Below are 288,358 nucleotides of genomic sequence, written 5' to 3'. Positions count from 1 at the left end.
TGTAGGCATTTTAACAGGAAAAGTTGTATATTCACAGTTTTGTTAACCTCCACACAATCATACCGAGAGATTTGGATATTGTTACATCCCTAGTTTCTATATGACCAACACCTGCTTTTTAACATAATTTTTTGTCCTATATAGTGACAATGAGGAAATGTATACCAGTTTAGACACTAGTGACCCAGATTCACTCGCGATTGTAGTTCACTTTTTAAATCATTAAGAGCTCAGGTTACACTCCCTTTAAGTCCAACCTTTCCGTGCCCCACTTTTCATCCCTGACGCACCATCTGCAAAAGAGCCTTCTATTATCATTCACATCAAAGCTCCCATCGAAAACACACTCTCCTAAACAGCCAATAACTGAATTAAATGGATGTTAACTAGAACACAGTGTGGGGTATCGCTCACTCAAAGAGATGACACCCTTTGAGGTCAATCCACTGGAGGGCCATTACCTGTAAACGCATTCAGAGGCAGGCACACACACACACAAAGATGACAACTTGTGACAAAAGTGAAACTAGGGCATTGCGTTTTGTTTGGTGCTTCCTAGTTAAACGGCTTTTTTTAGATTGGCTGTGTCTGACCCAAATGTGGTAGGTTTTCAGATGTCCCGCTCTCCAGACGCTTCTTCTGCTCCATGATGTTAGATAATTGTTTGTTTTAATTTATCAATGACAAAAAAAAATAAATAAAAAAATCTATCCAAAGAGCTCCATTCATTGCCCATCTACTGCAATACATCCACAACTCTGTCATGTCCGCTCCAGAAAGCACATCACCACCTGTCCTCAAATAACTCCACTGGCTCCTCGTACTATTGATACTCGGCAGCTAATGTCGTCAATATTCCTTGGGGGTGTGATGCCAACTGAAAGCACTACACTGTCTGAAGCTATGTTACTTCATCTGAGCTTTATTTTAGGGTGGAGATATTTCCATTTGTGAAAACCCGAACACCTTACCAGGTTTGGGAGGTGGGGCCTCATCATTGGGCTACAGTTGTCCCTCACTATAGTTCACCTTTCGCAGATTTTATTTTTGTGTGTGAATTTTTCTTTTTTTTTTTTTTTTACACATGGGTGGGTCAGGACTAAACCAGGTCTAAACCACAACTAACCTTGGACTTAAAAGAGAGAACACCAAGCAGTTTGTCCGCAAAGTGCAATCGGGCAATTGCAGCGTTTACCTCCGTGAGGTGCGGAGCTGGGGGTCTCCAAAAATGGACCCGTACAGGACTCTGCGCTGTTGGGCTCCATTACGAAATAAATTAATCTTGGGTTCATTACATAAAGAAGAGGAAAATAACAAAAGGACAACAGCAGCAATAAGGTTTAAGAAGGAAGAAAAAAGGGTTGCACCTGTCCTGTCTGAGAAAAGTGTATAAAGTGTGTGGTGAGAGGTTTCACAGACTTAAAACAGATAGAATAATTGTAAAATATAAAGCTGTCTACTTCATGGATTTCACCTATCGCGGGGTATTTATAGACCATAACCTCTGCGATAAACAAGTGACCACTGTACTCTCACTTCACAACCTGTGCACATGGCCTCCCACTTGTCCTGACCGGGACGGAAAATGGAGAATTTATTTCTTGTGCAAGTCATTGTTAAATGCGCATTTGTACTTTGGTATGTTGCAGACTGACCGACTGTTTGTGTCTGCTCGCTCCTTCTGAGTCACAGAGAGCTAAGAGAGACACTCAGTGAACGGTAATGAAAACCCAGACATTCCCATCACTTAAAAAAAAAAAAAAAAAAAAACCCGGACGCCCAGGACAAGGCACAAAATATGGACATGTCCGGGGAAAAACGGATATTCGGTCACCCTACTTTATTTGAACACAGAAAGAGTTGAGTTAGCTGGAACTACAACAGCAAAGATGATTTGTGCTGTTAAACAAGTTCCTCTCATATATTTTTGTTGACAATGGAATGGAATAAATGTAAGGTAGATGTGTTTAATGTCATACTTGCCACGTTTACATGAGAGATGTAATTCCGATGTTTATTCGGAATTTAACTTATTCGGAATTAAGATTAATTCTCAATTAAGTGGGTGGTTTATTCCGATTTTAAAGCCAAATTAATTTATTGGTTGGTTGTTCAGCGTATGCACGTTGGATTGCCTTTCTGATGCGATGATGCACTGCAAGATGGTGGCCAGGAGCAAACGTTGGTCTCGAAAAAGCTACAAATAATGAAAAGAATGGATGGCAGAAAACAAACTGTCTTCTTCCTCCCTTCTCCGACACTTTTCCCTTCTCCTCCTCAGCTGACAGAACTCTCGAGCTGCTGTTTTATTATCATTGGAACGACTGGGAACAAAGTTTGTATCATGTTTGTGTCCGTGGCGTAACGACAAACAGAGATGACAAAAATGCCGGTAGCAGCTGAAGTGTGTTTTCTTCCGGGAGATGAAAAGAACCCTTCCCGACCCCCAGACATTGAGTGCAATTAAATAAAGCCGATTTAACGTGTCCATGTAAACCTCAGTTCGGAATTCGGAAGCTTTATTTCAATCCACACTGAATTGGCCAGCCTCCCTAATGTAAAATCTTGCATCGACTGGCCACACCGGATGTAATGGATGGAGGCCATAACTCTCGGGCTCTTGAAGGACACTTGTGGAGATTGGTCCTAACTGATACACTGGACCACATGTTTAATTAGCTGTGTGTGTGTGGGAGGTGCAGACAGGAGGTCAAGCCATACCTGGTGATGTATGGGGCTGCCTTTGCCATTGAAACTGATAGTGCCACTACAGGTCCACGTCAATGATGCCAGAGGTCACCATCGTAAATCTTCGCTGCCACAGAACAAGAGAACTGAGGGATCTAAGAAGTACTAGTTCAATTCAAATAGAGCAATTGCAACTTAAATCTGAGGTTATCTGCAAATAATAACCCACTTGCCACGTTCCAAATAGAAGCTGTTCATGGGGGCATTTCCGGCTCCATTGACTCTTGCTCCAATTGACTTTACATTGGAAAATTGTCACCTCTCTCTCTGTAATTGCTGCTGTGAACCTCGTCATTTTGTTCTTAAAATATTTGTATTAAAAGCTCTACATAATCCTGGTGTTTTTATTTTGTTGTTTTGTCTGTAAATAAATTCCTATTCCGAAAAATACATGGTTCCAAATTCACTCCTATAACAGCATGCTGCGATGAGCTTCATTTGACTGGAGCTGAACTTTGTGGGTGACAGTCTCTGGCCTAAGCCAATAATAAACAATGTCTGAACTCCCAAACTGACTCAAACAAAGCTAACACTAAATCAAATCCAAAATGTTAGCCATCAAAAAAGACAAATGCTGGACTGGCCGTGGACCAAAATGACTTTTGATTAAAGCCGTGTCTAACCGTGAAAGAGGAAGTTGGTATTTAAACATGACATTAAGGGGCACATGCAGAGTTTTAGAGCTGCATTTTCAGATGGTCTTGTATATTTTTTGTTTTGTTTTTTGTTTGTTTTCTTGTTTCACCATGTGCTGCTTTTACAATCTATGCTATGGGGATGCTATAAAGTTCAAATCCATTACTCTGGGTTTACAAAATCTTGGAGTACATTACATTCTACTTCTAGACAATAAACAGTCTACAGGATTCTGACTCTTCAGCTTGTATCATTTTTTTTCTTTTCCTTTTGCTCAGTTAAAAACACAGTGTGTACTCAAAGACTTGGCTTGAGTATTATTACAAGAGTCAGTGCCGACGGAAAAGGTTTTGCACTACGCTGCTTGTATTCATGGCAATTTCATTGTGTTGTATGGCATGTTTCACAGTATAGCACTACATGGGAGGCCTTAAATTGCCAATCTCTACAGAACTAAAGGTAAAAGGTAGAAGTTAACTTAAAAACTGCTATTACATGACATCACAAGGTGGAACAGAGCAATTCGAGCTTTGGTGATGTAGACAGACTCATGAGCGAATGAAACAAAACACAACTCCAGGTATGTTTTTGAGGAGGTAACGAGATTATAACATGGTTTATGCTCACAAGAGTCAATCTACTGCACCTACACATACAGCTGCTCTGGGCCTGTCCCTGGGTTAGACTCACACACACACCACTTTCATACTAGGCAATGCACCAAGCAACACCAGCAGACTCGCCACTTCAGTGCTTAGTATTCCCAGTGATTTACCATTCCCAGTACAAACCAGGCCCAACTCTGCTCAGCTTTCAACATCAAACAAGATCAAACTTTGTCAAAGTGGTAGCTATGATCAAATAATACAAAATGTACAAGATCCCTGGACTACTGGTCAAAGTTTGGACTCATTCAGTGTTTTCCTTTATTTTTCTATATGCTGACTACTACATTTGATATACATACAGAAGACTTTAAATATATGAAGTAAGATGTATGGAATTAGCCAGGCTGGTGCCACCAAGTGCCTGCGCTCAATTTCATTTCTCTCCAGTGACTAGTTCAGGAATCTGAATACTGTACACTAGATGGTTTGCAAGAAACCTGGAAGTTGTAGACCGTGCACGAGCCAATCAGCAAAGAGCTGAACCCACCTGAGTTGCGATAGCAGACTGCATACTCTATAATCCTCCTTTGGACTTCCTTTGTCAAATACAAACTTTGCATTTTTTATTGCACCTTTAATTACAAGTTCATCTCACAGAAACGACAATGATCACTGACAGACATGTTCACTCTCTGCTTTGTTTGCTGTTGTGCTGGTGACTTGGACACCTCTAAGCGTCACGATCAAATAGCAGTGATTGGTTAAATTTTTAACCTACTGACCTACTGTCAAACGAACAAATTCTAATGCTCAAACGGTTTCCATAAAGTGAAACCAGCTGATGAATCAGGCTAGTATGGAATTATGCAACAAAGGGAAATACAAGTTAATGACTCTACTACATAAAAAAAATAAAAATAATAATCTTTTCAAATAATCAGGTAAAACTGAACATGTTTACACTGTAGGAACACATCTGTAAAATCCAATATCATCCCAAGCCTCAATAAATAAAATAAGCAATAAAAAATAAAAAAATAAAAAACACTGCCATTAGTTCACTTTGCCTTGGGCTGAAAAATGAATCGTACAGGTATTTTTCCTGTGGCATAGAGTTCAATCCCCAGGATGCAGTATTTATCTGTCCAGACAGTGGCCCCCATCAGAGGTACAAATCTATGTTGTACCTCTAATGTGTTTTGGTGCACACTGTATAATTGCTTAAATGCCCGGCAGGCTCTAGATGAGGACCATGGTGCAGGCTCAGATAATGTTTATTTAGATCAAAATGACAGCTGGTGATGGGCCCGGTGGTGGATATATGTATGTATGAATAAATACTAAAGAAGAAAAAAAAAAAAAGGTTTAAATTTTGTATTAATGGTGCACAGTGTAAATGCTTTTCTCCATGGAGATGCTATTCCTTTGATTGTCATGTTTCACAGAATGATATTAAACATTTATATCTACATGGAGACCAAACCAGAGCAAGTTACAGGTCAGATCTGTGGAGAGACGACCTCGCTCTCAGTCAGAATGCCTGTTTTTAAAGTATTTTTGAGCTATAAAACCACCTGTAATTAAATAAATGTAAGGTAGAGCTGTTACTGTCATACTGTGGAACATATTAGGTAGAGAAATGTTATGTAGTGCACCTTTAAGAATCACCATGGAGACCTGCAAGCCAAATTACAGGTTAGATTTGTGGAGAAGAATGGATTTTTTATTGTTTTTTTTTTTTTAGACATTTTAGACCGTTTGTTTATAAACATATATACTCTTTCAAATTCATATTGAGTCCAGTTTTTAACATATAGCCAATTTCACTTTCATTTATAGATCGGCCATTATAGTGCACTTAGTTGGTAATGTCGATAGTTACTGCAATTGCAAAGCCTGTTTATAAATCATCATATGGACCCGTATGTCCTTAAAGTATTCCAGCTTTTTCTGTAGTTACGAATGTGCGAGGTCGATATTAAAGATTAGAAAATGGCACTGCAACATTTTTCTTTCCACCCAAAAATCCATATTTGCTCTTAAAGTATGGGTGTTTCAAAACAGCAGGGGAACAAATTTGAAACCAAAAAAGAAAGTCCCAGGCGTGTACAAAATTTTAAAAGATATTACATTCAAAATAACCCTGAATATGATGTTATGCAACTGCTATTGTTACTCTTACAGTAAACAATTCCTTTTTAGACTTACAAATGTGAAAAAGAAAAAATAAAACAATACAACTAGCGGATTTCAAACTGTTTGCAATAGTCTAAAGTTATTCCTCAACTTATGCATTCTGACCACCCTAATTGCTCACCATGAAGAGTTTCTGGGCACTTTTCACCACTTTTAGAGACCAGAGGGGAGTAGTAAAGCTAACAACTAACATGCTGATAATCAATTTTTGATTATCAGACAATAAAATATTTTCTAATTGGATCCAGACAGCACAGAGCAGACTTGAAGAGCAGAGTTGCATATCAAATATATCTGTATTTACACACATTTTACTCAGATACACTGGGAAGATATCTGGGACACAGCCTTTACACTTTAACCAGTAATGATTGTAACATAACGTTTTGTCATTTGCTTACTGATACTTTGTAGTAGCATCATGCTTGGGGTGTTAGACATGTATATGTATTGGTGAAATGTCCATGGAGAAACCACGCACACATTGGCAAACACAGCCAAAAAAGTGTTAAGAATAAGAAAAATGGATTTAAGCAATACATTTTCTGGAACCTGTGATCATTATGAGGGATCATGGTCTAGTTTAGGTGTCTGATTTTCAGCAAAAATGTCAGAGTGAATAAGTGGGAAAAAAATTGAATAATATAAACTTGGCGTCTGAGGGACTTGTTTAAAGGGACAGAATTTTGGACATAGGATCTCATTTCCTACTGAGCCACAGTGTCGGGGACGTGTGGAGACACTTTTTAAAATATTCCATCCAGTTGTTGTATTTGCAGAAGTCACTGGTGCAAGGCTAGTGCATGTCAATGGCCATAGTTAGCCTGACACTAAAAACAGTCTTACCCTCTCCACAAAACACCCAAAGCAAAACAATTATGCCGCCAAACTGTCAATGTGAATCTCTGTGACTATAGAATAATTTTAGAAGTAAAACCAACCTTGCATTTGAAGGATTTCTGTCTGAGCAGCAGTGAGTTGTACTTCCTGATAGAAAGCTTGGTAGCGGCGGATTGATATATGAGAAAATAGTCCCTCAACATGCGACAATTCATGCGATGCAAGGTTACTTTTATTTCAAACATTATTCAATCAACACAAACATTTACATCGATAGTCTGGCGTGATAATAGATTTGCTTCGGGTGTTTTGTGGAGTGGGTAAGACTGTTTTTAGTGGCAGGCTAACTATGGCCATTGACATGCACTAGCCTAGCACCAGCGACCTTTGCAAAAGCAAGGACGGGAAGGACAATTTTAACATCTTCAACATCTTCAACACTCTGGCTCAATAGGAAATTTGATCCTATGTCCAAAATTCCGGACTGTCCCTTTAAAGTTTCACAAGCTTCAGACAGAGCAGTGCTTGCAGTTAGCGTCACAACCCCAGATAATGTTGACGACATCAGCTGCAAAGTATTAATCACTGATAGATCCAGTTTCACTCTACTACTTTCAAAATGACCACATAAATGAACAGCACCGCGAGGGCCTCTTAATGACACTTGTGAATCTTGTCCGTAGCAGCTGTTGGCACTACTCAAATAAACTGTGGTATAAGATATGAGTTAGAGTCCAGATGCTTTTGACTGCACGGGCTCTAAACATGTGGCCTGGAGTTTGTAGACGCTAATACTATTAACAGGAGGGGTCATTAGCCAAAGTGTTGAACCTGGACATCTGCTGTTGACTACTGGAAAAGTGGGTGAACTCTGCTCTTTGGGATTTCAAAGCGGATTTTTATTCACTGAGGAAGAGAAGCAATGGTGGAGTGGTTTTTATATTACTGTTATTAAGTGTAGTGAGGAAAATCAAAGGTCATATATTACGCAAAACTGACTCTTGTGAGCTTTGAGTCGTGCAACCTCATCAAAAACATACCTAGAGTTGTATTTTGTTTCATTCACACATGTTTGAACCTTTTAATATTAGTCTGTCTACGTCTCCAAAGCTCCAAATGCTCTTTCCCACATTGTGATGCCATGCTGTAGTTCAGGTGGTAGTTCAAGTTTCAAGTACAGCTACCTTTAACATTTTATTTAGTAAAGACAGGCAATTCCAGGGATGAAATGATCCAAATGACTCTTGTAAAGGTGTATGGAGTTAGAGGGAAAAACTCAGCTTGCAGGATTTCTGTGTTAAAAACGTGTGGATGAAATAAAACATAACTCCAGGTGTGTTTTTGATGAAGAAACAACATTATAACAATCAGAAAAAGCATAATATACGCTCTTTAATACATCACTTATTGTATCTTGGAGTAGACAAGATATTTTAGGCTTTATCCAAGAGTTACTAGAAGTCAAAATGTTGTGACCACTGCACACTCTTACCAACAGGGGGCGCCTATCAGTAATGACAGAATACATTAGCCCTGATCAGAGGAGTGCCCCTGATCCAGGCTGAGACCGGACCAGCTGTTTGTGCCTGGGGCCTGTCTTTGGTGTGTGCACTATCATCACAGGCTTTTGCATAGGAGCTGCTGACAGCGCACTTCCTGTGATGAGAAGGAGACTTTTTTTAGATTCTTTCATGAGTTTCTTATTATTTTTAAACCCAAGGTGACGTCCTCATTATAGTACAAACACGCCTGGAGTTTACAAATGATGTATATTGGAATCACAAGAAAGAATTGCTCTGTTTTGCAATGGTTAAAGGTCCTATATTATGACTCTTTAAGCTTGATCTGTGTTATAATGTTCCTCACCCAAAACATAACTGGAGTTGTGTTTTGTTTCATTCACACATGTTTAACACAAATCCTGCATATTTAGGCTGACGGAAAACACTCTGTTTCACCTTGTGATGTCATGTGGTAATACAGGAAGAGCTCCACTGTCTTTTTAAACTCATAAACACCTTCACTATCATCATTTGGATAACTTTTTGCTTTGAAAATGCAAGCAGACTAACAGAGGATTACTCAAACGTGTGAATGAAATAAAACACAACTCCTGGTAGATAACAGCATTCTGAAATTTCTTAAAGCTCATGAGAGTAAATTTTGCGTAATATAGGACCTGTAATACAATTTTTCCTAGGGGTAAATTATGCACAAAAACACTCTACCCAATAGCGACATCATTTGCAATGGTAAAAGTGAAGCTACCAGTCTTACAGTGAAAGGGAATCCACAGTTCATTGTGCGGTTATCTACCGACATTGTTAACATCCCAGGTACAAGGACTTACTGTGGTAAGAAGCAGCAGCATATTCAATTGTCAAATAGTGCTGACATTTGCATTATAAGTTCAGGCATCAAAGTTGCAATAGGGAACTTTTTCAGAAGGAGAGTCTGCTCCTTTATGGGTATGTTATTGCTCTGCCTGAAATGTTTCACAGTATGGAATTAACCTGCTTTATACTGGTTGGATTAAATTACAGGTGTTTTATTGCTCCTTTCCACAAATTTGACCTGTAAATTAGACTGATGTAACTTGTCTCCATGGCGATAGATCTGTTTAAAGTTGCATTGTGTAACTTTTTGGTTAGGGGTCTGTCACTTGCTTGTTTCCATGGAGATGTCATTGCTTTGTCCAGAATGTTCCACAGAATGAAATTAAACAGCTGTACGTTACATTTATTAAATTACAGGTGGTTTTTATAGCTCAGAAATACCAACAAAAAAAGACATTCTGATTGTGAGCGGGGTTGTCTCTCCACAGATCTGACCTATAACTTGGTTTGGTTTGGTCTCCATGAAGATAGAAAGGTTTACTGTCATACTGTGAAACATGACAAAGCAATATCATCTCCATGGAGGAACGGTTTGATGGACCCTCCACCAAAAAGTTACACAATGCACCTTTAACCACCAAACAGTGACGAGGAATCCACACAGATTTTATTTTTAAGCCATTTTGTTTCAACTTTGTGTCTTGTGTACACATGTTTACTTGAAAAAGCCAGTTTAAGCCATGCTAACAGTGCCTTCTGCACACTGCTAAACCAAGTGTACATTCTGGTGGATAATATAATTGATGAGGTCTGAAAGGCTGCTCCTGGCCGTGTGCTTGATGACCGGTCTCACATAGAAAGCTTTATATGGGATTATAGCTGCTTTTATAGGCTTGGCGTTATGGACGTCCTTGTGATAATGGCTACAATTGTTGATAATGATGGACTATAATGCCTAATGCTCTTTTGACGTATTCTCGCCCACATTATAAAACATTAGATGTAATGGACTGCCTTAGTTAGTTATAATATCCACAGATTTTTTACAGTTAACATACATGTAAAATCAATGTTGGGCATCAATAGATGACATAACGCTCCCTGTTCCAATTAAGCACTTCAGATAAACAAGAGATATTATGATATGAGGCGAGTTGAGTGCATGCCTTAAGAACACAAAGTAGTAGTGGTAGCAGTAGTAATAGTAGTAGTAGTAGCATATTAGTAGCAGTAGTAGTAGTAGCTGTAATAGTAGAAGTTGTTGCAGTAATAGTAGTAGTAATAGTTGTGGTAGTAGTGGTAACAGCAGCAGTAGTAGTAGTAGTAGTAGAAGACGTAGCAGTAGCATCAACTGTAATACAAGTAGTTAAGGTAGCAGTAGTAGTAGAAGTAGTAGTAATACTAGTAATAGCTGTGGCAGTAGTAGTAGTGGTAGGAGTATATTAGTAGCAGTAGTATAGTAGAAGTTGTTGCAGTAATTATAGCAGTAAAAGTTGCAGTAGTGGTGGTAGTAGTAGTAGTAGTAGTAGTAGTAGTAGTAGTAAATATAAAAACATTTTAAGTTGTGGTAGTAGAAGTAGAAGTAGTAGTAGTACTATACCAGTGGTAGTAGTAGCAGTTGTAGTAATAGTCATAATAGTAGTGCCAGTAAAAGTAGTAGTAGTAGTAGTAGTAGTAGTATACCAGTAGCAGTATTAACAGTTGTAGTAATAATAGTAGTAGTCATGGTAATAGTTGTGGTAGTAGTAGTAGTGGTGGTAGTGGTAGAAGTCGTAGTAGTATACTAGTTGCAGTAGTAGTAGTAGCAGTTGTAGTAATAGTTGTAGTAGTAGTAGTAGTAGTAACAGTTGTGGTAGTAGTAGCAGTATATAAGTAGCAGTAGTAGCAGTTCTAGTAACAGCAGTAGTCATGGTAATAGTTATTATTGTTGTTTTGGTATAGTGACATTTCCCTTTATCAAGTGTTTATCCTCCATTTTGTGACAGAGCGCAGTGCAGCCCGTGACCTCTCTGTGTAACCGAGTGGAAGTACTGCTGCTACTGCTACTCTTTGAATAAGGCCCATTAAGCTCACACATATCTGAAGTGCGCATTCTCCCTTTTTACCCCATGATGCCCGTGCACCACCACCTCCCTCCCCCCCCTTCACACCTCCTTCACAGACTGCACACTTTTCTTTTCCCCTCGGTGCATTTCCACAGCTTGTGTTCAGCTCATTTATGTCCCCCGTGATGAATGCGCCACACCTGGAACTTTAAAACGGACGGGGGCGCACAAACATTCGCTACACCGCCACTCCAAGACACACACGCCATTCTGCCTCCATCTGATTAATGCCTTTCGATACCGGCACTTTTTAAATTAATACTCATTGTAGTAATAACAGTAGTAATAATGGTGGTAGTGGTAGTTGAAGACGTAATGGTAGTAGTTGTAGTAATGGTAGTAGTAGTCGTAATAGTCATGGTAGTAGAAGTAATAGTTGTCGTAGAAGTAGTAGTAGTAGCAGTAGCATCAGTGGTAGTAGTTGAGTAGTAGTGGGAGTATTAGTAGTAACAATAGTCATAACGGTAGTAGTAGTAATAGTAGTAGTAGTAGTCATCGTCGTAAGTAGTGGTAGTAGATGCAGCAGTAGCATCAGTGGTAATAGTTGAGTAGTAGCGGAAGTAGTGGCAGTAATGGTAGTAGTAGTCGTAGTAGTAGTAATAGTCATGGTAGTAGTATTAATAGTCGTAGTTGAAGTAGTTGTCGGTGTGGTAGAAGTAGTAGATGTAGTAAATGTAGGAGTAGCAGCAGTAGTAGTAGTAGTAATAGTAGTAGATATAGCAGTAGCATCAGTGGTATAGTATATATAATAGTTGAGTAGTAGTGGGAGTATTAGTAGTAACAATAGTCGTAACAGTAGTAGTAGTAATAGCAGCAGCAGTAGTAGTAGAAGACGCAGTGGTAGTAGTGGCAGTAATGGTAGTAGTAGTTAATATTTGTCGTAGTAGTATTAATAGTCATATTTGGAGTAGTTGTCACTGTGGTAGAAGTAGTAGATGCAGTAAATGTAGGAGTAGCATCAGCAGTAATAGGTGATGGTGTTGGTAGTAGTAGTAGTAGTAGTAGTAGTAGCAGTAGTAGTAGTAGTAGTAGTAGTAGTAGTAGTAGTAGCAGTAGTAGTAGTAGTAGCAGTAGTAGTAGTAGTAGTAGTAGTAGTAGTAGTAGTAGTAGTAGTAGTAGTAGTAGTAGTAGTAGTAGCAGTAGTAGTAGTAGTAGCATAGTAGTAGTAGTAGTAGTAGTAGTAGTAGTAGTAGTAGCAGTAGTAGTAGTAGTAGCAGCAGTAGTAGTAGTAGCAGCAGTAGTAGTAGTAGTAGTAGTAGTAGTAGTAGTAGTAGTAGCAGTAGTAGTAGTAAGCAGAGTAAGTAGTAACAGACAGTAGTAGTAGTAGTAGCAGTAGTAGTACAGTAGTAGTACACATTGCTGGTACCTTACAGCCACAGAAAGAAACAGACATGAACCCACGAGGAGTTAAATTGAAGGTCCACTGTGTAACTTTTCTGGAGAGGGTCCACAACCTGTTTGTCTCCATGGAAATGTCAAAGATGCACTGCGTAACTTTTCAGGTGGGACATACATTCGTCAGAGACTGGCCTATTGGGGTCTCCATGGAGATTTATAAATTTAGTGGCATATTCTGGAACACTGCAGCATCTCCATGGACACAAACAGGTAACAGTGCACCTTTAACGCTTTTGTTTAAATTTTCCACTATATGGCGTTAAACTAATCTGTCTTGCATTTATTCAATTTCAAGTGTTATTTATTGTTAAAAAAAAGTTTATGGACATACTCTGGAACATTCTAGACACATCTCCATGGATACATGCTGATGATAGACTCTCCAGCACACAAGTTACGCAGTGCACCTTTAAGGAAAGAAGAGAAATCACAATGAAAGACCACTCCTTAGTGCGGGTGCATTATTGTGGATAAATTAGCTCTCTTAGCGCACAGTTAAAGGTTGCGACTTTTTTCATTGGCTGTATTGATTTCCCAATGGGGGATATCTGTATTGAGTAAAGTGTCACTTAAAATGATCCATGGAAGCGTCACAGGTCCCAGGTTCGCCCTATCACATTGTTATCCATTTGTTTTGCTGCTCGCACAAATATAAGTATTGACATTTGGGATGGAGCACCTTTCTGTGATTCATGAGAGAGTAGAGTTCATTGCGCGGTTATCTACGAACACTGTTAACATCCCAGGTGCAGGAGTTACTGTGGTAAAAAGTGGCATACCATATTTTACTGTCAAATAGTGCTGACTATAGACCGTATAAAGAAGTGGACTAAAGGAGTGTGACGTCACCATAGGCTGTATATATAAATGGACGTAGCTAAACTGCAAGCCGCTGCGTTCCAAGTAGGAAGTGTCTCCCCGCTCTCTGTAACTGCTGCTGTGAGTCTCATAATTCTGGTCGTAAAATGTCCGTATTAACCCGCTCTATATGATTCTGGTGTTTTTATTTCGCTAGCAGTTATAGGAGAGAATTCAGAGTACAGTCCCATATTAGGAAAAGGGATTTAGTTGCAGACAAAATTGTGAAATAAAAACACAAGGCTCATGTAGAGCAAAATGACAAAGCTCACAGCAGCAGTTACAGAGAGAGGGGCAACATTTTTTTTCAATATAAAACAAATTAAAGCTAGAGTTGATGGAGCCAGAAGTGCGCCTATGTTCATTTTCCTATTTGGATCAAATGAAACAGAAAACGTACATTAAAGTTCTTGTAGAGATGCAAATGCAAGGAACAGCAAAATAAATGTGGAAAAAAACAAAAATATATATTTTTTTTATAATAACAATAAAATAAAATTTTATTTAATAAATAAAATAAAAATAAAAATTATAGCTTCAGCAAAAAAAAGCCTTCATCAGATATTTTTTTCTTGCTTTGGACCACAATACCAGTAGCCAGGCTGGCGCCACCTAGTGCCTTTGCTCAATTTAATTTCTCTCCAGCGACTAGGTCAGGAATCAGAATACACTAGACGGTTCGCGAAAACCCCGGAAGTGTGAGTTCGGGCACCAGCCAATCAGCGAAGAGCCATATATTCTGTGTTGGCAACGATTCCCGAGATCGAGCATTTAAAGCCGGAATAAAGAGAATGTTTGGTGAATTTTATCAAGGGGAAAGACATTATTGCCCTTCTTCCTATGGGATTTAGGAAAAGCTTAATATAACACCTAGCCCCATTAGTGGCGCATTACATACGTCACGACCAAATAGCAGCGACTGGTTAAATTTTTTAAAAGTACCCGTCTACCGTCAAGTGAATGAATCCTAATGCTGCGGCTGATGAATCGGTGTACAATACCAGGGCTTGCAATTGAATTCTTACTTCAGGCATTAAAGTTTCATTATGTCCCTCTTCTGCAGGAGTGTCTGACACTCTAGATATTATTGCTTTGCCTGAAATGTTCCACAGTAGAGAATTAAACTGTTATATCATGCATTTATTCAATCCCAGGTGTTATTATTGCTCAGAAAAGCACACATTCACACTGTCAACAACTCCTCTCCACAGATCTGACCTGTAAGTTAGTCTGGAGTTACTTGGAAATATGTTTAACAGTGCCTCTGACAATCTCCAAAACACAGCGCCACACAGATATCGTGGGCGAAGTGTCTTACCCAAGGACACAACAACATGAAATGCAAGAAGCAAGTTGGTGGACTGACCTATATAACCAGTCTGATTAAGTAACTGCAAGAACCTCTGACCTAACTCCAGTTCAGAACCATCCTTTGAAATCGCCGTGTGTTTTTTATGTCTGGGTTTGAGTCTTTGAAGACCTGTGCTCCCAGACCTGGAACAGGCCTTTGACGCAACATGCACTCACACCCCCGAGCACTTTGAAGAGCGAAATCTGACAGAACCCAAACCAGGACTTGGCCAGATTACTACATCTCTGAGCCCCACTAAAAGGAAAGCTACCTCGAAATATATGTTTTTTCTGCTTTGTTGTGGACATCTAAAGCTGCAATATGTAACTTGCCTGTTGCTAACTGATTGTCTCCATGGAGATGTTATTGCTTTGCTTGGAAAGTTCCACAGTAAAGCATTAAACATAGCATTGCATGTGTTTTTTATTGCAACGGTAACGGTCTTACTTAAAAACAAGAATTCATACTGAGAGCGCAGTGCCTCTCTACAGAAGTCACCTGTAACTTGGGCTGGTTGCTCCATGGAGACACATAACTTTTATGTCATATTGTGGAACATTCCAGACAAAGCAATTACATCTCCAAGCAGGTGGTGGGCCATCGCACAAGGTGGAGCAGAGCAGTTAATGTCCCTTTAGGAAAATATGGTCATTGTGAGATTGTGTGTAGCTCCGTATTCAAGGGTTCCAAAATGATCAAAAATAAGTGATTAAAGGGACAGTCCGTAATTTTGGACACAGGACCTCATTTCCATGTTAGTCAGAGTGTTGGAGACGTGTGGAAACACTTCTTTAAATATTCCATCCAGTCCTTGTATTTGCAGAGGTCGCTGGTGCTAGACTAGTGCATGTCAATGGCCATAGTTAGCCAGCCACTAAAAACAGTCTTACCCACTCCACAAAACACCTGAAGCAAATCTATTATTACGCAAGACTGTCAATGTAAATGTTTGTGTTAATAGAATAATTTTAGAAGTAAACTCAACCTTGCATCTGAAGGATTTATGTCTGACCAGCAGCGAGTTGTGCGTCCTAATAGAAAACTTGGCAGCAGAGGGCTGATATATGAGAAAATAGTCCCTCAACAGGCGACAATTCACGCGATGTAAGTTTTATTTCAAACATAATTCTATCAATACAGACATTCACATCGACATTCTGGTGTAATAATAGTTTTGCTTCTGGTGCTTTGTGGAGTGAGTAAGTCTGTTTTTAGTGACAGGCTAACTGTGGCCATTGACTTGCACTAGCCTAGCACCAGCGACCTCTGCAAATACAAGAACTGGATAGAATATATATTTTTTTTAAATGTCACCGCACGTCTCCAACACTCTGGCTCACTAGGAAATTAGGTCCTATGTCCAAAATTCCAGACTGTCTGTTTAATAATTTACAACATTATAACATTATACTTTATCTTAAAGGTGCACCGTGCAACTTTATGGTGGGAGGGTCCGCAACCATGGAGACAGTGTCCTTTGCCTGGAATTTTTCACAGTATGATCTTAAGTTTATATATTTCCATGGAGACAAGCATCAAGCCAATTTACAGGTCTGATTTGTGGAAAGGTGGGCCCTCTTACTGTAGAATGCATAAAACACCTATAATTGAACACCTATAATCTATAAGCATGTTTAATGCCACACTGTGGGACATTCCAGAGACAAGCATTTTCTCTGGCATATCTCCATAGACACATCCAGGTGCTGGACTCCAGAAAAGTCATATTATGCACCTTTAAGACTGGGAAAATGTCATCAGAATGTGAAAACTACACGAGAACATAAAACTTTAAACCAAGGGACGGAGGGGGAAAATATATAGTTCTTTAGATTCCACAGCAACGAATGGCAAAGTTATTTTTTTCAGTGAACAGAATTTCAACAATTTTACACAGAGAAACGCCTTTCTTTGTTCGTTCCTAAAAACCTTCCCAGGACTTTTGCACAATAGAATATTTGAGTGATTCTATAGTGGCTCTATAGGGGGGCTCTTCATGTTTTATTCTGCGCACTTGTCTCCAGAATCTCCAGGGCTCTATTTCCAACCGCGTGCATGCTAGCTCGAGTCTGTTAAACTATAGCTCTTACATCATTTCATTCCAGCTGCCTTTGTGCGGTCTGGAAAATAAGAAACGTTTTATACAACAAGACATGTGGCGGACCAGAGCTTTTAAGCTGTCTGCCATCTATCATCAAGGGCTTTTGGGTTGATTGACGCCCCGTACCACACTGCACCTTTTATCGGAGATGATACCAGACAATGGAAGGGTAAAGATGTCGTAGATTAAAGACGAGAATTTCTTTAAACCGCCGAGCTTGTCAGTTTTAAATCACAAAATGGAGGAATTTTAGCACGGCGAGTCAGGGAGTTCAGATGCACACTGATTTGAATAGCAGTGGGAGTTTGCTAAATTGTTGTTCAAAATTTGGGAGTTAAGTTACATAAATAATCATAATAACATAAAGATACAAAACCAGACACAAGTTTGGACTCACCCGCTCATTCAGTGCATTTTTATATGTTTACTACTTTCTTGTACTACAGATGCAAGAGCAAAAAAAGAACTGTTTAAAAATGTACAGCATTTTGAAATCTAATAAAGCTTCCATTGTGGAGATGTTGATAAATATTTGTACTACATTTTGTTCAGAAAAAATTAATAAATGAATTGATCTTTTTATTCTAGCTGTTTCTATGTTTGTCTGTTTTATGTATATTTTTGTTTGCTCAAACTATGAACGTGACAAAAATAAAGCCCTCAACCTTTTCAGCAGGTCTTAAACAATATTTTTTTTAATATAGTTTTTCATTTCAGTTATAATATGTAGTGAAGTAAAAGTAAAAAGTATCCACTCCAAAAAAAAAAAAAAAAAAAAAAAAAAAAGGAAAATTCAGATTTTTTTTTTTTTTTTAAATACCTACAATTTATTATTATTATTATATTATTATTATTATTATTATTATTATTTTAAAACTAAAGCAACATGCACACAAGGCAAAACGTGGGTTTGAGGATTTGGTTATAGTAGATTAGAGTTATTTAATGGTTTTCCTTTGTTCAGTATATCTTACTTTATATATTTTCACATGTATTGGTTCTCTGTATATAAAATGTAGAAAGTAGTAAACATATAGAGAAAAAAGAAAATAAATAAACACTGAATGAGAGGGTGAATCCAAACTGTTGACTATTAGTGTAAGTGATCCTATATTTGGCGCATAAGGGAAATTGTTTTGTTTTAGTATTTACAGTCAAGTGAACCTCATCTGCTCTACCTTACACCAAACTCAGAGTTTGGAAATTAAGTGTGTTTATTTTAGACAAAAGACAAAACAGAAAAGCTCATTGTTCAGCTCTAATTTAGCATAAAATCAAACTTCTTGCAGATTAACAGTGCTTAGTGCTTCAATCAATGATTCTGCAGAAGTTGTGCTGCTGCTGTTTCTCAGTCCTCTCTGTTATTATTTTTACCTGTAAATTGCCATGATTACTTTGATATGAAATATGTTTCTTTGAATGGCTAATCTGCCTGTTTCCAATAGTGTAATAATGGCATGCAAGTAGAAGAACAGCCAATAGAATGCTAAAAGAAAAACAAAACAAAACAAAAAATACAACAATGAGCAAAGCACTAAACTACTTTAATCTGGGGTGAGATAAAGTTGATTTTATTTGTAAATCATAGATGACCAATGAGCTCTTTCATTTCACACTACAAAAAACACAAAACCTGACTGCATGTCTATATAATCCCTCAATCAAGTAGTATCCACGGCAAAAGAAAAAATCCAATTCTATCAACTGGACAAAAGTTTCAGAGTGAAGACATCTCCCCTCTCATCCAAGCGGCTTTTTCATTTGTGGTGGACACTGCCTCATCTCTGTCTGAAGGGATAGACAGAGGGCGTGGGGACCAGACTGATATCAATCTGTATAAAAAGAAAAATACAGAAGGATAGTATTTGGTAGTTGCCAGGCAATCGCTATAGACCAAGGAGTGTAGAAAACAAAACTCTTCAAAACTACAGTTCCGCCGCACGCATTGATTTTATGTTGCTGTTACGGTACAAACAATATCACCAACCCTGTATTCAAGGGTTTCAAAATGATGGACAATAAGGGCAGTTGCCATAGCGATTAATAATTATTCATGTATTTCATCTTTAGAATGGAAAAAAGTCATCTGGATGTCGCGTATACAGTCACTTGATGCTAAAACCAATGAAACGTTCTCGTAGAGGTCATAACATTGAATGAGATTTTGTTTTCTGGGAACTGTATTTCAAATATTTTAGTTGAAAATGAACACAAAATTAAAACAGAAACACCTCAAATCTACAAAACTAAAATGTAAAAGTAATGATGCAATGTTGGTGTAATTTCCAGAGCTTTGCATAATTTTATGTTGCTGTTACGAAACAAACAATATCACCAATCCTGCATCCAAGGGTTTCAAAAGGATGAACAATAAGAACAGTTGCCATAGTGATTAATAATTATATGCTTTTATCTTTGGAATGGGAAAAAAATAAGCAGAATCACATATATAATTAAAAAACTATAACTATAAGCTATAAACAACAAAAATAACAATAATTAAAGTACAAGAATAGCAAAAAAAATTACACATACATTTATTCAACAGTTAAGTCTACTACAGATAATTCTAACACTATAGTTTAAGCAGTATAGAAAAACAAACAAAAAAAAAACTCTAAGGCTACAAGTAAATATACAATTTCTGTATGTAACCTCCAGATCTTTGAGTTCCAGTGCACACATTAATTCATGAGTAAATTGAAAATAAGAAAAAAATTCCAGCCCACATAGTAGTTTAGAAGCTTCAATACGTCGCCAAATGATTCCTGATCCGGGAGCTTATGCACTGTCCTGAAAATGTGATGTTTGAGTGGGCACAAAAGAGCTACTATCAAAAGACTGGAATTATGTTTTAGTGTAGGATGAGATCAAACACACTGAAGCTGTTCTGAATGAGAATTTCCATTAAGCGGCAGCCAAAAAACATGATTTTATTTACAGCAACAACAAGTGGGCAGGAGTGCTGGACTGGGAGTCATTAGAGCAGCTTAAAACGGGCACGTACGCACTGTGGAAATATAAGGTTATGCAAAATTGACTCTTGTGAGATTTAAGCCATGCTATAATGCTGTTACCTCATCAAAAACATACCTGGAGTTTTGTTTTGTTTCATTCACACTTGTTTGAGTAACACTTTATTATTAGTTTGTCTACATCTCCAAAGCTCAAAATACTCTGTTCGACTTAGTGATGTCATGAAGATGTAGGCGACGTTCAGACTGCAACCTGAAGTGACCCAAATCCGATTTTTTTGCCCCTATGTGACCTGCATCTGTTCTTTTAATGACAGTCTGAACAACACACGATCTGATTGTTTTCAAATGTGACCCAAGCCTCTTGGATATGTGCTCCTAAAACCAATACATATCCGATCTTTTGGCATGCGGCTTCAGTCTGAACGGCCAGGTCGCATTCATCCCACCTACACGGCACAAATTTACACAAACGTTCTTCTTGTCATATGAAAATTGTGTATGAAGTCTGTGTAAGTGAAGCAATGAAGCACATCGCAATACCACTCTTGGCTGCGACTCCGGACACATTCCTTTCTCTGGACGTTGCTGCCACTGTTCCACAAAACACCATGGCCCAAAACCTTCCTTCTCAATCTCCTCCTTAAAACAAATGAGCTGCACATGTTCTGGCTCCGGTACAACAGCAGCTTTAAAACTGTCAGGTGCTCAATGCTAGCGTCCATGTTTAGGCGACTTTCATAAAGACTGAATATGCTCGCTGTGTGTGACATCATTGTGTCCTCCAATGTGCATGCAGGACACTTTTGGGGCATTTAAAGTTCACTCTGTAGATCTCATACAAGTTACATTTAATTTCACAATTTCACAAAAAATGAGAAGTCGTAGTTTTCAAGTTAACGTCTTTAGTTTAGTTAGTTTACCTTTAGTTCAGCAGAGACGGGAAATTCCAGGGCTGAAATTATCCAAAATTATTCTAGTGAAGGTATATGGCGTTTAAAAATACAGTGGAGCACTTCTTGTATTACCACATGACATCACAAGGTGGAAGTCAGCCTAAATATGCAGCGTTTGTGAGTTAAACATGTGTGAATGAAACAAAACACAACTCCAGGTCTGTTTGTGATGAGGAAACAACATTAGAACATAGATCAGAAAATAGAGCAATATGGGCCCTTTAATCTATAACAAGAAAAAGACAATATACATCAGTCTTGTGTTTCATAAGATGGTATTTAAATCAGATAACTTAAATTTATGCATGACCTTATCACAAAAGCAGCTGGAAATCTTTAGGGGCAAATGTAAAGTAGAATCTTTAAATAGGAAAAATAGGGACTGATGTTCGAGCTAAGGCTGTGAGGTGACTGACACTGAAGTAAACCAGGACTAAACATGACATCACCCTGTTCCACCTTGTGATGTCATGTGGTTTTACAGGAAGTACTTCACTGTGTTTTTAAACTTCTTACACCTTCACTAGCATCATTGGTATGACTTCAGCCTTGAAATTTCTGACCTAAAGATAAAATGTAGTAGCCAGGCTTATGCCACCTTGTGCCTTCGCTCAAATTAATTTCTCTCCAGCGACTAGGTCAGGAATCAGAATACACTAGACGGTTTGCAAGAACCCCGGAAGCTGTAGACCACGCACCGGCCAATCACCTTTGTTTGCTGTTGTGCCGTCAATTACTTGGACACTTCCGGCGCATTACATACGTCACGACCAAAAAGCAGCGATTAGTTAAATTAAAAAAGTACCTTCCTACAGTCGAGTGAATGAATCCTAATGCTGTGAGGTCAGATGGTTTCCACAAAGTAAAACCAGCTGATGAAACAGGCTAAAAATGTAGCTGATAAATTGAAAACTACCACAAGATATAAAGTGGAACAGATCATTTTGAGCTTTGGAGATGTAGACAGACTAATAATAAAGGGTTACTCAATAACCATGTGTGAATGAAACAAAGCACAACCCCATGTATGTTTTGATGAGGTAACAACATTATAACATGAAAAACAGGTCATAAGAGTCCATTTTGCATAATATAGAACCTGTAACCAGCTCTCACAGAAAAAAAAAAAAAAAAAAAAGACCATCATAAGATCATCTATAACAGTACAGAATACATTATGGTCCTTATGTCATCTTCCATTAAAAACACCATTCACTTAAGTGTAGCTGTGGCTCTAACATGTGGAACGGAACGAAATGCACGGCTGTTAGGTTTCAAACATGCTACATATTCATCATGATAAAAAGCTGACACGTGCTAATTGTTGCTTCATTGCTGCATCTAGTGTTGAGAGTGATTTTTATGGGGCAATTTTAGCTTTTTAGCTGATGTTACAGCGAGTTACAGTGTGGAAAATGCTCATAGCAGCAGAGAGGAGGCTAATGTTAGAGAAAAGTATAAAGGAATCCATCACCGCCTCATTTATTATATTACAACAGCAGTGTTTGGCATTTCAGAATTGATACTTCTCAGCTGACATCATTAACATTCTCTGGGGGGGCGGTGCTAACTGTAGGCACTGCTCTGTCTGAAGCTCTGTTAAGCTACGTTCAGACTGCAGGGCTTAATGCTCAATTCGGATTTTTTTGTGAAACCCAATTTTTTTTGCGAGGTTGCTCACATTTCCAATTAAATGCAACCTGTACGTGATCTCCAGTGTGAACTTTAAACGCCGCAAAAGTGTCCCGCATGTGCAATGGAGGACACAACAACGTCACACGCAGCGAGCATGTTCAGTGTTTACGGAAGTCGCCTAAACGCTGCGCTTGTCTTCCAAAATACAGTTCAGTTCCTCGTAAAATGAACATGTTATGCATTGTGGGTTTTTCGGAAGGTTCAATGCGTGTCCTAAAAAGAAGCACAGGAGATGGAGAATCCGAGAAAACAGGCCACTTTATTTCAGCATTTCCATTGAGAGAGATTCAAGTTGATTACCAAGTACAACTGCCACCCCGGACGACGCCTCTCCTCAACTCAAAATCAGGGGTAGCTTTATACTACATCTTGACAAAACATTAACTTCTTGATTTAGCATATACAGCAAGAAAATGAACAATACTGCTGACCCAGTACACCTTATCATGGGTGGGAACATGCCACGGGGACCACATATGTCAGTTTTTCTGCTTCGTGGCACTCAAAGTCCAGAAAAACATGTTCTTTATGGCACTCTAAGTACAGAAAAAAACATGTTATGTAGACCTATAGATAGTCATACGTGTTTTCCACCCTGTTGTCATTCCAAAGTCCATAATATTGGGTGAATTAGCATGGCCACCATATAATATTTCCCACAGCATCCACGGCTGCTTCGTTTGTTTGAGAATTATTTTTGTTGACATTGGAGCCAGGACTGCCTGTAGCTGCGTTTGGCCATTTCAAAAAACGCCCAGTTCAGATAAGACGCCTCCAATTTGGCCTCAATACAGCAATCCCCCCAAATATTAATTGACTTGCTAACCTCGCTTTCCCTCCATTGATTAAACTCAGATTCTGACATGTAGGTGGGATGAATGCGACCTGGCCATTTACACTGAAGTCACATGTCAAAAGATCAAATATGTATCAGTTTTAGGAGCACATATCCAAGTGGCCTGGGTCACATTTGAAAAAAATCAGATCTGTGTCATTAAAAGATCAGATATAAGTCGCATAGGGGTGAAAAAAAATCGTATTTGGGTCACTTCAGGCTGCAGTCTGAACATAGCCTTAGACTTTAAATCTGAGTTTTGTTTTAAACCAATCTGACATAGTTTTTCAGGTAGTCATTCTCATATTTTTTGTTGGAAATCAAACCCCTAAACAGAACCCTGAATGCTTGATTGGGTTGTATTGATTGTATTGATTACAGGCTCCTGAAAATGTGTTGTTTAAACCCAGTTTGGGTTTTCAGACAATGTTAAAAGTTATTTGACAGTGTTTTCTAATGTGTGCGTTGTGTCACTATGGTGCTAAACATTCCACCATTAGACATACATGTAGAACGCCCCCACCCCCACAGCATGATGCCACTACAAAGTATCAATATGATTATAAGTATATTGAACACAACTCCAACTGCTAATGCCAACTTCTCTTTGCATCTTCGGTTATTCCTGAATACATACTGTTACCGTGCCAATATTAGAACTGGAACTGTTATTTCTTTGCTTTTCCTATACAGTTTTATTTACAAGAAAAAGTCACTGAGCACAAACTTCACAAAATAATGACTTACTAAAACTAAATAAAAAAATCGAACACTAGAAATTCTAAAAAGTACATATTTTGTCTTCAAATCTCTTTGCCACTGCAGACTACATCTTTGTCAGTGTTATACAGCAAAAATAATGCATTTTTTACTTTGAATTTCAAAAACACTTTGACAAAACCACACATTTCGTTGACAGTATTTTGACAGACTTGCCTGAAACATGTATTTTTCCCGGTTTGCATGGCAGTTTAGTTGTCATTTTCTGTTTTGGGATTTATTTTTGTTGGTACTTGGAGCAACAAACAGCATACAATTGAAATAATAAAGGCAACAAGTGCACTTTTAGTAGACTATTAAATATTTAAGGGTGACCATTTTATCACCTTCCTTCTCTGCATACAAATCAGTGTAATGTAACAGAATTATTTGCATACTTAGGTGGTACAGTTTATTTCCTAATACTTAAAGAGCTCATATTACGCTATTTTCTGATCCATGTTATAAAGTTTCGTCATCACAATCAAACCTGGAGTTGTGTTTTGTTTCATCCACACATTCTGCATATTTAGGTTGACTTTATAATGATTTTAGTCAAGCGTGATGGATGAATTGAACTAATTGTTTCTGGAACAAACCATTTTGTACTAAAGCACAGTAACAATTTATTTTGTAATTGTGTTTTGATACGTGTTTATTGTATATAATGTGGATAAATGAAATGTGAAATGTGGGGACCTGCCTCTCAAATCTGCAAACAAATTTACCTACGGGTACGAATAAAGCAACCTAACCTAACCTTCTTCTCTTACACGGAAAACACTGTTCCCCTTTCTGATGTCATGTGGTAACAGAGGAATGCCAATATCTACTGAACTAAAGGTAAAAGGAAGCTGTTAACTTGAACACTACTGCTTCATGACATCACAAGGTGCAACAGAGCCTTTTAATCTTTGGAGATGCAGACAAACTAATAATGCAAGATTACTCAAACATCTGTAAAAGAAACAAAACACAAATCCAGATATGTTTTTTCAGGAGGTAACAGAATTTAATCATGACTTAAAGGTGCACTTGCCAATTTTACTGGTGGAGTGTGAGTTACTCGCTTGTGTGCTGTGGTCCAAGGTGAGAGAGATATATAAAGGCTTTTTTTTTTTTTTTTTTTGCTGAGATGTTGTTTTAAGAATAAAAAAGCTTTTGGACATCGGCCATCTGAGTGTGCTATGCATTTTTTCTCTTATGACATTAAAGGTTGTATGGAGGATTTTTTTTTAGTTTCAAACTGTCAGTGAAAGATTAAATACCATTACAGAGACGCAGCAGCTTTGTAATTATGATGACAAAAAAAAAAGAACGAAAATCTATCAGCTGTGGACGTGTTGAGGCCAGATAAACATCAGCCAATAGAAAACGAGGCTCCCTCATTTTCTATTGGCTGTTAGGTTGTCAATCAAACTCCTAGTATAACTGACTCGTCGGAGCGCGGGATTACGTGGTTTACGCAGCGGTTCTTAGAGGCATTTTTGAACTGTCGCTTCCTCGCATTTCGCACAAAGTTTGTCCGATGGCGGACGAGAATCCACGACCGGTTCGCCGCAAAAGAAAGTCGGTTTTTGAGGTCGCTGAAAGAAGAAGAGAAGAGGAAAAAGGAGCAAAGCCAAACTGAGGTGATTCTTGGAGATCTCGGCGCGACCGAAGCAGATAAGGGTCTAAAAACTGACGCGTCGGTCGCTGAATTACTTCTAGACAGGAAACTTCAACAGTGATTCTGAATGCGCACAAGGACTGTCGCTGTATTTCTCTTCCCTTAAAAAAATCCTCTATACAACCTTTAAACATACCCAACTAGCATTTATGAACGGGTGTTTCTATTGCTCAAAAATATCTAATCCTATCCAATCCACTTTATTTCTATAGCATATTTCCCAAACAGTTTCCAAAGTGCTGCACAAATACAGACTAATAACAACAATAATAATATAATGATAAAATAAACGTAGTCCCAAGTTAATAAAACCAGTAAAATAAAATAAAAGCAACAACCATAGAATAGCAATAAATAAATAAAACCAATAAAATGCATTGAAAATTAATAACATAAATAAAAGACACAAAGGACCGCACAACTCACATGGTTTTAAAAGCCAGGGAATAAAAGTGGGTTTTAAAAAATACAATAATTCCTTCAGTGGATAGAGGCGCCTCTCCACAGATCTGAATTGTGATGTCGTGTAGTGCTGAAACCTGCTCGTCTCCCTGATGATCGATAGGTTTAATCTATACTGTGGGACATTCTAGACAAAGCAATAACATTTCCACGGAGACAAGCGGACAAGGAAGCGGACCCTTCACTAGAAAGGTTGCGCAGTGCACCTTTAAAGCCCACGAGTGTCAGTTTTGCGTCATATAGGACCTCTAAATAAATAAGACTACTTGTTAGTTCAGTAAACGCTCTCTATCCATTGGATTCATTGAACGACCGGAGGCGAATGCCAGCACGCCATTTAAGACGCCATTTAAGGCCTTTTAAAACACCAATGTATACAATGCGCACGTCTGAAATGATTGCGCGACAAAGGGGAGAAAAGCTGGAGGCTATACTCTAAATAAAACATTCCTAGATTCCCTCCGAGAAATCCAAAACGCAAGCACAAAGTCGAACCAGAGACAGGATTAAGACGGGGGAGCGAAATCCACCTAAATGCGAGCTTTAAAAGTAGCTCTAGCGTGCTTTCTGAATACACAAGTAGCGTATCATCGTCACTTAACACTGAGCGTTTGACTACAGCGGCGTTGTGGTTTGTTTTTGCATTGTTGGATTAAACTTTCAACAACTGGCGGGATAATCAAACCGTGAATAAGTGGATGTTGTGTCAGATTTGCAGGGCTTTACTGTGCTCTGGCCATGGGGAGAACGAGCCAGAGGAGGAGAGGAGCAACAGCTGGAGCTACTGGAGATGATGCAACAGAAGTCTTTAGGAACAGAGGAGGAATATTGAGGGAGGGATGTATAGGACAAAAATAATTAAATAAGTTGATTTTCCTTATATTATAATGAGTTATGACTGTTTGATTTGGTTTGATTTGGTCAGACTTGAACTTTAACAGCCACATCAGGTCAATAACATCTGCAGCCTTTTACCATCTAAAAAAATCATCGCAAAAATCAAAGGTATACTGTTTAAAGAGGACTTGGAGAGACTTATCCATGCGTTTGTCTCCAGCAGGTTAGACTACTGTAATGGTCTGCTCACTGACCTCTCCAAACGAGCTGTGAGACGCTGCAGTACATCCAGAACGCTGCAGCTCGGGTCTTGACTCCAACTAGGAAGTATGAGCACATAAGTCCTGAGCTCCGGTCTCTGCACTGCCCCCTGTGGCTCAGAGAATACATTTTAAAGCATCTCTGCTTGTGTACAAGTCTCTCCATGGCCGACCACCAAAGCACATCTGTGACATGTTAGTGCCATATGAACCATCTCGCACTCTGAGGACCTCAGGGACCGGTCTCCTGCTGGTGCTCAAAGCCAGGAGTAAACAAGGGGAGTCAGTGTTTCAGATTCATGCAGCTAAAACCTGGAACAATCTCCCTGAAAATGTGACACAGGCCTCTACATTGACGCTGTTTAAATCCAGGCTCAAAACGGTTCTGTTTAGCTGCATATGACTGATATATTTATTTTTTTTCCGCTTTCTTTTCTCTCATTTAATGTCTCTCTCTCTTTTTAATTTTATGATGATTATTTATGTTTTGATTTGTTTGTATTGTGAGTTTAATGTTTTTTTTTTTTTATTATTATTCTGTAAAGCATTTTGAATTACTTTGAGTACAAATTGTGCTATACAAATAAACTTCCCTTGCCTGGCCTGGCCTTGTGTAATGTGTCTATGTATGAGTCCCAACCTTAGAATATATATAAATGGACATAGCTACGAACATTATTAAATGACAAATCCGGTGCTTCTTTTTCCTGAGATGTACCTTCAACAGCCTCGCTCCTAAATGGTCTCTTGCAGATTTCCCAGATTTCAAGCCCATAGTCCCAACATGAACCCTGAACTATTCATACATACATGTTTCACAATTAGGAGCAGAAACTAGGCTAATATTTGTAATGTATGTGGTTTTTAATTGTATTTTACTTATTTATTTCATTGTCTTAGTTATTGGCTGAGTTTTGGGCATGTTGTTGCACAGCCTCTGCAAACAGCGAGTGGTTTATGGCCATTGAAAATGAAAGTGACATTTGAAATTGAAAATAAAATAACAAAATTATTTTGATAAACGGGGCTGATATAATTATCAAACTGTATTAAAAAGGGAGGAATACACACAAACACACTATCCTCTACTTATATCCCACACGTTGAGTCAAAACCTGAAATTTTTCATCAATTAAAATGATTTTTAAAGGTGCACTGAGTAACTTTTCTAGTGGAGGGCACATCAAATGTTTTTTTTTTTGTTTTTTTTTTTCATGGAGATGTCATTGCTTTGTCTGGAATGTTTCATAGTATGGCATTAAACCTTTCTATCTTCATGGAGACCAAACCAGACCAAGTTACAAGTCAGATCTGTGGAGAGGCGACCCCGCTCAGTCAGAATGCCTGATTTTTCTAGGTATTTTTCAGCTATAAAACCATCTAATCCATGTCAAACTATTCCTCGCAATGATGTATACATAGAAACAAGCAGGTGACGGACCCCGCAACCAAAAAGTTACACAGTGCACCTTTAATATTACTATCACTTCTCATTACTCTACTTTACACTATCATCATGTACACATCTCTATGCGTTGGTGTTTTGTGAAAGCCTCGAGTCTCTCGGTGAATACAGCTCCCGTTTCCACAGGCCATGGATTAGTGCGATCGGCAGCACTTATCGGGGGCTGCCTGGGTGGGACTGCGCTAAAGGATTGCCTGCAGCGGCGTTTTATCACCCGCCCGCCCTGCACCCAGACAGAAGAGGGGAGGGGGGGAGGAGGAGAGGGGGAGGAGAGGAGGAGGAGGCCGGGGTGTGAATGTTAGTGAATGGGGGAGCGGGATAAGCTCGCGACAGGATTTGGGGATCCTTCATTCATGGATTTGACCTTTTGGAGATTCAATTTGATGTAGTTAATGCCATTCTGTCTGCGTGTCAGTGTCTCGTAAATGCTGACAGATATAGTACAGGTACATAGGAGGAGTAATTGTAGCTGCAGTAGTAGTAGTAGTAGTAGTAGTAGTAGTAGTAGTAGTACTGTTTTTTCAAACTAAGCAAAACGTATTAAAGGTCCTACGTACATTACACAAAACTAACTTGTGAGCTGTAAGACATGTTATAATGTTTTTCCAGTTATTTATCACAATTCAAGTCGTGCAAGTCCAATGAAAAGCTTGAAATGGAACAAAGGTAGGTACAGAACAGTCAGAGGTTAAGAAAAAGATAACAAAGAACAAGTCGAAGCTCTTCCAAAACTACCTCAGGAAAAAAGAACACGATGGTAAAGTTGAAAACATGGAGTGTCCAGCACAGTCTCCAGACTTCTGAATAATATTTGATTTCTATTGTAAAAAAGTACAAAGGTGGACACTTTCATGGATCAAAAGTTTAGAATATGTTTTGGTCGACAGTAAGCAGTAAAATAACAAAAAAAGGGTAGTGTTTTAAAACGTTTGACCGGCACTGTACCTGGAGTTGTGTTTTCTTTTGAGTAATCCTTTATTATTAGTCTGTCTACATCTCAAAAGCTCAAAATGCAGCTACATTTTACCTTTAGTTCAGTAGAGATTGGCAATTCCATGGTTGAAATTATCCAAATGGTTCTATTGAAGGTGTACGGATTTTAAAACACATGCCATCGTAAATTGGAACAGAGTGTGAAGAATTCAGTTTAAATATGCAGGGTTTGTGTGTTAAACATGCATGAATGAGACAAAACACAACTCCAGGTATCTTTTTTTGACGAGGAAACGACATTTACAATAACATGGATCAGAAAATAGTGTAAAATGGGGCCTTTAAAAAGATTTTTTGTTCCTTTTATTTCCCCATACTGACCTTAGTTTTACCCCTCCACTCTAAATCACTCTGCAGTATTGGTTTTATATGATTTCACACATGACTACCTAGGTATTAAACACCTCATGATATCTGGCTTTCCCCATAGCTGCCAGTGTCTGTTACCTTTAATTAAAAACCTTGCAGGTGTCCAGCTCGTCCCTGCACTCGTCTCCATGTCTCGCTGTTGTCATTAACGGACTCATCAATCACGCGTGGCTCTGGTACATCACATGCTGACAGGGAGCCCGCCATTACACAACGTTAATAGGGAAGTAAACACGGGTCTGGGAGAGGGAGGGGGAGCGGGGGCCGAGAGGTGCCCGGGTTAGACTGGCATTTACATTAGAAGTTGGACATCTGTCACTGCTCCCTTGGGCCCTGTCCGTTGTCATTACTGTCAAGATTTGAGTAAGAGATTCAAGGGCACTTTTAGAAATTTCTTGTGCAAGTATCATTCTGCTAAAATAATATTAAAGTAGGTCAGAAAATTTAAACCAAATAAGGATTCATCATACACGAGTGGCGGCTTATGTCTTGTTTCCATGACTACCACATATCCATACATCATCATTATTTTCAGATACAGTTTCTATGGCCCTGTCCACACTAGCACGTATTTGAATCGTTTTTGTTGCAGATGCAGTGTTCGTCCACACTAATCCGAATGAAAACAGCTCCAGAGATGGTACGATCTGGTGCCGCCAGCTCCTACAAATTCATTTGAGTACAGATCTGATCTGGCACTATGTGGACACCTGAAAACGCTGATACGCTGATGTAGGTCTATGCACCGCGAAGTAGCTATTTCTCCACCAAAACGCTAAGAGGTTAACATATATTCATATATAAGGTCTATGTGTATAACCTGCAGATGTTTAAACTCTGAAAAGTTTCACATGAATCATCTCCAACGTGATAGAAACACAGAACAGACTCACCATCAGCAGAACACCCCTCTGTCACAGAAAGAACACATATAATCCACTGAGTCGTGTCCTTTAGTCCGACAGAAGCTGAACCGCATCAGCGCACAACAGCAAACTGTTTTTTGAGGCTCAGTTTATGCAAATTAGCCATGTGGTTTTAAGTTTTGTTTCTGTAAAACGTAAACAAATATGCTCAATGCTGTGTGGATACGGAAGAATTCTGAACACAGAAACGACGTGTGTGGACGCAGATCGTTTCCGATATGGTGATATGGTTATACGCGGATTTGTTTCAGTGTAAAAAGGGGTCTATATGGCATTGTTTTGCTTCAAATGTTCCACAGTATGGCATTAAACAACTCTACCTTACATTTATTTAATTAAAGTTGGTTTTATAGCTCAAAAATACCTAGAAAAACAAGCATCCTGATTGTGAGTGGGATAATAAAATAGATTTATGTTTGTATTTTATTTTGACTTGTACATATACATTAGTCTCTTGCTATCTTTTTTGCTACTTATTTAGAATTTATTATGACCATTTGTATGTTTTCTCTTTGTTATTATATTATCTCGTGATGTGTGAACTACTGTGTCCAAATAATTTCACTTGTGGATCAATAAAGTTTGTCTAAATCTATGTCTAAGTTGTCTCTTCACAGATCTGACCTGTAACTTGGTCTGGTTTGCTTTGTTCATACTGTGAAACATTCAAGACAAAGAAAGCATTTGACAGATCCTCCACCAGAAAAGTTACACAATGCGCCTTTAATCATTTTATTTTCATTCATTCGGAAATGGAAACCCGTTTTGTTCACGTATTAGTCACAGGTCTGAGTAAAAAGGGATGTCTCAGAATGGGCACGTGGCTTTAAAAGAAATAAGAAAATAACACATAGTCCCCAATTACGCTCAAATTGAGATTATCAAGCCATTATAGTCGTTATCAAAGGCAATTTTGTGTTATTAAATCAGTTAGTAATAGTAAAATGCATCAGAACATAGAAAATGGATAAACACCACCAAGTCTGAGTCTAGCCTGAGTAATACATGACCAGTTTATTTAACAGAAGTTGTAGTGTACTTATGTTAGTACTTCACAGTTTAATAGTAATGCTACTTGAAGAACAACATTATAACATGACTTAAAACTCACAAGGGGCAATTTTATGATATTTTCAGACCTTTAAAATTTTATCTTTACAATTATATTCATTTCAAATAACAACATTTGATTTAAAGCCCAAGCGAAGTGAGTATTATGAGGTAACAATACACATTTTTGAGCACAATTTGAACCACTTCCTCCGTCCTCTTTTGCATCGGATCAAACCATCGATTCTTCCACTTTCCAAACGCTCCTCTCTTGTGATTATAGTGACTGTGAAAGGCGTTATACAGCTGGGGGCCCGCTGCGTCTTTATTGTCATGTAGTTACTGTGAAAAGCACTACACACACACACGGGGGTGTCCGCTGATCTTTTCCAAATACCAAGAGGTCACATCATTTCGCACTGTTGCCACGGCCACGGGAGGAGGCGGAGGAAGGGCCGTGTGCAACATTGTAGGAAATGACATGACACAAGGAAACTAATTAGTCAAAGAATAGAGCAGGGCAGTTCAGAATATATTGGATGATTAATTGCACAACAACGTTTAATCAATTGCTGAAGTATTCATGTAATTCAAGCATTATTAAAGGGATCATATTACACTATTTTCTGATCGATGTGGTAATGTTTGTTTCATTCACACATGTTTAAAGTTCTTCTCTGTCACACTGAAATCACTCTGTTCCAACTTGCGATGCAGAAAGTGCACCACTCTGCTAAACAAAAGGTTAACTTGAAAACTACTGTTTCATGACATCACAAGGTGGAACAGAGTGTTTTGAGCTTTGGAAATGTAGACAGAGTAATAAACCATTATTACTCAAACATGTGTGAATGAAAAAAAAAAAACATAACCCACATATGTTTTTGAGAAGTCACACTGAAAAAAACTAAATCTAGCCAAGTTAAGATGACTTGAATTAAGAAAGTTTCATCATGATTTGAGTAAATTTTGCTTGACAAGTAAAATTATCTGCCAGTGGAACAAGACTTTTTGTACTTAAAATGTGAAAATACAACTTGCTAAACTTAAAATCAGAAAAACAACCACTTTTTGCACTGAAAATAAGAAACAAAATCAAATGTTGCCTAAATTAAGAAAAACACACTTGTTCCATTAGTAGATCATTTTACTTGTCAAGTTGAATCGACTCAAATAAAGTAAAATGTTTAGGAGTAAATGATAATTAGAGTGCTCGCTGGATCACCGCTGAAGTAAAATAATAAGAGATCAGGTGCTCTTTGGAGATCCCAAGAGGGCAAATGATTTACTGGATGAAAAAAGGAGATCCGAGGCACTCTGATATGCTTTGCTATGATTTTATTTCATGTCAAACACCCAACACGTTTCGACTTATGTCTTCACCCAGGAACGTGAAGTAATGTAAAGTAAAATGTTCTTAATTTAAGTCATTTTAACTTACCTAGATATTGTTTGTTTGTTTGTTTGTTTTTTTATGAACCAGATAATCTGTGTTCTTAATTTCAGTTTATACAGACAGGACCTCCAATGTCTCCAAATCTTTGACGAGAATCTGACACAGCGCCTCACAAAACAAACTAGGTCTTCAGTATCTGATTCCTCACATTCATGGCTCTACGCATAAATAAATAAACACAATATATATTCGTGACAACAGAGGATTTCACAGTTTCACAAGCACTTCAAAACCTCAGCACTTTCAGGAATATTCTCAAAGAGTCATTATAGGACAATGTCAGACTCTTCAAACTCTTTTTCTTGTAGCTGTGCCAGAGGTGCGCGGTATACAAGGGCTAGCAGAAACATTTGAAAAGTGCAGTCTGGACATTACTCAAGCACATCGAAAACTTCCTGGCGAGTGTATTTGACCTAGACATCAAGCATATACTGCTACCTATACAGATAACTGATGAGATAATGCCCAAAATATTTGATCTCATCTGTGAGTGGAGGCCATTCCCACACAGAGACAAAGCCAGAAAAGAGAGCGTTTTGGATTTTTGTTTGTATTTTTGCTTTGCATTTGACAACAACATAGGAACAGCCAAATTGAAACATCACTGCAATATTGCCAACACGTAAAAGAGGAAATTAAGTATCGCTGTAGCCAGATTTTGGTTGAAATTTTGCCAGTTTTTTAAATATTTTCAACATGAGGCTAATTAACTCAGAAACCCATAGAACTGTTTGATGAAATATTTTGACAGCAAATTAAACTCCAAATAGAGCATAATGTTATGAAGTAAACAGTGTGGCCAAAACATCCGTAATTAGTCATTAAGCTTTCTGAAAAATCAAGACAAAGTTGGTGTTTAACTTGTTTATGTAAATTTTATAATTAATTAATCTAAGCCAAAGTTACAGTTACAACATTCTCTTCTTTATATTTGTTTATACTCTCGGAGACAGCCTAAAAGCAGACACTAGAGATTAAAAGGTATCATTATAGTTTACTTTTATCAGTAGTTTCAATATTAAAAAGCACTATCGAGATCTATCATAACTTGACACCGTGGTTTTCATCACCACATCCAGCTCCACACACACCACAACTGTTTATTTACTCTTAAACTAGTACGGCAATCTGTCTCAATTTCTGATGCAATCGCATATGTAGTCCTGTAGACTAAGAGTTTCAAGGTGATCCAGATACTTCTCCGTGTTAGTATCTTTAATCGCATATGACACTATTTAATTTCAGCACCACAGCTAGCTCAAAAGGCTCTATTCACTCTCACGTCACAATCCAGGAAGACGTTTGGAAAGATGCGGTTATAACTTTTGGTGTAGTTGCCAACGCTGGGCTCTCCTAACATGGATCTATAAAAAACGACAGTGATAAAACCCTTTGAAGTAAATGTCATCAGTGGTAAAATGAAGACTGCGTACGGATGTGCTGTTTGGAATCATCTTGAATATGAGGCCTCATCTCTTCTAATCGCATGTACCCAGCGTGATTGGAGTTGTGCGTCAGTGCGGAAATGATGAAAAATTACATATGGTTGTAATTGTTGATTAGTCGAACATAACAGAACTTTACAATGACATGTAGATGAAAAAACTTGGCTTTGGAAGTTGTAATCGCATTTTTCAAACGTCTTCCTGGTTTGTGACGTAAGCTTACATAGAGCCTTAAAGGTACTTGTACTTTAAATATCCACAACTATAAAACTAGATTATATTGTATTTAATTATTTTATTGGAATGCCCCTTGAGATGCGCTAACTCGTTTCCGAGGGGGTCCAAAAACTACAAAACATTAATAATAGAAAACAAAAAAATAGAAACGAAACTAACAGGTTTACATTACAAAACATACACACAGACTTGCCCCCCTCATATATATTTACACTAAACATCGTAGATTTAAGTTGGCGACGCATATCTGAGGTTTCACTTTAAACCACTCCACTCATGCCATTATAGTGGCTCACATTTTAGAACCCCGGTCAGCTCCATGTGTAAAACTATATATTTGCACCTAGAGACTGTGGCCACACACTTCCATTTTCCACCTCAAACCATTTCTCTTGATTCCTCTCTATATTCATGCCTCTCATGCTGCACGCGTTTCTGTACCGTGTCCAGCTTCATGTGCACAGCTATATATTTACCGCTACAGACTATAGTTTTAAGTTGGACACACCCTTTTTCGGTTTCCACCCTATGCAATTCCCCCTTGAGACCACTCTGCGCTCATGCCTGTTTAGCGGAATGTGATTCAGCACCACAGCCAGCTCCATCTGTAAAACTATATATTTACAGTAACACATGTACGGTTCCACCTTAGACCTTTTCCCTTGATACCAGTGTGTGCTCATGCCTTTATAGCGGCAGTCATTTCAGCACCACGGTCAGCTCCACATGTAAAACTACGTATTTTAAGTTTTAAGCCGGCTAAACACTTCAGAGTGCCACCTTCTTATTTCATATCTTTAGAGCAGCATGTAATTCAGCACCACAGCTAGTTCCACGTGTAAAACTATATGTTTGCAGTAACTGAAGTTTTAAGTTGGATTCACACTTCTGAATTTTTACCTTAGACTTTTTTTCTTTCTTTTTTTTTTCTTTTTTTTTCCCATAGATACCTCTATATTCCAGCAGCACAGTCAGCTCCATGTGAACAGCTATATATTTACACTACCTACACTGTGGTTTTAAGTTGACCACACTCTTTTGGGTTCCACCTTCAACCTTTTCCCTTGATATCACTCTTTACTTATTCCTCGAGAGTATCATGTGTTTTAGCATCACAGGTAGAAACTCTCTGTTCATGCTTTTGGTGTAATTTGCACTTCAGCACCACGGCCAGCTCCAAGTAATCCAAAGAGTGAAATTCAATTCTGTAAACTTTTTTTTTTTGTTCATTTGAAATTGAATTTGCATGCAGTAATAGTCTTACGTTGGCCAGACAGTTTCCTCCTTAAAGTTTTCCCCTTGCTATCACTCTATATTCATGCCTTTCTTGTAAAATGCATTTCAGCACCACGGCCAGCTCCATCACTGTAACACATGTAGTTAAATGTTGAAGTTATAAGTCTACCACACACTTCTAAGTTTCCATCTTAAACTTTTTTTTCCCCTTGATACCTCTCTTTATTCATACTTTTATAGCGCCATGTGATTCAGCACCATGGCTAGCTCCAGGTGTAAAACTGTCTTTGCAGTATTCACATGTACACCTATAGACTCAGTTTCTGCCTTAAACCTTCTCCCTCATTTAAGCCTAGACTGTGGTTTTACGTTGGCCACTTCTGAATTTCCCCTTTTATCAGTTTTTTTCTTGATACCACTCTGTGTTCATACCTTTATAGCACTATGTGATTAACCACCACGGCCAGCTCCAGTTATACTTTTACTTTGACACGTGTACAGCTGTACTGGAAATGTAAGTCTGCCACGCGCTTCTAAGTTTCCACGTTAAACTTATTCCCTTCAAACCATTCTATGTTTATTTTGATTGATTGATTTATTAAATTATTTTTTTTTTTATTGGATATGATCTATTTATAAGCATAACAGGAAAAAATAAAATACAATAATAATAATAATAATAATAATCATCATCATCATCATAATAATAATAGGAAATAAAAAACAGGAACAGAAGCCTAGGTGGCACTAGAATAGTCTACTTTTGCATACATAATATACATTTTTCTCATTTCTTCTTCATTTGTGCTACTTGCAATCTCAGTCTAATCTCAGTTATTTTTTTCCATTAGGTAAATGTCCACTGATCCTTTGAGGACACAGAAGTTGTGCCCCAGTTCCTTTGTATTGATTTTTTGGCAGCTAATGACATCACTTTGAGAAGCTATATATCGCTTTGGTGAATAATGTTTTCTGAGAAGCCGTATAGATAGACCAATTAAAGTGACAACGGGACACGACATCCCAGCACCTGCCCCAGTACATCACAAACCATTTCCCAAAATACAGTAAGATTTGCACATTTCCAAAATATATGAGAATGGTCCACATTGATCTGTCCACATTTCCGCCAACACATCTGATGCATCTTTAACCGTTTACTCTTTAATTTAGGTGTAATAAAGAATCAAATTAGGTTCTTCCAGGCAAACTCCTTCCATGTTCGAGAGTAGGTGGTGGTATGGTGATGCCGCCACATATTTAACCAATACTTTATCTTCAATTTGTATGCTCAATTCTTTTTCCCAATTCCCCTTCACCATTCTATGTTTACGCCTTCATAGAGATATTGAATTCAGCACCATGGTCAGCTCCATGTGTAAAAATGTGTATTCATTTACACATATAGACTGTGGTTTTATGTTTGCCACACATTTATGAGTTTCACTTTAAACTTTTTCCCCTTGATACTTGTGTTCATGCCTTTCTTACTGCATGCATTTCAGCACCATGGCTAGCTCCACGTGTAAAACTATACATTCAATTCTGAGTTTCCACCTTAAACCATTTCCCCTGATACCTCTCTGTACTCATGCCTTTATAGCGCCATGACATTCCAGCACCACGGTCAGCTCCCCGCCTGCTGTACTTCTGCTGTGGTTGTAAAACCGCTGTCCCCGGCTGCGTGTGGAAAATGCCCTGGCTACATTCCCCCACTGAGCACCTACGGGTCCCCCCCTCATCATCACATATATCACTCCCACCCCCCTCCCACAGCCGCGCCGCCTCCTTACCCCCACACTGCGCTACCGGCTACTATTTATAGCACAAACATATTGATCAAACCCTATGCAGCACCGTCTATCACTGTGTCTGGCGTGAGGGTGACCAATCGAATGGGAGCACTTTACGAGGCGGGCCCGTGCGTTCCTGTGGTCTTGTGTTTTTATGAGCGTATAGACTGTGTGTGAAGGGATGGGCCCGGGCAGAGGAGAGAGGGTGGCCTGTAATTCAGTCGCACACGGAGTTAAGTCTGATTAAAGAGCCTCGCGGGGCCATAAAATCCTAGGCATTCAAAAATAGCCAGTGCAACTCAGCAGTGTGGGTGCTCGAACTGCCCGGGATACATGCCCCGTGGTGTAACCGCAGCTTTAAGGTTGCCACAACAGCAAAACGAAGCCTATTCATTTATCATATAGAGATTATAAGCCTGTAGCGATCATAATAATAATAATATAAGCAACAGTAAAAGTCATGGAGTGAAACACGACTACGGGCAAAGTACACAAAGATGAGAGAAGCCAATATTAAATTGTGGGATACAAGATGGTCACGTGGTTTATTCCTCAGCTCCTTAGCTCAGCCCACAGGAGGATATGACAATTGATTTCATATTACTATGTTAAAACAGAAGAGAAATACTAAATTAATATGATTTAAATTGATGTATGCATGATTATTATTATCATTATCATTATTATTATTATCATTATCATCATCATCAGTAGTAGTAGTAGTAGTAGTAGTAGTAGTAGTAGTAGTAGTAGTAGTAGTAGTAGTAGTAGTGTATTTTCATTATTTTCTATATACATAAAGAATATATTCAAAGTATTAAAATATAGATGGTTTTGTTATTTTTCTCTATATTTTTACTGTTATGAATATGTTGTTGTAGTTTTAGTAGTTGTAGTAGTTGTAGCAGTAGTAGTTGCAGCAGTAGTAGTTGTAGCAGTTGTAGCAGTTGTAGTAGTAGTAGTAGCAGTAGTAGCAGTAGTAGTAGCAGTAGTAGCAGTAGTAGCAGTAGTAGTAGTAGCAGTAGCAGTAGTAGTAGTAGTAGTAGTAGCAGTAGTAGCAGTAGTAGTAGAAGTAGCAGTTGTTGTAGTAGCAGCAGTTGTAGTAGTAGCAGTTGTAGTAGTAATAGTAGTTGTTGTAGTAGTAGTAGTTGTTGTAGTTGTAGTAGTTGTTGTAGTTGTAGTAGTTGTAGTAGTAATAGTTGTAGTTGTAGCTGATCCATTTTTATTTATTTATTTTTTATTTATTTTTTTTTTCCACACTTGCTATATTTCAATTTAAAATCCCTATCTCTAATTAGACTGGCAGATGCAGAGACGCAGGTCCTGTTGCATTCTCACATTCCACCACTAGATGCTTTCTATATTACTGCTGATTGATACTGTCCAAGCTTTGGTCTAGAGTAGAGGTTTCACAACTTTTATTTATTTATTTATTTATATTTTTCCCCCTATTCTTTTTCCCCCTATCATCAATATCTGTTTATTTCACTGGGATGTTTTTGTTTTGCTTTTCTTTGTGCCAATTGCAGCGATGAGACTCATATTTCACCGGCGGGTCAGTGAAAAGGCCAACAGTTATAGATGGGGTCAAAATCATTTATCTCATGAAAATCCTCCAATCATGTTTGCTTTTATGTTTATTTTTTATGGAAAAGCTGAGGTCTGATAAGGTAACATCTAATAAAAGCCTTGAATAATAACCTTTATTTAATTTATTATTATTATTTTTTTTTTTTACAAAGTGCTAAAGGTTACTCGGCTCCGCTACAATAAAACATGTTTGTGCAAAAATCCGCCTAATTTGCTTGGAGTAATAATAATACAAGAAAAAAGATGCTCTAAAGGTCAACTGTAATGTAAATGTGTAAAGGTGCACTGTGTAACTTTTTGTTGAGCAGTCTGTCACCTGCTTGTTTCTATGGATATGTCATTACTCTGTCCAGAATATTCCACAGTATGACATTAAACAGCTCAACCGTACATTTATTAAATTACAGGCATTGTGACTGTAAACGGGCTCGCCTCTCCACAGATCTGACCTGTGACTTGGTCTGGTTTGGTTTCCATGACGATACCATACTGTGGAACATTGCAGACAAAGCAATAAAAGGGTTTGACGCACCCTCCACCAGAAAAGTTACACAATGCACCTTTAATTCGCAAGGCTTGTTTTTTTTTTTTTTTCTATCCTGAGGGACACTTGTATAAACCTTTATCAAAAAATCCGACATGACAGTCCCCTTACAATTCACTCAAGGCAAGAAAATAACAGGCTACATTCAAATCCACTCATTTCCGTTGTATTATTTTTAGCCCCAAACATCAAGGGCATAATCTTGATTGGCAGGTCCCTTTAAGCACGCTTGTAAATGTGGGGTTTTCACAGGGATCACGGTGAATTCACACGTCCTCCTGCCTCCACAGTCAGGTTCACATCGCATGAGTCACACAGAGGATGCCAGTCTGTGGAGAGGACGGCTGCAATACGAGAATATGACCGATAATGAGCTCTAAATGTCATGGTTTCATTATTTGGTGTAATGTTTTGACCTATTTTCTCTTTCTATGCACATCAGAACTGCACGTTAAATGGCCCATATTATGATTTTTTTTTTTCCTTTCTTTCTCTGATCTGTGTTATAATGTGGTTTCCAAAAAAAACCTTACATGGAGTTTTTTTTTTTTTTTTTTTAAACTCCATTCACCTTCACTAGCATCATTTGGATAAGTTCAACCCTGGAATTGCCAATCTCCACAGAACAAAAAAAAACCTGTAGTTGTTAACTTGAAAACTACTAAACTCCATGACATCACATGACATCACAAGCTGGAACAGAGCATTTTGAGCACTTTGGGAGACATAGACAGTAGGGCTGTTGCAATAACCGCAAAAATGAATCACCGCGGTACTAAGAGACCCACTGCGGTGCATGTTGGGCCACCGCAATCACCGCATGTGACCAATGTGACCCGACCCAGGGTCCTGCAGGGGTCCATTTAGAGACACGCACCCACCCGGACCCGTTAACATTCCCAGGACTAACCCAAAAGTAACCCAGTACCAAGGTGCGCCCGCAAAAACCATTGGGTGACCGCAGGCGAAAGGACCGTCGCAGAGCTCCGCGCCACACGGAGCTAAGTGCAGCCATCGCCCAATTGTGCTTTGCGGACACCTGCTCTGCGTGCTCGTGCTAGGGGCTCCACGGGTACCCAAGTCGGTGCAGGACTCTGACCCGCTGCCACAGTGAGAGTTGGAGAGATGCAGCAACACTTGTTCCAAAGCCAAATGTTACACACGCTATATCCACACAACAACCGAGGTACATGTGCATCTGCGCAACAAGTGAATCATCGAAGAGAGTTTTCAGTGCCGCTGGAAATTTTATAACTCCGGGTGATGTGGGGTGGGGGAGGGGGTGCGATATCACCGCATACTGCGCTGTTGAGCCACTATACCGCACCGCAGAAGAAATTGCCCTAGTAAACAGACAAATATTAAAGATTACTCAAATGTATGAACGAAACAAAACACAATGTTGGGTATGTTTTTGAGGAGGTAACAACATTTTAACATGTCATAACGCACACAAGAGTCACTTTTAGGACCTTTAAACTACTGTTGACACATTGTACCTCTATTGCATCCTGTTGTTGTGTCCTTAGGCAAGACACTGCACCACTTTTTTCCATGTGTAAATGTGAACGTGATAAATTGTGTTATTGTGTGTATAGTGTAGTTTAGAATATACTGCTATATGATTCTTGCTTCAGTCATTCCTTATATCCAGTTTAATCAGCAAATGATCAAACATCCACTGGTATAATTACACCTACTGATGAGAATGAACTCCAGATGCCCTTCCTGCTGCAGTTATTTATGTTTCAAACTGGCACCGTAACTGACAGAAGTAGAAATCCTCGGTTTCATTTTCCCTCCAGTAAAGCCAGAACCATCTAAATCCTTCACAAACAGGCCGCCTCCACATCACATGAAAACGCAGGTCTTTAGTGTGTTTGGCCCTTCATGTCCGTGGGCTTAGCTTAGACCAGAACATGCACCGGAAATCCCCCTGCCCCACTCCAGCAGCTGCCTGATCATATTTGATAATCACAGAATGACAGCAAAACTCACACTCCCTATCTACTCGACAAATATGTCTCTGCAAATCCAAGATGAGATTGGGACCGCGGAGAGAATGAGAGAGGGAGGGGAGGGGGAGGGAGGGGAGAGAGATAGAGGGAGGGAAGGGAGGGAGGGGAGAGAGGTTAAAAGAGAACAGGGAGAGAGAAGGAGAGAGGCAGGGAGATAGGGAAGGAGGGAGGGGGAGAGGGAGAAATAGATGGAGAGAAGAAGAGGGTGAGAGAAGGGGGAAGGCAGAGGGAGGGAAGGGGAGAGGGAGAAATGAGAGAGGAGAAGAGAGAGAGGGAGATAGGGAGGGAGGAAGGGGGAGAGGGAGAGTGAATGAGAAAAAGTGAGTGTGAGAGAGAGAGAGAGAGAGAGAAGAAGAAGAGGGAGGGAGAGAGACAGGGAGATAGGGAGGGGATGGAGAGAAGAAGTGAGAAGAAGAGGGAGAGGGAAGGAGAGAGGGAGGGGCAGAGGGGGAGAGGGAGAAAGAGAGGGGGAGAAGACATAAGAAGAGGAAAGGAGAGAGGGAGGGAGGGAGGGGTATAGGGAGAAGGAAGAGAGTGAGAGAGAGAAAGAGACAGAGCAAGCGAGAGAGAAAGAGAGGGGGGGGATGAAGAGAAGAGAGAGAGAGAGAGCGAGAGAGAGAAAGAGAGAGGAAGGGGGTAGCGAGAGATGGAGAGAAAGAGAGAGGGGGCGAGAGAGTGAAAGAGAGACAGCGAGAGAAAGAGACAGACAGGGGGAGAAAGAGAATGACAAAGCAAAAGCATCAGAGTGAGAGGGAGAGAGACAGACAGAGAAAGAGAGAGAGAGAGAGAGAAAGGGAGAGCATCAGAAGAAAAAGAGGGAGAGAGAGAGAGCCAGCACCAGAGATGGAAGCAGCTTGGCAATCAAAATGGTGTGACGAGGACTACGGCAAAGGTTTTAGAGACTGTTTATCGAGCTGTCAAAAATACAAGCGGAAATAAACCAATGTCCGTTCAATTGGCGACAATGTGGAAGCTGTACGCAAAGAGGTGCAGGCTATTACGGCGGGTAAATAAGATGGAAAATCTGTGTTGTGCAAAGAATGTGTTTACAAAAATATACAACAATGGTGAATGGTGGAGCCAATTTTACAAGCAAAATATTATGACCACTGGCCCAAAAAGCATCCAACTAGTGCTGGATTGTTTAGTCAGTTCTTGACGGTCAAAGTTTTCTGTTGAATTAACTTGCAACAAAAAAATAAAGAAAGAAATACACACACAGTCTTGTATGTCTTGTGATTTGACAAACTGCCTTAGAACTTGAACCATCACAACATAATTTAATAGTCAAAGCTTTTCTATCTGTATCAGGGTAAACTACATGAGTCAGGCTGGTGTCACCTAGTGCCTCTGCTCAATTTCATTTCTCTCCAGTGACTAGATCAGGAATCAGCATACACTAGAGTCTATTGTACTCTGATTCCAAACTATGGCACAGGGGCCAAATGCGGCCCTCAGACAAATTTTTCTTGGCCCTCAGATTTCCAGGTGAACTGGCCCAAATGACCTTGCATCAATTAAAAAATAATGTTTTACTGCAAGTTTGTTGAAAATCTACCTTGATAAAGCTAATATTTACTGTGTGGTTTTAAGGATCTTAGCATAATTAAAGACTGATGGCTCATTCTAACGTGTTAAACATGCACATATTTCAATTATTCACTGTACAGAGCACAAGTCTATGGCCCTCGATCAGCCCTCTGCTTCGTCTGTGTTTAGATATGTGACCCTTGATGATAAAAAAAAAAAAGTTTGGACACCCCTGCACTAGACAGTTCGCAAAAACCCCTGAAGTGCGAGTTTGGGCACCAACCAATCAGTGAAGAGCCATATATTCAGTGTTGTCAACGATTCCCGAGATCGAGGATTTAAAGGTGGAACAAAGAGAATGTTTGGTGAATTTCATCAAGGGGAAAGACATTATTGCCCTTCTTCCTATGGGATTTGGGGAAAGCTTAATATACCATTTATCCCCATTAATGGCTCTTATCGAAATATGCAATATCACATTTGTCATACAATTCACTCTAGACATTTAAACACACATTGAAAGCCACTGATTCCCATACGAGGAGCTTTATACAGGACAATGTGACAGAAAACACGTGTTGGATTGTATAGAATCAGCCCTTGAGTCCAAAAATTACTGCTTAATTAACTTACAATAAAAAAGAAAGAAATATGCACACATTCTTGTATCTCTTGTGATTTGATAAACTGCCATGCAAACAAATCATCCTGTGAGAATAACTATGACCAGAAATCTTGAACAATCACAACATAATGCAATTGGATTCCAAGGGACAACTGTAAGAACTCTTATCGAAATATTCAACATTACAATCACTATACAAAATCACTCTAGGCATTTCAACACACATTTAAAGAAACTCATTCCTATACAAGGACAAATTGTTAGTAAGCATGCCTTGGATTGTTTAGAGTCAGTCCTTGAGTGCCAAAAGTTTCAGTTGAATTAACTTGCAATTAAAAAAATAATAATACAGATATATATGAACGTTATTGTATCTCTTGAGCTCTAATAAACTTAGATGTAGAGAAATAGTTTCGTAAAAATGACTAAGCCCAGACATCTTGAAATATATAAGAAAATCAGTAAGAGGACAAGGTCTTCTGCTTGAGGGTTATAAGATCTTTTGCAACAGTATAAGTTTCAAACTGTTTTTCAGTTTTTATAAATACTTCAAATGCCTCTTACTGCAAACAAAACAATACTGAGAATCCTTGATCACCTACTCCAACTTTTTACATTGAACGCGATGTACAAAAATATTTTCTTTAGCAATATCATGGTTTCAAAAGATGATTTTTAATTTTAATTTATTTTTTCCCAAAGGTGCACGGCCTCTATACAGTAAATCCACTGGCATTCATTCAATATTTTACTCTGCATCTTTTTCATGCAACCTCTTGTGAACTGTATAAAGCAATGAGATTACGGGAAAAAAAAAAAAAAAAATGACAGTAGTTATTCATAAAAGTGTGCAGTTTGGGCCAAGGGCATTTTTCGGCCAAGATAAATATGTTATCTCTAAAGCGGCGACGCATTTTTCAAGAGATTGCATCCTTGACTATGCTGTGAAGGTTTATTGGCGATAGAAAAATCCAGCTTTGCTTTGTTCTCCACTGTGTTTTTAAACTCTATACACCTTCACTAGAATTATATGGATAATTTCAGCCAGGGAAATGCCAATCTCCACTAAATTAAAGGTAAAAAGTAGCTGTCAAATTGCTGAAAACAGTAAGACTGTAGAAATAGTTATTCATAAACGTGTGGAGCTCGGGTCAAGGACATTTTAGGGGCAAGATAAAGATCTCCAAAGCTGAGGCTCATTCTTCCCGCGGTTGCATCCTTGACCATGCTGTGAAGGTTTATCCGCGGTAGTAAAATCCGGCTTTGTTTTGGCCCTGGTGCTGGCTGTGTACGTTACCGGGGCGACCTCATTTGCCATAGTTTGCGGCGGTTGCATCACTGGTGGAGCCATTTGGACGCCCGCTCCTGTGTGAAGCTCTTCATGTGTTTGTGTTAATCCCCATGTGGTGTCTATAAATATACAGCGTGGGTTGTGGTTGACCGGGTGTGAACCCTGTCATGTCATCTGTAATGTTAAATAAACAAATAATAGATAAATGGAGAAAAAAAAAAAAAAAGTTAATGCAATGATAATAAGTTCATAAAATAAAAATAATACAATAAAATAAAATTTAATTGTTATGAAGCTTTGGAAAATGCATCAACAATACAAAATAGCTATACTTTCTAATGATTACACTTCTGATCTATGGAGGGGCAATCCTGCTAACAGTAAGAATCTACGTTTTTTAAAGAGATCTGAGCAATAAAAATGTCTGCTATTGAATAAACACAAGTTAGATGAGCTTAATGCCTTACTACGGAACATTTCATGCAAAGCAGTAACATCTCCTTGGCGACATGGAGGTGTCAGGCCAGGCCTACACCAAAACAGTTACTTAATGCACATTTAAGGACTTGCTGGGGTCAGGGAAGCAACAAGAAAAAAAACAAACATAAATACATAAAATAACCTAAACTAAGAAACTAAATAACAGAATTACATATAATGAGTTTTGTGCAAAAAAACAGTCACATAGGCTTATACAAAAAATGACAAAAAAAAATCACAAGTGTCCGAAATTAGAATTACATAAATTCACAAACAGAACCAAGTGACAACGGTGAGTAACGGCACAAAACAGAACTAAACCCTAGGGCCTGTTTACACGAGAATGCTTGCAGGTAAAAATGACAAAATATTTTATTGGAAGTGCCTTTTGTTTAGACGGTGACGGCGTTTTTGGGGCTTAAAAATGCAAAAAGTCTGAAACCACCATCCAGAGTGGAAAAGTTGAATACGCTTTGCCATAGAGTTTCCTTCTACACTGTCCAAGACGCAAACTTCCAAAAACACTTGTCTAAACATGGAATAAAAAGTGAAGACGCGAGGCCACTTTTGAATCCTCTGTTCAGACCATCATATAAACGTAGCCTCAAAAGAAATTAAAACACACAAAACAAGGCACTAAAAAGGTTGGCAAAAAAACAGGGAACTGGAATCCCGGGGCCGTAACAGGTCCTCACAATCGTAATATAAAGAAACCGTTATTTATAGGGATGTAACAATAATCGGAATATCGTGATTTCGTCAAAAGTCTCGCAATAATATCGTGGGTCATCACAATATATAGAAGAATAAGTCTCTTTCCTTAAATTCATTGTTACGGCGAAGCATCATTTATAAAATCCAAGGGAACTACATAGACCATGATGCTTTGCTCCATTTCAGCACAACAGCAGAAAGAAATTATGCTATTGAACACTTTTACATGTGACTCCTTTGCGTCATAACAAAACCAAAAAGAAAAAAGAAGCGTATTCACAATTCATATCGCAATCAATATCGTACCAGGAGATGCATATCATGAAAATATTGTATCGTGGGATTTGGATATCGCTACATCCCTACTTACTTAAGTCCATTATCTCTATATTATTGTAAAAAGGATGATCTGTCTGTTGAAGAAGACCATGAATAAGTGTTTTGATTTAGGACTTGAATTGACCAACGATAAGGAAGATGTAGTAGACAGGGTTAAAACATGTGTTATCTCAAACTCAACCTCTTGCCCACCGGTCTGTAAATGGCCCCCTATAAATCACCGCAGGAGTTACTCAGCCTCCTAATCCAGCTGGAGCTCCCGCAGATCCAAACCACACGAAGATTAACTTGAGCTAAACTCCATCGCGGTCTTCTCTTCGGCTCAGGCTAAAAGTCCAATAATGTGACCTATTAGCGCTGGAGCATCTTCAAAGCAGCTTCTTGATGTAGTTAAAGACTTAGCCACTTCATTAGTCAAGCAAGACGCCAACCGCTAATCTACCTCCGCGGATAACCTGCTAGCCACACGGGAGCGGTGGACGTCAGCTCGCCGGGGGAGCGAAAGCACCCGGACGCATAAGTAATGTGTCCAGAGATAACTGCTCCTATAGTATGACCCAAAGGGGAAAGAGTTCACCTTCGGCTCGGCTAACGATTCCCTCCTCGAAGCCATTTAAAACCATTGTCTTGATTCATTAGCGGCGTGCCCGGCTCATTCGCCAACGCTGATCAATTATCACCTATCTCCGGCGTAGCTCGTTTGCGAACGCGTTCACTTCGGTCTTAAGTGACAGGCCACGAGCGCGTGTAGGAGGTGCCATCATCGCTACGAGGTGATTAGACTTTTCTTAATGGACGTCTGGAGTTGTGAAAGCGCCAAAATGAGACAGGCATTTAGTGGAGCGCTAGCTGTGTTTGTTAGCGTGACTGATGTTAGCAACGACGCTAGCACTTTTGTCTGAATGGAAAAAAAGCCCTCGGAGTGGTAATGAGTTTGTTTGTGCTAATTTATTTATTCTGTGCAGCCATTGTTCAAAGAGGAAGTGCACAGAGGTTAATGTGTTGACGCCACTGTGAATAAATTTCCATTGTAGGCGGTAAAAGCACTTCAACAAAAGCATACCCACGAAACATCCAAGTACATTTTCAAGGAGTTACACAACAGCGTGGCTTCAGTAACTCGGAACACGCCGCATTTAATTACGACTGCGTTCAACAGACAGTCAGACAGAATGTATTACTTAAAGGTGCATTATGTCACTTTTATGGGCGGAGGGAGGTCACTTGTCGATACAGCCGGAGCTAATGGTAAAATCCGTTGAGAATCGAGACACATAATCACAATGCTTTCTTTCCCCCCGAAGTGACGTCCTGTAACTGAATAAATGCAATGTTTACATTTAATGCCACACTATGGAACATTTCAAGCAATATCATCTCTATGAACACAAGCTGTAGCGCGCCCTCTACCGAAAAACGGACTTTGAAATTGTCAGAACGTATGGGAGATGTGTGGGGCACAGTGGAGCACTTCCTGTCTCACCACATGACATCACAAGGTGGGGCGGAGTGTTTCCCGCTTGAGAGAAGAGCTCAGTCTAAGTAAGCAGGAATGAAACAAAACACAACTTAAGGTATGGTTTTTTGACGAGGAAACTGATCAGAAAATAAAGCATTTTTAGGCATTGCAAGATAGGGCCAGAGCAGGACAAACTGAACTGGAAAATGTGGAAAAAAAAAACCGCACTTCCATGTACAGTGCTGTCGTCAGTGGGAGAAATTCTATGTTCTCATGTAAATTCTCTCCTGAGTGAGTAAATGGAGGCTCTCTGCATACTCTATTCACTTTCAAGTGTGTGGTACAGTCAGAGCTATTAGCAAGACTCTCATGCACACGGCTCTCTATCTCTCTGTCTTTCTCTCTGTCTCGTTCCCTCTCTTTCTCTTCCTTTTGCTCTCTGTCTCTCGCCATCTCTTTCTGTCTCCCTTTCTCTCTCTCGCTCTTTCTCTCAGTCTGACTATGTTTCCCTCTCTCTGTCGCCCTCTCTGTCTCATACTCTGTTTCTATTTGTCTCTTTCTATCTCTTTCCCTCCCTCTCTCTTTCTCTCTCTCTATCTCTCTCTTTCTCTCTCTCTGTCTGACACTGTCAATATTTCCCTCTCTATCTCAATCCCTCTATCTCTCTCTTTCCCTCTCCCCCCTCCCTCTCTGTCTGTTTCTCTTTCTCTCTCCATCTGTCTTTCTCTCCCCCTATCTCTATCTCTTTCTCTCCCCTTCATATCTTTCTTTCCCTCTCCCTCCCTCTTTCTCTGTCTCATACTCTGTTTCTCTTTGTCTCTTTCTCTCTCTCTTTCCCTCCCTCTATTTCTCTCTCTCTCCCTTTCCCGGTTCCTCCGTCTCATTCTCTCTCCATCTGGCTTTTTTCTCTCTGTCTCCCTCTTTCTCTCTCTCTGTCTCTCCCCCCTCCTCCCTCTCTCTTTTTCTCTCCATCTGTCCTTCTGTCTCCCTTTCTCTCTCTCTGTCTGTCTTTCTCTCTCCGTCCCCCCTCCAACCCTCTCTTTTTCTTTATATCTCTTCCTCTCTCCCTCCCTTTTACTCGCCTTCTACCTCCCTCTTTCTCTCTATCTTTGTCTCTTTCTCTCTCCCTCTTTCTCCCACTCTTTCCTTCTTTCTCTCTCTCCCTGCCTCCTTCTCCTCCCTTCTTTCTCTCTTCCTTCCTCCCTCCATTCCCTGCAGACCCCAAACTCGGGAGCGGGTTCCTCTGGAGAGAGCCTGAACTTAGCCAAACTTACCGGCCAATAAAAGATCCATGGCCTCCTCGGAGACAAAGCTTGACATTTTGCTTGCAGAAAGTGTGTCATACAGAAAAAGAAATGGAAAAAAAAAAAAAAAGAAGTGGTGGGTTCAACTCCACTTGGTTGAAAATGTTCCGGAGAGAGCTGTTCCCAGATTGGAGCAGATTCAATGAGTCCTTATGGGCGATAAAGACCTCTGGCCCCCTGATTATGTCCCATTGTGACACAGTGGGGCGCCTGGACTGCCTGTGCTTCTGCCGCTCTTTTCAACCAGAGTCCAGCTACTGACCAACAATAGTTTCCCTCTTTTGGGCCGGACTGCCGAGTATTTTTAGAAGTCCAAAAAGTTTCCCATTATTTGTGTTCGAATGAAAGACGCAATCAGGAACATTCAGTATTCACGCGGGACTTTGTATTCTCAGATGTACTTCTACAGCGGCCACAGTTATAGGCTCTGAACTGCATGTTGGTGTAATTCAAACTTTTTTTCTTTTTTTTCCCCCCATACTTATCATCATCTAACCACTATTCAACCCATTCCAACTATTCATCACAGTATTCAAATTACTTTTTCTAGCCTTCGTCATCAAGATCTAGACTTAGAAAAGTGTTCAGAAATGTATTTATGAAACAGGTTTATGTAAAAATGCATTTCAACATATCTATAGGCGAGTTTCAGCTGACGTCATTGTTATTAAAAGCCCGCGTTGCATGCTGGGAAATATTTTGGTCGGAGGCAAGAAACACGATAGCGTCAAACACAGTGCGTAACCTCACGTATTTATCCCCGTTAATGGTAAATTCCTGCTGCATTATCGGATGCACAAATAGAAGCACGGAAGAAGCAAAATGTCTTTTTTGTATTCCGAGTGAAAAGAACCGCTAACGGTGAATTAAGCGGCTTTCAAACATTCGCAGAGCAAACGTAGAAGATCCTAGCAAACCGTGGACTCCAACAAGTTCAACAACACATCGAGACTTTTGGGGGTTTTCATCTTTTCTGCTCTGAATGGCCCAGGAGTTTCCACCAAGTCATTGTGGATATCGCCAAAGTGAATATTTGTCCAGATAGTTGGCGATTCCGACCAGAATTTTGGTTTGGTCCACCTTTTGTCGGGGTTGAAAAGTGTGATTTGGCGTCCGTCGATGCTTATGACCAATTTCTGGTCAAATGGTCTTGGGTCCTCTGCCGTTAGAGTGGATAAATAACCAGGATCAATACCCTTTACATGCTTTCTCGCTCTGTCCGTCATGTTGAATTAGTGTTTATTGCCGCTGACTAATTATCTGCAATTACTGTATGTGTACTTAAATATTTCTTTGGGAGTTAAAAGTTGTGTGTCCATACCTTTAATCATAATACTGTAGTTTCAATATTAAAGAGAAGGTTTCGTGTAGATTTTGATGCCACACAATGTTTTATACAAGTTTTATTACAATCCAGATCATTTTAAAACTGTTATTGAAAGGTCAAATTGTGTCTTATTTCTGATTTGTTTCCATTTGAAAACTTGTTCAAATGAATCTATCGTTTCAGTGCTAGTCTTTTGTTTCATAGTATAATAATGAAATCAGACATCATTGCCGCTTCAGTGTCAATGTACGGCTTGTTATTGTACTCTGGCCTCACCCCTCTCCCTCCTCTCTCTATCTCTCCCTTTCACTTCTCCCCCCTCTCTCTTTCACCTCTCTTCTCCCTCTCTCTCTCCTTCTATACCTTCTCCTCCTCTCCTCTCTCATCTCTCTCCAATCTCTCTCCCCCTCTCTATCTCTCCTATCTCTCTCCTCTCTCTCTCCTCTCTCTTCCCTCTCCTCTCTCCCTCTCTCTCTCTCTCTCCCTCTCCACCTCTCTCTCCTCTTTCTCTCCTCTCTCTCCTCTCTCTCTTTACCTCTCCCTCTCTCCCTCTCTCCCTCTTCTCTCTATCTCTCCTTTTCACCTCTCTCCCCCTCCCTCCATATCTCCTCTCCTCTCCTCCTTTCCTCCTCTCCATCTCTCCACTTCACCTCTCTCCTCCTTCTGCCTCCCTCTCTGCCTCCTCTTTCCTCCCTCTTCTCCCCCTCCCTCTCTCCCTCCTTCCCTCTCTCTCTCCTCCCGTTCACCCCTGTCCTCCGTCCGTCTGTGCGTCCTCGCTCTCCTGCCTCTGAATCAGCCCCTCTAAAGGCTCTTTACACTGTGGCGGTGCAACAGTTGTGTGATTTATGCCCCGGTGGAAGCCATCCCTCTGTGGACTCTATTGGACTATGAATGTCAGTTCCAAGCCACGCCAGCCTCCATCCATCACCCGCAAAACAATCTGACAAAAGTCCAGACGCTGGTTCTGCTCGGCCTACCACAAAATCCTAGTTGGCCCGCGCAGAAAGTATGTCCAGCAACGCCACATCCAACTCAACAAATATATGGACATGAGGTCTGATTAAAGGTGCATTATGTCACTGCGTTGTCCCAAATGTTTTGCAGTATGGCGTTAAACCTTTCCATATTAATAGAGACCAAACCAGGCCAAGTTACAGGTCAGATCTGTGGAGAGGCAACCCCGCTCAAGGTCAGAATGCCTGTTTTCTCGGTAGGTAGATAGAACTTTTTAATGTCATGCTGTAGAACATTTGAAGGAGAGCAAAGGCATAGCCATACAAACAAGAAGATGATAAAGAAAAGTGACATAATGCAAAAACAATGCAAAGAAACGAATTAAAAGTTACACAGTGCAGCTTTAAACCGACAAATATATTAAGGTCATGAGGTCTAATTACCGTAATTTCAGGACCATAAAGCACACCGGAATATAAGGTGCATCAACAAAATTTAAACTTTTAAAATTGTACATATATGAATATAAGCCACAGGTGTCCACGTCTTCAAGAATGTTTTCAAGCCTCTGAAAACTTTTGTCATCTTTTTGCACTGAGTCAGTTCGTCACGCTGCCGTCGCCAGCGTCTCATCATCAACTCATTCACTCTAAGCTCATGTGCAGCACCTTGATTTCTTTGTTCGACAGCCTTTGCCTCTAACTTAAAAGCTGCATCATCTGCATTTCTTCGTGTGTTCAAAACACAATCAAACGTGCATATTCCTCGGCACATCACCCCGTCTCTCCCTGCACTTTACTGCGCATGTCTCCTGCACAAAGAGACACTGGCCTGTCTGTATCACTTTAGTGTTATGTTCCAGATCCAGGTATCAGTGTCTGGTAGGCTTTCAGCAGATTTCAGACTCTCTTGGGGGCGGGGTGAGTTGTATAGCTCAGGTATGAGTGGATGAGTAGCTACTGAAATTTGAGATGTTTCTTCTCATCATGTACGCACCCACCTGCATTTAACACATACGGGTAAGACGTATCACACTCACTAATGTTCATTTAGCATTATATCTTATTTTACCATATGGTGATAAAGTGTTTTAGTGCTGGCATCATTATGTTAACCCTAGATCAATGTGTTACCTGCACAGACAGCGGTCTGTGTTACCAAAACAAAGAGCGGTCTGTGTTACCAATCCTTAGAGCATATATATGAATGGATAATGTGCCAAACAAATAATCCGTCCATATATTAGCCGCATCATTGTATAAGAAACTGGGTTCAAAGTGTGAGAAAAAAGTAGCCGCTTATAGTCTGGAAATTATGGTAAACTAATAATAAAAGTTACAAAACAGCTAGGCCTATTTTCATATCAAACCAAACTGCTTTATTAAAACTCTTTATAGACACTGATCCAGCTATTACAGTTCTGTTATTGCTACTTGGTATTTTTAACTGACAATACTCAAGTGATACAAGCGCAGGGACTTCACTTATCTTTCATATATACTTTGTCCTTCCATTGTTTGCAGTGCTACCTTAGACTGTATATAAAAATGGACATAGCTATCCGCTGCATTCCAAATAGGAAGTGTCCATGGGGGCACTTCTGGCTCCATCATCTCTGACATTGAAAAAATGTCACCCCTCTCTCTGTAAGTGCTGCAGTAAGTTTTGTTATTTTGGTCTTAAAATCTTCATATTAACTGTTCCTAATATGGAGCTAATAGATCCGTTCAAAAACAACTACAAGTACAATTCCTCAAGTAAACATAGTAGCACTTCTTTAAACTGCACCAAATTGTGTGTATTTCCCAACACAACACACAACACAACGTACAGTTCCATTAGTTTGTGTGCTCTGAGGCTTTCTTCACCCACACGAGAACCTTGACTCGTTCCATTATGTTGCTATTCACCACGTCCACACTGTAATGAAAGGTCAGGGCTTAACTTTCCAACAGATACCTGCACGTTTTAACCAACACCACCAGCTCTCGAAGCCACTGCTCTGACACACTGAAGACCTCACCGCGCACACCGGCCATTGTGGCAAAGTCAAGGCTAACACTAGTTCATGTTTGTGCACATTTAGAGAGGTTTAAATGCGCGATAAAATGTTTTGGTTGAACTTGGTGGGTCATGGGTGATAGGCTTTGATATCTGAATCCATTAGACAGAACGGACAATGGTTGAGGCAATGACCTGCTCAAAATAACTTGAGTTACGCGGAATGATGTTATGTAAATTGTTGTTAATTGGTTAATAAATACACCAACTGCAGCTACAAAGAATTAAATGAATAGCAATAATTACAAGGTTGAACCACGTGGAACAAAAAGTAGCGCTAGATTCTGACTACTTCTTTGTCAGCACAACAAAACCTGTTTTTATTTGCGTATTTATTTAAAAAAAATAAGAATCCACTCAATCACAAACACTCTGTTGCTGTCGGTTGAAAGGACATTTGGCCATGAGATAATATGGCGAATTTGTGGATTATTTATGGTATTTACTGAGAAAACAAACATATTTCAAACAAATGACTGGGTTAAACATGCATGCATTTTCTTACAAAAACAGAAATAGTACATAGCGTCATACTGGCCCCTGTCCTCTATTGCAAATCGAGGTATACATTTCTAAGAGTCAACGTATTTTGAGAAAACACTATATAAACTACACCTCAAACAATGTATTTAGGCATTGTAGCTCCCTCTGCTGTCAGCAATGAGAATAAACGACTAACAGAGTCATGCATTTGACGGTAGACTGAGTGAGGTTTACAGGCTTAAAAACAGCACAAGAGAACACTGAAGTTTTACCTTTGATGCAACAAATTGGGTAAAATGTAAGCACAGCATTTTTGAGATGACTCTGAAAATGAAGGGATTAATAATGAAGTGGTAGTGGATGACGTAAAATACAATGCCAGGTATGTTTTTGATGAGGGGAGTACAATATTAGCCAGGCTGGGGCCACCGCGACCAGGTCAGGAATCAAAATACACTAGACAGTTGGAAAGAACCCCGGAAGTTGTAGACCGCGCACCGTCCAATCAGCGAAGCGCCGTGAAGCCATGACGTCAAACTCATGGTACAACACAACTGTAAACAAAGTGGTAGAGATGGATGTAGACAAAGACATACATTCTGTGTTGGCAACAATTACCGAGATCGAGGATTTAAAGCCGGAATAAAGAGAATGTTTGGTGAATTTTAACAAGGGGAAAGACGTTATTTCCCTTCTTCCTACGGGATTTGGTGCATTACATACGTCAAATAGCAGTGAATGGTTAAATAAAAAAGTGCCCGCCTACCATCGAGCGAACAAATCCTAATGCTGCGAGGTCAGATGGTTTCTATGAAGTGAAACTGGCTGATGAATCACGCTACTACAATATAGCACGGTTGGATAAAAGATAAAAACTCAAAACGTCAAATTACATACTGAGCGTCCTTTAAAAGGTGCATTCTGCAATTTTTTGGGGGGGAAGGAACTTTTTTTGGGAACCTGCTTGTCTCCATGGAGATGTTATTCCTTTCTCTGAAGCGTTCCATGGTATGACATTAAACATAACCATTTATTCCTTATAGGCGTTTTTATTGCTCAAAAATACAATAATTCCTTCTGTGAAAAGGGGCTCATCTCCACAGATCTGAATTGTAATGTAGCGTAGCGCTGTAACCTGCTTGTCTCCCTTGTGATAGATAGGTTTAATCTATACTGTGGAACATAATCCTCCACTAGAAAAGTTATGCTGTGCACCTTAAAACACGAAGCAGTTCCGTCGTTAATTTTGTTTATATTTTATCATTTCTTTCAGTCTTCTCAATCCTCACAGCGTTATGTCCTGGTGAAATCTTTGAGCGTAAACACAAATTCAAAAGAAACAGGCCAGTGCCCATCAGCACATCCTGTTTACTCCTGTCCAGCTCCTGCCTCTCTCATTTACACTGTACGTCCGTCACATCAACACCACAGCACCACTACTCTGCACAAAGAAAAACAAATGTGCCCAAACCAAAACACTATAAACATCACTGAACGAGGACCGGGGAACTGTGTCAAATGTGAATGTATAATTTGAAGGTAGCAAAGACGAAAAAAAAATGCATCAAAAACAGCGCAGCTTCCAGGCAAATTTGTTCCAAACAAGCTAAGAAATGCCTAAGAAATGTGCTTAAGAAAGAGGCAGTTAACCACTCAAAATGGCCAAGCATATGGAGTCTTTTAATCACCAAGGCTGGCTGTCAATAAAAATCACCCATATTTAGAAACAAAATAAAAAAAATGATAACAAGAAGATAGCTTAGTTTTGCATGTCATTTTTGAATTGCATTTGCATTTCAATATCAGTTATAATATTGTTCAAACTTTTTAAGCTACTTTGACATCTTAACTGTGGTGTTTGTTTAAGGGTTTAAGGTTTGTGCTCATCTTTAACACGCAAACGGCAAATTCACCTCTAAAAACAAATCTTTCTAAAAACTCCAGCTAGAGTGGAGATTCTGGAAAACTACGGTTCCGCGTTTGCTTATAAAGTGAGATAAATGGAGCTTTAGGAGCTGACGAGCCAAAACTGCAATAAATGTTTACCTTTTGCTACGATGATGATCGTGGAGCATTCAGAGAAGCAGTCACATTTGTTCTGGTGCAAACGTTTTTCATGCTGATGAATCATATCCATGACCAGAGACAAATGGGCTCGGAGGTCAGCGATTTTACCACTTCTAACATAACCTAAACTATTAACATAACCCTGCTCAGTTGTGCACGTTTTTCAAGTTATTTGTGAGTAATACTTTCAACTGTAATGAAATAAATGCTACAGGTTTGAATCTAAGGTGCTGTCCATAGGCTTAGGCGTAGTTATGATGGCACTCGATGGCGTATTTATGCAGGTTGATGTAAACTAAAATTAATGTTACTTTGGAAAACGGGAATGAGGGGAATATTCATTTCTCAACACACTTGGCCATGTGTAAATGTATCCTACGTTGAATGAATGAAGTATTTGGCCTTGTTGTCCTATGATGAAAATGTATAGGGAAAAATCTCTAATATAGTGAAAAAGAAAGTACATATTTGCTTGTGGTAACTACAAATTTCTTAAAAAAGGCATTGTGGGTAGGGATGATATGAAATGGGGTGACTGTAGCTCAGTTGGCATGTTTTAACACTGATCTGAAAGTGGCTGGATCCAGGTTGGCAGTGTGATTCCAGCTCCTAGGGCAACCTAAAACTAAGTTAGTCTAAGTTAGTGCTTCCCAAAGTAGAGTTTTGGGCCTGCATTAAAACCAACTTTATATTTCTGCTGGTAGAGCGTATGTCCACTGATCCAAAGTTGATGGCTCAAATGAATGCTGTCATTGTGTCTTTGGGCAAGACACAAGACTAACCCCAGTGTCTATGTACACTGATGTATGAATGAGTGTTTGTGTGAGTGGTTCCTTGATGAAAAGCCTTGTAAAGTCTTCGAGTTGGAAAAGTGCTATATAAAAAATGTTTTTAAAAAGTTTGGTGAATGCAATTAAATATTAAAACGTAGAGGTCCAGTGTTAGAATGATCAGTATTGTGTTTGAAGGTTCAATTCCCTGAGTTACTGGCTGAAGCCCTCCCTGTTACACGCGTTCTTTTTTAGGCGCCGCTCCTTCCACTTTCCAAATATATTACGCGAACAGCACTTCTCCCAAAAATGTATCCGCCCAGAGATTATAGGAATTACTGAAGGAGAGCCAGGAAGAGGAAATATGTCAGGTGTTGATGTATAATGTAAAAGCACACACATAAAATCAATTCACACAGAAATCCAGTGCTGCAAAGAGGAAGGGCTGCTCAAAACAGACATTTTCTTCTCTGCTTTTTTTTACGGCGAGACCAATTTTTCAGCCCTGGGTTTGTGAAATATCAACAATGGAGACCTTTGAGAGGTAATCAGGCCTGGATATCTGGAGAGGGGAAAAAAAATAAAAATCAGCTCCCACAAGCGCCATGGCGATATCGAGCACAGCGGGCAGCGGTGTGTGCTTTTGTTGGCCTCTGCTTCACCGTAAACAGCTTAAGTCCAGTATTTTCCGACCAAATCCTGTATTAATTTTTCCAAAGTACAAATAGATACATAGATCTCTCTGGCATGGTAAATGCAATCGCTATTAATACGTTGCACTGATGTCACCCTGGGGCTGGTCTACATGTGGAATCTTCATCGGTTACCATGGTGACACAATGCACACAATAACAAATAGAGCCAAAATTTTTATTTATTAATTTATTTTTTATTATGGAAAAATATAGGCTTATGTCTGAAACTCAAGATTTGTATTTATTTATTTATTTATTTATTTATTTTTTTTTTTAATTTTATTTTTATTTATATTATTATTATTATATCTTTTTATTTTTATTTTGTTTTTGTTTTGGGTTTTGTTTGTAATTTTTACAGTCTTTTCAAATTTCAAACCAGGTCTAAACCAGGTCTAAAGTACGTCTAAACCAGATCTAAACCAAAGCACTGCTAAATAAGGTCTAAACCAGGTCTACACCAGATCTAAACCAGGTCTAAAGCAGGGATAAAGCAGGTCTAAACCAGGTCTAAACCAAAGCACTGCTAAATCAGGTCTAAGCCAGTTCTAAACAAGGTCTAAACCAAATAAATAAATAAATAAATAAGTAACACATTTTCAGGAGTCTGTGGTCAAACTGTAATTTTATGTGTAAGAGACTTTTAGTTTAGCAGCATAAATCAGCTCACATGTTGTAGTTCCAGCTAAACCAGCTCTTTCCGGTCAGATTGTGTTAAAATAAAGCTCAGAGTCCAAAGTCTAACTTGAGTAACAGAGCTTCAGACAGAGCAGTGCCTACAGTTACCATCACAGCCCCAGTTCATGTTGATGACTTCAGCAGCCAAGTATCAACAGGCATTAAGGGTGTTTTCGGCCAAGGTTCATTCAAAGCAGGTGAACCAAGCAAAGACCTTTACAGTAAAAACTATAAGTATCATTTAGCCAAAACATTATGACCACTGACAGGTCAAGATGCCAACTTCAACTTGCGAAGTATATAGACATTTCTATCTATCCAACCCAAACTGCACAAGACTACAACTGCACAGGTTCATGCAAAAAAATAAAAAGAAGATTTATGCAGAAGCACAAGGGAGCAATACATTTATGTAAAGGCATACTAATCTTGTGAATCATGAGTAATAGTCGCCTAAGGAAATTCTCGGTCAACTAAAGACATGTCTTGTAAAGAAATTAGAATCATTTGGAATAATTCCATCTCCAGAATTGCCAGTCTCTGCTGAACAAAAGGAAAACAGTAGCTGTTAACTTAAAAACTACCACTACAAGCTTTGGAAATGTAGATTGCCTAATAAACCAGGATTACTCAAACATGTGTGAATGAAACAAAACACAACTCCAGGTATGTTTGGTGAAGAAACAACATTATAAAATGGCTCAAATCTCATGCCATATAACACCTTTAGAGTTTAAACACAACAACTGGGTCAATCTATTCCAGCAGTATATTTCATTTACTATTTAAACATTCCAAAGATTATTTTTCATCCACACTGTAAAATTCACATCCTCTCTAATATATAACTCGTGTGGGCAGCCGTTGCCTCATGCTATCATTAATCAATAGAGATTCATGAACGTACACTTTGAGCTCGAGTGCCCGAATCGATAAAAGCATGTTGGAGAAGAAAATACATATAATTTACCCTCACATTCCTGTAGTAAATTCAGTCTGTATTCATAATAATGGTAAAGATTTGCTTGTGCTTACTACTTAAATCTGTACCACTGGACCCATACTATGAACACATACTTATTTCTTTGGGGTACTACGAAGGATCCTGCACTATGAAGGAGATTGAGTTTGGGGAATGCTCTGACCAATCTGCAACATTTCCTGCCCTTGTAACATATCAATAAAGTACAAAATAGACTTCAGCCCCATTTGAAACCGTATTTTTTTCCCACAATTTGAGCTCCCCACATGCACCAATATACACTGAATCATTCAATCTCTGTCAAACACGTAACCAACAGTGAAGCGCTTCGTCAAAGTAACAGCAGAAGTGCTCAGCTGTGAACGGGACCATCTCTCTCAATTTCCCTTTCATATATAAACTTTCCCAAGCGTGAATTTCCGACGCTAGCATGTAGCACTAGCCTTATTAGGTACGAGTGCAGAGACTTTATCATCCTGGGCCTACAGAGCCTGAGATTTGTTCAGATAAACTTTGGTTGTAGTGATGGTAAAAGAAAAAAAAAAAGTACTTTTTTGGGGGGGTGAAGACTTTTCGCAGCTCATTCAAGCAGCTTCTTCAGTTCTAGACAGATTGCTGGTGGATTCATCAGCCAGTTTCACTTCATAGAAACAATCTGACCTCGCAGCATTAGAATTTGTTTGCTCGAGGGTTGGTGGGTACTTTTTTATTTAACCAATCGCTGCTATTTAGTTGTGACGTTTGTTCCAGCTTTAAATCCTCGATCTCGGGAATCTTTGCCAACACAGAATGTATGGCTCTTCGCTGATTGGCTGGTGCCTGAAATCACACTTCTGGGGTTTTTGTGAACTGTCTAGTGTATTCCGATTCCTGACCTACTCTCTGGAGAGAAATTAAATTGAGCAGAGGCACTAGGTGGACACTGCTCAAAGCTTCAAATGCTCTGTTCCACCTTGTGATGTCATGAAGCAGATGTTTACTAGTTAACAGCTACATTGTACATTTTCTTGAGTAGCGATTGGAAATTCTAGGGCTGAAATTATCTAAATGATTTTAATGGAGGTGTATGGAGTTTGAAAACATAGTGGCGCGCTTCCTGTATTACCACATGACATCACAAGGTGGAACAGAGTGTTTTCTGTTTTAGAGATGAACTCTAAAGATATAGTTTGTGCGTTAAACTTGTGTAAATGAAATAAAACACAATTCCAGGTATGTTTGTGATCAGAAAACAACATTATAACAAAGATCAGAAAATAGTATAATATGGGCACTTTAAAATAAACTAAAAAAATAACAATAAAAAAAAGGCTCAACTTCCACATCCACTAGATCCCACTGACTGCTGTATCTGCTGTGTGTGTGTGTGTGTGTGTGTGTGCGTGTGTGTCCCGGTGTTGCCCTCTGTGCTGTGACCCTCTGTCTCACCTGCTTTGCCTCCTGGTTGTGACAGACGTCGGGTGACACGCTGATTCATCCTGATGCCCCGCCACCTCCAGTGTCCTCTAACAGCGCGGACAAACTTCCTCTAAGACCCCTGCTCAAAGTGACTTTTGTGTTGTGAGCCCAGACACTGCAGAGAGGAGCTTTGTATTCGCTCAGAGCCGAGGAGGACACAGGGAATGGTTAAACACGCAAGATCGATGACCTTTAGGACAGGAAATACTCATTTGTTAATGTGTGTTTTTGTTTTTTTTTGTTTTTGTTTTTTAGATTAGCAAGAGCTGAGACAATCAAGTACTGGCTCAATTCCAAAGTTTGCTCTTACAGACAAATATTTGCTATACTAAAGATACTACTAGTGCTATGACGACTACTACTACAATTACGACGATTACTGCAACTATGATTACTACTACTACTACTACTACAAATACTATTATGACTACTATGACTACCATGACTACCAATACTACCATTATCAACAACATTACTAACACTTCTACCATTAACATTATTAACATTAATACAACTACTACTACAGCTACAAATACTACAACTACCAATATTACTAACACTTCTAGCATTACCATTACTAACATTACTACTACAACTACTACAACAACAACCGTTACTACTACAACTACTACTACTGCTACAACTACTACTGCTACTACTGCTGCTGCTGCTGCTACTGTTACTACTACTACTACTACCAATATTACTAACACTTCTAGCATTACCATTACTAACATTACTACTACAACTAGTTCTACTACAACAACTACAACAACAACCATTACTACTACAACTACTACTACTGCTACAACTACTACTGCTACTACTGCTGCTGCTGCTGCTGCTACTGTTACTACTACTACTACTACCAATATTACTAACACTTCTTCCATTAACGTTACTAACGTTACTACTACTACTACAGCTACAAATGCTACACCTACAACAACCACTACTACTACTATTAATACAACTACTACAACTAATTCTACTACAACTACAAATACTACAACAACAACTACTACAACTACTACTGCTATTACTACAACTACTACACTTACTACTACTTCAACAAGAACCACTACTACTACTACAAGTGCTACTACAACTACTTCTGCTACAACTACAACAACTACTACAGCTATTACTACAACTACTACTGCTATTACTACAACTACTACAATTACTACTACTTCAACAAGAACCACTACTGCTACTACTACAAGTGCTACTACAGCTACTACTACTACAACTACTACTATTACTATTACTACAACTACAACAACAACTACTACTACTACTACTACTATTACTACAACTACTACAACTGCTACTACTTCCACTACAACCACCAACCATTACTAAAACTACTATCAATACTACAACCACTACTTCTCCTACATTACTACTACCACTACTACTACCACCACTACCACTCCTACTCCACCATTACTAGAAACATGCAAAAAACAACAACAACAACAACAAAAAAAGCATGTTTTTGTATCTGTAGGGCAGAGTTATCTACACGATGTGACTGCCTGATAATCCTTCATTTGAAGCCTTGTCTCCCACCCGTCAATCTAAAGCCATATCTTTTGGCAATGCCCCTTTAAAAACAACCTTTTGTGACAGCGTTTAGAACATGTTTTGTTTTCTTTAAAAATACAACACCGATGCATATCTCGAGCTGGGAAAGGAAAAATTCACTTCTTATCACCGTGGCGACAACAGATGATAAGAGAGTCCAGATCAAGTGAAGATTAACAATAACGCTGACCCAAAACACTACAGGCCCCGAGTAACCTTTGTGAAAAATGTTGAGTTCTGACACTATAGATTAATAGCAAACACAGTACAATGGACTGTTTAAAGGCCTTTCATAAAACAGACGGCTATAGATTCTTTCAAAAGGAGACTGCCTGGTTTCATAAGAAAGAAAGAACAGTAATTTACAGAGGAGATGAGCGGGTTATAAAAGACACTCAAGGGCACTCGTGTATCTAAATGTAAAGAATAGACAGATAGAAAAGTTTATGATAAGGTGTTTTTTGGTAAGGATAATGGAAGAAAATAACAATAATAATAATAATAAAGTGTATTATGGGGCTGTACCAGATTTTTATTCATACAGCCCCTCGTATATGGCCTAGATATACTTGTACATACACATTTATATAATTCTGCCTTATGTCTCTTGTATGTATCTTGAATGTATTATTACCATTTATATTGTTGTTTCTTGTTATTATATTATTGTGATTTGTGTGCTACTTTGTGCACATAATTTCCCTTGTGGATCGATCAAGTTTCTCAAGTCCAAGTCTAAAAAAACAGAACTAGATCAAAGGTTTGCAGTGGTCCAAAGTTATTCCTCACTTACGTTATGCATTCTGGACATTGTAATTATTCACCACAATGAGTTTCCAAGGACTTTTCACAACTTTTAGAGATCCAAGAGTTTTGCAGTCATGGTAAAGCTAACACAACAATAATGCGCAATTCGTGATTATGGGATTTATTTTGACTACTTTTGGCTGCTTATACAATATATCTGTACAAATTTTGAACACATGCATGGGAAAAAATCTTGTACCGGGCCTTTAATAGTTTTGTTTTTTGTTTTTTTCAGTGTGGATTTGGATGTGTTGAAAGATATGCAGAAAATGATCTCGTCATATGTACATTTCAATATTTAAATATTGAAATGTATTGAAATTGGTTCTTGCATAGAGGGAACAAGAATGTACACCTGGAAATTCATGTTTCAACTTTATATCTATATTGTAATCGACTGCCAGGGTCTTGACGAGACATCCATACTATTCTATATTCTGAATCTTGCATGGCCTTGTACATTTTTGTATGGCAATGAACCAGCATTCCCCATAGAAATTCCAATTGATTATTCTTCCTTGTTCCTACACATCCAAGCCTTTTTCATGTCATCTCCCCTCCCTCCTCTTCCTCCCTTCTTCTCTCATATGCACAGACACATTTGATATATCTGCCCCCGGGGGCAAGTCTCGGAACAGCGCCCACCCCAGACTCAAAGACATGGCAGCCGATGAATCAGAAGCTGCAGTCACCTTCAGATCCGTGGAGTGAGCAGTTATTAGTCCTCTCCAGACATTATCTCTACATGTGCAAACAGTGAGGCTATGGGAGGAGGGAGGGGGGGGGCAAGGATCGAGCACGTGACGACTGGTGATAGGACTTCAGTAGGAAAATAATGTTGATTTAGTCCCGCTTTCATGGATAAAAATACCGTGGCTTTGACAAAACTTTACAAAGACGAGTGCATCTGGAGCTGTATCCTGTCTAACAGCTTCCGGCTCCTTCGACTCTGCTTCGAATTGACTTTATACTGAGAAATTGTCACGACCTCGCTGTGTAACTGCTGCTGTGAGCCTCGTCATTTTGGTCTTAAAATGTTAGTATTAACCTGCTCTACGTGAACCCTTTTTATTTTCCTATATTTCACGTAAATAAATTGCTATTCCTTATATAGAACTCAGCTCGAAATTTGGCCATATAACCGTGAGCATCGTGAGCTTTGGAGATATCGACAGACTAATAATAAAAAGTTGTTCAAACTTGAAACAAAACACAACTCCAGGCATGTTTATGATGAGGTAACAACGTGCTCACAAGAGTCAATTGGGTGTAATGTAGGACTTAAAGGTGCATTGTGTAACTTTCCGGGTGGAGATGTTCTTGCTTTGCCTGGAATTTGTTAACAGTATGATGATCAGGTTAAACTTATCTATTTCCATGGAGACAAGCACCATACCACATCCATATTTTTCAAGGTATTGCAGGTTTTATGGCAAAAACACCAATAATTACACAATAAGAAAATGTAATGCCATATTGTGGTAGATTCCCAAGAAAGCAATCTCTCTAGCACAGGGGCCTCTAACCTTTTTACTCTAGTGAGCTACCTTTACAAAACGAAAATACCAGAGAGCTACCAATTTCACAAAGTTGAAAAGAAACTGAGTAAATATAAGAGCCCCGGCAAGCCTTAGACGGGGACAGGTAGATGCTCATAAATCATAAACCATTATCCATTTATGGGTGTACGAAGTTAGGTATCAAAAGAATACATTTACAGTGGTAATAGGGCTGTCTCAATAACCGCAAAAATGAATCACCGCGATACTAAAAAGCCCACTGCGGTGCATGTTGGGCCACCGCACATGACCAACATGACCTGACTCAGAGTCCTGCACGGGTCCACTGTTAGAGACCTGCCGCCTCTCGGACCCGTTAACATTTCAGCTATTACCGCTCATGCCCGTGATAACTCAGGACTAACGATACACCCGCGTAGACCGTCGGGTGACCGCAGGCGAAAGTACTGCAGAGCTCCGCGCCACACGAAGGTAAACACAGCCATCACCCAATCGAGCTTTGCGGACACCCTGCTCCGTGTGCTCTCTTAAGTCCGTGGGTACCCGACCTGGTGCAGGACTCTGACCCGAGCTGCCACAGTGAGACCTGGAGAGATGCGGCAGCACCTGTTCTAAAGCCAAACGTAACTTCTCCCACGCTACACACACTATATCCATGCGAAAACCAAGGCACATGTGCATCTGCGTAGTTTTCAGTGCCGCAGGAAATATTGTAACTCCAGGGGTTGGGGGGTGGGGTTGGGGCTGTTGAGCTGCTATACTGCAGGTGGTAATACATTATTTTTTACTTACTATGCACAATACACGGAATTCAGAAATGACTAGGCGATCTACTTTGGAGGTGGAGAGCTACTGGGAGCTCCTGAGCTACAGGTTGGAGACGCTTGCATAGTTACATAGTGCACCTTTAAGTTAATGTGACATAAACAGGGCAATAAGAAGCACCACAAAACTTGGATCCTGCCCTCTGCTCGTCAAAGCCTGCATCTTTGGCCCTATCTCGCAATACTATAATCTGTAAGTACACACAACAACAATGACGCACTTTGTCCTTGGCATGCCTGAATAAAATACTACCAATTACTGGAAGGGCATCTGGCATTCTACTTGGGTGGTGATTGATGGACAAACATGGTTTCCTGGATAGAAGAAAGCTGTGTATGTGATGTGAAAAGATAGCTATTTTGAGTTTTGAAATAACACAACGAAATCTAGGCTATCTTTTATTGACTGTCATGTTTTTCCTGGCTATTCACTGCGGTACACACAAAGGTCAGCTAACACAGACGCTGGTATGAATTTGACATGTTTTTGTGTATTTTAAATCAGAACACTGCTGTATTATTCTCTAGTGAGTTCTGATGCAATGCGCTCATATCCCCAACACAACCCTTGGGCGAGATGAGACAGTTTGTGGATCCAATCGCTCTGAGGCCTCAATGTGTCAAGGCAATGGAATAAAGTCCTTTGTGAGTTGGAAAATACAACCGCAATCACATGCACAACTTTATTTTTCCCTATTCTAACCATGGGATAAAGTTACTAAAATATAAATAATACAAAGGCCCATATTATGCTATTTTCTGATCGATGTTATAATGCGCTTTACCCTGCATATTTAGGTCTTCTCTCAAATGGGAAACACTCTGTTCCACCTTGTGATATGGCAATACAGGAAGTGATCCACTGTGTTTTTAAACTCCATACATTATGGTTGCGTGTAATGCGCCGGAACATTACATACATCACGACCAAAAAGCAGAGATTGGTTAATTTTATTTTATTTTTTTTAAGTATCCACCTACCGTCGTCAAGTGAACGAATCCTAATGCTGCGAGGTCAGACGGTCTCTAACAAGTGAAACCGTCTGGTGAATCAGGCTAGTAGACCCCAGGGTCATGAATATATATTCAAGGTCTTATCATCTGTCTAGCTATCTGTTCAGTTTTTTTAAGTCAGGAAAATGTTCACACTATAATGTTGTTTCTTCATCACAAACATACCTGGAGTTGTGTTTTGTTTCATTCACACATGTTTAACTCACAAATCCTGCAGATTTAGACTATTTGAAAACACTTCATCTTGTGATTTCATTTAGTAATACAAGACGTGCTCCACTGTGTTTTTAAACTCCAAACATTATCGCGAGAATAATTTGGATAACTTCAGTGCTGGAATTGACAATCTCTGCTGAAACTGTTGAAACTTGAAAACTATTGCTTCATGACATCACAAGGTGGAACAGAGTATTTCGAGCTTTAGAGATCACTCAAACGTGTGAATGAAATAAAACACAACTCCAGGTATGTTTTTGATGAGGTAAAAACATTCTAACAAGGCTTAAAGCTCATGCAAATTAATTCCGCATAATATAGGACCTTTAAAACATCTACAGTGAAATATGTGATAGATGTAATGTCACACTGTGGAACATACCAGACAAGCATCTCCATGGAGACAAGCAGGAGCCATACCCTCACAAAAACTGACAAAGTACATCTCTAATAAAAATGGCTGTAATGTGAAATTGAACAAGATAGTCGCCATTTCCATCCAAGATACAATGTGAAATAAAACCACAAACCTATCAACAAATTATGTATAAAGTGTGACATGGGACCTTTAAATAAGTTGAACAGCTATTTCTAATTAATGAACTGTGTTGACCAAATCGCTCCAGAAACAAAATCGATACCAGATGCCCCTGTAATGAATTTGCGTAGAGTTTGTAGCAACAAATTAACAAGTTGTCTTAAAGTGCGTGTTGATGTGAAAGCAATGACTTGATCTGAACTGCCCTTATTGTAAGAGACAGGGAAAGCTGCTGTTACGATCTCCTCTAATTTAGCCTAAGCTATTCTAATCCGATTCACTCTTTGTCAGATGTAAGGTTGTCCCAAGAGCCGGTACCAACTCTGCCACCAGGGGAGGAGACAGATCCAGGCTCCCTCACAACTGTGTCACCTCCTTTTACCTCAAAGGCCTCAGCTGTGGAGTTCACGTGGCTAAATAAAACTTGGATTGATGGTGTTTTCAAGCTGAGATGAAACTAATTCTGCCCAGACACGGAGGAGAGAAGAGCCAGTGCAGTTTCTGTGCCAACTCCGAGCTTCATTTCAAAGATTACTGCATCAACATAAAATCACTGCACTGCTTCCAGGAGGCCACCGAGAAGCAGAACTAAGCACAACAAGAATGCAAGGCCGGAGGGACATCGTGTGTACTGCTAATATAGGGTTTTAGAAGAAAATAAGGGCACTAGTCTAGTGTAGTCTTCAGGATTGGCTTATTCTGGGTCAAAGGTAGACTGTGTAACTTCTTTCTAAGGTTTCTACAGAGGTAATGGCAACTGCCTGTCTTCATAAGATGTAATTGCCTTGCCTGAACAGTGTGGAATGCAACTTTAACCTGAAGCTGAGTTTATATGATGACGGTCTGAACAGAAGACGCAAAAGTGGCGTCGCGTCTTCACTTTTTATTCTGAGTTTAAGATGAGCATTTTCGGGAGGAAATCTGTGTGCACATGGTGACGCAAAAGTGTCTGGAATTCGATTCGTGTATGCATGCCAGATTTGTGTGCGTTTCTGTGTATGTATGTGACGTAAACGTGTACGTGACGTGAGCAGATCTGACCAGAATTTATCATCTTGAGCAGTGCAGACAGATTCAACTTTTCCACACTGGAGGGTGGTTTCAGATTTTTGCGTTTTTAAGCCCCAAAAATGCCATCACCGTCTAAACAAAAAGCACTTCCGATAACATTTTTTGTAGTCCTCAATGGAGATAAACTGTGATGCCAGGTTAGATCTGTGGAGAGGTGGACCCTGTTCACTGCAATAACATCTCCATGAAGAAAAGCATTTGACCGACCCTACATCAGAAAATTTACACCTAATGCACCTAAACCAAGGGCTTGTGTGTTAAACGTGTGTGAATAAAACAAAACTCCATGTATGTTGTTTGTGATGAGGAACCAACATAATAACGCAGCTCATAAAATAATATAATATGAGCCCTTTAAACAAAACCTGGACTCATGCCATCCCCGTTGTGCCCATTGAGGAGTAGAGCTTAAAGGCGTTAATGTGTTCTCTCAGATTTAATGGTGTCTATGGCTCCAACAGAGAGACACAAATCTGGTAGGGCCCATCATCTGCTGCTCCCATCTGTCCACCCTATGACATAACACAGTATATGACTCCGTGCATACGCCTATGTACACCACCATATGCGTACAGGAGACCCGCGCGGACAATGTACGGGAGGGCTGTCTGAATGCCTCACTTGCCAGACGTATCAGATATATAATTCAGGATTTTACGTAACGTGGCCTGACCTAGTTTATGGAGAGAGTGAAGGCTTTAAATCTCTGTTACAGTCAAGAGCAGGAAAGGGCACAGAGGTAGACGGATCAGGATTATGTCAAAAGAAGTGACTAAGCAGAATCGCGGACATAAACAGCATTAGTGTGAGAGCGTAAAGGTCCTATATTACGCAAAACTGACTCTTATGAGCTTTGAGCAATGTTATAATGGTGATAACTCCTCAAAAACATACCTGGAGTTGTTTTGTTTCGTTCACGTGTTTGAGTAATCCTTTATTATTAGTCTGTTTATCTCCAAAGCTCAAGATGATGTTATGAAGTGGTAGTTTTCAAGTTAGCAGCTCATTTAACTTTTGGTGAAGGTGTATGGAATTTAAAAACAGAATGAAGCACTTTCTGTAATACTGCATGAAATCACAAGATGGAACAGAGTGTTTTTTTGTTTGAGAGAAGAACTCAAAAAGTCTAAATATGCAGGGTTTGTGCAAAGGCAACAGGTATGTTTGTGATGAAGAAACAACATTATAACATGAACATTTCCCTCACACAGAAACCTGAACAGATACAGTAGGCAGACAAATGGTAAGGTCTTGGATTCGCATTGGTACTTTGCAGTGAGATCACGCTGAGGGTGTACCGCTTGTATGTCTATGATGGAATGTTCGGCAGTTGTTATGGAGACACAGCAACATTTCCCTCACACAAAAAGCTGAACAGATACAGTAGGTAGACAAATGGTGAGGTCTTGGATTTATGTTGATACTCTGCAGTGAGATCACGCTGGGGGTGTACTGCATGTATGTCTATGATGGAATGTTCTGCAGTCGTCATGGAGATACAGCACATACATTCGCAACAAATTACATTAGCGTTCATTGTCTTGATTAGGTATTTAGTAGTGATGGGCGAATGGAGCCTCGTGAAACACTGACACCTCAGTCGCAATATTGTCTCAAATGGTTCGACGTGTCTGAGGCCTCGGAGAAACACTGACCTCTAGTGGACAAATTTAACCATTGGCACGCAGGTGTCTCAGCATCGATGAAGTATTGTCAGTGTAAGACAATACTTGTGTGCAGAGCGACACCGTACCGAACAACAATAATAATGGTGATTTAAAATAATATGTAAAGAGCAACATAAATAGCTGCTGTAAGTAAGAAAATAGGTTAACTTGTTAGGTGGAATTAGGTCAAAGTGATCCCAAACCATGGATCACTTTTTTCCACTTGTAGATGCCATCGAAAATGAAACAAATGCCTAAAGTTACCAAAATCACCATTAACGTCACGCAATACTCCTCACTACCCAACATTTTTTAAGAAATATTGGTGTATCTTCTATACTGTAGCAGTTTAGCGCTTGTCAAACCACGGAAGTGCGCTGAACACTCTGAAGCACTCTGAACCAATCGCAGAGTGGAACATTCTCTCAGCCAATGAAACGCTTCGATAAACTGAAGCGATTGACATGCAGAGTGAAGAAGTAGGGGGAGGGACCGACACTTCCACACTTTTGTTTCAGAAAGAACGAGACGTGCTCCGGAGCTCCGTCTCATTTGCCCATCACTGGTATTTAGTTTTCAACAAAAACACTAACAAATCAACTCACCTGATGTCGTTCCAAACTAAATCAGTTCTTTGTGCTTAGTTTGTATTAAAATAAAGATCAGATTAAAGTCTAACTTGAGTAACAAAGCTTCAGACAGAGCAGTGCCCACAGTTAGCCTCAAAGCGCTTGACATTGCATCATTAGTTGCAAGTTTCTTCTGTAGCCACAACTGCTCTGGGATAGACTGGGAGAAGTAAGAAGTAAAGTCACCAGTCTGTCTTTTCCCTTGCTTATACATGTATTCAAAGGCAAGTTGGATGAAGTGTCTTGCCCAAAGGCACAGTAACAGCATGCAGTGGTGGTTGGACTTGGCATCAAACACACATTTTTTCAAGTTAGTCAACGGATACTACGAAATCTGAGCCACTTCACCACAATTCCCCCCCCCAAAAAAAAAAAAATTCCCCATCCCTCGACTGTGCCTTGGCAGAGGTTTAATACAACTCTGTTTTGTGTGTATTTTAACCCAGACACACATTTCTTTGCTGCACTTAAAAACAGCTTTTTCAAAATCATATGAAAAGATATCGATTATTTTAGCCTATTATAGTCTTGTTTGTGCATCAAAGAAAATATTACGTCTTTTTATGTTATTTTTACAGACAATTGCTTTGGAAAGAAAATAGGTGTAAATTGTAACTGACAAAGTTGTACACAGAGAGAAGGCAGTTTGGGACATAATCAGGGAACAATAATGGAATAATGTAGCACTTTGATGGAAACTATTGCTGCTTCAAAGGTTTTCGCCCAGATCAAATCAAATTGGTTTTAGCTCAGTCCGGCGCGAGCTACATCAAAAGCACTTCTCCCCTCACTTAAATAATCACAAAGGCGGCGAAAATGGCTGCCCGAGATTGCTGTTTGAAAGGACGATGTACAGTGTTATGCTCCAGACACATCGCTCTAACAGAAAATTTATAACAGCCAAATGCATTAGATAAATTCAACTTCAATTTCAACAAAGTGGTGGTTTTAAGTGCAGATGGTAGGTATTGATTGGGTTTGGGAGAAAGTGAGTGACTGAAATGCATTATGTAACTATTTGAAGTTGTATGCAGTAACTTTTGATGGGTATATCTCGTTACAGCGACTCATAATAGTTTTGGGTAGGGGTGTAACGATATTCAAGTGTCACGATATGATATCTTCACGGTACGATATTTACTGTGATATCCTGGGAAAGCTCACAATACGGTGGGGAGGCTCATGATTAGGAATGTAACAATATCCAAATCTCTCGGTACGATATTTTCACGATATACATCTCGCGGTCCGATATTTATTGCAGTTTTTTTGTGGAGGCTGACAAAAATGTTAATATGCTACTTTTTCCTCTCAAAATGCGTTGACAAGACTTCATCCAAAGAACTTAAAAGTGCTTAGAACTGTTATTTCTTCTTGTAGTCTACACTGAAATGGAGCAAAGGATCATGGTCTATGTAGTTCCTTCTGTCTTTTTTTTTTTTAGCGAAGCGAAGGCTGCACCATAACTTAATTTAAGCAAAGAGACATGTAATTTAATATTTTGTGATGGTCCACGATATTATTGTGAGAACTTTGACGATATCATGAAATTTGGGTTATTGTTACATCCCTAGTTTTGGGCAATAAAAGGAACAACGAAAACAAAAATAAATAAATAAATACATATATTTGGATGGATTCTGAATATAAGGTCCTATATTACACAAAATGGACTGAGCTTTAAGCCATGTTAGAATGTTGATACCTCACCAAAACATAGTTGTGTTGTGTTTTATTCACAAATGTTTGAGTAATCCTTTATTATTAGTCTGTCCACATCTTCAAAGTTCAGTTCCACCTTGAGATGTCATGTAGTTTTCAAGTTAACGGTTACATTTGACCTTTTCCACAGTTAGAGATGGGCAGTTCCAGGTCTGAAATTATCCAAATGATTCTAGTGAACATGTATGGTGTTTAAAAACACAGTGGAGCACTTCCCATATTACCAAATGACAGTGCTTTCTGTTTGCGAGAAGAAGTCATCCTAAATATGCATGGGCACTCTTATGGTAGGCCTCTTACACTAATTATACTGACTTAGTATTCAATATATAATGACAGATATATATTTTGGTGCTAAATATTTATCTAGGTTACATTTTCTTTGCAAAACTGGGGAGCTTTGTGTAATTTTAGTTGTAATACACAAAGATTTGAGCTCTAGAAGGTCACTCACACGGCCAAGTATTGCTTCATTCTGCTATTTATTTGTTTCAGCTCATGTCTTTTAATGAAACAGTCTATTTAAACATTTTTCATGGGATTATCTTTCTTTTATTTTAATTGTGTCAGTGGCTTAAAATACTTTCAATATTATCATTCATTGCGATATACTCAATATATCTCTCTAGGAAATACATTGTGATTCAAAATGTGTTAGGCCTACTTCCGGCACCATGGGCTCTGGCTCCAATTGACTTTCTATTGAAAAACTATTGCCTCCTCGCTCCTGTAATTTGGAGCCTCAATAAGCTTCGTTTGACTGAAGCTGAACGCTACAGAAGACATCACACTTCCTGTATCCATGTCTTCATACAGTCTATGGTCAAAACTACCTCAGCTGGAGAATTACAGTGTGCCCGGGCTTTTCTGTTAATAGACACATCCTCACGTTGTCATTCAGCTGAACAACGCCTCAGACACATTTCCCTCCTTGTAATTTCACGTGGCTCACCTTATTTAAACTTACTTGGAAATGCACGGCTTTGATTGACAGCTCTTTTGAAGCCCGTACATTCCACCGAAGGCTTGTTTCCACGGCAACATGTACATCACTTTGAGTTTTCCCTCTTTAACATAAATTAACATGCAGCGAACATCAAAAGTAAATTGCTTCTCCATTCAGTAACACGAGGCACAGGAAATAGTGAAATGCTTTGGAATAAATATTGTGATCACCCATGTAGGCGAGGTTATTATGTTATGGACCAATGGAGAGAAGCAAAGGGGAAAAAGCATTCATCCTTGAATATATGAAGATCCAACAATGTTTGGCGTAGCACGGTGTCATATATCACTTTGACATACTGTATAGTGTTTAGAAAAGCATAGAAATCAGCAGTACGCTACAAAGAACAGAATGCCACAGATGACTTGGACTACATAATATTCACTTTTTGTAGTATAGTTATAGTTATTCAAAGGGGTCAGTGTGTAGGTTTGAATGCAAGGACAAGTCACTAATGTATCTGGACGTCACATATACTGCACAAACTCAAATCTAGCCAAGGTAAGATTATACGTAAAATTATGTACCAGTGGAACAAGACATTTTGGCTACATTCAGACTGCAGGGCTTAATGCTCAATTTCGATTTTTTTTTGTATAATCCGATGTTTTGGAGAGGTCGTTCACATTTCCAATTAAATGCGACTTGTATGTGATCTCCAGTCTGAACATTAAACGGTCCAAAAGTGTCCCACATGTGCACTGGAGGACACGACGACGCCAAAAGCAGCAAACGTGCTCTGTGTTTACGGAAGTTGTCCAAACATGGGCGTGAGCATTGAGCACCTGGCGATTTTAAAGTTTCTCTTGTACCGGAGCCAGAACATGAACAACATTTTTGTTTTAAGGAGGAGATTGAGAAGGAGAAGGGCGAGGTTTTTGGCCGTGGTGTTTTGTTGGACAGCGGCAGCGACGTCCGTTGAAAGGAACGCGTGGATGCGCAGACGTAGTCAAGAGTGGTGAGTGGCGATGTGCTTCGCTTCAGTGACACGGAGTTCATTAACAATTTTCGCCTACTTCAGCGCAGAATAGTGACGTTTGTGGCTTGATGATAACGTGTAGGTCAGATGAACGCGCTTTGGCCGTTCACACTGAAGTCACATGTCAAAAGATCAGATATGTATCAGTTTCAGGACCACATATCCAAGTGGCCTGGGTTGCATTTGAAAAAATTGGATCTGTGTAATTCAAACTGTCATTAAAAGATCAGATACAAGTCACATAGGGGGCCAAAAAATCGGATTTGGGTCACTTCAGGCTGCAGTCTGAATGTAGCCTTTGTTAATATATGAAAATACATCTTGCTACACTTAAAATAAGAAATAGAAGAGCTCTTTGGGCTTAAAATATGAAACAAAATCAAATTTAGCTTGAAGAAAAACACACAGTATTCCGTTGATAGATATCCTTGTCAAGTTAAATCTACTCAAATAAAGGAACATTTTCTTAATTTAAGTCATTTGATCTTACCTAGATATTGCTTTTTTGCAGAGTAAGAGGTGAATGAGTTTAGTTCTGCTATAAAAAAAGAAAGAGACAGGAAAAAATAATAAAAATTGCTCACTCATAACTGACAGATAAAATTGCCAGTCTGGTTTTGAAAATTGCTTGTTTGTACGTAGCTAGTTTTTTGTTAAAGGTGCACTCCGTCACACTTCCATTCGAGGGTCCGCCACCTGCTTATCTCCACGGAAATGTTATTCCTTTGTCTAGGACGTTCCACAGTATAGATTAAACCTATCACAAGCAGGTTACAGCACTGCGCTACATTACTATTCAAATCTGTGGAGAGGCGTCCCTATTCACAGAAGGAATTAGAGCAACAGAAACAACATAATGAATAAATGCTAGAAGGATATGTAAGGATACTGTTGTACTATGGAACAGTTCAGGGAAAGCAATAGTGTAAGAAAAAAATCAGTGAAGTGATATATCATGATACTGTATTTTCCGCACTATAGGGCGCTCTGGATTAGGAAGGCTGGAAGGCGCACTGTCATTGAATGATCTATTTTCAAACTTTTTCACAAATAAACCGCACCGGACTGAATGAAACACAACAGTTCGATGGCTCAGTCGGACTTTGTTTGGTGCGTTCACGGTGACTCTGGGCTTTGTTCAGTTGTGGCGTGTAGGGAGGGTGCTGTCTGGGACCGCTGGATTGTGGGCGTGTTCACAGTCACTCAGCTGTTCAGTTGTGGCTCTGAGTGGCACATTGCACTCACTTTTTCGATTTGTTCCTCTGTTCAATTCGTCGTCTGCATGGAGTGATGAGTGCAGCTGCAGGTGTTTTTCGCTGTGCGGTCGCTGTCTGCTCCGTGTGTGTTTGCGTGCGCTGCGGGTGGTGCGGCTTTGTAGTTTACTGAAGTCGTGCTGGGACACCCGAGTGGATTCATGTATACAGCGCTCTGGATTGTGGGGCGCACAGTCATTTTTTTGATGGGGTTAGAGGCTTAAGAGCACGCCCTATGGTGCGGAAAATACAGTACTTCATTGCACAATTCTCAAATCGATTTAAATGTTTTAAATACTATTTCGTCCAAAATTCATTAATTACATTCGCTGTTCTCATGATTTCAAAATAAATGATATTTCATACAGTTGTGTTCTCTTGAAGGTGTAGTTAACTGTAATATTAGTAGTTTAAGTAATTACTGATAAATCACAATATATCATCCATTGGTTTAGATATATCAATGATATATTGAATCGTGACATCGTGTTATCGTATCGAGAGACTCAATGCCATGCACACCTCTAGAAATCAATAACATCTCCATGGAGACCAGCAGGTAGACCCCCCCCCACCAAAAAGTTGCACTTAACACTTTTAATGCATATTTTGTATACATCTAAGATATCGATTATAGATTTAACTTGCTGTACTTTTTTTCCACAATGTTTTCTCCCATTTCCTGTCATGCTTTTGTAACTAATTGCGTCAAAATATGGCCTTGGCAAAACCAGCTCAAATAGTGACTCATACTTTGACTGCGTATAATCCTCTAAACTACAGATCCATGTGAGCTAGCTTGCGACACACACTTAACTAAACCTCATCAATCCCTCACAAATCCACAGGCATATCTGCTAATACTGGACATGTATGCTAACACGCCGTTAATCCGCCAACAGACACACGAGCCAGTGCTGTGCCCATGTCCTCCAGTTGGACTGCTTTGGTCCAAATTCACATATGGGCCAATAAGCTGCTCTCTCAAGGTGGTCAGGCTTATCTTTAATTCAGCGGGAGAGCGGGCCTGCTAGCTTTCATTTCATTAACAACATGTAGCTTCCACTCCGCATCCTAATACGTGTCCGTGGAGATGAGTACAGGTTTTTTTTTGCATGTGGAGGTAGCTGTCTTCTTATCTGGGAGGGTTAGCTCGTATGTATTTGCCCACATGTCGTAGCGTATCTCTGGCATGTCTAGAATCTTCATTACAGCTCGCCGTAGGGCATAAAAACAATTTGTAACTTTAGGAGGTGGTGTTGATACTAAATGGAGTCGTTTGGGGGCACGGCTCCTGTCTGCCAAAACCTGCTCTGTGCATCTCCTCACGTCAAATAATTTATCTTGTAGACAGGAAGAGAATTGTTGAGATGTCAAAGCTAAAAAGACTCAAAGTATCAACAACATCAGGCGTCTCCAACCTTTTTTCTCTAAAAGGAAAATGCCGGAGAGCGACTAATTTTAGCGGCTGTAAGAAACTGAGTAAAAAGTAAGAGCCAAGACAGGGCACGTTTAGGGTGCGCTCACACTAGCCCAATCGAACCGTGCCCATTCACGGATATCGGCTAAAGCTTTGGTCCAGTGTGAGTGCAAATGAACTGTGCCGAAGTGCAGCATGGTTCAGACTCTGGCCTGATACGACTTTAGTATACGAGCTGTGTGTACTCCAGTGTTACTCACATGAGGAAAACTCCAAAACAAATAGCCAATCCATGTCACTTTTTATAAGGACTGTGACAGAGACAGAAGTTTTGCAGCCTCTCCTGTAGCTGTCCTATATTACACCAAATTGACCCTTGTGAGCTTTAAGCCATGTTATAATGCTGTTATCTCCTCAAAAACAAACCTGGAGTTGTGTTTTGTTTCATTCACACATGTTTGAGTAATCCTGCACCATTAGATTGTCTATATCAGTGTTTCCCAAACTTTTTTTTCTGGGGACAAACCTTTGCGACCCAAGTCAATAGACATTATTCATAAATCACAAAATAAAAGTGAATTTGTGCATCATTCAACATTAATGAGGATATTTTATTGTTGACTGAGTGATCGTGTCTCTCTGAACTATTAGTATTTAAACAATGAAAAACCGTAATTGAACCAGCAAAAAAATTATCCGTAAGTCACCTATTTGGACATTAAATATTGACAATTTCTCTTTTCTTTTTCAACATTTAATTGAACCAGCAATATTGGAACAAAATAGTCAATAAAATAATTACAAAAATATTAGAAATTATACAAAACATGTCAAGATTTGAACATTTCTACTGAGATAAGTGGGCCTGTCTGTGTTTTTGTAGCGTATTCCAGTCCAGGGTGCAGGAGGAGAGTGCAACACGCAAAAAAAGGGTTGCGACCCAGTCTTTGGAAAACAATGGCCCACATCTCCAAATCTAAAAATGCTCTGTTGTAATGTCATGTATCAGGCCCATCAATTCAGTAAGAAACCTCACATGGGCTCCCCTCGAATATAAAATAATAGGAAGAGGGTTCCATTCTGTTCCTCTGAGACCCTGGGGCCCAGACAACAGACCCCTTTGCCCCACTATCAACTCCCCTGCATGTAGTGGAAGTTTTCAAGTTAGCAGCGACCTTTTAGTTAAGAGCTTCCTGTATTACCACGACATCACACGGTGGAACAAAGTTTTTATGTTTGAGAGAATAATTCAGCTTAAATATGCCGGGTTTGTTGTTAAACATGTGTGAATGAAACAAAACACAACTCCGAGTATGTCTGGGATGAGGAAACAGCATAACATAGATCAGAAAACGATGTAAAATGGGCTCTGTAAAGCAACAGTATTTCTGTCAAATTCCAGCACTACAACACACATTTAGATTCAAAATTAGCTCCATATTTCTCATGTACCAGTATCTTCCAGTGCTTGACGCTTTCAAGCACCGTGGCTCTCGCATTGATGTCAAAATCGTCACATTAGTTACACCGCAGGACTTGAGTCTTTTCCAGAATATTCCTGATAAATGCCCTTTTATTATTCCGCCGTTGCCGTGGTGCTTCGGCGTTCCTCACTGCTTGTGTCACGTCGCATTACATTTATATTGGGATGTCTGCGCGCTGATGTCTTTATCACTCCTACAATTCAAGTGGAGCGAGGACAACATGAATCTGGGCCTCTCATCTTTGAGGTGTAAAAAACATTAGAATGATAAATAGGGGAATATTCACTGTAAAAATACGGGGAAGGTTTGTCGAGAGCGAGACTTCTGTGATCGTAAATAATGAGATCATACGGGGAAAATATGCAAAAGAAAGCACCGGGGCTGTATGAGTATTTTATTATTTTATGAGTATTTAGTTTATTCAAAATAACACCACGACAATGTATATGGGTATCAGCTAAAGAAAAACGTGGAGCGGAATATATTCAAAACACAATATTCTAAGTATATATTATAATGGTCAAAAGGCCTAAAAATGGCATCTAAGACAGGAAAAAAGTCTTGAAACTAGGGATGCAACAATAACCAAAATATCATATCATCAAAGTTCCCATGGATCATCACAATATATCGAATTAAAAGGCTCTTTGCTTAAATGAAGAATTACGGTGCAGCAATAGCTAAAACAAACAGGGGGGACTACATAGACCATGATCCTTTGCTCCGTTTCAGTGCAGACGACAAGAAGTAGTAACAATTCAAAGCACTTTAAGTCTTAAGTCTTGCCACGACATTTTAAGAGGAAAAAGTAGCATATTCAGTTTTGTTCGCCACCAAAAATATCGCAATAAATATCGTAACATGAGATGTATATTGTGAAAATATCGTACCGAGAGATTTGGATATTGTTACATCCCTAATCGTGAGTCTCCCCATCATATCGTGAGCTTTCCCACAATATCGCATTAAATATCGTACCGTGAGGCTTATACCGTGATGATATCGTATCGTGAGACTTGGATATCGTTACACCTCTACTTGAAACCCATGATACATATTGCTGTATATCAAGGCCTCCTGCTCGTGCCCAGAGTCAGGATTAAATAAGAGGAATCAGAATTTCAGTTTTATGCAGCAAAACCTGGAACAGTTTTCCTTCAAGGTTTTTTTTCAGATGGAGAGTCCATTAAATGATTTCCACCATGAAGATGTTATTGCTTTGTCTTGGAATGTTTCACAGCATGGTATTCAATGTTTCTACCTTCATGGAGACCAAACCAGACCAAGTTACAGGTCAGATCTGTGGAGAGGCAACCCCGCTCACAGTCCGCATGCCTTTTTTTGCTATAAAACCACCTGTAATTCAATAAATGAAAAAAGTAGAGCTGTTTAATGTCATACTGTGGAACATTCCAGGCAGAGCAATGACATATCCATAAAAACAAGAAGGTGACAGACCCTCAACAAGAAAAGTTGCATAGTGCACCTTTAAATTGATGCTCAAAATGCTTGTGTTTAGCTGTGCATATGACTGAAAGGTTTATATTCCACACTTTCCAGTTTTAATGTTATCTTGATGATTGTTTATGTTTTGATTTGTTTGTATTGTAATTTTAAATGTCTGTCTTATTCTGTAAAGTACTTTGAATTACTTTGTGTACAAATTGTGGTACGTGAGGTTTAAGGTTCTTAATTTCTCATTCCAACATGTTAAAGAAACACATGACAGAAATACATTTGTTCCTCGACGAAGTAATTAAAAACATAATATATCGTAGTAAATCAGCCAAGATGCAGTGTAGGTTTTAGGTGAATAAATGACACATACTGTACAAAAAACTCCACACGGCAAACAGATAATTTTGCTGTGATGTACAATTGCTCCTAATTTAGCTATACCCCAAAGCGCCGTTTTATTGGAGGTAAGCATTTATTTTGGAAGTTCATTGCCATGTTTTCAAAGTAAATGATAGTACTCAGGGTTCTATCTGGTAAATACATTATACTTTCTCTAAAAATATCATATATTTAGACCCGAGGATTGTGAAATACAGTACACAGTGGATGCCCAAATCCTCTACAGACAACTGGTAGATGAAATGACGAAGCATCAGAGAAAAAGGAGAAAGGACAATTTTAGGTCAGAGCGGAGCTAGACAGAGAGGCAGACATCACAGGGCACCGTGGGGAGCAGTACCTCGCACAAAACTCTTTGTTTCTTTAAGGCCAAGCGAAAGGGGGAAAAAAAAAAAAAGGCAAGCTTCACTGTAAAGAAAGTCTACAAATGTCCTGTATTCACTATGGAGGCTCCTACAGCTCCACACAAACAGTGAGAGATAATACTCCCTACAAATGTATAACAACTCAGCCTTATGTAACAGATAATACTCCCTACAACTGTACAACTCACCCTTATGTAATAATAGATAAAACTCGCTATAACTGTACAACACTTCAGCCTTATGCAATACATAATACTCCCTACAACTGTAAAACAATTCTTACGGAATAGATCATGCTCCCTACAACTGAACAACATTCCACCCTTATGTAACAGATAATACTCCCTACAACTGTAAAACAACTCACCATTATGTAATAGATAATACTCCCTACAAATGTACAACTCACCCTAATGTAATAGATAATACTCCCTATAACTGTACAACATCTCACCCTTATGTAACAGATAATACTCCCTACAACTGTACAACAACTCACCCTTATAACAGAAAATGTTCCCTACAACTGTACAACAACTCCCCCTTTTGTAACAGATAATACTCCCTACAACTGTACAACTTATCCTTATGTAATAGATAATACTCCCTGCAACTGTACAACAACTCACCCTTATGTTACAAATTATGTTCCCGACAACTGTTTAACATTCCACTAATATGTAATATATAATACTCCCTACAACCGTAAAACAACTCATCATTATGTAATAGATAATTGTAACAACAAACCCTATGTCCTGTCAATCATCATATCATCTTTGCTGAGATATATTTGTATTATTTTATGTCTATATTTTGTAGTATGCCTTATTTGACACCAATCTTTGACTATTTTTACTACGTATTTAGAATTTATTATTAACATTTATATTGTTGCTACTGTGTACAAGTAATTTTTTCTTGAGGATCACTAAAGTTTGTCGAAGTCTAATCACAAAAGTTATAACATTTATTTAACTCTAAGATGCTCTTGGTGACTGATGACACGTGCTGTATTCAGAGTATGTACTGATAAAACTAACACGTGGAATGGGCTGATAGAAGACTCAAGGTTGACGCAAATGTATTTTCTTTTCAGTTCAACATCGTTTTGTTACTATCTGGACATCGTATGTTGACTTCGGTGGATTTGCTCGTGATTTGAAAGTGTAGAAAAAAAAACCAAAAAAACTATCTGCATCCTGTTCTCCCACGCAAATAATCCATATATGTGTTTTTTCCATCTTTTGGCTGATCGACCCTTTACTGACAGCTTTTGTTAAGTCCGTTGGCTGCTCTACTGTGGCCCTTATATCACATGTAACAATACAAACATGTGCATCATAGTCCAATCTCAACGTTCCTTATTTTTAAATTTAGTTAATATAAAAGGTGCACTATGTAACTTTCATGATCCATGTAGATGCGATGCCTGAAACATTCCACAGAAGGTATAGCATTCAAATTATATTGCATTTACTACAGTAAAGTGTTTTTATAGCTCAAAAATGCCATAAAAACTTAAATTCTCACAGTGAAGTATTGTCCTCTCCACAGATCTGACCTGTAAGTTGGCCAGCCTATTCCATGCAGGGGAACATTTAGACACAGCAATAACATCACCACGGAGACAGTTCCAAGTCCTCTTAATATTACTTTGCAGCGACATCATACTGAGGTTGTTCTACATGTATGTATACTGGTGTAACGTTCAGCAGTTACCATGGAGAAACAATGCACACATTAGCAAATACAGTTTTAAAATGTTTGTTATTAGGTTCTTTTTTTGACACCAAGAGTTTGTTTTCGACTGCGCTCTAGTGGTCTTCCTCAGAGTGGTCATGTGATGTTGCTGTGATGTGTCCAGTCAGATGATTTTTACAGGTTTTGGCGCCATCTTCCTACCGGTGGAGATAAGGTGACAGCGCCATCTGCAGTCCGACTTCCTCAGGACAGTATCCCAGGTGTGTGAGAGTAAAAAAGCCCCCTCATCCAGGTTTATAGTCCTGTGCACACGTTTTCATGTTTCGATTGCCTCTTTAATCCAGCAACTGTGTTTGTTATTCTCTTTTTTTACTCTCACACACCTGTGCTACTGTCCTGAGGAAGTTGGACTGCAGATGGCGCTGTCATCCTTTCTCCTCCGGTGACCAGATCACATGACAACTCTGAGGAAAACCTCTAGTGAGCGATTGAAACTGTCAGATATGAAAACAAACTCTTGGTCTGAAAAATAACCTAATAACATTTAAGATGGTCTGAATAATGCAAAATGGATTTAAACAAGACATTTTCTGACGATCATAGCTCTGTTTAGGTAATGTGAGAAAATAACTGAAAAACTATAACTTGTTTAACAGCACAAATTAGATCACATGTTGAAGTAATTCTTTTATGGCCAGATTGTTAAAACAAAGTTTAGATTAAAGTGTAAATGCAGCGCTCCAGACAGAGTAGTGCCTACGGTTAACATCACACCCCATGACATCAGCTGCAAAGTGAAATCAACTATTTCCAAAGCATTTATTTTCATACGACATTTAACTTAGCTGCTGTCCCAGATCTACTGTAATCCTTTTTCATAACTTTTAACATCTTGCGATAAAGACAATAGCAAAACACGAGCTGCCCTGTAGGATCACTGTGACATTTCCTCCAGATGTTAAGAGCTACATTTACCAGGTAATAATCCGGCACCAACATCAGTTCTGCCAGTTTGGGAATAGACACTAAATCCATTAATATGTACTTAGTGATCATTAGCTGTATCTTCTCCCATTTCAACTACTATTTACCACATTTCCAGGCTTTAGGGAATGAGCTTTTCTTAATTTCCCCAAAGTCGACCATCGGCGTGGGCCCCCTGGAGAGACATGTTCAACATTAATGCAATTATTACAGCCACATATGCTACAGTTGTTGTTTTGGCACTGTGAAAACCTGTGGGGCTAATGGGCCTGTCTGTAACGCAGCTGCTCCTAAGGTTTGGGTGTACGTGTGGGGATGAGGGAATACACTGCAAAAACTCTAAATCGAGCCAAGTTTTAACATTACTTGAGTTAAGAAAGTTTTATCATGATAGTAAAAAGAAAAGTACATTCATCTACCAATGGAACAATACTTTTTGTACTTAAAATATGAAAATATATCTTGCTACACTTCAACTCTTTGCACTTAAAAGGAGGACTAAAAGGGTTCACCACCTGCTTTTCTCAACAAAGATGTTATTGCTATCCCTGTAATGTTCCACAGTGAGGCATTAAACATATATACATCATTGTTTTTCCATTGTTGCTGTTTCTACTGGTCAAACATACCTTGGAAACATGCATTTTCACTGTGAGTGGGCTTGCTCTCCACAGATCTGACCAGTGTTCCCTTGCAGTGTCAATCATTTGTTCCCATAGAAGCATAAAAGTCTTAATGCCGTACTGTGGAGCATTCCGAGCAAAGCAATAATATCTTTGTGGAGACAAACAGGTGGCAGGACCTCCCCCTAGAAATTTATGCAGAGCACCTTTAAAATAAGACACAAAATCGAATGTTGGTTGAATAAAAAAAAAGAAAAGAAAAAAATAAAAAAATAAATCACTTACTCCATTTTACTTGTCCAGTTGAATCTACCCAAATAAAGTTAAATGTTCTTAATTTAAAGGTGCATTGTGTTAGGCTGATTCATCAGCTGGTTTCACTTTGTAGAAACCGTCTGACCTCGCAGTGTTAGAATTAGTTCGCTTGACAGTAGGCGGGTACTTTTTGTCATTTAACTAATCGCTGCTGTTTGTTCGTGACGTATCTAATGCACAGCTATCGGGGCTAACAGGTATATTAAGTTTTTCTTTCCCCTTCATAAAATTCACTGAACATTCTTTTTATTCTGGCTTTAAATCCTCGATCTCGGGAATCATTGACAACCTTGAATGTTTGGCTCTTCACTGATTGGCTGGTGCCCGAACTTGCACTTCCGGGGTTTTTGCGAACCATCTAGTGTATTTTGATTTTGACCTAGTTGCTGGAGAGAAATGAAATTGAGCGGAGGCACTAGGTGGCGCCAGCCTGCCTAGCATTGTGTAACTTTTCTGGTAGAGGTCCAGCCATTTATTTGTCTCCATGGAGATGTTATTGTTATACCATTAATATTCCAATGTATTCAACTTTTTGAGCTCCATAGAAACAAGCAAGCAACACTACCAGGGCAATTTCCAGGTGAGATCTATGAAGAGGCGACCCCACTCACAATCAGAATGCATGTTTTTAAAGATAATTTTGAGCAGTAAAAACACCCGTAAACAAATAAATGCATCTTATATTAGTTTAAAACCTTATTGTGGAACATTACAGGTAACACAGTAGCACGTCCACGGTAACAGGCCCCTAACCTGAAGCTACGCAGAGCACCTTTAAATCATTTGAACTTACCCAGAGATAGCTTTTTGCAGTGTATAGACAAAAAGCACAAAAAGAAGCAGACAGGGACAGCGGGCGAGTAACAGGTGTGATAACAGAGTGCATCAAGAGGCCGCTGAGGAAAAAAAAAAATCTGCTGAATTAATTTGTCCCCGCAGGCGAAAGGAGTATTTACTTTTTATTAGCTTTGATGTGCAAAAGTCGAAACATGTTTGTGAGCTGTAAACTGAGTGAGGGTGTTGCTTTGATATAACATCAGTCAGGCTTAATAATTCAAGAGAAGTGCATTACAGAGGGGACTTGAGTGAACAACAATATCATGGACTATTCAAAATCAGTTAAAAATTTCAGTTCAACTACATTTGTACAGTAGTCCACAGATTACGAATAAGGGCTAGAAGCTAATCATTCAGGTTAATTTGGTTCTTTGGCACCTGCATCTTACACACAAGAAAAAAGCAAAACAATAAACACTATAATAACTATACCATCCATAGTCTCATTTGGGGTATTTTCTGACATTATAATCTTGTTTTCCCATCAAAACATACCTGGAGTTCTGTTTCGCTTCATTCACACATGTTTAACACTTTTTTTTTTTTTTTTTTCCACACAGCTTTTCTCTCCAAACTTTGTTCCACCTTATGATGTCATGTTGTAAATGCTTCACTGTGTTTTTAAACTCCATACACCTTCACTAGAATCATTTGGATAATTTCACCACTGACATTGCCAATCTCTACTGAACAAAAGCTAAAAGGTGGCTGTTAAATTGAAAAATATTGCTTCATGATATCATGAGTTGGAGCAGAGCATTTTGAGCTTTGGAGATGTAGACAAACTAATAATAAGGGTTACTCAAATATGTGTGAATTAAACAAAACACAACTTCATATGTTTTTGAGGAGGTAACAACATTCTAACACGGCTTAAAGCTCACAAGTCCATTTTGTGTAACATAGGACTTTAAAATCGTCACTAAGCCTGATTCATAACTATTAATATAAAGCTATACCAAGCAGTGCACCAAATTGGCACATCTAAGATATTTTGAGCGTTGGAGATGTAGACAGACTATTAATAAAGGGTTACTCAAACATGTGCAAGATCACAAGAGTCAATTTTGCGTAATATATGACCTTTACTAAGCCTGAATCATAACTATTTGGGAACTGTGAATTTAGATCATACACTTCAGTAAGTGTGATTAAGGTGTAGTTATAAAATCAAACCAAACAGTGCACTAAGCTGGTACATCTAAGATTCGGTGTCATTCTGTTTTCATATTCAAAGCACTGAGCACCAAATCTGCCATTACAAACAGGTTTAAAAACCTGCTAATTGATGTACTATTTCTTACTGGGAGAAACCGAATGAGAGCGCAGTGGAGGTTTGCCACCGCAGCAGTTAGCGGGAGGACTCTGGCTCACAAACACAGCATTACTCATGTTCTCCATGTCTCCGAGACGATGATGGAATCGCCAGGCTGCACACTCCAGCTTGTGCATGTTGACAGTAACCTCCCACCACCACAGTCCCAGCCCAAGGTGATGCTAGCATGCGCACACACACACACACACACAGCTCTAGCTCCCGTGCACAGTTTGCTACACACACACACTCAGGCCCGAGGTGACACAGGCGACAACTCAATTCTGGGTGAGTCAGCTGCAGCGTGTCCTTGTGCCCAGACAAGAGAACAGGGGGCAGCAGTGAGCGGGCTGTGGGGGTGGAGGTGCCGGGTCCAAAAGTGAAGAAAAGTACCTTGGAACAGAATGATTTTGAGCTTTGTCAATCCAAAATGTATTAGTTCGACTTACATGAAAATATATGAGTTTTTATACACCAGTAAATGGAGAAACTTCTATTATTTTTCAGTTCTACATTACACAAAATTGACTCTTGTGAGCTTGAGGCCATGATATGATGGTGTTACCTCATCACAAACATACCCAAAGGTCAAAATGCTCTGTTCTACCTTGTAATGTCACAGAGTGGTAGTTTTCATGTTAACAGCTACATTTTACCTTTAGTTTGGTAGAAATAGGCAATTCCATGTCCCAAATCATCCAAATGATTCTAGTGAGGATGTATGGAGTTTAAAAAGAGGGGTAACCAGGCCTTTTCTGTGGTTGGTCCTAAACTTTGGAACTCTCCCCCTCCTCACATTAAGACCACCCCAGTCTCATTTAAAAACACACTTTTACTCACTGGCTTTTAACACGGCATGGGAATTGTGTGCTCCTCTGACTGCCTTTTATTGATTTTATTAGCTATTTTTCTATTTGCTCATTTTAGTATTTTTTATGTTCAAGATTTATTTAATTTTTTCTGGCTTATTTATTGAGTTTATGCTTTATTTTATTTAATGTGTTAATTTATATTGTGTCTACTCTGTGGAGCCCTTTGGAGACCTTGTGTTGGCAAAATGTGCTATACAAATAAAGTTGGATTGGATAGGAAAAACACAGTGCAGCACTTCCTGTATTACCACATGACATCACAAGGTGGAACAGAGTGTTTTCAGTTTGAGAGAAGAACTCATATGCAGGGTTTGTGTGTTAAACATGTGTGAATGAAACGAAACACAACTCCAGATATGTTTGCGATGAGGAAAAAACATGACAACATCGATCAGAAAATAGTGTCATATGGGCCCTTGAAAGCCGCACTATGTAGCTTTACTGGTGGCTGGTCCGCTTCAGTTGCATTAAGCTTATTTATCGCTCTGGGGAGAAGCAGGTGGTGCCATCAGACCAAGTTACAGGTCAGCTCAGTGGAGAGGTGCCCCCGCTCGCTGTAAGCATGCGTGTTTTAAAGGTATTTCGTTCACAATCAAACACATTGAGATGCACACTCTGCCTGTCTGTGCTCACAAAATCAGTGCCGCTAAAGAACCACAGAGGACACTGTTGTACATGAGTGCAGCGTGATTAGGAGCCTAATATGTGGTGGGACATGCAAACTAGTCTCTGGTGATGGAGGGCGCCGTCTGGATGCCATATGCCACACCAGAGTCAGAGGAGGAGAGCGGGGTCCAGCTGGTGAAAAACTACCACACCAGACCCCCGGTGAAACATGTAGCGTGGTGAGTGCACAGCAGGACAATTATGAAGATACAGGTCAGTGGAGGAGCGCTATAATAAGAAGAGGTAATGTGTGTGCAGATAATGTACAGGTGTAGGTGTAAGTAGTATAGTACTGTGAGTAAGAATGGCAGGGAAGTCACAACACTACCACTCCACAGATGTGACCTCGAACTTGGCCTTGTAGCATCATCTGCTTGACACCATATGTATTTAAATGTGTTTTTCATGGCCGATGCTGATACAGATCGTTCAGAATTCAGAGAAAACGATGGCCAATGAGCTCTGCCGATATGTTTAGGCTGATTATAATAGTAATTAACTGTATTTTTCGGCCTATAAGTCGCACTTTTTTCATGGTTTGGGTGGTCCTGCGGCTCAGGTGTGACTCTCATGTTAAAATTTTCAGACTGACTGGCTTGTGTGTCAGTATCTGCTGCTACTATTACTCCTGTACCAATGTCACTTCACTCTACTGCGCATGTCTCCTGTAGAAATAGCCGCTGTCTCGCTGCAAATAGTGAAATATTCAGCCAAAAACGGTACTCGAGCAGCAAAAAGAAAGTTTGGAGCGAGCGGGAAACTTGTGATTGACTGGGGGAAAGCGGGGATGGAGAACACAGCTTCATGGGAAACGGGAGGGTGCACCATGCAACTTTACTGGAAGTCATTGGATAAATCGACAAAGCCTGAACTTCAATGACAATCGAAGCCGGGATTCAGAAAGGCCGGAATAATTCTAACTGGAACTGATGCTGAGTCTGTCGGTTCCTGGTCTCTGATTTTATAAAATACATTTCCCCAAAAAGAGTGACTTATAATCCGGTGTGACTTATATATGTTTTTTTCTTCTTCCTTGCGCATTTTTTGGATGATGAGACTTTTACTTTGGAGCAACTTATAGTCTGGAAAATACGGTAATTTGACTTTAGTACAAACTCATCCACGCTCTTGTTTTACTACAAACAAGACAAGAGAGCTGTGTCGTCACATTTTTTTGCAATCCCTCTCTAGATAAAAGTGTTCAAATAAAGCTTTATGCATTTACTCTTTATGTATATGGTTGGCCCAAAGAAATATTAGCATCTGCTGGGGATTTAAAGTCGATAGCTTTTACGCAAAAAAAGTGTAAATATCAGCCCTATACATATATCAGCCAACCAATATGTCTTTCTCTACTTTATTATTCATCTCTGCTTGCTAGTGATGATCTGAATAGTTAACACAAATGGTGAACTAAAAATGTAAAAAATAAACTGAACCGAAGGAACCCCGCGTCTCTGAATAACGGTCAGTGTATAATTATTTTGTACCGTGCCCTAATCTACAGCATTTGCTTAGAAATCTCGAGAAGAGGGAGACAGACTGGAGTGCCATTTGCCATAACAATGCTCGTTTCACTTTGATTGAGCACTTTGTGGATTTCGCCTGCAGCTGCTCAAGCACGTTAAGCACCCGCAAATAATTTAAAGTCCGATTTAAGCTCTTGATTAACAGCACTCTGAAACCACACTTCAGAATGTAGTGTGCCGTCAGTGTCAAAATCACTTTCAAAATACACCACCAGGAATAATATTTGGATAAAAAACAGCGGAGTACTGTAGGTATTCAATATCTCACTGTCTATCAAATCACACCACAATGAGAAACAATGTATTTTTGGAGACACCTGTGATTGAATAAATGCAAAACAGGTTTAATGTTAACGATATACTGTGGAACATTCCAGGGCAAGCAATAACATCTCCATGAAGACCCCCATCCACCAAAAAGTGACATAGTGTACCTTGAAAGGGCCCATATTACGTTATTTTCATATATCGATGTTATAATGTAGTTTCCTTATCACAAACAACAACATCAACCAAATTTTGAATGATTTCAGCCCTGCAATTGCCAATCTTTACTGTACAAAACATAAAAGGTAGCTATGAACTTAGAAAACTACCACATGGCATCACAAGGTAGATCAGAACATTCTGAGCTTTGTAGATGTAGAGAGATAATAAAGAGTTACTCAAACATATCCAAACTAAACAAGACACAATTAGGGCTGTCACAATAACCACAAAAATTAATCACACCGGTACTAAGAGGCCCATCGCGGTGCTTGTTCGCCCACACGTGACCAACGTGATCCGACCCAGAGTCCTGCATGGGTTTATTTTCGAAACCCGCACCCGCCCAAACCCGGGCTGTACAGCACCACACCCGCCCGTTAACCCGTGGTTAGGCTATATCAAAATTAAACCAGCACCCGCCCAGACCCATTAACATTCCACCTGTTACGTGCCCATGATAAATCACACGCAAATTAAAAGCATTTTAACTGAAGCATCCATGAGAATACAAATTGAAAGTTACGACTTCAAGAATTACAATCATGAAATGAAATGAAACAGTTCCGGTATGAACGCACACTGCGATGCTGAGCCGCTATACCAGAGCGCAGGAGAAATTCCCGAACCGCAACAGCTCTAGGCTCAATTCCAGGTATGTTTTTGAGGAGGTAACAGCATTCTGACATGGCTTAAAGCTCACAAGAAAGAGTTAATGTTGTGTAGAATAGAACCTTTTAGAAAAGCAGCTATGGTGGTGCAACATGCTCTTTGCCAGCTGTTCAAAAACAAAAAATGAGCTGGACAGAATTATCCAAATGTATCTATAAATTGTGAGTAGTTCTAGTATTTCTTTAACTATCCCCGCCTCTGACCCAAAGGAGCTGCAAATGTTACGCGCCATACACTATTGTATTTCTTTACTGCATCCCTACAAACACTAAAATTCCCACACCGGTACGCGCTCAGAGTTCACTGGGGATATTCCACACCACATTGGTTTTCACAGCCGTCTTATAAATTGAATCCGACCTTAAATAGATAATGGCTTCATCAACCTCCACTCCCCTGCCGAGGTCCTGGTGTAGGGACAGCGCCTGGATTAACTGTCCAAAATAAAAATCTGCTTCCTGCTTCAACGAGATAGGACGGGACTGTTCGGGGACACCGGTGTGAAAAAAGAAAAAGAAGAATAAAAGGAGTCAGGTTTGCAGTTGGATGTATTGTGGACTACATCTGCTTCTGGCTTGAGTGCAAATAAAACTGCATTATCTCGCTCAGAGAGAAGCTATGGTCTCATCAGTGCCGGACCTTAAGGCGATTTATCTTGACAAGTTGTATTTTTGGAAGCCCTGGTTGCTCGGTAACGAAAGGAGGGGGGGATAAAAATGCGCGTTTGACATCTCTTGAGTGGCTTTGAAAGTTTGCCGTCAGCACTAAAGCTTGGCGTGACTGCAGATCCTTTGTAAGCAGTTCTGTCAAAACTATTAACATTTGTGGATTAGTCAAAGGCAGAGGTTCTCAAGCGGAGGAGCGAGTACTACTGACGTCAAAGCTTTGTTTAAAAGTGCTGACGCGGTTTTGTTTGGAGTTACACTGGAGGAATCGACTAGGTGGTTTGGTCTTGGTTTAGTCATGATGTAGATTTGGCACGGTCCTGTTCTAATCCTGGTCTAGTCCAAGTTTAGGTCCTGGCTGAGTTCTAGTTTAGTGCCAGTTTTGATGAGTTCCAAGTACGGTTTAGTTCTGATCATGGATGGAGATATGATCGTTTTGGCTCGATTATTCTTCTACAGTATGGAAATAAACTTGGTAATCACAATGGAGATCAGAAAACATCTCCATGGAGACAAGTAAGCAGCAGACCCTCCACCACTGAAGTTACATACAGTTCAACATTTGTGACTCACATGATATTTCTTTAAAAAACAGTGAATCTCCCACTAGGCCGGTGTCCATCAGCAATCATATTATCAAATTATACAGTGTGTACACAACCTATTGATCCAAGCAGTTTTTTTCATTCTACAATGATGTGAAAACTTCACTAACAGAGATACACATTGACAGTGTTTCTGCAGAGTCGGCTGTGGTGTAGCTTGAAGCCGTTACAAGGACATGGAAATCCCCCACTGGATTGGTCCCACAGGAGAACATGGGCCCTTGCATCGACCTGGACTTGTGTATCTGTGCGTGTGTGTGTGACAATGGGGAAATACTATTAATCCAAACACGACACGCTGTGTGTTTTTGAAAAGGATTTACAAGCTCTGATGCTCTTACAAAGAATGTTCAAATCATGTCCCTATATGTAATAATACGGAAAGCCCCTAAGTCACTCAGCTTACGTACCGCAAGGACAAGTTATAAAAGGCTCAATAGGGTTTACACAAGTCTTTCAAGTGATATTGTGAAAGTAGTCCCATTTCAAACCAAATCCAATATAGTTGTAAACGTGTCAATTTAAAAGGCCTATATTACACTTTTTTCTAAACTATGTTATAATGTTGTTTCCTCATCAAAAACATAACCAAAGTTGTGTTTTGTTTCATTCACACATGTTTAACACACAAATCCTACAGAAAGCTGGCATGTGGTAATACAGCAAGTGCTCCACTGTGTTTTTAAACCTCATACACCTTCTCTAGGTATTAGGGGTGCATACAAAAATCACGGTTTGGTACGTACCTTGGTTTTGAGGTCATTTTCAGTACAGTATGGGAACAAAATGCCAAACCATTTGCTTGTTGTTTATTTGAGTGTTTATTAAACCAACAATCTGTTTTATTCAAATGAGAAAATAAAATAAATGCAAAGTGCTGCTTGGTAATACTAATAAGTTCAAGAAAATATTCTCAAATAAGCAACTCACTTTCTCAATCTTCACATTTTTGGTCAGAAAAAAACAACTTGTCCACATTGTCTGCAGTAAGGGCAGATTTGCTGGCAGTTACAATGTCCCCAACAGTTGAATTCACTTGTGCACAGCCCTGCACCGAACTCAACGTCCTGTACCGAAACAGTTTGGCATGAATAAATGTACTGTTACAGCCGTACTAGATACATGTTCAATACAGAGCAGTGGAGCATTCTAATCAAAGCAATAACATCTCAATTGACACAAGCATGTGACAGTCTCTCCGTTCATATGCTCTTCTCTAGTAGCAATTTAAAATCTAATGTCCATGTTATGTGTTAAATATACAAAACACATCAATGAACAACAGTTAAAGGGCCCACATTTACTCTATTTTCTGATCTATGTTATATGTTTAATCATCCAAAACAGACCTGGAGTGGTGTTTTGTTTCATTCACACATGTTTAACACACACAAACCCAGCAAATTTAGTTCTTCTCTTAAACAGAAAACTTTTTGTTCAGCCCTGGAATTGTCAATCCTTACTGAACAAAGGTAAAAGGTAGCTGTTAACTTGAAAACTACCATTTCTTGACATCACAAGGTGGAACTGAGCATTTTGAGCTTTGGAGATAGACAGATCAATAATGCAGGGTTACTGAAATATGTGTGAATAACTGTTCTTGTTGAGGTAACAGCAGTATAACATGGCTTAAAGCTCACAAAAGTCAATTTTGTGTAATACAGGACCTTTAACTAACGGCTTTCTCCAAATATCATTAATTAAAATGTCTGCAATCCATATTTTCTGAATAATTAAAAGTTGCACCATTCAATTACATAATTTGACTTCTAAGTAGCGTACAAGTTCACAGCACTTTTCTCATTATCGTTATCATTTAGTCTGCTGAAAGGTTTTGTGACTTGACTATAGCGTTCAGTTATTATTTTAAACTGAAAATTCATTATTTGAAATTCTTGAATTGTATTTTTTTGTCTCTCACTGCAGATTAGCAAGTTGTTTACAAATGATTATTGCGCCGTCATGCATTTCTGTTGAGAGTAAATAAGTATTATCTAAATGGAGAAGTTAATTGTTTTAGGGAAAGAATAAATTATATATTATCAGCAGTATTATTATTTCAATTTTCTAACAGTTTACAAATGATTATTGCTCAGTCATGCGTTTTGTGATTCAAATTCCAGAGTTTAGGCTGTAAACTTCCTTGACAGTGTTTGTAAGTGACGAAATACATGTACTCAGACAGAGCAGTGCCCACAGTTAGCATCAGACCCACAGGCAATGCTGACAATACATGCATCTCGAATTTCAGACTTCCGGTCACTGCGCAATGGATACTGGGAAGGATATTCCGAAAAAGTGAGCATCAAACCTCCACGTTTGTTTTCCCAGTGGGATGAGTCTATTGATAAAGCCGATCTTTTGAACCATATCACTTTTGTTTCTGGTTCTGATATTGTCATATTTTTGTTTTGGGATTCGGACATCGTGAACTGTGTGGTTGTTGGATGTCCTAACAGTGGAAAACGGCTCGAGAAATAAGTTTGCCAACTTCATAACTGCAAAAGGGAATCAGATCTGTGTGACTGCAAACGTCCGTTCAAACTGTTTCGCTTCCCAACAGAATTGAAAAACAGTGAAAGTTGAAGGTGATGGGCAGTAATGATACACAGGAAGGACAAAAAAGGTAAACTTTGACCGCCTAAATCATCCTGAGATTGCAGCGAACATTTTGTAAGTGGAGCGCCAACAAAGCAAAACCCTGATCCCTCGCTCCATTTTGGTTAAGAATATAAAATGTGAACGCCAAAGCGAAAGGCACCAACTGTCCACCAAGAAACACCTTGAACTACAAAGCGACCAAGACGTGATGTTGCTGTAAAGCCACAAGATCAAGAAAGTACGAGCTCGGCCTGTTTGACTTTTGTATCTCTCACTTAACAAACGGGATCCCGCTTTGATGGCGCTCCACAAACAAAATGTTCACTACAAACTCGGGATGATTTAAGCAGTGAAAGGCTACCTTTTTTTGTCTTTCCTGTGTATCAGTACTGCCCTTCGGCTTCCACTATTTTTCAATTCCGTTGGGAAGGGAAACAGTTTGAATGGAGGTTTGCAATTACGGAGCCCATTTCTTGAGCTGTTTTCCACTGTTAGGACATCCAATAACCACACAATTACAATATCCTTCCCAGTATGCATTGCACAACAACCGGAAGTCCGAAATTCGTGATGCATGTATTGGACCATCTATAAGAATATGTTACAAAACACAAATTCAGTGTTATATAACTAAAGACATTTTCAAAGCCTCTTCTTCCTCTCACAGTTCTTGAGCACAACTTTATTTATTCCGTTTGGCCTTTCATTTCAGAGGTCGCATCTCTCCAGTCCCTGTCAAAATAATGATGTTTTTTTTTTTTTTTTTCCCTCCATAGAAGTTTTGTCGTTCCCAATGTCAGCGGAGACCGGCTGTCAGAAAACGCGGTAATCCAGCTCCGTCAGCGTTTGAGCAAAATACCACCTATGTCACTCTGTTGTGGAGGACCTGTCTCATATGCACTCACAAATCAGCTTCTATTATAAGCCTGTCAAAACAAACTTCAAATACGGTGGAGCAGACGCCAAATGGGACATCGTCTAGTCCGTTTGGTGGTGACCTGAACTTACCCCTACCCGGAAAAAAAAAAAGAAAAAAAGAAAAGGAAAAAAAAAGACGTATCAATGCATGTGAATTATTAATATGTGTCGCTGTAGCTTTGATCTGAATGTGAAGGCCAGTTTTGATGCCTGTCAAAAGTTGGGCTTCGCTAAAAGTTCAGGGAGAAGTGTAAAATCTGAAAATGTGGAACAATGTGTCACCGTGGACAGGGAGGAATATATTAGCACGGTGGTTTCTCCAGAACTTAACTGCGTAAGAAGGGCCCTTCAGTCCAAACCCAAATGCAACTTGTTCACATTTTAGAAAGATGAACAGCAATTAATTTAAGCAATGTTTTTGGAAATAAAATAAAAATACACAGCTATGCCAGTTCAAAGTCAATGCAAATTCTATGTGATTAACTCAAAATGAAGAATAACTTTAACAACTATGAGATTATAGAAAAACAGTGGACAATATTTCATTAGACTATTCTATTCTTATAGATGACAACATTAGGCACATACATGCTTTTAATGTAGTCATAACACCTCATGGGGATAGGCATTTGTAGGACCCTCTACTAAAAAGGTTATTCTGTGCACCTATATGCAAGTATAGAGAAAAAAAAATATTAAGGATTTGCTTTGACGTGGCAGTCACGTGACTTAAAGGTTGTATAGAGGATTTTCCAAGGAACGAGAAATCCAGCGACTGTTTGTCCTTTTTCAAATGTTGCGCATGCGTGAAACCACCCCCCCTCCCTACAGCTCCCTACGTAGAAACGCCTCCTCCCGCCTCCTCCTTACGCCAGAAACAGGTTTGTTTACAGCCGGTGAGCTGCACATGACTTGTAAACAACTAACTACAGTGTTGGTTAGGCAAGACGGAGAAGTGAGGAGCGGGGGGAGCGGGTGTGCGGACATTTCGTGCGCGAACAAGAGGTGAGGAGCAGGGAGAAGAGCGGAGCAGGGAGAGGAGAGAGGAGAGAGGAGAGAGGAGAGAGGAGTGGTGTGCGGAGATTCCGTGCCCGGAGAAGTGAGGAGCAGGGGGAAGAGCGGAACGGGCAGCGGGGACAGGAGCAGCTTTCGTGTCCTGAAAAACGTTTGACTAGCTCTTGGAAATAAAGTACGTTTTCATAATAAGCAGAAGTGACCTGTCCAGGAGTAATTTGGCGACCAATGCGTCAGTCTTTAGACCCTGCGTCTGCTTCAGTCGCGCCATCGCTGGAATGAATCTTCAAGAATCACCTTAGTTTGGCTTCGCTGCTTTTCCCCTTGTCTTCTTCTTTCAGCAACCTCAAAAACGGACTTTCTTTTGGGGCTAACTGCTCCTGGATTCTTGTCGCCATTGCAACAAACTTTGTGTGAACTGCGAGGAAGATATAGGTAAAAAAAAGCCGCTAAGAACTGTTGCGTTGGTGGAATAAACAGCGTCTGTGCGTCTGTGCGTCTGTGGACTGTGTGACAGGCGTACGTAAACCACGTAACGGCAGCACGCAGGCAAGTCAGTTACGCTAGAACCGTAGGGAGTTTGATTGACAGCCTGTCAGCCAACAGATAACGAGGCAGTGTCGTTATCTATTGGCAAATGTTTAGCTGGCCCCACCACGTCCAGAGTTGATGAATTTTTATTCTCTTTTTTTTGGTCATCATAATTACAAGGTTACTGCACCTCTATAATGCTATCATTGACAATATGAAACAAAAAAAAAAACCCTCCATACAACCTTTAATATTTTGGTGGCCACACTGGAGGTCAAGGTTGGGGTTGATCTGGAAGGTGTTATTCAGTTACTACAATATAATCATGGCTATGTTAAAGAGCACAAATAAGATAAAATTGTCTGAAAATCCCAGCTCGTTAGATCAGACATCATTAGAAAGATATATTGCTGAAGTCATCCTCCTGGGTTGTGGAATGGATCCCTAATGCCGATGCTCGCTCTGTGCCCAGCCTATTTAATTCATTCTACATCGTCCTACACCAACCAAGAACTACAAAGTAACAAGGGTTAGAGGCTTATAAATGTTTTGGATGCGTGAGATCTTTGTTGATCACCAAACCATCACATCTGTTCCTGATAACAGACAGGGTAAGTAGAATGGGGGTCAAAATCAGAATTGCAGCTACCCCGGGCGAAAGAGAGGACCGGGATGGGTGGGATTCTGTGTTGGCAAAAGTTAAAACTGCACGGCACGTCTTTCTTATTTTATCGCACATTGGCCCAGATAAATAGTTTGACTTCTAACATGGTGACATCAACAACATGTCACGTGCTTTTGTGACATAGACAAAAAAAAAACTTAAGAAGAAATTACTTTATTTTTAATGAACTTGAAAAATAGAAACAATATTCACTATTATTCTGTTCTAACACTGGCATTAAGTCACTACTAAATCTTGTATTGATATCACACGGTGTTCTACATGTATCTCTAAAGGTGGAATGTGTAGGAGTTACCATGGTGACACAATGAACACATGAGCAAACACGCCCCAAAAAAGTTTTAAGATAATCCCAAAACTAAAAAAAAAAAAAAAAAACAAAATGGGTTTAAAGAGCCTGTGATCAATATGAGCATTCCTGTATAGGGGTTTGATTTTCTAAGATTAAAGACTAACTTGAGTAACAGAGCTTCAGACAGAGCAGTGCTTCCGGTTAGCACCACACTCTCAGAGACTGTTGATGCCATCAGTGACAAAGTATCAGTTGGCAGTTGTCCCATGCCAATTCTCCGTAGCACCATGTAGTCCAACCCGGTGGATTTCCAGTTGAACTCCTGACTCGAGACACTTGCTCCCAACAGCTCTCAGTGGACTTCTGGCCATGACACCATCTCAAAGTGCAATGTTTGTCCCTCAAGGGCACCCTTTTAGCTACTCTATCTACCTCCGTCACTCAGCCGTTTAGCGGGAGGTTGTTTTGAAATGCATACTCAAGAGTCTAGACACTTGACAGCAGTCCCCTCTCTCGTCAAAAAACACCAGACTGACTGGTGGGGGACTTGCTTATGCAGAAGAAGCTGTATTTACTGTCATTCTTATACGACAGGGGCTTGTCAGAATAGCAAACAGAGATCTCTAGTACCTAGACAAGAGTCACCTGGAGCAGAGTTCATACCAGGGGGTGAACGACGGCTAGAAGGTGAATACGAAGGCTGGAAATAAGTCAGACTGATTTGGTCTCATAATAGGGTTTCTGAGTCATTGAGTTGAAATATTCGCACTTTGCAGATAAAAGTGACCAGTAAGTGCACTTAAAGCTGGACAGGGGCTCATTCTGGGTGATGGTAACAAGCTGTTTGGTGCTCCTGATAAAAGCCCAAAACTGAGACAGTGCGTCAGAAATTCAAGTGCAGAGAAAGAAGGTCTTTGAATAAGTAAGTTGCAAAACTCTACTTTGCCATACAATAAATTAGCATAGATTCTGTAAAGATAAACTTCTCCATACAATCTCCATTCAATATATTATCTATGTAATCCTTTAGGTACGTTTCACCACATCCAAGGAGCTTCTTCACACCAGGGTTCTGTAAGACACTGTCTTATATCTGTCTGAAGGAAGGAGCTAACTACACTGAAACATGTCGTAGTTTTAATTATTATTATTATTATTATTTTTTTTTTTTTCCCTCGCTATTTTGTCCATCAAAAAAATCCTATTCACAACAAAGCCTGGCTCCAGATTTGCTCCTGTAACCAAGAGCATCGCGAGCCTCATTTGAGCGGTGCTGAACACTATGGGTGACATCGCACTCGCTTAGTTCAATTCTTTTATACAGTCTATGCTCTCCACCTTCCAAACAGTTCTGAATTGTGCTGAATAACTCAATTTGATTGATTAAACGCCTTTTTCCATTGTAAATGTATCATTTTGATACCTATTTTTGTGCACTGATAACTGAATAATGGGTTATATTTTACTGGAATCTAACTGTACCTCATGTACAGCTTGCCATGGCTTGTATATTTACAACATTTCTAGAGATCAATAAAATTAGTAGCTCTCCAGCATTTTCATTTTGCAGAAAAGTAGCTCATAGGGGGAAAAAGTTTGGAGACCCCTGGAGTACTGTATTCATTCACTCCACACACTCAGCGGTGGTAAGATACTATTGTAGTCGCAGCTGTCCTGACTGACAATCTGCACCATCAGCCCCTTCTACCACAGCCAAGACTCACGCTCACACCACTGTTATGTCGGCAATGTGGGTGAAGTGCCTTGCCTAAGGACACAACAATGCCCCATTTTGACACCTGGTATTCCTAGCGGTCTCTCTTCCAAGTACTAACCAGACCCGGCCTTGCTTAGTTTCTGAGATGTGACGGGATCAGGCTTTGACAAGGAGGTATGGCGATGATGACCCAACACGTACACAAAATATGATTCAGGTAACTGTTCACACCTTAGGGTAGGTTAATTGAGTTAACAAGACTTCATTTCTGTAAACTAGAGTGAGTTAGTTTCAGTATATTCATTATATGCACACCGTTTATTGGTAATGGACAATCTTTTCAGGCTTCGTGAAGATGCAAATACAGCCAACAGATGACGTCTTTATTTCCTCTTTATATTGCCCCTTTCCAAAAAAATACTCAAAAATCCTGAGAGCGCATGTGCACCGTAAACGCAGATTTACCCTGTCAGAGGATGAAAACATATTATGGGATGTCTTCATGTCTTCAGCTTTGCCTTGACTACAGCCGGTGAGCGCTGAAAATGAATGAGAAGAATCCACTTGGGGTTTTTTTGCCGCAAAGGAGAGGATAAGACCCTGCCTCGGGATGAGATATGAATTTCAAATCCAAATACAATATTTCATCAGCATGGAGCATACGAATTAGGTGGGAAGCGTGTCCACAATTCCCCAACATACAAAAAGAGAATACCTCCTTTTGACAAGATAGTGTGAATAGATGGAAAAATACATTGCGTCATGGGCCTTTTTATCATTTACATAGAGGAACTCAATCAGAATTTTTCCTATCATCTCTCTATAACCTTGGCTATTTGAAGCAGACATGCCAACCGCAGAGAGCCTTTTTTATTGACTCGAGTTGAGTTAAGTCAGTGTGGAAAAGTACAGAGTAATATGTGGTGATAAGAGCAGGTTCCTGGAATATTATTTACCAAAGTTGAGGATTTTTGGTCAGAGGACTTAATCCGTGCACACCTCACAGAGCAACAGTTCACAACAGCTTTGGAAAATGCAACACCAAATGTAACAACTTTGAAGATTATATGAAGCAAAATGTGTTGAAAATAGGACATGGCTTCAAACATCTTTATTCAATGTGAAAATTTGAATCGTTTTGATAATAATTCGTTTCTTAAAGTAGCAATGACACGTTGGACTGTTCTTTTTATTTAAAGGTGCACGGTGCAACTTTTCTGGTGAAGGGTCCGCTACCTGCTTGTCTCCATGGAGATGTTATTGCTTACTCTGGAATGTTCAATGGTACGGCACTAAACATATCCATATAGTATTTACTCATTATGGATATTTCTATTGCTCAAAAATACAGTAATACCTTCTCTGAATGGAGGCGACTCTCCACAGATCTGAACAGTAATGTAGCGTAGTGCTGTATCCTGCTTATTTACTCTGGAACATTCTAGACAAAGCAAAATATTTCCATGGAGACAACAGATGGCAGACACTCCACTAGAAATATTATACACTGCAGCTTTACGTGACCTTTCATTTGACCCGTGTGACCTCAAACGACCTCAGATTGTCACCAAACAGTTTTTTGCGGCATCGGGCACAGGGGCTTGACCCACGTACCAAATTTGGTGACGATCGGTCCATAAATGGCGGAATTATCGCGGGTGGACAGACACACACACACACAAACACACAGGGTGAATAGAAAACCTGGTCAACTCTTCGGGGACCAGGTAAAAATTGACAAAAATTATGACATCTTTGGGAATTCCATTACTTAACAACCATGCCAAAACTCTTTAAAATTTAAGGCAACACCATTATTATGTTGAAACAATTTTGAAAATATCAGAAAATGTGTTTCTTATGTGTAAATTGTGCCAAACTTTTGGAAAGAATTCTCCCTAGTGTGATTTCATCTTGAAAATAGAACTCTACTTCCTGTAATTTTCAACACATTTTCAAATTTTCTTCACAAATTGCTTCTTGATTGGCGTAAAACTATCAATTAATACCTACAATACAAATACCTACAACATTCTATAGACCAATATTAGTTAATACAGATGGAGGTCAGCTAAAATGAATATTGTTAAAACTCAAATCTTTGTTGTACAGTGAGTTCTTGGGTGTGGTGACTAATAGAAATGCTCTAGTTCAACATTTGTGAATTTACCTTTTGAATATTTCATGACAAAGCACAATGTAATCAAAAGGGAAAACCGTCTCTCGCCCTCCCCATAGAATCTGAACCCCACAGTAGCAGGGCAGAATAAATCTTCAAGGTAATCTCATTTGACAACAGAAAAATGTAGTTATGACAGTACGTAACGCCGAATGAGTGAAGCAGCTTCGCTAACATGATCTGATTGCGTGGCAGGTCGGTTCAAACCCCCGTGTAACAGAGGTGTTGAGGCTAATGAAGTGAAGACTACAACATCTTCTTAGAGGAGGAAAAATTGGTTATTAAAAATGTATCTGGCCCTTGATTTATACGGCGTGCGGGGCTACGAGGGCTCTTTTAAATATCAGGTTAAATAAATCAGGCTGATGAAGGCCTTTTAAATATGTGAATATGTATCGAAGCTCATTTTTATGCTACTTCTGCACATCGGCCGTGCCCTTGTCATGCATAATGGACACTGATGGGAGACAAAGGACCCTTAACTCCGGACTTTAATTTATTAGGACCATAAATTCTCCCTGTTTAATTTTATAAGTGAGACGTGGTGTGGCGAAGCGCTGCTGTAGTCGCCCATTTTAAGAGTCACCAAACGCAATTAAGGGTTCAGTCGCAGTCCCATACACTAATAACACATAATTGGATCTGTTTGTGTAGAAATGATTATGTATGTGATTATGTAACAGCTTTAGAGTATATATTGTGACTTCAGGGGACCATAAAGCGCTTGGGGAATGGTTCAAACCACTGACCTTCTAGATGGTGGGTGGCCGCTTAACTCACTGAAGCAGTATAGCGACGCACTGTGTCCAAATGTGGAACAATGTGGATACTTCTTTAAAAAAATAAATCTTTCAAGTTGAAGGATGGGCTGTTCAAACAAATATATAAATGGAAGGAAAAAAATCTGTGAATTGGCAAACAGACAAAAAATCTAACGATAAATGTAAGATATTAATTGACATGGAAAAAGCAGTGTTATATTTGAATGGGTCCTTAAATGTTTTTGAGTACAAGTTTGAAACAGTAACTCAAGTGAGGGGAGATTACACAGTGGCAAAAGGAAGGAAGCGTATTTGAAATAGAAAATATAGCCAGCAACAGTGTTAACCACGAGTAAAGCCGCAGATGTTTGAGCTAGAACTGGCTACACAAGTACCACAATGCATGTCATCTGCCTTTGAACTGAACATTCACTTAAAATAGAGAGAGAAAAACCTGCTCAAAGTGGCCCTGCAAAGTAAAAGGCTTCATCAATGACAGGAAAGATGTATTATAATTTCAGGCTCCATGCAAAAAGCCTGGTGAGCAGTGAGAGGAGTGGGGCTGGAAATATTGTTGCCAGTGGCTCTTTTTTATGTGCTGGGTTCAAAATGTTCAAGCACAAGGAGACCCAGGAGTGACTTACGAGCAAAAAGCTCCTTCAAAGTTAAGTAACACATATCAAGGCCATTTTGAAGGTTGGTACCATTACTCAAGATTTAAATTTTGGTTCTATATTATGCAAAATTTACTCTTGTTAGTTTTAAGTCGTGCTATAATTCTGTTCCCTTTTCAAAGACATAGCTGTAATTGTGTTTTGCTTCATTCACACATGTTTGAGTAAACATTTATTATTAGTCTGCCTACGTCTCCGAAGTAGTAGTAGTAGTGGCAATTTTCAAGTTAATAGCTATGTTTTACCTTTAGTTCGGTAGAGATTCCAATTCCAGGGCTGAAATTATATAAATGATAATAGAAGTAATATGTGTAAAAGTTACCATATGACATCACTAGGTAGGACAGAGTATTTTTAGTTTGAGGGAAGAACTCCTCTTAAATATGCAGGGTTTCTGTGTTAAACATAGGTGAATGAAACAAAACACAACTCCCCCGTTAACAGTGTTTTTAAACAAATGTCATACAAGACGTTTTTGAGTAAATGTAAGGGTGCACTCACACTAGGACTTTAGAACTGTGCCCAAGCATGGATAGCCCCTAAAGTGCGGTACGTTTGTCGGTTGGGACTTTGGCCCGGTTGGCAGAGGTGGCCCAAAGCACAGCATGGTTGCTTACGTACGCACATGCACGACTTGACTATATGATCCTTGTCAGGTGCCGATGTCACTCATATGAGGAAACACACAGTAAATCTACACTTACCTTCAATAAGGATTGTGGACAGCGACAAAAGTTTTGCAGCCTCTCGTTTCTGGCTGTACTCATTCTTCTGCTTTGTTATTACATCCAGAAACTCAAAGAGGAGCACGAATCACAGCAGGACTCATATCTGCCTCACTATTTAGTAGATATTCATGCCACTGGACTTATTTTCTCAGCTAAAAGGCGTCACCTCTGCTGCACGACGTCGAAACAAAGCACCGTGTGATGATGTCTTCAGGTCGTGGCCCGGTTTGGTTGTGCACGTGTGAGTGCGGCACATAGAACCTTACGCAATCATGCTTGAGAATGACACAGTTCTAAAGTCCTAGTTTAAGTGCGCCCTAAGAAAGACTTACGCCATACTGTGTAACATTCTAATCAAATCAGCATCATCTCCATAGAGACAACACCGTACCAGACTCCCCCAAAAAAGTTATAGTGAACTTAACAGTAAACAACAACAACTAACCCCACATTTGTATAGTCCATAGCTGCCATTTCAAGTATATCTGATTTAACGCCACTCCTCTCTCCCCACTAATTTGATTTGTTCTTGAAAAATCACCCACTCCCTTTGCCCTTCCTGGACACTTCCGCGGTCTGACACGGGCCTTATCTCCTCCCTTCAAGTGTGGGAAGCCGGCCAGTTCCTCCAGCTCGCCAGTGAATACGGAGTACCCCAGCGAATAATGAGTACCCCAGGCCTGCGCAGAGGTTTGGTCTAACCCTTCTGCTGACAGCCCCACAATTTCAAAGACCCTTCCTGATACAGTATTTTTGAGGAGGTCGCGGAGAGGTCAAAACCCTTCAGGCTCCATGCTTTTGTTGAAGTTAGTACGACTATTGCTACTACTGCTACTGCAACTACAACTACAATTGGTAAAACTACTACTACTACTACTGCTATTGCTACTACTGCTGCTGCTACTACTACAATTTCTACTACTACTTGAGGAAATGGCCCGTTGAAATGAAATGGGGCAAAAAAAATAGTCCCCTACCTTCTGTGATATGGTACTTTTGAAGAGGTCCGCGGTGAGGTCAAACTCCTCCGGGGCTCAATGCTTTTGTTGTCATTGAGGACTTGACTAAGTTTGACAGAGCGTGACTTGAAGGATGGTGGGAGACTGTGATTTGGAAATACCTCTAAGTGCAGTACTACTAGATGAATATAATGCGTTTAATGGGGATAATACTTCCAGGCAAGGACATGACATCTGTGTGAACGCGTTTGTTTTCAAGTCACACTTCAGAGACCTCCTGAAAATGAGGCAAATTAACCTCGGATAAGCCCCGACAGTCTCATCTATCCTGCCCACAGCGCCATTAGTGAGGTGTGGGGCCTGGACCGCACCATGGATAAACCTGCTCAGGATTCAAGACCTGCTACTGTTGTTAATACTACTACTAGAATTACTAATACGATAAACGCTCTTCGTACTCTCCCAATCCACAGATGCTGCTGCAAAACTGCAAACTTTTTTACCATTCATACTTCCACACATTCCTATGACTATCACTTTAACGACACAGCAAAATACACATTTGGCATTCGATTTATCTCTTCTGACTTATCTTAAAGGATCCATACTATTTTCTGATCTGTTATACTGTTTCCATCTCAAAACTTACCCATATGTTTAACGCACACACACCCTGCATATTTAGACTGAGATCACTCTGTTTATCAATGAAAATTGCCAATATTTACTGAAATAAAAGTAAAAGATAGCTGTTAACTCAAAAACTATCACTAGATACATACATCACAAAGTGGAACAGTGTATTCTGAGCTTTGGAAATGCAGACTAATAATAAAGCATGAATGAAACACTATTTTAACATGACTTTAAGCTCACAAGACTCAATTTTGTGTAATATAGAACATTTAAATTTCATGATGAGAGCTTCCAGATCTTTATTTGTATAATTTTAAAGTAAACATTTTCAACCAGATGTGGAAAAAACAAAAAGTAATACAATCGTTGAACACATTAGAAGACATATCTATGCAATAAGCTTCAAATTCTCTTGGCTTTTTGTTTGTGCGACCTTGAAACGAACCCTGAGGAAATGCCTCTCAACTGTTTCCGGCGTCCATTTATAACAGAGGCTCTTTATGCATAATTTTACCTTAATGACCAAACCCAGCCAAAGTGGCAATTTGTTTAGGGTGGACACTGAGAACATTACAGCCATTTTTTCTCATTATTTCTGCATTTTGATAAATAAATTAGTCAGACCACAGTGGCACGGCTGGACGGTCAGGCTGGGAAGTATAAGGGACAAATACACAAGGACAGAGGAACGTCATTTGAAGGACATTCAGAAGATTTACCTAACACAACACGGATGGGGAAATAGTTTTCATTTTTAAAGTTACACTAATCAACTTCCAACCAGCAAAACTTGGAAGTAGGTATTTAAATTTATCTAACTATTTTGTAGCTCTCACCATATATTTTTAATGGATTTAATCCCTTACTTGAGGCCTTTGAACTGCACATGCTGCGCTTCCTACTTGGTTAAAATCCCATGGTATGATGTTAAAAACTGAGCTCAAAAAACAAAAACTTCAAAAACTGCTCTGTGTGTGAGCCAGGTGGCCACTAAAGCAGCCATCTACTCTGTTGCCACGGGAAGTTAAGCTGTTTACACTTTATTGTGGGTGTGCAAAATTCAGGCCAGAACCCATAAATAAATCACGAGAGGACAGTTGTTGGACAGATAACTGCTACAGCCTATATGTTCTTATAGCTCTACAATATGTTGCCTTTTCTCTTATGTTAAGGTTAAAAGTATACTAAAACAGTGTGTGTTTCTGCTCTGGTGATGTAGTCCATTTGAACAGCCCTGAAAAGGGCCGACTGATAGAGGTAGTTATAGCGGGGACATTGCACTCTGCGTCTCTAATAGAAAAGAGTGCACTATTTGGGAGAGACCTGCGAGTATCTGCCCCCATCCATATTTTACATTCTGTACTTTGAATGAAAACGGCCGTTGGAAATGTGGCGTATTTGCACTTTTCAAGTCGGTCCCAGTCTCAAAATGAGGCTATAGGCTATCATTACCTACTGAAAGAAACAGCAAATATAAAGCTATAGTGTCACTGAAGGAAGGGGACTATTTTTTTTGCCCCATTTCATTTCAAAGGGCCATTTTCAGAGCTATATGTAAGTTTTACCAAAAAAAATATTACTTTAAAATAGCAGTCGTAGTAGTAGTTGCATTTTGATATCATGAAATGTTGGTATTGGCCAATTAACTGCAATCATTTTGAAAGCTTGAAAAATGTTTTGCTTTGTTTGTTTGTTTGTTCAGGTGTGAAAGAACCAGACATGATTGTAAATAATAATTATTCTCAAGAAAATATGTCATGTTAACAAAGAAAAGTAATAAATAGGCATGTATTTACAAATGTTTCTCCCATTCAATCATTATGTGTTCAAAGGCAGATGGTTCGTATCGGCGGCACCTGCAGTGGCAAGGCAAGGCAAGGCAAGTTTATTTGTATAGCACAATTCGTACACAAAGTAATTCAAAGTGCTTTACAGAATAAGAAATACATTAAAATCATAATAAAAACAAATCAAAACATAAATAATCATGAAGATTAAAATTAAAAAAGAGAGACATAAATTGGAGAGAAGAGTGCGGAATGAAAACCTTTCAGTTATATGCACAGTTAAACAGAAATGTTTTGAGCCTGGATTTAAACAGCGTCACAGAAGAGGCCTGTCTCACATGTTCAGGAAGACTGTTCCAGGTTTTAGCTGCATGAACCTGAAACGCTGACTCCCCTTGTTTAGTTCTGACTCTGGGCACCAGCAGGAGGCCGGTCCCTGAGGTCCTCAGAGTGCGAGATGGTTCATATGACACTAACATGTCACAGATGTACTTTGGTGCTCGGCCATGGAGAGACTTGTACACAAGCAGAGCTGCTTTAAAGTCTATTCTCTGAGGCACAGGAAGCCAGTGCAGAGACCTGAGCACAGGACTTATGTGCTCGTACTTCCTAGTTCGAGTAAGGACCCGAGCTGCAGCGTTCTGGATGTTCTGCAGCTGTCTCACAGCTCGTTTGGAGAGACCAGTGAGCAGACCATTACAGTAGTCTAACCTACTGGAGACAAATGCATGGATAAGTTTCTCCAAGTCTGATTTAGACAGTAAACCTTTGATTTTTGCTATGTTTTTTAGATGGTAAAAGGCTGCAGATGTTATTGATTTTATGTGACTGTTAAAGTTCAAGTCTGAGTCCATTATTACCCCTAGATTTCTTGCCTGATTTGAAGGTTTTAGAGAGAGAGACTGGAGGTGACTGCTGACACTGTCCCTTTGTTTCTGTGGACCAAACACTATGACTTCAGTCTTGTCAGAGTTTAGCTGGAGAAAAGTTGTTTTGCATCCACACACTGATCTGTTGGATGCAGTGACCAAGTGACTCCACTGGTCCATAGTCTCCTGCTGCCAGAGAGACGTAGATCTGAGTGTCGTCTGCATAATTGTGGTACGACACGTTATTGCTGCTTATTAACTGGCCTAATGGCAGCATGTAGAGATTGAACAACAGGGGCCCAGGATTGACCCCTGAGGCACCCCACAGGTCAGGGCCATGTCATCTGAGACACAGTTTCCAATTTCAACAAAATACTTCCTGTCTTCTAGATAGGACTTGAACCAGTTTAGTACAGTACCAGAGATGCCCACCCAGTCCTCTAGTCTCTGTAAGAGGATCCCATGATCAACAGTGTCAAAAGCAGCACTCAGATCTAACAGGATCAAGACTGAGACTTTGCCTGCATCAGTGTTCAGGCGGATGTCATTTGTCACCTTGATAAGAGCAGTCTCAGTGCTGTGGTGGGCTCTAAAACCTGACTGGAAAACATCAAAGGAGTTGTTCATTTGGAGAAAGTTCGTAAGCTGTTGGTAAACAGCTTTTTCAAGGACTTTGCCAAAAAACGGCAGATTTGAGATGGGTCGGAAATTGTTCAGTACTGTGGCATCAAGACTGCTCTTCTTTAGGAGAGGCTTAATGACCGCAGTTTTCAATGCATTTGGGAATGTTCCAGATTGAAGTGACATGTTAACTATGTGAGTGAGTGGTGAAAGTAAACTGTTGAGGACGGACTTTAGAAATCTAGTGGGTAACATGTCCAGGCAGCAAGTAGATGAACTCAGACTGGTAACGATCTCTAAAACTGTTTTGTCAGTTACAGGTGCAAAGTGATTCAGCTCTAAGTGTCTCTGTGGCTGCATGCTTGTTATTTGTGTTGTGGAATTGATGGCATTTTTGATGCCCTGAACTTTGTCATTAAAGAAACTGCAAACTCATTACATTTAGATGTGGAAATTAGTTCTAGTGGCAGTGGAGCTGGAGGGTTTGTTAATCTGTTCACTGTTGCAAACAGGACACGAGAGTTGTTACTGCAATTACCAATAATGTCTGAAAAATACTTCTCTCTTGTTTTACTCAAAGTGTAGTTGTACATATGCATTGTTCCTCTGTAAATCTCATAATGAACCTGGAGGTTTGACTTGCGCCATTTCCGCTCAGCCTTCCGGCACTCCCTTTTCTGTGCCCTGACTGAGTCATCATTCCTCCACGGAGCTTTTTGCCTATCTTTAACCACTTTAACCTTTATCGGGGCAATGGCATCCAGAACATTCAAAACACTCAGAGTCACAGAGTTCAACACATCATCAACATTAGAACATGAGGCAATTTCAAAATGTATCATTTCCATGAACAGTGCACCTGTGTTATCATTTATGTGTCTCCTTCGAACAACTGTAGGAGCAGCCGGTGGTTTGGGAATAACAGACAGGTCAAAGAAGACACAGAAATGATCAGACAGAGCAACATCAATCACACTGACATTTGAAATATTTACACCCTTTGTAATGAGCAGGTCCAGAGTGTGCCCTCTGTTGTGAGTGGGCTCACTGACATGCTGAGTCAGACCAAAAGTTTCAAGGACAACACTAAGCTCTTTGGCATTTTTGTCACACACATTATCCACATGTACATTAAAATCACCTGTAATGACTAAACCATCAAAGTCTGTGCAAACAACTGAAAGCATCTCAGTAAAAATCATCAATAAAACTTTGACAGTGCTGAGGAGGTTTGTATAATGACTATGTAGAGTATGGACGGTGATTGTTTTAGCTCCATTTTGAAGGAAACATACTCAAATGATGAAAACACCCAAATGACAACCTGTGTGTAACCAAATGATCTCTAAAAAATGCACACACTCCTCCACCCTTTTTATTTGCTCGTGTTTCAGATTCAAATTTGAAGTTGGGAGGGGTTGATTCCACTAGCACTGCATGACCTGTGTTTTTGTCAAGCCATGTTTCAGTTAAAAACATAAAGTCAAGATTAAAAGAAGAAATAAAATCATGAATTAGAAATGATTTGTTACATAAAGATCTGACATTGAGCACAGCAAGTTTCTGATTTAGTTTCAGTAGGACTGGATGTTATCTTCTTACAGGGAACGTGAACTAAATTTCTCTGATTAGACAGTCTAACTGTCCTTTTAATCCGTCTACGTGTTGTAACTGGAGATATAGCTCCATCGCAGGGCCCCAGCCTGATATTACCTTTATCATGACTGTATGTCCTGGGACAGCAGAGGCCCTGTGCGTCTAGTGAAGAGCCTAATAAAAGACTACGCCAATGTTTAATGACATATACGGAAAGAATAACAACAAAAAAGGGCCGCCACAGCTCATTCCTTTTCATGTCGAGCGCTAAAAGATGACATACAGTTCAAGTTCTGTGGGCGTGACAATGTTGCTAAGTGCCGTTAGCGTATACTCACGGTTTAATTGATTTGTTTGTGGCTCTGTACCTGGACTGTAAACAAAATAGATTTTCCTTCACAATTCGGCAAGCTGGCTACTCGTCATGCAAATGAGGGAGCGCTTCGTGTAAACGGCCATCATAATGAATCATACAGTCTCCACATGGTAATGCTAAGCCTGTCACTATAACAAATGTTGAAGCACAATGTATTTCTACTACCAAAAATTATTCCGATAAAGGATAAAATTGAAACTACTGCCATAAGCAAGAAAGTCCCTGTAAGACGATTTTTAAAACAGTTCCATTAAAAGGGCTCATATTATGCTATTTTCTGATTTATGTTATAATATAAAAATCAAAAAGACACCTGGACTTTTGCTTCATTCACAAATGTTTGGGTAATCCTTTATCATTAGTCTGTCAAATCTCCAAAGCTCAAAATTCATGGTAGCTTTCAAGTTAGGAGCTACCTTTTACCTTTGGTTCAGCAGAGATTGGCAATTCCAGGGCTGAAAAGATCCAAATGATTCTAGTGACGGTGTATGGATCTTAAGGCTTGGAATCATTATGAAGTTGCCGATACATACCTTGATGCATAGGCCACGGTATGATACATATCTCGATACAGTGCACTTTGGTAAATGGTCACATTTTTCTATAGTGCTTTTCCACCTTCGAGGCACTCAAAGTGCTTTACAACAACTCAGCCATTCACACACCAGTGTACACAGACACTAGAGACTAAGGCTACATTCAGACTGCAGGGCTTAATGCTCAATTCAGATTTTTTTGTGAAATCCACCACGATGTCAACTGCAGCGATCGTGCTCTGTGTTTACGGAAGTTGTACAAACATGGACGCGAGCATTGAGCACCTGGCGATTTTCCTCTCGTACCGGAGCCAGAACATGACCAACTTACTTGTTTTAAGGAGATTGAGAAGGAGAAGGATGAGGTTTTTGGCCGTGGCGTTTTGTTGGACAGCGGCAGCAACATTCATTGAAAGGAACGTGTGGATGTGGAGACGTAGCCAAGAGTGGTGAGTGGCGATGTGCTTCGCTTCAGTGACATGGAGTTCATTAACAATTTTCGCCTACTTCAGTGCAGAATAGTGACATTTGTCGCTTGTTGATAACGTGTAGGTCGGATGGATGCGCTTCGGCCGTTCAGACTGAAGTCGCGTGTCAAAAGATCGGATATGTGTCGGTTTTAGGACCACATATCCAAGTGGCCTGGGTCGCATTTGAAAAAAATTGGATCTGTGTTGTTCAGACTGTCATTAAAAGATCAGATACAAGTCACATAGGGGCCAAAAAATTTGATTTGGGTCACTTCAGGCTGCAGTCTGAACACTGCCTAAGTGTCTTGCCAAATGATCATTATGTCTAGAGTGGGATTCGAATTGCCAACCTTCAGATAAGTGGACAAATGCTCTACCATCTGAGCTACCCTTTCAGTTCAATATAGTTCAAAACTGATTTGATACAGTTCAAAAAATAAATAAATACATTATGGCTGTGATACTAGAAATCTTTGTTAAACCATTTCTTGTGCAAAGTTCACCCATTATAATCATTGAAACAGTGAAGGTCAAATGTGTCGCATAAACAAGTTTCCTTCCTCTAAACAAGCGACAAAACTGTAGCTCTGTAACAAAATAATTTAGTAAAATATATACTGTATCATCTCATTAAACGATACGATATATCAATTATTCAATATTTTGGAACAAAGGGTTTTCTGTTTGAGAGAAAAACTCAGCCTAAATATGCAGGGTTTGTGTGTTAAACATGCGTGAACGAAACAAAACACAACTCCAGGTATGTTTTTAATGAGAAAACAGCAATTCAGTGCTCCAGACTTACCTTGAACATGTCTTCCTATTACCACTCTACCTCAGTTTAAATCTATGTAAATCACTTTCTGAATAAAAATGTGTGCTGCAAACAAACTAAACAGACTCAATTTCTAATATAATGACAGTGCATGCATGGGTCAAGCTCATTACCCTTAAAAATTCACGGCCAGACCACTAACCTGAGTCTTCGTTTTGATTCACGAGAGCTACTTGAACCATACAAACACGTGGATATGATAATTTTCCTTGTGTGAGGTGTCATTCTCTTTAGATGAATACAGTTGTCCAGTACTTTTAATTGAACGCTTCTCTTCACTATGGAGTCCTGCTGGGGCCAATCTAAAGCTGAAGAATGAGTATGACCCTAAGTGTGAAATTAGCGTCTCCGCGCAGTCAGAGCTGGAGGTGTCATAGGTTGGTTATATGATGAATGAGCTGTATTCTGATGATACAGCGCATATGAGATGATAGCCTGAGATTGATATGGTAATCTGGGGCTGGAGAGGCTCTTGAAGATCACACCATCGCCGTGGTTACTAAGACTTCATAAAATGGCCGCATATGCATAACTTGGTGAGCCGGATTGATATTACAGAGCGGAAAACACAGTGATATCAGACCCGACCGCAATTTAAAGAGCCCATGTTAGAATTGTTACTCAAATATGTGTGAATGAAACAAAACACAACTCTGGGTATGTTTGTGATGATGTAGCAACATTATAGCACGGCTTAAAGCTTAAATAGTCAATTTTGTGTAATACAGGCCTCTCTCTCAGCATGTAGACAGTTGTTAGTTTGCAGTGACTCTCTTTAAAAACGCCAAAAATTGCAATGATGGTATGACGACAGCTGCTGGTTAACTACTGTTGGATTGTTGGAGTTTGTGATAGGATTAAACTAGTTGAACAGTTTAAAGGGACAGTTTGGTGTGCGTGCGTGCATGCATGCGTCCACATGTATATAAACAAATAAGGGGTATTGTTATGAACATAAGGTAAATGAATATAGAGTATGTATGTATGTATGTATATATGTATGTGTAGGTGTGTATGTATATATATATATATATATATATATATATATATATATATATATATATATATATATATATATATATATATATATATATATGTATATAATGTGTGACATATGGATGTGCTTACACTCTTGTAAATAGCTAAATGGACACTTAACATCTCTAATGAAATGAATAAACATATATCTAAAAAAAAAGGGACAGTTTGGAATTTTGGAAATCATTTTGGGCCTCATCTCTTAGTGAGCCAGAGTGTTAGAGATGTGTGGAGACACTTTTTAAAATATTCTGTCCAGTCCTTGTATTTGCAGAGGTCGCTGGTGCTAGGCTAATGCATGTCAATGGCCATAGTTAGCCTCCCACTAAAAACAGTCCTATCCACTCCGCAAAGCACCCAAAGCAAAAATTATTACACCAGACTGTCGATGTGAATGTCTTTGTCAATAGAATAATGTTTAAAATAAAACTAACCTTGCATGGCATGAATTGTCGCATGTTGAGTGACTATTTTCTTATATATCAGACCACCGCTGCCAAGCTTTCTATCAGAAAGTACAAGTCGCTGCTGCTGCTCAGACAGAAATCCTTCAAATGCAAGGTTACTTTTACTTCTAAAATTATTCTTTTGACACAGACATTCACATCGACTGTCTTGCGCAATAATAGATTTGCTTCGGGTGTTTTGTGGAGTGGGTAAGACTGTTTTGAGTGGCAGGATAACCATGGCCATTGACATGCACTAGCCTAGCACCAGTGACCTCTGCAAATACAAGGACTGGATGGAATATTTTAAAAAGTGTCTCCACACATCTCCAACACTCTGGCTCACTAGGAAATGAGGGCCTACAACAAAAATTCCAGACTGTCCCTTTAATGCCTTTAAAGAAATTAGCACATGTCAAACAAGTAAAGAACAATTTACTTCCCACAATGGTTGTCTTGAAAGTACTTGTAGGGTCATTTTTCTTCAGTTTTGTTTTGTTTTTCATTGTACTCTTGTAACATTTTAGCTCGAAAGATGCACATGGATGGATGGTTGAGATTTGAGTTCTAGACAGCGCAAAAATCCATCTTGAGAGGCTCCCGCTGAACTGTTTGGGTCCAAAAGTGTATTGAACCAATCGGAGCGCAGAATTGCAGACAATGACAGGGTTTTGGACAGACTGGCAAACAAAAAGACTTCTACTACTGCTTGCTAACAATATGAGAATGCTGGAAACTTTAGGAAACTTCTACAGCATAGTTAATATTTACAAGAATCATTCAATCATTACTGTGGTTGATAAACATGTACTGCGTAACATTTCTGATAGAGGGCACCCCATCTGCTTGTTCCCATGGAGATGTTATTGCTTAACTACTCTGTGACTGTAAATTAAAACAAAAAACTTTCAAAATGTGTTATTTTTAGTCCCACGTATTAAGCAGAGAGTTATATAACAACAACAATATACAAACGACTGCTACTTTTCAGTGAACAAGACCAATTGTACCAAAACTATTTCAGGCAGCAAACTATTTAGGATCTGGTTTTCTTCGCCTCTTCCTCGACAAGTGCCTCGCAGTCCCTCAGATCTTGTCCCCGCCATGACGGAGGAGTATATCAATCGCTCCACTGAATATCTATCCATCTTTCAACATGATTTCCCTTGTGGTCTCATCCCTTCTTCGGCACTTTGGAGGTATACGCCGTCTTTCATTCTTTCTGTCTTTCTTCCTCATCTCTCCTCCCACTTTTTTTTTTTTTTTTTTTTAAAGCATGCCAGCGTTCCGTGTGTGTACGCCAGATGCGCGAGATGGAGTGGCAAGTTAAGTGGTGGACAGAAGATAAATAAATAAACAGGAAACTTGGCTCCGTCGCTTGATGAGGTGAGTTGGGCCACAGATGCTGATTTCTGCAACAGCAAGCAAGAAGCACGCCGCGACGGGGAGGCTTTCCTTTCAATTAGTCCAGGCAATCAATGCAATCTGTGTTTTGTAATCCTCCGCACAGGGGTCTCGAAGGGGGTACAAAACACAACAGAATCAAGCCAACACGAGGAGAGTGGGGAGAGCGTGAATTGAGAGAGCTATAAAGTGTGTGGAACTATTGAGATGATGATTTGAAATGAGGTAAATAGCTTCTCTGTCAGAACAAACAATGGATTTTTCTGGTGGAGGGCCCCGTCAAATGCTTTTCTCCATGGAGATGTTATTGCTTTGTCTGGAATCTTTCACAGCATGGTATTAAACCTTTCTATCTTCATGGAGACCAAACTACACCAAGTTACAGGTCAGATCTGTGGAAAACGCCTGTTTTTCTGGGTATTTTTGAGCTCTTAAACCACCTGCAATTTAATAATGTAAGACAGAGCTGTTTAATGTCATACTGTGGTACATTACATTCAGAGCAATGGCGTATCCATAGAAACAAGCAGGTGACACAGTTACATAGTGCACCCTTAAGCATATGGTTTCGCAAGCACGTCAAAATGTGATTATAATTTAGCAGGAGAGCCTATAAGAGAGAGAAGTTAGATGAAAAACTAGAATAAAAAGTAGACTATAAACACTATAAATATAGAGTGTGTTTGATAAGTTGGAGGACAAAAACAAGTCTAGACAGTCGTGGTGACTAAGAGGACTTGAAACAGCTTGGTTCCAAAAAAAAAAGAAAAGAAATTACATGGATACAGTATCTCACAAATTAGACATCAAATAAAATAGGTAATAAAACTCTGGCAAAAAGCAAAAATGGTGTCAAGATGGGGGCAAATATTGAGAGTTGAATAAAATAATGCATCTCTATTGAAGGAATGTTTGGCACTTACCATGGAGACAAAATGCACACACAAAAAAAAAAAAAAGAACTCAAGAGACTCAGAATGGATTTAAACAACATATTTTCGAAAGTGTTTTACGTTTCTTTTTAGGAGTTTTGAAAAGGTGGACGTGGCTAACTGAAAAACTGTTCGCCAACACTGCAATTTTCATGTTTTACAGACTTGTTTAGGACCACAAATCCTCTCTCTCCTACCAGGTCAGCTCTTTCTGTTCAGATTGTGTTAAAATTAAACTCAATTAAAGTCTAATTTGAGTAACAGAGCTTTGAATAGCGTCGTGCTTTCAGTTATCTTCACACCCCCAGGAAATGTTGATGGCATCAGCTGCAAAAGTATCAATTGGCTATATATATATAAGATGAAAATAGAAGCTTTTGACAAGATTATCAATTAGAAGCTGAAGATAAGTTATTTTAAGAATGGAGCAATCCCACGCTCGACTGGAACAAAGACACAAGACCGCATCCCGCCCGTTTTAATGTCTCCGCTCTGGGCTCTTGGTCTCTTATGGAATTGATTTTCTAAAATGTGCTTTTAAATGCCTCCATGGCCTTGTCCCACACTATGTGCCAAACCTGCTTCAGCCCTTTGCCCCAGCACGCTCACTCAGGCTCACTCAGGCTCACTCAGGCTCACTCAGGCTCACTCAGGTCAGCAGATCACGCCTAGCCAGCGGTCCCAAAATCAAAGAAAAACCTTCGAGGGGACTGTTATTTTGCTGTTGCAGGTCTAAAAAACGGTGAAATGTGCTACTCCTCCACCTTAGACAGGCTGAGTCACTTTCTGTTTTTAAATCAGCTCTTAAACCTCACCTGTTCTCTTTAGCGTTTTATTGTCATTAATATTGACTTTTATAGTATTGTTTACTGTGTTTTATGTGTCTGTACTTTTGCAATCTGTGTTTTATTTTTTGTCTTTTATAACTGTTGTTGCGTTATCTCATTCAGACCTGTTTACTCTGAGTAATCCTGGTTTATTAGCCTGTCTACGTCTCCAAAATGCTCTGTTTCACCTTGCGATGCCATGAAGCCTTTTACCTTTAGTTCAGTAGATTTAGGCAATTCTAGGTCTGAAATCATCCAAATGAAGATGTATGGAGTTTAAAACACAATGGAGCACTTCCTGTATTACCACATGACATCACAAGGTGGAACCGAGTGCAGGAGTAGTGTGTCAAGCATGTGTGAATTAAACAAAACTCAACTCTACGTATGTTTTTGATGAGAAAACAACATTATTACATAGATCACAAAATAATATAATATGGGCCCATTAGAAATAAAGGTGGACTGGACTTTTGGATGGGGATTTGGGAGCAGGACCACCCCCAAACCTGCTCCCTTCGTTTCAGCTTTCTCATTTACAGGCTCCTCCTATCTTCCCCTCTTTCTTTCAGATATGGAATACAAAATCTGAGACCCCTTATCGCCAACTCAGAACTACTTTGTCTACCTCAACCACTGTCTTCATTGATAATAAAGCCATATTTACTCTGTATTCTGGGGTTGTGGTCCTTCCTGAAGAACTTCAAAGAGTGAGTCAATGGGCTGAGAGTGTTCAACCAACCTCTACAGTCAAATGTTCCATCTTCAGATATAGCTGGTACACTATTAGCCTCCAAATAGGCAGAGCATTAGTCATTATATAGACTTTTCTACGTCACAACGCAGGTAAAAGCCTTCTTTCTGAACAGCACATAACAGCAGCTCACTTAAGACCATTACTGCCATTAGTAACTTTCAAGTCACAAATAATTCTCTTCTTACCTTTGGCAAAATAGCCTAAATCAAGGAAAATTATTGCAAAATGTCTTCATAAGAGTGCTGTAATTTGGCGAGAGGGACAAACAGTTCGGAGCTGATGTGGTTTGAGATCAATTTCACGGGCCCAGCGGTGTTCCCTGTATCCGACTGAGTAAAAACACCGTACACGCAGTCTCTGGGCTTTGTTTTCCTTTTCTTATGCTGTGGAGACAATAGATTTGATACATTGGATATACAGCGGGATGCAGAAGAATTCCATGTGAGAAACAGACTGAATAATGTAGAAGGACCTGTACTGATTTAAAGTGTGCCGATATGTTTTTCTTTACAACTTAAAGATATACGAGATATACTTTTTGGGTGGAGGATTGGCTATTTTGCTTTGCCAAAAATGTTCCACAGCATCACAATCAGCTTTCTGTTTCCACAGAGACAAGGCAAGTGACACCACAAGGAAGTTAAAGGTCAGATCTATGGAGCAGCAGATGGTGTACTACATTAAAGGTGCATTGTGTAAGTTTTGTCATGGAGGTTCCATCAAATGCTTTTCTGCGTGATCGAGAATGTTTCAGAGTATGTTATTAAACCTTCATGGAGACCAAACCAGACCAGATCTGTGGAGAGGCAGCCCCGCTCCCTGTCAGAATGCCTGTTTTTCGAGGTATTTTTGAGCTATAAAACCACCTGTACCTTGAATAAATGTATGGCTGAGCTGTTTAATGTCATATTGTGGAAGAGCAAGGACATATTCGTGGAAACAGGCAGGCGACGGACCCCTAACCAAAAAGTTACACAGTCCACATTTAACTCACTTTGTTGAAGGCTGTATTTTCAAGTAGTATTTTCGCTCTCTCCTCTTTTTCCCAACTGAACAATTCTCCACAGAGCACTGGAATCCACTGTGTCCAATAAGGTTTAAGATTTTGTACTTGGCCTCTATTCTTAAACTGTAAAACGCTCTTGAGGGTTAGCGATCTGATCTGTTGGTTTATCAGGTTTCGAGTGCGTTTTATGGACCAGCTAGCGGTGTTACGGACTTTGCCGAGCTTTACAAGGGAATTCTCTCCGGTCCATTCTATTTCTGCTCAACAAGTAGTTAAGCCCCTACAGGGATACATGGAGCTCTCTCTCTGCTCTTAACACCATCTTAAAGCAAGAACAATTGGGCGTGGGATTGGCGCTGTGCAATGTCTTGATTTTTTAATACTTGAGATAATGGCGCCGCGCAGCTTCGTCTCTGACTTTTTAATAGCATTGCTGCTTGTTCAAAAACAGTCATGGTCTTTGGGCTCATCAAGGCGTGCAGCTAATTCCCGTGCAAATCCCGCGATGTGCTGAAGTGCTGAGTAAATGGAATGCAGATAGTCAAAGTTGTGTAACCGAAGGAGTTGACGGAATCGAAATGAAAGGTCCTAAATTACACAAAATTGACTCGTGTGAGCTCTAAGACATGTTATAATGTTACCTCATCAGAAACATACCTGGAGTTGTGTTTTGTTCCATCTACACATGTTTGAGTAACCTTTCATTATTAGTCTGTCTACATTTGTAAAGCTCAAAATGCTCTGTTCCACCTTGTGATGTCATAGCTGTAGTTGTCAATTTAACAGCTATACCTTTTATGTTTTGCTCAGTGGAGATTGGAAATTCCCAAACTGGAATCATCCAAATGATTCTTGTGAAGGTGTATGGTGTTTAAAAACATAGAGGAGCACTCGCTGTATTACCACATGACATCACAAGGTGCAACAAAGTGTTAACAGCATGATAACATGGCTTTAAGATCACAATAATATATACATTTTGTATAGGACTTTTAACATTATATAAACTATACTCTATAATCAAACAAATAGCAGCTTGTTAATCCAATTTGAATCTGTTTTTAATACACATTTTTCATATTTATATGAGGTTCATTATATTTCTGATTTTAAAAATGTATGTGTATTGGTATCACAATACTTTCTACTGCATGGTATTACTTTGTATGAGAGAGAGAGAAAGAGATACTTTGGAATCTTGAATTTCTACCGGGATCAATAATCACCAGTATTGAGCAACATTACACTAAAAATTGAAATTCTAGTTTTCCTGCTTCTAAAACATCAATAACCGTACTGTGAGTGTATTGGGAAACCCTCCTCATGACACCACAGAGAAAACCAGGGCTCTAAACAGACATGTAAAGAGGCCGACACTGAAGTGAGATGCGAATGTGCTAACTGTATAATTTAGAAGCATCCTGGGTCATGTTTGCGTTACGGTGTTAATGGGTATGTATGCCGACGTGTGCTGCGGAGTCTTAAACAAACTCACAATGGAATGATTGAACGAAGAGTGAGGAGATAAAAAAGCGGAGATATGAAGTACACACAGTAATGCACTTCCTTCGCCAAATAGGTTTCATTATATTTTATATTAGACCCATTATATATTCGGACTATTATGGCCTCCTCCAAACAGCAACTCTAAATCCAAACATAAATAGCTATATTCCTTTATATACTCAATTATTTGCTTATGCCATGTGGTAGTTTTTACAGGAGTTTACACAGCTGGGGTACAAAATGAGTAAAATGTTTTGGTTATTTTTACTACTTTCTCGATGTTGTATACACACAGAAGATAGCAAATATATGAAGTAAGACATGGAATTATGTAGCAAAGAAAAAAAAAAAGTTAGTAAAAGTCAAATCCTCAACATACCCATTCTAAATATTTCAAAGAAGCGATATAATTTACTGCCTAATTCCATGTTACTTCTTCTGTCTTGTGAATGTAATGTAGAAAGAAGTAAAAAAAAAAAAAAAACACTGAATGAGAAGGTGTGTCTAATCTTTTGATGGGTAGTGCATGAAAATAAATAAATAAATAAATAAATAATAATAATAATAACAAGAATAATACTGCTGCTGCTGCTGCTGCTGCTGCTGCTGCTGCCACTACTACTAATAATAATAATCATCATCATAATCATCATCATCATCATCAATAATAGTAACCTGTTGCATGATTTTTGGTGTTGCCACGAGCTTATTTTTGACGACAAATGTGAAAATCATCCGTTTAAAGCAGCACTGCAAGACACAATGAATAATATGATGAAACACGGTCAAACTGTATTACACCCTGCACATTTCATTGTTAATACATCATTTAGCAGTAGCAGGAATAGGTCATGTAAGGATTCAGACTGTCAGCAAGAGACCAATCAGAATGTGACACTTGTTCCCGCACTAATTAAACTACACTGGAGAACATTTTAAGTTCACAGAATATAATCATGTTACTTTCTAAGGACACAGAGATGAACTAGTATTATTCTTAGTTGATATACGACAAATAAAAAATGCAACAGCTGTGGGGATGTAGACCGACTGATAATAAAGGGTCACTCAAATGTGTGAATAAAACAAAACAACTCCAGGTATGTATTTTTGATGAGGTAACTGCATTATAACACAGTTTTGAAGCTCACAAGAATCTATTTTGTGTAATATAGAACCTTTAAATTCATTGCACATCTGCTCTCTGCAACTGCCCAAACAGAGTTCAAACGTAGCTGGCGGGGTCTGGACTTCTTGGGATTGTGAATTGCGTCGCGACCTCGGCTGCCCGCCTTCCTCTGGCACTGTGTGGCGGAGTCGAGGAGATTTAATGATGGCGGGGGATAGGTGACAATTGGAGTTTTGCGCGGCGGACCCCTTGAGACAGTGACGATGAGCAGATCCTTCATTCCCAGAGCGGGCAGAAGAGGAGAGGATAATTGCTCGGTTCAGATTGCTGGGAGAGATGGAGGACAGTCATAAAGCCAGCAGTAACTAAGCACCTTGACGCTGACAAAGCCCCACGGCCTCCATTAAAGGGACCTCACTGTGTGGTTTGTTTATATTGTGGGTTTTCCATTATGTGCAAGGAGCTATTGTGTGAGATAACCAAGGCTATTGTGGGTTAAACTATGCTCGTTAGCAGGGCGCCTGACAGATGGACGCTTTTTGTACTGGTAAAATAAAGAATGTATTATTCTTATTATGAATGTATTTATTTTATGGGCCTATATTATGCAAAATTGGCTCTTGTAAGGTTTAAGACAGCAGTTTTCAATAGATGAGGCCCACCTCCTCTGGGGGGGGCACCACAGAGCCACTGGGGAGGCACAACACACACGCAAAGAAACAACAACAGTCCACATCTGTACACATCTGCAGCAGTAGTGATATGTGGGCATGTATTAGCTGTAAAATGTGTCATTTTCTGATTCCATCTCAACAGAAATCAGCAGCAAGAGAGGAAACGGGACCCAGCAAAAAACATGAAATGTGATCCTGATTATTTAAAGTTAGGCTTCACCTGTTGTCGTTTGTTGTTACGTGTTGTCATTTATTAATCAGACACCTGCCCATGGTGCTTATTTTGTTCGAGACCCAGACACATGCCGATTTCAGTCATCAGGTGTTGTCAGCGGTAGTTTTTTGGCACGATTACAACTGTTAAGCATGTTCTGTTGATTTGGATAGACCTACTGATGTTCAGTGATGTTAAAAGTTAGCCTCAATTAGGCCTAAATGAAGTTGGACATTATTTGCAGTTGCAAATATGAAAATATAATATTAAATAAAAAATGCACATTATCAGTTGTTATTGAAACTCATCAATGCAGGAACACAAAAGATACATTTACTTCAAAGGCCTGTGTGGGGTAGGGTAAATGGGATTTTGTAGAAGAGGGGGGCTTGGCTGTCTTTACCGACTCTAAGGGGAGACTCACATTCACCCAATTTGAAAACCGCTGCTTTAAGACATTAGTTAGTTAGAATGCATTAGTTAGAATGCTGTTACCTCCAAACACATACCTGGAGTAATGTTTTCTTTCATTCTTGCATGGGTAATCCTTTATTATCAGTCTGTTCACATCTCCAAAGCTCAAAATGCTCTGTTCCACCTTGAAATGTTTTATGGCAGTTTTAGCATTAACAGATACCTTTAGTTTAGTATAGACAGGACATTTCAGAGATGAGATTATGACATCACAAGGTGGACCATCGTGTTTTCCATTTGCACTCAGCCTAAATATACAAAGTTTGTGTGTTAAGCATGTGTGAATGAAACAAAACACAACTTCTGGTCTGTCTTAAATCCATAACAACATTCTAACATGGCTTAAAGCTCAAGAGTCAATTTTGCGTAACATCAGACTTTTAATTAAGAATCTCCATAACCTTTCTAAAATGGAAAAGAAATAAAATCGCAATCAAGCCAGCTCAGCAGACAGATGAATTATATCTCGAGAATGGACCAATGCATCTTCGTGATCTATAGTCAGTGCCTTCCAAAGATCATTATAGACTGGCTAGTACAATTACGTTTTCTTGGCCAATTTTTCTTAATAATGTACACCAGGCTGCACTTGACCACCATCCAAAAACAGCTTTATGTCTTAGAAGATTTTCCAGCTTACACAGAGCCGAGACGAGAGCACTGGGGACACATAGAGATATTATGGGATGCCCGGGAGCAGCTGTGCCGGCCTTAACAGATTTGCCTCAATCTGTGTATGTATAATGAAAATAGGGCTACAACAATATAATGTCATCAGCATAGCATAATGAGGAGGAATATGCAGCTACATCTGTCGGCAGTATGTTGGACTAAACAAGCAAATTTACCAGTCTCTGTCTTCAAATATCGACATTAACGACTACTAGTAAATAGTACTTTTTTGAATTTTTGTTCGGATTTGAGGATTAAGATAAGATAAGGTAAGATAAGATAATCCTTTATTGTCTCCCATGGGAGAAATTTGTCTTGGGACAGGGGGTAACATGTTTTATCAAAAAACAGGACAACACAACACAAAGCAGCACATAAACAAACACCATAAAACAAAGTAAATATGAGACCAGTATGACCACGAGTGACGCACCAACAGGACCCTTAAATTATCCTTAACAGGCAAACCCTTGCATTCTTCTGTTCTATTAATTATTGCACATTCCCTAAGCCTATGTGCAGTTTTAGTTATAATTATTGCACATTCCCTAAGCCTATGTGCAGTTCACATTATATAGTTTTGATTGCACATTCTAAGCCTATGTGCAGTTTTAGCACATTCCCTAAGCCTATGTGCAGTTTTTATTGCACATTCCCTAAGCCTATGTGCAGTTTTGATTGCACATTCCCTAAGCCTATGTGCAGTTTTGATTCCACATTCCCTAAGCCTATGTGCAGTTTTAGTTATAATATTGCACATTCCCTTAGCCTATGTGCAGATTTAATTATTGCACATTCCTTAAGCCTATGTGTAGCTTTAATGGCACATTCCCTACACCTATGTGCAGTTTTGATTGCACAATCCCTAAGCCTTTTATAATTATTTTTTAACTGCATTATCTGAGTTTAGCAGTTTAACAGCAGGATTAAAAATTACTTATCATTCACATGGGAGATATGAGCCATCTTAAAATATGTAAGAAAATGTAAATGAAACTGCACAATTATACTCTATAGATCTATTACTATAACTATTACTGCTACTGCTGCTACTCCTATTACTACTACTAAACGAGCAAATTTCCCAGTCGCTGTCTTCAAATATCGACGTCAACTATTTATAGTTCTTTTACAGAAAGTGAATTAGAAGAAATGTTTTGTTTGGAGATGAGGATTAGAAGGATTAAAAATGGGCTTGTCTCTAATTCACATGGGGGTTATGAGCAAGATTAAAATATGGAATAAGAAAAAAATAATATAATAATAATAAATACAGATTGTTGCTCATTTGGGAATGAAACAACAAATCATACTCACTCCAAGTACTACAACTACTGCTACTACAAATACTACTACTTCTACTACTAAAAATAATGATGCTACTACTACTACCACCACTACTAGTCTACTATTACTACTACCACCAATACCAACACAACTGCGACTCTTGCTAATTGCTACTACTACTACCACTACAACTAGTACCACAACTACCACTACCACCACCACTACTACCACTACTACTACTACTACTACTAGTACCACAACTACCACTACCACCACCACTACTACCACTAGTACTACTACTACTAGTACCACAACAACTACTACTAGTACTACTACTACTAGTACCACAACAACTACTACTAGTACTACTACTACTACTACTACTACTACTAACTACTACTACTAGTACTAACTACTACTAACTACTACTACTACTACTACTACTACCACTACTACTACTACTACTACTACTACCACTAGTACCACAACAACTACTACTAGTACTACTACTACTAGTACCACAACAACTACTACTAGTACTACTACTACTAGTACCACTACTACTACTACTACTACTACCACTACTACTACTACTACTACTACTACTACCACTACTACTACTACTACTACTACTACTACTACTACTACTACTACTACTACTACTACTACTACTACTACTACTACTACTACTACTACTACTACTACTACTACTACTACTACTACTACTACTACTACTACTACTACTACTACTACTACTACTACTACTACTAGTACCACAACTACTACTACTACTACTAACTACTAGTACCACAACTACTACTACTACTACTACTAGTACCACAACTACTACTACTACTACTACTACTACTACTACTACTACTACTACTACTACTACTACTACTACTACTACTACTACTACTACTAGTACCACAACTACTACTACTACTACTACTACTACTACTACTACTACTAGTACCACAACTACTACTACTACTACTACTACTACTACTACTGTACCACAACTACTACTACTACTACTACTACTACTACTACTACTACTACTACTACTACTACTACTACTACTACTAGTACCACAACTACTACTATTAGTACCACAACTACTACTACTACCACTACTAGTACCACTACTACTACCACAACTACTACCACAACTACCACTACTTCCACTACTACCACTACTACTACCACTACTACTACTACTACTACAACTACTACTACTACTACTACTACTACAACTACTACTACAACTACTACTACCACTAGTACACCACTTCTCAGAGAGACAAATGTTGTAGATTTTGCCAGTACACCACTGATAATTCGATTAAAACACCTATTCTGATAGAGCAGCCTCCTCATAACTGCGAGCCACTCTCTTCGTATGGCTCTGTAATTGCTGCCTTTTGTCTTCAGCATGACAGAAAGTGCACATTAAAGGCCTCCAATCTCCCACTGCAAAAAAACCCACAAAGACACTAACAATATGTTGCGTCAAATCAAGCCATGCCATTGTCCCAGTCTTTTGTTTGATGTTAAAACAACTTTTACCAGATGAAAACACAAATCAGCCGGAGTTCTCATGGCTTTGAAACGCAACATTGGTACTCACAATCACACGTATTACTCATGCATTGTCTCCTTATACTGGAAATCTCTCAAAAAACCCAGAATAGAATGAGTGAGACTGTGCCCGATCTCCCTCTGCTCCCTTGGATCCCACAAAAATCCGCCCTGCCAAATTAACCAGTGAAGTATATTATTAGAACTGTATTTATTCATTTATTCCATCATTTGGTACAGCCCCTACTGTTACATTGGAATATTTACAACTGGCGAACATTGTCATCGTGTATTTTCGGCTCTGACCTAAATACCAGTTTATTTGTTTATTTGGTATTAATTTTTTATGCTTTCTTCTTTAATTTTTGGCCTGAGATTGTCATTAAATCTAAATCTTGTGAGGTTTAAGACATGTTATAATACTGTTACCTCCTCAAACTGTCATCTGTGTTTTGTTTTATTCACACATGTTTGAGTAATCCTTTATTATTAGTCTACATCCCCAAACGCCTAAGATATTCAGTTCCACCCTGTGATGTCATGTAGTGGTAGTTTAAGTTAAAAGCTACCTTTTAAATTCATGTATCATTTTTCAATACAAAACCAAAAATCGAAAAGAAAACGAAAAAAAAAAAAAGTTTTCTTCATTATTTGTCTACAAAACCAAAATGAAAAAATGGATAATGATTTGTTTTTTTTTAGTTTTCGATTTTTAGTTTAAACGAATAATTGAAAAAATGAATAATGGCCGTTTTTTTGTTTTCGTGACTTAATGTGCGATGCCGGACTTTTGCGCCGCATACGGACTGAACCAGGACTGAATCAGGTCCAGGACCAGACCAGAACCAGACCGGGACTGAGAGCAGGACTTAGACCGGCACGAGACCAGAACTTAGACCGGGACCAGAACAGGACTGAGACTGGGACCAGAACAGGACTGAAAATGGTTTAGTCCTGGTTTAGTCCTGTGTTCAGTCCGTATGCGGTGCAAAAGTCCGGCAAAAAAAAGACAAATAATGAAGAGGGTTTTTTTTCTTCTTATTTTTGGTTTTATATTGAAAAACAAATGAATGAATGATATATGGATTCTTTTACCTTTCATTCAGTGGAGATTTGCAACTCCAGGGCTGAAATCATCCAAATGTGAGTGGTTCACTTGTAATACTGCATGACGTCACAAAGTGGGGCCGGGTATTTTCTGCTAGAGAAAAGAACTCAACCTCAATATATACTCCAAGTATGTTTATGACGAGGAAACACTGTAACAGATCAGAAAAAAAGTGTAATATATGTTCTTTAACTTTTATAAAAAACTCAGCTAAACTTTCTTTTTCTCCTCAAAAATAACCTTACAGTAATTGAATATATTCAAAAATACACACATACTGTATATATAATTTACATAGACCTCTACCTCTTCACTTCCAATTACAGGTGACCCACAATCCACATCCGCACACTTATTTCCTGCACCCAAAAATAGCCTGAGTGCCATTTCCCCATTTGCCCCCTTGGATCCCTTGACACCCGCCCCACGCCTTCCCCTTATTTCCCTGGCGCGCTCAGGTGGAAAAGCATTTCATTTGCTAAACAAAGTGGAAGGCTGCCACAACAGAGGACGCATAATGGAGAGTGATGGTTGGGCCCCGTACGGCACAAAGCATAATTACTCGTCCTGTCAACACGTGTGGAGCCATCAGGTTTAGACAGTGTTCATATCACAAAGTCCTCCATGATGGATCCTCACTGTGATGATTTAAATGCCAGTGTGGTGGGGATGAGGTTTCAGAGTCTAGACTTAATGATTAGAGAGAGGCGTGACTATCCATTTTGAGGGGTCTAGGAAATTAAAGGTGCACTGTGTAACTTTTTGGTTGGGGGTCACGGCTTTGCATCGTTGGTTTTATAGCTCAAACATACCTAGAAAAACAAAAGACATTCTGACTGTGAGCGGGGTCGCCTCTCCACAGGTCTGACCTGTAACCTGGTCTGGTTTGGTTTCCATGAAGATAGAAAGGTTTAATGCCATACTGTGAAACATTCCACACAAAACAATTACCAAAAAAATAAAAAAAAATAAAAAAATGATGGACCATCCACCAGAAAAGTTACACAATGCCTCCTTAAGTGTAGCTCATGAAGTTGTGTTGGTGTAAAAATACTACTACTACTACTACTACTACTATCACCACCACTACTACTACTACTACTACCCACTACTACTTACCACTACTACTACCACTACTAATACTACTACCACCACTACTACACACTACTACAACACTACTACTACTACTACTACTACTACTACTACTACTACTACTACAACCACTACTACTACAACCACTACTACTACAACCACTACAACCACCACTACTACTACTACTACTACTACTACAACCACTACAACTACAACCACCACTACTACTACTACTACTACAACTACTACTACCACTACCACTACCACCACCACCACCACCATCACATAGAACTACTCCTACTGCCATATTCAACAAGTACCATTACTACTGAAAGTACTACACACTACTACTACTACTACCACTACTACTTACCACTAGTACCTACCACTACCATTACCACTACTACCACTACTACTACTACTACTCCTACTACTACAACCACTACTACTACTACTACTACTACTACTACTACTACCACATAGAACTACTCCTACTGCCATATTCAACAATTACCATTACTACTAAAAGTACTACATAAACTACTACTTCGACCACCTAGTACAGTGCTACTGCTATGTGCTACTACCACTAACTACTACAAGAACTGCATAAACTACTACGACAGTACTATCACCTAGTACTACTACTGGAATTACTGCTATCTATTACTACTGCTACTACCACCTACTTGTGCTATTATAGGTAGCACTACATTTTAAAATTACTAACTACTAAAATTACGACTTACTACTACTTCTACTACTGCAATGGGGGAATCCATTTTGGGGAGTGTAGGAAGTTAAGTGTAGCAAGTGAATGAATATGGCATGAAGTTGTGTTGTTGTGAAGAGATGGCGTTGGTGAGGGCGCAGACGACATTACCGAGGCCCATGTGGGTTTAACTTTCAGGACAGACTGGATTATTGATGGAGAAGAAGGGGGTTGGAGGAGGTGCTGAAGAATTCTGGCTTGCTACAATATTTAGACACAACTAAACGAAGACAGAGCTCGCTAAGTTGTACACTGACAGCCTCCGCCCGTTGTAATCAGGGGCACATTGACTCGGTGTCCCTGGCTTCATGTAAGTGAGTCCGTCCTTCAGGGTCCTGGTCGTCTCCTCTTCACAGGACGCAGAATAACCCGTGTCTCTACAGTACATCATGACTCTGGAGCCAGGGGTCGTAATGTACACATTTCTAAATATAGTTCAAGGAGCACAAGGGTTGTAAATGATTACTACAACTGTGTGCTATACTACCCTCTAGTGCCATCCAGTACCATCTGGTACTATTACTACGACTACTCCAACTGCTACAAGAACTACATAAACTACCTCTAAAAGAACTACAGTACATTAACTACCTCTAAAAGAACTACATAACCTACCTACTACTACCACTACCACTACTACTAGTAGTATTAGTAGTAGTAGTACTATTACAAGAACTATATAAACTGCTACTACAAGAATTACATAAACTACTAATAGTACATGAACTACATAAACTACTACTACTACTACTGCTGCTACTGCTGCTACTACTGCTACTGCTGCTACTACTACTATTACAAGAACTACATAAACTACTAATAGTACAATAACTACATAAACTACTACTATTACTACTGCTACTGCTACCACTACTACTACTACTACTACCAATACCACTACAGGAACTATTATTACAAGAACTACATAAACTGCTACTACTACAAGAATTATATAAACTACTACAAACACTACAAGAATTACATAAACTACTAATAGTACAAGAACTACATAAACTACTACTACTATATCCCCAGCTAACATCCAGTGCTGCTCAGTACATTTCAGTTTGGGTGTGTGGCTCATTAGGTAAACCTCAGTGCGTTTACATACTTATAGCAGTTCTAATCACCTCCGAATGAATGGAGTTGTGTTGTTGTGAAGAGATGGCGTTGGTGAGGGCACAGACACCATTACCGAGGCCCATGTGGGTTTAACTTTCAGTACGGACTGGATTATTAATGGAGACGAAGGGGGTGTTGCTGAAAAAAAACTGGCTTCCTAAAATATTTAGACACAACAGAACAAAGACAGAGCTTCCTAAGTTGTACACATGGCTATAAATAGTTCTAAAATATGATTTTCTCGATCAGCGTTAGATTTCAGGAGTATACAAAGTATGAAAATGTAAATCTACTTCCACCTAGTACTATACCTACTACTCACACCTGCTAATAACACTACTACTACTGACACTTACAATTACTACTACTACCACTACCACCTACAATTACTATTGCTACTACTACTACTTACGACTAGTACTACCACTACTACTACCACTACCTAAAATTACTACCACCTACAACTATTACTACTAGTAGTACCACAACAACTACTACTACCAGCACTACCACCACCACTACCACTACCACTACCACTCTACTACAACCACTACTACAGCTACTACTACCACCACTACTTCTACCACTAGTACTACTAATAATACTACCACTAGTACTACTAATACTACTACTACTACTAATACTACTACTACAACTACAACTACTACTAGTACTACTACTAATACTACTAATAATAACACCTACAATTACTACTATCACTACTACTACTTACAATTGCAGCCAATACAAACCTACATCAATTACTACTACCACCTACAATTACTATTCCTACTACTACCACTTAAAACTACTACTACCACTACCACCTAAAATTACTACCACCTAAAACTATTAACACTACTACCACCTGCAACAACTACTACCACTACTTACAATTACTACTACCAGCAGTACCACCACCACTACTACCACTACCACCAGTACTACTACTACTACTACAAGGGCTAAACATATACTTTATCATAGGCACTGTAAAAGCTACTGTTCCAGGTATGGTCCAGTGATGCTCAGTACATTTCAGTTTGGGTGCATGCCTCTTCTCTGTGTAATTAAACCTGCTGCTGTCTGTGCGTTTACCTACAGTTATAATCACCTCTTACTGTGCTCTTGAGCAAACTGGTCATGTCACTCTCAACAGGCTTCCCCCTTTGTGTCCGGTTCTATTTTTAAACCTGGCCCTGTTACGAAGATACTAATGAGGATCCTCTGTTGACCTTTCATTGTGCTGAGCATGTGGGCTTTTCCTGGGCACCATCTTTCTTCACAACAACGAAGACAATGTGTATCTCTATTTACGGCAGGGAAAAGAATATTAGCTTGAGGCGGGATAACTGGTGGAATGTAGAGGTGGGTTTGCAATTCTGTATATTTTACACGTGAAGTCCTGTTAAATATTATGCTTCCAGTAAAAGCGTTCAGTAAGGAGACAATATTTTCCATCTCTCCAGCTTGTAAAGATTGCATCGCTTTGCCTGAAATGTTCTACAGTATGTCTCTAAAATCATCTCCACGGAGAGAAGCCAACTGATGCAAAGGCGCCGCGTTAAAGGTCAGACCTGTGGAAAGGCAAGCCCACTCACAGAACACATGTAACCGAGTAAATGCAAGATAGATGCTAAAGCAAAACTGTGGAACTTGCAAGAATATACAGTCTATCAAGGAACCACTCACCCATTCGCGCATGCATTCATCCCACCTGTATATGCAGAAACTGGGGGTGAAGGTTGGTAAAGTGTATTGCCAAGTGACACGACATCAGCGTTCATCTGCGGAACCTGGGATCGCACCGTCAACCTGTGGGTCGGCATTTAACAGCTGAGACTTCACTGTTTGTTTGCGAGCGTAACTTGCCTGTAATGAAGATTAATCCTTGCTTTTGGAGGTTAATAAGACTAATTTGGCTGTTAAGAGTGTTGCCCAAGGACACAACAACAGCGAGCCAGTAGATCTATCTTTAACAGGGGGTAAATATATCTCGAATTAAGTTAAAAGTACTATTATGTGAAGTAGAAGTGCAATGTGAAGTGTATTTAACAGCTGAGAGTTCAAAACCACAGTCTGCTGAAGAACAAGACTGTTGCATAAGCCAACCTTGACTGTCTATCCAGCTCCTTATTTTCAGTATTTTTGCTACCTTGTGCTTCTAATTGAATACATTTTGCACTTTATGTTGAGAAAAGCTTGCATGTTTACCTCCGCTATGCTCTGCCCCGTGAGCCTCCCAGCGCCTGGATACTGGAGGAAGCACGAGCGGTGATTGGCAGCAGTCATTACAGATATCAATCATCATTTGTGGCGGTGCATTAGAGTGAGTGTACAGCAGAGCCCGTGGCCAAGGTCAAAATTATGAAATCATTACCATCTTCTCCATCTTAACGACGGGGCTAATGGCGGGCACTGGAGAACGGGTGCGGTAGCATGTGCCGGGAGTGTGCCCTTTATGCCATGCACGCGCGCTTCTGTTTGTTCACGGGCATAGCTTGCCTGTATAAAGATTAATCCTTGCTGTTGGAGGTTAATAAGGGTAATTTGGCTGTGCGTATGATCCATTTTACATTAGCTGTGGTGCGGGGAAAGATGGCAGGGTCTCTAAATCATGTTCACATTAGGTTTTATCTATGCATCTCACTTACCCTGAATATATTCCTGATCATCACCATATTTTTTTGAGAATTTTGGATGTCCATAACAACTTTTTGGCCTCTTTTTTTATTATAGTTTCCCACATCCAATTGAAGGTGACACGTGTTTGAGAGGTTATTGCTTTGGCTGAAATGTTACACAGTATGGCTATAAAAAGACCATTCTTTCTCTGAGTAGGCTCACCTCTCCACAGATCTCACATATAAGCTGGCTTTTTGTCATCGCAGGCAAGAATGTTAGTCGAGTTAGTCCAGAACACTGTGGTAGGACTTCCAATCCTTGTGTCTTTGCACTGGCTTCCTCTTCGATATAGAGTTGATTTTAAGATTTTATTGTTTGTTTTTAAAGCTTTGAATGGACTGGCTCCACAGTACGTCTCAGATCTCCTCCAAATTTACACCCCCGCACGCTCTCTGAGGTCCGAGGGCCAACTCCAGCTCGTGGTGCCGAAGACAAGAGTTAAAAGCAGGGGGGACAGGGCCTTCTCTGTGGTCGGCCCTAAGCTCTGGAACACTCTGTCCTTCCAACCTCCACCATGAAGCGTTTTAAGTCTCGTCTTAAGACCCACTTTTACTCTCTGGCTTTTAATACTGCATGAATTGTGTGGACCTCTGTCTCTTTTATTAATTTATTTTATTCATTTTTTAAATCATTTTTAGCTTTATACATTTTAACACATTTTATTTATTGTTTTTATGATTTACTGCCTTTTATTGTATTAATTTGTCTTTGCAGCACTTTGGAAACTGCCCTGTTTATAGAATGCACTATATACATAAAGTGGATTGGATTGGATTGAATGCACTGAGCCGATACTGACATTGCCGATACTGCAAAATTTGCTGGATCAGATATCAACTAAATATTGGTTCAGCTTACATCCCTTTTGGTCTTATAAATTGATTTAATCAGACTCACTGGTTATAATTTGGCCAGAAAGTTTGATTTTTCATTTCTTGAAAGCTGTAATCATAAATAAATCACCTTTACTACACATTTGGATCAGTTTTGTCTTATTTTGTTTTTGTTTAAAGGAAATAGATGTTGTTTTCGGTCTTTCCAGGGTATGGTATCGTAACTGAAAAAGCATTCCTAATCACAGGCTTGTCTCTACAGAGATTGATGAATTTAATGTCAAACTGTGGAACATTCGAGTTTTCTCAAGACCCTTTTTCCTATTTGAACCAACGGGCAACCCTTCACTTCGTACTACCATCATCTTTTTGGAGCACGTTTGATCGATAGCTTCTGACCACTGCACACTAGTAACAAGAGCTGCTCTGACCCAACCCTATTACACAACACAATTTGGCCCAGTTGTGACTCAGAATTGTACGCTCGTCTATTTCTAAAACTCTCACCCATTAACTTTGAGGACAAACTGTTCACTCTCTGCTTAATAAATCTCACCCACTTACAACTGCCATAATGAAGCGATCATCTCTGTTCAGTTCACCCCCCACTAAGCACAATGTCATCTCTGATCGGCCAGGCTTCAGAAATGAATCAGTACTTTTGGAGGTTAATAAGTACAATTTAGCTCCAGCTCATTCAAGTCTAATGGCAATACCGCATTAATATTCAAGACGCATATTCTCCGTCTTGTTCGGGGATGAAGGAGCTGTGTAGGGCGTAGTCTTGCTATATTTAGACTCTTCTCTGGCACTGTCATTGAGCGAGAGAAAGTTTTGGGATGTTCTTGATGCAAATAGGCTCATTTGGGCACGCTCTGCTCCACTAACCGACAAAATCCAACGAGCTCGGGGAAACCTCCAAGACCTAGTTAGACTGCGGAATGCATTTCAATATGAATGCCTTCCATTATGTTCAATCGCAACAGACTCAGCGCAATATTATTTAGAAGTGCGCTGGACGATGATAAGAGGAGATGGGAAAAGCAGCAGCGTGATCAAATATAGAGTAGCGAGCGGTATTTGGTTTAACTTAATGGGGTTTAGTCTTCCGTACAGAGGAGTTGAAGAATTGTCTGATGCGTCTATTTCCTGATTATCGGTGTATGGCGTTTGGATTAACACAAAGTAATGTACTGCTTGTGATGTCTGTATTGAAGCTTCTCAGGGATTTTGATGTGTCTATCACTAAAGGGCAGTGCTAGAAATAGTGGCAATAGGGAAGAATGGGACATATTAGATTTTTAAAAGGAATAAATATAGCATTGTGTGGTCAGTTACAGACTCACTACAGTTCGCAGAAATAACCAAACTCCAACTAAAAATGTATAATGTTATTTTTGTGAGAGATTGAGATCTGCAAATTTCCCTTATTTATTCTAATTTCAAATTATTGTCAATTTAAATAACTTGTACCTGTGTTTGTGTTTGGACTTGGGGCAGGTGTGCAAGGCTCTCAGTTTGGCGTTGAGACGGCTGACAACAGCTGCTTCAAAAGGTGCAGTGTCTTGTGCACAAGCAGCCCTCAAGAGGAGGTAAGAGGAGCTATACTCCAATTTTACATGTTTGGCTGCTCTTTTTTTGTCTTCAGAGCTGATATCACAATCTTCATCAACAAGGAGGTCTTCCTGGATCTTTCTATGTGACTCAACAGCCATCAGGCTGTGGTCATGATTGGGGATTTTAGCCATGATCAACATTTTTTTGAAACAAGCTTCTTTGTAAAGATGTATGGCACTCCATGGGGGTGCAGGTGAGTTGCTCATCTCTGTGATTGTTTCCAGAACAGTGGACATTTCATGTGTTGCAGGGTATGTTCTGCTGGGCTCACTTCCTTCTCATCCTCTGGCTCATGTGCAATGGCACTTGGTGCTGGTGAAGTGCTCCTCTGGTGCTCTTCAGACAGAGCCAGACTCAGACTGCAGACATCTTCACACTGCCCTTGGTGAGTGATGGTTGAGTTTGGGTCACACCACTCTGTCATTATTTTCTGCAATAACTACTCCAGTGAAGAGAAACTGCAACAAGACTTTCAACAGGTAGCACCAGTAGCTTCTCTGACACAGGTTGGACCTCGTCTTGGAGCTCAACATTTTGATTGAGGATGTGGTGTCCTGAGTGACATCAGGTACCTCCTGCTGGATGTGCAGACATGTGTTCAGGGACAGAGTTCTAGATGAATTTCTTGTGAAAATTCCGATACCACTTCTCCAGTTTCCAGTGGAGATGTTACCTCCTCTATGAGTTTGTGGTAGTAACTAGTAACAGTGGTAACTGCCTGTGAAATAAATGGGTCAGCTTCCAAGGAGTCTTCCTGGAATTTGTCAGGTGCCATCTCCTGGAGTGTGACAGGTTCCCAGTTCTGGGGCTCTGCTGTTGATACCACACCTTTTCCTCAGGTATGGCAGCCTCACTAACCTCAGGTAAGTAGACTGGAGCAGCTCCAGCTTCAGAGATGATTTCTTCATTACCTGAAGATGCCTGTGGTTTACACCACTGGACTGTGCACTGGAATATGCAGGACAACCACTGCACAGTCCAGTGGTTGTCCAGTGGAGACAGCAGGTGGTGGTGGTCACTACGGGCAAGTCACTTTGCGTCAGTTCACTTCCCGGCCACTAGTAGCATTGCATTGTGATAATAATAGGCTCTTCCCCAGCTTCTGGCGCTCGGGCCAAATAAAGAAAAACTGATTGCTGTTGATAATATAGTCAGAAAAATCGAATGAAACAATGTATTCTACAGGCTGGAGAATCCTGGATATTTCTTTAGCCAAAACCTCCCATTTCCATTAGTGAAACATTTTAATTGACATGTTTATTGGCTAACAGTGAAGTGACAGCTCTTCCAGTGTGCACATTAACACAGCCAATCAAAGCAGGCCCCTGGAGCCCGTAAACAAATACTAATATAGCCATAAATGCTAATTAGACAAACCAAACGATTGTTTCTTCCGCACGCCTTTATTACTAACACAACATGCAATAGCAATAATAGCTGCACGTCTGGGCTCATATTTCTTCATGTTGTAAATAATTTGATTGTGTGGCTGGCAATCAAGACAAAATACACATGCGCCGTCTGAACGTGGCCTCTGAATAATCCGTCATAATGTAGCATGTAATTAGAAATATGAGTGTAGGCACAGCTAGCAGTGTTAAAGAAAAACCTGTCTGTCTCTTAGTGTTGAACTTTTTAGCGTCATGGGTGAGCAGCTCAGATTCGGTTTCATGCACAGAAGGGCAAGCAATGTCTGTAACCTTTTAACTCCTGCTAACAGCAATTTGCCAAATGTGCAAATGATAATGCTAACTCAATGCATAATTCAGTCTATAAATAAAAGATGGCAAATGTCCAACCTGTGTGTCCCACCTGTACAAACAGAAGGATTATGGGGCAAGTAGAGTTTATTGTACATGATAATTCAGCAATAAAGCAATTTGTAAATTAATATATGCTGGATAGCGACATTTTCAAGCAGACCTATTACACAAAATAAACTAAGAGCTTTTATAGTTCCTCTTTTCATTGACCTCTCAGAGTTGTACTTGGAGTGATTTGTGCATGTTTGATTACTCTTTAATTGCTTATTTTCAAGACGCCATATTGTCGATCAATATTAGTTTTCACTGCCACCGGCATACGCCCACTACTTTTATTAAGTTAAAATGTGCAAATTATAACATAATGATCCACGGTTGTCACATTATAATTATAAACAGTAGCAGACACAAGCCCAGTAGGTCTTCTTAATGCCATACTGTGGAACCTTCCAATTAAAGCATTAACATTTCCATGGAGAGATGGTGACAGACCCATGACATGAAAAGCTCCTTTATAGAGAGTCAGTGATCCAGGTTTTTCAGTTCTGATATCAATGTCGATACTTTGGCTTTAAGTATCTGCCGATATCAACCGATACCAGAGCAGAGACTGAAAATATTTGTTCTTTTAAACACAAACAGATATCAGAATGTGTTTTGTAACTGTTATAACAGCTTTGTGAAAATAGAAGTTCAGTATTATGAGACGTTTTGGGACAGTAAATAACTACAGTTAATCTCTGTGGAACCTTCCAATTAAAGCATCTCCTTGGAGACAGGATGGTGACATGGCCCCTTCAAGAAAAAAAAAAAAAAAAAAAAAAAAAAAAAAAAAGTTATACAGCATTTTTAAGGTTAGCTTCTTGATAGGGAGTCACACATCCAGCTGTTACTGTTTTGATACCGATGTCAATACTTTGGCTTCAAGTATGTGTTTTTTAACTATAGCAGGTTAGTGAAAATACAAGTTTAGGACAAGTAATACAAGTTTTAATATTATGAGACATTTTGGGACAGTAAATCTTATTACACCAGTTTACAGACCAAAGTGGGACATTAGCTAAATCGATATCTTGGAAACGATATCTGACCAATATCACCCCCAATAACCAGTACCAGTATCATATTGGTGCATCCCTAATACTTAGTACTTGCTTCATTCTCAGGTTCAACTAGGTGTAAATCACTCACAACAGACGCAATACAGTGCCCGGACTTACTACTAAATAAGACACAAAGTCCTACACATTTCAGCTATAGCAGTACTTACATTTGTTCGTTTAGAAGTACATTTTTCTTCTGCATCTCATAATGGAATAGAACACTGAAACCTTTTAGCTATAATTAATAACTTTGTCCTTGGCCCATTCGTGACATCTGCAATTATCTTCAAACAATAAAGCTGTCACTCATTTAACTTCTCCATTTCATCCTCCCCTTTTGCTGTGCGCTGAATACAGACGCTGACAAATCAGGTACACCTGTAAAACCCTTTTGTTTCCTGGGAAGGCTTAGACATTTTGGACAGTTCAATAAAAATGCACTGCTCCCCCGTTCCAGCTGTACTTGTAGTCTCGAGGCGACAGCAGTGTGTTAGCCAAGTGTGTGTGTGTGTGTGTGTGTGTGTGTAAAGGAGGAGGCTAATATTGCATATACAGCTAAAATCCACAGAAAGCCAGTGGGATGCTAACGTGCCTGGGAGAGGTAATTAAACAGGGAGAGGAAGGAGACGTTATGTTCACTCAATGACTAGACTGGCTTTTATAAAGGCAGGGCATTGTGCAGGCGAGTTAACAAAATACCTATTTGCAGTACATACATATTACATCAAGTTGATAGTAACGCTTGTAGTTATAGGGTAGAAACTGGGCTCAATTTATTTAAACGTGCACTGTGTAACTTTGATCCTAGAGGGATCGCCGCTTTCTTGTCGCCATGGAGATGTTATCCCCCCTTGCATGAAAAGTGCTCCAGTACGGGATTAGTCTTATCTATCCAAATGAAAACAAGCATGTGATAACGCGAGGCAAAATTAAAGATCAGATCTGTGGAGAGTAAGCATGCATGTTTTTCAAGGTACTACGAAAGGTCCTTGTGAATTTTAAGTTGGTCCTTTTGAACTGTCTTGTTATAATGTTGTTAACTCCTGAAAAACAAACCTGGAATTGTGTTTTGTTTCCTTCACATTTTTATTATTAGTCTGTCTACATCTCCAAAGATCAAAATACTCTGTTCCACCTTATGATGTCATGAAGTTGTAGTTTTCAAGTTAGTTCAAAGCTACTTTTTACCTTTAGTTCAGTGGAGATTGGCAATTCCAGGGCTGAAAATATCCAAATACCGTATTTTACGGGCTGATGGGCGCACTCTTAAGCCTCCAACCCCATCAAAAAACGACCGTGCACCCCGCAAGCCAGAGCGCCCTATACATGAATCCACTCGGGTGTCCCAGCACGACTTCAGTAAACTACGAAGCCGCACCACCCGCTGCACATGCAAACACGCACAAAGTAGACAGCGACCGCGCAGCAAAAAACACCCGTACCCACACTCATCACTCGACACAGACGAGGAATGAAATGGAGGAACGAACTGAAAAAGCGAGTGCAATGTGTCACTTCTACACACAACTGAACAACTGAAGTCACTGCGAACACTCCAACAATCCAGCGATCCCAGACAGCACCCTCCCTACACGCCACAACTGAACAAAGCCTCACCGTGAACGCACCAAACAAAGTCCGACTGAGCCATCTAACTGTTGTTTTTCGTTTAAAGTCCGGTACGGTGTATTTGTGAAAAAAGTTCGAAAATAGACCATTTAATGACAGTGCACCTTATAATCTAGAGTGCATAATAGTGCGGAAAATATGGTAATTCTAGTGAAGGTGTATGGACTTTAAAAAACACAGTGGAACACTTCCTGTATTACCCAATCACAAAGTGGAACAGTGCGTTTTCTGTTTATAGATATAATTAAAGAGATAATTAAAGTGGCAAGAAAGTTACATTATGTACCTTTTAAATATCTTGTCAGTAGATATAGTACTTTGTGTTCCTAGGTTACCACTGTTACCAAGTTCAAGTAACATTTCGAAGTAGTTTTAAGGTACAGGACATGCTTTTAGTACATTATTGGAAAATTGTTTAAAATGATAACAATAGCATCAAAAAACATTTATCCTGAATTGTCTCATTTTGAAGTAGCAATGATTTTACTTTACTTCCCCACTTTGGGAAAATTGGCTTGCATTCAGAGTGGACAAAAGCTGCGACCACAATACAATGTACCATCAGCTCATGGTTAGGTTTTCCACACAGCAAAAGGCTTGAAAACACACTTGAAGGCTACATCTCATTTTTTTCTTTTCAGATCCAATCACAATAGGCAAGATATTCTTTAGAGCGAGATGGCCTGTCCTCTTTTGCTCCCGTAACAGACAATCACCAGTGCATTTTGTGGTTTTATATGTATACTTTTATGTATTCTATTCCCAGATGTTCCGACAATACCAGGAGCTGCGGTTGAGAGAGTTGTGCGGAGGCCACTGGGACTAATGGTGAAAAGTGAAAGAGGCGGTTGTGTGGGAGCAAAAAAGGAAATGGTTTACCAAAGGACAAAAATAATCCAGTTCTCAGGAAAAGGTATCAAGTTATGTGTAGCCCAAAGGTACTAGTCAAATAATGTTACCCAATAGAAGTAAAAGTACACAAGAGTACAAAAAAAGTATCTAATGGACATGAAGTACGAACTGTTTAGAGATAACATTTCATTTTGGTTATGTACACTTAAATGGCACATGTCACGCTATTTTCTGATCTATGCTATAATGTGTTTTGTTTCATTCACACATGTTAAACACACAAACAGACTTCTTCTCTCAAACAGAAAACACTCTGTTCCACCTTGTGATGTCATGTGGTATTACACAAAGTGCTCCACTGTGTTTTTAAACTCCATACACCTACACTAGAATCATTTGGATCATTTCAGACCTGGGATTTTTTTTTTTTTAATCTCTATTGATCAAAAGATGGTAAAATTGCCTCCAGTCAATTTCATTTCCCTTCAGAGACTAGGTCAGGAATCAAAATACACTAGACGGTTTGCAAGAACACCGGAAGTGCAAGTTCGGGCACCAGCCAATCAGCGAAGAGCCATATATTCTGTGTTGGCAACGATTCCCGAGATCAAGGATTTAAAGCCAGAACAAAGAGAATGTTTGGTGGTTTTTATCAAGAGGAAAGACATTATTGCCCTTCTTCCTACGGGATCTGGGAAAAGCTTAAGTTAGCCGCCCATTACATACGTCACGACCAAATAGCAGTGATTGGTTAAATAAAAAATAAAAAAAGGACCTGCCTACCACTGAGCGAACAAATTCTAATGCTGTGAGGTCTGACGGTTTCCACGAAGTGAAACCAGCTGATGAATCAAACTTGTGTGAATGAAACAAAAAACAACCACAGACATGTTTTTGATGAGATAATACAATTATAACATGGTTTAAAGCTCATAAGAGTCAATTTTGCACAATATATATACTTCAAAAGTATTATGACACTATAAAATCATACATGTTTTTAGGAGTAGTGACCCAGGTGATAATTTTTCTTGTTCCAGGACTCTTTTGTTGATTTTTATTGTTTTACTTTTTTCTAATAAAGTGTACTTTTTTGCACAGTTGCCAGTAAGATGAAGTCCAATCCAACCAATAACATAAAGTTTTTGATGTTTGAATTCGAGGTCTATTATATTAAATAAATATGACTAGCATAATATTACTTTCTTTCATAGACTGAGTCATTTTGTTCTTTTTGCTCCTGTGTGCAGAGTAGAGATGACAGAAAACGTCGGAGTGAAATGCATAATGTATGAAGCTACGCACTTTAAGGTCAGCCTCTCTCCCATCTCTGTAGTGCACCTGCTTTACCTGCTTTCTTCAATACATACACCTACGCACATCTTAGCCTATATGACACTACAGAATAACATGCATCCTCTCATAGGGCTGCTCTGTGCACACACTACAGGTCTAACAAACTAGACTTCTGACTCTGGGTTTTGCATGCCTCAGCGTTTTACTCAAGCGAACCGAGGGCAGCTCCACCCCATCTGCGGTTCTCTAAGCGGGATATGTAAAGTTCATGAGACAAAAAATAAATAAATATAAATAAAAAAGTGGAGAAGAAGTTACGCCACAGAGGAGGGAATGTTATCACAGAAACATAGACTGGGAGAGCGCTGGCACTTGCCCCAGAAAGACCTGCAATCAGAAGCCTGGAGAGAAGCATTCCCCTGTGGTCCAAATCCATTTTTTTCAGGTCACAACCCCAAAAGGAAAAACACTGTAGATTACTGTATCTGCCTCTGCCTTTAACTAAAGTTTAAAGCTTCAGTCTGGCATCTGTCATGGTCAAATTGTAATCCCCTTAATTGTACTCCAGTGACTGACTGTATTTAAACATCCAAAACAAATTATACAACGCAGAGAGTCTAGGAGCGCATTTATTACAATCTATACAGACAACAGTATGCCTGAAGTGGGTAAAACCTGGACTACTGCCAACCATTCACCTTTAAATACAATTTCTAGAGAAGCATATTTCACTGACTTTGGGCTATGAAGAATTACACCTGCAAAAATATTAACCAATACTAAAATCTGCCATATGGATCCTTATCATCATATCATAACATCTGATTCTCATACGAAATGTATTAAAGGGCCCATATTGAAGGAAAGTCCAGAATTTTGGACATAGGACCTTATTTCCTAGTGAACCAGAGTGTTGGAGACGTGTGGAGATACTTTTTTTAAATATTCCGTCCAATCCTTGTATTTGCAGAGGTCACTGGTGCTAGGCTAGCGCATGTCAATGGCCATAGTTAGCCTGCCACTAAAAACAGTCTTAACCACTCCACAAAACACCCAAAGCAAAACAATTATCATGCCAAACTATTGATGTGAATGTCTGTGTTGATAGAATAATTTTAGAAGTAAAATTAACCTTGCATCGCATGAATCATCCCATGTTGAGAGACTATTTTCTCAGCAGTAGTGGAATTTTACTTTGCCGGTAAGATGGGTGCTAGGTGTCCGCCGCTGCCAAGCTTTCTATCAGGAAGTACAACTTGCTGCTGCTGCTGCTCAGACATAAATCCTTCAAAATCAAGGTTCTTTTTACTTTAAAAATATTTTATTAACACAGACATTTACATCGACAGTCTGGTGTAATAATAGATTTGTTTCAGGTGTTTTGTGGAGTGGGTAAGACTGTTTTTAGTAGCAGGCTAACTATGGCCATTGACATGTGCTAGCCTAGCACCAGCGACCTCTGCAAATACAAGGACTGGATGGAATATTTTTTTAAAAGTGTCTCCACACGTCTCCAACACTCTGGCTCACTAGGACATGAGGTCCAATGTCCAAAATTCTGGACTGTCCCTTTACACAATTTTTTGATCTATGTTATAATCTTCCCTCATCACAAACATACATGAAGTTGTGTTTTGCTTCATTCACACATAGTTGACACACAAATACATTTAGAAAGAATACAGAAAGTGCTCCATCGTGTTTTTAAACTCCATACACCTCCAATAAAATCCTTAACTTGAAAGCCGCTTCATGAAATCACAAGGTGGAACAGAGTATTTGAGCTTTGGAGACATAATAATAAAGGATTACTCATGCGTGAAAGAAACAAAACACAACTCCTGTTATGTATTTGAGGAGGTAACAACACCATAACATCTCCTAAGAGTCAATTTTGTGTATGGCAGTACCTTTAATTCAATGTAAGATGACAGAACAAATATAACAAAGATGCTAATTTAAATAATGATATGGTTAGATCTTGTTGGACCTTTTGGCATATGAATCAAAAGTCGATCTTGACCACAATTTGAATGTATTTTCGTCAAAAAGTTCCCCAAAGTCAGAGTAAAGGTTAACTACAAACGCCGCAAAAATATCATGTTCTTTTCGGTTATGATGAAATGAAAATACTGAAAACTGCCACAACTTTTAGTCCAACTTTTTCCTTGCTGACATAGCCTTGCAGTCTTCGTAACTGTCAAAGCCTTGTATAAAGTTGACCTATTGCAGCGCGGAGTCAAATGGAGAAAAATGAGCCATGCTACTGTGCCAATATTGATCTTTACTGAACTGGTATTTGCTGAAATCCTGGTGTAGCAAATGAAGCTGTTAGCTCTCCTAGCAAGTCTCTGTATGTTCAGAAGACCCCCTATAGATAACATATAGACTGAAGCGAGTCTTTAACCTTATCCTCTTAAAGGGTCTGTATTACGCTGTTTTCCGATCTATGTTACAATGTTGTTTCCAGGAGTTGTGTTTTGTTTCATTCACACATTTTTAACACAAAAAGCTGCCATCTTTAGGGATTTATATTCTTCTCTTAAACTGAAAACACTCTGGTCAACCTTTTGATGCCATTTTGTAATACAGGAAGTGCTACACGGTGTTTTTAAACTCCATACACGTTCACTAGAATCATTTGGGTGATTTCAGCGATTGCCAATCTCTATGCAACGAAAAGTAGCTGTTAACCTGAAAACTACGGAGCATTTTGAACTTTAGAGATGAAGACACAGTAAAAATAAAGGGTTACTCAGGCTATGTTTATATGACGACGGTCTGAGCAGAAGACGCAAAAGTGGACTTGTCTCTTCACTTTTTATTCTGCGTTTAGACGAGCGTTTTCAGGAGGAAATCTGCATGCATATGGTGATGCAAAAGTGTGTGGAATTCGATTGGGTACGCATGCCAGGCGGCTAGGTGGTGATGTATGTGACGTAAACGTGAGCAGATCTGGCCAGAGTTTTGCGTCTTTGGCAGTGTAGATGGAAATACTATGGAAGAGCGTATTCAACTTTTCGTTTTTAAGCCCCACAAACACACGACATGAGCAGATCTGACCAGAGTTTTGCGTCTTGGGCAGTGTAGACCGAAACGCTACGGCGGAGCATGTTTAACTTTTGCACTCTGGAGGGTGGTTTCAGATTTTTGTGTTTTTAAGCCCCAAAAACGCCATCACCATCTAAACAAAAGGCACTTCTGATCAAATACTTTGTCGTTTTTACCCACAAACAGGCTCTCAAACAAAACACTCCTCCCGGTATGTTTTTGAGGAGGTAACAGCCTTATAACAAAATTTTGCATAACATAGGACCTTTAACCATATTTTTATTCTCAAGTCAGTTTAACACAACCCATGGGACCAAAACCTCTCCAACCATTTGATTAGCTATTCACTTTCGCTATTTAAATCCATATGCCTCTTTTCCAACCAAGTCAGCAAATATTTAAGAATGCTGTCTCTTCTTTTCGTGCACTTTTCTGCAAAATTACACCTTTTTGTCGGGAGAGTTCAGACTTGGCGGCGATCCATCCCAATTTGGCAAAGGTAATGAGGGCTATGCTTCACTGTGATGTGTCAGGCGGGGGGTCCTGCTAATGACTTGGACCACTCTGGCCATCTTTGTCCATGTAAAATTCACGCGCGTATGTGCCTTTAAAGGTGCATTGTGTAACTTTTCTGGTGGAAGGTCTGTTAAATGCTTTTCTCCATGGAGATGTTGTTGCTTTGTCTAGAATATTTCACAGTATGGTATTAAAACGTTCTATCTTCTGGCCTGTTTACATGAGAATGCTTGCAGGTAAAAATGACAAAATATTTTATCGGAAGTGCCTTTCGTTTAGACGGTGATGGCGTTTTTGGGGCTTAAAAACACAAAAATCTGAAACCACCCTCCAGAGTGGAAAAGTTAAACATGCTCCGCCGTAGCGTTTCCATCTACACTGCCCAAGACGCAAAACTCTGGTCAGATCTGCTCATGTCGTGTACGTGTTTACATCACATACATATAGTACACAGAAACCTGGCATGAATACCCAGTCTTATTCCACACTGTATGGATGCAGATTTCCTCCCGAAAATGCTCATCTAAAAGCGGAATAAAAAGTGAAGATGCGACGTCACTTTTGCGTCTTCTTTTCAGACCGTCATCATAATATACACGTAGCCTTCATCAAGACCAAACCATGTTACAGAACAGATCTGTGGAGAGGCAACACTGCTCACAGTCAGAATGCCTGCTTTTCTAGGTATTTTTGAGCTATAAAACCAAGTGTAATTTCATAAATGTCAGAGAAAGCTGTTTAATTTACTTTGAAACATTCCAGTAGAGCAATGACATAGCCACAGAAACAGATCCCTAAAAGCTGCATAATGCATTTTAAAACAGCACGGCCAATGTATGACATCTTCTATTCTGGCAGTTAGTCAATAATGACTGCTATCGTGTGAGGAAACGGCAATACGCAGCTCTGTCAGATTGGTATTACATGAAGTCATTAGCGGCTACAAGTTGATACCTTCGTGCCCAGTAGGCTTTTTGTTGCTGTGGGTCCAATTAAGATTATTTAGAAGCACTGGCTCGGCATTTGGAAAAAGGCAAACCTGACTTTATTCTCCGCTGAAATCCAAGGACAAACGTGCGATGAATGGAAGTGAGGCGCAAATAAACAGCTCACGGACAAAAGCCGAAGAAAGAAAGATTCAGGAAATGCAGGGAAAGCTTTTGTTTTTCAAGGCCCTAATGAGAGAGCCAACTGTGTTTACATGCAGGCTATAATCTCACTAATGAACTTAGTGATGGTTCAATCAACCTGGGAGATTCTGTGTAGCAGAGGCAGCCAGGCACATTACACTATGAAAACAATACAAACAGGTACTTTTATACTGTATTGAGAACGAAAACAAGAAGAAGAAAAAAAAAAACAGATTCGTGTTATTAAACGTACACTATGTCACTTTTGTGTTGGGGGGGTTTCTTATTGCTCGTTACCATGGAAATGTCATTGTTTTACCTGGAATGTTCCACAGTATGGCATCAAGATTTTCAATCTTACAATGTTTTTCTTGTCTAAGTATTAATGTTCATTGTGTCGCCATGGAAACTGTTGACCAATAGAGATACATGTAGAATACTCCCAGCTTGATGCCACTGGAAACAGAGGTGAGGACTTGGACTTGAATCAGACTTGAGTCACTATTTTTAAGACCTGAGACTTGACTTGATAAAATGGACTAAGACTTGAAGGTCAGTGACTTGGGACTTGACTCGGACTTGAGGCCTGTGACTTGAAAAGACTTGAGAAGCACTTTTAAATCTGAATTCTTTCTATTGTTCACACTAAGAGCTTGTCACAACATTTAAAAAGGAAACATTTACATTTCTGCAACTCCTATTTACTCTATAAATACTCATATGTAATTGTACTATGATTACAAGTACAATTTAGTTTAAAAATCAAATAAATTGCAAAAATCTAAGCTGTATTTGGTATTTTGGCTTAAGACCTGAAATGAAATGACCTGAAGCTCAAAGCAAACAACTCGGACTTGACTTGGACTTACGGGCCAGTGACTCGAGACTCAGCTTGGACTTGCCTGTCTTTGACTTGGGACTTGACTCGGACTTGGGGTCAAAGATTTGAGACTTACTTGAGACTTGCAAAACAATGGCTTGGTCCCACCTCTGCTGGAAAGTAAAAATACACTGAAAACCGTCCTGGGAGTGAGGGCACAGCTTCACAGATTTAACTTGCAACTTGGCCCACTTGCTTGTCTTCATGAATATAGAAAAAAAAATATATAATGCCATACTGCGGAACATTTTAGCCAAAGAACTAATAATAATAAAATTTAAGTATTCGGGAAAAGCTAAAACCTACTCCATTTATGTCATTTTTTCAGTTTCAATACTTGTTTTAGTATCAGTTATTATAAGGGTACTGATTGATTTGAGCGCCCTACTTTAAAGATACATTGTGCAACGTTTGAGGTGAAGGGTCCATCACCTGCTGGTCTCCATGGAGATGTCATTGCTTTGCCTTGAATGTTCCATGGTATGACATTAACCACATTTATCCAACATTTATTCATTACAGGTGTTTCTATTGCTAAAAAATACAATAAATCTCTCTGTGATCAGTCTTGCCTCTCTACAGATCTGACCTGTCATGCAGCATTGTCTCCGTTGAGAAACATTCTCGACAAAGCAATCCACCAGAAAAGTTGCGCAGTGCACCTTTAAAGTATCAATAAGTGAAAATACAGTAAGATCAAGCTGTTTCTGAAGTTTTGATGTAGATCAGCGCATCATTTTTTGATCTGCGGAGGTGGAGACGGCGCGGAGAGGAGTGAGGACGGATAGTCGAGGATACGATTTGTTACTTCTTTGACACTGCCGATTACACATGATATACTGCACGAGAGACACCGTTTTAGTAGTTTTTAGTAGCTGAATCTGAGCAGGGCTGATACTGCGGTATGCGAGGAGATAGCGTGGGTTTATCCATTAGAGCTATACTTGTAAAACTTCATTACTGATTGTGTCTATGATTTATGATGGCTCAGAGAAGACTGCGGCTATCTGAGGCAATGTAAAGTGTGGTTGAATGAGAGGAGGAATTATGAGCTTGCATTTAAATTTGTTGACGCCACCAGCTAACTGTACTTTATTTCAAATTAATAAGTGCTAGCTAAGTTTATGCTCATGCCATTTGCAAGTACACACAGTTAGTGAAAAGGAGACGCTCAGACTGGAATCAGCCATGGGAACATTTGACTAAAGAGTTCAATTTAATGGGCCCATATTAAGCTGTTTCTCTGATCTATTTTATAATGTTGTTTCCTCATCATAAACATACCTGGAGCTGTGTTTGTATACAGTTGTGTATGTCACTACATGACATCACAAGGTGGAACAGAGCATTTTGAGCTTTGGAGATGTAGACAGACTCATAACAAACATGTGGGAAAGAAAGAAAAACACAACTCCAGGTATGGTTAATCCGTGTATCATTCAGTTGTTTTTCAAAACAAAAACAAAAACAAAAAAAAAAAAAAAAAACCAATGTCCCCAATGTTTTTTCCCCAATGTGTTTAAATTAAAACCAGGACTAAAACAGGTCTAAACAAGTACTAAACCGGTCTCAGCTGTGATCTTGTCCTGGCATGGTCCCGGTCTCAGTCTCTGTCTCAATCCTGGTCCTGGTCCCAGTATGGTTCCGGCCTGATCCCAGTCTCAGTCCTGATCACCTGACAGTCTACACCGGTGCATCTCCGGGCTCGTCCCGACACTCAGTCCTGGTTCAGTTCTGTTTTAGACCTGGTTTAGTCCTGTTTTAGTTCAGTTTTAGTCCTGGTTCAGTCCGTATGCGGCGCAAAAGTCCAGCATCACAGTTGAAGTCACAGAAACGGGAAATGGCAGTTTTTTTTTTTTTTTTCCATTATTCATTCAAACACAAAATCAAAAACAGGAGATTTGGAGACAATGAAGAAAACTGTCTTTTTTTTTTTTTTTTTTTTTTGGAAAAACGAATGAACAAATTATACAGTAACAATATTCTAACAAGGCTTAAAGCTCACAACAGTCAATCTTGTGTAATATAGGGTATTATAGGACCTTTAAAATAAAAGGAGGACTGTATTATTTTCTAGCAGAGGGGCCGCCACCTGCTTTTGCTTTGCCAGTCATGTTTCATATCCTAGCATTTCATGTATTGTGTTACATTTCTTAAATGTCTTTGCCCAAAAATGCACAGAAAAACATGCAATTTTACTATAAGAGTGGTCACTTCCCCACAGATCTGATCTGTAACTTGCTCTATTGACCCTAAATGCTTGTCACCATGGAGATACTGTGGAAGATATTTGGCAAAGCAAAAGCAAACTGCAAACTCTCCACCACAAAAGTTATAGTACACCTTTACGATGCATTTGGGCTATGGTACTTTTAAAGATGGAAACAACATCCTGAATACGATTATATAGATATTGGTAGATATTTTTCTACTAAATAAGGCACCGGCTTGTCTTTAAAATAGTAATTTAAGTAAAACCGTATTTACAATGACATTTACTGTACTACAAAGCTTTTACACAAATGGCACGACTGATAAAATGCACAACACTTAGCATCTTGAAGAACACGCTCCTGTAAACCACTTTTATCTGATGTCTGGAACTGTCCCAAAGACGCATTTAGCTCCAGTCTGTGTTAAACTCTCTGTCATTACAATCCTGTTTCTCTTCTGGGACTTTTTTTTTCTTTTTTTAAGCTCTCCTCCTGTACCATCTCTCCCTGATCAGTCATAATTACAGTGACTCCTGCCGCTCGCTCGCCCGCCTGTCTCCAGCTCCCCTCCCTCCCCTTCTTCTTGTTACCATGGAAACTCCTGAACCGAACAAGGAAGGAGGGGGGGGGGGATGAAAGAGATCTGTATTTCCCATCGGCTAAATCTGATTAAAAAAGCTGAGGAATATTTAACACAGGGAAAGAAGTTAGAGCAAAAAAATATGAGAAAAAGTTTGTAAATCTGCGGAGTGTGGATCACTGGGGGTATTAAAGGTGCACTGTGAAACTTTTCTGATGGAGAGTCCTGCTTGCTTCCATGGAGCTGATGCTGCTTTGCCAAGAATGCGGCACAGTGTGTCATTAAACTTAAACTAGAGATGAACAGGTGACATAAAAAGGTAATGTTACAGGTAAGATCCGTGGACAGGCGAGGACCCTCACAGTAAGAATGCATGTTTTTTGAGAATTCAGTTGTACACTTGAACAAATACAAAATTGACGAGCTTAGTCCTATACTGTGGAACATTACAGGTAAAGGAAAACATCTTCACGGAGACAGGCAGGAAGCAAATAATACAAGTGAAAAGTTACATAGTGAGCTTTGAATTAATAACCAAATTATTGTGATACCGTGTCGTCATAAGTTTCACAATAATATCATGGGCCATCATATTATATCAAATTACAGTGTTTTTTGCTTAAAAAACAAAGTAAACTACATAGACCATGATGCTTTGCTCTGTTTCAGGAAGAAATAACTTTTATTACTCACTTTTAAATCTTAATTCTTTGGATTATGACAGAAGCAAAGGTAGTTTAAAAGGAAAATGCGGCATATTCACAATTTATTAGGCTCCAAAAAAATAAACCTAGACAAACTTTATTGAGCCAAGAGGGAAATTATTTGGACACAATATATGATAATAACAAACAGAAAAAATATAAATGGTAATAAAAAATAATAAATAAAGAAATACATCTATAAATCAATCAATAAAAAAAAAAAAATAATAATAATAATAGTAGTGAAAATAGCAACACAAAATATTGCAAAAAAATATTGTACCTTAAAATGCATATTGTGAAAATATGGAAAATATAACTGATAGAGTGGTCGCTTCCTCATAGATCTGACCTGTAACTTGATCTGGTGGCCTCAAATGCTTATCGCCATGGAGTTACAGATTTAATGCCATACTGTGGAAGTTATCTGGTAAAGCAATAGCAAATGGCAGACTCTCCACTATAAAAGTTAAATATAGTACACTTTTTCAGTGCATTTGGACTATGGTACTTTTAAAAATGGAAACAACAGTATTGTATCGAGAGATTTGTTATACAACCTTATCAGTACTTCCCTACACTCTAGCGTAATGTTGTGCTGCGTTGTTGACACCCACTCGCATATGGATAAGGTTGGGTTTCCATTTCCACAGACGGCTGCATCCTGAAGGTCTGGAGCGTTCGTGGAGGAGGGCGGGGATAGGGGGGATGTGGGGGGCTAGCACAGGGTCACCGCCCCAGGCACTAATCTGCGCCGAGGGGCAAACTCCTCCTGAATCCCTGATGTGACTGCAGATAGATGGTACGGGTTCATCTCATCACGGCGCTGTTGTAAGTCTATTATACGAGCTGTGTCGAGCTGTGTGCGCAGTCTACAACAAGGCTCCATAAGGCTCAAAGAGGGAGAGAATGGTGCTTGACATGTTGGGAAAACAGAGAATTAGTAATGACGTACAGAGTTATGGCATGTAAAGATGTTCGTAAGTATGATGGTGCATGTAAAAAGCCCACTTCATGTTAAAAGCATGAGGACTGAATGAAAAATATACATAAAAGAAAGAAAGAAAATCAGGAGTTGTGATCTAGTTTAGTTAAGTGAACTAAAGAATACTGGCTTCAAGTAATTAACAGGATGAACAGGATTTTTTTTTGTTTTGCCATTTTCTGCCACCCCACTGACTACTACTGACTACTACTGCTACTACTGCTGCTACTTTTTTCCACCAAAACAAAACAAACAAATTTAACTTGGAACTGTATAATATTGGCTTAAAAATATATTTGAGTGACTAAGATTTCGTGTTGAGTGTGTGGAGAGATGATAGGGGTTGGGAGAGTTTTCATTTTGTTACATATTAAAATCTATATAAAAAAGTAGATTCCAAAACTATATTGGGAGTAAGGTTGCATGATTCGTTGCAATCAAGGCTACGTCCACATGACAACGCTGATGCTTTTTTTTTTTTTTTTTTTTTTGCAGGTTGGAAAATATTTGAGTCTACACACATGTTGGATCAACACATTCACGTCCACACAACAATGGAGCACTGCTTGAAAATGATACTGTACATATGCCGCACCTATATGTGGTGCTGTAAACAAGATACAGCCAGAGCCGCTGGACACACAATACTACAAAGCGCTTGTTCTTCTTGTGAGGGGTTCTCTTCTGGTCTCGTGGATGACAGAGTCGCGACTTCATAGTTTTCCAAAAGCTGCAGTTTGCTTGTCCACACAACCCTGCAACGCCGGCGTTCTCAGATTTCTCCACTCTGGAACCAGTTTTCAAAAATCACTGTTTTCGCCGACCCAAAACGCCTGCTCCGTGTGGGACAAAAGACCAAAATGAATAAAAACTTCACCACTTTGTCATGTGAACACCATCTAAAGGGGCATTGTGTAACTTTTCTGGTGGAGGGTCCATCAAATGCTTTTCTTCATGGAGATGTTATTGGTTTGTCTGGAATGTTGAAACCAGACCAAGTTGCAGATCAGATCTGTGGAGAGGCGACCCTACTCACAGTCAGAATGCCTGCTTTTCTAGTTATTTTAGACCTAAACCCACCTATAATTTAATGAATGTACTCATACTGTGGAATATTCCAGGCAGAGCAATGACATATCCATAGAAACAGGCAGGAGATGGACCCCCAACTAAAATTAGATGCAATTAGCACATTTCGAAATCCACAGTTATTCATATTCTTTGCAAACAACAAAATATTGTGTGTATTTTTGTGTAAAACAGTTCCAATTTCTGATTTTCAGTCAGTTCAAAACATGCACTCTGAACTGACTCCTACATCTTCACAATCATTCTCAGAAAATCCAGTATTTGCCAAAAAATATTCAGCTGATTTCTAGTATAATGAAGATGAAGGTCCAAAAAAAATCTCTCTGTAATTACTCGTAAACCATAGTATGAATGATCTAAATAAACCAGTTGATGCCTGCAGGTTAGTGACGGTTGTGGTCGGGCAAACTTCCCCTTTGTTTACTCGTCTTTGTTGTTATTTCCCTTTGGACCTGGGCCCAGTGGGGGTACGTGGTCAGCTAATTAAACAAACCGGGGATTGGACTTCATGAAAAGTTAATTAGTGTGTTAGTGAAAGGGAAGTGTGCTGGACCAATGCCGCTGATAGACCACTGCGCAGGGGCTAAGCTGTATGCATTCAACAGTTTTTCATGTGTTTTCAAGTTAAACATTTGTAGTTTTTCAGATGTCAGGATCAGAATATAGTGCATATGGGTGGAGATTATGAGTAGATCAGTGGAGGGGCTATCTACAGGGCACTGGACGCACTAAAATGAATAGCGGAGCCTCTTATCATAGCTACAGTCTGTGCAAGGCCAAAGCTCTTTCAGTATTTCCAAATGTTTCTTTTGAACATACTAGTACAAATGTGAGCCGGGCCAGTGACATTTACATTTTTGTAGGTCTGTCACGATAACAAAAGCTGGACTGCTATAGTGCTAAATAGAACAATTTAGATAAACGATAATATTAGAGCTACTCTATGCCGCTCTCACAAAGCAGAACAATCCCAGTAATCCAAATTTAAATAGATATACTCTGAGACATTACAGGTAAAGTGATAACACTCCCATGGAGACAAATAGAAAGAGGACCACACTCAATTAAAGCACTTTTAAAAGGCTCGTGTTACCCAATTTCTGATCTGTTATAATGTTGTTTCCTCATTAAAAACATGCCTGGAGTCGTATTTTGTTTCATTCGCACGTTTCATACACAAACCCTGCATATTTAGGGTTCTCTAAAACAGAAAACACTCTGTTGCACCTTGTGATGTCATGTGGTAATACAGGAAGTGCTCCATTGTGTTTCTAAACTCCCTGCAACTTCACTGGAATCATTTCGATAGTTTCAGCTCTGGAATTTCCGATCTCTAAAAGGTTAAATGCAACTTCACGACATCACAAGGTGGAACAGAGCATTTTGAGCTTTGGAGATGCAGACAGACTAATAATAAAGGATTACTCAGATACGTGTGAATGAAACAAAACACAAATCGATGTATGATTTTTGTTGAGGGAACATCATTATAACATGGCGTAAAGCTCACAAGAGTCAATTTTGTGTAATCTAGGACTTTTAATTCCTTCAACAGCATCAAGAACTCAATCAATATTTACTTGAAATACATTTTATATATAAACATTAAATTCAGATGAACTAAAAAGAGAGAAATAGAGGAAAAAAATAAAGAGTGAAAATCAAAGTTTCCAAAAATATTAGTGGTATGATTTTAACTGGTCAAAAATGAACAATCCTTCTTTCACTCTGTTGCAGGTGAAGAAGCCCTAGAACAGAAGAGCCTAATGAAACGTATTAACAAAACAGCTTTTAAGGATAAACCCTTGCTTTTTATTAAGACTAAAATACCTGCGGTGTTTGTAGTAGAATAAAAAAGTGCATATTCTGAGTCACTCTTTAGAAAACATTGGGGCGTGTAGCTAAGAGGAAATGCCAACAGAAAGCCTGTGCCCTTTTCGGTTAAGGTGCACATGTGCTACTGTCTGACCTTCAGTGGCGACATGCTGAGCCTCTGTTTTAGACCTACATTTCGGACACAGGTGGAGAGGAACAGCCGTCACACTTAAATGCCAAATCAATTAGCTTTCACACCGCCTGGACAAAAATACAACTTGGGTTTAAAGGGCCCATTTTGCGTTATTTTCTGATCTTACTGTATGTTATAATTTCGTTTCATCATCGCAAACATACCTGGAGTTTTGGTTTGTTTTAAGACACATTTGCATATTTAGGTGGACTCTCTTCCACCTTGTGATGTGTCAAGTGCTCCATTGCGCTTTTAAACTCCATACCCCTGCACTAGAATCATCTGGATAACTTCAGACTTGGAATTGTCAATCTTCACTGAACTAAACTTAAACGGTAGCGGTTAACTTGAAAACGACCGCTTCATGATATTACAGGGTGGAATAGAGCATGAATGAAACAAAACACAAATACAGGTATGTTTTTTGAGGAGGTAACAACACTCTAACGTGACTTAAAGCTCACAAGGGTCAAGTTTGTGTAATATATGACAGGTATTCAGCTATATTATGGTTACATTGTCAATAATTGCATGGGCATGTTTCAAGATCCCACTGCCAGGATTTATTGGGTTCTAATCACGAAAAAGCGGCTCGAGGACTGATGTAATTTTCACACTTGTATTGGTCACAGCAAAGTCCACACCTTGAATCTCGTGAAGACTTTGCACTCTTGTATCATTCTAAGATCAATATCCGATGTTGGCAGAGAAATAAGTGCACCTCTAGTCGGAAATAAAAGTTGTGACATTGCAGTTATCTGAAACTATCACACACGGAGCGGGTGTGCTGCGTTGCTGTTGGCCAGGCAGCATTATTTAAGAACCAACACAGCGCCATCTAGTGTTGAGTTTGCCTCGTAAGTATTAGCAATGCACAGGGACATCTATCCAGGCCTAATAAAGGATTGGGAGAAGGGATGCAGAGATATGATACTGGTATCGGTATTGGCTTCCGATCTAGTTTCAGCTTGAATCGGATTTGGTGAATAGATTTGGTGAATAGATCCTTATGAGGCCGTGTAGCTCTTTCGCGTGCTTATGTTGCTGTTAATGTTGTAGCTAATGCCCAGAACAGCTTAAACATTAGACTAAGGAGGCTTTAAAACTGCTAAAAATAATGACAGAGATTATATTCTAGTACTTATTTTACCTGTCTTCATGAATGCTTAAAAGTGAAAACAAAACTTTTGGATTCATAGGAAGAGGAGCAGAATTAGTGTCAAATGCACTAACTTGTTTACATGTGTTAAAGGTACATTGTGTAACTTTTCTGATGAAGCATGTGTCATCTGCTTGTTTCTAAGGAAATGTCATTGCTCTGGCTGGAATGTTCCACAATATAACACAGCTCTACCTTACATTTATTCAACTACAGGTGGTTTTATTGCTCAAAAATACCTCAAAAAACAAGCATTCTGACTGTGAGAAGGGTTTCCTCTCCACAGATCTGACTTGTAACTTAGTCTTCTTTGGTCCCCATGAAAATACTTCTAAGATTTCCATGGAGAAAAGCATTTGACGGACCCTTCACCAGAAAAGTTACACAATGCATCATTGGTAGTAGTGGTAGTAGTAGTAAGGGTGTAAGAAAAAAATCAATTCAGTGATATACCGTGATACTTCATCATACAATTCTCAAAATCGAATCAAAATGGATCCTAATTGATTTTTTAAATAATATTTTTCACAAAAATTCATTAGATGCATTCACAGTAATTTATATTTCATACAATCTGGTTCTCGTGAAGGTGTAGTTGACCATATTGTTGGAAGTAATAATTGATAAACTGCAATATATCATCCATTATTTAGTATTTAGTATTGGGATATATTGTGATATATAGAATTGTGATGTGCATATCATGATACCGCTATTAAGTAGCCATGTGCTTGATGGTTTCTCATCTTCTTACAGGCCTCAAACATAAATGATATGTTGAAAAACGAGACAGAAGTGATCATCTGTGTCATTCCAATTGATGCATTGCAGTTACACCATGCTGGGGGTGTTCTGCTTGTATGCCCATGGCGGAATTTTCAGTATTTACTGCCAGAAAAAAGTTTTAAGATCAAAAACAGCAGGGAGAGAGAGCTGCTGGTGTCCATGTGACTAAGGGTGTGTGTGAAAAAGCTTGCAGTTCATTCAGAAAAAGAAAAATATCACTTACTTAGTCATAATATATTTAAAACTCTTTATTGTGAGCGGGCAGGAAGCATTAAAAACACACCGATCATCTGAAAACTCAAGTAAAAATAAAAAATTGATTTAAACAACGCATTTTCATGAGCCTGTCATCAATAAAACAGACTTGTTTAACATCAGAAATCAGCTCCCCTGTTGTAGTTCCAGCTAAATCAGATCTTTATGGTTATTTATGTCTTAAAACGCAGCTCGAATTAAAGTCTAACTTGAGCAACAGAGCTTTAGACAGAGCAGTACCTACAGTTAGCATCTCACCCCCAGGGAATATTGATGACATCAGCTGCAAAGTATCACTATCTTCATCCATCCACCTGTCCGCGGTCATAAAGTATAAACAGTTGGAAAAGTTCTATATGCTATCAGTGACTAATATAATGACAAATTAACATAAGCCCGATAGCAAAGCCGACCTCTCGTTCGTGCCCAGCCAAAGCCATTGGAGCAGGAGCGCAGAGGCCAGAGACGCTGCATAAAATATTGAGGCGCCCCGTGTCCAGAGAAGTGCAGCATGAATAATGGAGAGGTGGAAATTAAAGGCATGTCTGTGTTCGACTCAACATGGCACACTCTCCATCCTGCCGGAGCTGCTGACGGCTCACAGGGGCTGGCGGGGTGGCTCTGATTTAACAATATGCAAGTTGGGTTGAATTTACACACAGGAATCTGCATGTGTTCTCAATATGCACGGAGGAGCAGAAAGAAAGAGAGGAAGGAACAAATAAATACATAAATATATAAAAATCTATAAAAACCACAGAGGTTCAGAAGCCTTATTCTGTCCTGGCCATTTCTGCCTCACTTCTTGCATTGTAGAGATGTAACAATAACCAAAAATCCGTGATATTGTATCCTCAAAAGTCTCATAATAATATCGTGGGCCATCACAATATACAGAATTACAAGATTCTTTGTTTAAATTCATTGTTATGGTGCAGCAATAGCTAAAAAACAAACAGAACTACAGAGACCATGATCCTTTGCTCTGTTTTAGTCCAATCTACAAGATAAAACAACTGTTATTAAGCACGTTTAAATCTTAAATTGGATTTGGATAATGACAGAAAAGTAGCATATTCACAATTCTGTTAGCTTCCGCAAAATATCGCAATAAATATCGTATTGTGAGATGCATATCGTGAAAATATCGTATTGAGAGATTTGAATATCGTTACATTCCTATTGCATTGTGTAACGTTTCTGGCAGAGGGTCCGTCAAATGATTTTCTCCAAGGAGATGTTGCTTGGTCTGGAATGTTTCATAGTATGGCATTAAACCTAAGTTACAGGTCAGAGCTGTGGAGAGGTGACCCCGTTCACAGTCAGAAAGCCTGTTTTTCTAGGTATTTTTAAGCTATAAAACCACCTGTAATTGAATAAATGTAAGGTAGAGCTGTTTAATGTCATATTGTGGAACATTTTAAGCAGAGCATATCCCTAGAAACAAGTAGGTGACAGATCCCCAACCAAAAATGAACACAGTGTATCTTTAAATGTTACTACACTGCATTTTCTTTGTGGGACTTCCGGTTGAGCCCATTCATTTCAGTGGAGAATTAGATCAAAGTTTTGCCATTATAACATGATATAAAGTTGGCTGGTTTGTGTAAAATGTTCAATCTTTCTGTACAAGTCAACACTGCCCTGATTCTCTGGGAGACTTCAAAACGGCTTTGTAGTCTGTATAAAATGGATTTAAAGTCAAAATTGGGAGCCCCGTGCAAAATAATACAACCCAAATGTCGATGGCGGCGCTCACGGCAACTTCTGGAATAAGGTGTATTGATCATGCTGTGGGTATTCTACATTAATGTGCATGGCCAAATGTTCATCGGTTACCATCATAACACAAGGCACACCTTCACAAAAACACATAAAACATTTTAAGATCTTCTGAAATACTAAATTGATTTAAACAACACATTTTCAGGAGCCTGTGATCATTACGAGCACTCATGGTCCTGTTTAGGTGTTTCATTTTCAAACTGCTGGCTAGCTGTGACTGTAAAGTAATTTGAGAGAGAGCTGCTAAAGTAAAAATCAGCTCAACTTCTGTAGCGCCAGTTATGTTTGTTCTGGCCTGACTGTGATGAACCAAAGCTCAGTTTAAGTCTAACAAAGCCTCAGACAGAGCAGTGTCTACAGTCAGTTTCACTCCCCCAGGGAATGATGATGACGTCAGCAGCAAAATATCAATAACTGGTGGTTAGTGATTCAAATCAAGCTCCACCCAAATTATTGTGACTCTCTAAAATGTTTATCAAATATTCACTACAGTACATCGTAGTTGGCATGACAACCAGCCTGTTAGAAACTCAAAATACAATACTATACAATATTTTTTGTGAAGTCCTTTGTTGTTGTTGTTTTTTGCGAGGTCATTCACATTTCCAGTTAAATGTGACTTGTATGTGATCTCCAGTGTACACTTTAAATGGCCCAAAAGTGTCGCACATGCACATTGGAGGACACAAAAACGCCACATGCAGAGAGCGTGCTCAGTGTGTATGGAAGTCGCCTAAACGCTGAGCTTGTCTCCCAAATTACAGTCAAGTTCTTCGTAAAATGGAAAGGTTTGTTTGAGACTTTAGCCTCCTTCTATTTGGCTCACAGGCTCTTGATTTTTTTGTTGACATTGTGGTCAGGACCGCCTGTAGCCACGCTCGGCCATTTCTTCGGCGATCATTACAGAACCCGAATGGTTCCGATAAGACCCCTCCAATTTGGCCTGAATACAGCGATCCCCCCAAATATTAATAAACTCCCTAACTTCGCTTTCCCTCCATCGACTAGACTCTGAGCCTGACGTGGTCGTTCACACTGAAGTCGCATGTCAAAAGATCGGATATGTATTGGGTTTAGGACCACATATCCAAGTGGACTGGGTCGTATTTGAAAAAATCGGATCTGTGTCGTTCAGACTGTCAGTAAAAGATCAGACAGAGGTCACATAGGGGTGAAAAAATTAGATTTGGGTCACTTCAGGCTGCAGTCTGACTGTAGCCTTTGTGTGCTTGTTTCAGGTTATAGCAAATTTTTATATAGCGCTTGTCCACCTTCAAGGTACCCAAAGTACTTCACGACAAGGAACCACTCACCCATTCACACGCACGTTCATACAGCACCCCCCAGTGTGAAGTGGATTAAGTTCTGTGCCCAATGATACAACGACAGTATTCACAGTGGATCTGTGATCTGAACGCTTTTACCAACTGAGCACCTGCTGTGTCTGGATAGGCTGATGTCAAAAATGAACTGTTAAGCCATTTTATACACGTGCAAACTAATCTCCATGGCCTACATCCATATTTTTAGCAGTCTGCTTTATGTGTATTTTAATTATTACAACAGCCCACTCCCCGCTGATGTTTTATTATCACAGTTCTTGTTGAAATGTGAGCAGAAAAAATAAATCCTTTCAATCAATCTAGCCAGCCAGTCCCTGGGAGGCACACGGCGTGGTTTTCGGCTCCTCCAAACACATCATTATGATTCTCCGTGCAGAGCTCAGACTGGAGCTGGAGGTACCACGCTCATGATGGATGATGTCAGGAGCTAAAGTGGAGAGAGGAGGGGGTGCAGAGATAGAAGGAGGTCTGAAATAAAGCAGAGACGGTGTCTAAAGAATACGTGTGGCCGTGGGTTCATCAGAGGCTTCATTGGGAGAATCAATAACACTGCTCTGTGTTTAAAAAAACATTTTACACTAGTTTCTGATCTATGTTATAATGTTGTTTCCTCATCGAAAACAGACCTGAAGTTGTATTTGGATAATATCAGCCTTGGAATTGACAATCTCTACAAAACAGAATTTAAAAGGTTACCGTTAACTTCATGACATCACAAAGTGGAACAGAGCATCTTGAGTTTTGGAGATGAAGACAGACTAATAATAAAGAGTTACTCAAACATGTGAATGAACAAAAACACAACTCCAGGTTTGTTTCTGATGAGGTAACAGCATTCTAACATGGCTTAAAGCTCCCAAGAGTCAGTTTTGCGAAATGTGGGACCTTTAAGATGATTATGTGCATGCTGACTGGAGCAATGTGGTAATACGTTTTCAGCAATCTGTGAGATGAATTATTTTCTGTTAGACTCTGGAGCAGAGCCAAACAGCCCAAAGAGGTTGCACGTCAATGCTATAATGGTTATAAGAAACAGTTTAAAATGTAAAAAGAAGGTTACTTCAGTGGAAGACAATAAACCCCTGAACAATGTTTGAATAGTCTGTTCTTTCTCTGTTTTGAACTTCAAGCTGTTTTTGTTGCCTTAGGACAAACACCTGGAATGTGTCACCTCATCGCAGTAAAGCAGACCTATTATGCAAATCGACTGATTCAGAGCTTTTAACCATGTAATATTTGTTTCCTATCACAATTTACGCACCCAAAGTTGTATTAGAGCAATTTGTGCATGTTTGAGCAATTTTTAATTGCTTATTTTCAAGACAATCAATCCCCGTATTCACCAACACTGCTCTGAACGTACTAACGTACTAACGTACTAATCAGTTATATGCGTAGGATTCAGCAGCATCATTTAGTCATTTTGGTACTAATTAAGAAAAAATCTGCTGCTCACTAGTGTGATCTGCAGCTATCCATAGGGCTGCCGATTTTATGTTTTGATCAAGTTTAGGCTGATGTCTGCTCCCACTGGGCACTGCAGTTTTCTAATGTGGAAGTTGGCAGACTTGTTTCTTTTATTAAGTCATTTTAGATGAATATTGTTGAATATTAAAATGGGAAAATTATAAAATAATGATCCACGGGTGTAGATTCTAACTATATAGTAGACAGGACCACACACAGGTCTTCTTTAAATGTATCCATCTCGGAGATAAACAGATCTGTGGAGAGGAGACTCCACTCACAGAATGAATCATTTTCACACTAAAAACATCTGTATTAGAAAGCAATGCAAGATTTCACATCTCCATGGAGATGAGCAGGTGTAAGGCCAATTCCTGCCAGTGGACATATATACAAATATAAGCATCTTAGCTATGTTATGTTAACCTTCTATATTAGTCTGTCACACAAATGTGTCTGATTAGCATCACAAAGTCAATAAAATGTTTCCTCCCACTAGCTATGAATAATGTACATCAAGGCTGGCTGTATCCGTGTATGAACCCCAGTGCGAATATCCTGGTATCCTCTGCAATGCTGCGGTCATATGTGTGTGTCTGTGTGTGTATGTCTATGTGTGTGTGTGCGCTCTGCTCATATACCACAAGCTGCAGGATGGAGTCTTTGATCAGATGAGCTGCACTGTACAATATTAGACCTCTCTGCCTTGAGGCAAGCAGGGTCTGTAAACCTGGTTCACTGCAGATACATGCTACAGTGGATACAGACTGACTGGACTATCACTGCCTATGCGTAATGTCAAAAATGTACTACATTTATCTAGTCAGTAGTTTCATACCACAGAGTTAAGAGAAGCATCTATTATTCTATAATTATTTAAGTTCACAACTTCAAAAAATATGTTTTGTTTTAGTATTGTAGTTAAAAAACACCAGGACAGGACCGGAACTAAACCTGGATTATTTTAGTTCATTCACAAAGATGACCCCTAAATTACTCTTCACTTCTACCCTTGAAAGGTGCACTACGTAACTGGTATTGTTTTGCCTAGAATGTTCCACAGAGCATCCATCCATCCATTTTCTTCTGCGTATCCGGGGCCAGGTTGCTGGGGCAGCAGTCTAAGCAGAGACTGGCAGACTTCCTTTACCCCGAAACTTCCTCCAGCTCCTCAGGGCGTTCCCAGGTCAGCCAAAAAATATAGCCCCTCCAGCGTGTCCTGGGTCTTTCCCGGGGCCTCCTTCCATTGGGACATGCCTCAAACACCTTCCAAGAGAGTTCCTCACCCTATCTCTAAGGGAGTGCCCAACCACCCTGCAGAGGAAACTCATATCGACCACTTGTGTCTGCAATCTTGTCCTTTTGGTCATTACCCAAAGCTTATGACCATAGGTGAGGGTAGGAACATAAATTGACCGGTACATCAAGAGCTTGGCCTTTCAGTTCAGCTCACTCTTCACCACAACAGTTCGATACAGCGACCGCATCACTGCCAATGTTGCACCGATCTGCCTGTCAATCTCATGTTCGTTCCACAGAACCTAAATAAACCTGTTTAATCTATCTCCATGGAGGGAACCTGCTGATATAATTGAAGGAGTGCAAGATACATTTAATACCATACTGTGAAATCTTCCTGGCAAAGCAATACAGTCTCCATGGAGACAACCCAGTGGCTGACCCCCCATAAGAAAAGTTACAAAGTGCATCTTTAGCGCAGTATGAGGAGAACTAGTTTGAACCTAAAATATATTACTTACTGGCCCAGTACAGGTCAGTAATAGCATTCCCATTTCCAACCTCTCTTCTCTGACTATTTGGGGCAGATTGAAGAGCACACATCCTGGCTGGTTCTTGCGTGAAATTGCTAACGCGATTTGTCCAGCAGGGGGCTTCTCTAGTTGCCGAGTGACGAGCGAGTGACAGTTGGTGGCGGTAAAGCAAAAATAAGCACGTTTAAACCTGACAGCACAAACCAGCACAGGTCTGACTCAGCCAAGATGATAAAAGAGCTACTAAAAGTTTACAATCTTCACACATAGATCCTCATTGCCGTAGAAAACTCTGTGAAATATTGTTTGGAAATTGGTCTTGTAATCAACATGAAGATTTGAGATTCATTGTTGACAGGTTTAAGTCTCCCAGATGCTCCGTTCTGGTTTCTCTCCACTTGATTTTTGTGTAGCTTCGCAAAATGTGTCGCTGTATCAAAACTTATGACAACACTTAACACGAATCAGCCATCCAAGGCGCTTCGCAAATTGGTGCATAATTTATTTCCCTGCGTAGTTACAATCATGTCATTCAGCGCGTACAAAAGGAACACAAAGGAAGTATGCATTTTCAAAAGTGCAGAAGAAAAGCGAACCAACAAAACATGGATATTTTATTTATTACCTGACCAGCCAGAACCACACACTAAATGTATGAGTTCATGGTGTAACTGTTACTCATCTCATATATTTTCTGCTGAGTGCTACAAGAATTTTCAAGAGGAGCATTTGAGAGACACATGATACAACTTAGCGGCTGTGGTTGGACCTTCTCAAGTTTGGACAGAGGTTTTTCTCGCTCTATGGTCCGGGACTGGTTGGTCAGGCAAGATTTTTTTGTCTAATATTTCCATTTTCTCATTCCTCAAAGGCAAAAAAAAAAAAAGTAGTTTGACAGTTTTGTCCTTTTGAAACACAGCTCATCCACATTCCTAACACTTTCCAATCACACTTAAGGTGGTAAAACAGTTATGTGGCCACAGCCGCCTTGAGGCAAAGAGGTGTGGCTTTCAGTGTGAACCTCAGAACAAACCCCAAGGTCCAAGGACTGACCCCATGTTCCAAATGAGCATAATTCTGTCAGTTTCCAAATGTGTTATCATAGTACATCAACCAACACGGGATTTCTGCTCATGGACTTTTGACATCGAGTTCTCCATGTGGACAAACTAACATCACCATACAGTCCCTGACACTCCCAAAAGTATTATCTAAAGCAGGGATATCCAACTGTTTGCATCCAGTGAGCTACCTTTACACAATGAAAACACCAGGGAGCCACTCGTTTTAGCGGTCGCAAGAAATTAAGTTGATATAAGAGGGCAAGCCTTAGTGCTGTACAGTTAGACGCCTATAAAACCTAAAACCATTATCTACTTATTAGAGCACAAAGTTACACACATTAACACATTTACAACTGTAATTAATCAGATTTGAGTTACTCAGTACAATAGACAGATTTCAGAAATCCCTTGGCGAGCTACTTGGAAGGGGGTGGAGAGGGGGTGGTAGCTCCCGAGCGACAGGTTGGAGACCCCTGATCTACAGGATTCTCAAACTTTTCACAAGCAATATTTGGCTTTCCGAATACCACAGATCGAAAGCCAGACTTTACCAGGCCTTTGCACCCTCTAAAAAATAACACTAAACCATTGATCAGGAGGTTCAAAATAATGATTAAGAGAAGAAAATTTAAAAAAGCATGTCTTCCTAAAAATAGAAAAACATACCAGCAGATGCAGCCCACGTACCACAGTTATCCTCATCATGGCATTATCATATTGGATTAAGGTCACTGTCAGATTTGTTGAATGCATTAATTTTACAGTGTTCAAGGAATATAGGAAAGTACCGAAGAAACAAGCAATGACGTTTGAGGTTTCTCATCTCTGTTTAGAACTGCTTTTAATGTCTAACCTGCTTTTACATCATGCCTATTTTGTCTGATTACATTGTTTTTTTGTTTATTTATTTATATTACTGGTGAACTTCCTGTTTGAATAGGCCCTGTATCTCTGCGTAATAGTTAACCCCGCAAATATTGAAGTATGCAACACCGCTCCCTTGCCCTCACACACCGTAATACGTTCTTTGTCTCTGTAAAACTCCCATTGGTTTTATAATTATATGCTTTATTTCTATTCTAACGGTATGAAGTGCCAATGGCTGGTCACTAATTTGGTCTAAAATCTATATTACATTCGCACTCCAATGCTCCATTCACCTGCTGAGAGGTTGAGTGGGAGCTACCTTATCGCGAGCTAATGCTAACTGGCTTTTTACCGCTGCCGCCGCCACCTCCTGATGAACTGTCGATCCGTCGCCGTGCCAACTTGAGACCCTGCCAGTAACCTTTGAGAGGGGATTGTAATAGAATTATATGGAGTGGAGTCCATTTTAAGTGAGACTACTTTAAAGGCATAAAATGAAGGAGTGGCATGAAAGGGCACCGGATATTTTAAGAATAATATTGTATGGACCTTCGCCGATTAATTAGAGATAGACCAACATGTTTCCACTCGAGAAAAAACAATAGAGGATGAGGTCTGCTGATATTTTTAGGCCAATACGAAGGACCAGTTTTGATTTTATGTCATTTTTATTTACTGCAAACTCATCCACAACCTTGTTTAACTACAAACTGGACAAAAAAACAGCATAGTCATGTTTTGCGTAGTGTCAAATGAAGGTTTATACACATTTTTTTAGGCAGCAGTTTGACCCAAACAAAATATTGGTCTGTCTCTAATTCTAACGTGTATGAAATTCTATCATTGCTAGAAATATTGGGGGAAAAAATGTATAGACTAACTATATAGTGAACCCAAAAGCACATACTGAAGATTTCGAGAAATAACTTCCGCAAAATCCATTCATTCACAAGAGAAATTACTAGGACACAGTAGCTCACAAATAACAACTGTTCTTGATAAAAAGAGTGAATAAGATCTATAAATAATAGAGTAGCACAGAATAAAAAAAAAAAAAAAAAATGTTTAAAAAATAGATAAAAAGAAAAGTAAAAAAATTGACCAAAAAGACTAAAAAATCCATCTGAGAAAACTCAATATTGCTGAAGGCCCATATATTATGCAAAATTGACTTTTGTGAACTGTAATTCATGTTGGGAGTGTGTTACTTCCTCAAAAACATACCTGGAGTTGTGTTTTGTTTCATTCACACATGTATAAGTAATCTGTCTACATCCCCAAAAGCTCAAAATGTTCTGTTCCATCTTGTGATATCATGAAGCTGTAGTTTTCAAGTTAACAGTGACCTTTTGGTCAGTAACAATGGGCAATTCCTTGGCTGAAATGATCCAAATAATAAAACAATATCAAGGTCAGTTAAAATTTCAATTAAGAACATTTTACTTTATTTGAGTCAATACAACTTGACAAGTAAAATTATCTAACAATGGAATAAGTCTGTTTTTCTTCTTTTTCTTAAAAGCAACTTGATTTTGTTTCTTATTTTAAGTGCAAAAAGTTGTTGTTTTACTTTTTTAAGTGTAGCAAGATGTATTTTCATATTTTAAGTACAAAAGATCTCAATCAACTGGCAGACAATGGTAGCCAGGCTGGCCCCACCTAGTGCCTCCACTCAATTTAATTTCTCTCCAGCGACTAGGTCAGGAATCGGAATACACTAGACCAGGGGGTCCAAACTTTTTTCATCCAGGGCCACATATCTAAACGTAGACGAAGCAGAGGCCGATCGAGGCCGTAGACTGATGCTCAGTACAGTGAACAATTGAAATATGTGCATGTTTAATACGTTGGAAAGAGCCGTCGGTCTTTATTCATGCTCAAATCCTTCAAACCAAACACTAAATATTCAATATTAGTTCTATCGAGGGAGAGTTTCAAAAAACTTGCAGTAAAAAAATCATTTTTAATTGATGCAAGGTCATTTGGGCCAATTCACCTTGAACTCTGAGGGCCAAGAAAAATTTGTCTGAGGGCCGCATTTGGCCCCCGGGCCATAGTTTGGACATGCCCGCACTAGACGGTTTGTAAGAACCCCGGAAGAGCAAGTCCGGGCACCAGCCAATCAACAAAGAGCCATACATTCTGTGTTGGCAACGATTCCCGAGATCGAGGATTTAAAGCCGGAACAAAGAGAATGTTTGGTGAATTTTATCAAGGGGAAAGACATTATTGCCCTTCTTCCTGTGGAATTTGGGAGAAGCTTAATATACCAGTTTGCCCCGTTAGCGGCGCATTATATACGTCCCGAATAAATAGAAGCGATTGGTTAAATAAATAAAAAATGTACCCGCCTACAGTCAAATGAACGAATCCTAACGCTGCAAGGTCAGTTTCCACAAAGTGAAACCGTCTGATGAATCAGGCTAAGATAATGTTACTTGTCAAGTGAAATCTACTCAAATCATGATAAAACTTTCTTAATTCAAGTCATTTTAACTTGGCTAAATTACATTTTTTGCAGTGTAGTGAAGCTGTTTTACCTCATGACATCAGAAAGTGGCAAAGGGTGTTTTTTATGAGAAGAACTTGTGTGTTAATTATGGACCAACAACTTTATAACACAGATTAGAAAAGAGCATAACACGGCCCCTTTAATGAATATACTGGATGTGACGCGAATCTTCCTCTTAATTAAAATGCATATAAATAAGTTGTCGCTCATTACTATAATCCATGGTGCTCCCACATGTTTACCGGTGTTGTCCATGACCTTGCCTCACCTTAGCTCCTGCTGATTAAACTGGACTAATTAAAAATGTCCGCGTGGCAGTTATCAGTGCTAATCCCAGGGCCACATGGAGATACAGATAAGCCAATATCTTCCCGTAGCCTCCAGGTGGGTCCCTCTCCTCCTCTTCTTCTTCTTCTTCTCGTCTTGTGTTGACCAGAGCCTGTCAGCCAAAGCTATAGACAGCACCTCACTATTACATATCGACGCTGCATGTCCCTTGTCCCAGCTTTCCCACCGACTTTTACCAATCCGGGGTATTCCAGGCTAAGCCCTCTGGAAGCTGCTTTTAATGAAGTTCTCTCTCTCTCTCGATATATTATATTCTCTCTCCATTTTCTTTCTCTATATACATCTCTCCCCATTTTCCTACCTTTATTTTTCTCTCTTTCTGTTTCTGTCCCTTTATTTCTCTCTATTTCACTCCCGTTATTTCTCTCCCTTTCTCTATATTTTTTTCTCTATTTATATCTCATTCTTTCTCTATTTCTCTCTCCCCCCATTTCCCTCCATTTATTTCTTTCTCTCTATTTCTCTCTAGCTCTCTTCCTTCATTTCTCTCCCTCTATATATATTTTTCTCTATCTCAGTTTCTCTGTATTTCACACTTTCTGTTTCTCCATTTCTCTCTCCCCATTTCCTCCCTTTATTTCACTCTCTCTATTTCCCTTCCTTTATTCCTCTCTCCATTTTCCTCAGTTTATTTCTGTCTCTATTTCTCTCTCCTCTGTTTTCTTTCTATTTCCTTTCTCTGTATATTTCTCTCCCCATTTTCTTCAATTTATTGCTCTCTCTCTATTTCTCTCCCTTTGTTTCTCTCCATTTCTCTTTCTTTATTTCTCTCCCTTTATTTCGCTCTCTATATGTATATATTTTTCTCTGTTTCTCTGTATCTCGCTTAATTTCTCTTCCTTTATTTCTCTCTCCATTTTCCTCCCTGTATTTCTCTCTCTCCATTTCCCTCAGTTTATTTCTGTCTCTATTTCTCTCTCCTGTTTTCTTTCTATTTCCTTTATTTATTTCTCTCCCCATTTTCCTCCCCTTGTTTCTCTCTCTCTATTTCTCTTCCTTTATCTCTCACTCTCTCTCTCTCTCTCTCTCTCTCTCTCTCTCTCTCTCTCTCTCTCTCTCTATATATATATATATATATATTTTTTTTTTTCTCTCTCTCTCTATTTCTCTCAATTTCTCTGTATTTCTCACTGTCTCTATTTCTCCATTTCTCTCTCCCCATTTCATCCCTTTATTTCTCTCTAATTCTCTTCCTTTATTTCTCTCCCCATTTTCCTCCCTTTATTTCTCTTTATTTCTCTCTATTTCTTTATTTCTCTCTCTCTATTTCGCTCTCTAGTTCTTTCTCTCTATATATATGTATATATTTTTCTCTATTTTCCTCAGTTTCTCTGTATTTCTCACGTTCTCCATTTTTCCATTTCTCTCTCCATTTTCCTGCCTGTATTTCTCTCTCTCCATTTCTCTCAGTTTATTTCTGTCTCTATTTCTTTCTCCTCTCAGTTTTCTTTCCATTTCCTTTCTCTATATATTTCTCTCCCCATTTTCCTCCCTTCATTTCTCTCTATTTCTATTTCTTTATTTCTCTCCCTCTATTTCATTCTCTATTTCTCTCTCTATATATACATGTATATATTTTTCTCTATTTCCCTCAGTTTCTCTGTATTTCTCACGTTCTCCATTTTTCCATTTCTCTCTCCCCATTTTCCTCCCCTTATTTCTCTCTCTCTATTTCTCTTCCTTTATTCCCCTCTCCATTTTCTCCCCTTTATTTCTCTCGCTCTATTTTCCTCAGTTTATTTCTGTCTATTTCTTTCCCTTTATTTCTCTCAGTTTCTCTGTATTTTCTCTCTTTCTGTACTCCTTGATTTGATTTCTCTCTCCCCATTCCTCTCCCTTTATTTCAGTCTCTCTCTTTCTCTACCTCCATTTCTCTCTCTCTATTTCCCTCTCTATCTATTTTTCCCTCCATTTCTCTCAGTTTTTTTCTGTTACTCTTTCTCTATTTCTTGCTCGCCCTATTTCTCTCCCTTTATTTCTCTATCTATAGTTCCCTCAATTATTATTTCTCTCTCTATTTCTCTTCCTTTATTCCTCTCTCCATTTTCCTCCCTTTATTTCTGTCATTTCCTCAGTTTATTTCTGTCTCTATTTCTTTCCTTTTATTTCTCCCCCTCTATTTTTCTCTAAATTTCTCTGTATTTCTCTCTTTTTCTCCCTTGATTTCTCTCTCCCCATTTCCCTCCCTTTATTTCTATCTCTCTATTTCTCTCCTTCCATTTCTCTCCCTCTATTTCCCTGTCTGTACATTTTCTCTCCATTTCTCAGAATTTTTTTTATCTTACTCTTTCTCTATTTCTTGCTCACCCTATTTCTCTCCCTTTATGTCTCTCTCTATATAGTTCTCTCCCTTTATTTCTCTCTCTATTTTCTGAAATTCTCTCTATTTCTCTCTCTCTCTATTTTTCTGTATTTCTCTCTCTCTATTTTTCTGTATTTCTCTCTCTCTCTATTTTTCTGTATCTCTCTATTTTTCTGTATCTCTCTCTCTATTTTTCTGTATTTCTCTCTCTCTCTATTTCTGTATCTCTCTCTCTCTATTTTCTGTATTTCTCTCTCTCTCTATTTTTCTGTATTTCTCTCTCTCTCTATTTTTCTGTATCTCTCTCTCTCTCTCTATTTTCTGTATCTCTCTCTCTATTTTTCTGTTCTATTTCTCTCTCTATTTTTCTGTGTATCTCTCTCTCCCTCTCTCTATTTTTCTGTATCTCTCTCTCTCTATTTTTCTATATCTCTTTCTATTTTTCTGTATCTCTCTCTATTTTTCTGTATCTCTCTCTATTTTTCTGTATCTTTCTCTCTCTATTTTTCTGTATCTCTCTATTTTTCTGTATCTCTCTATTTTTCTGTATCTCTCTCTATTTTTCTGTATCTCTCTCTCTCTATTTTTCTGTATCTCTCTATTTTTCTGTATCTCTCTATTTTTCTGTATTTCTCACTCTATTTTTCTGTATTTCTCACTCTATTTTTCTGTATCTCTCTCTCTATTTTTCTCTCTCTCTATTCATCTTTCTATCCATTTTTCTCTCTTAATTTCTATTTCTCTCTCCTTCTCTGTATTTCTCTCTCTCTCTCATTCTCTCTATCTCCTTCTCTCTCTTGCTCTCTCCATCTCTCTCTTACAGTCCGAGTCGGCCTCAGAAAACTCCAGCTCCAGTGCGTTTCATGATTACAGTAATGGTCTCGGAGCGTCCCGCTGTGCAGTTGACTTAAATCCCTGTCAATGAGCCATATTAGTGAGGAAGCCAGATTGAGCGGGCTGTCTGTCAATATCCCTCCACACCAGCAGGAGTGCCCTAGATCAACTTTCAAAGGGTGTTAAACTGATTTACTGCTTCACCAATGGAGCGATATTGAACTTGGCATTAGTTTAGTCCAACTGTTTTTATCTGTATTGCCTTTTCACATTTGTCCACCAACGACGTAACTCTTTGTTATTATAATATATTGTGATAGGAGCTACTGTGTCCAAATTATTTCCCTTGTGAATCAATAAAGTTTGTCTAAAATGTGTTCTTGCTCAAGGACTCGATGCCATGATTTCAGATGTAGGGCTCGCTCCGGATCTCTGTAACTATGCTGATAAAAATATTCACTTCTATAATCCACAAATGTTTAAGCCTATCATTACTTGTTGTAAACTGGCTCAACAAACTATACTGTGAGAGAGTTATTTCACATTTGTTTACTTATGCCAGGGTTTACAGGGCCTGTAATTACAGCGATATTGACCATAAACCAGCTCAAAACATCTGCATTCAGACAGTTAAACAGGGAATTCGACCATAGAATTGTCCAGCTCAGTGTTACAGGGCCCATATTATGCTATTTCCGATCTATGTTATTATGCTGTCTCAAAATCAAAACCCGGAGTTGTGTTTTGTTTCATTACATATGTTTAAAACGCCCTGCATCAGACACTGTGTTTTTAAACTCCATACAGTTTCACTAGAATCATCTGCAATTGCCCATCTCTACTGAATTAAAGGTAGCTGTTGAAATCAGATGTAGATAGACTAATAGTGCAGGGTTAACCCGGGCGTACACTGTGCCATTTTGGACCCTTTTTGAGCCGATTTTGCACTTGTGCGTCTGTTTTGGGGATCAGGCCGAGTTTTGGCTTCATCATGTGTCGTGCTTCGTGTAGTAAACATGGAGTAAAGAAAACCGATTAATACCTCACGACCAGCTCCGATCGGCATCCGCAGGTCGCAAGAATATGAAACTTGTCTGAAATCCAGTCGCCTCTCGTGAGGGTTTTGCACTGTTGAAGTAGTTCCACGAGTCGATTTGCCAGAATCTGCCAGAATATGCCAGACCGTACATGCGCGGACACAGAAGTGGAAGCAAGATCTGAGGTTGTGGAGGACGACGGCGGGTGTTTTGGACACAGGACATGGAGGCGCAGCTAATCGAGCAACACGGAACAGAAGTTTGGAGAAAAACTTGATGCTACTTACCACCAGTTCCTTCTGAAGAACTGACAACCCGTACTGCCCATGTCTACGCAGCCATGTCTTTGACCATATTTGTCGCCTCTTCTTTTTGGACTTGTCTGCACAGAGAATGGCACAAATTGCTAAGGCAGCACCTCTGTTTTTCGTCTGGATCAGCATTGTGTCTGCACATGTCTGTGGTTTTCTAATTCCGTGGTTTTCTTCTTCGTGGTTTTCTACTTTTGGAACAACAACCCCGGTCGTTATGTGAACGTACAGTGTGCGCAGGCAGGTCGCATCCGAGCATCGGTTCGTATAGTGTGAGAACATGATCCGTGAGCTGTGAACTTTTAAACCCTGTGATTTGTTCATACAGTTTAAGCTGGGGCTGAGTGACACGACCGAAAATATTGCGCAGTGTACGCTCGGCATTACTCAAATGTGTGAATGAAACAAAACACAACTCCAGGTATGTTTTTCAGGGGTTCATAACCTTTTCAATTGTGGGACCTTTTTCTGAACAAAGTAACCTGAGGCACTATCTCATGGGCCCTACTTTGAGCCCGGCCCTATGGTTAAAAATCACTGACTTAAAGCTCACAATAGTCAATTTTGGGTAATAAAGAACCTAAAGGAAAGCTAAAGGGAATCAAGAATGTTGTAATGTCACATGAACACAGCCTATTATGTTGGCCTACTTAAAACATATAGTAGTAGAATTTATACTTATATTACTGCTTTCATGTATTTCTTTAATTACAGGTGCATTATTTAACTTTTCTGGTGAAGGGTCCGTCAAATGATTTTCTCTATGTACATGTCACTGCTTTATCTGAAATATTCCACAGTATGATATTACACAGCTATATCTTACATTTATTCAATTACAGGGGTTACAGGGATGCCCCTCTGCAGATCTGACCTGTAAGTTGGTCTGGTTTAGTCTCCATGAAGATAGAACACTTTCATATCATACTGTGAAACATTCCAGACAGACCATCCACCAGAAAAGTTACACAAACGCACCTTTAAATTCAACATCAAAAGTGCCATAATTAAAACAAGAATTACTAGAAAAACGCTGTCTCTCCAAAATAACATTAGACAAGTGAGTTGGTTTGAGGTCGCGCCCACTTTAACCCCGTGTTTTCCAGTTCTCATTAAAATTCCGCACTCGCCCACACAGCCCCGGCACAGACTCCACACAGCAGCTTTTGTTGTGACATTTGGACAGACTGATTAGCGCCTCATGTGCTTGATGTGGCTCCTGGGATCTTCTCTGCTCGTCCTCTTCAGATAACTTCAGAAGCGGGGTTTGAGCAGATGTTGCACTAACACAGGTCAAGTCTGGGTCACAGTCATAATGTCTGTGTACAGGAGAAACTACATCACATACATCTTTTATGGGAGTAAGATAATGAGTGTGGTGACGATTGTGGAAACTGTTTGATAGCGCTTGATCAAAACAAGATAGATATATATAGATTTTTTTTTTCATTTTTGATATTTAAAGGTGAAACTATGTCACTTTTTGGTGGAGGTTTGGTTCCATCACCTGCTTGTCTCTGTGGATATGTCACTGCTCTGTCAGAGTCCTGTACCGGGTATGGGCAAACATTTGCTGAAACGGGCGAGTTTTAACGTTATGGAATTTTACGAGCGGGTATTGATTACACAAGGGCCGGTCAGGACTAAATCAGGACTACACCAGGACTAATCTTGGACTTAAGAGAGAGAGAGAAACCCCGAGCAAGAGAGAAAGCGCTATCGGGCAACAGCTGCACTTAGCTCCGTGCTCGCAGAGATCAGCTCCGGTCCCTTAGCCTGCGGTCACCCAACAGTCTACACGGGCGCACCTCCGAGCCTGTCCCGACAGTGAGTCCTGGTCCAGTTCTGGTTTAGTCCTGTTTTAGTCCTAGTTCAATCCTGGTTTGGTCCTCTTGGTTCTGTCCTGGAATCAGCCCTGGGTTAGTCCTGAGTTAGTCCTGGGTGAGTCTCGGTTCAGTCCGTGGCATGTGCGGCGCAAAAGTCCAAAATCTCAATCAGTGTTTCTTCTGCTCAGTAAATAATGACTGTGAAGAGGTGACATATTTTTGACAGTCGAGTCGCGTCTGTGAATTCGTATTCGTACTGAAGAAAGTGTAATCGTTTCATTTCATTTTGTGGTTGTAATTCTTGAAGTCGTAACGTTTCACTTCATATTTTGATGGATGCTTCAGTTAGAATGCTTTTAATTTGTGCATGATTTATCAGGGGCACGGGTAACAAGTTTAATGTCAAAGAGTCCGGGCGGGTTTGGGTTAACTTTGATAAAATCACGGGTTTACAAGCGGGTGTGGTGCTGTGCTGCGCGGGTGCGGGCGGGTGTGGGTCTCCAAAAATGGACCCGTGCAGGACTCTGATGTTAGTATGCCATTAAACAGCTCTACCTTACATTTATTCAATTATAGGTGCTTTTACAGCTCAAAAATACCTTGAAAAACAGGCATTTTGACGGTGAGCGGTTTTGCCTCTCCGCAGATCTGACCTGTAACTTAATCTAGTTTGGCCTCCGTGACGATAGAAAGGTTTAATAGCATACCGTGAAACATTCCAAACAAAACATTAACACAACAAAAACAACACACTTTGGCTTTTAAAAAACCACATACTTTGATGCTATCGAGAACTCATAAATAGCTCTGGCGAAGTCTATTAATCCACAAGAGAAATTACAAGGACACAGTAACTCACGAAGTTTCAAAATGAGGCTCAAAGAGATGTTGCACAATCACAGGTCAAGTCTGGGTCACAGTGATAATGTCTGTATACAGGAGAAACTGTTTCTTATTTTCTTTTATGGGGATAAGATAATGTTTGTTATGAGGATTTCGATAGCACTAAATTAAAACAACATGCATTTTAATGGTATTTCCTTGCAGTGGTGTACACAGTCTTAGACTAAAAATATATTCTAATTCACGGGGGAATGCTCCGAATATTAAATCAGAAGCCACACAACAGCAGTAAAAAATATATAAAAGTTCTGGTAGCAATTTCCATCTCATAGTGTGGGAAATGTTTCATATCAGCAACATTTTATTTTCTTTATGATGTTTGGGTTTCCCATTGTAACTAGTATGTAACTTTGCTGGTTAGGGGTCCATCACCTGCTTGTTTCTATGGAGATGTCATTGCTCTGCCTGCAAGGTTCCACAGTATGACATTAAACAGCTCTACCTTTACATTTATTGAATTACATTAGTGTTATAGCTCAAAAATACATAGAAAACAATCATTCTGACTGTGAGCAAGGTTGCCTGTCCACAGATCTGACTTGTAACTTGGTCTGGTTGGGTCTCCGTGAAGATAGAAAGTTTTAATGCCATACTGTGAAACATTCCAGACAAAGCAATAACATATCCATGGAGAAAAGCATTTGACGGACCCTCCACCAGAAAAGTTACACAATGCACCTTTTTTTTTAAATATTTTATACCATAAAACATGAATTAGTCAGATTCAAACAATTGTAGGAGCAGAGGTATTTTAACAAAGGTGAGTAGTTTGGTTTTGGGGAGCTGTTGTTAGTATTTTTCTTTTTCTAAAAATAGCTTGGCCTCAGGAAAGACTTTGATCTGCCACTTAAAGGTGCACTGTGTAAATGTTCTGGTAGAGGGCTCACCAGCTGCTTGTTTCCATGGAGATGTCATTGCTTTACCTGCAATGGTCCAAAGTATGACATGACACATATTAAGAAGATACCACCAGGCCAATTTACAACTATATAAGAAAGCATGTTTTTAAAGGTATGTTTGAGCAATAAAAGTACCCAGAATTGAATAAATGCATCTTATTTAAGTTTACTATTATATTGTGGAACATTACAGGCAAAGCTATAGCATCTCCATGGTGACAGACGCTCAACCTGAAAAGTTACACAGTACACGTTTAAAGAGAAGCAAGATATAATCAGGAATCTTACGGGAAGTTTTACGTAACCTGGTTCATAACCTGGTTTAGAAAACATTTATTTTATTGCTCCATGATCGCTGAGTAGTTTAGACAACAAAGAAATACATGAAAACTAAATTAAATCCATGTTTTGTTCATTTTCTGCGGAATTATTTATATCGGTTTACAAATTTTCAGTATTTCTGCATGTACAATTTAGATCTCCATGGCGACGCACTCATCCAAAGAGGTGGTAGGGTGAGCCATAGCAGCCGTCCAACTTTGCTCATTTAGATGCGTGGAGCGTCCGCTGTGCTTCCATGACGCCACTTGTGAGGGTCCATCCGGTAAAACCAGCGACCCTTGACCTCTGGGTGCAAAGTCCCAGAGCTACATCTTGACTCACTGCTGCCATGGCGACAAACATTGCATGCGCTCAGAGATTTTTAAGGGGAGAAGAGAGAGACGGTGTAAAAGCTGAAGTATCACATGGAAGAAAAAAAAAACGATTATAGTACCGGTTTAAAATTGTACTTAAAGAGTTAAAAGTAAAAGTATTTTGTGCAGATTTTGAGATCTAATAAAGCTTCATATGTCGTGATTTTGATAAAGATCTAGATGGTTTTATTTGTCTATTTTTGGTTCTTCAAACTTCAGACATGTTAAAAATAAACCCTTTTCCCTAAAAATAAAGCCTTTTCAGCAGATCTCAAACTATAAAAAGAAATACTTTTATTTTCTGTCCTGTTCAAAAATGTAGTGGAGTAGAAAGTACATACAGTATACCTGCTCTCAAAAGTACAAAGTATCCACTTAAAAATGTACTTAAATAAAGTTCAGATAACTAAAATGTATACTAAAGAACACTACTTTACTTTGTTTACCTCAGTTTCCACCACGAGCATTAGCTGTGTGTGTTTTTTTCTTATATATCTGTAATAAATATGCAGCAGCTCGAAGTCTGCGGGGTTGGCCGTGACTCAAAGTTGATTCTGGGCGGGGAGCATTATTTTTGGTTGGTTTCAGACGATATTTTATATTCAAAGATAAACAGCTTCGGAGAGGGTCTGTATTCAAATATTCAACTTTGGAATGTCGGCCCATGCATTTCCTCGTGCTGTTTGGAAAATGGATGACGCTTGCACATTGAGGTCAGAGACAAAAAGTCACACAGAGCTCCTAAAATCAAGAGGAGGGACTCAAAGTGCAATGTTTACAATCAAGAGTTTTACAATAACTGTAGTAATAGGAATAGGAATAGTAGACATATTAAAAGAAATAGTAGATGTAGTAGTTGTAGTAGTAAAGTAGTTGTAGAGGTGATATTAGTAGTAGCAGAAGTAGTAGTAGTCTGTGTAGTGGCAGGAGCAGTGGCAGAAGTGACAGAAGTGGCAGAAGTAGCAGCAGTAGCAGTAGCAGTAGCAGCAGCAGTAGTAGTAGTAGTAGTAGTAGTAGTAGTAGTAGTAGTAGTAGTACAGGGGCAGTGATAGTGAAAGTATTAACACTAGGAGTAGCAGCAGTAGTAGCAGTAACAATAGTAATAGTAGTAGCAGCAGTAGCAGTAGCAGTCGTAGTCTTAGTATTAATAGAGGTAGTAATAGTAGTAGTAGTAACAGTAGTAGTAGTAGTCGTAGTACCAATGGAAATAGTAACAGTAGCAGTAGCAGTAGTAATAGTAGTAGTAGTAGCAGCAGCAGTAGAAGTAGCAGTGAAAGTAGTAACAAAAGCTGTATTAGTAGCAGTATTAGTAGCAGTATCAGTAGCAGTAGTAGCAGCAGTAGCAGTAGCAGTCGTAGTCATAGTAGTAATAGTAGTAGTAATAGTAGTAGTAGTAGTAACAGTAGTAGTAGTAGTCGTAGTACCAGTGGAAATAGTAACAGTAGCAGCAGCAGTAGTAATAGTTGTAGTAGTAGAAGTAGCAGTGAAAGTAGTAATAAAAGCTGTATTAGTAGCAGTATCAGTAGCAGTAGTAGTTGTAGTACCAGTAGCAGTAACAGTCACATACACTCTTATATTTGTCTTTTCTCAAACTTAAACCATTGCCATTCCAGCGCTGTATTCACTCGTCTTCAGTTTCCACCCTCTCTTCTCGTAGTAAACCATGTCACATTTGTTAATGCTTTTGTTGCTTTGGGGCTTTAGTGAAATACATACATTTTCTGCTCGGGCTCCTCCCCAAAGAGAGGCTCAGATACTTCAGATAAGGACAGGGACAGACCAGCCAAGTGCGCGCTCTTATCTGCTCCAAGTGCTCCATTAGTTTTCCTTTGTTTACTCCACAACCAGAATTCTGTTTATTTATTGCTGTTTGTGCTGTAGGTGCTGTCAGGCCAGTCAAAGCACTGTACACACGTAACATGTTCTGCCCCACTTCTGTCATGTTCTTGTACTTTGAACATAAGAAAAAAAAAGAAAAAAAACACACATAAATGCCCCGGGAGCTTTAAACAGTGTGTTCAATAGTAACATATTATTATCGACTCAATTTGTACTTTCACAATGATATATTTTGCTGTTTAGACTGAAATGTTTCACAATGAAGTCACAGTAGTAGTAGTTGTTGTTGTAACAGTAGTAGCAGTGGCAGTAGTAGTACCAGTAGCTTTCAACAGTGTGTTTAATAGTAATGCGTTGTTTGGGTTAAATAATGTAAATCAATATCCACTCAAATTGTACTTTCACACTGATATATTTTGCTGTATAGAATGAAAGGTTTGGCAATGAAGACACAGACACAGTAGTATTAGTAGTAGTAGTAGTAGTAGTAGTAGTAGTAGTAGTAGTAGTAGTAGTAGTAGTAGTAGCAACAGTAGCAACAGCAGCAACAGCAGCCTTGGCAGTACTAGCAGTAGCAGTAACAGTAGCAGTATTAGTAGTAGCAGTAGCAGTAGTAGTCATAATAGTAGTAGTAGTAGCCATAGTAGTAGCAGTAGTAATAGTAGTAGTAGTAATAGTAGTAGTAGTAGTAGTAGTAGTAGTAGTAGTATAGTAGTAGTAGTAGTAGTAGTAGTAGTAGTAGTAATAGTAGTAGTAGTAGTAGTAGTAGTGTAACAAACAGGCTGGTTTGTTACCCCAAACCACACTTAGCACCTTCACCCTTCACTAGAGCACTTTAAAACACTGCACTTTCCTAGCACACAGCACTTTCAACATATTTGCACATCACAAAATAAATTGCACACAATTGGTTTTAAAAAATATTTATTGGCTTTCCTTTAACCATTTTTTATTCCTGAGGCACAGGGAGACAATAACAAATTACATTTTAAATTGACTTTGTGCAATAAATATGGTGCAATATCTGTTTTAGAATGTTTTAAGTGTTGATGTGTTTAGTGTATTTTATTGTGTTTTAATGAATGGTGGATCTGCTTTTACTTACCTCCCCTTTTTATCTTCTGTCCAGGTGTGAAAAGAGTCCCCCGGAAACGAGCTCCCTCTTTTATGGTTCCGGGCTGGACCACGTGTAACATTTTGTACAGGGGTTTTAGGTTAGGTGTTTTATTGGTTTATGGGTTTTAACATTTAATTGGTGTAATGGTTTTAGGGTTTTATGTATATAGTTGGTGGTTTTAATAGTTATCTGGGTTTTGGGTTGTTTTATGGAGGTTTAGGTTTTGAATTTACGCTAATGATAATTTTAACCATCCCTGTTTTAGCATAGTGGTTTTATCCAATCAGTAGGACCGGCATAAAAGGTGCCTTCAAGATCAGTCTGTGTTCTGCGGCTGGAGAGGAAACTGCTGCTTGCCTCCATTTTGCACCCTGCACTTTTTGCACTTGCACTTTTGTAATCATTGAAAAAACAAAAGTAAACCGTGGACCACAACTCCCTGTCTGTGTCTGGATTTGTTTTTTACCTTGCTCACTGAACCCCAAGCCGCTCACGGTCAACCTACGTTACAAGTAGTAATAGTAGTAGTACGAGTAGTAGTAATAGTAGTAGTAGTAATAGTAGTAGTAGTAGTAGTAGTAGTAGTAGTAATAGTAGTAGTAGTAGTAGTAGTAGTAGTAGTAGTAGTAGTAGTAGTAGTAGTAGTAGTAGTAGTAGTAGTATTAGTAGTAGTAGCAGCAGTAGTAGCAGTAGTAGCAGTAGCGGTGATAGTAGTGGTAGTGGTAGTATCAGTAGTAATAGTAATGGTAGTAGCAGTAGTATTAGCAGTATCAGTAGTCGTAGTCATAGCAAAAGTAGCAGTGGTAGTAGTAGTAGTAGTAGTAGCGGTGGTATTATCAGTAGTAATAGTAATGGTAGTAGCAGTAGTATTAGCAGTATCAGTAGTAGTAGTCATAGGAAAAGTAGCAGTGGTAGTAGTAGTAGTAGTAGCAGTAGCAGTAGTAGTAGTAGTAGTAGTAGTAGTAGTAGCAGTGGTATTATCAGTAGTAATAGTAATGGTAGTAGCAGTAGTATTAGCAGTATCAGTAGTAGTAGTCATAGCAAAAGTAGCAGTGGTAGTAGCAGTAGTAGTTAGCAGTATCAGAAGTAGTAGTTGTAGCAAAAGTAGCAGTGGTAGTAGTGGTGGTAGTAGTAGTAGTAGTAGCAGTAGTAGTAGCAGCAGTAGTAGCAGTAGTAGCAGTAGCGGTGATAGTATTACTAGTAATAGTAGTACCAGTAGTAGTAATAGTAGTAGCAGCTTCAACCATGAGTTCAATAGTAACATTGTGAAACAGTGAAGCTAAATTAGTGTAAGTGGATACACCATTTCTTTCCTGTTATTGATCTGCCCTGTTCATATAAACAAACATTTTACATTATACTGAATATATAAATATAATGTGACTTTTTCCCAATAGTTTTGAAAGCCTAATTAGTATTACACAAAGAGCAAAGAATCCATAAATAATGCTTTCAATAATGTTAATGTCAGTATAGTAGCTCTGTTGGAGTGTTTGTTTATTGATCTGGAGGTTGGCGGTACGAATCCTATTCTGAACTTTACATTAAGGAGGATAAGAGCTACAAGATTTGTACCATTTGCCAAAACAGACTTTCCTGAACACACAATGTACTGCAGAAAAGAGAAATAAATAAGTCACTTGTACCTACAGAATAAAACATCTTAGACTGTTTTTGATTCCCAAAATAATAATAAAAACATGAATGAATTTCAAATACTTTAAAATCATAAATACAAAAATCCTTGAGGCCTTTTTTTTTTTTTTTTCCCTCAAGTGTCTCACAATAATATCGTGGGCCATCACAATACATCAAATTACTCATTGCTTAAATAAATAGTGATGGTACTGAAATAGCTAAAAAAAAAAAAAAAAAAAAAAAAAAAAAACTACATAGACCATGATCCTTTGGTGTTGTCATTGCAGACTACATGAAGAAATCACTGTTATTAAGGACTTTTAAATCGTATTTTTTTGGCTTTTTCAGGGCTTTTAAAAGTTAAAAAGGAGCATATTCACAAGTTTCAAGAGATTTGGATATCGTTACATCCCTACTGTACACCAACCTATCCATTTATGTGACCAATTTTCTGTTAACCCTCTTTCTCTTTTTAGTATCCCCATAATCCCTATATATTCAAAGTGTAGGCAATAGATTACATTTCATCCCCTTGTTCGTCAGTTCATTCATTCACAGTTGATCACACGTTTATAATTCAAATACATCTCTGGTCAATAAAGCCATCACTGAGCCCTGTCTCCCCAATCTCCTCCAACATTTACACAGACACATTATTCAGTGCATCCGCCATATCGGCCGGGCAGAGCGCTCGGTGCCACGCTGAGAATGCTTAAAACCACATTTGTTTGTTGTCTCGATGAATACAAATAAAACTCACACTCGCTCTCAAATCAATCCGCAAATATGAGCCCATGGGATTTTTAACAATTCTTTCTGGGTGTGCAAGGACGGTCAGCACTTTTATTGTAGATTTAAAAACATGCTGCGTTATTGTTTTCATTAGCGGGGTATCTTTTCATCACGGATCGACAAAAGTGGCCAAAATGTATTGTCTATTTTCAAGGTATTACAATTAGATAACTATTAAGAGGGAAAGTACATGAACAATGCGGCTCAAAATATTTCTAAGTCTCTGCATGGATAAATGGGCCAAACTTGCCTAATTGTATCTGAATTTAGGGGAATACAACAAATGACTGAAGGATATTACTGAAGGATATTAAAGGGATAGTCCAGATTTTTGGACATAGGACCTCATTTCCTAGTGAGCCAGAGTGTTGGAGACGTGTGGAGACACTTTTTTAAATATTCCATCCAGTCCTTGTATTTACAGAGGTCGCTGGTTCTAGGCTAGTGCATATCAATGGCCATAGTTAGCCTGCCACTAAAAACAGTCTTACACGCTTCACAAAGCATCCAAAGCAAATCTATATATTTATAACATACATTTATAACGAATGTCAATGTAAATGTCTGTGTTAATAGAATAATGTTTGAAATAAAACTAACCTATGAATCGTTGCATGTTGAGGGACTATTTTCTCATATATCAGTCCGCCGCTGCCTAGCTTTCTATCAGGAAATAAAACTCGCTGCTGCTGCTCAGACAAAAGTCCTTCAAATGCAAGGTTGGTTTTACTTCTAAAATTGTTCTATTGACACAGACATTTACACCGACAGTCTGGTGTAATAATACATTTGCTTCAGGTGCTTTGTGGAGTGGGCAAGACTGTTTTTAGTGGCAGGCTAACTATGGCCATTGACATGCACTAGTCTAGCACCAGTGACCTCTGCAAATACAAGGACTGGATGGAAAATTTAAAAAAGTGTCTCCACACGTCTCCAACACTCTGGCTCACTAGGAAATGAGGTCCATCCATGCTTTCACTTATCCGTGGCCAGGTCGTGGGAGGAAGACTCCCAGAATTCCTTCACCCCAGACACGTCCTCCAGTTCCTCCAGGGAGACCCCAAGGCGTTCCCAGGCCAGCTGAGAAACATAGTCCCTCCAGCATATCCTGGGCCTCCTCCAGGTGGGCCTATGTCCCAAATACCAGACTGTGCCTTTTAGATTTGACTTACCCTAAATGTAAGTCACTAAGTCAACTATATTTTACTCAACTATTTTACTAATATCAATGTATACTTTTTTCTTTATTTTACTTTATTTCCATGGGGCCCACACAGAGCAACAACAAATTTACTAGATATACAAAAAGTTCAAACTCGATTTCTGTACCAAGGAAAGACTTGATTCTCAATACATATTTTTATTCCACAATGACTGTGGCCAAACCTCCTTTTCAAAGTCTGATCTTGGTTAGTACATGGACGGGCGACTGCTGGGAATTCCAGGTGCCACAGGGCTGTTGTTGTGTCCTCAGGCAAGAAACTTCACCCACATTGTTTAGTAAGAAAGTAGTGCGTGCGTCATTGGTGGTGGCCAATGGGGCAGATGGGCAGCCTCTGTTTACTCTGTTCAAAAAGATGCTATATAAATCTGATCCGGTGTTATTAAAAAGGAAAAAGAAAGAAAAGTTTGATAATAGAAAGTAGTTTCCCACACGACATAATATCAGTTACCATATGGATTTTAAAATCACAATACAAATAAATCCAAACATAAATAAGAATAACTTTAAAATAGAAGATAGAAGATTTGGATTCTCGTTTGAGTATAGATTGTTTATTGTACTGTAGTCGTCTATAATAAAGACATTTCTTCAAAGTTGTCTGCCTTTTTATATGCGAGTGAATATGAATAACTAAAATAAAGTCAATGGAACTTTACCTAAGTTTGGTAAAGTGCTGAGATTTCACATGAGCACAGAGTAAGTCCCTTTGAAAGTGCCCATTCTGTGGCCTCCTCTCACTTCCTCCTCCTCCTCCTCCTCCTCCTCCTCATCCTCCTCTCAGCCTCTCCTTTTACAGAGCCTCGTTAGTGGTATTTTCTGCACTCAGTAAAAAAACCTTTCAGAAGTCTGCGGGGGTCCACAAGCTGTCATCACCTAAAGTTATAGTGCCCCCCAAACCTCCCCTGCTTTACCCTTCACACTGAAAACTATCTATCTACAAAATGTGCGGATCAGGCAGTAATGGGCCACAATTAGTCCTGCTCCAGAGCTACATACAACTGTTATACATAACCACAGCCACTGTCAGTACAATGTCACTATTTATATGCATAATGTTTCAATTTTGTTAATATGTTAAAAGAAATATATTTTAATTAATGCATTAAGTGTTAAACAAGTGACGGTAAGCTATATTCAAAAGATAGTAGTGGTGGTAGTAGTGGTGGTAGTAGTGGTAGTCGTCGTAGTCGCCTTAGTTGTCGTAGTCGCCATAGTTGTCGTAGTCGTCGTAGTCGAAGATGATAGCAAAAGCAGTAGAAAGTAACGGACAGTACAGTAGTAGTAGTAATGGTAGTAGTAAGACACAGAAAGTAGTAGTAGGTAGTAGTAGTTATTTTCAAGGTTGATCTTAGATAATAGTAATAGTAGTAGTAGTAGTAGCTATTTTCAAAGATGACAGTAGACAAAGTACAAAGACAAAGTAAACAACAGTAGTCATAGTAGTAGTAGTAGTAGCAGTAGTAGTAGTAGTAGTAGTAGTAGTAGTAGTAATGGTAGTGGTAGTGGTAGTAGTAGGCTAGTTATAGTAGCAGTGATAGTAATATTGGAAGTAGTAGAAGTCCTAGTAGTAGTAAGTAGCAGTAAGTAGTAGTAAAAAGAAGTTATTTTCAAAGTTGATCATAGACAGTAGTAGTAGTAGTAGTAGTAGTAGTAGTAGTAGTAGTAGTAGTAGTAGTAGTAGTAGGCTAGTTATAGGCTAGTTATAGTGGCATGGTAGTAGTAGCACTAGTAGTACTAAGTAGCAGTAAGTAGTAGTTATTTTCAAAGTTGATCGTAGATAGTAGTATTCATAGTAGAAGTAACTATTGATAGTAGATAGATTAAAAGCAGTACAACGTAAACAACAGTAGTAGTAGTAGTAGTAGTAGTAGTAGTAGTGATAGGCTAGTTATAGTATCAGCAGTAGTAGTAGTGGTCATAGTAATACTGCTAGTAGTAAGAAGCAGTAAGTAGTCATGGTAGTAGTAAAGGTAGTAACAGCAAAAGCAGTAGAGATTAATGCTGTATTAGTAGTGGTATAATTAGTAGTAAATATTAGTTTTTAATTTGCAGCCTAGACAAAGTTTCACAATGTTATCTTGCATTCCGAAGAAATTTTGCGTGATGAATTAGGAACAGGAAGTTGATTTATAGCTAAAAACTTAAGCTACAAGCCGATCTGCGCCACGGAGACAATTCATCTACCCAAAACCATATGCTGCTCGCGATTCTCCTCTCAATATCACAAAGAGTTTTGACAATGACATACAACCTGCTATCTAACAATCTAGCCTGCTACATTTTGCAAAAGCATCATAAATTACCCTAACAAGCCATAATTATCTCGCCACTCTGAACCTATCCATCTATGCTAAGCTAATGTTGCTACGTGATGTCTTTAGCAACATGGCCGACCGCGATTCCAGGGCCCTCCGCTGACCTCAATTGTGATTAAATGGCCGGGCGTTTGGACTACACAGCCGTCCACGCACATACACGCGCACACCCCTACCCTCCCCCCCACCGCCAGCTGAATTAATAAGGCCCCTTTTGGAAATCTGTCTTTTGTAGGGCTGCCCATTAGCGGATAATAGCGGCTTTATTTCATAGATAGTGACACGTTGGCACATAGAAGGGATTGTTATCGGCAGGGCTATTTACCATGGAGATAGCTGCGCGTGGCAAGATTTCGCATGATCTTGATGTTATCTGCGAGACTTCGAGCACTTAGCCGGACAATAGATTAAAAAAAAGGGGGAAAAAAGAAAATGAAAGTGGGTAGAAGTGGAAAAAAATCTGTACGCTTGCCAGAATTGTGTTGGTGATTAATGAGTTTGAGAGGAAAATGTGGGGTTTGCAGCTTTGTGAAATGACTTATACATGAAGACAGGAGGGTTGTGTGTAGTAATCGATAGCCTATTTATATACTTGGTCGGACTTGCATTACGGGGGAAAACTGGGAAACGGTTTTACATAGAATTCAGATCTTTATAGGAAATCTTGTGACCTTACGTTCCCCTTTATGTTCAGTGGATATGGAGTTTTTTTTTTGTTTTTGTTTTTTTTGAGGGGGTGTTGTACATTTACCTCTCTACTGGCGGAATGTTCAATTAGTTGCCATGGTGACACGATGCACACATGGGCAAAAACGGCCAAACACTTTTAATATAATTTAATACAGTCTGAGATCTCAAAACAACAACAACAACAAAACATTTATTTAAACAAAGCATTTTTGTTCATGGTTATGTTCAGGAGTTTGATTTTGTGTAATTCGGTGTAATTTTACTCGGACAAATCGCACATGTTGTAGTTCCAACGGAGTCATCTTTTTTCTGGTGAGACTGCGTTAAAATAAATCTTAGATTCAGTCTAACTTGAGTAACAAAGCTTCAGACAGAGTAGTGCTTTCAGTTGGCATCACACCCACCGGGAATGTTGATGTCAGCTACAAAGTATTACTACATACTAAATTATAATTTTTTTTCGGACTATAAGGCACACTAAAAATCCTTGGATGGACCGTGCATCTTATAATCCAATGTGCCTTATTCTGGCTGTACTTACTGACCTCAATCCGATTTTATGTGGTACAAGGCGCTGTCAAAATCGCAGTTTTTTCAGCACTTATAGTTTATGCAAATTAGACATGTGGTTTTAAGTTTAGGTTCGATAAAACGTAAACAAATGTGCGCAAAGCTGCATTAAAATAAGGCTAGGGGATCAGTCTCAAGTGTCATCCATTTGGTTTGCTTAATGCACCTTATAATCCGGTGCACCTTATATATGAATAATGTACAATTCAACATTATTGATACTGTGCCTTATAGTCTGAAAAATACAGTAAATAGTGCTATTACATGTTAAATTATGCTGCTTTTATCGCTTAGACAACACCATTCTAGTAATTGGACAAGACACTTTCATACTCTTTGCTATGGATCATACTTGGATGGACGACTGAAGTATTACACAGATATGAAGATACTATATATATATTTTTTTTTATAATTTAAGTTGTTTTAAATGTAGTGGTGGTTTAGTTGATAAAGGCATATTGTACTTATTTTCTTTAGAGTAGTATTGCACTACATATTGCGCTGTTAAGATATAAAAGGATAGTTTATTTATAGTTTTTTGATGTTTGTTTCTAGAACCCAGGTAGCGTGAAAACCATCTCTTATTCTTGCCTGCTTTACTGTACCATTCTGAAGATATGACTTTTTTATGTAGGCTGACCTCAGTCCAGCGCTGTAATAAAATATAACAGTGTGAAGAGAAGAGCCGTACTTAGTGAAAAAAAACACAGACACTTTGTACAAGATGACTAAGACGAGTCCTTGCTCTCACTCCACCATTGCCTTTAATAGTCCTATACAACGTCTCCCTTAGGCTCTAATAAATTGGTTTTCTCATCTCTATAGCTCTGCATGGATATCCCAGGTCCACTATAGCTGGACCTTCACTAATTACGGACAATTCCCCACCTTCTCTGCTCCTTTTATTCCTCTAGACCCTCTAAACGCTTGTCAGGGCAAGGCAAATGTCAGCAAATGCCAGGCCAGGCTTACCTTTCTAGCAGCCAAATGTTAGTTCAGCTGTTATGTCAATTTCCACAGCTGTTTCTAGACTTCTTCTAGACTCTGTCACCATAACAAATTTGAAGTTCGATAGATTTCTGCAGTAAATACAGACAAAAAATTCTAATATTGAAACTGATTTATGGCACCGAAATAAAAATCCAAGAGCAGATTTAAAACAAATAAGGTTAAAGGTGCACTGTGTACCTTTTCTAGTAGAGGGTCCGCCAGTTACTTGTCTCCATGGAGATGTTACGGTTTTACCCCCAATATTTCAAAGTAGGGCATTAAACTTTTCAATCTGTATAGAAATGAGCAGGAGACGCCACTAGGCCAATTTACAGGTGAGATCTGCAAAAAGGCGACTCACAGTAAGGATGTGTGTTTTTAAAGGTATTTCTGAGTAATAAAAACTCCCATAATTGAACAACAAAATGCATCTTATACAAGTTTAATACCATACTGTGGAACATTAAAAGCAATAGCATCTCCCCGAACAAGAAAATTTACGCAGTGTACCTTTAAAAAATCATGAGTTGCATTAAATAAAACTGCAGAATGTGACACTTTAGGACTGAGTTTGCATCTGTAATTGGCTTAAATCTTATTGTAGAGTCAAAAAAAATAACCAACATTTCCCAGTAGTACAAAGAAAAATTACGCATGATAAATTTTGATCCTCCCAAAAATATCGTTTCATCTTTCTGTCACTATTGACCTAAAAACTTGCATTCTTGGGCTCACCTCTCCACAGATCTGACATCTAATTCGGCCCAATGGTGTCAATTGCTGTCTCCGTAGAGCTAACTTAATGCAATGACATACTGTGGAACATTCCAGATGGACCCTCCACCTGCAAAGTTATACAGTGCACCTTCAAGTGTTGCATTCTGTTATTTTTATTTGTTACAGTTCTTTTTTTTTTTTTAACAATATTACACATTTAGAATAGTTTTTGGAGGATAATTCTGATGTAAAGTTTCAATATTATCGTCCATCGTGTACATTTCCTACAGCAACATAACACACTTCAAACTTGAATTGCCGTGACAGGTCAAGACTCAAACTTTAATCTTATTTTTTAAGTTGTTTTTTTGTACCCTTTTAACCTTTATGACAACCTGCTCATGGCCTAATATGTCACACTTGCCCATAACAGGGTGAGGAAATGTCAAAAAGGGACGTGGTCTATATTTAGCATCTCAAAAATGCCTTGCTAATCACATAGGATACAACTCAAGTGTGGTGAGCGTCAGCCCGCTGCCACTTACTGTCAGTCAGTCCGGCCTTGAGCAAAGCAGCAAAAACATGTCTGGGTTTAAAAGCAAACAGGGTTATAACAAGGATGATTTCTCGAAAGCAGTATTTCAAGTTTGGAAATTGCCGTTCGGTGGTCCATTTATTTTCACTTGAATCGAAAAAGTTTCAAGGTCAATATGTTATAGTAGCAATCTTATGCAACAGTTGTGATGGACGACGGAGTTTCAAAAAGTTGGGTCAGAATTACCTTTTGAAACCAAATATAACCACTCAGAGTTGAAAAGGGCTCATATTACGTTATTCTCTGACCTCTGTTATAATGTTTCCTCATCACAAACAGATCTGGAGTCCACATATTTTATTTATGAATATTTAAGTGGGAACTCCATAGACCTTCATTAGAATCACTAGAATAGGAGGGTTTCAGTCACGTGATCACGATGATGCGCGAATGTCAGGTGGAGGGCAGGAAGTGAAGACAAACAGGACAAACACGGCTCTGGAGAACACAAACATGGAGAAGAGTTCTTATTGTAAGGATTTAGAGCCAGTAGCAAGGCAAAAGTACGAGCAGTTAGTCGACAAATATATTGGGCGTGACCCTGATCTTATTGAAAATGAGAGAATTTTCAACCCAAGTAAAAGATTTGCTGACAATTGAGGCAGAGGAGATCACGAACTATTGAGCTCTTCAGACATCGTTCTACACCAGACAACAGATGAAGGCGAACAAAAGTTTGGAGGCATAGAACTTTTTTTGTCAGTGGATGGGTCCTCAACCTTGGTGAAAAATGCCTAAATGATGATTATTGTTTGGTCTTCGCTGGGGTGAGTGTTTCTTATTTTATGTGTACAGATTGTTATGGGAAAAACTGCAGTGTATCGGCAGTAACCTCTATCTGAACTATTTAATGTCAACAAACGTCGTTAGCCGTTAGTCGTTAGTCGTTAATGATTCGTTTATGTTTAGGTAAACCACAAAAACAATTTATCTTTGTAACAAACCTTTGTCGAAGTGGTCACTGCAGACACGAGCATTAGTGAATTCTGCTCCTCCCGACTGCAAACAGGTTTGTAATCCACTTTTTACGGCGTTGCTCTGTGAGCTTTTCCCATTTCTGACCTTTGTGGACGACTATATTCTGTACTCTAAAAAAATCGCTTTTCCTTCTCTCGGTTAGAACAATTGGCACAGCCGTAAACTACACAACACATCGGCATTTTCCTCCAGTCAGTTCACTTCCTGCCCTCCATCTGAGTTTGCGTGCTGACAAACATAGCCCTGTGACGTCACGTGAAACCCAGCTTTTGGATGATTTCAGCCCCGGAATTGCCAATCTCTGGCTGTTAACTTTAAAAAAAATAAATACCACTTCATGACATCACAAGGCGGAACAGAGCATTTCAAACTTTGGAGATGTAGACAGACTGTAGGGTTATTCAAACATGTGTGAATCTCCTTCTATGTTTTTGTTTGTTTGTTTCTAACTTTATTTTTGTATGTGTTTGAAATTTTTTGAAAAAAACTAACCAAAACTGCAGACCACAATAAAACTGAGTAATATTCAGAGCATCTACTGTGAGCCGCCCATGAGTAAAATAATAATTATCTAACTTCACAGTATTAGCATGTCAAAACCAATATATAAACACACTGTCAAATACTTAGTGTTTTGGTGTAATGGCCCATCTTGACACAACCATTTCCTGGTAATGGCTTTCTATGCTTCCTGCTATGTTTTTAATGAAGTAACAGCATTATAACATGGTTTAAAGATTGCAAGACTCCATTTTGTGTAATATAGCCAAACCTCCTTGTCAAAGCCTGGTCCTGTCAGATCTGAGAAGCTAATCCGCTCCGGGCCTGGTCAGTACTTGGATGGGAAACCGCTGGGAAAATCAGGTGCCACAGTGGAGCGGGAGTGGCAAAAACTGTTGTTGTGTCCTTAGGCAAGACACTTCACTCACATTGCCTAGTACGAAAGTGGTGTGTGCGTGAGTGATGGTCGGGTCGATTGCGCAGATTGGCAGTCTGCCCCAGGGCAACTGCGGCAATAGTGACAATAGTAGCTTTACCACCATCGACTGTGAAGTGACTGAAGAATACACCAAACAGTAAAGCGACTGAGCATCTGGAAAAGTACTATATGAGACTAATGCATTATTATTTATTATAGGACCTTTAAGTAGTTGTCTGTAGGGTAAAATGTCAAAACTGCATATAGACAAAAATATAACAAAAAAAAAATCAAGGTACTCTGTCTGTTTAGAAAAGTTAAAAAATCTTTATTGCATCTCGGCTATTCAAAAAACCAACGCATTTCAGACAACACAGTCTTCATGATAGCGTGAGCACAAAAAACTGACAGATATAATTAGAAAATGTTGTATCAGGTCAACATTCTTCACTTTCGACTCACTTTCTGCTGAAATTCCGTGATTTGAACAAACTTTTGACTTTTATTTTTACAAATACAAAACTCCTTCCGAGAACTTTTGCGCAACATTTTTGCAAAACATTCTCTTGCAAAAGTCATGGCTGTAACTTCATTAATATTCCAGGTCAAATTATTTCATTTCAGCTCACTTTGTGGTTCTTTTCAACCCTGCCAATATGTATTCTCAGTGCACATATTCAGTTAATGCTAATGTAGTAATTATCCAAACAGTACTAGTTCTTTTCTTTTTCCTTCTCAAATGTCTTTGAAATACCTACAATAACGTAAGTCTAGTTTTATTGGATGAAGACACATTTACGCATCTTCTCTTTGGGGTCAGACTGAATAACAAAGATAAAACCTCCTCGTCTGGCTCGTGATAAACTGCATATGGGATGATTGCAAAATGATTACATAAAAGTCCCTATGTGAAGGCCGCGGTGATGCTGGCACACGCTGCTGTTTGGTGCGCCCCGTTAGTTTGCTACGAAGTGAAAATGATCTCCTCCTCTGCGGGTTTAGGCCTGACAAGTACGTGCAAATGGAGTGCATCTTTTCAAGAGCACTCTGGGTAACTATTCCCTCCTGCTCCTCTCCCTCCTCTCCCTCCTCTCGCTCTTCCGCCTCCTCTTCCTCCTCCCACTCCTCCGTTTATAACTCCACTACTCCCTCCCACCTCCCACTTCTCTCCCTTCTCCTTCCTCTCCCTAATCCTCTTCATTCTTTCCTCCTAGTCCTCTCCCTCCACCTCCTCTCTTTCCTTCTCCTCCTTTCCCTCTTCTTCCTCCTCTTCCAACTCTACCACTCCCTCCCACATCCTCCTCCTCTTCATTTTCTTTCCCTAATCCTCTTCCTCTGTCCTCTTCATTCTTTATTCCTCCTGTTCTTCCATCTCCACCTCCTCCCTTTCCTTCTCCTCCTTCTTCGTCCCCATCGTCCTCCTCTTTCTCCTGGTCCTCCTCCTCTCCCTCCTACTCTTCATGTCTCTCCTCCTCTCCCTCTTGATCCTCTTCTTCCTCCTCTTTCTCCACTTCTTTTTCCTCTCACTCCTCCTCTCTTTCCCTAATCCTCTTCCTCCGTTCTCGTCCTTGTTTCCTCTTTCTCCTCTTCCTCCTTTTCCTCTCTCATCCTCTCCCTCTACCTTCTCTTCCTTCTCCTCCTCTTCTCCGTCCACATCTTCTTCTTTTTTCTCCTGCTCCTCCTCTTCTCCCTCCAACTCCTCCTCCTCCTCCCCTCTCTCTCCTCGTCTTCCTCCTCCTCTGACTCTTCTCCTTCCTGATCTTCTTCCTCTTTCTCCTGCTGCTCCTCCTCTCCCTCCTACTCCTCACCCTCTCCTCCTCTTCCTCCTCATTCTCGTCTTCCTTCTCCCCTCTCTCTCCTCCTTTCCTTCTTCCTCCTCCTCCTCCTCCTCTTCCGTCGTAGTCAACATCTGTAGCCGGTGTGACACGAGCTTCGAGTAATCCATTTCCATAATATCACTGACATCTCCCATTGAGCGCATTACTTCCCCCGGACAACCCACACAGCAATATCACTGTTCACTAGCCAAGCATCGTCCCACAACCTTGACTTGTACTACAACGCGAGCTCTGACACCATCTCTGAGAGGTTCTTCCACTGGTGGAGGGTAACGGAGTAAAAGTATTAAAGTACTGTACTAAAGGACACATATTACTGTTTTCTGATCTATGTTATAATGTTGTTTCCTCATCACAAACAGACCTGGAGTTGTGTTTTGTTTCATTCACACTCATTTAACACACAAACCCTGCATATTTAGGTTGAGTTCTTCTTTCAAACACCTTGTGATGTCACTGGTAGTACAAGAAGTGCTCCACTGTGTATTTAAACTCCATACACCTTCATTAGAATCGTCTGGATCATTTCAGCTTTGTCAATTTCTGCTAAACAAAATGTAAAAAGTGTTAAAGCTGTTAACATCTGAACTCCAGGTACGATTTTTGATGATGTAACAACATTCTAACATGACTTAAAGCTCACAAGATTAAATTTCACATAATATAGAACCATTTTAAAGTGTATACTTCTACTTCACTATATTTGAGAGCAGGTATCAGTAGTTTCTACTCCACTACATTTGACTGAAAAGTATTTTTATTATAGTTTGAGACCTGCTGAAAAGGCTGAAGGTTTAATTTTAACACGTCCAAAGTTTGAGCAAACAATAATATGCTAATAAAAACAGCTAATATTGAAATAATAAATCGCAATAATAATAAAAAATATGGATTCTGTTGTTTCTATTGAACAAAATTCAGCACAAATCCTAATCAAAATCAGTACAATTTGAAGCTGTACTAGCCTATTCTGTCCAAAACATTCTTACTTTTTATTCTTTAAGTATAATTTTTAAAATATACTTTAATACTTTTACTCACATAAATTTTTCCATGTGATACTTTTACTTTTACTTGAATGTTTTGGGGTTTTCTGCACCGGTATCTGTACTTTTACTCAAATAAAACAATGGAGTACTTCTTCCACCACTGGTTCCTTCTTCTACCAGCGTACAGTTAGATAATATATCAAACTAATTTAGCGTTTTATTAAAATACGATAGAGGGCTGGTCAATGTCATTTGGCGGCGAGATGACGAGAGGTTCCTCCAGACCACAGCGGGGCCATTACATCACTGTCAGTGGAAATCAATGGAGGCATGTATTCTCTCAACTGTGCCCTAAATCATGCCATGATAAAATCCAACATACCATAAAGGTTTAGTGGAGCAGTGGGGCCTGGCGTCCTTAGTGTTAGTAGTATACATGATATATGGGGATAGAGAGCTAATTGATGTAGCGGGTGGGTTCGGTGTGGCGAGTGGGTTTTGCTATTGTCGTCCTTAACTTGGTCTACATGCATTGACTTTTATATTTATAATTATCGACTGAAGCTCAGTGTCAGCAAAAATTAAATATGAACCAAGCAGCAATAATATTCTGGATTAAAAGACCTATGTTACGCTATTTTCTGAGCTATGTTATAATGTTTCCTCATCACAAACAGACCTGAAGTTGTGTTTTGTTGCATTCACACACACGTTTACCACACAAACCCTGAATATTTAGTTCTTCTCTCAAACAGAAAACACCCTGTACCACCTTGTGACATCATGTAGCAATACAGGAAGTGCTCCACTGTGTCTTTAAACTCCACACAACTTCAATAGAATGAAGATTTAAACTCTACTGAGACATTTAAATACACATCTGACTGGTTGCCCCCCTGTCCTTGATTTATTTATTTTTTGTTGTGATTTGCTGCTGCACTGATATAATGACTAGTACTGTATTCTAATGTTTACCCAGTGGGTGTAATGTTTACTTCGTGGGTGTCATAAGGTGGGTGCTCTACTATCATGCACTTTTAAAATACTATGCAGTTTGTGTGATGCTCTAACATAATTTTGTTGTTATTTCATATGACAATGGTAATAACGGAACTGAATTAAAAGTTAAAAAGTAGCTGTTAACTTGCAAACTACCACCGCATGGCATCACAAGGTGGAACGGAGCATTTTGAGCTTTGGAGATGTAGACAGACTAATAATCACTCAAATATCTGTGCATAAAATGATGTTACAGAATTGTTATGATGGTCCGCACATTATAAAGACATTCTCTTTGTATGTTTGATTTTATGAACTATAACATCAACCTCCCCAGGGACTACAAGTGGAAATTAGAATTAGAGCTACAACCTGGTACAATGCATCTCTCCTGTTAAGGTTAATGTAGATTGTGCACTGTCCCTGTCTCATTAAATAAATAAACTAAACTAAATCAAACGCTAAACTGAAACAAAACACAACTCCAAGTGTGTTTTTGATGACGTGTCTTGCAATATCGTGAGTCATCACAATGTATCAAATTACAAGTCTCTTTGTTTAAATTCTTTGTTATGGTACAAAAACAGAAAGAACAACATATCCCAAGATCCTTTGCTCTGTTTCAGTCCAATCTACATGATGAAATAGCTTATTAAGCACATCTGGATTCTGAAAAAAGGTAACGTATTCACAAGCCTCCACAAAATATCAAAGTAAATATTGTAACCTATTAAGAACACTAGATGACACATTTCTTATTTTATCAAAGTTTGCAAACCACAAAATATTCTATAAGTAAGTCAAAATATATTTTTTTTAAAGTTGCATAATGAAAAAAAAAAACAAAAAAACAAGCGATTCTGACTTGCAGTTGGATAACCATTGGACACCCACCCACTTTTGTTTCTAAATGCTCCTAATAATTTTTTGTGGTGGTACTCCCGGTTAAACAGGAATCCCATTCATGTCAACTGAGATTTTTTTGTATTTTAAATATGACATAAAGTAGGTTCATTCGTGTAAAATGTTCAATTTTCATGCGCACGAACAAGTCACACTGCACCGACTCTCTGGGGGGCTTGAAAACAGCTTTATAGTCCGTATTGAACTTATTTACTGTAGATTGGCAGCCCCGTACAAAATTATACAATCTGAATGATGTTGGCGGCGCCCACGGCAACTTCTGGAAAAAGGTGGATAGTCTGAACAGTAAATTCTGTATAATTAATCTGCGCCATTTTCAAACCTAAGCCGTATTCATTCAGGGCTTTCCAGTGGCCGTATCTGCAAGCACAATCCACCAGCGCAGCTACATCAGACATCATTTAAACCACCGTATGTTTGAAGGTGGAGATCAAGGCTTATCGATTATATTTCTCGCTCATGTGAACATCAAATGCAGTGGGAAATGTAGTCTTCTGAAATACAGTATTTGAAGATTCGGCACACAGCAGTGTAGATACAAACTGCGCGCGGTCCATGTATGATTTATACGAGTCCGCACGCGCCTATAGCCTTCTTTACATTGTGGTCAGTTCATGTTTACAACTTCTTCTCCCTCAGATCAATAATTCCCAGTCTGGCCTTCGGTAGCAGGAGATGTTCCAGATTGTTCTTTCATCTTTGCCTTTTTCTCAGATCTGACCTTTACATCAGATGCCATCACGCCTGAGAAAACCCACCTCCGATCAATTGCGTTAACCCTTTGTTTTGTAACCACGGCGTTAACCTATTGCAGTGTCTCATTCAAATCAATGTCTGGCTTAAAAGTGATCGAGTGACAGTCTCAAAATGGATTTCAATCAGGTTCAATTATCTCGACTTAAAGGTGCCGTATCCGATTTTTACGGTCTTAAAAACTAAACATGGAAAACAGAACTAATCCTTTTTCAAATATTTGCAGTGGTCTGGTTATATCTCACTTACCTTATGCGTTCTGAGAATCCTAAATATTCACCGCACAGAGTTTCACAGCATTCAGACACCAGTCGAGTAATGCTAACAACAACTAACATGCTAACACACACTTCCTGATTACTGGAAAAATAATTAGATGCAGACAGCACACTTATTTTGACCTCAAGAGCCACTTATACTAACTGTAATAACTGTACTGAGGCAAGACGATACAAAATAACGGGTAAAACATCATTCTAGTGATACCGTCTTTTAATACAAACAGACATTTAAAGCCACACGATGTAACTTTTCTTTAAGCTATTGCGATGCTTGGAATGTTAAACATTAGGGAATAAACTACTCACGTATATTGCACTTATTCAATAACAGATGATACATTAAATGCCTAATTCAGGGACGTTCTATGTAAACCATTAACATTTCCATGTTTCCATCAGAAAAGTTACATAGTGCACCTTTAAACTGTTTATTTCATATCTAAAAAAGCCAACATTTTTCACTGCAATGAGTAGCTTTATGGACAAAATAAGAACAAATAAAGGTATACATTTAAACAGCCCTTACCTTGGAAGTAGGCACAGCCAGGCCCATCAAAGTCCTGAAATACAAAAAAATAAAGTACATTAAAACCATGTAATAACACTAAGAAACATGATTTAACATGGATTATGAAACACTGTTTCCCAAACTTTTTTTTTTTTTCTTTTTTTCTGCAGACCCACGTTTAAAAGTCACAAACATAAACATTATTCATAAATCACAAAATAAAGGTGGATGTGACCATTACTGAACATTAATGAGGATATTTTATTGTTGACTGAGTGATCGTGTCTCGTTAGTATTACTCAAGTTTTAAATAATGAAAAATAGTAACTGAAGCAGCAATAAAAGGATCCATAAGTCGCCTATTTGGACATTAAATGTAGCCCATTTCTTTTTCTTTTCAACATTCAGTAGAACCAGCAATATTGGAACAAAGTAGTCAATAAAATAATTACAAAAAGATTAGAAATTATACAAAACATGTCTTAACATTTCAACAATTCTAATGAGATAGGCGGGCTGGTTTGCATTTTTGTAGTGTTTTCCTCCAGTCTGGGGGTGCAGAACGACCAAAAAAATAAAAAAAAAATCTCTTGAAACATTGTTATAAAAGGTATATAGGTTACAAAAGATTGACTCTCGTGACCTTCAAGCCATGTTAGAATGTTGTTTCCCCATCAAAAACATACAACAAAAAAGACTGCTAGTATTCACTGCTATTGTTGTTGTGTCCATGGGCAAGACACTTTACATGCATTGTCAAAACTAATAACGACACGTCGTATATACAGTAAATGTGTGGCATGCAACAGCTCCGATATGCAAATCTACCAACAACTCAACTCTGGAATTTCAATCAGAGCAAGTAAAAGAACCAAAAAAGAAAGAAAGAAAATCTAAATAAAAATGATACAGCACTTTTACAGGAACACAAGAACACAGTGTTAACACGTGTGTAATTTACTAGTTTGCATGTAATGGAGCTGAGACATAATAGTTTGTGTAATTAGCCTTTTGTTAAGAGTGGCTTCCTGGTGGGCCTGTCTCTCTGTGTTAGGGCTGTATCTTCTCCTGACAGCTTTAGTCATGTCAGAGGGAGCATGGAGCTATTGTGGGAACATAATGGGTCCAGACAAGAGCACAGCACCACGCTTTGAAATAAATAAATAAAGAAAAAAAAAAAAATACAACTGTCTTAAAAGGTGTTTGAATTACTGACACTGGGAAGTTCAGAAAAAACACGAGTTACTTTGTCAAAAGGAAAGCGAGCATCCCAATTATTCGCCGTGAAGAGTTAATGATCGCTTTTCTCAGATCTTAGACACCAGTGGTTGCCGTGACGGTGAAGCGAAGTAGCATGCTAACGTGCACTTCCTGAAGAGCTTTCTAATCAGATGCAGACGGCAAGCAGCACATTGATACATTCTACATTCTGTATACAAAAATACAAGTACAATTATAGTGAAAGTGTCTTGTAGCATGAACCCACAATTAAAGCCACACTACGTAACTTTTCTTTAAGATTATATTGTTATGCTCGGGATGTTAAAGTTGCATTGTGTAACTTTTCTGGTGGAGGGTCCGTCAAATGCTTTTCTTCATGGAGATGTTATTGCTTTGCTTTTGTCTGGAATGTTTCACAGTGCGGTATTAAACCTCTCTGTTGTCATGGAGACCAAACCCGACCAAGTTACAGGTCAGATCTGTGGAGAGCCAGAATGTCTGTTTTTTCGAGGTATTTTTGGAGCAGTAAAACCACCTGTAACTAAATAAATGTTAGGTAGAGCTGTTTAAAGTTATACTGTGGAAACATTCCAAGCAAAGTAATGAAAGCAGACGATGGACCCCCAACCAAAAAAAGTTACAGTGTGTGTCTTTAAACAGTAGGGCATTAAATGTACCTATCTTGCGCTTATTCAGTTACATATAATACCTCAAATGTCATACTTTTCCAAGCAAACCAGTAACATTTCCATGGAGACCAGCTGGAGACCCTCCACCAGAAAACTTACATAACGCCCATTTAAGTTGATTTTATATCTAAGCAAATCCACCCTTTTAAAAAATAAAAATAAATCAGTTCAATCAAATCAAATAAAAATATAAGTTACCTTGTTGAAAGCAATCAAATAAGGACAAGGTCAGAAAACATCAGTCCATTAAAGTGATTAAAAGTTTGATAAAAGTAGAGTTATACATAGTTAAATACCCTGTCAAACGTGTACCAAATAGTGTATATAAAACATGATTTTAATTAAGGCTATCATAATTAAAGTCAAAGTTATCTTTTCAAGCAGGCTAATGGTCTCTACTGTAGATGTCAATGGAAAGTGTGAATACAGAATTAGACAAAAAAGCTGCGTGGTTTGAAATGGTGTCAAATGAATTCAAACTAAATTGTAATTATTTAAGACATGTTCCCTAAATTAATAAATAATTTCAGTGTTAAAGCACCAATATTATGCTATTTTTCTTATGTTATAATGTTATTTCTTCATCAAAAACATACCTGGAGTTGTGTTTTGTTTCATTCACATGCGCTAACACACAAACCCTGCGTATTTAGGCTGTTCCACCTTGTGATGTCATGTGGTAATACTCGGCTTCAGCCCTGAATTTCCCAATATTTACTAATCAGAATATAAAAGGTAGCTGTGAAATTGAAAACTACCGCTTCATGACATCACAAGGAGGAACAGAGCAATGCAAATGAAAACGATACACCCTTTTACAGCAGTAACAACATTATAACATGGCTAAGATGAGCTGTTATGGTACCCAGCCAAAGTTTGAATGACTGTCTTGGCTGAGGATCGTCATGGGAACGGAATCCTGTCTCGATCAAAATAATTACACCATGAGATTAGTTTTTTTTTATTTGGATATGTTTATTTTTTCCCTTTATATTATTTCACTATCAGGTTTCAGTTAGGGTAAGGTTCAGGAACAGGTGATTTGGTTAATTTTAGGACTTTGGGATATTTAAAGCTAGCCCGACCTCATAACAAAATGCAAAGATTTAAGAAGTCCCATGAAAAGTTTCAAAACATCTGAATTCTAGTTGCAATTTTCATTTTTATAGTGCACTTGTACTTGCACAATAACCGAAATATCGTGATATCGCATCGTCAGAAGTCTCACAATAATAACGTGGGCATCACAATATATCAAATTTGAAGTTCCTTTGCTTAAATGCATTGTTCTTTAGTAGCAACAGCTAATAAACATTGGGAACTACATATCCCATAATTCATTTCAACGCAGACAACATGAAGAAATATGTTTTTAACTTGAATTCTTGGGATTATGAAGGAAATAATTCACACCAAAATCTTGTCAAGGTATTTTAAAAGCAAAAAAGTATCCTATCTAGAATTATCTTTGCCACTACAAAATATCGCAATAAATATCGTACTTTGAGATGCATATCGTGATAATATCGTACCTAAAGATTTGGATATCGTTACATCCCTACTAATATTACAACGAAATTACAACAAATTCTAAAACAGCAAACGAATTTCTCTGTAGCTCTCGAATAAAGATCTATGCATTACAACATGTGGAAAAAAATGAAATGAAAATATCCAGTATCTTATAGCCGGAATATTCCACTAAAAGTACAGACCCTTGAGGAGTTTTCACAAAAACCAACCCGAGCTAGTATTTCTACTTTAATTAGTGAAGTCCACCACCCACCTTCTACAAAGTTATCTATTCCAGTCTCCTACTGATATGAGCTTTCAGAATATCAAGCTCCATGGACTTAGACACACCTAATTAGATCCTAGATTGTAACTTTAATTTTACAAAACAGTTTAAAGGGATCATGTTACACTATGTTTCATTCTCAACTGAACTAAAAGGTAGCTAACTTGAGCTTTGAGTTGAGTTTTGAGGAGGTAACAACATTATAACATGGTGTAAAGCTCACAAGAATCAATTTTGTGTAATATAGGACCTTTAATCATTTGTTTACATATAAAGGCTGCTTATTTGAGGATATAATGGAAGTTTGTGGAGTAGCAGGGGGTTAGTTTAAAGGTTGGCCAGGGTCGAGATGCAAAAGCCTGATCTGAAATGCACCGTGTGTTTGATCAAAGTGTCAAATATAATCAGAGTCGGATTTAGAAGAACTGAGCCAGTTTGTGAATGCACAGGGAATTAAGAGCAAGAACTTAACATAAAACCCTTCTATCCTCTGACATTTTGTTAAACAGCACAGATTTGCATAGATTTGGCATTTAGTATTTCAAAATGTCATGTGCCATTTTTTTTAAGTAGTTTTTGGCAACTTCAATTTTCAAAGCAAATCAAATTTCTATCCTTTTAGCTTTTTATTACTGCAAAAAAAATAAATAAAATCAAATAAAATCAAAATAATACTTCCCCCCCCCCTTTTTTCTTTTAATAGTAAGTTTCTTGAACAAATATAAAGCAGACTTTTTTGAACAAAAAATAGACAACAAATGTTAGCCAAAACCTCACTAATGCAACTCAATTCAAGACAGATTTGTCTAAAATATAGATATATATATAATAACTTGCCAAGCGCACACTGCGGCATTTCTGGTCGAAGATGAAACCGAGATTGGAATTCTTTAAGGTAAATGGTCCCATTTTTATGTAGCGCTTTTCCCCCTTCAAGGCACTCAGAAGACTTCACTTCAAGCAACCACTCACCTATTCACACACACATTCATACAACAGTGTATGCAGACATTGCGGGAGAGGTGGGTTAAGCGAATTGCCTAAGGACACAACAACAGCATTCATCTGAGGCCTCGTTTACATGTACACAGGTATTTTTAAAAAACAGACATTTCCCTTCGTTTGTACTCATCTTTTAACATGCAAATGGCAAATTTGCCAAACAAATCTTTCTAAAAACTCCAGCTAGAGTGGAGATTTTGGAAAACTACGATTTGGCGTTTGTGTGTCAAGTGAGATGTTTACCTTTTGCTCTGATGATGATCATGGAATATTCAGAGCAGCCATCACATTTCTTCTGACGCAAACTCTTTTCATGTGTTCACATTTGCACACACAGACAAGGGGTCAGCAATTTTGTCACTTTTTGCCACTTCTTTCACACTTGACTTCTTTCTGGAGAGGCAACCCGCTCAGTAATGCATGTTTTTCGAGGTATTTTGGAGTAATACTTACAACTGTAATGAAATAAATGTTACAAGTTCAAATCTAATCCAGGTGCAGTTGGTGTAGTTAGGATGGCACTCGATGGCATATTTATGCAGGTTGATGTAAACAAAAACTTTTTTTGAAAATGATGCATGATAGGTGCACGATGTTATTTTGGAAAACGGAGAAAGAGAAATATTTGTTTCTCAACATACCTGGCTATGTGTAAATTTATCCTAAGGGAGCTGGAATCACATCGCCAACCTGTGGGTAAGTGGATCTGACTGCTCAACAAATGATGTTTACGTGGAGAGTGGGATTCCAACCGCCAACCTTCGCATCAGTGGACAAACAGTTGGCCTACTTACTATATGAGAATACATGATAATTCATTTTTTCATTATTGAATTGTATCAGACAAAATGAGCCAGTATATCACTACTAGTCCTGAGTAGTGACTTGGGCCCATACATTGTACCTCTAGAGCACCTTTGAAAGCAGGACCGCAGTATTTATAGCCCTGTTAAGTAAGTGGAGGTCAGAGTAGACAGCTCATGTTTTAACCTGCCGTTGGTGATGGGCGTTTTTAAAGTGGACCGATATCCCCGTCCCAAGTCATGTCAAGCCCTGATAGATGTTTTTGTATGTGCAGGCTTATTTATGGAGCCGATCGTGATCATGATAATACCTGTAACAGATCTGGTCTTACGGCGCGAGTGGGTGACATTTGATTCTGGTAAATGGCAGCTGTATTGACTTTCGAGTTTGAGGACAGAACTTGGCGCACACTTTTTCCTTTTTTTTTTTTTTTGTAAGCTGATAATATGATTGGAAAGGTTTATTAGAGTGAGTGCATTTTTAAATAGAGGCACAGCTGCTAAACGCTATGAAATTGAGTGCAACGCAGAGGGTAAGGGAGATTATTTTGTGATGGTTCAGGGCTTGGGTCAAACAGCGACAGAAACTAAAGTAGATTAGCTATATATTGTTTTGGGCTAAAGGTGCATAGAGACTCAGCCACTTGTCTCCATGGAGATGCTATTACTTTGCCTGACGTGTTCTACAATATGGCAAGCCAAGCAGGTGAATGAATGAATGTTTATTTCAGATGCTTAAAAATAAATTGGCACATGACATACAGAAAAATATATTTATGTGCCTCAAAACAAAATCAACCGAAAACCGAACATCTCCCCACTAAAGCTTTTGAAATTAGGAGTTAGAATTTTGAAAAAGTCAAACCATAACTAGGCACATCAGACAAAGTGCCTTGGTTTTCTTTTTAAGTTTATCTGCCCATTTGGGATTTCTGAAGAGCACCTCACTGTTACTTCAATTAGCAGTGATCCAGCGAGCGCTATAAATATATATTCTCAGTACTTTTAAAAATTATATTCACGTGTTTACAAAGTATATTCTAGATCTTAAACTTCATATATATTATATTTGTTATATCATTGTTCTGAGCATGAAAATTGAGTTACTTTTCTTAGGTTCTTCTTTATTATTATTATTATTATTATTATTATTTATTTATTTATTTATTTATTTATTTATTATTATTTATTTATTTATTTTATTTATTTATTTTATTCCCCCACATTCATTCAGTTTGTTTATATAGTATAGCTGTTCTCTTAGATTTAATTTAACTTCCTTAAATTCAAACAAATGCAGTATTTTTTGGTGGTATAAGGTTCTTTTCTAACTTTACACATAAATAATGCAGACTGACTAGATCAAAGAATTCAAGTGCTTTATATTTCAGGGGAAAAAAAAAAAAAGTTTTGTTGAGTCATTATGTAGGACGGACTGAAAATACTAAGGGCTTCTGATTTGACTGTTAAGTATGCTGCCAAATTTCCACGCAAAATGTTCAATATGGTAATAGGAGAGAATAATATGGCACCATCAGGGCAAGTTACAGGTCAGATCTGTGGACAGGAGACCCCACTGACAGTTATTTTACCGTTTTACTATTATATATTCTACTATTTTGTCATTTCTGTCGCAAAAAAAAATACCTTGAAAGCAATCACAACAGCAATCATAACAATTCTTTTCACCCAACTGACTGCTTTACAAATTGAATGTCACAAACGCATTAGAAAACAATGTTACCTCTCAAATCTCTTAATATTGTCACCGAAACTGACGTCAGGCTTCGCCAATGACTCAGTGTGTTCTTGGGCAAGTACCGTCAAAAAAAAAAAAAAAAAAAACACACAAAAAACAAAACAAAAAAAATTGCGAACGCCAGTAGGGAGAAATCACAAGAACTGTATTAGCATCATCGAGTCGTGTCTGTGCACAAAACAAGAACAAAGCGCGAGTATTTGCGGCGACAGAAGCCAGCCGAACAAGTGTTATGCAACGCTATGCTGTCTCGGCGGGGGAAGCACAACAAGGCCAAAGAAAGTTGTACGGAGGAGCCAAGAGAAATCAAATGTGAAGAGGGAGCACTGAGTTGAGAGATGTAAGGTCGTGCCCTAGTGGTCCGAATCCTGCTTACTCATGCTTTAAGAAGACATGTGTAGAAGTTCGCATGCTACTGCTATGTGTGTGTACTATATAGACTCGCACACACACACGCAGGCGGTCAGGGTGGAGGCATTCGTCTATGTCAGGACCAAGCCCGGGGGACAGGGGGCGACAGAGGGGAGAGGAGGAGGAGACAGTACTGAAGTGGACACGCTTAAGTGATAGTGATCAGGGCCGCTGATACAGAGAGGAGGGCTCTTCAGTCACACTGCACTTGGTCTGAGAGTGGAGTTTGGAAATTAAGAGTTTTCTGAAACGATATGGGTTTTGGAAAGTGGAGATAAGCCCTATTCGCACGGGATTAGTTTTACCTAAGGATGGCTGTAAATTTGAAATCACTTTTCAATGTAGAAAAATACAATAACTGGATTAGGGTATAGTCTGTGGAGAATAAATATTGCTGATTTAGTTTGTATTTGGACCTAAAGTATAATATATAATGGCCTTTGCTGCTACTTCTCTGAAAACTCACTTTTGTACACATTTTCTATAATTCTATCTGCATTCTTAACCTTGTTTTATTCTGTTTACTTCTCTTTTAGTCATATGTTTTACTTTTTATCGTTTTTATCTCCATTGTGAAGCACTTTAGGCCAGTACCGTCTGTTTTTTAAATGCGTTATACAAATAAACCTTGACCTAAAATGGGCTGTAGAAACATTTTCAATCACTCTTAGCTTCAAAGCACAGACGAAAAACAGCTCAGTTAAGCAGTAGTTTACAAGTTACCAGCTACCTTTTATCTTTTGTTCGGGAGAGATTGGCAGTTGCGGGGCTGAAAGTATCCAAACGATTCTAGGGAAGGTGTATGGAGCTTAAATACACGGTGGAGCACTTCCTGTATAGTTGGAACGAAGTGTTTTCAGTCTTTTCATCTGTGAATGAAGAAAAACACATCTCCAGGTATGTTTTGGTGCAGAAACATGATTACAACATATCAAAAAATAGTGTAATATGGGCAGTTTAAACCAAATCCTACTTTTAAAACATGGTAGCAAACCCAAGCACACTTGTATCTGCTTATATCTTATTCCCTGTCTTTTTAGAACTTCATTTAAAGCCATATTAGTACGTATATGCCATATGCTGTTCTTAAGAGTCGTCACTACTATTTCCAAACCTTTAATTACAGCTGAGTGTATTGGACCTAAGTGTAATTAAACATAATAAGAATCGGTGCAGACCTGCGGAAATCTATAGAAACATATGGAGTCAGCATATGGGCAACAGTGTGCAGTAGCGGTTTACAATATTTGGTTGAAAATAACAATCCATCCGAGTCCACTACAGAAAAATGCATTTGGACATTTTCTTCTCGTGGTGAATGGCCTCTCGTACGGACCATATGGCTGATGCGGTGCAAATGGGAGATCCTGTATTTACCGTGCATATAGGCTTGGCGAAATTAGCGTAGAGAGCAAACAGAGGGTGCTATCCGTGATTCCCCGCAGCTAGCAAAGACATTGATACACTGAGGAGGAAGGGGAAGGATACAAGCGCAGTACTGCAACGCCACGGCTTAACAGCGTGTCGTGCAGTGTGCTGGAGTAGTAGTACTAGGCAAGGCAAGTTTATTTGTACAGAACAATTCGTGCACAAATTAATTCTTTGTTTTACAGAATAAGAAAGGCATTAAAATCACAATACAAACTGATTAGAACATTAATACTCATCATAGAATTAAGATTAAAAGAGAAGAATAATAACACCTTTCAGTCAGAGGAGTAGTAGTAGGAATAGGAGTAAGAATAGGAGTAGAGGTAGTAGTAGTAGTAGTAGTAGTAGTAGTAGTAGTAGTAGTAGTAGTAGTAGTAGTAGTAGTAGTAGTAGTAGTAGTAGTAGTAGTAGTAGTCGTCGTCGTCGTAGTAGCAGTAGCAGCAACAGTAGTAGTAGTAGGACTGGTAGGAGTAGTAGTAAATAGTAGTAATAGTCGTAGTCATAGTAGTAGTAGCAGAAATAGTAGTAGTAGAAATAGTAGTAATAATAGTAGTAGCAGTAGTAGTAGTAGGACTAGTAGGAGTAGTAGTAGTAGAAATAGTAGTAATAATCGTAGTCATAGTAGTAAGTAGCAGAAATAGTAGTAGAAGAAATAGTAGTAATAATAGTAGTAGCAGTAGTAGTAGCAGTAGTAGTAGTAGTAGCAGTAGTAGTAGTAGGACTAGTAGGAGTAGTAGTAGTAGAAATAGTAGTAATAGTCGTAGTCATAGTAGTAGTAGCAGAAATAGTAGTAGTAATAATAGTAGTAGCAGTAGTAGGACTGTTAGGAGTAGTAGTAGCAGAAAAAGTAGTACAAATAGTAGTAATAGTAGTAGTCCAGTCATAATAGTAGTCTAGTCATAGTAGCACTAGTAGCAGTAGTAGGACTGGTAGGAGTAGTAGAAAACGTAGTAGGAATAGTAGTAACAATAGTAGTCTAGTAGTAGCAGTAGAAGTAGTAGTACCAGTAGTACCAGTAGTAGTAAGTAGTAAGCACTTGTGTGTTGTTATGGGCATTATAAAGATTGATTGACTGGTGGTAGTAGAAGTAGTAGTAATAGTAATAGTAGTAATTGTAGTATTTATTGGAAAGCACTTGAGGGTTGTCATGGGGTCTATAAATAAAGACTGACAGATTGGTAGAAGTAGTAGTAGCAGTAGTAGTAGTAGTAGTAGTAGTAGTCTTTGGTTTTCTGTGTATGGGGGTTGCTGACACTTGACGTCTTTTTATACTTCCTATACTGGACATTGAAACCTGAAAAAGCAGGAGCAGGAAGCAGGAAGACCAAATGGACCAAATGGACGCCGGCTGCAGCTCACCCAAGAGAAGCAGCTCCGGCCTTGTCAGATACAATGAAGATCAGAGAATTACACAGTGAAAGAAAAGTGGGAAAAGTCAAGTATCCTATAAATTAAAATGAGGACCAAACTATTGAAGAGCCAACTCCCATACTGCTAAATTACACTTTAAATCATCAAGGTAGGAAATTAAAACTAATAATAATACAAAATCACCTTTATATTACATGTGTTTTGATTGTTGATGTCCAATAATGAAAAAAATAAAAAAATAAAATCACCCCAGCTGTTGTAGTATGAATTTCACTTATTACAGATCTGAAACCAGACCCAAACAGTAGCAGCAGGACTCACTGACAATCTCACATCGCAATCAAACTGGACAAAAATCTAACTTGCTCAACAAAGTAACCATTTTTATAACATAAAATATAGAACAGTATTTAGGTGTGACATTTTTCAGACATACTTTAAGTGCATATGACAGCTTTTCGTATTATTTCCAATTATTGCTTCGTCTGGTGGGATAATACCTGGGGTGAATATTTCTAAATAGTTTTACCTCAATCAAGAGTCAAGATTGTGAGAGATGTTGAAAAGGAAAGTACAAAAATATAGTGCGCTCCCCTCTCGTCAACACCATCAAAATTAAGGGACAATTACACGCAAAGAAGGCATCTGTCTGACAGTTTAAACAGAGATTTCACACATTAGAGGTGTTTTCATCTGTGTATTAGTCTAATCATAGTTGTGACCTTTGCTGACATTATGGTTGCTAGGTAACATATTAATTAATACCTCTACATATGTCACATCTGTCGTCTCTTTTCAACCAGGAACTGAAATGACAAATATCACAAAAAAGTACAAAAACTAAAAAAGGCCAATATTTCACTATTTTCTGATGTTATAATGTTGTTTCCTCATCACAAACATACCTGGAGCTGTGTTTTGTTTCATTCGCACACGTTTAACACACAATAAACAATAAAAGCTGTGTTCTTCTCTCAAACAGAAATCCACTTTGTGATACAGGAAGTGCTCCACTGTGTTTTCAAACTTCATACACCTTCACGGGAATCATTTGGATGGAGTTGCCAATTTGAAACTGAACTAAAGGTAAAATGTAGCTGTTAATTACATGCTTCATGACATCACAAGGTGGATCACAACAGTGCATTTCGAGATTTGAACATGTAGACCAGGGGTGTCAAACTCAAATACAAAGGGCCAAAATTAAAAAGTGGGACTAAGGCTACGTTCAGATTGAAGCCTGAAGTGACTCATATCCGATTTTTTGGCCCCTATGTGACCTGTATCTGATCTTTTAATGACAGTCTGAACGACACAGATCTGATTTTTTCAAATGCGACCCAGGCCACTTCGATATGTGCTCCTAAAACCGATACATATCCGATCTTTTGACATGCAACTTCAGTCTGAACGGTCAAAGCGCATCCATCCGACCTACATGTTATCAACAAGCCACAAATGTCACTATTCTGTACATCGGATTTCACAAAAAAATCAGAATTGAGCATCAAGCCCTGCAGTCTGAAAGTAGCCTTAGTCATGGGCTAAACTATTTATTGAAAAGTTTAAACAATATCTGCATGTTTTCTCTTCTTTCGAGATATGTAATGTTAAAGCTTTTCTTATTAAAATAAATGTTTAATAATAGTTTTGGTTAAACATTGAATTCAGAACAAGCATAATATAAAATAATAACAACATTTGAAATAAATAATGTCTCTATAGCCTGTAGCTGTCGAGTCAGATCTAATACATATTTGAAATAATCTCGCAGGCCAAATATAATTATATCGTGAGCCAAATCTGGCCCCCGGGTCTGAGTTTGACATGTCTGATGTAGACAGACTGATAATGCAGGATTACTCAAACATGAATGAAACGAAACACAACTCCAGGTATGTGTTTGATGAGACAACACCATTATAACATGATTTAAACCTCACAAGAGTCCATTCTGCATAATATAAGAGCTTTAATTATAATGAGGCTAACTATATTTTAGTGAAACGAGCAGTCATATGCACTTTAATGTACAAGTTTCGCCTCAGGGACGCGAGGGTACAGCAGCAGCAGCAGCAATGTCCTTGACCCAAATCAATCTACCGTGGCGAGATCACAAATTAAACGCTTGACGACTTCCCGGGACCCGCCCACACCCCCCCCGGCGTTTTTAATGGCGTCTCCCTCCCGCAATAATCCGATCCGATCCATTGACGATATGTTACGCAACGTCATAAAATGTCGCGCGGAAGTCAATTGGAATTCAGCTGAGTAATGCCACGGGGAGGTCTGGCTGTGAAGGAGGTGGAGTGCTTTTCATGCTTGTGTGGTTACCGGGGGGAACGAGGATTTAAAGTCTTGATGGAGACGGGGAGACAGATGGAAGTAGTGAGGTGTCTGTATCCGGGTGAATACAGATCGTTGCAGTCTGGAGACACGCTCGTTGGAAGCAGTAAAAAGGGGCGAGGGAGCTTGGCACGCTTTGAGAGACGCTGAAGAAGTCGGACGCGTTTAAATTGCTATAAATAAACCAGCAATGCATCTTGGTTATTACATGCAATGAAGGGAATTAATGGGACGACAGAGTGGTTAGGCCCTCCCTCAATAGGTTCAATTAAGAGGCACTAAGTATTTCTGGTGGAGGGCCTGGGTTCTTCCTGGAGATGATTTACTGGAATGTTCCACAGTATGGCATTAACCTGTTTATCTTATTCAATTACAAGTATTGTAAGGGTGAAAATACCTTAAGAACAGTGCCATATGTTTGTCTCCATGGACTGTAGGGATGGGCATGATCAGTCAACTAATCAATAATTGATCATTAAGAATTTTGTCAACCGGGTTCATTTTTGAATAGACAAACCAAATGTCGGTTGCTGTGCGTAGCGTGAGGAGACGAGGCTGTGTCTGACAGGGCAGACTGGATTTGAGGCCTCACAGTCCCACATCTGGGCTCTGGCACCACCTTGGAGAACAATGTACCACTCAATGAGCGCGTTTACATGCACATCAGTATTCCAGTTATAATTGGGTTTAAGTCATGGTACATGCATACACAGTATCCCAGTTACTGCAACATAAAGCTGAGTGCACGTGTCCAAAAGACAAACACTTTCCAGTCTTTTCATTACAACAGTAGCCAAAACAAATAAAGAGCTGCGCTGCACCTGCACATGTACAACCTGCACTCGTAAAATCTGCACACATATGATCTCTGAAAACATGAACCATCTCCAACACGATATACACACAGAACAGAATCCCTCTGTTACAGAAAGAACACTCATATTCCACTGAGTCGTGTCCTTTAGTCCAACAGCTGAACAGCATCAGCAGCACAAGGAAAGAGCTGCTTTTATCAGCACTTAAAGTTTATGCAAATGAGCCATGTGGTTTTAAGTTAAAACAAATGTGACAAAGCTGCTTTAAACATATTCTAATCTCAAATGGGCTGATGTGGCTCTATAATGGTTGGTTTATATGTTGTAAAGTTGAGTTTATTTATGCAGATTAGTAACAGTAATAATAATATAAAATGTTAATTCTCCTGATGATCAATTACGAAAATTTTATCGAATGCCCATCCCTAATGGACATAGATACAATTTGTGGAACAGAAAAAGCAGTAAGTAGGCAACCAAAAAACTTGCATTAAAGGTGCATTGTGTAACTTTTCCGTTGAAGGGTCCTCCACCTGCTTTTCACCACGGAGATGTTATTGCTTATCCTGAAATATTTTATAGAATGGCATTAAACCTTTGTATCATCATGGAGACCAAACCAGGTCAAGTTCCAGGGCAGATCTGTGGAGAAGTGACCCCATCTGATAATTATTAGTAGCAGTAGCAGTAGTAATAGTAGTAGTCTTCTGTTTTATGTGCATTGGAGTTATGTTAAACTGATATTTGTAAAGCAGGAGCAATAAGGGATAGGGGCAGCTATAGCCTTGTCAGATACAATGAAGATCAGAGCATTAAACCTTTCTATCGTCATGAAGACCAAGCCAGGCCAAGTTACAGGTCAGATCTGTGGAGAAGTGACCCCGCTCACAGTCAGATTTTTTCTTTTTTCTTGTATTCTTGAGCAATAAAACCAGCTGTAATTGAAAACATGTAAGGCAGATCTGTTCAGTATCATACTGTGGGACATTCGAAGCAGAGCAATGGCATTTTCATAGAGAGAAGGTGATGGACCCCCAACGAAAAGTTACACAATACGCCTTTAAAGGAACTTATGCACAGTGGTCACGTTTAAAGTGAAATTGAGGTAGATAACTCACTCCCTATGGCAATAAGGATGAGGTGATGAGTGAATGTGTTACAAATGTTAGAATTCTACTGATTGTGAAACTAGTTGTGATTTTTACAAGTGAGAAAAGAATATTGTGGAGAGTAGCACCTGTATTGCAGCCAGTTATAATCTGAACACTTTGAACACGAGCATGTGGGCTAGATAAGAGCTCGCATTCTGAAGAGGTACCAAGAAACAAAAGTGTGAAGATAACCTGAAAATCCATGTGTGATTTCTGTGGTTTGCAAGGGAAAGACGAGCTTATGTGGGTCCATATTGTGATTTTATTTAAAACTGCCCATATTATTTTCTGATGTCTCATAATAATAAATTGCAATGATGTAAAAATAACAGCATCTGGTAGAAATTCTCGCATGAATGAGCAGAAAAATACATGAATTAAATGAACTGTATAACTGATTTTCAGCATGTCCCAAAATTTGCAGTGCTACAGATAACTACAGATAAATTGCAAAAGCCACTCTTAGAGTCAAAACTAAACCATGTGGGTCTCCCTCTAAAGAAGGGCTGAACGATTTTAAGAAAAAAAAAAAAAACTGAACTGTGATTTTTTGATTTCCAGGCAGATATTGCGATTTCGATTTCATCCACGATTTATTTATTTATTTATTTATTTTCAAATCAAGTTTCAGTGCACATGAACATTTACAAACATCACAGGATGAAACCAGGTCTAAACCAGGACTGAACCAGGACTAAACTAGGACTAAATTAGGACTGAACCAGGATTAAACCAGGTCTAAATCAGGTCTAAACCAGGACTAAACCAGGTCTAAACCAGGACTAAACCTGGTCTAAACCAGGACTGAACCAGTTCTAAACTAGAACTAAACCAGGACTGAGCCAAGACTGAGCCAGGACTGAACAAGGACTAAACCAGGTCTAAACCAGTTCTAAACCAAGACTGAACCAGAACTTATCCAGAACTGAACTAGGTCTAAACCAGGACTGAGCCAGGATTAAACCAGGTCTAAACCAGGACTAAACCAGAATTGAATCAGGACTAAACCAGAGCTGAACCAAACCTGAACCAGGACTGAGCCAGGACTACACCAGGTCTAAATTAGGTCTTCGATTAATCATTAAAGTTTTTTTTTTTTATATTCAAATTATCATCATTATTACTATTACTAAACTGCATAAATAAACTCAACTTTACAACATATAAACCATAACCACTTTAGAGCAACATCAACCCATTTCAGATTATAATGTGTTTAATGCAGCTTTGCGCACATTTGTTTACGTTTTAGAGAAATAAAACTTAAAACCACATGGCTCATTTGCATAAACTATAAGCACTGAAAAAAAAAAAAGGTTTGCTCCTTGTGTGCTGATGCCAGACTAAAGGACACAACTCAGTGGAATATAGGTGTTCTTTATGTGACAGAAGGATGTTGATGATGCTACATGTATGAAATAGTTGGTGAAACAAAACCTGGGTCAGTTAGAAGCGCTGCAAAAAAACGTGGCTTTGACGCTCCCAAAATCGTGTTGTCTGAGATTGCGATTTTCGGTCCAAAACGATAGATCATTCAGGCCCACTCTAAAGCATGTTATTCTCCATATAACTAGGAAGTAAAACTAGTGCACTGTTAGCATGCTAGTTGTGTTTGCAAGGATGTGACAGCAAAACCCTGCTCTGGCCTCTGGAAGTTGTGAAACGTGCTTATAAACCCAAGAAGGCGTTACAAAAGGGAGGAATAACTGTTTAGAGCACTGCAAGCACTTTAAAAGAAATAAGATTCAGCACCTGATTGTGTCCTTGGACATTGCTTTCTCTGGAATGTACCGCAGTATGGCATTAAACCGGCTTATTAGTTCATTATAGGTGCTTTTTAAACAGTACTTTTTAAAAATATGTAATCTACAGAAATTGGACCTGTAAATTGGCTTGGAAAACATGGACTTAAAACAGAGTAAGTGCAATTAAAACAAAGAAAACCACAAAAATCAAACCACTATTCTAAACTTCCCTTTTCTGTTTCTGCTCCACGTGTTTCATTTCTGTCAACAGCCCCGGTCCTGGACAAGTCCACAGGGTACGGTACGCGCTGATGGGCTTTCATTTGGCTGCGTGCTGGACTCCACTCCCCAGAATGCCAAGCTGATCTGAAGAGGCGCCTTTGGGTGAGTGGCAGGTCAGTCATGGGGAACAGCGGGGGGTGGGAGTTATTTACCGCTGGGCATAATGGTACCACCCACCAGCTCCGGGCGCAGTGAGCTGCCTGCACCTCTGTGTTTGCAGTGAGAGAGGAGAGGGCCAGTTTGGAACAGACCTGGGTTTGTTTTGGTCCATGGTGAATACAGGAGATAAGGACGTGCAGAATATTGGAGGGTGTTCTATATTTGTTGTCTATTCAGAATTAAACTGAGATTGTGAAAGGTCCTACAGTATGTTACACAAAATGGACTCTTGTGAGCTTTAAGACATGTTATAAAGTTGTTACTTATCAAAAATGTACCTGGAGTCGTGTTTTGTTTCATTCACTCATGTCTGAGTAATCATTTATTATTAGTTTGTCTAAATCTCCAAAGCTCAAAATGCTCCTTTCCACCTTGTGATGTCATGCTGTGGTAGTTTTCAAGTTAACAGCTACTTTCCTTCAGTTCCTTTACTGGCAATTCCAGGGCTGAAATTATCCAAATGATTCTAGTGAAGATGTATGGAGTTTAAAAACACACAGGACCACTTCCTAGATTACAGCATGACATTACAAGGTGGAACAAGTTGGAGTGTTTGAGAAAATAACTTTCTAATGCCTAAAAATGCAGGGTTTGTGTGTTAAACTTGTGCAAATGAAACACACAACTCCAACAACAGTTCAAATACTGGCCTTTGAATGTGAAGCTATGTTTATATGATGACGGTCTGAACACACGCAAAAGTGCTGTCGCATCTTCACTTTTTATTCTGTGTTTAGACAAGCGTTTTTGAGAGGAAACCTGCTTGCATACGGAGGCGCAAAAGTGTGTGGAATTCGATTGTGTATACATGCCAGGCAGCTAAGTGGTGACACTAAGTGGTGATGTATATGACGTAAACGCGTACACGACGTGAGCAGATCTGACCAGAGTTTTGCGTCTTGGGCAGTGTAGACGGAAACACTACGGTGGAGCATATTCAACTTTTCCACTCTGGAGGGTGGTTTCAGATTTTTGCATTTTTAAGCCTCAAAAACGTTGTCACGTGTAAACAAAAGGCACTTCCGATAAAATATTTTGTCATTTTTACATTTCAAATGCTTCATTCCTGATTTGAAGGAGTTTGTAAGGACCTTTCCCCAGTCAATTCAAAAGATATAATATTTTGAATTGAACAATGACAAGCAAAATCATTAAAATCAGGAAGGAATCCATTGAAATGTCTTAATATGGCCAGTGCTGGACCTGTACCTATCCTTTGTATTTTTAATTTTATATTTAACAAGTTTGGATAAAATAAATATCACTTACAATAAATACATTACTAAACTGTCACAAAAATTGAAGTTAATAAGTACGAACCTCAAAATCGCTGTGAATATTACAACAAAAATTCTAGTGATGATGCCTTGGAATTGGCAAAAAAGCAAAACGAAATAAATTAAAGAAAAAAACAAAACAAAACATACAATCAAACAAATACATAAATAAATGTGAAGTAAAGCAAAACCCTGGAGACGATTAAAAGAATGACTAAAAATGTATAACAAAAAATGTTTTCCAACTTTAATTACTAGTCTTTACACATGTTTCAGCTAAGCTTTTAAAAACCCAAAACAGATCAAAAGTGGATTGACTTTATATTTCTCAATATTTCCTTCTCTTCCAAACGGCGCTACCATTAAACCTTTCTCAATTTGCCATCTGTGGTCGATGGAAACTGCTCAGACAGTAATTATAGTTTGTGCAGTTAGCGTTGCATATCCTGTCTCTCCAAGTCCCTATTCACAAATGTCCTTATCCAAATAATGTGATAAAACCCAACTGTCCACTCCAGTTTAAAGAGTGCGCCGATAAGATGTTGGGAGTAAGAAAAGATCTGACCAAGGACAAAGCAGAGCAATTGATTTGAGCAGAGGAGTACTTGGAATGGCAATAGAAGCAATATATGTGTGTGATAATACGCCCTCCAAGTATCGAGAAAGACATTTGTAAAAGAGCGTATTCAAGTGGAATGAGTCTCTGGTATAGTATTATGTTCAGTATGTGTCAAATCTTTGTCTTGAACATTAAAATGCAGAGGCAGGAGAAGTACTCAGCTTTGTTACTTCAGTAAAAGTACAGATCCTGGAGTAAAGAAATATAAGTAAAGGTATCACATGAAAAATAATAATAATAATAATAATAATACTTAATTTGTTTAAAAATGTAACTACAAGTATTGTGCACCTAACTGTTTTTATGTGTATTTTTGTTTCTTTAAGGTGTTAAAAATTTGCCAGTCTGGCGCCACCCAGTGCCTCTGCTCAATTTCATTTCTCGCCAGTGACTAGGTCAGGAATCAAAATACACTAGACGGTTTGCAAAAACCCAGGAAGTGCGAGTTCGGGCACCAGCCAATCAGCGAAGAGCCATATATTCAGTGTTGTCAACAATTCCCGAGATCGAGGATTTAAAGCTGGAATAAAGAGAATGTTTGGTGAATTTCATCAAGGGGAAAGACGTTATTGCCCTTCTTCTATTTACGGGATTTGGGAAAAGCTTAATATACCAGTTAGCCCTGTTAGTGGTGCATTACATATGTCACGATCAAATAGCAGTGATTGGTTAAATGGTAAAAAAGTACTCGCCTACCGTTGAGCGAACAAAATCTAAGGCTGCGCGGTCAGACGATTTGTATGAAGTGAAACGAAGTAACAGTGGCTGATGAATCATGCCAGTTAAAAATAACCCCCTCAGCCTTTTCTGTAGGTCTTAACCAATAATAATAATAATAAAAAAATAAATAAATAAATCTTTTACTTTTCAGTCCTGTTCAAAAACGGATTGGAGTAGAAAGTGCATGAAATGTCAATCAGTTGCCATAGTGACGCATTGCACACAAAAAGTGTTAAGAAAGTCTGAAAACCAAAGAAAAAACAGAAAATGTACTTAAGCAGCACATTTTCATCAGCCTGTAATCAATATGAGTGTACTTGGTTCTGTTTATAGCTTCAACTAAGTGAATTATTTCTGGTTAAACTGTTTTAAAATAGAGGTCGGATTAAAGTCTAACAAGCCTCAGACAGAGCATGCCTACAGTTAGCATCACGCGCCCAGGGAATGTTGACGCCACCAGCTCCAAAATATCAATAACACTCTCTAAGCACCATGATAAAGTATCTGTGTACATAGCCCCATACTCTGTGTTAGGCTCAAAGGCACCTCCATGTCCTGCATCCAAACAGCAGGCCTCTGTACATTAACCACAGCATTATGAAACCTTCAGAGGGACAGAGACGCTCTCTTCATGTGGTCGTCCTGCGGAGGTGAGTGCAGTGGTTTCAGCGACGGGGAGGTGAGTGCGAGAGGAAACAGCCAGGAGTCATCGTCCCAGTGTGTGGCAGAGCAGAGCGCTTATTGCATTACACTGCTGTATGAAAACCTAATTGTGTAATGTTGCAATTAGGAAAGTTCTTGCATACAAGTTTATTGGATTGAACATGAGCAAGAGTGCTTTTTGTACATCTGACATGTCTGATTTTCGAACACATGAAAAGAGGAAGTGGGTGTTTTAAAGTAAATGTGACAGTTTGGGTTACTCATTTGACTAAAAAACACTTAAGATCATTGTGGTGGATACCTCTACCACCACTCCACAGTGTTAGTATTACTTCATTTCATTTGCATTAAGTTAATTACAGCACACACAGTTTAATTTAATTACTTTAGTTAGACTTGTATTCTAATTTGGGTGCACATATTTGAGTTAATATAAAGCTGAATTATCACTAACACTTGTACTTATTTTTGTTTGGGTGGCCAGACTGAGGACCCTTGGCAGAGACCATCCATGCAGAACAAAGGGGGGAGCTCAGTTTAGTTATTTTTACTAAATTAGTTTGTCTAATTTGTTTAAGATTACTTTATCATGATTTATTGATTTCTGTATTATACTTATTTGCCTTCTTGTTACTTTGATCAGTGGCGAACCTTGGACCTGGACCCTGGGCCTTCACTAGGACCAATTGTTGGCTATCATGACATTTTTTGGGGAGGCGCATAGGCCAAAATTATAGGCTATAGTATTATAACGCATGCCAGAAACAGACAGTCATTTTGGTCACTATTGGTTGAGCTGTATCGGTCACAACGCACAGCCAAGCACAAAGATTACGCAACCTGATCCACCGCGCACACACAGCCCCAACAACACAACGCAACACACCACTCAGTTTGTTTAGTGTAATTCCTCCCTCTTGTGTTCAGTTTTAGTTGTCCCTCATGTACTAAAACACCCCTGTTATTTGTCTGGTTGGGTTAGTTTTGTTCTGTTCAGTTCCACTTTAGTTACTCCAGTTGGACCCAGCTTTTTGTTAATGATTAACCTAATTTGAGCCTTTATTAAACTTCTTTTTTTTTTTTTTTCACTTGTTTTCATACCTTGTCTTTACCTTTCTGGCTGGTCCACTATAATCATTATATTTAAGATTTTACACACACACAAAAAAGACAATTTATGCAAATTTGGCATTTTTTTTAGGTTTCAAACTTTACTTCCTGGTTGGAAATCATGACATCACACTAGGGAACACCACAACTGTTACTTAGCAACTATGCTGTAAAGTAGACCAAAACTCCTCAAATGTTCACAGAAATCGTTATACAAATGTCAATATAAGAACATACCAAAATGTCTTTGGATAATTTCAGCCCAGGAAATGTCAATCGCTACTGAACAAAATGTAAATGGCAGCTATTAACTTGAAAATTACCACTACTTAACATCATAAGGTGGAAAAGAACATTTTAAGCTTTAGAGATGTAGACTAATAAGGCAGGATTACTCAAAAATGTAAGAAATAAACAAAACACAACTCCAGGTGTGTTTTTCAGGAAGTAACAACATTCTAACGCGTCTTAAAGCTCACATTTTCTGCACAATACAGGACCTTTAAAGCCCCACCACTGAAATCCTTTGCATCCAGAGTCAGTTCTATAAATATTTGTGGTCTTGATGCATTGCAATGATCCGCATATGAGGCTTGGGTCTGCTCTGCATGTTTATTTACTGCTACATCTCTCCCTGTGTATGCGCCGATGTGAGCCAACATGTCCGACCCTAAATCTGCCCCGCGTGCCTATGGTTCATGAATAATCCACGCGATAAGATACTGAGCAGTCCAAAGCGGAGACACATAAATCTGGAAAACCTCCCTTATTCCGGTTCTCCCAGGCGAGGAATAGGCTGCTCATTCCTGTAATGGGACCACTGGAAATCGCAGGGTTAGTATGCACGCGCTTTCAAATGGAGATGTATGTAGACACTTGGGAACACAATGTAGCTATAGGGAGAAAATGCATTTGTCATATTAGAGGCTGTGTACTGGAGTTTTACAGTCTTCAAAACACAGAAAAGAGAAGTACTTTTAGTAGTAATTTTACATAGTTTGCAGTGGTCTAAGTTTCTTCACTTTGTCAATGCATACTGCTATTTTCATTATTCACCAAAATGAGATGAAAAGCGCTTTTCACAACTTTAAACGTCCAAAAGGGGAAAAAAAAAAAACTAACATACTAACAGCGCACCACCATTACTTCCTAGTCTGCGGATTTTAAAAATGCAGACCATATTTTTCGGACTATAAATCGCACCGGATTATAAGGCACAATATCATTAATGTTGAATTCTCTCGTCTATTTTCATACATAAATTGCACCGGATTATCAGGCGCATTAAGCGAAACAAACAGACCACACTTGAGACTGAGACCTGAGCCCAGGCGTCCAGGATCCATTGGCAGGTCGTGGCGTAACTCGTTCGGTGTTGCCTCCCTGTCTTGGTGAATGTGCATTATGAATGTGAATGTGGGTGATAAGTTTTTTTTTGTTTTTTTTTTTTCCTACGAGGAGGACTCAAATATACATTGCGTAATAATGTGTTTAATGCAGCTTTGAGCACATTTGTTTACATCTTACAGAAACAAAACTTAAAACCACATGACTAATTTGCATAAACTGTAAGCACTGAAAAAAACGCTTGGCTCCTGAATACAGTAGAGATAATGCTCCAACAATCCATCAAGTGGTGTGGCTTTGTAGCTTACCAATGTCATACTAAAACATTTTGGCAGATTTTTGAGCACCGTGTACCATAAAAAAAATCAGTTCGAGGTCATTCAGCACAACCAGAATTAGTACATAAGGCGCACCAGATTATCAGGCGCACTGTCGATTTTTGAGAACATTAAATGGACTGTAACTGCGCCTTATAGTCTAAAAAATACGGTACATTATAATTAGATGCAAAGAGCACACACTAATCTTATTTTGATCCTAAGTGTTACTTTTACAACGGAACTGCAATGGCGAAAGGGAAAAAGATACAGACACTTGTAATCTTTTTAAGGTCATGTGGCAACTAACCAATTAAATAGTATGGTTTACATTGCTCATACACAAATCCTTAGTATGGATTAAAAAAAAAACAACAACATTAAGATCACACTCTCCCAATCACTGTTATTATCACTGCTTATAATGTTTTCACTTTCTTTTATTCAAACAATTACAACTGTTTTATCACTCTCACATTATCTAATGCAGTGGAAAACTAGGGCACTTAATTACTGAACCTGATAATCATGTCATTTTATTAATAAAAAGTAACACGCAACTCATGTACAATTAAAACTACGTACGTTGAAAACAATACAACACAACCTGCAGGATTCAAATGACAAACAGTTTCCTCTACTGTTGATTCCAATGAGCGCTTCTTGAACTGAACTGTCAGTCAGAATGTTAAATACCAGGAGAGCTGTTGTTGCATCTGTCAGAACTCCACAACAGAAGAGGCTGTGACGACGTGCCACAAAACTGTTCATCGCATTTGATCAGAGCCGCTAATCACAAACTCCACTAACGCGGGGTTACAGAGACATTATTGTAACACGAGTCATTGGGTTGAGTTTGTGAGTAGGACGCATGAGAAAGAAGACGTGTCAGAGCTTTGTTGAGAGTTTGATCATTAAAAACAGTGTAATTAACAACAATGACAATGACTTTTAATTATTTTTTTAAGGAGCGGTCTACAGCCTCACGTGACAATCGCTGTATCAGACTCTTGCGGTGAAAAAGCAGCTGAGTCGAAAGGCAAAGCTCTCCATTTACTGGTCAATCTCCGTTCTATCCGCACCTATGGTCAAGAGCTTTGGGTAATGACAGGACAAGATCGTGGATACAAGCGGTCGAAATGCCTCGGAGTCCCCTCGGAGGAGCTGGATGAAGTGTCTGGTCTGAGGGAAGTCTGGGATGCCCCTGCCTAGACTGCTGCCTCGGCGACCTGATTCTAGATAAATGGAAGAAAATGGATGGACAGAAGGTCTAGAGCCAATCCTCTGTCTGAAAAAGCGTGTGGTTTGGAACAGAGTTTGGATTTCGGAGCAATAAATAGGCTTTTTTTTTTATGTGTGGTAATTGGCTCTGGAACTGAAAACATTAATTAGTTGTTAAAGATGGTGCCGCTGATTTTAGTGTTTAATTTTTAATCTACGTTCATAAATTTTATTATTAAACGTAATTAGTTTGTAATAAAAATCAAAAAGAAAAATGTGTCAAAAAAGAAAATAAAAATGCCATTGACTTATGTTGCGCTTTTCAAAACGCAACGCTTTACACTGCCTTTTTTTTTTTTCATCCTATGCATTTACTGGTTGGAACCTTGCCCCAACCACTCACATGCCACATTCATACATATCCACGGTGGGTGAAGTGTCTGTTGACCTTCAGGTAGGTGGGCTAACACTCAAACCACTGAGGCTATGCTTATATGATGACGATCTGAACAGAAGATGCAAAAGTGGCGGCGCATCTTTACTTTTTAGTCTGCGTTTCGACGAGCATTTTCAGGACGAAATCTGCGAGCACATGGTGATGCAAAAGTGTGTGGAAATTCGATTGGGTATGCATGCCAGGCGGCTCGGCGGTGATGTTTGTGACGTAAACGTGTACGCAACGTGAGCAGATCTGACCAGAGTTTTGCGTCTTGGGCAGTGTCGACAGAAACGCTACGAAGGAGCGTGTTCAACTTTTCCACTCTGGAGGGTGGTTTCGGATTTTTGTGTTTTTAAGCCCGAAAAACACAGTCACTGTCTAAACGAAAGGCACTTCCGATAAAATATTTTGTCATTTTTACCTGCAAGTGTTCTCGTGTAAACAGGCCCCTTGGCACCACTAGATAAAGTATATCAGGTAAAAGAATTCAGCAACAACATTCTGCTTCTCTACTACCAATATGCACACTTTTATTTATGATCACTATAATCTGACTAAAAGTTCCCCTGGCCACTATCAATATTACATTCAAAGAAGTGTGTTGCCCAGTGACACAACAGCGATATACTGTAAATTGGTTGGAGGAAAGACTGAACCATCAATCTTCAAGATAGTGGACGTCAAAAGTTTATTTGTATTAGCACATAACACTACTGTATATATTGGTAGTCTACTTGGTCTGAGGTTGCCAGTTCAGTTATCCAAGTTATTCCCAAAAGGACATCTAATCCTCATAAATCCGTTTTCCATTCTTTTGATGTATCACTCCAGCAATTCCTGTGTATTTTATTTTATTTTCTATTTTCTTCCCTCCCGCACCACTTTAGCGTACACGCCCTGGTACAGAAATAAACAGCCAAACCACAGGCACAAAGCCGGGTTCAAAGCGAGAGGAGGAAATATGTTTACCAAAGCGTATCCCAGGATGCATTGCGGCGGGGCACAGAGGAGCAGGTAACTTCAGAAGCCTGGGAAAGGTGTATTTGTAACTCGTGTGGATGTGACTGAAGTGGGGCTGGCCTGAGGAGGGAGGGAGAGTTCAGCTTTTACATGTCAGTTCAAAAACACAGAGTACTTTCCATGGATCAGCTCTAATGTCTGATCTGAGGTACATGTCACGTACTTCACTTGCATATAGTAGCAGTAGTATTAGTATTAACAGTAGTAGTCAAATGGGGAATTGACCAAAAAGTTCATTTTGTTTTCAGCAAAATGACTTAGTTGTAATAATAGTTGTAGTAATGAAGAGCAGTAGTATGGGACTGCAGTATTTTGTCCTGATGTTTGCAGTAATAGTACCCACATATGATCTATAAAAAAAGTCATTGCATTATGTTGATATAACAGATATAGCAAGTTTTTCATAGTTATGTTAAAGTAAATAAATGAATGAATAAATAAACAAACAAATTAATTAATTAACAAATACGAGGTTTTAACAGTTGTAGGACAAATTTTGAAGGATGATGAGTAATGGGAGACAGATTAACCTGCAACTGTAGTAGTGTCTGTAGTAGTATGGATAAAGTAAAAAAGAAAAAAAATAGTATATTAGAATCAGAATCAAAGGTAGTATGATTAATTCTGCACAAGTAATAAAAAATAATAAATTAAAATCAAACGTTTTTTGCTCACACTGGATGAATGATTATGGTTTTAATTGATTTTAGTCAAAGTCAGAGCAGGGACTGCGTCTTTCAAACAGGCAAAACACTTTTCTTAATGCTTACTCACTTTATTATTTAAGAGAAATTGGAAACTGTTATATTTGTATACAATTCTAACCGCACAATAATCCTGCTTTGCAAACAAGTCAGGTGTAATCTTGTTTCATCATAATTTTTCAAAATCTCGATTAAGAAAAACTGGTTAAATTACTTAATTGTCCAGCCCTAAGTAATATATTTATATAAAAGCAGCAGCAGTATAGTCATAGTAGTAGCAGTAGTGGTAGGTTAAGCACAAAAGCAGTAGCGGTGGTAGTAATTGTACTTTTCAAGTGGGTGACAGTTCCATTAGACACAATGATCGATGAGTTAAGATTTGTGATCAAAGTTGAACTGCTCCTCCCTCTTGTGCAGTAGCGTTTTGGCCATGCTCGCAGCCCTGTAGTCCTTTGCATTAGTAGTAGTAGTATTAGTAGTAGTGGTAGTAGGAGAGGTAGTAGTAAGAGCCTGTTCTTTGTGCCCTGAGTCCTGTGGTCGTCTGCTCTGTGCTCTCTGTGCTGCATGTGTGTAATTATAGATTGCCCAGGTCAGGCCAAATGAATCAAAGAGCCGATCGATGTCCAGTGCATTTCATTTAGCAGCACTGCACCGCTCATTGTCTGTGAGACGAGCTTTTATTACCGGGAATTTAATCATTGAATTCAGGCTTTATCAGCTCCCAGAGAGACAGGAAATTAACTGCTTAGACAATATTAGTCGATGGCATTTCAACTGTTGACACATGACCACATGTTAATTGCTAGAACAACGTTGGACAATCGCAGGCGTTTTCTATTTATAGCTGTTTAAAGGTCTTATATTACGCAAAACTGACTCTTGTGAGGTTTTAGTCATGTTTGAATGTCGTTACCTCATCAAAAACATACCTGGAGTGCACACATTTGAGGAATCTTTTATTATTAGTCTGCTTAAAAATAACTCAAGATGCAATCGTGTTCAAGTTAACAGATTTTACCTTTAGCTCAGTAGAGATTGGAAATTCTAGGGTTGAAATTATCCAGATGATTCTAGTAAAGGTGTATGGATTTTAACAACACAGTGGAGCATTTTCTGAATTACCACATGACATCAGAAGGTGGAGCAGAGTGTTTTCTGTTTGAGAGAAGAACTCTCTCAGTGTAAATATGCAGGTTTTGTGTAAGCATGTATGAATGCAACAAAACATAACTCCAGATATGTTTGTGATAAGGAAACAACAGATCAGAAGATAGTGTAATATTGGTCCTTTATCTTGAATTGCAATGTGTTGTGTATTTTGAGGTTTGCTATTGAGAACTGCAGTTTAAAATATATCTGTTTTTATCCCCACTGGAAGCTGTCGAATGTGCAGACAAGCTGTGACAAGTATTATTCTGGCTCTGGGAGTAAACACTGCTCTGTGGCACTATCCAGACAAAAGCTTATTTGTACAATATGCGTATATGCAAAGATGTATCAGCGCTAAAATACAAGTTTACACTTCTTAACAGTCAATATGCTGAAGTGAGGGAAAGAGGAAACACAGCACCCTTGATATGCTATAGACAAAAGTACCCAGTAAAATGAAGTAAATATGACAATTTAAAAGGAAACACATACATATATTGATATAAACGTGATTTACTGCTTGGTTCTGTTTCCTCATTGAAAACAGAGAAACGCAAATACACAAAATGCAATAAACAGAATATTTTACCACTTAATACTTAAAGATCCTATATTACACAAAATTGACTCTTGTGAGCTTTAAGTTGTGTTATAATGTGGTTATTTCATCAAAAACAGACCTGGAGTTGTGTTTTCTTTCATTCACACATGTTTGAGTCTTTCTGTATTAGTCTGTTTATATCTCCAAAACGCAAAATGCTCTGTTCCACCTTGTGATGTCATGAAACAGTAAAGTTCTCAAGTTTATATGCGTGTGGAACAAGGTGCTTTGGTTTAAGAGAAGAACTATGCAGGGTGTTGTGTGCTGAATATGTGTGAATGAAACAAAACGCAACTTCAGGCATGTTTTGGATGAGGAAACATTTATAAGAATATCAGAAAATTGCATAATATGGGTCCTTTAATTCTCGTTAATATATTGCTATATATGCACTATAACTCTCTCAAACATACACTGGAACAAAATTACTTAAATTAAGAACATTTTACTTTATTTGAGTAGATTCAGTTTGACAAGTAAAATTATCTACCAATGGAACAAGTGTTTTCATAGTTTTCTTTCTTATTTTAAATGCAAAAAGTTGTAGTTTTAATTGTAGCAAGATGTGTTTTCATATTTTAAGTACAAAAAGTCTTATTCGTCTGGCAGATTATTTTACTTGTCAAGTGAAATTGACTCAAATCATGATAAAACTGTATTAATTCAAGTCAGTAACTTGACTACATTTTGATTTTTGCAGTGTAGATGATTAACGGCAGTAACAGCAACACTTCCATTCCTATGACGAACTGTTAATCCCTTGGAAATCTCTCTCTGCATGTTGATTTAAAGGTGCACTGTGTAACATTTCTAGTGAAGGGTCCACCGCCTGTTTGTCTCCATGGAAATGCTATTGCTTTGTCTAAAATGTTCCACAGTATAGATAAATCAGGTCAGATCTGTGGAGAGTCACCTATTCACTGAAAAAAAATTGTTGATGAGGAGGATGATGATATTTTTGAGCAACAGAAACACCCGTAATGAATAAAAGCTACATGTATAAGTTTAATGTCACACCACGGAACATTCCAGACAAAGCGATAACATCTCCATGGAGACAAGTAAGTGATAGCGGACTCTCCACCAGAAAAGTTGCGCAGAGCCCCTTTAAACAGCCTTGATGCACAGATACAGACGCATCATGACGTCCATATCTGTGCTATAGCGTTGTGCTTTTTTCCGTGGTTTGTATAGGAGCCGTCCACCCCAGGGCAGCTTTAGCCACATGTCCTCTCACTGATGTAACGCCGAGCCCTCGCACTGCAACAGGACACTGGAAATGTCAAGGGCTGGTTCTGATGTAACACAGACGAGACACAGGCAAAAAACAGTTTAAATATTTAGACCACGCAGAGCTGTCAATCCCCCGCTATCATTCACACAAACACAAACCTATGCTATTAGGGGAAAATACCAGAAGTTATTTTTGTATTATGTTTATGAAATATGTGGCTATTTTATTTAGGTGTTCTGCATTTCCATTGGTTGAACAGCACAGACTCAAAGCCCATTATTTTGCTTTAGATCAATGCATAAACGATTAAAAGACACATATTACACTTTTTATTTTATTTTAATTTTAGTTTTAGTTTAGTCATTCACACATGTTTAACACAAAAACCCTACATATTTAGGAGAGTTCTCTCAAACGGAAAATGCTCTTGTTCCAACTTGTGAGGTCATATGTTAATACAGAAGTGCTCCACTGTGTTTTTAAACTCCATACAAGTTGACTAGAATAATATGGATCAGGGGTTTTCAAATTGTGTGAATTGAGGCTACTTTTAACATCACTCAACATCAGTAGGACACCGGGACTAAATCAGGACTAAATCAGCACTAGACCAGGACTAGACCTGGACTAATCTTGGACTAATCTTGGACTTGAGACAGAGGGAGAACCTCGAGCCAGTGGAGCAGGGTGTCCGTAAAGCGTGATCAGGCGATGGCTGCGCTTAGCCCTGTGGGGCACGGGGCTCTGTGCCGGTCCTTTCGCCTGTGGTCATCCGACGGTCTACAAGGGCACACCTTCGAGTCTGTCCTGACCTCATTCCTGGTTCATTCCTGGTTCAGTCCTGGTTCAATCCTGGTTCAGTCCTGGTTCAGTCCTGGTTCAGTCCTGGTTCAGTCCTGGTTCAGTCCTGGTTCAGTCCTCCTGGTTCAGACCAGGTTTAGTCCAGATTTAGTCCTGGCTTAGTCCTCCTGGTTCAGTACTGGTCCAGTCCTGGTCCAGTCCTGGTTTAGTTTTGGTTTAGTCCTGGTTCAGTTCTGGTTTAGTTTTGGTTTAGTCCTGGTTCAGTTCTGGTTTAGTCCTGGTCAGTCCTGGTAGTTAGTCCTGGTTCAGTTCTGGTTTAGTCCACATGTGTTGCCCCTCCTCAGTGGCTCTTTGGCACCTCACCTATTGAAAACCACTGATATGGATGATGTCTGCCCAATCTCTACTGAACTAAAGGCAAAAGGAGCTCTTAACATGAAAACTACCACTAGACGACATCACAAGGTGGAACAGAGCATTTTGAGCTTTAGAGATGTAGACAGACTAATAATAAAGGATTACTCATTCATATGTGAATGAAACAAAACACAACTCCAGGTTTGTTTTTGAAGAAGGAACAACATTATAAAATGGCTTAAAGACCAAGAGTCAATTTTGAGTACTATAGGACCTTTAATGATAAGTTAGAATAGAAACACAAACTGTATATTGTTACGTTTGTAAGTACACACATTTGTTTTGGAGGTTAATGGTAATTTTGATAATTTTTGAACTAAATTTTATGATTTTCCTAGATACCCAAACTTTAGGAAAAGTGAATTGTTGCATTCACATTATCATGTATGCTGTACAAAAATGTACAAAGTTCTTCGGTCAAAATGAGTGAAATTCAGTTAAAATCACAGTCACAGAGTTATCAACACCACAGAATGTGAGAATGTTCTGTTAGTTCTGTCTCAGATCAATCAGTAGCAGATGTAAACAAGACAAGACAGGTGGCCTTGGTAAATGTCACATTTTTCTACATCGCTTTTCCACCTTCATGGCACTCAAAACGCTACAACAAGGAAACCACTCACACATACAACAGTGCACACAGACACTGTGGGCAAGGTGGGTTAAGTGTCTTGCCCAAGACACAATGACAGCATTCATCTGTGGGAGCTGGAATCACATCAGCCAACCTTGGGTCAGTGGGTCTGACCGCTTAACCTATGATGTTTATGTCAGAGCTGGATTCGAACCACCAACCAGTGGGCGAATGCTTGCCAACTGAACTTGCCGCCCTAGTGGACAGTGCTTTGATCTGTGGATTTCCAGAAGTTATAAAGGTGCTGCAGATGACATTACCCCAAATTCTCTTTGTGCTGAATCCATGATGTCCAAAAGGCTCTAGAGCTGATTTTTGACCAGACCAGAGGAGGCCCAGAGAGGAACCAGTGGATGCAAGTTGTGCTTGATGTGACAGAGGGACTGAGGGGTCACAATGTGACATGTGACAATTTTTTCATCTTATGACAGCAGCTCCTGAAGAGGAAGATCACCATGGTTGGCACAGTTTGAAAGAACAAACCTGAGCTCCCACCTGCACTGCTTGCAACAAAGGAGAGAGGTTTCTCATCAACGTTTGCCTTCACGCTCACACCACCCTAGTTTCCTAATCCCAAAGAAAAATAAGAATGTAGTACTTCTGAGCACACTGCACACAGACACTGGCATAGCACTTGATCACAAGGACAGGAAGCCATCCATCATCCTAGACTACAACTGTAACAAAGGAGGTGTGGACAACCTGAATAAGGTGACTGGAACATACAGCTGCAGAAGGATGACTGCCCACTGGCCCCGGTCATCTTCCACAACATCATTGAATTCCTCCTACAATGCCTTTGTGATTTGGAGAGAGATCAACCAACCTGGATGCCTCATAAGCAGAACAAGAGGAGGGTGTTCCTGGAGCAGCTAGGAAAGGATTTGTAACTCCACTCATTGAAAGAAGGAAGCATTCCCCTGCACAGAAGCCTCTGCAGCAGTTTCAAAGCTATACAGAGTGCAGGAGCTCCTGATCAACCTGAGGACCCAGCTGCCACAGCCGCTGCCCCAGCTGGGGCAAGTAAGAGGAAGAGATGTCAGTTCTGCCTGCCAAAGAAGGACTGTAAAACACATACATATATCTGCAAGAGCTGTGCATTTGCGTACTGCTTACATGTGCTAATTAGTTGAATGAGTTATTGTTTTTTTTGGATTGTATATTTTCTTACATTGTTCACTGGCAAAAAAAAACAAACAAAACCCCCCTGAAGAATCTTATTCATTGGGATGAATAAAACGCATTCAAAATTCCTTTTTGCACATTTCTTTTGTTTCTAAAGCTATAGAAATGCAGGTGAAAAGGGAAAACTCAAGTATTCACACATTTTGTGGTGAATGTTTCTTCAAAGCTAAATAAAATTGGTGTTTAAAATTCAATTAAACTGCTTATATTGGGATTTAGTGAAGACGGGTCATTTTGACCCAGAGGATACAGAATATGAGGACAACAGGAGGGTTAATGGTAATTTTGTATTTATATCCTATGCAGCTGCATTGTTTATAGTGGACATAACAATAGATCTTAATGTTTGCTTGAGATCAATAAACTTATACATAAAAGTCAACAGCTTGGAGAGAAATTCTACTGTAGTGTCGTGTTTGCGTTATTGGAATTTGTATCTTATAATTTAGTGTAATATCAATTTCCGCTTGTATTTCCATTATTTACATTGAGATTTATACTGAAACTGAACTTATGTTAACATTTTTTCGCTCCAAATTAATTATCAGCATAAATACAAATAAAATTAAATGATTTTGAACAGAAAGACGTGTTTTTTTTTCCCTCACTTCATTTCATTATGTATTACTATAGTTTATACTGGATATACACAAAATCCATCTCTCGCTCAAGATCAATAAACGACTAAATGAAAATATGTAAATAGCTTGAATGGCGGGCTGCTGTTTTGTTTTCTAAATCCAAACTTCGAAAACACACTCCAAATATTGATGGAGTTAAATTGGTGCGTGCACAAACACAAGTGGGCGACTTCACCGGAAAAACACATGAAACAGATCTGAGCAGAAGCGTGACTCTGCCTGTTTCTGCATGTACTGTAACATGCTTGGCCTTTAATGTGGAGGTGTGATGCATAGACCAGAGCTTTACACTTCAGTGGAAGCAAATAAACAGCAAAGGTCAAACTAAAGGAGCTCCACGATGCATAGGTATACTGTAGATTCCAACGCTATAAGATCATGGATGCAAGTCAGTCCCTCTTTTCACAATTTGAGAACAATTAATATACTTAAACTACAACTATATGCTCAGTGAATGACTCCTTAATAAACAGTATTCCAAGGGCTGGGTAATATGGGTCTATATGAACCTATTAGACTATATAAATGGACATAGTTAATGTGGTAGTCGTGTAAAAAGAAAGTGGTTCCTTCGAGTTCTAGTTGTAATTGACTTTAATTGAAAAATATTTGCCCCTCTCTCTGTAACTGATGTGTTATTTTGGTCTTTAAATGTTAGTTTTAATCTGTTCTACATGGTCAGGGTTTTTTTATTTTGCAATAAACCTTTTCACAACGGCCGGAAGTGCTGCGATGTAGGGTAAACGTCACGTACGTTAATGCTTTTCTACTGCAAAATATCTGTGGAAATGTCTCTTGTATTTTAAACCACCAGCTTCATAAATCCGCTGCAACACCAAATCTTCATCCAACATGGTCGACAAAAGACATATTCTGTCCATGAAGAATTTATCCACAACTATCAAGGTAAGAAAGACGAAAACGTAAAGGCGAACAACGACTAGCATCAGTGAACTACTCCTGAGCAAAACTAATAAAACGTAAGTAACTTGTTCACTCAGACTGAATCTAGAATTAAAATTAAAAAATTATTTCATGATGTAGATATTAGCACAGACAGAGATTTGTGCAGTTTAAATGCTAGACATGTAATCTGTGAAGATCTGTAGTCGATTAAGTTTTTTGTCTTTCTTACCTTGACAGTTGTGGATAAATTCTTCAGATTTTCAGACAGAATATGTCCTTTGTCGACCTTGCTGAATGAAGATTTGGTGATGGGGCATATTTATGAAGTTGGTGGAAAATATGAGAGACATTTCCATAGATATTTTGCAACAGAAAAGCAATAACATAAGTGACATTTACTCTACATCGTGGCACGTTGTGAAAAAGGTCTACTGTGTCTCAAAATTAGGATATGAACATTAATAACAGGCCAATCCGGTGCCTATTTTCATAGAGGTGACAAGGAACACGTTGAATGACAGCGCCCGCTCCCTGTCAAACCAGCAATGTGTACCTTCAACAGCCTCACTCCTGATTGGTTTGTTTGGTTTCACGCTCGGATGTTTCAAATATAGTTCCCTGGTTGCAAATTAGCCAGTATAACGGTTGGCCTCGATGTACAAAATCAGTAAGAAATCAGAGCCTTCAGTTTTTGTTTTTGTTTTATTTTATTTTTTATTTTTTTCTGTCACAGCCAGATATGTTTTTTTTTATTTTTTTTTATTTTGTATGTTTCACCTCCTATTGGTCAGTTCTGTCATGTCATGTTCTGGGTGACTGACAGGTGTTTTCACCCAGTTACCTCTTAAGGACAGCATAAAGATGATTCATGATGAAATTGTGAACTTGGCTCTTGAACTGAGAACTTGGCATTCAGCCCAACCATAAAGGTCGATCAATAATATTTTGTCTGGTCTAAATTTGAAGCAACATTAGCTTTTGTAACTGTGGCGTAACAATGACGTCTGTGGTGTCCTTTGAAATAAATGGAGATTATTTGAAATTCATCAGACGAGCAAGAAAGTGCATTGTGTAACTTCTCGGGCGGAGGGTCCACCACCTGCTTGTCTCCATGGAGATGGTATTGCGTCGTCTGAAATGTTGCACAGTGTGGCATTAAATGAAACCATCTTCCATTCATTCAAGTTATCAGTGTTTTAATAGCTCTAAGAACATACACACCTACAGTCAAGTGGCCATCATCTGCGAAGATCTGAGTGGTATTTTTATTTGGTGAACTCCTGCTTGTTTCCATGGAGATACTATCATACTGTGAAACATTCCAAGAAAGCAATTACGTCACCATGGGCACAAGAATGTAGGCAGATGATCCACCAAAAAAGTTACAAAGTGCACTTTTACTGTTTTGAAGATGTGTGTGCTTAAAAGATTACAATAGCTCAAAGGTGAACTGCGCAACTTTTCTGGTGATGGATCTGCTTGTCTCCATGGAGATGTTATTACTTTGTCTAAAATGTTCCGCGGTATAGACTAAACTATAGATTAAACCTATCTATGACAAGCGAGAAAAGCAGGTTACAACACTACGCAACATTACAATTCAGATCTGTGGAGAGTCGCCCTTATTCACAAAAATAATTATTGCATTTTTGTCAAGTCAAGTCATTCTTGAGCAACAGAAACATCTGTAATAATAAGAGATGGATATATTTAATGTTACACAATGGAACATCCCAGACAAAGCAATAACATCTCCATGGAAACAAGTATGTAGCAGACCCAGAAAAGTTGCACAGTGCACCTTTATCTGAAATGTAACCATTGAATCGGCCTATACATTCTTATCAAAGCACAGGTGACTCTATTGTGATGGTGGTTGCAGTGGTTGCAGGTTCAGCAGCCTTGTTCGTATGCAAATGTATGTGGGACTATTCAAAACAAACAGTCGATTAATTAAACCTGGGCATTTGACTCCGTTGCTGCCTCCACGTTGGTGAAAGAAACAATAGTTGCGAGTGCTGAATAAGCCGGGGACCATATTGTCTTTTCATTCTTGGCAGTGAAAGCAATTGGAATATCTCTGGTTTGATAATGCCAGAAAATCTATTGATTCATTGTTGCTTGGTGGTGCTTGGCAACAGCTCTCTGCATACCTAAATAACAATGGAGAGTAGAAGAAGCAGCAAGCATAGATCAGATATAGATTATGACCAGAAGGGACGAGTATTAATCACCAAACTTCTAGCTTCAACTTCAAACTATCAGCTCCCGTTATCGGTTAAAGGCGCTGTACCTGATTTTGACCTTTAACTCTTTTGAAAACAGTCGTCATGTTTTAAACAGTTTGAGTTGAGATTTGGGGACTTTCAGAAATGGATTGTCCTCTTGTGTTTGGTAGATTTTCTTTTTCTTTGTATTAAAAACGTGAAAACAGAACTGAAATGGTTTGCATCGATCCAAAGTCATTTCTCACGTCACTTAAAATTCATTCTGAACATCCTAATTATTGACCTTGATGAGTTTGCAAGTGCTTTTCAAAACTTTCAGAGACAGGAGCAGAGTTTTGGTAGCCAGGCTGGCGCCACCTAGTGCATCCACTCAAATTAATTTCTCTCCAGCAACTAGGTCAGGAATCAAAATACACTAGACAGTTTGGAAAAACCCCAGAAGTGCAAGTTCGGGAACCAGCCAATCAGCAAAGAGTCATATATTCAGTGTTGTCAACGATTCCTGATATCAAGGATTTAAAACTGGAATAAAGACAATTTTTGATGAATTTTATCAAGGGGAACCTCACGACCAAATAGCAGTGATTGGTTAAATGTTAAAAAGTACCCGCCTACCGTCAAGCGAATGAAATCTAAAGCCAGTTGTCAGTTTGTACAAAGTGAAATGAAGTAAAACTGGCTGATGAATCAGGCTAGAGTTTTTATGTCATGGTACACAAAAGTGTAAGGGCCTGTTTACAAGAGAACGCTTACAAAATATTTTATCAGAAGTGCCTTTTGTTTAGACGGTGATGGCGTTTTAGGGGCTTAAAACACAAACATCTGAAACCACCCTCCAGAGTGGAAAACTTGGAAACGCTACGGTGGAGCGTATTCGTCTACACTGCCCAAGACGCACAACTCTGTCAGATGAAAAACACTTGTCTAATCGCGGAATAAAAAGTGAAAATGCAACGCCTTAATGAGCAATTCCACTTCCTGATTATCCAACAATAAAATACTTTTTAATTAGATGCAGACAGCACGCAGTGGATATACAGTATTTTGACCTCACGATCTGCTTATACAATTTCCAATCTAACTTTATTTGCATAGCACATTTTACAAAGTATCTCAAAGTACTGCACAGTGTGTGGTTAAAGTTAGGTAATGGATGAAACCAATTTGAGTCTAGATAAAAGCTGAAGGTGATGAAAACCGTGGCATTTATATGCTTGTCAAACTTAAAATCTTCATCAATGAGGGTACCAAGGTCAGGCGGTGGTTGTAGGTTTGATGTGTTGTTGAAAAGAGCCCGTGTGAAACTGAAAATTAGAAGACATGCTCGGTTTAAAAACAACTATTTCTGTTTTGGACTCATTCAAATTTTTATTTTAATTTCAAATTCATCGCCAACCAAGCCTTGACATCATCTAAGCATTTCAGCGGGAGTGCCAGGGAACTGAACAATAACAATGAATTTAAGCAAAGAGACTTGTAATTTGAAATGTTGTGATGGTCCATGATATGATGAGACTTTTGACAGTACGATATATATATGTATATATAATCATGATGTTTCGGTTATTGTTACATCCCTAGACAAGCCAAGCTAAAACAAAGCCATTGACAGCGAAAGTTCAAATCCTTTCTGACTTTTAATACATCAACTAAATGTTCACTTGCTTCCCAATATCCCACAAAGCCAACATACCTCTGTTAATATCTGGTTACATCGGGGACCAACCGCTCAATTGTCAACACGAAAATAGCAATTTATGGAGATTTCCACCGAGCAAACAGCCCTATTACTCCGCCTGCTTGGTCCACATAGACACACACTGGAACACAAGGAGGCAAATAAGGTAATCGAAAAGTGACTAAATTGCTTGCAGGTCTTAGGCAGATCTGGTTAAAATGCAGTTTCTGTAAAGCAGAGCGGGAGAAATTGTTCCCAGCCTGGCAGAGCGAGAGAGACATTTCAGACGTTTATTATGGGGAATTGGACCACTTTGCTCTCTTGTAGTTCTTATAAATAACTGGACAACGCCAAGCAGAACAGTCAGGCTAACTTGCAAGGTCACATGGATGGAGCACAGACTGCATAAAGAAAAGGACTAAATGAGTGTGACTTCACCCATAGTGTTCAGCTCCAGTCAAATGAAGCTAATTGGGGCTGGCAGGGGCAAATTCGAAGCCGAGTTCCATCTTTGGAATAAGGATTTGAATAAGGATTTATTTACTGACAAAAATAAGCAATCATTCAACTCCAAATTCTGACCATAGTAAAAACTCAAAACCAGATTACTAAAATAACAGATTAACCAACACATGATGCAAGTACTACATACAAAAAAACAAAAAAAAACAAACTGATAACTTTTCCATAAATTCTAGCCTTTTTCTAGGCCTACAGGGACAGAGTGAAACTACCGGTGTTGGTAGAACCACACAAAATCTAGATAGGACTACGTACACTGAAAAAGTAAAACATTGCTGTTGTTCGTTCAGTATGTTTTTTTGCCATGGCTTAATTAAAGAAAATCAAATTGGCCTGTATTGAATCTTGTCTTTGTATTTATATTTGTATGTCCAACTGGCTAATGCAAATCAACAGTAATTTACATTTAGTAAATTGGCCCGAATGAACATTTGTTCAACCCGGCGACATAGGGGGCAGCACTGGCCTCACTTGACTCTGCTCAATAATGCAGCAGAATGTGACATATGTGCCATGTGCTCTGGCCTCAGGATCTTCGGCCAAGTAGCTCCAGCAACGTGATCAAGCCCTCGCCAGACCAACAGCTGCTTCTGCTGTTTCTCCGGGATGAATGGCAATTTTTGATATACTTTTAGACTCGTCTTAGTAAATGTGTCCTATTTGTACGCACAGAAGCACATAAAGTAAGTTACTTGGAGGTGATTTTTAATTTATTTTAATTTAATTGTTTAACTTTAATTTATTCTGTTTAAACCAAGAGCAGTTAGAGTAGGGGAAAAAAAAAAAGCTAAAATGTTTGGGCTAGTACAGGTGGGAAAATGAGACATGCAACAACTGACTTGTAGAAAATACAAGTCAACTGTTGTATGATACCTTTGGCCTTTGTTTACTTTGTGGTGAACTGTTACTTGTCACCTATGTTTTATACATTTTGATGACCAATTTGCATTTGTGCATCCACTGTTGTTAATACAAAATAGTTAAATTATCCAATGTGCTGTGAAATTGTTAAGACTGTAGTACAACTATATAGGACAAAAACTGGAAAAATAGATTGTATAAAGCCAAAAAAGTCATTTTCAATTGGTCCATAAATGCTAATGAAAACTTTTAAATTCTGAGTCTTGATGTAATGACTATTTTCGTGTTGAACCAATTTATAATGCATTAACTGTTAAAATGTAAATGTTTTAAATGAGACCAATTTACATGCATCATTATGAACAATTATGAATAATCAGATATAAATGATTTCTATATAAATTGCAAGTTAAACCAGTGTTTTATATGTTCAGTGTACTGACACCTACACTTTGACTGTAGTACGCTGATCTTAACAAAGTTTAAGATGTAAAACTTACTTCCACCTAAGCTTCTATAAAGTCCGTTGTTCTTTAGGGTGCTTTGGGACATCGTTGGGGGTCAAAGGGCAACAGGAAGTATCATCGCCTTACCCCAATTACACAAACTATTCTGACAGGCCAAGTTAGACTCTTGAGCGCCTAAAGAGATAGTACTAGTCTCTGGATAATACTCCTGGCTATACATAATAGGCTTTAGGATAATACTGCATGGCCTAATTAGAAGTTGGATTCACACGGCCATTCACAGTTGGGAAGATTTCGACTCTACTCTCAACTAATTAACGTCACTTAAAAGAGGTCCTGCCATACTTTTTTTTTTTTTTTTTTTGAAAGGTAATTATATGATTTTACGTTTGGTTGACCATTTGTCACCACTGAGTGTAAATTAGCCATGCACTTGCTAATTGTGCAGAAGCATATTGGGCGAAAGTGGAGGGCGAGATAAAAGAAAAGATGCCAGAGGTAGTTCAAAGTTTTTGACGATACATGATGAGCCCCAGAGGCATGAGTTGAAAGCAATAAAGTTGGGGATTCAGGCTAGTTAGGATGTTCGCTTTGTTAGGGGCTATAGGGGCTACTGTACCACACGAGAAAAGGCCAGAAAAGACTTGGAAAAACTGTCGCACCAATGGCAGGCGGAGGGAGTTTCTGAACTTTTCATCATTGCGCCGTTCAATGGACTTATCCTGGAGGATCAGAGATAGATTTACAGCGGATAACGTCAGATTCTTTGATGTTTTACCAGACCACTCTTGTCAACTGCAATGTTAGGGCGGCTTGGCTTCCTCACATCTCGACAGACAAGCACCTGCAGTGTTTGGACAACAAAGGACGTGAATTTTATTGTACAACTCTGATGTAATCTGGGATGCTTCCACTAAGTCAGTAAACACAAATAAAAATAACAATAATACAGATGACTACATTACTAACAATGCTATTTTAAAACTAATTGTATTTACCGTTTTCTGCATAGATAGTCACATAATCACACACATGCATCTGGTGATTTACTTACTTTAAAAATTAAATGCATTTCAACTGCAGTAGTAATAAAAACAAAGTAAAACATATTACTTAGTATATATTAAGAGTAAAATTTGGCTGAATGTGGTATTTTTTACTCAACTAGTAGTTCATTTAGCATGAACAAAAAATAAAACAGTTATACAATGATGCATGATAAGGGTGTAACAATAATCGAAATATTGCAATATCGTATCATCAGAGTTCTCACAATAATATCGTGGACCATCACAATATATCGAATTACAAGTCTCTTTGCGTAAATTAAGAGTTATGGTGCAGCAATAGCTTAAAAAAAAAGAGAGAGAGAGAACTACATAGACCATTTGCTCCATTCCAGTGCATACTAACAGTTCTAACAGTTTTATTTGTTTTGCCTCCACAAAATACCGCAATAAATATCGTACTGTGAGATGTATATCATGAAAATATCGTACTGAGAGATTTGAATATTGTTACATCTCTAATCATGAGCTTCCCCACGATATCGCAATAAATCGTGAGGTTCATACCGTGACGATATCGTATCGTCAGGCTTAGGTATCATTACACGCCTACATGATAATAATAAACCTAATGAAAACAAAATAAATTGGTTAAAATTCCTTAAAGGTTTGATTTTATGCTATTTTCTGATCTATGCCATAATGTTGTTTCCTCATCACAAACATTGCATTTGTATTTTGGTATTATGGAGTTGCTTTGTGTTTCATTCACACACGTTTAACTCACAAACTCTACCTTTAGGCAACGTTAAGCCATAGTAAACAGATAGTATATTGATCATTAAAAGGCCCGTATCATGCTATTTTCTGATCTAGGTTATAAAATTTCCTCATCACAAACATTCCTGGAGTTGTATTTTTTGGAATTGAGCTCTTCTCTCAAACATAAAACACCTTTTTTGATTTCATGTGTTGTTTAAACTCCATATACCTTCACTAGAATTATTTGGATGATTTCAGACCTAGGATTGCCAATCTCTACTAAAATAAAGTCACAATGTGGAATGGGGCATTTTGAGCTTTGAAGATGTAGACAGACCAATATTAAAGGTTTATTGAAAGATGTATAAATGAAACAAAACACAACTCCAGGGATGTTTTTGATGAGGTAATATTATAACATGACTTTAAGCTCACAAGAATCAATTTTAAATATTCTGATGTGAAGCCATTTGCAGCACATTAATTCACAAAGACTTCCCTGAACTTGCTTTTGCCACAGAACAGTTGTAGCTGCAATTTTTCATGACCGTATCCTCATTCACGTTGCCAGATATGCTGCAGGGAGACGCGTTTGAGCTCCGTCTTACCAGGCTGCGTGCTATTAGCCCGGTGTCAAAGGCCCATTACTGTGAGAATATGAGCCGTTACATTGTCAAAAAGACTTGGAGGACACTGGAGCTTTTCACACTTTAGTTCTAGTGGTTTTTCATTGATGGATCCTGCGCTTCGGCTGCCACCTGCTCTGATGTGGGGAGATTGAGGGCCTTTGTGGAGGGGCTGATGGTATGTCACTGGATCGTCTCTGCTACCTGTGACTCTAAAGGAGAGGTAATGGAGGCTCTGGAAACTCAATGTTACACCTGACTGAGCTCTCTTCCAAGGACCGAGGGAGGGCTGGAGCTGGAGAAGTGGGGTTATAGAAAATACTATGGGAGTTTGAGTGGAGGTGAGCTTGGATGTTTCTTTTCTCATGCATTTTTTCAATTACATTTATTTACAGAAATATTACAGCTTTTGATTATTTGATTATTCCACAGTATGAAAATATATATGGTAATCACAATGGAGACAGGTTAATGGTGAAGTGAGCCTGCACATAGTAAGAACTCATGGTTTTAAAGGTATTTTTGAGCTATAAAAGACCTCTACTTCAACATGTAAGGACGGTATGTTTAAAGTTCTGCTCTGGAACATTCAAGGCAAAGAAATAAAATCTCCATAGAGAGAAGCTGGTAGTGGACCCTGCACCTTATACATAGTGCACCTTTAAATAAAAATATGAAAAAAGGAAGGTCTTTTTTTTTTTTTCTGACTTCATAATATTATAATATAATAACCAATTTACAATCCAAACTGGGACTAATGCTGCATTTGTTTATCCATACGTCTCCCACTCAGATCTCAGATATAACATCAGGTCCATGCTTTAACTGTTTTATTATGTTTCGTGTGTCCGACTTGGAGAAAAAACATCGACCCTAACCAGAAAGCTGTTATTGCTTTAGCATTGCCGAGTACCAGGTGCTCCAAAATAAGTATGTGCTTCAACTACACAACCTCGAGGAAGAATTCATCAAATATAAATAGTATAATTCAGTATATTAGCGAAGTGAAAGAGTTGGTGTCGCGTGATAGTAGATCATTTTGGCACATCTTGGCACGAAAGGGGCTAAAAACATAGGCGACCCAGACTAACGTACCCACAAGCAGTGATACGGACGCAGTAAGGCATTGCAGTAATACGAGTGACTGAAATTGTCATTTAAACCACCAAAGTGTCCAAACACAATGAAAACTGTTCATACTGAGCGCAGCGATGTTTCTTCCGAGTTCCGAGTCGCGGCATCTGAGGAAAAGGGGTGTGTCAGTGCGTGTCGCTAGTCAACGTCTTCAGACCTCCAAGTCGGATGGACAATTGAACGCACCATTAAAACCCAAGACTTAATTAAAGCAGGACTATAAAGAAAAGCTAAGCGTGTATTTCCTGTTACTATGGCGATGTGATGGCGATGGCAGCAGAGCAGTGAGCATTAAAAACGAGGACCAGTGCGTTAAAACTGCATAACGCATGGCTCTAAGTCATTTAATGTGTTGCCACAACTAAAAACTGCAGTTAGCCATTGGAATTCGGTGCAAGTTTTAATAATAGACAATTCTTATGGACACTTTTAAAATGTGAAGTTAATACAGAATCAAAATTGCGATTCATCTTGCAGTCTTAGTCGAGGATTGGCGAGTGTAAGACTTTAGACTTTATCATCTAACCCATGCATAGGGAACATAAAGCTTCTCTAAGACAATTTGTTCTAATCCAACTGTTAGTGGATAGATTGTATACCAGAAAAATGTCAGTGATCATAGATGGAGTTAACCACAGAGAAATGTCAGCAATGATTTAATGTTACTGGTGGCGTCCTTGATAAGACTATGCAGGAGAAGGAAAATTCCAATGCACTCTTTTTACCTGCGCTACCTTTAGGATTCAGTAATGGAAACTGCAGAAACTTAATGTTACGGATGAGTGAGCTTTTTATTCCAAAGAGTGTACGGAATTCTACAAGAAATACTTAGGCGAAATAGTTTACATGACCAGCCCTTCCTTTGAAAATCCAACCGCAGCTGCTTACGTGTATCTCAAACGCAGAAGACATCTCCACTTCGAAGATTCTTGTTACATTCAGAACCAGAAACTTGCTTTTAACCTGAAATAAAGAATGGTTCAGCGCTTCGATTGCTGATTCTGTAAAAACCCACAAAAGCAATTACTTTCTCTGTCCTTTCTCCTTTTTTAAGTGTAAGCAACCATGTTTGTTTTGGAGCATGTTTTTCTCTGACCGGTCAATCACGGCCTCTGAAATCAGGGGTACAGGATACAGGTCCAGATCCACTCGTCTTTATAAAGTTTCGTCAAAGCTTGTGTTTCTGGCTGGTCAAGTAACGAAATGGCTCCTTCAGTACGGACAATGCAAAGCTGAATGACTGTGCATGTTGTGCGTTTGAAGTCCGAGTGGTTTCAACTCCAGTGGGATGATCTTAATTAGCCAGTGATGAGTTGGAGAAGAAAGCGGTCGTGTTACGAGTCGAAAATTGCCTATTGGCTTCTTGGACCGCTGCGATGATTCGGTCGGCGATGTGTGCAATGTTGACTGGGAAATTGTGCCGTCACTTGGAGGTTATGAGACAATAAGAGAAAGACCTCGGCAGAGAAGATGCACCCGAATTATCTGATATATCTTTTGTTGTTAGGATGAACTCGTCTGGACAAAAGAATAAACAGTTCAGCTCAACGTAAACATGCACTGGGCCTTTACTACTGCTGAATTTGATATCAGAACTTCTAGGATGAAAAGCTCCTAGATCACACAAGAAGATGGGTGTTTAGAATACAGATAGCAGCATAAGTAATAGTTGAAGAGAAAACTGAAAAACATAGATGAAGGGGCTAACTTTTTGGAAGTTTTAATTTTGGACCTAACCTTAAAGATGCATTAGGTAACTTCTAAGGGACTCCTACTTCCTTGATCCATAGAAAAGTTATTTCTTTGGACTGGAATGTTTCACAGTAGGGTATTAAAAAGATCACCCTTGCATTGTTCAGTTACAGGTGTTTTATAGCTCAATAATACCTTAAAAACCTTTAAAAAAATCTTACCACGCATCAAAATCTGCAATACTAATTGGATTGGCCGGTTAGTCACGGCTTGCTTCAATAACTGGTGTGAAATTAACTGAAAGCACTACTCTGTGAGACGCTCCATTACTCAAGTTAGACTGGTTTAGTTGGGACTGCAACAGGTGAGCTAATGTGTGTGCTTGAAAAAAAAAGTATTTCAAAAATGATATTACAATCACAACCCCACTATGATTAGTCAACAGTTTTTTCAATTAGACACTCACACCGTTTTAGTTGAAAATCAAACAACTAAACAGAAAGCTCATATTGATCACAGGCCCCTGAAACTGTGCTGGGAGGGACACTACATGCTAGAATGTTACACAGTACGACAATACACTATCGATATCATTATTAGGGATGTAAGAATAACCGAAATATTGTAATATTGTATTGTCAAAGTTCTCACAATAACATCATGAACCATCATAATATATCAAATTACAAGTCTCTTTGCTTAAATTAAGAGTTATGGTGCAGCAATAGTTAAAAAGATCGAGGGAACTACATAGACCATGATCCTTTGCTCCATTTCAGTGTAGACTACAAGAAGAAATAACAGTTCTAAGCACTTTTAAGTCTTAGTTCTTTGGATTAAATCTTGTCAAGGCATTTTAAGAGGAAAAAGTAGCATATTAGTCTTCACAAAATATCGCAATAAATATCGTCCTGTGAGTTGTGTATCATGAAAATATCGTACCGTGAGACTTGGATATTGTTAAATCCCTAACCATTATCTATCTCCATGGAGGCAAGCAAGCCAACGTACAGATCAGGTCGGTCTTCAAGGTATTTCTAAATAATAAAAACACCTCTAATGAAACAAAGACTCAATTGGCTTTTAATGCAATACTGTGGAACATAACAAGCAAAACAATAGCATTTCCTCAAAGAAGAACAAAACAAAAAAAAAAAAAAATACAGCTAGAAAAGGCACAATGTACACAATGCAGCTTTAAAGCACGCCTGGTTGCACTTTAAATATGAAAGGTAAAGCAGCAAAGGACATGATGTCTCTGGCATTTTATCAGGAGGGACCTTCAGCGGTGAGTCCACCAAGGTCAATGGCTGCTTGTTATACTGGGACATTGATAGGTTAGAGTCTTGGCTGGTTGTGCGTGGAGGAGGTTGAACTAAGGTGAGGTCTAATGTGGTGGAGATAAGCATGAAGTTTGGGAGAATTTTCAGAAAGGTTAAGTCAGTCCCCATGACTAATAAAGGCTGATAAAGTAAAGTGAAAATGAGTGACACGCTCCATATCGAACCACTGCATTGTGGGGAAAGCTATCAAGTGGTTTCCTGATGCTTGAAGGTTAACACTACATCAGGAGCTCGGAACAACTCAAGAATAGGCCACAATAACAACACGAGTCCCTAAATGAATTCTTAGGAAACAAAAACATCATAAAACGTAATTCATATCCTAATTTTTCTCCTTCTATTCGTGTACTTTTTGTAGTGAAGATGTTATTGTTTTGCTGATAAAGTTCTGCAGTATAGTGTTGTTTATCTTTTGACATGGCGACAAACAAGTGACACCATCAGACCAAGTTACAAGTCAGATCTGTGGAGAGGCGAACCTGCTCACAATAAGAAACAAACGAACATCTGTAATTGAATGAATGAAGAGTTTAATGTCACACTGTGGAGCTACTGGGGTTAACATCTTTGGTAAAGCAGTAAGATCAACGGACCCACAGGTTGGCGGCGCGATTCCAGCTCTCACAGATGAACGCCGTCATCGTGTCCTTGGGCAAAACACTCATTCCACCTCGCACCCAGTGTCTGAGTACACCGGTGTGCGAATGTGACCACCGACCATTGGAACATTCCGGGAAAAGCAATAACATACAAGTGACATAGTGCTCTGAGATAGAGTTTTCAAAAGGGCACAGCTTTTAACATTCAGTGCATGGTGGCAGAGTGGTTAGCATTCTCACTATGCCTGCAAGTCTTTCCCGATTGCTATTCTCTTCTTGTGATTTACTCCAATTGTCTGATTGATTATGCGTCCCTGAATACAAATTCTGAGTACCTGTATTTCAGTACAGTTACTTTTTTTATTTGGTGGTATTCAGTAACCAGTAACAGTGATGTACAAAAAATCAAAAATACATGATCACACAAGCTTCAAACTGCACACTTCATGAGAAAACGAGAAAACACTGCTTTTCTTGCTCTGAACAGTCGTATATAAATGTGTAACAGTTGTTTTTAATCCTATGTTGCGTTTTTACACGAGAAATTAAATGCAGCTCTGAGTGAAAATATTCAGAATACAGTGCTCAGATTGAACCATGTAGGATACATTAAAAAATACATTTTAAAGCAAGTATTCTGTAATTTTCAGTATTCTTCCCATCACTGATTTTTACTAAAAGTCCCAGTTACACCCGATATCACACCAATAATATTAAAAACAGACTTGCGCCTCCTAGTGGAAGAACATCATAACGCATGTATGTAACTAATGATCATTTTCAGCGTGGGGAAGCATTTCTCCGCGCTCCGTGTAAATCGTCCCGACAGGCTAAAGAGATGGGAGTTGGATACATTACACCAAATCTCTGCTGTTCAATAAGCAGAAGAGTCTTGCGTAAACTACTGTCACAAACGCTTTGCAGTGCCTCAAAACAACATTTCATTAGGAAAAACACGACGCATGTGCAGGGCTCTCCACGCATGGTTTAACAAATGCTCGCCACGCAAAATCCAACAGGACACGTCATCTGGAAACTGCTTGGTCATTCATATTTGCGCCTGCTACTACTGCACAATGAGCCGTTCCAACACGACTGTATTATTTGTGTAAAAGATGTAAACAAAACCCAAATGCCATGGATTTAAGCAGATTGTAAACTAATTATGAATGGTATTAAAACTGAAATGGCATAATGATGTATTCATCTTTGGACTAAGCTGTGCAGAAAAATTTCCATAAATCAGATTGCAATAGATAGTCGATTACAGATGGTACATAATTGCCACTTGAAATAAATTTAATGGGGAAAAAAAGGCAGAATCTGTACTTCAAATAGAAATCTTTAAACAGTTATTATGCTAAATTGATTAGTTTGGGCTTTCTACCACGTTATAACGTTGTTTCCGTCATCAAAAACATGCCTGGAAAGGTGGTAGATGTCATACATGCATGTTTGAGTAATTCAGTGATCTCTCCTGGGTCTTATTCGAACCCTCATTAGCTGTAAGATTCTGAATAAAGATACAAAAGCATGATACAAAACTGCAAACAACAACTTCACAAACTTGACGCGATGTGCAGGAGTGCTTTGAATGGGGAGTGACTTAGCATGGAGAGCAAAGGGAGGGGAAACTCAGAGCGTACAAAACAAAAGTGAATGTAGACAATAAAAGGTAATATGGTGATCTAAATATGTTGTGTTAACAGTTAAAGTGTCCCATATTATGCCGTTTTCTGATTTATCTTATGTTTCCTCATCAAAAACATACTTTGAGTTGTTTTTATGTTTCAACCACACATGTTTAAAACACAAATCCTACATATTTAGAGTTCTTCTATCAAACAAAAACACTCTGTTCCACCTTGTGATGTCATGTGGTAATACAGGAAGTGCTCCCCAGTGGTTCTAAACTCTATTCACCTTCACAAGAATCATTTGGATGATTCCAGATCTACAATTGTTAATCTGTGATGAACTAAAGGTGAAAGATAATTGTTAATTTAAAAACTATACATGACAACACAAAGTGGTACAGAGCTTTTTCAGCATCGGAGATACTTAAAGCTCACAAGAGTCAATTTTGCGTAACACAGTACCTATAATAGAAATAACAAAATAGCAACATAGAAAGTGGTATCAATATTATAAATTGTACAGTTGCAATAATGAAGACAATGTTTACTAACTAGCTGATACTACTACTACTACCATTACTAGTACTACTCATACAATACACAGATTTCCCATATCTTCCGCACATATAATTATTCCCTCTGAGATAATAGGCCAACGTTAGTGATGCGGGTCTAACCCGAGCATTAAACATGTGGGAAAGGCCATATAATACTAGCGTCTCTTAGCGCTGACATGCTCCAGCTCCAGCGCACTAATTAAGTCATGGTAGATGTGCTGTAATTAGCCTGTATTGTGTGTGAGGGCCGCTCCACTGGATCCTGCGCTCCCATTTGAGCTGCAGTTAATTGCAGGTGGTTTCACACTGTAATAAATAGTCTCCATTAATCATAAGGGAACATTAAGACTCATGCATTATTAAGAGTCATAGAGCTCTGGAGCTGTTGACCCTTAAGCCACAGGTTTCAAAAAGAATAAGAATTTGAACTTTTTTTGGTCTTTTGTTTGTTCTTTTTCCACTTCCATCTCTGATTTGGTGTTTAAAGGTGTGCCATGCAACTGCTCTGCTTGCTTGTATCACTGGAGATCACTTTTTTGCCTTGGGATAATGTGTAAACGTTTGTAGATTTTATTGGTAGATTGTAGGGGTGTAACGATAAGACTCATAATACGATATTGTCACGGTATGATATTTATTGCGATATCGTGGGAAAGCTCACGATATGGTGGCAAGGAATGATTAGGGATGTAACAATATCCAAATTTCTTGGTTTGATATTTTCACGATATACATCCCACGATATGATATTATATTTTGTGGAGGCTAACATAACTGTTAATATGCTGCTTTTTCCTCTTAAAATGCCTTGACAAGACTTAATCCAAAGAACTAAGACTTAAAAGTGCTTAGAACCGTTATTTCTTCATGTAATCAACACTGAAATGGAGCAAAGGATCATGGTCTATGTAGTTTTCGCTGTCTTTTTTTACTGCTGCACCATAACTCTTAATTTAAGCAAAGAGACTTGTAATTTGATATATTGTGATGTCCATATATTATGTCCACGATATTATTGTGTGAAACTCTGACAATACGATATCACAATATTTTGGTTATTGTTACATCCCTAGTAGATTGTAGATTTTGTGTGGTTGTCTTCATGTAAATGTTATTGCGTTGCTATGGGATGTTCCACAGTATGCATTAAATGTATCCATCTCATTTATAGAATTACGTGGACTGGTCCTGTCACTTTTTGTCTCCATGGAGATAGATGTTTTATGCCAGATCTACCGAGAAAAGCTTTAAAGGGCCCATATTACGTGGTTTTCTGATCTATGCTTTATTATTGTTTCATCAAAAACTTATCTGGAGCTGTGTTTTGTTTCATTCACATGTTTAATGCGCAAACCCTGCATATTCAGGCTGCGCTTTTCCCTCAAATGAAAGGTAAGGGAGCTGTTAACTTGAAAACTACCACTACATGACATCACAAACTGAGCACATTTTGAGCTTTGGAGATGTAGACAGACTAATAAAAGGTTACTCAATCATGTAAATGAAATAAAACACAACTCCAGGTATGTTTTTGATGAGGTAACAGCATTATAACATGGCTTAATGCTCAGAAAAGTCAATTTTGCTTAATGAAGGACCTTTAAACATGACATGCACACAGGTGGTCCTGTTTTGCAAATCTATAAACATATAAACAAGACCGAGGCATGTCTATTCAATGAGATGTAAAGTGTCCTTGGCCTTACGTGTGCACATGCTTCCGCGCATTAGCTAATTCCCCTCGTGGGATTAGCCAAGTGTGTGTTCCTGAGAGTGGAGGGGAAAAAAAAAAAAAAAAAAAAAAACTATTACAGCTCATTTCTACTGAATAAATCAAACAGGAAAGTACTTTAGCACCATTATCGTCAAGATGTCCTTGGGAGGAAGTAAACTGCCGCTTTTACTTCAAATTTGCAAGAGAAAAAAAAAAGAAAAATCAATACTGGAACGATATGTTTTAAGAAGTATTCCAGTAAGAGAAGCTCAGTGTTGGGAAGTAACAAAATACCACCAAATACCAAAAATACTTTAATTACAAAATTAGGGCTGGGAATCGCAGGTCCCTCACAATTTGATACAATACTTGATACTTGATACACAAACAACTGATACATTACACATGATGTTTTAGAATATATATTTTTAAGAACCAAATCCATTTTAACAACAATATGTATTTGTTAAACCACTTTTTGTGTCAACATGGAATAATTATTAAATGAATTGAAGTCGTCTTTCTCTGAACAAACACCAAAATTGTAGCACTGCCATAAAATAGTAAAATAAACCTAAAAATACTCGATACAGCAGCCACCAAAAGTAGTATCATGATATTTCGTTATTTTAGCATGCCCCTGATTCAGAATATAACATTTTAGTAATATATTCCAGTAAAGTACCATCTCATTTAGTGATATTCAGAATACCATTACTTCGATCAAGTCAAAGGAATATATTGCAGTACTTGTGAAATTTAGGCTTCAGACTACACGGCATCAGTAAGAAAAATGGAACACACAGCTCTTGTGGTGAGCGAATATGTGATTTTTCCTTCTCAGTGATTAAAAAAAATGCTGAAAAAAATGGAGCAACAAGCTTTAAAGTGTTTTCAATGCCATGTTTTACACTATAATCTAAAGCTACTCAAAGTGAAAGTATTCTAAGTACTCAACACACATACACTGATTGGACCTTGAGCAGGAAATAGAAGTTTATTTCTTAGAGGTTAAAGGGGGATTGCATAACTTTTCTGGTGGAGTCTGCAGCCTGATTGTCTATGTGGGTTGTCTGAGATGTTACACACTACGGCATTAAGACAAAAATGAGCAAAACGTATTGTAATAGAAGTAATCTGTAACTAAATACATTTACATTTCAGTTCATCTTCCCAACATTGATGCCTATATTACAAAAATCCTTAGTTCAACACATCAGTGAAAGCATATTTTTGCAAAGATGTTTTATTCAGCAGTGTTCAAAAATTAACTTTTTCGTCTTGGCTTGTCATCTTTTTCTTTTTAATTTTTTTTTTTTTTTTCAATAGTCTCATTTCTTATTAGAACATAAATGTGGAGCTCCTGAGCTAACAAGGACAGAAAAGAGTGTACCAAACCCCACGTACCTTTTGAATATAATGAATTCAAACTCAAAAGCCCTACATGCGTTGCCTCGTGCGTTGGACATCTTTCAAACACAGTGCCCTTGCTTTCATCGCATCAAAAATCAGATCAAATTGAATGAAAAATCTCTGGTTTGAAATGTTTTTGTTGAAGTTCAGATCCAAACACTGTTAAGAGCTCGTGGGTTTATGGTCCCTGTCTGAAGATGAGTCATTTTTAGTGTTCACTACAAATAAACAGGAGACGTTTGAAAAAAAAAAAAAAAAAGATTTTAAGAAATGGCATAGAGGGTTATTAAAGAACTTATCTCGCTTGGGTAGTTCTTTTTCTTCTATTTTATGAATGAATCTTTGAAACTGTTGAAGTTGTTGGAGTGGCAGAACAAATGGTAGACGCCTTAGCAGATCTAGTAAAGGTGTTGTTTGTCATTTGGGTCTTATATAGTGACTTTATTTTGAACATTTTAAAAAAGCACAGCGTATACTCTCTATCCTCAAAAGACATTCAAATCATGTATGTAACCTGGGTCATTTTTAGGGTTCTCTGCATGTGTCTGCCTGTTTTACTATAGTCTAGTCATCTGAAATATCACAGAAAGTTTTACTCTGCAATTTGTTATTTATTTTGAGTTCCACTGGTGGACGACAATTGGACTGACACACTGTGTGTTTGTTTGTGTTTGTGTTTGTGTTTGCTCGGAGATGCTGCAAATAAATTGCCTTATGGGATCAATAAAGTTTTCTGAATCTGAATCTGAGTACTTGTTAGTGCTCTAGCGAGTGGTGACTTCCTTTTTAATATGGCACGCTCCACATACGGTGATATGTGTCTGTGTGTGTGTGTGTGTGTGTGTGTGTGGACTGGAAGTCATTTTAAAAGGGGGTGCTGTGAAGCAGGAAATCTGACGTTGACAACATAACTTTGGTAAACCTGGATGGGCCTAAAAATAAATAAAAATCTAAACACACACAATAGCCTAATGTGTCAAAATCACTTTCCAAAATATTAAAAAAATAATTTATAAATTGTGCAAAATATTTTAATACATAAACAAAAAAAAATCTCCCTCTTGCCACTAGGGGGTGCTGCAGCAACCCCAGCACCCCCCTTCCCGTGGCCATGCCTGACAGGAGCTGCTACAGGTACAAATTTAATCGGCAAATCACCTTATCTTTGTACTTTATAATAATTCTGATATACTCTCAACATTTAGGCACCTCTGCGTTAAATGTGATGATTCGCTGTCAACGTCTGTGTATAAAAACAATGAGGAACGGGTGAGTCTGTCCATTTGTTTTGCTACTTATGAATGGGGCTCGGACTGTTGTTATTTGCTGAATTTGCTTATTTTCTGCACCAGATAAATAACAGCATGAATGACATATTAACTAGTGCTTTTCCAGTGAATATTATTAATTGGATGGCACTGTATTATATCAATTTGAGATTCTACATTTGGCTACAGGCTCAAATACAAACTTGTTTATTGCCAACTTTATTTTGAATATAGTGCACTGACTGTCTTCACTATTGTTGCATAATTAATTATGGTGGAGTCATTTAATGTGAATCTATGAGTACTCTATTGAATTTAATAGAATGTAATGAATTAAAATAGTTTATTTATTTATTGGTGCTAATGATATTATGGACTTAACAACAGTTTATTGGTCCTATCCCATACAGGCCAGGTCCCATCCATCCCTTTCCTTCTGGGATTTGATCCATCCATTCAGTCATCATCTGTCCAATCATCAGCCAGTCATTTAGTCCATCCATCCCTTGGTCCTGTTGAATCTGATGGTGAGCTGCCCAAGGCCTGAGCCTAAGGAACAATATGCCAACCACCTTGTACAGCTACTCCCCACACAACACAACATTTCACTCTGCTATAGCTGTAAAAAAAAATGACTCAAAAATACTCTGCACTTGCTTGGACAACATCACCTCTCCCAGTATTACAAATGCTACAATTATACCTGCTGAACTCAACTTTGAAATGCATAGTCGGACTATTATCTCAGACTGGAGCAATGACACATCCATAGAAACAAGAAGCTGACAGACCCGCAGCCGAAAAGTTGCAAGGTGCACTTTAAAGTACAGTCAATACCGATTTACATTGACATTTTTAGTATTTTTGCCATTACCTGAACTCTCGGTGAAGTGCTATGTTAATGTACCTCTCAGACAGCTATGATTCACACGCATTTATCTCAAATCTGGCATACTGTTAAAAGTCAATTGAACAACTCTGTATGGATCCTACCTGAGTAAAAGATGTAATTTAGGCCAAAATGCATGTGCAATATGCAAGTCTCATCTCTGAGGCTGGAGCTGAATACAAGAAGTGAAGGCCTGTCCCTCGCGGTGATACAATTACGACCTCCTCTATGAATCAATAGCAGTGTCCCCCCCGAGGCTATTTGACATGTGGACCTGTGTCTGAATACGCTCCAGTCACTTTTTATGTGGCCTCTGGAGGGTAATGTATGAGAGCGCAGTGGTTTTTAAATGATTTTTACTAAGTCCGATCTGCAGGCTACAGTGCGTTAGCCATCAGGAAGTCCAGTCAACTACCACTCAGTTCGATTTTGCTATAGGGAAGGCGAGTCCTCCGCCCCATCGCCCTATGGACACAACATGGGAGATGAGAAGTGTTATTGACGCGAAGAAGGTTTAAAATGCAGTGTGAGGTCTGAACATTTGTGAAGCCAGACTGACGCTTTGTGCACCTTAGTTTCACCTTTTAAAATTAAATGAATCCACAGAGAGTGATCGAGGGGCAGTTAAAAACACTTTACTGAGTTCTGACATCGTTTAGGACAAACAAACAGAGACAAGACAAAAAGGGGAATTTATAGATCAAGTGAAAATGGAAAAGAACACATTATTTAGTAGGAAAATAATCACCAAATAATCACATTAACCATGAAAAAAACACACACACAAATCATGTACTTGAGTAAATATTAAATCAAAACAAAATAGAGTTAATTGTCTAAATAATGAAAAAAAAAAATTGAGGAACACTTTGAAAAAAAATCTGATCTCAATGTGAAAAAATAATATGCCGAATATCTAGAAATACGGACAGGTTAATGTCATAGGAAAAGTTGCAACACTGAACGATTAATTTAAAAATGTAAGTAAGTAAGTAAACATAGATATTGTTAAGTATATTTGCAGCTTGGAGTTGGTGAATGACATGAAGTTTAATTTACCCGTGGCTTGACTAAGATGTAACAGACGTTCTCCACAAATAAATAAAAAGCGAGTGCTCCTCAAATCCAAATGGCAAAACTAATGAGAACAAACAGGTGCCGCTAAGATGAAGACATTTCACTTTCAAACTTAACTTGGCACAAATGTTGACAAAACTCAGCACACTTCACTGGAGCTAGGATCAAAAGTCACATAAACATCTGCTAGTCTGGTGTCTGTTCGACTGCAGGAGGAGATCTTTGAAATGTTTCCTTATGTCAACAGGAAGTAAATAAAATAACAGTCTGAAGTGTGATATTCCTGCTGAACATATGGCAATAAAACATAATCTCATTCTATGACCCTGTTACTGCTAATACAATGTCATTACAAGTAACGAGTACGAGTACCGAGTCATCCATAGTGCATTCTTACTGTGAGTGGGCTTGCCTATCCACAGATCAGGCCTGTAACTTGGCCTGCTGTTAACGCTATAGTGCAGAACATGAAAAGTTGCGTGGCACCTTCAAAACATCATGGCAAAATACACGTAGTTCATACCTCATCGTAACATAGCTGATGTCCTCAACGTTCCCTGGGGGGTGATGTTAACTGAAGGCACTACTCTGTTAGACTTGATCACAAACTCCAAGAAATGTGTTGCTGAAAATGTATTTAAAATTTTGTTCTTAAAATCTCAACAGTGTTTACTATAGTGTGCAATATGTCTCCATGGTCAATGCAAGAGGTGTAACGATATTGTCACGGTATAAACCTCACAGTACGTTATTGCGATATCGTGGGAAAACTCACGATTAGGAATGTAACAATATCCAAATCTCTCGGTACGATACTTATTGCGATATTTTGTGGAGGCTAATATGCTACATTTTACTCTTAAAATGCCGTGACAAGATTTAATCCAAAGAACTAAGGCCTAAAATTGCTTAGAACTGTTATTTCTTCATGTAGTCTGCACTGAAATGGAGCAAAGGATCATGGTCTATGTAGTTCCCTCTGTCTTTGCTGCTATTGTTTCACCATAACTCAAAATTTAAGCTTGTAATTTGAAATATTGTGATGGTCCATGACATTATTGTGAGAACTTTGACGATACGATATAATGACATTTCCGGTTATTGTTACTGTTGTTCCTAGTAAATGCTGAATATTCCACCATAGAGATACAGGTAGAACAACCCCGGTGTGATATCACTGCAAAGTAGTAATAGGATCATTGTAATTAGCACTGTAATAGTATTTCAGGAATCTAATTATTGAGGCAGGAGAGTTTTTATGTTTTCCAGTGACGGTGCAGTGAAGACCTCATTAGTTTTCAGCAGTTGTATAAAAACAGGTGGAAATAAAATTGGCCCCCTGCAGTTTTTGTCGGTAACACCTGCCGGAGAGGAGACAGGTGCAGAGAGACAGGTGCAGGGAGCCGGCAGCTGGTCCGCGGAGCGAGTGAATGACTGCGGGAAAGAGTTTAAGTACTGACAAAGCATATGACACTGCTCCAATGGGGATTAGACGGAGCTAGCCCAAAACGCTGAAATACACACACACACACACACACACACTCACACAAACATACAAACGGATATATGTGACCAGAGGCGTTGGATTTACTGTACAGTCAGGCCCTGTGGGAGAGGAGGGACTATTGGCGAAAGTTAGACAAACCTTAAATCCATGTTTAATCCGTAAATCCAGCCCCGTTGGTGCCATTTAAAGAAAGAGATTGTGGCTTTAATCCCCCAAGCCTGACCAATTAACTTGTTTTGAAGCATATGTGGAAAAATAGAAAGTAGATACTGTTATGGGAGTTATTCAGTCGTAATTATACATTTCAGAAGACTGCTTGTAATTCTTAAGTGTGTTCTTTTTATTCTGAAATTTGCATGTAGCCTTCATGGATAAATGCCAGTGTTCTATTCAACTTTTTCTATTCACCATTTTCCACTAAGCAATAGTAGTAACAGTAGTAGCAGTTTAAATCACAGTAGAAGTTGCAGTAAAGGGAGTAGTAGTTGTGACAACAGTAGTAGCAGCAGTAGTAGTAGTAGTAGCAGCAGTAGCAGTAGCAGTAGTAGCAGTAGGAGTAGTAATAGTAGTAGGAGTAATAGGAGTAGTAAAGTAACAACAGTAGTAGTATGAATATTAGTATTCGTATTAGTAGTAGGAGTAGTAGTAGTAGCAGTAGTAGTAGTAGTAGTAGTAGTAGTAGTAGGAGTAGGAGTAACAGCAATAGTAGTTGCAGCAGTAGTAGTAGTAATAGGAGTAGTAGAAGTAACAACAGTAGTAGTAGTAGTAGTAGTAGTAGTGTAGCAGTAGTGTAGCAGTAGTGTAGGAGTAGTAGTAGAAGTTAGTAGTAACAGAAGTAGTTGTAGTTGTAGTTGTAGTCAGGGCAGTAGTAGCAGCAGTAGTAGCAGAAGTAACAGCAGTAGTAATTGCAGCAGCAGTAGCCACAGCAGTAGTAGTAGAAGCAGCAGTAGTAGTAGTAGCCATAGTGGTAGTAGTAGCAGTAGCAGTAGCAGCAGTAGCAGTAGCAGTAGTAGTAGAAGCAGCAGTCAGTAGCAGCAGTAGTAGCAGTAGTAGCAATAGCAGAAGCAGTAGTCACAGTTTTAGCAGCAGTCGTAGTAGTTTATTTTCCTCCCACATGTGTTCAGGACATCATAGCATAAAAATCCCAAACAGATCATTATTTTGCCCACAGTGAAAATGGGGGTCAGCTTATCCACTTGTTGTGCATCTAAATGATTCTTAATGTTCAATATTCCACAGGCTGGCCCATGCAATCGCCGACGGTCACACAGATTAAATTAAACTCTTAACGACGCCTGCTACGTGAATTAATTATGTTAGAACAAGGCTCCGCGATGCCTTCAAGTGCGGTGAAATGATGGGGAACAGTCTGGGGTTTTCAATTAGAGAAGTGTCAGTAAACTGGAGCCCACTGAAAACGCCTCGTCCACGCACATGCTCGGTACATATTGTAACAGTCTGGTGCTCAGGAGATTGGATCTAGCGTGGCGCCGTTTTTTTTTTTTTTTTTTTTTTTTTTTTTTTTTTTTAATTAATCATCATCTCAAAAGGTGCACCCCAAAGGTTTCTGCAATATTGTTTTTTACAGTCTTAGTGTGTGAAGTAGAAGTTTTTTGTTTGTTTGTTTTTTGACCTAATCTACTTTAAAGGTGCATTATGTAACTTTTTTTTTTGGTTGGGGGCCCGTCACCTTCTTGTTTCTATGGATATGTTATTGCTCTGTCTGGAATGTTCCACAGTATGACAATATGACAATAAACCTCCTTACATTTATCCAATTACAGGTGGTTTCATAGCTCAAAAATATCTAGAAAAACATGCATTCTTACTGAGCGGGGTCGCCTCTCCACAGATCTGACCTGTAACTTGGTCTGGTTTGGTCTCCATGACGATAGAAAGGTTTAATACCATACTGTGAAACATTCCAGACAAAGCCATTAGAGTATTTGATGGACCCTCCACCAAAAAAGTTACACAATGCACCTCTAAGCCATGTCTGCCTACATCTCTAAAGCTCAGAATGCGCTGTTCCACATTGTGATGTCATGAAGAGGAAATTTTCAAGTTAACAGCTACTTTTTACCTTTTGAGGGATTGGCAATTCTAGGGCTGAAACCTTCCATATGATTCTAGTGATGGTGTATGGAATTTATAAACATGGTGGAGCGCTTCCTGTATTATCCAGTGACATCATAAGGTGGAGCAGGGCGTTTTCTGTTTGTGTGAATGTGTGAATGTAACAAAACACACCTACAGGCATGACTGTGAGGAGGAAACGACACTAAAACAAAGATCAGAAAACAGCGTAATGTGGGCCCTTTAATTATCATCTCAAAAGGTTTTATAGCCCGAAGGAAAGTCCATTGGAACTTCACTTATCCCAAATCCAGTCTCTGCAATATTGATTTTTTACGTTCTCAGAGTTTGAAGTAGTAGTCAACTTTAATTGTTTTCCCTAATCTGTTTTAAGTACTGATCCAGACGCTCTAATTTTCCTTTAATGTAACTATGTCGAAAATGTTCACAGCGTCGTCAAAGCAACATTTTGCAGCTCATTATTTGTAAAAGTTATCAATAAATAATGAACGTGAAGTCGGTGCGAGCATTAGGGAGAATGAGAGCTTAAGTACACTTGTTTTATTGAATGCTGTGGCTGGAATAAAATGTTACGTTTGAATAAAGGTTCCTACATCAAAATCAATCTAACAGTACTTTAGATACATTTCGCGTATAGTGATGTTACTGTGCACGTGTGTAACTTTTCGGGAGGAGGGGCTCTACTTGTCTCCATGGAGATGCTACTGCTTTGTGCGGAATGTTCCAGTGTGGCATTAAACTTATCTGTCTTGCATGCATTCAATAATTGGTACACATTCACGATGTAACGATACCCAAATCTCACTGTACGATATTATCATGATATGTAACCCATGGAACGATATTTATTGCCATATGTATCTCACGGTACAATGTTTACTGCGATATGTATCTCGCGGTACGATATTTACTGCAATATGTATCTCACGGTACGATATTTACTGCGATATGTATCTCACGGTACGATATTTACTGCGATATGTATCTCACGGTACGATATTTATTGCGATATTTTGAAGAGGTTAATATAATTGTAGATGGAACACTTTTTTTGCTTTTAAAATGCCTTGACAAGATTTGGGGATGAATTATTTTTATCATAATCCCAAGAATTCAAGTAAAGTACATAACTCTTCATGTTGTCTGCACTGAAATGAATCATGGGATATGTAGTTCCCCATGTTCATAAGCTGTTCCTACTGTAAAACCATGCATTTAAGCAAAGAAACTTGTAATACGATATATTGTGACAGCCCACGATATTATTGTGAAACTTTTGACGATACAATACCACGATATTTCGGTGATTATTTCATCTCTATTAGCTCTTCACTCTTCACTCCACAGATCTGACTCTACTGGTGATATGACCTATCTCCATGGAGATACACAAGTTTAATGACATAGTGTGGCACATTAGCACGTCAATGGAGAAAACCATGTAGGAACAGGGATTCAGTTTAGCACATAACGACGTGAAAAGTGTGAATGGTAGTGGAGCTGAAAGAATCCGAGACACTCTTGTGTAGAAACATTAAAAGGCCTTTATTGAGACAAGTCATATGGGGTTAGGGAGGGGATAGAGGAAAGAGGGGGGAAGAGAGGAGGAGAAGAGTATGTGCCCTCATGTGCCCCTCAACCAGAAAAGTTACACAATGCCCCTTGAATGTTTAGTTTCAATGTATTAACCTTATATTTGACCTGGTGTCGCTTGGGCCTTACTTTCTTTACATGAACAACCCAGAATTACAGTAAAAATCTGCATATTCGGAGTGCAAAAATCAATCCGTCTAAATTGTGTGTCTACCTTAACAAGTAGTTTATAGTTGCTCCAGCCATTTTCCATGTAACTATTATTAAAAAAAAAGAAAATAAAAAAGTGTGTCTTTGGGCAGAACACCATAATTTGAATTTGAAAAACCAGCGCAGGCGGTTCTTAATTGCACTGTGAGTCCAAAACAATAAAGCAAAAAGGAGAATCTTGTTTTTCCTGGCTTGGGGTGTGGTTTGGTGCTGACAAAGAAGCCTGGAAGTTTAAAGGCTGCATTTTGACAGAAGCAAACAAACCGAAAGAGGGGGAAAAAAAAAAATAAAATGTTATTGTGAAGCAAAACAAGGCAGTCTGAAGCGAACAATATTTTGGATTATTGCTTGAGGCTTTCAAACTTGTTACATGAGCTGAGATGTGATCTGGACTTCACAGACTGAGAGCTGAATGCTACAAGTTTCCACAGGTATTGTAACAGTTGTGAGGAAGGAAACTGTATACAGGAGCCATGGAACCAATTTGTCCCCATGACAAATTGGTTCCATGCACTGTGTAACTTTTCGGTTGGGGGTCCGTCACATGCTTGTTTTTATGGATATGCCATTGCTCTGCTTACAACATTCCACAGTATGACATTAAACAGATCTAACTTTACATTTACTCAATTACAGGTGGTTTTATAGCTCAAAAACACCTAGAAATACAGACATTCTGACTGTGAGCGGGGTCGCCTCTCCACAGATTTGACCTGTAACTTGTTCTGGTTTGATCTCCATAAATGATGTGATGATTTGAATTGCCATTGGCGAACCAAGGTATGGAACCAAGGATGTAATGATATGTAAATCACACTGTACAATACAATTACAATATTAATTTCATGATACGATATTTACTGCAATATTGTGGATATGCTACAGAATTGAATACTTTTTCCTTTTAAAAGCCTTGACTTGGGGCTATTATTAGTGTCAAAGTCCAAAGAATCAAGACAGAAATGTTCTTTATAACAGTAATTTCTTCTTGTTTTCACCATTGAAATGGAACAAAAGATCATGGCCTATGAAGCCATCTCCATTTAGCTGCTGCTGCTATAAAATATAAAAAGCAAAGAAGCTAATAATTCAATATATTGTGATGGTCGACGCTATTACTGTGAGAACTTTGTCGATATGATATCACAATATTTCAGTTATTGTTACATCCCTAGTAATAATAATTGATTTTATTAGTAGACTCATTCGTTATCCCAAAAATTGGATAAGAGGAAACAAGCTTCATTCATAACAAGCAGGAACAACCATTAGGAGAATATGGGAAGCATAACTGCAAGACTTTAATAAGCCTTAAAGGGACAGTTTGGAATTTTGGGAGTGTTGGAGACATGTGGAGACACTTATTTTTTTTTAAATATTCCATCCAGTCCTTGTATTTGCAGAGGTCACTGGTGCTAGGCTAGTGCATGTCAATGGCCATAGTTAGCCTGCCACTAAAAACAGTCTAATCCACTCCACAAAGCACCTGAGATAAATCTATTATTATGCCAGACTGTTGATGTGAATATCTCTGTTGATAGAATAATTTTAGAAGTAAAACCAACCTTCCATTTGAAGGATTTATGTCTGAGCAGCAAGAGCGATTTGTACTTCCTGATAGAAAGCTTGGCAGTGGCGGACTGATATATGAGAAAATAGTCCCTCAACATGCAACGATTCATGCGATGCAAGGTTAGTTTTATTCCAGACATTATTTTATCAACAGAGACATTCACATCAACTGTCTGGTGTAATAACAGATTTGTTTGGGGTGCTTTGTGGAATGGGTAAGACTGTTTTTAGTGGCAGGACAACTATGGCCATTGACATGTGCTAGCCTAGCCGCAGAAACCTCTGCAAATACAAGGATTGGATGAAATATTTTAAAAAGTGTCTCCACACATCTCCAACACTCTGGTTAACTAGGAAATGATGCCCTCTGTCCAAAATTCTGAACTGTCCCTTTAAAGGTGCACTGTGTAACTTTTCAGGTTGGGGAGTTGTCACAGTTGAGATACTATAGCTTTGCCTGTAATGTTCCACAATATGATTTTAAACATATATAAGCTGCATTTGTCAGTTTGCTCTTTATAAAAAGCACATCCTGACTGAGTGGCGTCGCCTCTTCACAGATCTCACCTGTAAATTGGCCTAGTGTCATCTCCTGCTTGTCTCTATTGAGATTAAAAGGTTTAATGCCATACTTTGGAACAATGCAGGCAAAGCAAAGCAATAATAATAACAACTGGCGGGCCATCTAACAGAAAAATTACACAGCGTATCATGTAAATTGTTTATGACAGACTGATTCATGGATAGTGACTACTTCATTATAGGCCAAACTCCAAACCACAACACCATAAGATAGAAATCATTCTTAATAAAACATTTGTTCATTTCAAATAAGTCATTGAGGTGCAGTTATTAAAGTGGTACTCAGATTTGTAATGCTTAAAACTGAACACAAGGCTTTGATTATCAAACTGTAAAACAAAAGACTTCCTTCTGTCAGACAAATATTATTGCTACTTTTTTGTACCACGCGATTTTAAGCAAAGTGCGTAATTTGTGCCAGCAATTATTAGTATTACAATGAAAGCTCATAATACTTAACTTTTGAGGACGGCTTTTGGCTAACGCATTATATTTATCAACACCTGAAGTGGTTTTAGTGGGATGTGCTTGGCTCTTAAAACACAATGGAGGCGCCTTGAGTAGGTAAGCCACTTAAGAGGATCATTGTCACCACATGGTTAGTGGGCGTCAAGCAGGAAAGATGTGTTAAATACTACCTGCTTTTGTCTGCATAAAAGTGAGTTATCTTCTGGTGCTTTGCAAGTTTGTCAGACCTGGCAACATTATGTTCAAAAGAGAATGAGACATAATGTTCCACAATGACAATTATTTAAAAGATGTGTTTTAAAGGTACTACAGAGACCTTTTTCACAACGTCCAGAAGTGCTGTGATGTAGGGTAAACGTCACTTACATTAATGCTTTTCTATAGCAAAATATCTGTGGAAATGTCGTGTATTTGTATGTATGTTTTTCCACCAGCTTCATAAATCTGCCCCATCACCAAATCTTCATCCAACAAGGTCGACAAAGGACATATTCTGCCCATGAATAATTTATCCACAACTATCAAGGTAAGAAAGACGAAATTTAATTCTAGAATCAGTCTGAGTGAACTTGTTACTTGTGAACTGAGTTACTTATGCTTTATTCATGACCATAATGTGAGTATTGCCTTTACATTTTTGTCTTTTTTACCTTGATATTTGTGGATAAATTCTTCATGGACAGAATATGTCCTCTGTCGACCTTGTTGGCTGAAGATTTGGTGATGGGCCAGATTTATGAAGCTGGTGGAAAATATTTCCAAGATACAAGATATTTCCACAGATATTTCGCCATAGAGGTGACGTTTAGCCGACATCGCAACACTTCCGGCCGTTGTGAAAAAGATTTCTTGCATAAAATTTACTCTTGTGAGCTTTAAGTTAAGCAGTAATAGTTACCTCATCATTTGTTTCATTCACACATGTCTGAGTAACTTTTCTCCAAAGCTCATAATGTTCTGTTCCACCTTGTAATGTCATGAAGAAGTAGTTTTCAAATTAACAGCTACCTTTATATCTGCAGGTCAGTAGAGATTGAAAATTTCAGGGCAATTTCAGGGCTAAAATCATTCAAATGAAGGCGTGTGAATTTAAAAAACACAGTGAAGCACTTCCTGTATAACCACATGACATCACAAGGTGGAAAAGAGTGTTTTCAGTTTGACAACTTAGGGTTTGTGTCTGTTGTGAATGAAAAAAAAAACATAAGACGTCAGAAAATAGTTTAATATGAACCCTTTAAATCAGTATTGTATTGCGTGGATGCTATAATATTTGATGATATGGCAGGTGGGCAACAGTGTTTATGAAAATGTTACTTGTATTTTGAGACTTGTCATTATTAGTTAAAAAGTGAGTTTATTACAAATGTGGTCATGTGATAGTTTTGTGGATTGTGGCTTCTTTTTGCTTTGACGTTACAAATAAAATGATAAAAATAACTTCACTTTGTTTCACGCGAAGAGTCGACGTCAAACTTTGAGCTACCATTTGTTTCATACGCTCTCATATTTCCTGCTTGTTGTTCTACCATCCATCTTCCATCACCTGTCTCCTGCATTGTCATCTCCAATCCATCCTCCCGTGAGATCCGTTCATCCGCCCCGATCCCCCCTTCGTTCTACACTTTGAGCGTCTGATTCCTTTAAATAGCCTGTTTCGCCCCACAGCGGGATGGTGCGCCAGTCTCATTCCTCTAATAAATTACAGAGCACATCCACACACACTGCACACACACACACACACACAGGCTGGGAATCACAGGGTCCTTTATGATTTGATACACGGCTCACGATACGATATTATCATGACATGATGATACATAATCAAAATATTGCTTTTTTTTAAGCACCAAATACATTCAATTTCTTTGTTAAACCACTTTTTTTTTTTATATATATGAGTTACATCCATTTTAAAAGGTGACATTAAACCTTTCTATCATCATGGAGACCAAACAAAACCAAGTCACAGGTCAGATTTGTGGAGAGGCAACCCCGCTCCCAGTCAGAGTGCTTGTTTTTCCAAGTACTTTTGAACTATAAAACCACATTTAATTGAAAAAAAAAAGAAAGTAAGAGCTGTTTAATATCATACTGTGAAACATTTCAGGCAGAGCAATGACAAGCAGGTGACGGACCTTCCAGCAGAAAAGTTACATAGCACACCTTTAATCACAATTGCATAAACAAATTTATTTCTACAAAGCGCCTGTTTACATGAGAATGCTTGCGGGTAAAAATGACAAAATATTTTATCAGAAGTGCTTTTTGTTTAGACGGTGATGGTGTTTTTGGGGCTTAAATACGCAAAAATCTGAAACGACCCTCCAGATTGGAAAAGCTGAATACACTCATAACGTTACATGCCATAACGTTTCCGTCTCCACTGCCCAAGACGCAAAACTCTGGTCAGATCTGCTCACGTCACGCACGCGTTTACGTCACGTACACATGGTACACAGTAACAACATGTTGGATGGCATTCATATCCAATCAAATTCTACACTTTTGCGTCACCTTATGCATGCAGATTTCCTCTCAAAAATACTCATCTAAACGCAGAATAAAAAGTGAAGACACGATGCCACTTTTCTTCTGTTCAGACCGTCATCATATAAACGTAGCCTTAGTAAGCAACAAAATTGTAGCGTGGCCACAAAAAGATATTGCTAAAAAATACCAAAAAACACAACCCCTAACACACACATACAAACACACAGCTAGCAGAAGTCAAAACCGTAACCCAATGTACTAAAGAGGCATTTGTATTTAAGGGAATCTTGTGTCCACTGGAGCGGCTGCTAACTACGTGTCCCATTCATTTCTGTATAATTCTATTCAAGCTTATTCCCGTCCATTCTGTTGGCTCTGTGTGAAAAATCAGTCACTATAATGGATTGTAATTTTCCACATTACTTCTAAGTCATTGGCCTGCATAATGAATACGTGCTAATGCACTTTTTTGTTAATTCAAAAGGCTTAGAGCTACCAGGGAATTTCAGTTTCAGCGCCGTCTATAAGCTGTGTGCGTTATCGGGAGGGCCATGCAAGAAATCAAAATAATATCGGACGTAATCACAGCTTTGTCCAGAATCAGAGCGCAGACGCATTTGAGAGTCAGTGGGTTGTAACAAAAAGGTAAATGGGGTTTGAGTCGGGCTAAAAAGACATTGGGCCAGGGTCACCTCAGGCAGCATGAAAGAATTTGCAGCATTTAGATCCTATATTAGGTCCTATGTTACGGAAAACTGACTTGTGAGTTTTAAGACATGTTATAATCTTGTTACAATGGTCAAGTCTTCATTATTGTGAGTTTAGCAGTGGATCAGATAGTAAAGCAGAATGATTTAGGAAAAACAAACACAAACATGTAGTTATGAAAACCTGTAGTCATACTGTACAGTACATGGAGTGGATGAATGAGATGGGTGGAGTGAGAGGGGCTGTTGGTGAGGAATAGTAGCCTCTCTTCTATCAGTCTACCCCGGGGCAGCTGTGGATACAAAAGCTCACCATAAACAAGCATGGACAGAGACTGAATAATGTAAGAAAATGTAAGACTTTTAAACAGTATTATTATGTCTGATGACTGTGGAACGTAGTTGAAGTTATTACAGAAATACCAGAAAAGTGATGAATGGACCATTTTTACTACTTTGGATACCAAGACCTTTCCGCAAAATACTACCCACCATTACAGACAGAACATGATGTGACTAAAAGAGCGCTGTGATTCATAATTCTGATTAGTTGTGTGTGACATTTTGGGGAGCTTTTAACCAAACGGGAAATGGACTTGTTGCTGTGTGTTACAATTATGTTTTTTTTGTTTTGTTACAAAGTTCCACCAAGTTCGTACAACTTCTGAGATTTAAAAAAAAATAAAAAAAAATATGCAGCTTCTGGAATGAAGTTGTTATTTAGTGAAATATATCCCATAATGCATTTTAAATTAAAATAATCACTTGTTTCATGTTTGTTTATTTAACTTGTGAGCTTTAAACCATGTTAGAATACTGTTATCTAATCAGAAACATACCTGTAAACCAAAGGCGTAGGTTTGGTCTCCCTTCATCTCCGTATGTTTTATGAATTCTTTCCAAAAACACACAGAGTCTGGGCAGGTCCAAAATAAGTGAGAGGTTTCATTTTTCAGTTCACAAAATGTACAGTTTGTGTTTCTCTGTTTGTCCTTCTAAGATTATTCTTTAGTGGATAACAGCGATGTAGAAGTTTGTATCAGATGTCCCTTTGCTTGTTGGTGATGAGATATTTGTGAGGTCATGTCCAGACATTTTTTCCAAGGAAAATTGTCAGAGTCCAGTTGCTAAGAGCACATGAATAGGGCTCTGTTTGGGAGGTGCACTTGTGGTGATAGTCACTCTTTTTACACGGCGACTCATTATAAGACAAGTTTAATTGAAGATGAAGCCAAGTAAGTTCCTTTTGAAAAGTTTTTCAAAGTTTGGTGCTCAGCGTCTTCACTCACGCCTGCTCGAGCCGCCATCTTCGATTGGCGGCCCTGTCCTGCCGCTTCCCCAGTTTAGGCTCCTGGCTCCACTAATGACATCACTCTGTTGCAGCCAATGAAATAGTGGCATAAGTAAATCTGTCTTCCTATCACTGAATATATCTCAGAATGTCTAATAATCAAAATGTGAACTAAAACATGTTAAATACTACTGAGCTTGGAAAAATATAGGAATAAATGTATAATGTTTATTAAAATAAAATGGCAAATATTGGTAGACTATTTCACCAAATATTGGTTGTGACATGTCCCCACGGTCCGTATGCATATCTACACCCTTGCTGTAACTTTTTATTATCAGTCTGTCTACATCTCCAAAGCTCAAAATGCTCTGTTTCATCATGTGAGCTCATGAAGACGTAGTTTTCAAGTTAACAGCTCCTCTTCCCTTTAGTTCAGTAGAGATTGGCAATTTCAGCCCTGAAATCATCCAGATGATTCTAGTGAAGGTGTATGGAGTTTAAAAACAGTGGAATACTTCCTATAGTACAGAGTGTTTTCAAAGAAGAACTTAATATGCAGGGTTTGTGTGTTAAACTTGTAAATTAAACAAAACACAACTCCAGGTATGTTGGTGATGAGGATGATCAGAGAATAGTGTGAGATGTGCTGTTTAATATCAGCTGATTGACTGCGGAGTGTGAATAAAATTATACATAGCTGTTTACATGGTTAAAATGTACGAAAAAGATGCATTAAAAGTAAATTCTCCTTCTCATCTCCACACAATGTAGCTGTCAGTTCCTCCCTCCTGGTTCTATGAGGCCATCGATGCTTTATGCACCAACCATCCGTCTATATAAGCCATCTGAGACAGCCCAGAAACCACTTCTATACATGTGGCAAACTCAGCCTAGTGTGAAAACAGGTCCCTGTACTTGCGTGTCATGCCAAATAATAGCTAGTACTGCTCTCCTGTTTGACAAAGTATGGATATTTATAGCACATTTTCGGTCTTTTCAAAGTGAAGCCAGTCATTATGTCAACTCTTTTGTTATTCAGATGTGCCCGCGCTAACAGAACGAAAGGAGATAGCGACTGTAAATGTTTAGGCATGGCGGAGAGTTGGTAATGCATTTCTAATTAAGTTCTAGTCTATTTTTCTGTGGCACTTGGCGTCGACTTGGCAGGAGTTTTAATCACATCGCCGGCAGCTGTTGACCCGCTGTAGTGGCGCTCGCACTGACAACCCCTGACAGATGCTAATTCATTATCGCAGTTTTTTTTTTTTTTTTTTTTCCCGCCAATGGTGTCACCTGAAGCCGAGACGGACTCTAGGACCTGTCAATCTGCCTGTCGAGGGTGGAGTGGTGCTACCGGTATCACAGACTCCCCGAGGAGAAATATACGGGGTTTGGTGAAGGTATAACTACCATTGTCAACTACTACCACTCCTACCACTACTATTACTACTGCTTGAGCCACCACTACTGCTGTCACTGCTACCGCTACATCTACTACTTCTCTACTACTATTTTTTCTTACTACTACTGCAAAAAAAGCAACTGCTACCACTGATATCACTACTACATCTACTATGACAAATACTATCACTACTGCTACCACAACTACTACTACAACTAATGCTACCACCACTGCCAAGACGACTTACCACTACCAATACTACTACTGCAACTACTACTACTCTCACTAGCACTGCTACCACTACTACTACCATTACCACTAATATTGCCTACTACCTCCAGAACAACTACCAGTGATATCACTACTTCAACCACTACTACTAACGACTACTAACAACTACTACTACCACCACGACTAACTATTACTACTACTATCACTACCACTACTATTTACTACTAACTACTACTACTACTAACAACTACTAACTGCTACCACTAACTACTGCTACTAATACGACTACTACTAACTACTTACGACTACTAACTCCTACTACTTATGACTCCTAACTGCTACTAAATCCTACTGCTCACGACTACTAACTCCTACTAACTCCTAACTACTACTGCCACTGCCACTACAAAGATAAAAATACCAAATGTCACTTTTAATAGCAGCTTACCAATGCTAAAACAAAAAAGAGTTATTGTTCAACTTACACTAATCAACATTGGAAAATTATCGCCTCTTTTTCTGTAACTGCTGCAGTGAGCCTTGTCATTTAGGTCTTAAAATGTTCATATTAACCATTCTACATGATCCTGGTGTTTTTATTTTGATATATTGTCTGTAAATAAATGCCTCTTTCTAATATGGACTTGGCTCTAAATTCACTCCTATAACCACCTGCATCGTGAGCTTCATTTGACACTCCTTTAGTCCACTTTTTTCTACAGTACAAGGAGCACACTACCATGATTTACTCTCTATCCGGACACTGATGATCTGATAAAAGACATCCATATCATGTCATGGACTTGGAGCGGAGGGCTGGCTCAAAGTCCGGACATAAATCTCTCATTTACGCTTCCGAGTTTTGCAATAAAAAGGTTAAACAGATGAGTGATTTAAGACTTTCTGTAGCTAACCAATAGTGGCACTAACAGCAGCGTTGGACCACTTCAAGACCTATAAATATTACTGTGTGATTTCTGCCGACTTAGCATTTACTTTATCTTCCTGAGAAATCCATGTTAATTGAGAAATACATGGGGTGTCAGCAGAACTATACTTGTAATTTGTTAAGTATTCAGTTGGCTCCGGGCGATTTAGGGGAAAATGTGTTAAAAAGAAAAACACAGTGGAAGTATGCTTAGATAGTGCTTTTCGAACTCTTTATTCTCCTAACAGGTGGTTACTACTGTTATGGAAGTCACACTGCCAATCTGCACCATCAACACCTTTGAACACTGCCAACCAGTCACTCACAACTCACATTTATACAGCTGATGTGTGGTGCAAAAACACAATAACAGGATGCAATGGTCAGAGCAGGGTTGGAACTATATTTGGCTTATCGGTCCAGTGATTGACGGGTGGATTGACTAATTATTTTGTTCTGAATGTTACGTGTCAAATTTGGATGGAGAGTTTTCACACGCTATAGTCCGATTCCAGACCCTTCCGGATTCTAACAGAATGTAGAAGGGACTGCCTGGTCAGACATATGTTTGAGGTAGTGGATTATCTCCAACTAGCCTGATTCATCCGCCAGTTTCACTTCAAGCTTCACCTCGCAGCATTAGGATTCATTCGCTCGACGGTAAGTGGGTACGTTTTTTATTTAACCAATCGCTGTTATTTGGTTGTGACATATGTAATGCACCAAATCCCGTAGGAAGAAGGGCAAAAACATCTTCCCCCTTGATAAAATTCACCAAACATTATCATTATTCCAGTTTTAAATCCTCGCTCTCGGGAATCATTGCCAACACAGAATGTATGGCTTTGTCTACATCCATCTTGACCACTTTGTTTACTGTTGTGTTGTACCACAAACGAGACGCAGACAGGTGCTTCACAGCTCTTCGCTGATTGGCCGGTGCGCGGTCTACAACTACAACAGGGTTCTTGCAAACCGTCTGAGCCCCTGTCTCCCCTTGGGGCTTAAATTAAGGTTATGGGAACACAGGGTCTGTACTTAATTTCTACAGCAAATACTTTAACTTATAAATGAGGTCAGTATTTGCTTTATCACAATCAAGCAGCATCGTTTTTACTGTATAGAAGAAAAACTACATAACATCCTCAGTTGGACATTATTAAGAGACTTCCCTGTGGACAGTATATATGTGATGTTTGCTGACCAGTGCAGCAGTCGAGAATCCCAAGTGAAGTTTGTTTTGCTGTACAGCAGGTCATCTGTGACACTGAAGAGTCCAGTGCCTGTGACACATCTCTGTAGAAACAGAGCACAAAATAAGGGCTGCCTTCACTGCGTGTTACCACCAATGCATTTTATGTGTGCACATCCCCTCACCAGGGCCTGGGCCATGTGGCATATTACACAACAAGTCTCCAGTCCACTTTTCATTGTGGACGCTCCAAAGATTCTGACTGCAAAAGCACACTTAACTCAGAGGCACTATACTGCTATTGCAACACAGTGTAATGTGGCATGACATTTAGGACAGTGGTCTGACTGTGTCTTAAATGTATGCTCTATTGCATTCTATTGCGTATATGTTTATTTCACAAAGCGCTTACATTCTGCACTTTCACAACCCAAATAGTCTGTAATGATGCTAAGATAAGATGACGTACATCTGTTGGTGTCGCCATGTTTGTTTTGGTTTGTTTGGGTTCTGCACAAACCTCAGCGCTGCTCTGTAGAGGTTAATTGGGTGGGCAGACCAATCAAAGTGGATTCTTGTAAATTTATGAACTCAGAAATATCAAGAATCCATCTTGCTGTGCTTGGTTAGGTTACATTAAAGGATGAGACTACTTCTACTGCTACTGTTTAAAATGGTATGGTATTATTTGTACCGATACAGTGCACAAGAATATTGGCTAAAAAAGGTAAGGTTGGTGCCAGGTTGTACCATGAATTCTAATACTTGTACACCTACAGCAGATGGAAATAAACATTTTAATTGAGAAAAGAATTAGTCTTGGTTGACTCCTTATGCCTTCAAATTCAGTTCAGATGTCTCTAGTAAAGTCTTGGTTTACCACATAACAGTTATCCCCAGCTTGGTTCTGGTTTAGTACAACAATGTCTGAAAGTCACTGGCATAGAAACAATTTGTTGTTCTTTGTCCTAATCCAAAGAAAACAAGATTTTCCAGGGTCCAAGTGCTGTAGTTGAAAGCTCTGAAAAACAGTGGAGTTTATAGACACTCCCTGACCAGCTGCACACTGCGTTATACAGGGCCTCGGCTTCACTTTATGACCATAAGCAAACATTTTATAGCATGCAAGCGCTTCACATTTCTTTGCTAAACTATCCCTCCAGATTGCCTCTAAAAATGAGCTCTGAAAGCATCAATTCTTGAGGTTCTTGAGAGGAAAGCAAATCTAGCATGTAAGCAAGTTCTCCACAACTGGAACAAGCACTTCATTCAGTCATCTATACATTAAATAAACAGCAATGCACCAATCTGTTCCTGGTTTTGGATACTGACGCTGATACTGAAAAACACTTTGGATTGAATGAAATATCAGTTCAGCCAGTGCTTTTGATGGACGTATAAATTCATAAAATAAGATTATTAACTTGATGTAGACGGCCCAGTAAGTCTGTTGAAATGTTTGACTTACTTACAAAGTTTTACCTGTAGTTACTTCAGAGATAAACAAAAACTGCATAACATATTTGGATTGGTTTTGTCTTATTTTGTTTTTGTTTTAAGAAAGTAAATGCTGTTTTCAGTCTCTTCGCTGGTATTGTTTGATATCAATTATCGGCAGATACTTAAAGTTACAGTATCGAAATCGGAACTGAAAAAGCTGGATCGCTGCATTCCTACAAATAATACTAATACATGCAAGTAAATAGTGTGAGTGTTGTGTTTTGCTTTGATGGTGTACAATAAGTCATGTATTAAAAAGAAGAAAATCGGTTACACTTAGTTAGCCAGGGGTTATCAAAGAACTATCACATTTGTGTTTTTGTGTTCAACATAACCTTTAAATTAGAGGAGATTAGCAAGCACATCGAGTGGTGATTAGGAAAGTCACAAAATCAGAAATTAGTGTTAAAATTGCCACAAGAATTTGCAAAAACACTAATTTCTGGTAAAATCTTTAAACCACTTGCATAGAAGTTTAATAGATGACCCAAAGCACAATAAGCTTTGTAAAAAATCGAACTCTCTGGATGAAAAAGTGATATTAAATCTACTTTGAAATAAAAATAGAATTACTACTGCTTCTAAAAAGTCTTAATTCCTATTATCTTCTTACCCATAAAATGACAACGGTTAATTGACTGGATAATCTTGACATTACTCGCGGTGATAGCAGACTTTTCAAACTCGAGTGCACTCTGAAATGCTCTGATTATCTCTATTCTGTGTGTATGTGTCTGTGCCTCTTTGTACTTCTCCAGGACTCTGCTCAGTTGTTTTGGTGGGACACAGCTGGAGAGCCTGGCTTCACTCCAGACGCCCCAAGTGCAGTTTGAACTCGGAGCACAGCGCCTCTCTCCGCTGCTAATCAAATACAAGACACAAAGCCTATTACTTACACTCACTTTCACTTCTATGACATTGTTGGGTTCTTTGCAAGTAAAGTTGCACTGTGTAACTTTTCCGGAGGAGGGTATGCAGTCTTTGTTTTATAAATATGACATTGCTTTGCCTAGATTGCTTCACAGTATGGTGCAGTGCTGTAACAATAACATGTATTCTAAATTGTGGGAGGGGACATCTCTCCACAGATATGACTTGTAACTTCACCTAGCGACATCAACTGCTTGTCTCCATGGAGAGTAATGTGTTTAATGATATACCGTAAAATCCTGCAATCTAGTGTCTGTTTTCAACCAACTCAGGCTAAATATGAAGGATTTGATGTAAAACGTGCAAATGAAACAAAACACAACTCCAGGTCTGTTTTTGATAAGGAAACAACATAGATCATAGATCATAGATCAGAAGATAGCATAACATGAGCCCTTTAACAGTGTCCACATGTAAACCATCCAAACAGTTTTATTAGTGTGTTTCGGCATTGATACTGCTCCAACGCCAGCAGCAAACAGTGACCAGGCCCCGAATTTCATATGAGAATTCACCTCCACAAATGAACGACACATCCAATTAACCAGCCTTAAAGTGTCCATGACAGCTTGAACTACTAATTTATTAAAACATAGTTCAGTTCATTCTATATGAATAAGTTTCTACTTTCACCCACTCCTTTTTGACCATGTATATATTCCTTGGTTATAAGGATTAGGAATTGTCATTATTGGTTGGTGCATGATGCATGTTCAAAATAAACAACAAAGTATTTTAGATTTTACTAAAATAAATTGTAAATGTGTATGTTTAAAATACCATATTTGTACCATATTTTAACATGATATCATGCAGGGCTGAATGATCTATTGTTTTGGACTGAAAATCGCGATCTCAGACAACACTATTTAGGTTTTTTTGGCTTTTGGCTTTTTTTTTGCAGTGCTCCTAAAGCCCAATTTTAAGGGCGAAGTTTGCATCAACTCAGCAGACACTGCTGCTGTCGCCTTGTCCCAGTTACTTGATTTAAGGGTCTGCGTCGAGGTCTATGCTCCGTGAAGTAAATTGTGTAGTTTGTGTAGTAAAGTTCGTGTAAAGTTTAACATGAATCACCTCCAACACAATAGAAGCACAGAACAGACTCACCATCATCCGCTCATCCTCTGTCACAGGGAGAACACTCATATTCCACTGAGTCGTGTCCTTTAGCTCTACAGAAACTGAACCGCATCAGGGCAAAAAGAGCAAGATGTTTATAGTTTATGCAAATTAGCCATGTGGATTTAAATTTCATTTCTGTAAAAAGTAAACAAATGTGCGCAACCGGTCTAGTGTCAAATCGTTGGTGCAGGACTCTGGTATGATGTACGTTTGTGATGTTTGCAAATGTTCATGTGCGCTGAAACTTGATTTGAAAAAAATCATGGATGAAAATCACAGTATCCGCCAGAAAAATCACAATTCGCAATTTTCTTAAAATCTTTCTTAATATCATGCTATGGGATTCTATAACTTACCTAGAGACCATGTGGTACACCGGGCTAAAACTCCAAACTACCACCCACAGAGATTATAGTTTGACTAATAAAGATGTTTTCTTATAGTTTTCTTTGTTTAAATAATCATTTAAGTAACCAAAAATGTGTGTTTCTCATGTGTAAATTGTACACTTCCTGTAACTGCCATATTTTTCCAGGTTTTCTTCAACCTGCTCCTTGATTGGTGTAAAACTATCATTTCTATTTACAACAGGTTTTATCCCACCAAATTAAGTCAAAATGAGATAATCATCAAAACGTGTCATACACACTTTAATCCTGTCCTGTGAGCTCCGCGGGTGAGCCAGCAGGTAGCGCCGAGCGGCACTCAAATTAAACCTCCCACAATGCTTTGCTCCACCACAACAGCTCATGTACGCCGGGCACGCCACACGTCCGACTGCGCGAATGACTGAGATCGTATTTGTGTTAGCGTGACGACAACGTGAAGTGACAAGTGAATTCAAAAGACAACCGAGCATTCGCTAACGGTAATCAAATATGTCACATCCATTTGGGCGGGCGCGGGTCCGTCGCTAGCATGTTTGTCTCCCAGTCATGTCGAAATGGAGCCCAATCTCCCAAGACGATAATTGGTCCTTAAGCGCTAAATGACAAGTTCCCCACCACGGATAATACGCTGTAATAATTATCAAAGCAGTAATGACACAAATGGATTTAATTACAAAAAACATCAGCAAAATGCAAAACACAGGGGAGTGTTTCAGCTGGGTATTTTAATAAAGACACATGTTTTCTGTTGCTGCTCCCCGCTAAGTGTTTTCTTGTTAAATAGTGCCTAAACTTGTGTGAAAAACATATTGGACATACTACTTTGTTAAAGTTGTGGAGCTTTTATCATGTCATAACATTGTTTCCTCCTCAAAGACTTGCCTGAGAGGTTTTAGATGTTGTCCATGCATGTTTAAGTAATTTAGAGATCTCCGCCACCTAGGGCCACCGCTCAACTTCATTTCTCTCCTGCAACTAGGTCAGGAATCGGAATACACTAGAGATATTTTGCAAGAACCCCTGAAGTGTGAGTTCGGGCACCAGCCAATCAGCGAAGAGTCATTCATTTTGTGTTGGCAACAATTCCCGAGATCAAGGATTTAAAGCCAGAACAAAGAGAATATTTTGTGAATTTTATCAAGGGGAAAGACGTTATTGCCCTTCTTCCTACGGATTTGGGAAAAGCTTAATACACCAGTTAGCGGCGCATTACATATGTCATGACCAAATAGCAGTGATTGGTTCAATGAAAAAAAGTGCCTGCCTACCGTCAAGCAAACAAATTCTAACACTGCGAGGTCAGACGGTTTCTATGAAGTGAAACTGAAAAGCTCTATCATAAATAAAATGCATTATTTTTGTTAAATGATGCATTAATGCCAAACCATGGAACATTCACAGCTATGCAGCATCTTCATGAAGACAAATGGACGCCATACCCACTACCAGAAAAGTTACACCTCATACCTTTAAATACAATTGCGGCGGTCTGATTTGCCCAAAGAGACATGCATTACGCAGAACTAAGCTCAGTACTTGAAAGTTTTACTTTCAAATACTTTTACTTTCTTTGTGTGATGTAGCCTTCCACAGTTCTGTTCCCATTATAGACAGCAGACTACACTGAGTTCATGTTCTAAACTGAATCATTTGGTTTTAAGGACTAAAATGTTGAGAAGTTCTGGCCATTCAAACCTCAAGAGCCGTTGGCCATTATTGAACCTTTTCATGAATCATTAGCACAAAACGCAATTTTATACTCTTTGCTTTGTGAGAATACAGTGAGTCATGTGTTACAAGAATTCAGGTGAGTTTTTTTTTTTTTTTTTTTTTTTATATTAAATAATAAAAGGTTAGACATTTGAAACAGGTGAACCATTCTGTAAAAAAAACCACAATAAGAAAAAAATACCAACAGAAAACTTTACTTTGAAAATATGAGAAAGAATACAAGGCCAAGAAACATACTCATGGTTTGTCTAAGGTAAGGCAAGATGTGTTTAACTGTGATTGCATTTTGTTGTCACGGCAACGTTCTGGCTAATGTGCTGTTGGTAACTATACAGCTAACTAGTAAATGGCTCATAAAAGGAGAAGAAAAAACATTGTAAAATGTATTTTGCAAAGTTACATGTTTACAACAATACTACCAAGGATAAAAATGTGGATTTACCAAAAGAAATGCATACTGCAGGAAACTCCACATTTGCAAAGCACTACGGGTGACAGGAAACTGATGCAAAAACTACAAAGACGGGATGGGCCCTGGGCAACAAAACACATATAGAGACATACTATTTTGAACAACCCTTCTTTCTCATTATATTGACATGAAGATGAGGTTTAAAAAAGGGAATAATACACACAAAAACATTATAAAAATACTGCAAAAGAGATAAACTATTAAAAACGAGATTCAGTTTAGTTCTTTAATAATTCTAAGATGTGTACAAGCACATTTTAGCACTTTCTTGTAATATAAACATTAGCATAGTATCTGGGCAAATTTACTTTGCAATTTAAGCAAGTCTGAAGTCGCCTGGGAGCCAGAATAAACACTTCTTCAAAACTTTACAAAGATAGGAGTCTGGTTATGGGTGAATCTCCCAGTTTAGCCAATCAGGGACACCCACGGTCCGTCTGTATTGGAAAAAAATAAATAAAAGAAAAAAATCACAGCAGATTAGACATTGCGTATTTCTACAATCAATGAGTGAAGTCCCGGTGTCAGTCCCAGTCTGGTCCCAGTCTGGTCCCAGTCTGGTCCTGGTCTCAGTTCTGATCACCCGACAGTTTACGCAGGCGCACCTCCGGGTCTATCCCGACACTCAGTCCTGTTTTAGTCCTGGTTCAGTCCAGCACTTGCAGTTTAAATCACGGAAATGGGAAACGGCTGTTATCTGTTTTTTTTCCATTATTCATTTAAACAAAACATCAAAAACTGTAAAAACAAAACGTTGTCCCTTTTTTTCATTTTGGTTTTGGAGACTTATTTTTGGTTTTATTTTGAAAAACGAATGAAAAAATTATACACAGATATCTGTTAATCTGGGTTGATAAATTTGATTTTATTTGCCAGTGATATGTGACCAATGAGCTCCTTTGTTTCACATGTGTCACTGAAAAAAACAAATCTGACTGGACGATCATATTTGGCCGGGCTTCAGACGCAACAGAAGGAGTGGGGTCCAGACTGATTTCAATCTGTATAAAAAATACAGGGTGATATTATTCTGGAGTTGCCAGGCAAAGTCTGAAGTAGAACAGGAAGGAAAAGCCAAGGAGACCCAAGGTTACACAAGTATGCATAGACTTCACTTAGGAGAGAAAAAAAAACAGCTCTTTGCAAAATCACTAACCCCTGTAATGTTAAAGATGGATGAGCGCTCTTTCGGAGTAAAAACCCTCCTCCATCAGCTTAAATCATGCCTGTGCAATCAAGGTATTTCCCAACAACAGCAGCATTTGCAGAAACCGGAGCAAAAAGGTGGATAAATGTTATGTATATTGACCATTTCCAAATGTAATTGCAGAAAATCAGTGGAGCAGTGGGCCAAACGTAGTTACAGAGATCAGAACCATTCATTCCCTTTCCCTCTTTGGGCTGCGGACTCCGGATCGATACACCGGAGAGACGCATCAGGCAAAACTAATTGTGGAGGTGGAGGTCAGACGGTTCACCTATTCTTTAAAGCGCTCTCAATGTGCTCCTGGCTTTTTCCGAACAAAAGCCGAGCAAAAGTCCACACTGTAGTCAAAAGCGCGCCTCTGCTGTGTCAGTGGATTCTAACGGATGGCACCGGTCGAGGGGCTGAAATGATTTAAAAGTTATTTGACGTTTTTACAGCAGGTGCCGGGTTAGCGGTTAGCATTGTCAGCGTGGAGCGACCGAGCTCATAGTCGGGGATTTCTATGGGCAGTTGATTGCTCTCCGCTGACTCCTTTCCCCTATTATAGAGTCATGCACACAGTCGTGGAAGAAGTATTCAATTTTCTTACTTAGGCAAAAGTGCAGATACTGGAGCAAAATAATACTAACACGTAAAAGTATCACATGAAAAATCTACTTAAAGATGGACTGGACAAGTTTTCCAGTGGAGGGTCAATCGCATGCTTGTTTCCATGGAGATATTACCATTTTGCCTTGATTATTCTACAGTGTGGAAATAAACTTGGTCATCACAATGTTGACAGGTTAATGGTCAGATCTATGGAGAAGCAAGCCTACACATAGGTTAGAGTTAAGAATTCATGTATTTTTGAGCTATAAAACACACCACAATACACAAATGCAAGGGAGATATGTTTAATGCCATACTGTGGATCATTCCAGGCAAAGAAATAACAGCTCCATGGAGATAAGCAAGTAGCGGACCCTCCACCTTAAAACTTACACAGTGCACCTTTAAGTAAATGTATGACAATGATGATGAAGTATCTGTTTAAAAATGCACTTAAAGAGTAAAAATAAAAGTGTTTTGCTCAGATTTTGAGGCTTCACATTGATTTAATTGATTTAAATAAAGATTTGGGCTGAATTTTGTACAATGGAAACTACTGAATCAATTGTTTTTTTCTTGCTGTTTTTATTTGTGCACTGTTTTTTTGCTCAAACTATGGACATGTTAAAATAAACCCTCAGCTTTTTCACAAACTAGTCTCAAACTATAATATAATAAAAAGTGCTTTCACTTTTCAGTGCAGTTCAAAAATGTAGGAGTTTAAAAAAAAAAAAAAAAGTACAGATACCTCTTCTCAAATACAGTGATGTTAAAAAAAAAGTACAGATACCTCTTCTCAAATATAATGACTGAAGTACAGACTTTTTTTTTTTTTTTTTTTAACTTAGACTCACTTTGTAACTTCTAAGGTGGAGGCTCTGCTACTTGCTTGTCTTCATGGAGATGTTACTTCTTTACCTGGAATGCTCCACAGTAGGGCATTACACATATCCCCTTGTATTTGTTCAATTACAGATGTTTAACAGTTTATAAATACCTCAAAAAACATGAATTCTTACCATGTGCCGACTCGCTTCTTCATAGATTTGACCATAAATCTGTCTCCATTATAGTCACCAAGTTTATTTCCATACTGTGGAATAATCAAGACAAAACACTACAGTAATATCTCCACGGAAACAAGCAGGTGGCGGACGCTCTACTAGAAAAGTTACACAGTGCAGCTTTAAGTATAGCGCTTTACTACTGTGACTTTGTTTCGTTCCACATTGCATACAGATAGCTGGAGTCAGTGGGTTGGATGGGACGGAGAAAGACTTCTTGGTAATGCATGCGGCGATGGCAGACTCTGGGCGAAGATTTGACAAGGATTTATTCTGCACAAGTCTCCCTGGAGTGAGACTGTGAATGTCACTGTAAGCGTCTGACAAGTGACCTCAGCGGTGCAATGCGGGGACATGTGGCACATTTAAATGACGATGTCTGTATCCTGTCCGTCCCCCCAAACAAACCCCCAGCGGAAAAATGCTGCAATCGGTTTGCAAAGTGAGGTTGGTTCCCGGGGACATTGGATTTTCAAGAAAGAGGCGAAAAAAAGAAAGCTACAGCCTACAGGTGTAACTTGTGTCCAGTGGAGGATTACATGGGGATTATAGATCTGTGCACTTAAGTCTGCCCAATACAGCTCAAGGAGTATGTATTGTAGAGTAGACAGTGTCAGTGTTAAATTGATTAGGCGTAATTAAAAGTGACAGTGGCTGGAAAGACATACTTAAAGGGCCAAAGTTATTTTTCTAATCGTTTTAACGTTGTTTCGTCATCACAGACATACCTGGAGTTGTGTTTTGTTTCATTCACACATGTTTAACACAAAAACTCTGCATATTTAAGATGAGTTTTCCTCTCAAATTGATGTCATGTGGTAATACAGGAAGTGCTCCACTGTGTTTTTAAACACCATACACCTCCACTAGAATCATTTGGATGATTTTAGCCCTGGAATTGCCAGTCTCTACTGAACAAAAGGTAAAAAGTAGCTTTTTGACTTCTGGAGATGTAGGCGCACAATAAAGGATTACTTAAACATGTGTGAATGAAACAAAACAACCCCCCGTATGTTTTTGAGGAGGTTTGAGAAGCATTAAAACATGATTTAACGCTCAAATGAGTCAATTCTGTGTAATATTGGGCCTTTATTTGGGTGAAACTAGATTGAGGATACATGGCAGAGTGGTTAGCCTTGTGCACAACAAAACTTACAAGTGCTGTGAAAATATAACTGTTCGCTAGTGTCCTTCTTAGTTCAGTTTTGCTCATTGTCAACACAGGACAAACAATATTTCTCTAGTGTTTAAAAGTGCATTATGTAACTTTTGTGGAGGAGGTTCAATAAAATGCTTTTCTCCATGGAGATGTAATTGCTTTGTCTGGAATCATACTGGTTTCCAATACGGCACTGAACCTTCATGAAGACCAAACCAGGTTACAGGTCAAGCAAAAGATGTTCATTTTGTCTTCTTATATACTTTAACTTCTTGGGTTCTTTTTAAAGACAATGCAGTAAAGTGTGTTTAACTTTGTTGACATGTTTCGGCTGCTAGCTGCAAGCCATCTTCAGAACTGTCACCGGTGTTGGTGGTGACGTGTGATTGGGACGGGGCTCGGGTCATTGGATCGGAAAACAACAAGTTCAAACGCTGGATCAAGGAGGCCATTGAAATCAGGAAACGAGGCACGGACAGCATTAACCGTGATGACGGAGCGTTCCTCCTTTCACACACCTGGGACACCCTCCTCCAGAGAACACCGGGCGACGGGAGGCGTGGTCAGTCTGAGCGACCTGCCAGGTCCATCAGGCTGACCACGCCTACAGGAAGTAACAACAGCTGATATACGACACGTCACCACCAACACCGGTGACAGTTCTGAAGATGGCAGCAGCAGAAACATGTCAACAAGGTAAACACACTTTACTGCATTGTCTTTAAAAAGAACCCAAGAAGTTAAGGTTACAGGTCAGATCTGTGGAGAAGCAATCCCGATCACAGTCATAATGTCTGTTTTTCTAAGTATTTTTGAGCTATAACACCACCTGTACTTTAATGAATGTAAGGCAGAGCTGTTTAATGTCATACTGTGGAACATTCCAGGCAGAAAAATGACATATCCATAGAAGCAAGTAGGTGACAGACCCCAGCCGAAAAGTTACACAGTGCACTTTTAAATGACACAGCTGAATGTTTGATTTGTACAGTAGAAAGTTAAATATTTCTTCTCATTATGCAGTGTGAATGTTGAGTCCCATTTATCCTCTCTATCTGACAGCGTTCCATCTCCACAACTGCCAAAAAGTGCTTTAAAACCGCCGTTTGACGAATACAGTTTGTGCATATTGATTTTACATTACACTGTCATTACTCACGTTGGCGCAGTCCATCTCCGGAGCGTTATCAAATCCTCCGCGATCATATTGGTGGCTCTTGATATAATCACAGGGATTATTGTGCAATAAGTCTGGAGATCAGCTGTTAGGCCCAGGCAATTTCCCCATGCATAATAACGCACAGGCTCCCAACAGACACACACAATAAAACCCAAAAGTGCCACTAATAATGGCTCAATAAAAAGTCTATATAGAGTTACATATGAGTGAATAAAGTAGTGCAGAACCTAACCTAACACAGCGATATCCACTTATCTGTGAGCTCTCCGTAGAGGCAGTGGTGGAAGAAGTACTCAATTTTGTAACTTAGGTAAAAATGCAGATACCGGAGCAAAAAATACTCACGTAAAAGTAAAAGTATCACATGAAAAAATCTACTTAAAGGAGCATTGGGTAACTTTTCTGGTGGAGGGTTTGTCAAATGCTTTTCTCCATGGAGATGTTATTGCTTTGTCGAGAATGTTTCATCTTTTTATCATTATGGAGACCAAGCCAGACCAAGTTACAGGTCAGATCTGGGGAGAGGCGGCCTGCGCACAGTTTGAACACTTGATTGAGCTGTAAACCCACCTGTAATTGAATAAACATGAAGTAGAGCTGTTTAATGCCATACTGTGTAACATTCCGGGCCTAGCAATGACATCGCCATAGTAACAAGCAAGTGACAGACCCTCCACCAGAAAAATTACACAATGAACAAGTAAAAATATTGAAGTTCCTGTTTAAAAAATACTAAGAGTAGTAGTTTGTTGAGTAGTTTGTTCAAACTAAGGACATGGTAAAAAAATAATAAACCCTCAGTCTTTTCAAACTATAATAAAAATAATAAAATTTAAAAAAAAAATGTGCTTACTTTTCAGCTCTGTTCAAAAATGTAGCGAAGTAGAATGTACAGATACCTTCTCTCAGTAAGTAGATAGTAAAAGTAAAAAGTATACACCCTAAAATGTAATGCAATGTAAAAAGTACAGTACGGATACCTAAAATGTACTCCAATGAGGTTCATTTGGTCTTTCGATATTTTATGTTATTAGGTTCTTTTTTCAGACCAAGAGTTTGTTTTCATACCTGACAGTTTCGACTGTTCACTCGCGCTCTTCCTCAGAGTGGTCACGTGATGTTGCAGCTGATTTGTACAGGTTTTGGTGCTGTCTTCCTACTGTTGGAGGCAGGACGACGGCGCCATCTGAAAAAATAACCTAATAACATACCTAAAAGTACAGCGCTTTACTACTTGTACTTTATTCCCTTCCACTGACGATCATTCACATACACTCACAAGTGCAGCTTTCTCGCTTCCTGATTTAATCATTGCTATCGCGATCCAATTTGTCATGTGAAATTGCTGGTTTATTAGCTTGTGCCTGACCTCGAGTGGACCACAGAAAACAATACAGATGTTGAGTGTGTGCGAGTGGCTGCGTTGGCTTGTCACTTCTGATTTGTCAGTTGGAGCTTATTGGGAACTATAGTGCGTGGCGGATGAGGGGCCGCTAATTGTTAACAAGCTCCCTTAAAGCAGCAGTTCAATCAGAAAACCAATAAAAACGCAGCCGGAGAGCTGGATGAAATTTACCGCCTCACCGGCTCCCAGCTGCACCAGAATTAAAAGCATGGAAAATAGAAAGTTTAAGTTGAGTCACAAGTGAACGCCTCTTAGAAATTGTTGGTGATTTGATTAAAGGTGTGGCGCAGCTCTGCAGTAGGTCTAGTCTTTTGTGTGTGTGTGTGTCTATATATTATCCAACATTGGCTATTGTGAGCTTTTAGCCATGTTTAAATGTTCTTACATCCTCAAAAACATACCTGGAGTTGTGTTATGTTTCATTCACACATGTTTGAGTATTTCTGCGTTATTGAGGTGTCTACGTCTGAAGGTTGCTCCACCTTGTGATGTCATGAAGCTGTAGTTTTCATGTTAACAGCTACTTTTACCGTTTGTTGAGTAGAGATTGGCAGATTAGAACAACAATGGAGCATATTCCAAAGCATTACCCTTTAAGAGAATAAATACAAGGTTGGTTTTATCACTCATTCTGCGTTAGACTTTTTTTCTTTCACTCATGTAGCTGACCTGTTCTTTTTTTCAACTTTGAGCAGCCCTATGAAGCCTCACCTCATGCTTCACAGACCCTTTGCTCCACCAAAAAATCAAACGTTTTAAAAAAAGACATCACTGTGAGAATATTGACTTGGAATTGCCTGCAGACTTTCATAGCCTGATTATTTGTGAAGTTGAGAGTCTTCGGAGATTCCTGAACTTCGCACAGCTCAACAGTTCGATTTCGGGGAGTAGATTTTATGAACAAAACCCAAAATTCCCGGTTAAAACTGTATCTGACTGGCATTATGACAAGTCCAACTCTCTTGATGACTCCGATCTCTGGGGCTAATCAACAAATCTGTTTAGCAGCAAAGGAAGGAGCGGTGGTGAGAACTTCAGAGAATAGCGTCTTTGAACACATCACAAGACCTGCTGCGAAGAGCTGGATCTGTTTTTCTGTCTGCTCCTGCTTTCTACAGCTTCTAGCCTTAAAAAGACTGGATAAAAAGAAAGAAAGAAAAAGAAAGACCTGGGGCTAAACTTTCTCCCTCGAAAATCTCAAACTCCTTTTAACATCTGGCTCCCCGTGTCTCGGCTTAGAAGGTACAGTAGGCGCTAAGCTTGCCCGATGTTACTATAAAGCCCCAGTTAAAGGTGCAATCTGTAACTTTACTGGTAGATGGCCCACCAGCTACTTGTCTCCATGGAGATGTGATGGCTTTACCTCCAATATTCCAAGGTTACCAAAGTTTCACCTTTCAATCTTCATGGAAACAAACTCGAGACACGACCAGGCCAATTTACAGGTGAGATCTGTGAAGATGTGACTCCACTCACAGTTTTTGAGCAATAAAAACACCCATAATTGAATAAATGAATCTTATATAAGTTTAATACCATAGAATAGAACATTACAGGCAAAGGAATAGCATCTCCATGGTAGCAAACCCCCAACCTGGAAAGTTACGCAGTGCACCTTTAAGCTCCACTTTCGTACGTAAACAGATCGATGCTTTCCAAACGTAGTAGCCGTCACTTAATTTATACTTTCAAATGTTTCCAAATGTCAAGGCTGCAGACTCCTAAACAACCACCAGAAGACGCTAAAAGTCAGTTTGAGAATTGATCAAAACCGACAAAATAGAGCAACGAATAAACAAACATGGAGGCACCCACGGTTTTTAGATCACATTTGTTGAAAAAGAGCTAAGAAAATGAGGTGAGAAAAGCATTTATTTGTTTTGCAGCTGGTTTTAGTCGCTCTTCAGACACTTCAGCCTCACTATTGGGCTCTACCCTCTACGTTTATTCAGTTACAAGTGGTTTTATAGCTCAAAAATACCTAGAAAAACAAACAGGCATTCTGACTGTGAGCGGGGTTGTCTCTCCACAGATCTGACCTGCACCTTGGTTTACTTAGGTCTCCATGAACATAGAAAGGTTTCACACCACACTGTGCAACATTCCAGACAAAGCAATAACATCTCCATGGAGAAAAGTTACACAATGCACCTTTATACCTATTGCTCACAACACAATATACCCGGGTGGTAGTTGTGGTACAAAATATTTCAGATCAGGACAAAGGATACGAGCTTGCCCAGGGGAATGTAAAATGGATGACAAGATTCAATGCAGGTCTTTTGTTGTAGCCGCCTACGATGCCGCACCTTGTCAAGCTGTTATTGTGGGCCTTTAAAATCCCCCAGAATCCTCGGGGGAGCTCATTTTCCCTTGAGGAGGAGGAGGTGATTTCACATTATGTAACGGGGAAATGCTAGGTTTCTGTCGTGGCGAGCGTTGCCGCGAGGACCTCGGCGCTATCGCCATCATTTCGCCATCTGTCCGTCCGTCTGGCTCAGCAGGTGCAGGCATCAATGGATTTGTTATATGTAAAGGAAACGCGGTAGTGTAAACTGGAGCCGTCTTGAGGAAATACTGTGAAATTGCTGTCATTTGAATTCAATCGGATGAACTTTTTCACAATATTACAGTGATAAAATACTAATATTAGGTTACAAAACAGAATGTAACACACAACTATTAGCACTGAAGTCTACGAAATAAATTCTTGGACAATTAAACATGTTCTGCCGTTTCATTAGTTGACTAAAAAGGGGTATGACTTAAGCTCCCAAAGCTATTATCTATGTGTTGGACCCAAACTAGACTCATGAGTTAGATAGAGTTCATGCAAAAACAACTATTTATACATGAAAAAGTACAACTTAAAGCTGCCACATGCTTGTCTCTATGACTCCAAGATATTATTGCTTTGTCTCGAATATTTCACATCATTCAATTTGTTGTTTTTATGGCTCAAAATACCTGAAAAACATGCATTCTTACTGTGAGTGGGGTCACTCCTCCATAACTGTCCTGTAACTTGGTAGGGTCAAGGGTGTGTTTTTTTTTTTTTTCCTCAATGGAAATAAGACACACATCGTTATTGCTTTGCCTGGAATGTGTCACATCTCCAGGGAGACGAGCAATGAGAGGACCCTCCACCAGAAAAGTTATACAATGCATCTTTAAATGTAAACAGTTTAATCTGTCTTTTTTTCATATAAATACCAAAAAATAGCAAAAACCAAACTGATTACTCTCTCACTCCACTGCCTTCTCCTTTGTGCACTTGTCAAAACCTTATAATCTAAAGAAAATAATATGTTGACTAATCCAATAATCAAGTAAATGTCAAAAAGTCTACAGCCATCATCCACATATAATCCAAACTCCATAACAATGCAAGTACATGTTATTAAATATGTTAAATAGTACTTAAGAAGATTAGTACAATCTGAAGTGTAGAATCAAATGAAATATGATCTAACTTGTATGAAATCTTTGTATCTTTTCCAACATCGTGAATGCAAACAGACCATAATTTTTGCTATTCCCTTGCATATATACAGCCAAATGAGTTCATTTAAAAATGTTTTTTTCTAAAGTACAAGTCTGATTGGTGTAATAACCCGGAAGCACCATTAAAAGTTTATGCAAGACCAGTCTGAACTTGTCTGAAGTGGTGCTGAACCAAACATCCAAAAGTGCCCCTTTAGTAGTTCAACTTTACGTTCTATAGGAGCAGCAGAAAAAAAAAAAAAAAAAAAAAAAAAACAGAAAAAAAGAGAGAAAAAAACTCTTCCCTCCATGTCTGTGTATGGGACTATATTTTCTTGTTGTTTTGCATGCAGTCCACAGAGACGCACTAAAAGACTTGACCTGGGAGCAGAGTCTCACCTCCCGCTGTCACTGCAGACTGCAAACAGACCCATGTACCAGACTCCGGCTCACTAAACAAACAAGAAGCAACAGAAGAAGAGGAGTCAAAAAGAACAGGGGCAAGAACAAGAGGGACCCCATGCTGTGAGGTCATCGCTGTGACCCCAGACCAACTTTGTACAAGTGCTAATGTGCTATGGGC

Source organism: Boleophthalmus pectinirostris, unplaced genomic scaffold, assembly GCF_026225935.1.
Source record: "Boleophthalmus pectinirostris isolate CB_2022bp ecotype Guang Dong unplaced genomic scaffold, ASM2622593v1 HiC_scaffold_11, whole genome shotgun sequence".
Taxonomy (NCBI): Eukaryota; Metazoa; Chordata; class Actinopteri; order Gobiiformes; family Gobiidae; genus Boleophthalmus; species Boleophthalmus pectinirostris.
The sequence above is the reverse complement of the archived record's forward strand: the minus strand, read 5'-3'. Positions refer to the sequence as shown.